General features: G+C 39.4%; 1 protein-coding gene across 7 annotated transcripts; it reads left to right on the forward strand.

Annotated features, from left to right (window-relative positions):
* Positions 1-556: 556 nt before the first annotated feature.
* Positions 557-226,090, forward strand: nek7 (NIMA-related kinase 7). Of its 7 annotated transcripts, XM_063063870.1 has the most exons (14): positions 557-816; positions 16,985-17,052; positions 68,748-68,909; positions 88,292-88,397; positions 97,506-97,596; positions 97,973-98,062; positions 146,412-146,552; positions 148,136-148,198; positions 154,682-154,792; positions 186,064-186,172; positions 187,511-187,618; positions 202,375-202,469; positions 220,252-220,365; positions 224,307-226,090. In XM_063063870.1, the coding sequence occupies exons 6-14, from the start codon at positions 98,000-98,002 to the stop codon at positions 224,415-224,417; spliced, it is 915 nt and encodes a 304-aa protein (XP_062919940.1). In that variant the 5' UTR covers positions 557-816; positions 16,985-17,052; positions 68,748-68,909; positions 88,292-88,397; positions 97,506-97,596; positions 97,973-97,999; the 3' UTR covers positions 224,418-226,090. The 7 variants fall into 7 exon arrangements, with proteins under 7 accessions (XP_062919940.1, XP_062919942.1, XP_062919938.1 ...); XM_063063872.1 differs by lacking the exons at positions 16,985-17,052; positions 68,748-68,909 and adding an exon at positions 1,876-1,948; XM_063063868.1 differs by lacking the exon at positions 68,748-68,909.
* Positions 226,091-288,358: the final 62,268 nt, after the last annotated feature.

Genomic DNA, 288,358 nt, shown 5'->3' on the forward strand with positions numbered 1-288,358 from the left:
TCTCACTTAAATTAGGTGGTCAGTAAGGGTACAAGCAGTTTTGATTGTTTCAATTACTTCATGGATGTTTCTCTGACAAAACACTAAATAATGTGGTCTGCAAAGTCTCCCACTTGGAAGTTTATTTTTGTTGTCATTTCTCCTTGCAGCAAATTTCAACTAGATTCATAAAGCGAATTGGCATAAATCTTCTAATTTAATCGCTTTGATGTTGTCGTGGCTGTTTATCTTTTTCCACTGTGTCACTTTGGGAGACTTTACCTGCGCACCAAAGGGCAGAGAAATTTGTAACACAGCTGGGGAAATTGGAAAAGCTCTATTGAAGAGGAGGTACAACAGCACAGACGAAAACCCTGCATCGTACAGCACAATAACAATTGACTCAGCGATACTATCTCCAAGAACTGAACAAATAGTGACTACGTCGGACAGTGGCGGTGAAAAGCACTGCGGTAACATGACGGCTTGAGATACAGGGCAATTCTAGATCCAATGAAAACCCGAAGGGTGACAGCCGCCGGGAAAGCTGCGCGCACACAAACACACCCCCGTGGCAGCAGCCCCGCCCCGCCTGCGAGCGCCGAGCCGGGGAATGCTGGGATGTGCAGACCTATGGCGGCGCGGATACTGCTGGAGTGCGGCGCGTGATTGCTGCACTGACATCAGCGCGCGAGCATCCGGTCGCCAGCCCGAGTCCCGGCTTCGCGCGCGCATTTTTTGCCAGAGAACGGGTGCCGCAGGGTGGCCCGAGGCCAGAGTCGCCAAACGGGTAACCGCAGCGCCGTCGGCCGCCTAAGCTCAGCTTGGTACTTCCTGGTAAGGACATTGTGCGGGCGACCTGCGCAGAGAACTGTCATTCGCTTTCTCTGTGCTCATCTGGCGGCCTTCCTTTTCTAGTTTATTTCATCACTGCTCTGGCCTTGTTGGTTTGACCGACGAACCGCGTCGTTCCCCTGTATTGAAAGCAGGTGTACCACTTGCCGGCCTAGAGTCTGAGCTGCTGTTGGTTTATGGCCGGTGCTCCAGCCTTCAGTTGTCACGGTCTCTAAGTACCGTCAACGGAGAGGCAGTGCCAGCCGAGCTGCAACCAAACCGCTTGTACCGATGTTCTGCCCCTTTTATCCGCCTATTGGCTTTTCAGCGGGCCTGCTCAACCAATTGGTGTTCTGATTGGCTGCCGGGCACGTCAGTTAATCATTTGGCCTTTGCTTTCAATTAATGAAGTTGCTGTGATTCAAAGGACAAAGTTGTCACAGGAACACTTTGGAAACACAAAGGCAGGCATGGCAGGTGATTTAGGAAGGCCAATACAATGTTGGCATTTACTGTAAGGGATGAAGATATAAAAGTAGAGAATTTTTGATGCAGCCTCTCAAGTTGCTGGCCCGATTGCATCGGTATACTGTATGGTGTTTTGGTTTCCACAATTAAAGGATACACTGTACTTTGGAGACGGTGCAGAGAATGTTTACTAGCTTGATTACTGAATGAAGGTTTGAGGATTAAAAAAATATTAGGTAGTTTGTGGTTATAGTCATTGAAGTTTGGAAGAATCAGAGACACTCTTACTAAAACATGTTGGGGGTGGGGTGAGTTGAAGAGGTTGGCATTGAGAGTGTATTTCCACTGTTGGTGGTGAAGAGTTGAGGGGAGATTTAGAACCAGAGCATAGTTGCCGAATAAGGGATTAACCAGATTGGTTACCGATGAGGAATTTCTTTGGTGGGCTGTGACTCCTGGGAATTTTCTAGTCTTGTAGAGGTTTGGTATCAATGAATGTGTTGATGGGTTCACAGATTCTGCTTCTGTTTCTTATAATTGAAACTTGGTTGTTAGGATGAGTAAAGTTTTACTTTGTGAAACATTATCTTGCAGTACTGGAAGAAGGTTGGATGACAGTCTTCTGAAAAGAACAATGGAGGGTGGGGGAAAAACTTATCTTAACTGGGTAGGTGATTCAGATTCTTTTAACACTTTTAGTCCTTGACACATTTCATTTACTTTTGCACTTTTTTTAACATTACCTGAAAATGTGCGAGCATAATACATTCATCAGTTCAAGAGGAATATACTTGGAAATCCTCAATATTAAAACAAGCATTTCATGGGCAGATTGCTTCTTGGTACATTGGAACAGTGAATAATTTTTGATTCCTCTAGGATTTGTGTTATAGTAGTTGCTTAGTATCATTTTAAGAATTTCTTCCAAGCAAAATGTATAGTTTTCTCTTCCGTTATTGTGAAACTTAAGATCTTAATGCATTTTAATATTTTGAAAACAAGGTAATGAGGCTTTTACATTTTGTCTACAAATTTGTCCTTGGTTTTCTGTGAAATTTAAACATATTCTTAAGCTGCACCATTAATCACACAACTATCCCCAACCATCCCTCCATTTTGTTCTGAGAATTGTTAAGGCATGGAGGACTGCATTCAGTTTAAGCCTATGACAGCTTGTAATAGAGGAACTTCTTGGTCTCTTGCTGTTCCTTTTTCCACATAGGCACAAGGCCCAATCCTTTTCTTACTACTCTTTCAAAATTTAATGTTTCCTTGTATCTAGAGATACGAATGAAGGAACTTAAGCACTTGTAATAAGCCATTCAGCCCATGTCTCTGCTTGCCATCTTTTATCTTTGGTTCACTTTCCTGGTTGTGTCCCTTAAATTTGGTTCCTTGATAGGCCCATCAAATCATATCTGCTGACCTCTCACTTTGAGACTAATTCATGTCAGGACACCCAATAAGGGAAGGTGTCAAACAAGAGAAAATCTGCAGATGCCAGAAATCCGAGCAACACACACATAATGCTGGAGGAACTTAACAGACCAGGCAGCATCTATGGAAAAGTGTACTTCCGATGTTTCGGGCCGAAACCTGTCAGCAGGGAAAGTGTCATCTTTGTTTCCACCCTGTCAAGTTTTCGTATGTTTCAATAAGTTCGTCTTGCTTAAACTTTTTTCGTAGGACAACTCCTTTGCCCAACCCCCATGAACCCTAGGAATCAATTTGGTGAAGCTATTTGTATTCTACTGGAAATCTATCCTTCCTAGGTAGAAAGTGTAGACCGGTTTCATGTTCTGTCCCAATGGAGCCTCTGTAATTGGAACATAAAGTTTAATTTGCTAATTCCTTGCTGATATTTCATGGTAATTTGCACATATTTGTATTTAAAGACAACCAGCTCACACTGAACACCAATACCTTTCAATCTCTCCCCATTTAAAAATTCATTTTTATTTTCTTTTCTACTGTAAAGTGGTTCATCTGGCATTTTCCACATTGTATTCATCCATTTACTTAATCTGTGTCTGAAGGCACATAATCCATGCTAGTAGCTCGGCAGCAATATACATTGATGTTCAGTTTTCTTATCCTGATTATTGATGTTGGTTATGAACATTTGATATCACAGCATTAAACCCAGTGCCACCCCACCAGTTACCGCCACCAACATGTTATTTCTGCTGTTTCCTTTCCGTTAACTAATCCTCAATCCATGCTGGTATATTCCTAGTCTTGTGTTCTCTAATTTTAATTAATACTTTTTCTTTTGTCTTGTGTGCATGTGTGTAAATATATTTTGCTTGTCTGCCCCTCCTGCTACTTATTTATTATCTTCCTAGCTGCCTCATTTGAACATACTTCCAAATTTAGTATTATCTATAAATTTTATCAAGTCCACCGCAGCCATTTCATGCTAATATCACTGTGAGTGGGAGGGGGTTGTCGGTGCCTATTGTACTCCATTCTGGAAAACATGCATATAACAACTCTATTTTTGTCTGTTTACCAACTTTCCATCTGGGCTAGTCTTCCTGAAAATCATATGAACAAGATCTGATGCATTCATTTTATCTTCCTTCCTTTCTTAAGCCCATCACCCCTGCTGGGGCATAGGTCACCAACAAGCAGTTCGGCAGAGTGTTCTGTCGTGGGGCAGTCCTCTTCTTTGAAGATTCTTCCTCTTCAGGGGTGAGGCCTCTGGAGCCTCTGTTGGAGTTTCTGTAGCTCTGGGGTTTTAAAAGGGATGGTGTTGCTCACCCCATCCTGAACCCTCCTCCTTTAGCATCTGAGCTTGGGACTGTCCATGGCAGAGTTTTATCCACCTTATGACTGAACAAAAAAAAATCAAGTAGATCAATCAAATACTGTTTGCTGCTTTCAGATCTCTGCTGGCTTTCATTTAATTCCACCTCCTGCCTAGTTATTTTGCTCAATTTTGTTGGTTAACTTTACATGAAGTGAACAAGCAAGACATTGTTAGCATTTTCCATTACAGAAATTTATATTTGTTTGCTCTGTTATTTGAAGTAGTTCTGACAGAGATGAGTTGACTAAACTTTGTTTCATTCTGGTTTTTTTATAGATGTGTTGACATGCATGTGAAATGAAAACTATGCTTTTTGAAAATATTGTTCTTAATATTGATTAATCTTTATGTATAAAGAAATGCCTCCAATCAACCATTTTTGATATTTGCCTTGCAGTATTTCATCCTGTTTCCCCCCAGTCTTGAACAGCGCACAGGATGATTTTAACTTCATCTCTGAAGGCTCAAATCTTTTTTGGTCTTTTATGGTTGAATAGTTTAGTTTAGCCATATAACTCTCTTCTCCGATAATGTTTTTTCTCTTCTTAAGCACAGTTTCCAAGGCTAGATCAGTGAACTGATTGTGTGTATTGGGCGGTGGAAGGGAATCGGTGGAGAGAGTTGCATGTCATTTTTATAGATTCAATTTGCGTTCCTATCGTTTATAGCCATTCCTGTTGTTTTAATTCAAATACTGTGGCTTCTTGATAGCTCAAATAAAAAAAAATGCTGACTTTCTCTGGAAGGATGTTACATAAGGGTGTAGGAGCAGACATAGATTCTTTGTGCTTATTCTACCATCAATAAGATAATGACTGATCAGATCTTGCCATTGATTCTGTTTTTCTACTCTTACTTGAATTCAGTTCGTTTCAAGTCCAGTGGCATCATGCACTTTTTAAGTGTTATTTTTGATAAGTTGGTGTCTGGGTATTTAATGTCTTTTTCGAAGGAATTAATTCATTCTGAACCCACTGAGTCTAGTGAAACCAAAAATTCTCAGGTTCAGTTGGTTGGTGATTAGTGGAGTGACTCTGATAATTATTTTTTTTTCTCTCTGTAACAATACTCAAATAATTTCTGGAGCAAAAAACAAACCACTGGAGGAACTCAATAAGTTGAGCAGTATCAGTTTAGGAGGCAGAGGACGACTGTATCAGGGTCTGAGTGGAGAGGAAGATAGCATAAAGAGGAAGAGCAGAAGGATGAGACAGGCTGGTATGTGATAGGACTAAGGAGGGATAAACTATGATTGGAGAAGGAGCTAGGTGGGGGCTTCCACCTATCAGCACTTGCCTGTGTCTCAATAACTCAACCCCTTCCCCAACCCCACTTGCATGATTTTATGTCATATCTGTGGCCTAATTCCATATATCTGTTGTTGGTACTTGGATATTGCAAGGTTACTAATCTATCATACAGAGACTGGGGCCATTGTTCTGGAAATGAGTTCTAGTACCACCGAGGGAGTTGGATGAAGTTGTATTCAAATAACTAAATAAATCTGGAATAAAGAAAATCCATCATTAATAGCAGTCACAAACCATTGAATTGCTACAAGAAGTTATTTGGTTAATTAATTCCTTTAAAAAATGTTGCCCTTATCCAACCTATTTTGTAGCTGACTGGAGATCCATCAATGTCATTAACTCTAATTCTCTTCTCACTTCAGTAAGGGATGATAAAATATTTCTGACTTGTCAGCAGCACCCACAACTCAGAATTGAACTTAAATCAGTTCAGATTTAAAATCAACAATTGATTGACATTGATTGCTTTCTTCCAAAGATAGCTCAGCTTCCACCTCCGTTTCCATTGAAAGTATTATTTTACCGAATTGTTGAAGGCATGGTTGCAAATTTTTGATAAACACAAGAGATTATGTGGACGGTGGAAATCTAGAGCAGCGCGCACAAAATGCTAAAGTAACTTAGGCAACATGTATGGAGGATAATGTGAGAGTAACCTCATCATGACAGTAGAGGAGGCTACGGACTGACATGTCGTTATGGGAATGGGAAGTAGAATTAAAATGGTTGGCCGCTGGGAAATCCCGCCTTCTGTGGCGGATGTAGTGAAGCTGTTTGACGAACTTTTTCCACAGTCTACGTCAGTTCTCACTGATGTAGTGGAGACTGTACTAGGGGTTGCAAATTTTTGCTTGTGTACCCTAATCCCAGGCAGCAGAAATACATTTCCTTTACCTATTTCCTTTATCTATTTACCTAAAGGAAATACATTTCCTTTACCTAGTTCTCCTCTGATGTGAAATTGAATTGAATTGACTTTACTTCTTACATCCTTCACATACATGAGTAAAAGTCTTTACGTTACATCTCCATCTAAATGTGCAATGTGCAATCATAGTAATTTATAATAAATAGAACAGTCAATGTAATATAGAGTACACTCAAATCAGCACGGGTTCATCGGTCTGATGGCCTGGTGGTATTTCCTTAAATAAATCTTAGAGATAACAAGCCCATTTTTATTCAGCATTCCAATACTGAAATACTTTTAATCGAAAGTAACAAATGTCATCCTTTCCAATTGTAATAAAGATAATTTAATACTCTTTTGACTTCATTATAAAACCATTGACATGATCGGCCACAACGTCTTCATGTACCTTTCTACTATTGTTTAGTAGGAATGGAAGCAGTCATATTTTTATGTTAATCATAGTCAGAGAATCACTTGGTCTAGTTTCTCCTTTAGCTTCTACACTGTGACTTGTAATATTCCTGAAGGATCTCTCTTTTGGGGAGCTGCCCCATTGCTGAGTTCCATGGTGTCCTTTAGTAATAGCATTCAACAATACACTGAAGTTCAGCTCTACATTAGTACAGTTGCTTTTAATTTTTTTTAGTCTCAGAGTTGTCAGACTACATGTTCAACATCCTTCAGTGGATGAACAGACATTTTTACTATCTACGTATATGACAGTTGAAACCATTGCCTAGGCAACCATTCAAAATTGAACCAGTTTGTTTGCATTCTTTTGCAGTATTCTTGACCTTGCTTTAGGTATTACAGATCCTTTCTATTATTTACTCAGCTATTTTTCTCCAACTATAGCTGTCCAACATTATTTTTTACCCTCCTTCTCCTCTTCATGTTCTGCTAAAACACCAAACTGCCACTCTTTACCTCAACTATTCAAAAGCATTCTTATCATACATTTTCACTCTACCGTCTATAATCTTGTCATCCAAACTTGTCCTAGTCCTGTTTAGGCATCCCTTCAGTATATATATTTTTAATCATTATGGATTTTAAAACTCTCTTTAACCTTGCCCATCCTGTTTCTTTGTAATATCTCTATTCCCACCATGGGCCTGACTTTTGTTAATTGCAGTTTAACAGTTATCTGGTTGTATTCTAATTAGCTTTTGTATGTATAACAGTTTAATATGCCTCTAGTGGTGTTAAAAAGTATAATTCTAAAGCTTCTGTTCTTTCATTAAGTGGCTAATATTTTCTCATTGGTTAACTTTTTACTGCAGTAATGAATAAGTATTTTCTAATTGAATTATTGTTATCTATAGATTAGAATGGAATTTTCCTTCTCTCTAAGGTATAAAAGCAGCTGTTTTGTGCTAGACATTTTCTTTCTCTTGAGAGTAGTGAGGCCAACTGTCACTGTTTTGTTCCTGTTCTATCAACCCTTAATAAAATAATCGTGAAGCAAGTTTTAGGCCTTGTTCCTGACTTCTAAAAGAATCTTGGATTTAAAGACCAGAGTCCAACACTATCAAAGCCCCAAACTCTGTAATATCTTCTCTAAATCTCTTTGCCTTTCTGTCCACCAGATATTCTGTAAAGTTTACCGTAGTCTCCTTGATTTGTGTTTTTGCTCTTCTAATTCAGTGTCACCTTAAGTGGCTGTGTCATATTTGGTTTTTAATACATCAAAAGGGAACTGGGTAAGTAAATGAAAAAAAGAGAATTTACAAAACCACGGGAAAATAGGACTAACTGAATGGTCTTTACCTTGAGATTTGATGGCTTGAATAGCCCCTTTTCATACTGTAAGTATTGTGTGTGACCTGTCTAGGGTTTAATTCAGTTGCTCTAAAGATTATTCCACCTTGATTTTAGGTATCAAAACTAACATTATTTTATCATTATGATTATTGTCTGTTATATCAGACTCCATAATGATGCCAGTTTAAGTACTTATTTCTAATGTTTCAAACTTTGTACATTTTAGTAACTTCTTGTTATTCCTTTTCTTGCGTTCAAAGTGTGTGACTTCCTTGTCTGCATTAAAAATCAATTTAGCATATGCTTACCCATTGCTTGATTGATTTTTTTTTGTACATTTGTGATTCCATCTGCGTTGTCTCTTTTCTCCCTTCTTCAACCAGTCACTCGGTGTCAAGGATGACTGTCTTCCTTTTGAGCTTTGTGGGATCTGAGATGGTTGGAATCCTCTACTGATCTGTAAGCTCTGCCAAAGATGCGGCAGGTGGAGTTTGACAGGGTTGTGTGGGCTGTTGTATGCTCTTGCTATTGTTTGCAAATGGCTTCCAAGTGCTTCTGTCATAGAGATTCAAAGTACTCAGTGCCTTCCTAAATGTTCCAGATCCACCAATCTTTGTTACTGGCAAACTGTCCTTTTATCTCATCTGAGCTATTAATAAATATGATGAATTGTTGAAACCTTGACCAAGGAATAAAGTGCTTGTTTAAAAAGAAGCTTAAAATGTGCATTTACGGGATGGGTGCTGTCAAATAATGTATTCTTCAGGGTTGATTCCTTTTCAGACTAAATTCATGTACTCTTATATCTTGGGTTAGGGTTGTATGCACAAAGGGTCATGTTTTGATTGTTGGTCGCCTTCTTTTACGATATTGTGTACAGCAGGCGCACAATAGTGGTTTCCACACCTGTATTGCAGCAAATACTCTGATGTATAACATAACTAATACAAACTAAAGCTTTAGTACACAGTGATTTGTATCTTTAAGTGACAGAGGTGTTTTTAATTATACTCATCTCTAGCTTAACAAAACTTGCTTTAGATACAAGCTATTTTCCCAAACTGTGACTTATGACTTAAAGTGTACTTCCTTTCTATCTTCCATTCCTTTTTATTAATTAGTTCAGATTTAAACCAGGAGCAAAATAATATGGATGATATATATTCAAAATAAAGGCAGAAAAAAATGTCAATGCTCAGCAAATCATGCAGCATTTGCAGATAGAGTAATGTTTTAGATTGGTGGCCCTTCATCAGAACAATTCTGTGGAGGCATTATCAGCATATTCTATTAACCCTGTTTCAGTACAGCTGCTGCCTAACTTCAAAAATATCATAAAATTTCCATTTTCATTAGCTTCTGCATTTTATCAGAAGTCTTTCTGTACTTCCCACACAAGGTTTATGGGTATTGTAAAGATGTCACTTTGTTGCAGTTGGTAACATTCCTGCTTATTGAGTTTATGTTTTAGAAACCCCAATTAAATATTTAAGAATGTAGTCTTGGTTGCTGTTGGAATGTGTTACTCTATTGTTGGATATGCCATCTTTTGGAAGAGATGCTGAATCAAGGCTATGAAATAGTTGAATATGCCTGTGTTGTACTGTTTGAAGAAGAGGGAGAATTTTTATTTAGTATTCTCATGTTATTCCCCCTTCAGCCCTAACAGATTTTCTGTATGTATATTTATGATGAACATCCACAAACTACAAGTTACCATTTTTGGTTACATTCTTTTTCCCACCTCTCTTTGAACTCATTCTTTGTTTCTATTTGTCACTGTTATTGGAGTAACCTAAGAAAGGTCTTTGCTATTGAGCCTGCTTGCTAGCAATTAAATTGGTAGTTAATTTGTCAACAAGAGCTGGCATTTTCTATCTCCCAAAACCCAGAGAAAAAAGTTGATAATTCTGAGATGGAAGCAGAATGTCAGTAATGGCGGCTTGTGTAGATCATTTGTAGAGCTACAATAAATTTAACTCAGAAGAAAGCTTTGTGATACTTGTTTGAACTACTGCATTAAGGTTTACTTCAACATGTGAAAATGAAACAGATCAGAGCGAAGAATATTTTTAAATAACTTATGTACCCCTTTGAAATGTTTTCCAATGTAATGTCAAAAGGAAGTTATTTTGTGGGGGGGGGGGGAGAAAGAAATGGCATTAATTCCATGCTTTTATCAAATTTAGGATATCCCCAAATGCTTTACTGACACTAAGATAGTTATTTTACAAGTATAATGGTCAAAACACAGCAGCCGGTTTCCCTTAAATTCAATGGATTTTTAATTTTCTGGCTAGTCTGATCTTGCCAAACCATTGATTAAGTCCATATACAAATGAAATGTATGATTTCCATCAATTTGTCGCGGCATCATAATTCAGTCAGGTTAGTCCATGCTGATTTCTCTTGATTAACACCTTCTTTTGTAAGTGTTAAAGTGTTAAAATTGTAATTTTTAGCTGACTGACTTGTAATACTTTGGTCTGTTCACTTCAACACTTTCAGCAGTCTTCCAATCCTTGGGCACCAATTATGTAGCCAGATAGAAAAATGAATGTGCTAGAGCTGCTTGGCTCTTGTTGGAAAGGAAACGTGGTTAGTGCTTCAGATCTGACCTTTCATCAGAGGTATTGAAAAGTAATGGTTAGAACTTTTACCATTTATTCATTCTTTGCAACGTGGGTGTTAATTCTATGTGAATCTTGGTATTATATTTTTAAAGTTACTAAATGCTTTAATGTTTAATCTCCCCCAACATTTATTCCTCCACTATTTCACATTTATTTAATGTGTTTCTGGAATCCCCTGTAGAAACATAGAAAACCTACAGCACAATACAGGCCCTTTGGCCCATAATGCTGTGCCAAACATATCCTTACTTTAAAAATTACCTTGGGTTACCCATAGCCCTCTATTTTTCAAAGCTCCATGTACTTATCCAGGAGTCCCTTAAAAGACCCTATCGTATCCGCTTCCGCCACTGTCACTGACAGACAGCCTATTCCACGCACTCACCACTCTCTGCAGTTTAAGAAAAAAACACTTACCTCTGACATCTCCTCTGTACCTATTTCCAAGCACCTTAAAACTGTGCCCTCTCGTGTTAGCCACTTCAGCCCTGGGGAAAAAACTTCTGACTATCCGCACGATCAGTGACTCTCATCATCTTATACACCTCTATCAGGTTACCTCTCATCCTCCACCGCTCCAAGGAAAAAAGGCCGAGTTCACTCAACCTATTCTCATAAGGCATGCTCCCCAATCCAGGCAACATCCTTGTAAATCTCCTCTGCGCCCTTTCTATGGTTTCCACATCCTTCCTGTAGTGAGGTGACCAGAACTGAGCACAGTACTCCAAGTGGGGTCTGACCAGGGTCCTAAATTAGATTATGAGAACACTGAGTCCTCGTTTATTGTCATTTAGAAATGCATGCATTAAGAAATGATACAATGTTCCCCCAGAGTGATATCACAGAAAAACAGGACAAACCAAAGACTAACACTGACAGAACCACATAATTATAACATATAGTTACAGTTGTGCAAAGCAATACCATAATTTGATGAAGAGCAGACCATGGGCACAGTAAAAAAAAAGCCTCAAAGTCCCAATGGACTCCCGAGTCCCCAATAGCAGGCGGCAAAAGGGAGAAACTCCCTGCCATAAACCTCCAGGCACCAACAACTGCTGATGCATTGGAACCACCAATAGTTGTAACATTACCTCTCGGCTCTTAAACTCAACCCCACGGTTGATGAAGCCCGATGCACTGTATGCCTTCTTAACCACAGAGTCAACCTGTGCGGCAGCTTTGAGTGTCCAATGGACTCAGACCCCAAGATCCCTCTGATCCTTCACACTGCCAAGAGTCTTGCCATTAATGCTATATTCTGCCATCATGTTTGACCTACCAAAATGAGCCACCTCACCACTTATCTGGGTTGAACTCCATCTGCCACTTCTCAGCCCAGTTTTGCATCCTATCGATGCCCCACTGTGACCTCTGACAACCCTCCACACTATCCATAATACCCCCAACCTGTCCTTTTCCAATTCTTTCCACTTGCACTCCTCCAGAATTTGTTCACTTATCATTGCTTTGTGATGTGCTAATAGAAGCATATAAATCTTGTTCGAAGTTCGGCTCTGAACTTTGAAATTTCCTCAGTCCTTCCTCTAATTCAAATTATTCCCTAAAACTTGTACTTCATTTCCTAATACTTCCTATGGTAGCTATGTACGCATGTGCGCATGTGCCGGTCGTGCATGCAGCCTGTTACAGTTGCTCCGTAATTTCTTACTTTTAAACTTTTTAACTTAGTTATTTGTTTTTTTTTCACACGGTAACACGTTGAAGCTGCCTCCTCTCTAACATGCTGGTGGAGAGAGTTTTACTTGTTTTTTTAGCGCTGGAATTAGTTACATTTGGATGTGTCTCGTTAGTGTGGCAGCAGGATGGCCGCATTGTTTATTCCAGGGAACAATTGATGGCGCTCATGCCCGCTGGTTTAGCGAACAGAGCAGCAGACATCCCAGCTGAAATCTGGAGGAAAACACACAGAGGATGCAGAGGGGGATCAAAAAGGTGAGGGAAGAGGACCGGGTTGAGACAACAGAGGCTTATGGAGAAGGGAAGTTATAAGCCGTGTCTCCCCTCTCTCATCATGGGAAATGTGAGATCGCTGGGGAATAGAATCGACGAACTGACGGCGCTTGTCAGGAGTCAGAGAACATTTCGGGAGAGCAGTGTCATGTGCTTTACTGCGACGTGGCTGCATGAGGACATACCTGATCAAAGCGTTTTCATAGATGGCTTCCAGACCGTTCGAGCTGACCGGAATTGCACTGAGAGCGGTAAGCGTAAAGGAGGGGGGCTGGCGGTTCTGGTAAATAACAGATGGTGCAATCCTGGGCATATTACGATCAAGGAACGGGTCTGTAGCCCGGATATTGAACTTTTTGCTGTTGGACTCCGGCCATAGTCTCGGCCTGAAACGTCGACTGCGCCTCTTCCTATAGATGCTGCTTGGCCTGCTGCGTTCACCAGCAACTTTGATGTGTGTTGCTTGAATTTCCAGCATCTGCAGAATTCCTGTTGTTTGCGGCCATATTATTTGGCAGGGGAAATCTCGCATGCAATTGTGGTTGTTGTGTACATCCCTCCCTCTGCCAACCCGACGTCGGCGTGTAACATCATTTACACCGTCATAGCCAGATTACAAACCCAGCACCTGACTGCCCTCATTACCATCTCGGGTGACTTCAACCAGGTTACCATGGCTAGAACACTGCCCAACTTCACGCAGTATGTGAGCTGTACAACCAGAGGGGAGAGGACTCTGGATTTGATGTACGCTAACGTTAAGGATGCATACAGCTCCTCCCCCCTCCCCTCACTGGGACAGTTAGATCACAACCTGGTGCATCTAAAACCCTGCTACGTGCCTCTGGTGAAGAGTAAACCTGCAACCTTGAGGACAGTGAGGAAATAGTCGGAGGAGGCTTATGAGGTGCTCCAGGGTTGTTTTGAGGTGACAGACTGGCAGGCACTCTGTAAGCCACATGGAGAGGATATTGATGGGCTCACAGAGGGCATCACTGATTACATCAACTTCTGTGTGGACTGCAATGTTCCGACAAGAACTGTCCTTTGTTATTCAAATAACAAGCCATGGGTGACAAAGGACATTAAGGACATCCTGAACGCTAAAAAGAGGGCGTTTAGAGATGGAAACAGGGAGGAGCTGAGGGCAATACAGAGGGACCTGAAAGCCAGGATCAGGGAGGCTAAAGACAGGTATAGGAGGAAGCTTGAGTGGAAACTCCAGCAGAACAACATGAGAGAGGTCTGGAGGGGGATGAGGACCATCACTGGGTTCCAGCAAACTAGCAACAGAGGAGCTGAGGGCAGTGTGGCAGGGCCAACGAACTTAACCTGTTCTTTAACAGATTTGACATTGTGACCTCTGCCCATCCCCCATATGAGCCATCTGTTGTCGGCCCCCAATCAACACATGTTCCACTCTCCCCTCCTACCCCTCCTCACGGTGGGCTTCATGGCTGAACAGGTGAGAAGACAGCTGAAACGTCTCAACCCAAGGAAGGCTGCAGGACCGGATGGTGTCAGTACCAGGGTGCTCAAAGCCTGTGACCCTCAGCTATGTGGAGTACTTCGCCATGTATTCAGCTTGAGCCTGAGGCTCCGGAGGGTTCCTGTACTGTGGAAAATGTCCTGTCTTGTCCCTGTGCCGAAGACGCCGTGCCCCAGTGGCCTCAATGACTACAGACCGGTGGCATTGACCTCCCATATCATGAAGACCGTGGAGAGACTTGTTCTGGAGCTGCTCTGGCCTATGGTCAGGCCACACTTAGATCCCCTCCAGTTCGCCTACCAGCCCCGACTAGGAGTTGAGGATGCCATCATCTACCTGCTGAACCGTGTCTGCGCCCACCTGGACAAGCCAGCTAGCACTGTGAGGGTCATGTTTTTTGACTTCTCCAGTGCGTTCAACACCATCCGCCCTGCTCTGCTGGGGGAGAAGCTGACAGCGATGCAGGTGGATGCTCCCCTGGTGTCATGGATTCTTGATTACCTGACTGGCAGACCACAGTGTGTGTGCTTGCAACACTGTGTGTCAGACAGAGTGATCAGCAACACTGGGGCTCCACAGGGGACTGTCTTGTCTCCCTTTCTCTTCACCATTTACACCTCGGACTTCAACTACTGCACAGAGTCTTGTCATCTTCAGAAGTTTTCGGATGACTCTGCCATAGTTGGATGCATCAGCAAGGGAGATGAGGTTGAGTATAGGGCTACTGTAGGAAACTTTGTCACATGGTGTGAGCAGAATTATCTGCAGCTTAATGTGAAAAAGACTAAGGAGCTGGTGGTAGACCTGAGGAGAGCTAAGGTACTGGTGACCCCTATTTCCATCCAGGGGGTCAGTGTGGACATGGTGGAGGATTACAAATACCTGGGATACGAATTGACAACAAACTGGACTGGTCAAAGAGCACTGAGGCTGTCTACAGGAAGGGTCAGAGCCGTCTCTACTTCCTGAGGAGACTGAGGTCCTTTAACATCTGCCGATGATGCTGAGGATGTTCTACGTGTCTGTGGTGGCCAGTGCTATCATGTTTGCTGTTGTGTGCTGGGGCAGCAGGCTGAGGGTAGCAGACACCAACAGAATCAACAAACTTATTCGTAAGGCCAGTGATGTTGTGGGGATGGAACTGAACTATCTCATGGTGGTGTCTGAAAAGAGGATGCTGTCTAAGTTGCATGCCATCTTGGTCAATGTCTCCCATCCACTACATAATGTACTGGGTGGGCACAGGAGTACGTTCAGCCAGAGACTCTTTCCTCCAAGATGCAACACAGAGCGTCATAGGATGTCATTCCTGCCTGTGGCCATCAAACTTTACAACTCCTCCCTTGGAGGGTTAGACACCCTGTGCCGATAGGCTGGTCCTGGACTTATTTCATAATTTACTGGCATAATTTACATTTTACTATTTAACTATTTATGGTTCTATTATTATTTATGGTGCAACTGTAATGAAAACCAATTTCCCCCTAGGATCAATAAAGTATGACTATGACTGTGACTAAACGTCCAATTACATTCAGTTATTCTCCTGTGAAGTGTACACTGATGTGTTGAATCCTTAAGTCCTTTGGTAAAGGAATTGCAAATTTTTTGCTTCATGCTGTTGGGCTTCAGATGGCTGGTTTCTCTCACTTTGACAACTGCAGCTCATACTTTTATCAAGTTGCCAAGAGAGGGAAAAAAAACAAAAACAAACCTTGAGTGTGTAAAGGCAAGCACCATTACATACTCTGTCATAGCAAATTATTACTCAATGGTTCTGGTGGTATGAAATTGTTTAGTTAATTCTGATTGTAATGTGGTGATGCTTTTTGATTTTTTTGAAAGAAGGAATTAGGTAAGCTTTTTAAAAATATGCTTGAAATTTAAGGTAAAAGTTTAAACAATCATGCATGTATTCTTCCAATCAAACAAGATTTATGTGGTTCTAGTAGCACATATAGCAGCAATAAGCTGATGTCTTAATATGGACTTGCAGTAAAATGGCACCTTCAGTCACACCTATAATTTCCCTAAATTTACCTTTACTTTGCCTTTATAAAGAATCATATACTCTTGCACTAATTCAAAGTTGTATTTACTCAAACCTATGAATTCTATTTACTCACATACCTCATTCTTGTGCGAATCAGCATCTATTCATTGCTATTTTGCAGCAGAGACTGCACTTGAGTAATTGATATTATATAGTAAATGAGCTCTATAGATAGAAATATTTCCAAAATGAATTACTTCATGTTCATCCATATTGAATTATAGGACTTCTTAATCTGTTTGAACTCCCTCAATAGTGACCTTTGACAAAACACCTTTATGCTGTCTGCAAATTCTGAAATTCTGCCATTTCGATCTGAGTACATATTATATTTGTTTCTCATTCGACTGAATTTTAAACCTATGGGCGCTACTTTGTACCAGTACACATTGAGAAAAATGTTAGGTTTCTCTATGCCAATTTTACTTTTTAGCTTGTTTTTACATTTTTTCCAAAACGTTTGACTTTTTCTAACAGATTTTAACTGTAACTGCTGAAAAGTACTCATTGGTGTTTAGCAACGTCATGCCATTGGTTTTCACCATGACTGCTTTGGATGAATATTGGACATGTACTGCTGATCCTAACCCATTTTCATCCCATTTAAATGCAAGGAAAGACAATTTGGCATTCCATTGACATCTCATCATTGGCAAACCTTACTGCTTATTTTGTAAGCAGGTTGGGATCTTCATTTCCTGGCCCAAGTCCTGTTTGCATGCATTGACATAGTTTTGCCCTCTTTTGTTTTGCAGCTACCAGTTGCTATTCCAATAATTTAGGAGTGAACATAGTAAAAGAAAATATACAGTGCAAGATGAAGGTAATTTCTTTTAACATTGTATGACAAAATGCTTACTAGCCAGCCCATTGAGCCCGTGGAAAGTACTTATAATACCACACTAACCCCTCAGTAACTTGAAATTAAAATGAACTTCTAGCAATATTTGACTTTTATTGGGTTTTAGAAATGTTGCTGAAATCAACGTCACATTTTTCCCTTTATAACGTCTTTTTGTTGCATTTGTCAATTAAATAAGAAAATTGAATGTGAAAAGCCCGTTAAATTTTTAGTTAGCGATCATGCTGTGCCCTTTTTCAAAAGAGAATGCAATTTGTATTCTGGAAGCCCAAATAATGAAAACTGAATACATGAGGAGAAAAGCACAAAGGAATAAAGGAATTTGGAAGTAGCGTTTATCTTAGTTTGAATGTACTTTTAAAGCATTGGTGCTACAGTTTGAGCTGTTTTATTAGTTTTAGATAGTGGATATTGATGTAATGTAAACTTTATGATATTTTGATGGATAGCCATGAGGTTTGTTGCAGTAGGAAGGACTTTACTAAGCAGTTTAAAATAGTTCAAACTGTGCAATTCTCTGTGTACCTTGTGCTCCAAAAGTAATGGAATTGTTTGAGTGTTACATGTTTCAATTAAATATTAACAGAAAGCTCCAGCAAATAAAGCTTAAGCTTTATTCAGTGATTTGCATATTTTTTGCAGGTTTATCTTAAATGAAAACAGAGTTAACATTCAATGTGCTAGTTTCTGTAGAAGCCCAAATATATGAAGCCTTGTTGATTTGTGAAAGCTTGTAACTGAGGTACAGTCGACCTTCACTAATCCGACTACTGTAATCCGGTTCTTTTGGAAATCCGGCACTGATTATGCTTAATGTGATCCTTCTGTAATTCGGCATTTCCACTAATCCAGCGCTTTTTAGGTCCCAACGGTGCCGGATTCGTGAAGGTCAACCTGTATTACTCCTTAGTTGAAAGAATTTCATATAGTATCTGATAACTCAAAAGGCAGCAGATCCTGTTGAGGCAATGTATACGTATTTTAATCCATTCCCTCGTATAGCATGGATTTGCTGTATTCCTACATTTTCACACCTTTGCAATTTCTGTTTCATTTGAATGCAGTTCATGTCAAAATATGGGTGGCAAAAAAAGCTGCAGATATTTGTGACTTTTGAACCATCTTAAAGAGCATCAAGAAGTGGATAGAAAATTAATTTTCAAGCTGGCTGGTATTTTTGCTGATGGTCATAGAGTACAACAGCGTAGAAACAGACCCTTCATCCATCTAGTTAATGCTGCAACATAATTCTGGGGAGTCCCATCAATCTGCACCTGGACTACAGCTTTCCACACCCTTCCCATCCATGTACTCATCCAAACTTCTCTTGAGTCTTGAAATTGAACCTACATCTAGCACTTGCGCTGGCAGCTCATTCCACACTCACACCATCCTTTGAGTGAGGAAGATCCCCCTTGGGTTCCTGTTAAACATTTCACCTTTCACTCTTAACTTATGACCTCTAGTTCTAGTCTCAACTGACCTCATTGGAAAAAGCCTGCTTTACCCTATCCATAGCCTTCATAATTTTGTACACTTCCATCAAATCTCCCCTCAGTGTCAAGCTCCAAGGAATAAAAGTCTAACCTAGTCAACCTTTCCCTATAACTCAGGTTCTCATTTCCCAGCAATATTGGTGTAAATTTTCGCTCTGCACTCTTTCAATCTTATTTGCATCTTTCCTGTAGGTAGGTGACCAAAATTGCTCAGAATACTCCAAATAAGGCTTCACTAACATCTTATACAATTTCAACAAAACATCCTAACTCCTGTATTCAATACTTTGAATTATGAAGGTCAATGCGCCCGTTGCGGTTACTTTATAAAATACCACAAAAGGGCTGAGAGGCTACACTAAAGGTAATCAACACTGTATGATGCAATTCCAAATAATGAATTTCCAAATTGACAAAGGTGCGTTTGATCCTTTGTTAGGCAACTAGCAAAGATGAACGATCTTGTATCGATAATAAAACTAATGAAGCTAAATTAGCGATATAGTGATCTTGGCGTTCAAATCAGTGTAATAAGTGTTCTGATTAGCATTATCAAAATTAGAATTCTATACGTATTTAAGAGATCAACAAAAAAAAATCACTCAGTGGCTTACACCCTCACAACAAGACTAAACTAAACAACCAACTAAAACAAAGTTAGATTTCATAACTATACTCATTTGCTTCTACCATGCTGCAACCTACGTGACAGGTTACCATAATAATCACGCCACAAAATACAATATTTACAGAAAATAGATGCATGACTCCTTCAGTGCCAAAGGCTTTCTTTATGCCCCTATCTACCTGTGATGCCACTTTCAAGGAATGATGGATTGGTATTCCCAGATTCCTCTGTTCTACTGCACTCCTCAGTGCCCTAACTTTTTCTGTGCAAGTCCTGCCCAGGTTTGTCTTCTCAAAATGCAACACTCTTACACTTGTCTGCATAAATTTCTGTTTTTGCTATTTTTCAGTCCATTTTTCCAGCTGGTCCAGATCCTGCTGCAAGCTATGAGTAATCTTCCTCACAGTCCAATACACCCCCAATCTTGGTGTCATCCGCACATTTGTTGATCCACTTAACCACTTTATCATCCAAAAAGTTGATACAGATTGCAAATGCAATGGACCCAGCACCGATCCCTGTGGCACACCACTAGTCACAGATCTCTAGTCAGAGAGGCAACTACCTACTAGTGCTCTCTGGCTTCTCCTGTGAAAGCAATGTTGAATCCAGTGATGAGCAGTTAAAGATTATATCCAAAATACTAAAATTTCACAAATGTAGGGTTTTAGTTCTGACTTTTGAAGATATTCAAGTTTTATGTTAATACCCTCTTAGTTAATATGGAACATGTATTTATTTTATGATATATGGCTCATCCTTTTGCTAAGTTGAATGATATGTTATGGATTACGGATTCCACAACCCTCCTGGGTCGTAAGGGCGCTGTACAGATGAGCATTGCACCAATTTCTCCATTTCTCATGGTTGTAAGCCTGTGTTGTGGCAAAGTTCTCTCCAGTCCACTCTGCAATATTGCCTGCCCATTTCTTCCTCTGTCTGCCCCTTTTTCTTTTCCCCTGCACTGAAGAATGGTCTTTGCAAGTCCACTTGATCTTGTTATGTGGCTATACCAGCTCAGTTTCCTCTTCTTTACTGTGGACAGTAGATCTTCGTAGTGTCTCATGTGATGGGTGATGATTTTTCATACTTCATCGTTTGAGACAATGTCTGTTTGGGAGATGTCAAGGAGACTTTTGAAGCATCTCACTTCTACCGCCTGGATAATCTTTTGCAGTTCTGCTGTCAAAGTTCATGATTCGCATGCATACAAGAAGATGGCACAAGTGCATGCAGGAGTTACAACTTGGATATGAGAGTGATGTCATCGGCTCTCTAGATTGATTTTACTTTAGCCAGCATTGCTGTTGTTTGGGCTGTCCTTGCAAGAACTTCAGGCTTTGATCCATTTTGGTTGATGATGGTGCCAAGGTACTTGAATCGTTTGACAGTCTCTTGTTCTTGTCCACTGACTGTGATTTTTGTTGTGATTGGCTCCTCACTGTTTCTCATCAGCTTGGTTTTCTCTGCGCTGATCTCCATGCCATATCTGGTAAATGTATTGTCCAGACGGTTCACAAGGCAGGCCAATTCATCCTCACATCCTGCCAGCCCATCAATGTCATCTGTGAAACTGAGGTTAATTATGATATGTCCTCTGATGCTGACTGTGCCAATATGGTCTTCCAGGTATCTGTCATTATTTGCTCCAGGAAAATAGCGAATAGCGTGGGTGAAAGGAAGCAGCCTTGTTGGACTCCAGCTGATGTGTGGAACAACTCTTCAACTGTGCCTTGAGCAAGTACCGCAATGCTAGCTTTGGTGTAGAGCTGCTTGATGGTTTGGATCAGCTTCTAGCCCAGGTTATAGCTCTTCATTGTGGCCAGAGTGCATCATGCCGCCACCCTCTCGAATGCCTTCTTGAAGTCAATGAACATGTGGAAGATGTGGAAATTGGTGTGTTACTAATTTAGCTGAGTGGTGTAATAACAACAACCTCTCACTCAATATCAACAACACCAAGGAAGCGATTGTAGGCTTCAGGAGAAGGAAACCAGAGGTTCATGAGCCAATACTCTTCGGAGGGTCAGAGGTGGAGAGGGCCAGTAACTTTAAATTCCTGAGTGTTGCTATCTCAGAAGACTAGTCCTGAACACATCATATAAATATAGTTGCAAAGAAAGCATGGCAGCGCCTCTACTTCCTCAGGAGTGTGCGGAGCTTCGGCATGTCATCAAAAACCTTGACAAACTTATATGGATGTGTTGTGGGAAGTGTATAGACAGATGGCATAATGGCCTGATACGGGAACACCAATGCCTTTGGGCGGAAAATCCTACAAAATATAGTGGATTTAGCCGAGTACATCATATGTAACGCCCTCCTATCCATTAAGCATATTTACATGAAATGTTGCCAAAGAAGAGCAGCATCCATCATCAAAGGTCCTCACCACCAGGCTACGCTCTTTCCTTGCTGCTGCCATCAGGTGGAAGGGACAAGTGTCTCAGGACTTGCATCGCCAGGTTCAAGAACAGTTACTACCCCTCAACCACCAGGCTCTTGAACAAAAGGGAGTTATTACACTCATTCTATTTCTGGTGTTCCCACAACCGCTGGTCTCACTTTAAGGACTCTTTACCTTGTTATTTCATGTTCTTGTTATCTATTACTATTTATTTTGTATCTGCATTTACACAGTTAATCATTGATCCTGTTTACAGTTACTGTTCTATAGATTTGTTAAGTATGCCCGCATGAAAAAGAATCTTGGGGTTGTATGTGGTGACGTGTATGTACTCTGATAATAAATTTTACTTTGAACTTTGATCTTTTATGTTTGAGAGAAAACTGTCCGGGGAATCTTCATTGATAACTTTAGCAATTTTTTTTGGAATTTGAAGTGGCTGGTGAGGCCAGTAGAGGAACTGTAGACTTTTCCACAGAAAAGGCAGGAGATGCCCAGCAATATGGACAGGTGGATAGTTTGCAAGGTGATGGATAAACAATTTTTATACTTAGTTTAACTATCAATCTGAGTGCTTTTTCTCCACAAAGTGAAGTCATGGGCCAGAGATTCCTAGGAGTTTGTGGGAATGTTGCATTTGTTTATGGAGTCTTGGAGGACATTTTTGGATGTTTTCTTTTGCCTAATTGGTATCTTTTCCCATGACAGAACGTGGAATACTGTTTCTACAATTGCAATAGTAAGTTAGGTCGTGTAATTCAAACAGTTTAGCCCAGAACAATGCAAAAAAATGTACTGGCCCTTTGACACATGATAACTGTGTTAAGCATGATACCAAATTAATCCTATCCTGTATGTGATTGATACCCACCCATTTTCTGTATGTTGATGTACCTGTCTAAATGTTTCTTAAAAATTGCTATTTTATCTACTTCTACCATCCCTTCTGGCATGCATGCCAGGCACCTACTATTCTGTATACAAAAAAAAACTTTCCTTACACTTAAACTTTTCTTTTTCAGGTTTAGACTGTTCTGTCTAATATTTAACATTTCCACTTTGGGAGGGGCATGTGTGGATGGGGAAGACTTGACTATCCACTGAACTAGGCCTACGATTTTTTTATACTTTCAGGTTGTCCCTCAGTCTCTGGCACTCCAGAGAAAGCACTCCTAGTTTGTTCAACTTCTGTTTGTAGCTAATGTTCCTTAATTTTAGCAACATCCAGTTAAATGTTTTTAATGCCTTTTTTTATACTGCCTGTGCCACGCGGCAATGAGTATAGGAATAGAGTGAGGTGGAGGATAAATGCATGGCTTAGGGATTGGAGCAGGGAGCAGGGATTCAGATTTCTGAATCATTGGGACCTCTTTTGGGGCAGACGTGACCTGTACAAAAAGAACAGGTTGCACTTGAATCCGAGGGGGACCAATATCCTGGCAGAGAGGTTTGCTAAGGCTACTGGGGAGAGTTTAAACTAGAATTGCTGAGGGGTGAGAACCAAACTGAAGAGATGGAGGAAGGGGTGGTTGGCTCACAAATAAAGAAAGCTTGGAGACAGTGCGAGAGGGTGGATAGGCAGGTGATAGAGAAGGGATACGCTCAGACCGATGGTTTGAGATGTGTCTATTTTAATGCAAGAAGCATCATGAATGTTCCGACAAGAACTGTCCTTTGTTATTCAAATAACAAGGCATGGGTGACAAAGGACATTAAGGACATCCTGAACGCTAAAAAGAGGGTGTTTAGAGATGGAAATAGGAAGGAACTGAGGGCAATACAGAGGAACCTGAAAGCCAGGATCAGGGAGGCTAAAGACAGGTACAGGAGGAAGCTTGAGTGGAAATTCCAGCAGAACAACATGAGAGAGGTCTGGAGGGGGACGAGGACCATCACTGGGTTCCGGCAAACTAGCAACAGAGGAGCTGAAGGCAGTGTGGACAGGGCCAACGAACTTAACCTGTTCTTTAACAGATTTGACATTGTGGCCCCTGCCCATCCCCCACATGAGCCATCTGTTGTCGGCCCCCAACCAACACATATTCCACTCTCCCCTCCTACCCCTTCTCACAGTCCCCCACCCTGCTCTCATAACTATACCCCTTCCTCACATGAAACCTCCACGGTGGGCTTCACAGCTGAACAGGTGAGAAGACAGCTGAAACGTCTCAACCCAAGCAAGGCTGCAGGACCGGATGGTGTCAGTACCAGGGTGCTCAAAGCCTGTGCCCCTCAGCTATGTGGAGTACTTCGCCATGTATTCAACCTGAGCCTGAGGCTCCGGAGGGTTCCTGTGCTGTGGAAGATGTCCTGCCTCGTCCCTGTGCCGAAGATGCCGCGCCCCAGCGGCCTCAATGACTACAGACCGGTGGCATTGACCTCCCACATCATGAAGACCGTGGAGAGACTTGTTCTGGAGCTGCTCGGGCCTATGGTCAGGCCACACTTAGATCCCCTCCGTTTGCCTACCAGCCCCGACTAGGAGTTGAGGATGCCATCGTCTACCTGCTGAACCGTGTCTACGCCCATCTGGACAAGCCAGCGAGCACAGTGAGGGTCATGTTTTTTGACTTCTCCAGTGTGTTCAACACCATCTGCCCTGCTCTGCTGGGGGAGAAGCTAACAGCAATGCGGGTGGATGTTTCCCTGGTGTCATGGATTCTTGATTACCTGACTGGCAGACCACAGTGTGTGTGCTTGCAACACTGTGTGTCCGACAGAGTGATCAGCAGCACTGGGGCTCCACAGGGGACTGTCTTGTCTCCCTTTCTCTTCACCATTTACACCTTGGACTTCAACTACGACACAGAGTCTTGTCATCTTCAGAAGTTTTCTGATGACTCTGCCATAGTTGGATGCATCAGCAAGGGAGATGAGGCTGAGTACAGGGCTACGGTAGGAAACTTTGTCACATGGTGTGAGCAGAATTATCTGCAGCTTAATGTGAATAAGACTAAGGAGCTGGTGGTAGACCTGAGGAGAGCTAAGGTACCGGTGACCCCTATTTCCATCCGGGGGTCAATGTGGACATGGTGGAGGATTACAAATACCTGGGGATATGAATTGACAATAAACTGGACTGGTCAAAGAACACTGAGGCTGTCTACAAGAAGGGACAGAGCCATCTCTATTTCCTGTGGAGACTGAGGTCCTTTAACATCTGCTGGACGATGCTGAGGATGTTCTGCGAGTCTGTGGTGGCCAGTGCTATCATGTTTGCTGTTGTGTGCTGGGGCAGCAGGCTAAGGGTAGCAGACACCACCAGAATCAACAAGCTCATTCGTAAGGCCAGTGATGTTGTGGGGATGGAACTGAACTCTTTCACTGTGGTGTCTGAAAAGAGGATGCTGTCCAAGTTGCATGCCGTCTTGGTCAATGTCTCCCATCCACTACATAATGTACTGGTTGGGCACAGGAGTACATTCAGCCAGAGACTCATTCCACCGAGATGCAACACAGAGCGTCATAGGAAGTCATTCCTGCCTGTGGCCATCAAACTTTACAACTCCTCCCTTGGAGGGTCAGACACCCTGAGCCAATAGGCTGGTCCTGGACTTATTTCCTGGCATAATTTACATATTACTATTTAACTATTTATGGTTCTATTCTTATTTATGGTGCAACTGTAATGAAAACCAATTTCCCCCGGGATCAATAAAGTATGACAATGAGAATGACTATGAACAAAGTGGATGAGCTTAGAGGGTGGATCAGTACTTGGAGCTATTATGTTGTGGCCATTACAGAGACTTGGAGGGCTCAGGGGCAGGAATAGCTACTTAGTGTGTCAGGCTTTAGATGATGTTTCAGAAAGGACAGGGAGGGAGACAAAAGAGGCGGGGGCATGGCTCTACTGATCAAAGATGGTGTCACAGCTGCAGAAAAGGAGGAAGTCATGGAGGGATTGTCTACTGGGTGTCTGTGGGTGGAAGTTAGAAACAGGAAGGGGTCAATAACTCTACTGGGTGTTTTTATAGACCACCCGTAGTAACAGGGACATAAAGGAGCAGATAGGGAGACAGATTCTGGAAAGGTGTAATAATAAAAGGGTTGTTGTGGTGGGAGATTTTAATTTCCCAAATATTGATTGGCATCTCCAGAGACCAAGGGGTTTAGATGGGGTGGAGTTTGTTAGATGTGTTCAGGAAGGTTTCCTGACACAATATGTAGATAAGCCTACAAGAGGAGAGGCTGTACTTGATCTGGTATTGGGAAGTGAATCAGGTCAGGTGTCAAGTCTCTCAGCGGGAGAGCACTTTGGAGATAGTGATCACAATTCTATCTCTACCATAGCATTGGAGAGGGATAGGAACAGACAACTTAGGAAAGTGTTTAATTGGAGTAAGTGGAAATATGAGGCTATCAGGCAGGAACTTGAAAGTATAAATTGGGAACAGATATTCTCAGGGAAATGTATGGCAGAAATGTGGCAAATGTTCAGGGGATATTTGAGTGGCGTTCTGCATAGGTACGTTCCAATAAGACAGGGAAAGGATGGTAGGGTACAGGAATCGTGGTGTACAAAGGCTGTTGAAAAACTAGTCAAGAAGAACAGAAAAGCTTCCGAGAGGTTCAAATAACAAGGTAATGATAGAGATCTAGAAGATTATAAGGCTAGCAGGAAGGAGTTTAAGAGTGAAATTAGGAGAGCCAGAAGGGGCCGTGAGAAGGCCTTGGCAAGCAGGATTAAAGAAAACCTCAAGGCATTCTACAAGTATGTGAAGAGCAAGAGGATAAGACATGAGAGAAAAGGCCAATCAATTGTGACAGTGGAAAAGTGTGTATGGAACCGGAGGAGATAGCAGAGGTACTTAATGAATACTTTGCTTCTGTATTCACTACGGAAAAGGATCTTGATGATTGTAAGGATGACTTACAGCAGATTGAAAAGCTTGAGCATACAGACATTAAGGAAGAGGATGTGTTGGAGCTTTTGGAAAGCATCAAGTTGGATAAGTCTCTGGGACTTGGAGGGGATGTACTCCAGGCTACTGTGGGAGCCAAGAGAGGAGATTGCTGAGCCTCGGGTAATGATCTTTGCATCATCATTGGGGAAAGAAGAGGTTCTGGAGGATCGGAGAGTTGCAGATGTTGTTCCCTCATTCGAGAAAGGGAGTAGAGATAGCCCAGGAAATTGTAGACCAATGAGTCTTACTTCAGTGGTTGGTAAGTTGGTGGAAAAGATCCTGAGAGACAGGATTTATGAACATTTGGAGAGGCATAATATGATTAGGAATAGTCAGCATGGTTTTGTCAAAGGCAGGTCGTGCCTTACGAGTCTGATAGAATTTTTTGAGGATGTGACTAAACATGTTGATGAAGGCAGAGTAGTAGATGTAGTTTATATGGATTTCAGCAAAGCATTTGATAAGGTACCCCATGCAAGGCTTATTGAGAAAGTAAGGAGGCATGGGATCCAAGTGGACATTGCTTTGTGAATCCAGAACTGGTTTGCCCACAGCGGGCAAAGAATGGTTGTTGACAGGTTATATTCTGCATGGAGGTCGCTGACCAGTGGTGTGCCTCAGGGATCTGTTCTGGGACCCTCATAAATGACCTGGATGAGGAAGTGGAGGGATGGGTTAGTAAATTTGCTGATGACACAAAGGTTGGGCGTGTTATGGATAGCATGGAGGGCTGTCAGAGGTTACAGCAGGACTTTGCTAGGATGTAAAACTGGGCTGAGAAGTGGGAGATGGCGTTCAACCCAGGTAAGTGTGAGGTGGTTCATGTTGGTAGGTCAAATATGATGGCAGAATATAGTATTAATGGTAAGACTCTTGGCAGTGTGGAGGATCAGAGGGATCTTGGGGTCCAAGTCCATAGGACACTCAAAGCTGCTGCACTGGTTGACTCTGTGGTTAAGAAGACGTATGGTTCATTGGCCTTCTTCAACTGTGGAATTGAGTTTAAGAGCCGAGAGGTAATGTTACAGTATATAGGACCCTGGTCAGACCCCATTTGGAGTACTGTGCTCAGTTCTGGTTGCCTCACTATAGGAAGGATGTGGAAACTATAGAAAGGGTGCAGAGGAGATTTGCAAGGATGTTTCCTGGATTGGGGGGCATGCCCTATGAGAATAGGTTGAGTGAACTCAGCCTTTTTTCCTTGGAGCGGTGGAGGATGAGAGGTAACCTGATAGAGGTGTATAAGATGATGAGAGGCATTGATTGTGTGGATATTCAGAGGCTTTTTCCCAGGGCTGAAATGGCTAACACAGGAGGGCACAGTTTTAAGTTGCTTAGAAGTAGGTACGGAGGAGATGTCAGGGGTAAGTTTTTTATGTAGAAAGTGGTGAGTGCATGGAATAGGCTGCCGGCAATGGTGGTGGAGGCAGATATGATAGGGTCCTTTAAGAGACTCTTGAATGAGTACATGGAGCTTTGAAAAATAGAGGGGTAATTTCTAAAGTAAGTACATATTTGCACAGCATTGCAGGCCAAAGGGCCTGTATTGTGCTGTAGGTTTTCTATGTTTCTATGTTATGCCGTCTTGCATGCCTCCACATCTTTACTTGCATGCAGTGCTCCAAAAGTGGCCTAACTAGAGTTTTACACAGATGGGCAACGTGACTTCCTGACTTTTAAGCTCAGCACTGACAAAGCCAATTTTGTATAGCCACCTTTGTTAACTACTTTTGCTTTGCCACTTCTAGGGGGCTAGGGACTTGCACCCCCAAATCCTTCTATATATCAATGCTCCTGAGGGTCCTGCAGTTTACTGTATGTTTTTCGTTTACATTTGATCTTCCAGACTGTTACACCTCACAGTTTTATTAAACTCCTGTATTACTCCACACAAATCTCTAGCTGGTTGACATCCCGCAGTATCTTTTGACAACTTTCTTCCCTCTCCAGAACTTCAATTTTTGTGTCTTCTGTAAACTTAATAATTCCTGCTATATATCCATCCACATCATTTCCGTATATCTCAAACAACAGAGGTCCCTGCACTGATCCTTCTGGAGCATCATTGTTTGTAAATAATCATCCACAAGAATCAATTTTGTTGTGATCCTCTGTTCCTGGTTGTGTATGCCATTTTTCTTGTGAAGCATGAGTGAGTTCCATAATGTGAAGTTGATGCCAAAAGAAATAGTTTTGAGCTTTTGAGTACATTGTATGTCTGATCTTTCAGTTAGACTGTGCTTTGAGGTTCTTCAATGAAATACTAATGGTCAAATCTGTTACTTTCTCTTCTATCAGTTAGTCCTGACGAAGGGTCTAGGCCCAAAACGTCATCTGTACCTGTTCCTATAGATGCTGCCTGGCCTGCTGCGTTCACCAGCATTTTGTGTATGTGTTGCTGGTAATGCAGAATGGACTGATTTTTAAGATTCTGCAAATTATTTAGTGAGACATCTGGATATAAGTGGTTCCATCAGGCAGACAGCATAGATTCATGAAAGACAAGTCCTGTTTGACAAACTCATTGGAGTTTTTTTAGGATATAATGAGCACAGTGGATAGAGGGGAACAGTTGGATGTTGTATGTTTGGATTTCCATAAGGCATTCAATAATGTGCCACATAAAAGACTTGTCCACTAGATAAAGTTGCAAGGAGTTGGAGGTAATGTATTAGCATGGAGAGAGAAGATTGTTTAACCAACAGAAGACAGAATTGAGATAAATGGGTGCTACTCTGGTTGGCAATCAGTAGAGAGGGAATGCTGCAGGGGTTTGTGCTGGGCCCACAACTATTCACAATATACATTAACAATTTGGAAGAGGGGACTGATGCTGATGACAATAAATTGAGTGGTAAAGTAAATAGTGTCAGCAGACATAAGTAGATAGGTTAAGTGAGTGGGCAAGGGTCTGGCAGATGGAGTACAATGTTGGAAGGAAAACCAGTTTATTATTTAAATAGGAAAGATCGCAGCTTGCTGTTGCGTGGAGGGACTTCAGAGTGCTTGTGCATGAATTACAAATGGTTGGTTTGTAGGTACAACTGGTTATCAAGAAGGCAATTAGAATATTGCCCTTTGTTACTAGAGGGATTGAATTTAAAAACATGGAGGTTATGCTACAACTGTGCAGGGTACTGGTGAGCCAGTTCCTGAAGTACTGCAAGCATCTCCTATCTCCTCACTTGAGGAAGAATATATCTGCTTTGCAGGGTGTGCACTGAAGATTCACCAGGTTGATTCTGGAGATGAGTGGGTTAGCCTATGAGGAAGATTGAATATCCTGGGACTGTACTCACTGGAATTCAGAAGAATGAGAGGATTTTACAGAAACATAAAATTATGAAAGGGATAGATAAGATAGTGACAAGAAAGTTGTTCCTACTGGTAAGTGAGACTAGAACTAGATGACATAGCCTTAAGATTCAGGGCTATGATTTAGGACTGAGATGAGGAGGAACTGCTTTTCACAGAGGTTAGTGAACTTATGGAATTCTGTGCCCAGGAAACAATTTAGGCTATCTCATTAAGTATATTAGATAGATTTTTGCATTGCAGTGGAATTAGCGGTTATGGGGAAAAGACTGGTAGGTGGAGCTGAGACCATGGCCGGATCAGCAATGATCTTATTGAATGGTGGAGCAGGCTCGATGGGCCAGATGGTCTACTCCGCTTATTTCTTACATTCTGATGTTCTTGTGTATTTGTTACATTGGCATATGCAAGTTGTCTGTTTGTATAAGTGCTTTTGTTACTGTTTATCAAGACATGGAGCATCAATAGTTCCCCTCCAAGTCACACGTCATCCTGACTTGGAAGTATGTCATGTGTCCTTTATTGTCACAGTTCTGAATCCTGGAGCTGCCTGCCCAATGACTATGGGTAGAGCTTTACTAGAAGCATTGCAGGGTTCTAGAATGTGGCTCACCACTGAGGGCATTAAGAGATGGGCAATAAAAGCCCACCTTGCTAGTAGCACAAAGATTCTGTAAACAAACATATAAAACAAAAACTTGAGTGTGGTCTGGAAACTGTAATCTTTGTCAAATCAAGCATTTCTTCACCCACCTCACATGATTTCAACAATGAGCTGCCACAGCAAAATAAGATGTTTTCATGTTGTTAAATGAAACGCATCCTTTATTGGAACCTTGTGCTCATATGATGCACATTCATGTTATGTTGATTGACGACAATCTGGACAGCTTTGTGTATTTGCAGTGTTCTTGATTGCAAATCTAAACTAAAGTGTCAATTACTTTGTGCAGGGCTTGGATTCTGAATTTTAAACACTCAGAGCAGTCCTTCACTCTGCTGTTGTTTAAGCTGTGTGGGTAACTCATAAGATTCTACTGTATTGAGAGAAAAAGTAAAGGTCCTCGGTGTAACTTGACTTAGTAGAAGCAGAGATATTCTCAAAACTACGTTATTGAAGTAGCAGGCAGCGAAAGCTAGTGTTTTTAATTTGAGGTGTAATGCAACTTGCATCTGTATTCATATCCTGTTTACAAATGGAGTTTGTAACTCTTTCTTCTGAACCACTGTTGAAGTTTCAATGCTTTAGATCACTAAAGTGTGTCTGACACTCCAGATATAAATATGTTGGCACATGTTAAAGATAGCAAGGCACAATAGCAAAGAAGGCATGGAGTTGATGCTCAATTACCAAAATGGCATCTGATCATTATTGCCTTGTTGATTGAGGAGTTTGTTATTGGCAAATAGGTTGCTGTGTTTCTTACTTAACAGCAATGACTATATTTCAAAAACATTAATCAATTACATAAAGTTGTCTTTTCTGTTCTTGTACAAAATCTTTGATTGAGACTGTAAGACTATAAGACATAGGAGAATTAGATCATTCAGTCCATTTAGTCATGGCTGATCCATTTTCCTCTCAACCCCATTCACCTGCCTTCCTCCTTTTACCTTTCATCCCAGACTTAACATGAATCTATCAACGTTCAGATTAAGTGTGCCCAATGACCTGGTCTCCACTACAGCCTGTGGCAACTGATTCCACTGATTCACCACCCTCTGGCTTTAAAAAAAAAATTCTAATTTCCATTCTAAATGGACATCCCTCTATTCGAATGTCCCACTTTTGGAAGGATCCTCTCTACATCCACTGTATCTAGGCCTCTGAATATTTGATTGGTTTCAATGAGTTTTCTCTCCTCTTTCCCCCTCCCCTTTCTAAATTCCAGTGAGTCCAGGACAAAAGCCATCAAACACTCCTCAAATAAAAGCCACTTTTCACAGAATCATTTTCATGACCTCCTTTGAACTCTCTCCAATGTCAGCACATCCTTTCTTAGATACATAAAGTGTAAAAGAGAGGTGAAAGTGGATATTAGACTGCTGGAAAATGATGCTGGAGAGGTTGTAATAGAAGGACAATGAAATAGCGGACGAACTGAATAAGTAGTTTGCACCATTCTTCACGATGGAAGACGCCAGCAGTGTGGTGTAAGTTCCAGGTGTCAGGGGTGACAAAGTTTGTGAAGTTACCATGACAAATGAGAAGATTCTTGGGAAACTGAAAGATCTGAAGGTAGATCAGTCACCTGGACCAGATGGTGTACACCTTCTGACGGAGGTGGTTGAAGAGATTACGGAGGCATTAATAAAGATCTTTCAAGAATCACTAGGTTCTGGAATGGTTCTAAAAGACTAGAAAATTGCAAATGTCACTCCATTCTTCAAGAAGGGAAAGGGGTTGAAGAAATGAAACTATAGGCCAGTTAGTTTGACCTTAGTGGTGGCGAAGATGCTGGAGTTGATTACTAAGGATGAGGTCTCAGGGCACTTGAAGGCACATAATAAAATAGGCCATAGACAGCATGGTTTCCTCAAGGGAAATTTCTTGCCTGACATATCTATTGGAATTCTTTGAGATAGACAAAGGGGAATCAGTTGATGTTGTGTACTTGGATTTTAAGAAGGCCTTTAACAAGGTGCCACACACAAGGCTGTTTACCAAGCTACGAGCCCATGGTATGACAGGAGAGATTCTAGCATGGATAAAGCAGTGGCTGATTGGCAGGAGACAAAGTGTGGGAATGAAGGGAGCCTTTTTAGGTTGGCTGCTGGTGAATAGTGATGTTCCACAGAGATCTGTGTTGGGACCGATTCTTTTTACGTTATACGTCAACGATTTGGATGATGGAATTGATGGCTTTGTTGCAAAGTTTACAGACGATATGAAGATAGGTGGAGGGGCGGGTAGTTTTGAGGAAGTAGAGAGGCTACAGAAGGACAGTCAGGTTTGGAGAATGGGCAAAGAAATAGCAGACGGAATACAGTGTTGGGAAGTGTATCGTCATGCACTTGGGTAGAAGAAATGAAAGGGTTAACTATTTTCTAAATGGAGAGAAAATACAAAAACCTAGGTGCAAAGGGACTTGGAGTCCTTGTGCAGGATTTCCTAAAGGTTAATTTGCAGGTTGAGTCAGTGGTAAGGAAGGCAAATACGATGTTTGCATTCATTTTGAGAGGACTAGATTGTAAAAGCAAGGATACAATGCTGTGACTTTATAAAGCACTGGTGATGCCTTAGTTGGAGTATTGTGAACAGTTTTGAGCCCCATTTCTTAGAAAGGATGTGCTGAAACTGGAGAGGGTTCAAAGGAGGTTCATGAAAATGATTCCAGGATTAAACAGCTTGTCATATGAAGAGTGCTTTGATGGCTTTGAGCCTGTATTCTCTGGAATTCAGAATAATGAGTGACCTCATTGAAACCTATTGATTGGTGAAAGGCCATGATAGAATGATGTGGAGAGATGTTTCCTATGGTGGGAGAGTCTAACACTGGAGGGCACAGCCTCAAAATAGAGAGGTGTTCTTTTAAAACAGAGATGGGAGGAATTTCTGTAGCCAGAGAGTGGTGAATCTGTGGAATTCTTTGCCGCAGGCAGCTGTGCAGGCCGAATCATTATGTATGTTTATGGCAGAGGCTGATAAATTCTTGATTGGTCAGGGCATGAAGGGATAAGGGGAGAAAGCAGGAGATTGGGGCTGAGAGGGAAATTGGATCAGCCATGATGAAATGGTGGAGCAGGCACGATGGGCCAAATGGCCTAATTCTGCTTCTATATCTTATGGTCTTACAAGGGGCCAAAACTACTCGCATTACTCCAAGTGAGACCTTACCAGTGCCTTTAAAACGTCTCAGCATTTTATTCTTGTTTTTCTATTCTATTTCTCTCAAAATGAATGCTAACATTTCATTTGCCTTCCTCACTAGTGACTCAACCTGCAAGTTAACTTATAAAGAATCCTGGATGAGGACTCCCAAGTCCTTTTGCATGTTGGATTTTGGGTTTTTGATTTTCCTCCCTGTTTAAAAATAGTCTAAGCTTTTATCCTACTTGCCAAAGTGCATGACCATAAACTCTCTGACACTGTGTTCCATCTACCACTTGCTTGCCCATCTTCCTAATCAAAGTCCTTCTGCAGCCTCCCTGCCTCCTCAACACTATCTCCCCCTCCACCTATCTTCATATCATTTGCAAACACCCACAAAGCCATCAATTCTATCATGTAAGTCATTGACATATAATGGAAAAAGAAGTGGTCCCAACACTGACCCCTGCGGAATACCACCAGTCACTGGCCTCCAATCAGTAAAGGCTCTCTGTACATTCTTTGCCTCCTGCCAATCAGCCAATGCTCTATCCATGCAAGGATCTTTCCTGCAATACCATAGGTCTTAGTAAGCAGCCTCATGTGCGGCACCATGTCTAAAGCTTTCTGAAAATCACACCATCAAATGATTCTCCTTTGTCTATCCTGCTTGTTATTTCTTCAAAGAATTTCAACAGATTTGACAGGCAAGATTTTCCCCTTGAGGAAATCATGTTGCCTTTGGCCCACTTTATCATATGCCTCTAAGTACCCCGAAACATCATCCTTAACAATTGACTCCAACATCTTTCCAACCAGTAAGGTCTGGGTAACTGGCCTGTAATTTCCTTCTTCTGCCTCCCTCCGCCTCCCTCCTTTCTTGAAGAATGAAATGATATTTGAAGTTTTCCGGTCCTCCAGAACCATGCCGGAATATAGTGGCTTTTGAAGTAACTTTAATGTCTGCACAGTCTCTTTCAGAACCCTGAGGTGTAGTGCATCTGGCCCAGGTGACTTATCTACCTTCAGACTTTTCAGTTTCCCAAGCACCTTCTCCCTAGTAATAGCAAGTGGACTCACTTCTGCGCCCTGACACTCTTGCTAGTGAAGACTAATACAAAATACTTATTCAGCCCATCCATCATTTCTTTGTCCCCCATTATTACGTCTCCAGTGTGGTTTTCCAGTGATCTGCTATCTACTTTTGCTTCTCTCTTACTCTGTATATCTGGAAAAAAACTTCCGATATCCTCTTTGATGTTATTGGTTAGCTTACCTTCATATTTCATCTTTTCCCTCCATATGGCTTTTTTAGTTGGCTTCTGTTGGTTTTTAAAAGCTTTCCAATCCTCTAACATCCCACTTTTTTTTTGCTCTATTATATGCCCTCTCTTTTGCTTTTGTGTTGGCTTTGACTTCTTTGTCAGCCATGGTTGTGTCTCCTGCCTTTAGAATACTTCTTTGGGATTTATCTATCTTGCCACTTCCGAATTTCTCCCAGATTCTTCAGCTGTTGTTGTTTTGTCAAGTCAAGTCAAGTCACTTTTTATTGTCATTTCTACCATAACTGCTGGTACAGTACACGGTAAAAACGAGACAATGTTTTTCAGGACCATGGTGCTACGTGAAACAATACAAAAACTACACTGAACTACCTAAAACAACACAAAATGACACTAGACTACAGACCTACCCAGGACTGCATAAAGTGCACAAAACAGTGCAGGCATTACAATAAATAATAAACAAGACAATAGGCACAGTAGAGGGCAGTAGGTTGGTGTCAGTCTAGGTTCTGGATATTGAGGAGTCTGATGGCTTGGGGGAAGAAATTTACATAGTCTGGTCGTGAGAGCCCGAATGCTTCGGTGCCTTTTGTCAGATGGTAGGAGGGAGAAGAGTTTGTATGAAGGGTGCATGGGGTCCTTCATAATGCTGTTTGCTTTGCGGATGCAGCGTGTGGTATAAATGTCTGTAGTGGCGGGAAGAGAGACCCTGATGATCTTCTCAGCTGACCTTACTACCTGCTGCAGGGTCTTGCAATCCGAGATGGTGCAATTTCCGAACCAGGCAGTGATGCAGCTGCTCAGGATGCTCTCACTACAACCTCTGTAGAATGTGGTGAGGATGGGGGGGGTGGGAGATGGACTTTTCTCAGCCTTCGCAGAAAGTAGAGATGCTGCTGGGCGTTCTTTGCTGTGGAGCTGGTGTTGAGGGACCAGGTGAGATTCTCCACCAGGTGAACACCAAGAAATTTGGTGCTCTTAACGATCTCTATGGAGGAGTCGTCGATTTTCAGCGGAGAGTGGTCGCTCCGTGTTCTCCTGAAGTCAACAATCATCTCTTTTGTTTTGTTCACATTCAGAGATGGGTTGTTGGCTCTGCACCAGTCTGTTTGCCGCTGCACCTCCTCTCTGTATGCTGACTCATCGTTCTTGCTGATGAGACCCACCATGGTCGTGTGATCAGCGAACTTGATGATGTGGTTCAAGCTGTGTGTTGCAGCACAGTCGTGGGTCAGCAGAGTGAACAACAGTGGACTGAGCACACAGCCTGTGCTGGTGATGTCTCCCTCCCAGATGCGTTCACCATTATCCCTGCTAGTGTCCTCTTCCAATCAACTTTGGCTAAAGCCTCTCTCGTGCCTCTGCAGTTCCCTACACTCCACTGTAGTAGTGATACGTATGACTTTAGATTCTCCCTCTCAAATTGGAGGGTGATTTCTATCATATGATCACTGCCTCCTTAGGGTTCCTTTACCTTAAGATCCATAATCAAATCTGATTCATTACACAACACTTAATCCAGAATAGCTGATCTCTTTGTGGGCCTAACCACATGCTGCTCCACAAATTCATCTTGTAGACATTCTACAAATTCTTTCTCTTGGGAACCAAAATCTGCAGCAACCTGAATTCCCCAATCTACCTACATATTAAAATTCCCCATGACATTGCCCTTATAGCATGCATTTTCTATATCCTGCTGATATTTGTAGGCCACATCCTGACTTCTGTTAGGAGATCTGTATCAGGGTCTTTTTACATTTGCAGTTTCTTAATTCTACCCATAAAGATGTACTTCTTCCAAACCTATGTTACCTCTTTTTAAGCATTTGAATTCACTGTTTTCTTTACCAACTGGACCATTCACACCCTCTGCCTACCTGTCTGTCCTTTTGATACAGTGTCCATCCTTGAATGTTCCCAAATGTAATCTATCAGTCATGAGTCCATGATGCCCACAATGTCATACTTGCCAATCTCTAATTGCGTTACAAGATTGTCTCCTTATTCTGTTTACTGTGCATTCAAATATTACACCTTCACTTCTGTTTTTGTTACCTTTTTTGATTTTTGTCACCCTTTTCGATTTTTGTCCCCGTTGTACTGCAACTCATCCCACTGACTACAATTTTACTGTATCATCTGCCTGTCCTTCCTGACAGTCTCACTGCACACTGTCTCTGCTTGTATACCAACTGCTCCATTCTCTGCCCTATCACTCAGGTTCTCATCCATCTGCCAAATTAATTTAAATCTTCTCCAACAGTTCCAGCAAACCTGTCTGTTATTATATTAGTTCCCCTCGGGTTCAGGTGTAATCCGATCCTTTTGTACAGGTCATACCTTCCCCAGAAGAAATGCCAATAATCCAAAAATCTGAAGCTCTAAGCTCTGCACCCTGCACCGGTTCCTCAGCCATGCATTCAGCAGCCAAACCATTCTATTCTTACCCTCACCTGCTCCACTCCTCCAACTGTGGATTCTGGTATAACAACTTCAGTCGTCTTCCCCACTTCCTTTCTGAGCCTCAATGCCAGAGACCTGGTTGCTGTGGTTTCCAGAGATTACTGCCCCGGAAGTCTAGCTTTTCAGCTTTCTACCTAACTCCTGAAATTCTGTCTTTAATACTTCCTCCCTTTACTTACCTATGTCATTGGTGCCAATATGTACGGAGACATCTGGCTGCTCACCCTCTCCCTGTAGAATGCCATGGACCCGATCTGAAGTGTCCCTGACCCTGGCGCCTGGGAGGACACATACCATTCAGGTGTCTCTGTTGTGCCCACATAATCTCTTGTCCACTCCTCCAAACGTGGATTCTCCTATCACTACTTCAGTTGTCTTCCCCACTTCCTTTCTGAGTCGCAATGCCAGAGACCTGGTTGCCGTGTTTTCTTCCTGTTTTCCACTCTACCTCGCCCCCTCGTGGCATACTTAAATTCAGACAGGGCTCTAGTTCATTACAAGGAGGCCAGGAAGGCTCTTCAACCTAGACTTAAGAGAGTAGAAGGGGACAGGAGAAGGCCTTAACGAGTATGTTTAGGGAAAACTCCAAGGCATTCTACACATATGTGAGGAACAGGAGGATAACAAGAGTGAGGGTAGGACTGATCAGGGGTAAAAGAGGAAATATATGCCTGGAGTTGGAGAAGATAGGGAAGATCCTTAATGAATATTTCAGTATTCACCGGTGAGAGGGCCCTTGACAAATATGAGATAAGTATAGAGCAGGCTGATAAGCTGGAACGTGTCAGCATTAAGAAAGAGGATGTACTGAATATAATGAAAAATATTAGGATACGTAAGTTCCCAGGGCAGGATGGGTTATATCCCAGGGTACTACGAGAAGCAAGAGAAGTGTTTGCTGCATCTTTAGCGATGGATTTTGTGTCCTCACTGACCACATGGGTAGTGCCAGAGGATTGGAGGGGGACAAACGTTATTCTTTTGTTCAAGAAATATAATAGGGATAACTCTGGGAATTATAGACGAGTGAGCCTTTTGTTAGTGGTGGACAACTTTTCGAGAGGGTTCCTAGGGACAGAACTTAATGAGTATTTGGAAAAGCATAGTCTGAATAGAGATAGCTGACAGGACTTTCTGAGAGACAGGCCGTGCCTCACAAGTCTTGATTGAATTCTTTGAGGAAATGTCAAACAAATTAATGAAGGCAGAGTAGAGGATGGGCTGTATATGGATATTAGAATGGCATTTCAGAAGGTTCCATTTGGTGGGTTCATTCAGAAAGTGAGGAAGTATAAGATCCAGGGAAACTTGACTTTGAGGATGCAGAATTTGCTTGACCATGGTAGATGGAGCATATTTTGCTTGGAGGGCAGTGACCAGTAGTTTTCCACAGGGATCTGTTCTGGGGCTTGTGCTGTTTGTGATTTTTATAAATGACTTGAATGAAGAAGTGGAAGGATAGATTTTTAAGTTTGCACAAAAGATTGGTTGGGTTTTGTATAGTGTAGATTGTTGTCCTAGGTTACAATAGGACATTGATAGGATGCAGAGCTGGGCTGAGAAGTAGCAGATGTAGTTCAATCTGGAAAAGTATGACTTTGGGGGGAAGACTCTGGTTAGACTATACAGGTTTCCCCCGCCATCCGAAGGTAGAGCGTTCCTGTGAAACGGTTCGTAAGCTGAAATGTCATAAAGCGTAGAAGCAATTACCATTTATTTATATGGGAAAATTTTGTGAGCGTTCGCAGACCCAAAAATAACCTACCAAATCATGCCAAATAACACATAAAACCTAAAATAACAGTAACATATAGTAAAAGCAGGAATGATATGATAAATACACAGCCTATATAAAGTAGAAATACTTCTCTACAACGATTGCCTGCACAGATCTCCGTAGCGAAAATCTCACGTAAGCGCTCTCGGCAGAAAATCTCATGCAAGCGCTGTTGGCATAAACGCGCTCTCCAGTAACCTTTAAACTATGAAGCTGCCAAATCTACCAAATAACACGTAAAAATACACAGCCTATATAAAGTAGAAATAATGTGTAAGGGGGTTTCGTCTTTTACTGCGTAGGCTAATTAAAATGGCTTCTTTGTCATGTTATACTGGGGAATGCTTCTTTGTTATGTTAAATGCTGAGAAAGTCTCTAGCTAGACAGTTGCTTGGGTTAATACAGATAGCAGGGTGCTATTAACCAATTGAGATAGTTGTTATGATCTTGGTGTATCTGGGAGATTTGTATGTGCGGGGTTTTGGGGCAGAAGGCAGGAGAGCGAGTCAGAGGATGGTGCTGTGATGTCCGCTAACGGGGTCGGACCCCGAGGAGGGCGTTCGGCGAGGAGACAGAGACGGACTCATGTAGAGTGTCTGGTCGACCACCGTTGTGGGTCCCATGTGGCCGGTCGAGGTGGTCCGAGGGGTCGCAGGGTGAAGAAGAAGGTTCTTGAGCTCCAACTGTTTTGTGCACGAAGAGATTGAACTTTGCTAAGTGTGGTGCCTTTTATTTTCCTTTTATATTTTATTCTCTATTAATTATATAGTTCCAGTAATATCTATAAACTGTAAATCATTTAATGGTATCTGGTGTATTGTCTGTTATTTGGACGGGGTGGGATACATCACACAGCATCCACACAAACTAATTACCCAGTTTGGCGGAGGCGAGGGTTATTTCCCTAGACGACAGCGAGCTGAGCGACCCTGAGGCTGACCGGGGGGCTACAAATGAATGTACAGTGTAGTATCACTTACGGGAATTGGGACGACATCGAGCACACTGATGATGGTGTGTTAGACTGACTTGTCGCAGGTTGGGATGGTGCAGTGGCCCCCACCCTCTGGGCCGCTGATTGATACATTGCCGCGAAGCACGCAGGGGTAGCCGGGAGGCACACAGCACATCTTTAAGAAAAAAGCCGAAATAAACATGCTAATTAATTAGGTGCTGCCCAGCACGTAAATGTTGGCGCAGATCAGAGGCGATTGCCGATTGCATCGGCACTGATCTGGGCCGACAATTACGTGCTAGGCGGCACCTAATTAATTAGCATGTTTATGTTGGCTTTTTTCTTAAAGATGTGCTGTGTGCCTCCCCGCTACCCCTGCATTTTCCGCGAATCGGTACAGTATCTGTCTGGGGCCCGGGGGTTGGGGTGGTGGGACATGGGGGTGTTATCTCATCGTCGATCAGGGCAGGCAGCTCATCTTCTCCTATGACTGCCGACCTCGATGTTGAAGGTCGAGGTTCGTCGTCTGCTGTGGCTGATGTGGAAGGCTTGCTTGACTGCTGAGCCTCACGCATTTTTATATCACACAGTTCTTTGTAAGGACTCAAAACATCCTGCAAATATCCCCTAAACCTACGTACCCTTTCAAAATTAAAGTGGTACTTTATCATTGCAGCGAAAGTCTCACGCAGTTGGTTCGCTTTCTGCATTCAGTTTCAATTATTATCCTTTCCTCTTCCAATTGCATCAGCTCTTCATCTATCAGTTCTTGGTCATGGGATGCCAAAACCTCTTCAACATCATCTTCGTCAGCTTCCACAAGCCAAACTCACTTCGTCCTTGCTTCGTTCACCACGATCGAAACAATAGACAATAGGTGCAGGAGTAGACCATTCGGCCCTTCGAGCCAGCACCGCCATTCACTGTGATCATGGCTGATCATCCACTATCAGTATCCAGTTCCTGCCCTATCCCCATAACCTTTGATTCCGCTATCTTTAAGAGCTCTATCCATCTCTTTTTTGAAAGCATTCAGAGACTTGGCCTCCACAGCCTGCTGGGACAGAGCATTCCATATATCCACCACTCTGTGGGTGAAAAAGTTTTTCCTCAACTCCGTTCTAAATGGCCTACCCCTAATTCTTAAACTGTGGCCTCTTTTATGCCCCCTCATATAACACCCTTACGAGCTCTTTCAGGCTTTTCCGACACCTTAGAACTCATCTTGTAAACGGCTGCTCACAGGCTCGTGATTAAGCAATGCCATTCCGAATCCGGGGGAGAGCGGCTGCTCGGAGTGCGCGCTGCCTTTTATTGCGTGCTGCCTTTCTTCGTAACAGTGAAAACACCTTCTGAAAGGGAAAACAAGGTACTAATGTAGGTCTTTCATAACAGTGAGGTTTCGTAAAGCGAACGTTCGAAAAGCAGGGGACACCTGTACTTGGAATATTGTGCTCAGTTCTTGTTGCCTCATTGTAGTAGGATGGATGGTGAAACTTTAGAGAATATGCAGAGGATTTACCAAGAATGTTCCTGGATTAGAGAGCATGTCTTGGGATAGGTAGAATGAGTTGGAGGTTTTCTCTTTGGAGCGAAGGAGGGTGACAGGTAGCTTGATAGAAGGGTACAGGAAGCATGGATAAAGCAAGCTGGAGACCTTTTCCCAGGGTGGAAATGTCTAATATGAGGGGGCATAATTTCAAGCTGTTTAGAGGAATGTACAGGAGGGATGTCAGGTTTTTACAGAGTGGTAGGTGCGTCAAACGTGCTGCCGAACGTTGTGGTAGAGGCAGCATTAAAGACACTTAAGAGGTTCTTTGATAGGCACATGGATGAAAGAGAAATAGAGGGCTATGTGGGAGGAAGGAGAGATCAATTTTAGAGGAGGTTAGAGTCAGCACAGTATCATGGGCCAGATGCACGTAAGAGTAATGTTCTATGTCGTTTATTCAACATTGTTTACTTGCCAACTAAAAAGGATTGTTTCCTATTGTGTAACGTTTCTGTGATCATGATGCCCTTCATCTTGGATATAAGACTGGAATCTTAGCCAGTCAGTAGTCCACTTAGTCCAGTCAGCAGATTATGTGCTTCAACCTTCTATTTTAAGATGTGGTCACAAAGAACCAGATCATAGTTGCATGGAGGCATTTCTGCACTGTTGGGATGTACAGTAGATGAGATGGTGAACTAGGATCCATTTGCCCTTGCAGTGGTTTCAATAATCTTATTATGAAGCAGTAGATTTCAGCTAGTTGTGTTCAATGGTTGTTTCAACCAACAAGACTATAGTGTTTCTCTGAATAAATCAGCACCTTTCTTTTTCTTTCAATCTGTTTTTCTTTATGCTTGCAGTTTCATGTGATGAAAGGTCACAATTAAGGCCTTTTTTTTGTAGAAATGCAAACCCCCACCCCCATCGCATGAGTCAGGAGTCACACGCAGTAACATTTTTTTCTGTGAATTTTCACTGATGCTGCTGTGAAGGCAATACTCTATATAACTGCTGGGAGATTTCAGTTGCATGAATGAAACTGAGAATATATGCCAGTACAATCCAAGGAAGCAAAGTTCTTTCAAGATTTGGAGTTTTCTGTTTACAAATAATCAATAATGAAGTGAGATACAAGTCATGTCATTAAAGATAAAGGTTTAACAATAGATGGTTTACCTTTTAAGTGATAACTGTGGCCATTGCTACTTTAAGAGCAGCAATGTGTTCAGTGTTGAGTGTTGGTGAACATTCTTGCACTGTTATAATTTTTTGGTTCTTTGGTTCACATTTCAATATGATCACTTTACTGATTGAAACATAAGTTGTGAATTCTTTTGCAGTATCAGACTTGTCTGCAATTAATGATACTTAGCAACTATTTTTGCATCCTGCTTCCTGCACCCAAGCTGAGCATGTCGACCATCAACTTTTCTTCCAATTTCTGATCCATTTCTGACACCTTCCTTTCCTTTCTCAATCTCTGTCTCTGAAGACAGCTTATCTACCGCTATTATAAATCCATTGACTCTCACAGCTACCTGGACTATACCTCTTCCCACCCTGTTACTTGTAAAAAAAAAACCACTTCCTTTTCTGAATTCCTCTGTCTCCTCCACATCTGCTCTCAGACTGAGGCTTTTCATTCCAGAACTAAGGAGATGTCCTCCTTCAAAGAAAGGGGCTTCCCTTCCTCCTCCTCCTCCATCATCAACGCTGCCCTCAACCGCATCTCTTCCATCTCGCACAGGTTCTTGCCTCACCCCATCCTTCCACCACCCCACTAGGGATAGAGTTCCTCTCGTCCTCACCTACCACCCCACCAGCCTCTGCATCCTGCACATAGTTCTCCGTAACTTCCACCATCTCCAGAAGGATCCTACCACCAAGGACATCGTTTCCTCCCCCCCACTTTCTGCTTTCTGCAGGTATTGCTTTCTACACGACTCCCTCCTACTGTCCATTCGTGCCTCCCCACTGATCTCCCTCCTGGCACTAATCCTTGCAAACAGATCAAGAGCTACACCTGCCCCTACACCTCCTTCCTCACTACGATTCAGGGCCCCAAACAGTCCTTCCAGCTGAGGTGACACTTCACCTGTGAGTTTATATCCGATGCTCCTAGTGTGGTCTCCTGTATGTTGCTAAGACCTGATGCAGATTGGGAGACCACTTCACCAAGCACCTATGCTTCGTCTGCCATAAAAATCAAGTTCTCCCAGTGGCCAGTCATTTTAATTCCACTCCCCATTCCCATTCTGATATGTCTGTCCATGGCCTCCTCTACTGTTGGTCACAATGAGGCCACATTCGTGTTGGAGGAGCAACACCTTGTATTCCACCTGGGTAGCCTCCAACCTGATGGCATGTCCCTCCCACCCCCCCACCTTTACCATTCCCCATTCCCACTTCCCTCTCACCTTATCTGCTTATCATCTCCCTTTGGTGCTCCTCCCCCTTTTTCCATAGCCTTCTGTCCATAAGACCATAAAATATAGGAAAAGAATTAGGCCATTTGGCCATCAAGTCTGTTCTACCATTCAATCATGACTAATCCTTTTTTTAAATAGTTGACATTTTGGGCCGAGACCCTTCATCAGAACTGGAGGAAAAAAGATGAGAAATCAGAGTAAGAAGGTGGGGGGAGGGGAGGAACCAATACAAGGTAGTAAGTGATAGGTGAAACCAGGAGGGGAGGAAGGGTGAAAGCTGGGAAGTCGATTAGTAAATGAGATAAAGGGCTGAAGAAGAGGGAATCTGACAGGAAAAGACAGAAGGCCATGGAAGAAAGAGAAGGTGTCCTCTCCTATCAGATTCCCCCTTCTCCAGCCCTGTATCTCTTTCACCAATCAACTTCCCAGCTCTTTACGTGACCCTCACCCCCCCCAACCCTGGTTTTAGCTATCACCTTGCAGTTCTTCCTCCCCAACCCCCACTTTCTTACTGATTCCTCATCTTTTTTTCCGGTCCTGATGAAAGATCTCGGCTCAAAACATTGACTGTACTCTTTCCTATAGATGCTGCCTGGCCTTTTGAGTTCCTCCAGCATTAGATGTTTATTGCTGCCTGGCATTCAGTTTAATTGCATGAGACTTTGCCTCTACAGATGCCAATTGACCTATTAAGTTCCTCCAGCAGACTTTTTTTTTGCTCCAGATTCCTGTATCTGCTGTTGCTTGAATAACTTTTGTTGCTTGTGCCCACTCTAATCCAAGTTTTCTCACTTTGGTGTTAAGAATACTTTTACCATGAGATGATTTGTATTTTTAGAGTGGTAATACTTGCAAAGTGGCAGGATTTCCAAATAGCTTTTTGTAAAAAATGCTGGAAAGGAGTAGCATGTGGAATTTTGTTTTGGACAAAGCATATAATAAAACTTACCACTTGTGGATTGTTATTGCAGGTGCTATGCTGAATTGTAGGGCTAAAAATAATAGGATCAACAGTCGTCATGAAGTTAATTGAAGTACAGCTTCTAAAGTTGGCACAATTGCTTTCCCAGTGAGTTACTGTGCTGTCCAGAAGATTTCCTGTAGTGATTCAGCTGTGAAACATGAGAATGAAATGTACTTATCTTTTGACAGCAGTTTGAAATAGAACTGCGGGGAATGGGCTGCATTTGCAACTTCCATCCCTGTGCAATGCAGCATTTAAGTGCAGATATGCTAGAGGTCAAACGCTGGTGGCAGACTTAGCAAAAATTTCAGGGTGGAACACAAACATCCTGAGCTTGAAGGACTGTATGTGCGGTGGATTCTGGTTAATCAGTTAATCAGGCAGCAACTTATTTGGGACAACTCTTTAAAGAACAAAAATGATTCGAGAAACTAGCATGATTCCTTTTTATTTGGGACATTATGCTGCCTAATTGAGACAGAAGACTATTGCCAAACAGTTTCTAACTAGCATCAGTCACGTGCACTTGAATAGCTGTTAGATTTTAAAGCAAAGAGTTTTTAAATAGCATCAGTTGCTTGTATTCAAAATCCAATGATTTTTGTCACTGATAGTGAGAAATAAGCAGGAAAATAATTCAGCACTGCTTTGTTCACTGTAGTTTCAAGCATCCAGGCTTGGAGACTCCAGAATTAACCATTAGACATTATGAAGTGAACAGTTTTCAAATAGAGTCAGTTTATGTGCTTGTGTTATGTTATTCATTTGGGCCAACAGACACCGATTCCAAAAAAAAAGTGATTTTTTTGATAATTCGTTTTTTTTTAAATTTCAACTTTAAGCAGGAAGGCAATGAGGTAGTCCATTATGTGCACTAGTTGGCGGTGACCTCTGCTGATTTTGTTAATCAAAATAGCAGTGATGAATTCTTCCGTTGATAACTATTAGGAACTAAAACACAGTTTTACCGCACTGTAGTAGCTTGGCAGTATTCTAATTTGCTCTGTATTTCATTTCAATGCGTAATTTGTTACTCAGTTAAATGATACTTTGTCGTTGTTATGTCTTTTAACTATTTCCATTAAACTTCAGCTAATTGGGGCAGCCACTTATTAGGGCAAAATGTACTGGTCCCGATGTGACTGAATTAACTAGAATCCACTGTAATTGGTATTTGCCCTATAGTTATCTTTTGCACTCTGATTTATATGAATTAGGCCACTGTTCTAAATGGAAAATTGTTGGTTAATTTGAATTCTGATTCACGTTTATTTACATCAGTAAATGTTTTTGTGGACTTTTCAAATATCAGGTGAAAGCTGGATTAACAGTCTGTCCCATGCACATCATTGGATTGCTGAATCCATTACTTACCCCCAAATATAACATGAAGATGTTACAAAAGGTGCACTAAAGTATAAACAAATATCTCATGGTAGGCGGTTTAACTGCTGCAAAGTAGTCATGATGTTGCTATTACTGAGGCTGTGATAGGTTTGTGGAGGTTAGTTCAAGAATCGGATAGTTGAAGGGAACCCAATCTACATTTGTTCCTCCAGTACACAGGAGGCCTTTTATGATCAGTGAATGAGGTATGCTAGATTGGAAGAACTGTGAGTGATTTGCAGCTTCATCTGGAAGGGGGTTGGTGAGAAGAGGGGAGTTGAATGTCTACCAGCTTTGGTCAAGGAAATTAACAATGAAGATGAAGTGCTGTATACATGCTGTAATTCTTTTGACTTATTGAGATAAAACTAAGATGTTTTAGTAATAAAAACTAATAGTGAGAGTTTTATTTTCATTTGTGCAATTAGACTTTGATGCACTAATTGTTTGGAATTATATGTTGTATCTTCAAAATAAGATGAATTATCATCCAACTAAAACCTTTGGCAACATGATTGTAGCTAGGGTTTAAGAATGTCTGTTCCAGTACATGACAGATAAAACTGATTTCTTAGTTTCTGAGTTCTGCCAATTTAATTTTAGTTAGATTTTCAGGTTCAACAAAACATAATCAGCATCACACACAAAATACTGGAGGAATTCAGCCAGTCAGGCAGCATCAATGAAGGGGAATAAACATTTGACATTTTGGGCTGAGGCCCTTCATCAGGACTGGAAAGGAAGTAGGCAGAAGCCAGAATAAGAAAGTTGGGGGTGGGGGGGGGGAGGAATGAATACTAGCTGCCAGCTGATAGATGAAATCAGGTGGGTGGGCGGGGGAAGGGGGGAATGAAGAAAGTAGCTGGGAGGTGATAGGTGGAGGAAGCAAAGGGCTGAAAAAGAGGGAATCTGATAGGAAATGACTGTGGAAGAAGGGGAAGGAGGCGGGACACCAGAGGGAGGTGATGGGCAGATGTAGAGAAGAGAAATGGGGTGATGGGAACCAGAATGGGGAATTGGAAAAAAGAGAAGGAAAAGGGAGAAATTATTGGAAGTTAGAGAAATCAATGTTCATGTAATCAGGTTGGAGGCTACAGAATTTGTAGCCTCATCATGGCAGTAGAGGAAGTCGTTAATCAACATCTCAGTCTGGGAATGGGAAGTCAAATTGAAATGGATGGTCACCAGGAAATCCCATCTTTTGTGGTGGATGGAGCGAAGGTGCGCGACAAAGTGGTCCCTCAATCCATAGTACGTTGGGTCTCCTCACCAGTGTCGAGCAGGCCACACTTCGAGTACTGGTTATAGAAGACCACCCCAACTAGACTCACAGGTGAGCTGTTGCCTCACTTGTGTTCCTCCAGCATTTTGTGTGTTTTGCTCAAGATTTCCAGCATCTGCAGAATCTAAACAACAGGAATTCTGCAGATGCTGGAAATTCAAGCAACATACATCAAAGTTGCTGGTGAACGCAGCAGGCCAAGCAGCATCTATAGGAAGAGGCGCAGTCGACGTTTCAGGCCGAGACCCTTCGTCAGGACTAACTGAAGGAAGAGTGAGTAAGGGATTTGAAAGCTGGAGGGGGAGGGAGAGATGCAAAATGATAGGAGAAGACAGGAGGGGGAGGGATAGAGCCGAGAGCTGGACAGGTGATAGGCAAAAGGGGATACGAGAGGATCATGGGACAGGAGGCCTAGGGAGAAAGACGGGGGGGGGGGTGACCCAGAGGATGGGCAAGAGGTATATTCAGAGGGACAGAGGGAGAAAAAGGAGAGTGAGAGAAAGAATGTGTGCATAAAAAGGAGTAACAGCTGGGGTACGAGGGGGAGGTGGGGCCTAGCGGAAGTTAGAGAAGTCAATGTTCATGCCATCAGGTTGGAGGCTACCCAGAAGGAATATAAGGTGTTGTTCCTCCAACCTGAGTGTGGCTTCATCTTTACAGTAGAGGAGGCCGTGGATAGACATGTCAGAATGGGAATGGGATGTGGAATTAAAATGTGTGGCCACTGGGAGATCCTGCTTTCTCTGGCGGACAGAGCGTAGATGTTCAGCAAAGCGGTCTCCCAGTCTGCGTCGGGTCTCACCAATATATAAAAGGCCACATCGGGAGCACCGGACGCAGTATATCACCCCAGTCGACTCACAGGTGAAGTGAATCTCCTGTGTTTAAAAATTGGCTTCATTTTGTAGCCACAAACATAATTGCTCTGATTTTGAATTTATTTCTTCCTGGATACAAAAACTTGTTTAGAATTATTGCTGTACTATTTTAGGGAGATATGCACCACGTCTGAGCTTGTACCCTTATTTCTGTTGGTGACAGCTGCACTTAGAAACCAGCATGCAATGAAATACATGTTACCAATATTGACTAAATTTTTAATGTCTAGCACAAGAAAAATTTAAGTTATTGTTTAATTAACAAGACTGATCATATGTGACTCCACAACAACTTTAACAAGAACTTTTAAAAGTAATTTGATAGTTATATTGACATCTTTTAACTAAATGGATCATGCGAAAGTTTAAGCAACAGCTAAGCAAATTCTGTTGCGTATCTTAAAAGTGTCCTTGGTTTGCATATGAGAATTTGTACTGCTTGAACTGGGTATGTGTGATGAGACTGGCCCTTTAAAGGGCAGCTCCCACTAAGGATTTGTATTTGGCATGAGAAAAATTCCTAAACTAGACAGCTGAATATATTCCTCAAAGATGACAGCAGGATCAGGGGTCGGTTGTCATTTTGAATCATTTGGAAAGTTTGATTGTATTACATCTAAGTCTAAAATTCTTTGAATATTGCCATCATTTGTTAAGTTGTCATGTTACTTTTATTCCATAGGCATACACAATGTTAATTAAGTATTTAAATTTATTAAAATCTGTTTTGTGCCCAGAGAACAAGTTTTGTATTTGAATCTATCATGAACCTTCTACTTGTGGAGACGAAATGTAATTTTGTTTGTTAGACTTGTGAAGAGAAAGTGCAAGGCAATAATTCTTATTTCGTGCTTGAAATGACTTGCAGTATCAACATGTTTGAAAGCTTCAATGTAATGAACAGTTGGTCAGGCATTTTGGAGCAGTCAGAAGCTTAGTGTTAGCTTGAATATTGAGACATTGTATGATATTTTGGCATTCCAAAGGAAAACAAATATAAAATGTTGAATTGTGTGCTATTTTCAATTTGCTGCTTTTTTTGATCTGAAGCATATTTATCAAATAAACATTAGCATTATGTTCATTTTAATAACCTTAGAAGAGCAGACAATCATACTAAGTGTTTTCTTGTTGCCTACTGTGAGTTATCAGCAAACATAAGCTGTAATTAGCATTCAGGCAGTATGTTTTCTGAGAACAATAATTTTGTTCAGTTTGTTTCACGGCACCTTTGTGGGCGTGTGCCGTAATGGACTGTGGATGGAACACATTGTAACTTGATCTGTTTCAATTTAATCCCGAGAGCTAACAGATGAAGTATCAAGATGTGACTCAGGTCATTTGTCAGAAGTGCAGTGTTCAGTATTGTGGATAGAAGACTTGTGCCTATGTATGTTTCCAAGAGGATTCTATACAATGTTTCTGTGGAGCTTTTTCTTTTAATGTTGTCTAAGTATGAATCTCATAGTTGTGTTGGAATTGGAGCATTTGTGAATGGTTTGTAAACCAAACAATGAAACTGGAAAATGCAGTGAGGTCTAGGAGGTACAGAAGTAAATGTAATTACTACTAACAGTGTTAATACTGGCAATAGCAGGGAAATTGTTGATTTGAATATGTTGGATGGATCAGATAACAGTAACTGGTAACAGTAAATTAATTAGTTCAATGTGAAACCATATGTTTCATTTCCATGTGCAAAGAATATTAATGCAAGTTATTGCAGGTATTCTAATTTAATCATTTTGTTGCAAATGGTGTTTATTATAAGCAACTTAGCTTCAGTACCTTCTTTATTGCAATACTGACTTTTTTATTGTCTAAAGCAGTTAAGGACTTCCTCCTCTATGATAATGTAAATGTGAAACTGCCTGTGACTAGAGCAGAGGAATTAATGTTCAGATGCTAGGTCTAAAGGCTGATTATTGAAATGTAATGTGGCTCAGAGTATTTGCCATCAGTGATTAAGGGAGCTAGATTGATTCCTTCAGAAGTAGCCTTTTTACAAAGTAGATTTGTTTTTTTTGTAAAACGTTTACATAAAACAATTAAACATATATTTCGTTTTTAGAGTAAAGCTAATGGTTAGATTTCTGTTGATTTGCACAACATTCTTGTGCGAGAAATTTTGCTGTCTGCAGTTTGAGATAAAGCCTCATTAACTTGGTAATATGACAGAAAGTAACACACATCAAAATTGCTGGTGAATGCAGCAGGCCAGGCAGCATCTCTAGGAAGAGGTACGGTCGACATTTCTGGTCAAGACCCTTCGTCCTGATGAAGTGTCTCAGCCCGAAATGTCGACTGTACCCCTTCCTAGAGATGCTGCCTGGCCTGCTGCGTTCACCAGCAACTTTGATGTGAGTTGCTTGAATTTCCAGCATGTGCAGATTTCCTCGTGACAGAAAGTAACGTGTAGTGAATTTTTCTGGAAAGGTTATGCTGAATAGAGTAAATTCAATTCAATACAGTTGGCCCTCTGTATCCGCAGATTCAACCAACCGCGGATCGAAAATATCAACCATGGATCGCGATTATTGCGTCTGTACTGAACATGTACAGACTTTTTTTTCCTTGTCATTATTCCCTAAACAATACAGTATAACATCTATTTACATAGCATTTACATTGTATTAGGTATTATAAGTAATCTAGAGATGATTTAAAGTATACGGGAGGATGTGTGTAGGTTATATGCAAATACTACGCCATTTTAATAAGGGACTTGAACATCCGCGGATTTTGGTATCCGCGGGGAGTCCTGGAACCAGTCCACCGCGGATACCGAGGGACGACTGTAATTACAAATAAGAACTCATTTCCAATTGAGATAACTCTTCATCATTCTTTCTTCAAAATCAATTGCAATAATTCTGAATGATAAAGAGCTATCTCAATTGGAAATGTGTTTGTAAGGATTATTGTTTTATTGTCTGAATCCAGATGCCATGTGAATTTCAGCAGATCATAATCTTAACAGAGACATGAGAAATGGTTCCTTAGATTTTTAGTTCACCCCTTGACAAATTGAGTTTTTCTTACTTACCATTTCTAGGACTGTTAAGTAGCTAGGTGCTGAGATTTTACAATATGTCTCTTTCACTGATATTTTCGGTCGTGAAGCTTATTTGGCAAAGCTGGTTGATCATATAGCTACCTTTTTATTTATTGTCAAGGTATTAAATAAGTTAATGAATTGTGGATATAGAATAGATAAAAGTCATCCATGATAGATAGTGAAGCTGTAAACAAAACAATATATTATGCTTAATACACCAAGGATATCTTTTGGGATAAAAAGCATTTGAGCACTAGAAAAGTTATGCTTTAGACTTGTAAAATGAGTGACAGTATTGATTTATATATTCCTTTGGCATTGATTGCTGGTGTTTGTTCAGCTTCCTTCTGTTTGAATTTTGGATTTAAAGATCAATAATAATATTGTTTCACTTTTGGAAATACTAAAATTTAACCTTTGCAGTGTTTGGAAAGGTGAATTGTGGATAACATTCAGACCTGAATATCTAATCGCTGTGGGGGATTTCTTGCTCTTGTGAGGTAATGTCATTCCTGACATGGGAGGTCACTTTGCTTGGCCCGTGAGACTTGAGACTGTGAAAACAATCTCAGTTTCTGGGCCCTCCACCTTGGTGGTTGTAAGAGTTGATTCTGAGACTTCAGGAAGTGGTTCTGACAGCTCTGGACACCTTTCCTCTCCATTTCTTGGCTCTTCACTTTCCTTTTTCTTCTAGTTTGTGCACCTTGATCCTGGGAAGGTCCATTTAGTTCAAGGGAGTATTCTCTTATTAATCCTTCTATTTCTCCCTTTATAATCTGATACCCTCTCGGTTTCCTCATCCACAACATCATCTGATAGATCCTCTGTTTTCATATCTTTATTGACCCCTTTCTTTTCGGTCTTCCATTCACTTTGCAGGCTTTTGTATCAACCTTTACAAGCAGCTTTTATTCTCCCACTTGAAGTTCATACAATAACATTAATGTACACAGATTAGATTCTGGTTCTTTATACGCAGAAAAGCCATATGCTTGCGACTTTCCTGTAGCTCCTTGAACTCTCTTCCAATTTAAAACCAAGCCATGGTTCACAAGTAACTGCCTGGTTAGCATATCAGAAGCTTTTTCAGATATGTTGCCTACAAAAACTGTTGGAGTCGGACCAGTATTTTCTTCACTTACTCACTTCCTCTGAGCAGCATGGTCTTTCCTTGGTCCAATATGCTTTCCAATCTGAGGCACAGAGACTGGGATCAACACCTGCTTGCTCTCTGTTACGCAATGGTTCTTGGTTTTCAGTATGGAAGTGGTTGTGGCAAAATCCAGTACTTTTCTTAATTTGATTTCAGTTGTCTCAATTTCAGGGGATGTGGCATATAAGTTATGGATGGATCTCCTTTCAAGTTGTAGTTGTCTGTCACTCACGACCTCAGAACGCCAGCTCTCCTGTATTACCACATGCAAGCCCAATGTGGCTTGTTGGTTGTGGTATTTCACTGTCATGAATGTCATTCCCACAGGAATGATCTTTTCTCCAGTATAAGTTCTTAGTTGGATATCTGGAGGCTTCAGTTTAGTATCTTTGAAATGCTGTTCAAACTAATTTTGTGAAATAATTGAAACAGCTGAGTCAGTGTTGAATTCCATTTTAATTAATTTGCCATTCACTTCTGTTGTAAGCCATTTTGCTTGTCTACTATTAGTTTTCACATTGTAAAATCTCAAGGCTATTCAGTCCTGTGTCACTCATCATTATCAGATTTTTCATTAATAGCATGCAGATTAGTGCTCTTTTTGAAACTACAACTTGACTTTTATCTTTTTCTCTTCCATGTGCAGTCCGTTTACTTTTGTCTACCCAACATGCTCTTTTGCATGTGTCTTAATTTGTTGCATTTTCGGCAAGTTTCACCTTTAAACCTGCATTGGTCTAGTGTTTGTGACCCTCTGCCACAATGGTAACACAATTTGTTCGGCCAGGCCAGTTTCTTTTTAGAGATTGCAATTTTGTTCATACTCACTTTCATTCTTGACTGGAACTCAATGGTATCTCCCACCACTGTTTCTATTGGTGCAGCTATTGTAGCTGCTCCTTTAAAAGTACGTTGTGCTTCAGTTAGGAGCTGTTTTTGTATACTTTTTTTTGTATACTTTTTTTTTGTAAGATTCCACAAGCTAAACAATTTCTCAATGCATAATTAAGCCCATTACCGAACTGACGATGCTCAGACCTCTTCAATTCAGTCAGGTATGCTGAAAAGGACTTCCCTTCCTTTCGATTCCGTGTATGAAACCTAAAGCATTCTGCAATCAACAATGGTTTCAGTTCTAAATGTTCCTGCAATACTTCCACAATATCAGCAGAACTTATAACTATATCCCTTCCCCACATGAAACCACCATGGTGGGCTTCACAGCTGAACAGTTGAGAAGACAGCTGAAACGTCTCAACCCAAGCAAGGCTGCAGGACCGGATGGTGTCAGTACCAGGGTACTCAAAGCCTGTGCCCCTCAGCTATGTGGAGTACTTCGCCATGTATTCAACCTGAGCCTGAGGCTCCGGAGGGTTCCTGTGCTGTGGAAGACGTTCTGCCTTGTCCCTGTGCCGAAGACGCCGCGCCCCAGCAGCCTCAATGACTACAGACCGGTGGCATTGACCTCCCACATCATGAAGACCGTGGAGAGACTTGTTCTGGAGCTGCTCGGGCCTGTGGTCAGGCCACACTTAGATCCCCTCCAGTTCACCTACCAGCCCCGACTAGGAGTTGAGGATGCCATCGTCTACCTGCTGAACCATGTCTACGTCCACTTGGACAAGCCAGCGAGCACTGTGAGGGTCATGATTTTTGACTTCTCCAGTGTGTTCAACACCATCCGCCCTGCTGTGCTGGGGGAGAAGCTGACAGCGATGCAGGTGGATGCTTCCCTGTTGTCACGGATTCTTGATTACCTGACTGGCAGACCACGGTATGTGTGCTTGCAACACTGTGTGTCCGACAGAGTGATCAGCAGCACTAGGGCTCCACAGGGGACTGTCTTGTCTCCCTTTCTCTTCACCATTTACACCTCGGACTTCAACTACTGCACAGAGTCTTGTCATCTTCAGAAGTTTTCTGATGACTCTGCCATAGTTGGATGCATCAGCAAGGGAGATGAGGCTGAGTACAGGGCTACGGTAGGAAGCTTTGTCACATGGTGTGAGCAAAATTATCTGCAGCTTAATGTGAAAAAGACTAAGGAGCTGGTGGTAGACCCGAGGAGAGCTAAGGTACTCGTGACCCCTGTTTCCATCCAGGGGGTCATTGTGGACATGGTGGAGGTTTTCAAATACCTGGGGATACGAATTGACAATAAACTGGACTGGTCAAAGAACACTGAAGCTGTCGACAAGAAGGGTCCGAGCCGTCTCTATTTCCTGAGGAGACTGAGGTCCTTTAACATCTGCTGGACAATGCTGAGGATGTTCTACGAGTCTGTGGTGGCCAGTGCTATCATGTTTGCTGTTGTGTGCTGGGGCAGCAGGCTGAGGGTGGCAGACACCAACAGAATCAAGAAACTCATTCGTAAGGCCAGTGATGTTGTGGGGATGGAACTGGACTCTCTGACGGTGGTGTCTGAAAAGAGGATGCTGTCCAAGTTGCATGCCATCTTGGACAATGTCTCCCATCCACTACATAATGTACTGATTGGGCACAGGAGTACATTCAGCCAGAGACTCATTCCACCGAGATGCAGCACAGAGCGTCATAGGAAGTCATTCTTGCCTGTGGCCACCAAACTTTACAACTCCTCCCTTGGAGGGTCAGCCACCCTGAGCCAATAGGCTGGTCCTGGACTTATTTCCTGGCATAATTTACATACTACTATTTAACTATTTATGGTTTTATTACTACTTATTATTTATGGTGCAACTGTGACAAAAACCAATTTCCCCCGGGATCAATAAAATATGACTATGACTACTATGACTATGACTATTTCTGCTGGTTTGGTTGGAGCAGTAAATCTTCAAATCAAACCCAATGCACTCAGCAAAATTGATATTTCTTTCTCTTGGGCTATTCCACTTGCTTCAAAATACGGTAGGCCCTCCGTATCTGCGGGTTTTGCATCTGCAGATTCAACCAACCACGGATCGAAAATACTGTACACAGGTTTCCCCCGCTATCCAAAAGTAGAGCAGAAATGGCGTAAAGCGAAGAAGCAATTACCATTAATTTATATGGGAAAAATTTTTGAGCGTTCCCAGACTCAAAAAATAACCTACCAAATCATACCAAATAACACATAAAACCTAAAGTAACACTAACATATAGTAAAAGCAGGAATTATATGATAAATACACAGCCTATATAAAGTAGAAATAATGTATGTACAGTACAGTGTAGTTTCACTTACTAGAATCGGGAAGACAGCGAGCACACTGGAAGGTTCATGCATTTTACTATCATACAGTTCTTTGTAAGCACTCAAAACATCCTGCAAACCTGCCCTAAACCTACGTGCCCTTTCAAAATTAAAGTCATACTTTTCTGCAATAATTGCAGCACTGTCAATCATAGCAAAAATCTCATGCAGTTCAAAGCTATGGCTTGCGCGCTGCCTCTATAACGGCTTGCTGCAAAAGAAACGCTGAACGCTATTTTCGCTGAGGCAGCATCAGCATTCCCAGAAGAGCTACGATGGTTGCGTCTCTACTGAGCATGTACAAACTTTTTTTTCTTGTCATTATTCCCTAAAAAATACAGTATAACAACTATTTACATAGCATTTACATTGTATTAGGTATTACTGTATAAGTAATCTAGAGATGATTTAAAGTATATGGGAGGATGTGTGTAGGTTATAAACAAATACTACACCATTTTATATAAGGGACTTGAGCATCTGCAAATTTTGGTATCCCTGAGGGCTCCCGGAACTAATCCCCCGTGGATACGGAGGGCCGACTGTACTGTTCAATTAACTCTGTACATGAGCCAGTTATCTGTTGAGGAATTGAACACAACTATTTTTTCCATGCAGCCAGCTATTTCTGATTTAAAAAAAATGATTATTATCACCTGGTCCTCACTGTTTATGAACACATGAATTCATCCGTTTAGAGGTGGATGGAAGCTGGAAGTTACTGATGAATATTTGAAGATGCATGGAACTGGAGGCAGTGAAAGATCTGCTCAGTGTAGTAGTGAAGAAATTGGAAAGAAATGCTGAACGAGTGAAGTTTGAAATAAAACTTGATGTTTTTGTTACCATGGCGCATTACTTAGCAGACAATCTGTTAAATAGGTAGGGAGCTATTAAAGTAAAGGGTAATAGCAATGAAAACATCAACTTTGATTTCAAACTTCACACTAACGAGGAAGATGAGGAACTAAGTCTGAAATTTAATCAATTCCAAGGATGAATGTGGGTATGAAAAGAGAAAACTATCTGATCGTTTGAGTAGAAAGGTGTAGGATCATATAACACCATCAAGATTACATTGAATAACAATGCAAAGCATGAATGATCTGAAAAGTCAGTGTCACAGTAGCTTGGGAATTATATGTTGATAATTTGTCATTATTACAGACAATGCTGCTTATGTCTTTGCTTTCAGAAGGAAAGGCAACAGCCCTGCCCTGTTACGAGCCATTTAAAAGGGAAGAATAAATTTAAAGATGGTCTTCAGGATTGCAGTGGGAATAAAATGATCTGTTAAACATGAAGTCAAACATAAGTGAAGTATGGAGGTGGACGAACAAAAATTCTGGATACATAATTTTAAATGTAAGCATAAGTAAACTTTCAACTTTCACTACCCTTATTTTAGTGTCCAAATGAGGATTTTGGTAGCACCTCCAGCATTGTTCCTTTTAGTTTCAACTCTCAGTTACAGCTCTCATCTGCACCTCCTCTGCAAATAATCCTTTCAGAACTATTGTTTCTGTATTGTATTTCTCCTCAACTTTCCTCACTAATCTATTAATCAGACAGCTTTGTAATTGGAGATTTCCTTCTGTAACCTTGTCCACAGTCTATTGGTGATAATCTTTTTGTCTAAGCCATCCTCCTTCCACTCTCTTTATAACTTTAAATTCTCTTCCCATAAAAGCTGTCTGACCAGTTGAGTTCTTCCATTATTATTTTTCATTTCAGATTTACAGTTTTTTAAACTTTTATTTATAGATGAAGCATGAATAGCAGGGTAGTGTGGTGATCCAGGAATGAGGTGAAGTGAGTAAGTGAGGCACGGTGTGGGAATTGATGGAAGAAAAGCCAATTAAGTCAAACCAGTGAAGTCTCTTTTCATCTTTTAAGCATGTTCTGGTGAATAATCTGGAATTGAGTTCATTGTTGAATTTTATGTCTATTGAGCTACTTGTTTTATTAGAAAGCGGTCTGACTTTTTTTTTGCATTGTAGAAACAAACAAACATCCACATTTTTAAAAAAATCTTGTGTGAGAGAACCGTGGCATAATTTGCAGAAACATCCTTGCAGTTATACAGTTATTGGCTAAAATCCTAAATTAAAACTTGTATTCTGCAGATTTTGAGAAGCAGTAGTTTTGGCATGTAATAATCTACCACATTGGACTTGCATCATATATTACAATTCTCCTTTAATTGCTTATAAAATGAGGAATTTAAATTGTGGGAAACTGCAAATGCAGCACTTGATTCTACTATCAGAGTTTATATAATATTGATAGGACTTGGCAGTGGACCCCCATTGGCCAAGTAGAAATTGGTCACCTGTGGATGATGTCAGCATACATTCATAGGCCGGCCATGTGCAAATTTACAGTTAAGTCAAAGTGGATTTGAAAGGGTTTTGAAGGATGCTTAGCTATAGTAGAGTTGTTTAACTCTTGGAAAGATTCTAGGTAAATGGAATTATAACTGATGTGTTTTTAGATGGAAGAACAGGTTTGTTAGGATGATAACATGAATGTTAATCAGATATTTTTTGTGATGAACCCACTCATATTCTGTTCTTGTAAAATGCCAGTTATTTAACCCACAACTCAGTAGGGCCTTTGATAAGGTTCCACATAGTAGGCTGATTTGAAAGATTAGATTTCAGAGACAGCTGGCTTATTGGATACAAAATTGGCTTGATGGTAGAAGCAGAGGATGATGGTATAAGATTTTGTTGGACTGGTGTGCCTTGGGTAGGTGTTGGGCCCACTGTTGTTTGTCATCCATGTCAGTGATTTGATGAAGAATGTACAGTCATGGTTAATAAGTTTACAGATGACGCAAACGTAGGTGGACAAAGAAAAAAGTTATTTAAAAAAATTACAGGGGGCATCTAGATCAGTTGAATAAGTGGTCAAGGAATGGCAAATTGAGTTAATTTGGCTAAGTATGATGCATTTTGGAAAGTCAAATCTAGTATGACCTTTGCAGTATACGATAGGGCCCTGAGAAGTGTTGTAGAACAGAGGGACTTTGGAGTACAGTTACATGGTTCATTGAAAGTGGACTCACAGGCAGACAGGGTGGTAAAGAAGGCTTTTGGTATGCTGGTCTTTTTTTGGGAGGGGACCGAGTGCAGAAGTTGGAAGATCATGGTACGAGTGTACAGGTGTGTAGTAACTGGTGAGGCTGTACTTGAAATGCTGTGGTCAGTTTTGGTCGTCCTGCTATAGGGAAAGATGTTGTTGAACTTAAAAGAGGGCAGAAAAGATTTATTAGGATAATGCCAGGACTTGAGGGACTGAGTTATAGAGAGAGGTTGTACAGGCTAGGACTTACTTGGTATAAGAAATTGAAGAGGTGATCTTCCAAGAGGTGTATAAAATCTTGAGGGGTATAGTTAGGGTGAATGCCTTTTCTCCCCAGAGTTGGGGAAATCAAGAATAAGATGGCATAGGTTTAAGGCAAGGAGAGAAAGATTTAAGAGGAACTTATGGGGCAGCTTTATTTGCATGAAGGATGGTATCAATGTAAATCAGCTGCCAGAGGAAGCAGTTGAGGCTGGAACGATAACAATCTTTGAAAGCTAAATCGACAGGTGCGTGGATTGCAGAATTGGACGAGAAGATAAGACTTTAAAGTCAGTCCACTGTGGCAAGTTATCTTACAACATTAGGATGTTGGAAAATCACCACACTTCTAAACCTTATTCATTGTACCTCCCTCTGAACTTCATTACCAGGAAACCACAGTCTGTATGGATCAGGCATAACATCTCCTCTTCACTGACAGTCAACATGGACACACATTAAGAATGAAGGCTTAGCCCACAGCTCTGTTCTAGGAGCCATACAAGAGTGAGATAGATCAGCTGGTTGAAAGGTATTGCAACAACAACACAAAATATCAGTAAGACCAAGGAATTGATTGTGGACTTCAGGATGGGAAGGTCAGAAGAACATCCACCAGTCCCCATTGAAGGGTCACTGTTGGAAAGGGTGAGCAACTTTTGTGGGTCAAGATTTTGGCGAATTTATTTTAGTCCCAACATATTGATAGATTCATGAACAAGGCATGCCAGTGCTTTATTTTGTTAAGAGTTTGAGGAGATCTGGTGTGTCATCAAACTCATATAAGTTCCTACACACGTATGGTGCTGAGAACACTGACTGGTTGCATCACAGCCTGTTATAAAGGCTCCAGTGCAGATGATTATAATAGGCTGCATAGGGCTGTGGACACTGCCAGCTCCATCATGGACACAACCCTCCCCATCATTGATGAGGTTTTTGAGAGATGGTACTTCGAGAAAGTGGCATTCATCACTAAGCACTCTCACTATCCATGAAATGCCATCTTTTACTATCATCAGGGAGGAGGTACAAGAGCCTGCCCACTCAATGATGTAGGAGCTGCTTCTTCACCATCAGATTTCTGAATGGTCCAGGAACCCTACCTTGTTTTTCCATTTGCATGATTTATTTATTTTCTAATTTGTATTGACTCTCTTTGCACTGTATTGCTATTGCAAAACACCAAATTTCATGTCATTTATGACAGTGATAATAAACCTGATTCTGAAATATCAGGAGTAAGCCTCCCAGTCCCTCAAGCCTGTCCTGCTATTCAGAGTTTTTTTTTGGCTGATGTGCTTTGAGCTCTATCTTCTTTTGAGCTCTCCCTGGACTGTATTTCCCTGATCTTTGAAGAATTTATTTACTTCCTTGTTAAATCCATACTCCCTCTTTCCCCCACAGAGATTCAAAGAGAGATGCTGCAAGAAGTTTATGATGAATTATTAAATATTTTAACTGGCCATTTGTAATATTTTTGAATTGTACTGTGTCTTAATACTGGAGGTAATAACAAAGAGAACATTGTCACTTTTGGATCAATTTGACTGATTTATAGTATTTGTAATTGTGAGGACCTTTTGGCCCCATGAAACCCAGAGGGGAATGTGATAATTAGCTCCATCTTATTTACTGGTGGTTTGTTTTCTGGCCATCATATAATTGGAATAAAATTATAGTGTGGTTTGTGATTACTTAGTCGCTTCAATAGTTGTGATAACATGATGGCAGATGCACCACTGTGCGTTCTAATTTAACACTTCGTTTTGATTTGCCTACCTTGTCAAACGTAGATTTTGTGCTGAAACTTCCTTAAGATGACTTTATGGTGTATGTATGTATACCCAATTTCATTCAAGTTTACTTGGTAAGAGTAATTGTTGCAGATACATTCTTCCTTTCCTGTTGGGTATCTGTACTGCAAGGAACTAAGGAGCGTTTTTAATGTATGGGATGCAAGCTGAAAGAAATGATGGAACATGGGAGGCCAGTTGGTCCATCCAGTTTATGCTGGTCTCAGAGTTCAACGATTCTCTGTAACCTGTCCTCTGATCCCCAACTATACCTCTACCCATCTCTAGCAGGGGTAATTTTTAGATGCTGGATTGACTCTAAACCCTTTGGAAAATAGTGAAGCTTTGTAAATCAGAAAGACAGAAGGAAATGCATATTGGATATTTTGATTTTGTATTCTTATGGATAGAGAGTGGCATGCTATTTGTTACAGCAAAAAAGTTTCACAGGTCAAAGGTGGATACCCAAAATGGAAAATTATAAATCAAAGAATTACTGTAAACAGTTTAACTGACGCCACAACCTCCAGTAACTTCCTTCAACCCTGCATACCTATTGCTCTTTTGATGGTTCATTGACAAATCTGACAATATTTATGTTCTGGTGACTGGCATGATCACAACTTCCTGATTTGTTACTGCTTTGAAGAGAGGATGTTGTGTTTTTTGAGAATGGGCTCACTTAGTTGATGTTATAGGTCTTTTCAACTTAATTCAATTCAAATTGTGTAATGAAGTGCTGACCCTTTGGTCAACGAATAAGGTAAATGACCACACAAATTGTAACTAATTCAAACTTGCAGCTTCACTGTATCAACTTGGATATCAAATTTAATATCCATGTAAATTATGTTGCCCCTCCCCCAGGGCAACAATTCCCAAGTGCTATTGTTCATTTAGTATCGTACTCAATAGTACTCACCCAAATTACTGTTCTTATTTACACGAAAATGGGGATCACACATTTCCAAATGACTGACTCCATCTCTCTGCCCAGGTTTGAGAGTCTTTGCAATAGTTTGTCCTTCCAGAGTACTTGCTTGTTAGTTTCCTGAGTTATTAACGTTCTACCTCCAACAACCGTTATTATTATTTTCCTTTATTGGTTTTGTGCAATTATACTTTGATTCTATTGGCTCTGATGCATTGGGCCATCCTGTGTCTATTTGTCAATAACTAGCACAAGACTACAGGTGGTGCCACCTTTCTCCCAAAGTAGGACTATAATACGCAGGCACAGAATCAGGCCATTCAGCCCATCAAGTCTGCTCCACCATTCCTTCATGGCTGATCTCGGATTCCACTCAACCCCGTACACCTGCCTTTTGGCCATACCTTTTGATGCCCTGCCCGATCAGGAAACTATCAACTTCTGCCTTAAATATACGCACAACCTTGGATTCCATCGCAGCCTGTGGCAAAGCATTCCACAGATTTACTACTCTCTGGCTAAAAAAAAATCCTCCTTACCTCTTTTCTAAAGGGTCTTCCCTCAATTTTGAGACTGTGCCCTATAATTCTGGATACCTCCACCATAGGAAACATCCTCTCCACATGCACCCTTTCAACAATTCCCAAGTGCTAAGTAGAATGTGTCTCTGATGTCATTCCTTTGCCTTTTGCTGAATCAGGCCACTTTCCCCTAAAGTTGCCTGTTCAAGTCAGACACTGGGATCAGACCACTCTAATTCATGAACATAGCCTACTCCTCAAAGAGCATCTCACAAATCACTTCTTATTTGGAAATTATCTCTGATTAGCAGATTATCAATAGGACTTTCATTATGTCCACATTCAATTACATAAATCGTAAAAAAAAAATTCAGAAAACAGCTTCCATCTCTTCCATCACCTGGTGACAACTAAGATATTTGTTTCATTTACTTATCCACTCTTTGACCTGTTTCAGATTTTTAATTTGGTTAGGTCTATAGGAGACATGAGACTGCAGATGCTGGAATCTGGAGCAAAAATTAAACTGTTGGAAGGATGTTTCATGTTGAGAGTCTGCATCAGGACTGAGGGTATAGACTAGGGAAGATTGCCACTATGTAGAAGCGAGGTGGGGTGGGGATGGGTGGGAGGAAAAAAAAATTTAAACGAATATGGGGAAGGACTAGTGATAGAGACTCGTAGGTGATAGGTTATAACCAGATATTATCTGTGTCCTTCGAGTTTATCTTTGTAGAACTTACAAAGTCCATGGATATGTAATTAAAGCTTACCATGTGCTCCAGTACATCAGTTGATTGCATAAGTTTGTGTGTGCAAATGATCTTTTCTATCTTACACTTGATATTATCTTTATTCTGTTGCTATAACTCCATAGGTGAGTTGATTTGGGCAACAAGTCATTGGTCATTAAGGAATTGTTTGATATTCATCCATTATTAAGCAAAGTTGTTCTGATGGGAAAAATTCTGGGTTTATCAGCATTTTAAAAGGTTGAATGAGTTGTACTCCAAGAATAATCTTGAACATGAACATTTTTAAGGCTTTGAGGATGGATACATATCTGATGAAGTCAATGTTTCTTTTGATATTTGGGTTTATAAATCTTGTAGAAAGCCAAGCAATGGGATTTGGAACAAGATGGATAATTTAACTTTAAAGACACATTAACTCTCTAGCATTTCCTTCAGTTTGCAAACAATTTTTAAAAGTTCAGTAATAATTTCCTTGGTTCCTTTCTTGTATGTTTGATCAGTTATTTCCTGTGATGGTCATAAATTGCCTTGACTATAATGGTGACTATGTCTATTAATGGTAGTTTATTTGGAGATGGTCAGGCATATAACTGAGTAGCCCAACTTTTCTTGCTGTAGATTTGGTTTCAACAGACGCAAGCTGCAAAAATGACTTAGTTAATTCTGTATTTTTCAATGTAGAATATGTTTCATAAATTTAGAACCCTAATCCATTTCACTTAAAATACTGGAAACCCACATGATATCACACAATTTTAAACTGTGAATTAATTTGGCTATTAATTAAATATTTACGATAATAGGATCAATTGGGTAGGGATTTTTACACAAAATAATTGAATTTGAAGCAGAATGTTATTAAAAAATTTGGTACCGTTGTGTGATTCATAAAGTCTCCACTTTGAACATGACACTTGTTTGATTTTAATCCTTTTGCTCTATCATGCACAATTATAGAAAATAGCTTAATGATTATTGTCTTTTATACATTCAGCATCTGCATTATCACTTAGGTATGTTTGTGGTCTGTGACCACAACTAACTACAACAAGATTCTAATTCTAACTGCTTTAAATGAATGCTTTTCTCAAAATATTTGTAATAGTTCTATATTGCCTTAAATCCGAAGTTATCTTTTATGCTTTCTTTTTCTGTATAAGGTTTTTCTGGAAAAACATATAATATGATGAGCAAAGAACTGTAACACAGGTCACCTGTAAAACTAAATGCTTCAACTGCTTTGTCACCAAAGACAATGGTGGAAGATGTGTTACATAGTGGCCTAAAGCAACAACAAAACCAAGTAAATTTTAAGAGACCACTTTTTGTGTAGTTTCATGTAGATTGATTTTATTAAATGGAAAGTTTAAAAAAAAGTCAAACTGAATTTGTTTTATACTGCAACTTAATATTTTTATTGCAATCATAGAAATAAAAAACGTCTGAAATGACACAGTGAGATTAAGATTAGTGATTCATACAATTTAATTATAGATGTAATTTAGTTAAAGTGTATTATAGATCCTTCATTTGATTGTTTCACCATTTCTTAGGACATTGAGGGGTTGGCATAATAATACCATAAGACACTGGAACAGACCATTTGGCCCACTGAGTCTGCTCTGCCATTTGATCATGGCTGATCCATTTCCCTGTCAATCCAGTTCTCCTGCTTTCTCCCCGTAGCTCCTCATGCTCGACTATTTAAGAACCTATCAATCTCCACTTTAAATACACTCATTGACCTGGCTTCCACAGCAACCTGTGGCAGTGAGCTCCAAACATTTACCGTCTGGCTATAAAAAATTTCTCCTCATCTCCATTCTAAATGGTTGTCCCCTCTATCTTGGGGTTCCTCTCATCCTAGACTCTCCCACTATAGGAAACAGCCTCTCCACATCCATTCTATCTAGGCCTTTCAGTATTCAATAGGTTTCATTGAGATCCCCATCCATTTTTTCTAAATTCCAGCAAGTATAGACATAGAACCATTAAATGCATTTCAATCCCAGAATAATTTTCGTTAGCCGCCTTTGAGCCCGCTCCAATGTAAGCACGATGTTAGCACATGCTTTTTTAGGTAAGAGGCCCCAAACTGCTCACAATACTCCAAATGAGGCCTCACCAGTGAATTTTAAAGCCTCAGCATTACATCCTTGCTTTATTTTTTTCCTAGTCTTCTCAAAATGAATGCTAACATTACATTTGCCTCCCTCACCACTGACTCAACCTGCAAGTTAACCTTTAGAGAATCCTGCACAAGGACTCCGAAGTCCCTTTGCACCTCGGATTTTTGAATATTCTCCCTGTTTAGAAAAAATTCTATGCTTTTATTCCTTCCACCAAAATGTATGACTGTACACTTTCCAACACCATATTCCATCTGCCTTTGTTCAATCTTGCAATCTAAGTCCTTCTGCAGCTTTCTTGTTTCCTCAACACTTCCTGACCCTCCACCTATCTTTGTATCATCCACAAACTTGGCCACAGCCGTGAATTCCATCGTCTAAATCAATGACATACGTGGGGTGATTGCTAAGTTTGTGGCCTAAGGTAGAAGGAGTCAATTTTAGAAAACCTAGCATATTTATTTTTCAACATAGTCCCCTCCTACATTTACACACTTAGTTCAGCGGTCGTGGAGCATACGGATCCCTTCTTTGTAAAAGTCGGTGTCTTGGACCTCCAGAAAGTGGTCCATAGCAGGGGTGATTGATAAATTCGTGGCCTAAGGTAGAAGGACATGAGTTATACAGCTCTCGTTACACGCACATGCAGTTCAACTCTTTTTGAGTGATTATGCAGGAAGTTTGAAATTAATAACTCATCTCCTTCCACCTTCGGCCATGAACTTATCAATCACCCCGCTGTGGACCACTTTCTGGAGGTCCAAGACATCGACTTCTACAAAGAAGGGATCCGTATGCTCCACGACCACTGGACTAAGTGTGTAAATGTAGGAGTGGACTATGTTGAAAAATAAATGTGCTAGGTTTTCTAAAATTGACTCTTTGTACCTTAGGCCACAAACTTATCATTCACCCCTTGTACAATGTAAAAAGAAGCAATCCCAGCACCAAGCCCTGTGGAACTCCACTAGTCACCACCAGCAGCCAATCAGAAAAGGCTAACTTTATTCCTAACTTTTTGCCTCCTGCCAAACAGGCAATGCTCTTGCCATGCTATTATCTTTCCTGTAATACCATGGGCTCTTATCTTACTAAGCAGCCTTTTGTGTGACACCTTGTCAAAAGCATTTTGAAAATCCGAGTACATGACATCCACCAATTCTCCTTTGTCAATTCTGCTTGTTATTTCCTCAAAGAATTCTAATAGGTTTGTCACGCATGATTTTCGCTTGAAGAAAGCATGCTGACTTTGGCCCATTTTATCTTTTGTTGCCAAGTACCCTGAAACCTCTTCCTTAACAATTGACTCCAGCGAACTTCTAACCACTGAGGTCAGGCCTATAATTTCCTTTCTTCTGCCTCTCTCCTTTCTTGAACAGAGGAGTGACATTTGCAATTTTCCAGAAATCTAGAACCATGCCAGAATCCAGAAGATCATTACTAATGCCTCCACAGTCTCTTCAGATACCTCTTTCAGAACCCAGGGGTGTAGTCCATCTGGTCCAGGTAACTTAGCCACCTTCAGACCTTTCAGTTTCTTAAGTGCCTTCTTCCTCGTAATAGCAATTGCACTCACTTCTGTGTTCCGACACTCTCGAACTTCTAGTATACTGCTGTGTGTTCCACAGTGAAGCCTGATGCAAAATACTTATTCAGTTTGTCTGCCATTTCCTTGTCCTGCATTACTACCTACCAAGCGCCATTTTCCAGTGGTCTGATATCTATTCTTGCATGTTTTTACTCTATATATCTGAAAAAGCTCTTGATATCCTCTTTGATATTATTGGCTAGCTAACCTTCATACTTCATCTTTTCCATCCTTATGGCTTCCTTAGTTGCCTTCTGTTGGTTTTTAAAAGCTTCCCAATCCTCTAACTTCCCACTATTTTTGCTCTATTATGTTTTCTCTTTTGCTTTTATGTTGGCTCTGACTTCCCTTGTCAGCTACAGTTGTGTCATCCTGTCGTTAGAATACCACTTCAGGATTTATTTATCCTGTGCCTTTCAAATTGCTCCCAGAAACTCCAGCTATTGTTGCTCTGATGTCAGCCTTGCTAGTGTTGCCTCCCAGTCAAATTTGGCCAGCTTATCTCTTATGCCTCTGTAATTCCCTTTACTCCACTGTAATGCATTCCACTGTAATACTGATGCATGTGATTTTTAGCTCCTCCCTCTCAAATTGCAAGGTGAATTCTATCATGTTAAGGATTCCTTTACTATAAGCTCCCTCATCAAATCTGATTCATTACACAACACAAATCTGGAGTAGCTGATCCCCTAGTAGACTCAACCACAAACTGCTCTTAACAACCTCATTTCATAGATATTCTATAAATTCTCTCTCCTGGGAACCAAAAGCAGCAGCAACCTGATTTTCCCAATCTAGCTGCATATTGTGATCCCCATGACTATCGTAACATTGCTCTTTTGACGCAAACAACAGGAATTCTGCAGATGCTGGAAATTCAAGCAACATACATCAAAGTTGCTGGTGAACGCAGCAGGCCAAGCAGCATCTATAGGAAGAGGCGCAGTCGACGTTTCAGGCCGAGACCCTTCGTCAGGACTAACTGAAGGAAGTCCTGACGAAGGGTCTCGGCCTGAAACTCTTTTGACATGCTTTTCCTATTTCCTGTTGTAATTTGTAGCCCCATTCTGGCTGCTGTTTGGAAGTTTGTGTAAAACTCCCATCAGGTTCTTTTTATCCTATCAGTTCCTTTGCTCTACCCACAACAATTCAACATCTTACAATCCTATATCACCATTTTCTAAGGATTTGATTTCATTTTTGCCAACAGTGCCATGCCACCCCCTCTGCCTGATTGTGTATCCTTGGATGTTAAGCTTCCAACTATAGTCTTCTTTCAGCCACAACACAGTGATGCCCACAACATCATACCTGCCAACCTCTAACTGTGCTGCAAGAACATCTACCCTTATTCTGTATACTGCGTGCATTTAAGTATAATGCCTTCATTCCTATATTTATCACTATTTAAAATTCTGTCCCCTTGTTTCACTGCAACTCACTCCACTGACACCTAATTTGCCTGATCATCTGCTTGTCCTTTCTGACAGTCTCACTAATCAATTCAGATTCATTAAAAAAATGGACTCATTGAGTTCCATGAGCCGGTAATCACTGGATGATCAGAGGTGGAGAAGGTCAGTCGCTTTAAATTCCTGTTTGTCACTCGGAGGACCTCTCATGGACCCATCATATAAATATAATTGCAAAGAAAGCATGACAGTGTCTCTTCTTTCTCAGGAGGCTGTGGAGATTCGGTATGTCATCAAAAACCTTGGCAGACGTGTAGATATGTGGTGGAAAGTGTGCTGACTGGCTGCATTACAGCCTGGTGTGGGAACATCAATGCCTTTGAGTGGAAAATCCTACAAAAGTTAGTGGATTTGGCCCTGTACATCACAGGTAATACTCTCCCAACTATTGAGCCCATCTAAACGAATTGTTGTAGAAAAACAGCATCCATCATCAAAGATCCTCACCACTCTATGCCATGTTCTTTTCTCGCTGCTGCAATCAGGTAGAAGGTACAAGTTCCTCAGGACTTGCACCACCAGGTTCAAGAACAGTTACTACCTCTCAACCATCAGGCTCTTAAACAAAAGGGGATAACTACACTCGTTATATTTCTGGTGTTCCTACAACCAATGGTCTCACTTTAAGGACTCTTTATCTTGTTATTTCATGCTCGTTATTTATTGCTATTTGCACAGTTTCTTGTCCGTTGATCCTGTTTACAGTTACTGTTGTATGGATTTGTAAATATGCCCATAGAAATCTCAGGGTTGTATGTGGTGTCATCTAAGTACTCTGATAGTAAATTTTACTTTGAACTGCACACTGCCTCTGCTTGTTTATCGACTGCCCTATCATCAGCCCTATCACTCAGTTCCCCTCCTCCCACCAATTTAGTTTAAACCCTCCTTATCGGTTCTAGCAAACCTGCCCGCAAGGATATTGGTCCCCCGTGGGTCCAGGTGTCCTTATGTACAGGTCATATCTTTTCCAAAAGAGATCCCAATTATCCAGAAATCTGAAATCCTGCAATCTGCAGCAGTTCCTCAGCCACGCATTCATCTTCCAAATCATCCTAGTAATATGCTCAGTGGCACATGGCACAGGCAGTAATCCAGAGATTACTACCCTGGAGGTCCTGCTTTTCAGCTTTCTACCTAGCTCCCCAAGTACTTTCTTCCGGACCTCCTCCCTTTTCCTACCTATGTCACTTGTGTCAATATGTACCAACACTTCTGCCTGCTCACCCTCCCCCTTTAAAGTGCTGTGGACCCGATCTGAGATGTCCCTGACCCTGGGAACTGGGAGGCAACATACCATCCACGTGTCTCTGTTGCATCCATGGAATCTCCTGTTTACTCCTCTAACTGTGGAATCCTCTGTCACTGCTGCTGTCCTCTTCTTCCTCCTCCTGAGCCATAGTGCCAGACCCAGTGCTAAAGACCTGATGGCTGCAGCTTCTCCCTGGTAGGTTGTTTCCTGCCCCCCCCCCCAACAATATCCAAAGCGATATACTTATTATTGAAAGGAATGGCGACAGGGGTATTCTGCACTAGCTATCCATTTCCTTTCCCTCTCCTGACAGTCACACAGGTGCATGCCTCCTGGAACCTATTGGCGACTAACTCCCTATAGCTCCTATTTGTCACTTCCTCAGTTTCCCTTACGAGCCGAAGGTCATCAAGCTGCAGCTCCAGTTCCTTAACATGGTCTCTGAGGAGCTGCAGCTCAGTGCACCTGATGCAGATCTGATTATCTGGGAGCCTGAAGGTCTCCTAGAATTCCCAAATTTCTCACAGCCCCTGGTGCCATCCTCAGCTCTAAGTATGCAGTAACAGGAAGAATGAAGAAGAAACTTACCAGTTACTTACCTCGCTCAAGCCTCCCCACTCCAACATTGGTCCACTCCAAAAATTGCCACTCCCTGCCCTACTTTTATTTTCCCTTGCTAATGATCTATGATTTGATTGGACCACTGGAAAAATGGGTCTGAGGTGGGAGTGAGAGGTGTTAGGAAGATAGCTGGAGGAAGCATGTCAGGTGATTTTTATTTTGGGGGGGATTTATTTTCATGCAGTGCAATATACTGCTGTTACTGCCTTCAAGAGTGTCCTGCTCCATAAAAGGGGGTGGGGGAATATTAACTTGCCCTACAAACTGCAGGCTTATCTGGCTTTTCATTACTGATGGAATATTATTTTGCACTTGAAATTACCGCTAGATTTTATTCTGCTCAAGTGGGCTTAATCTAAGCATTTTGTATAGTCTGCAAAGTAGATTTTTTTAATTGAATTCTCTTTCATTTGAATTACTCTTTTGAAATTACGAGGTCAGTTGCGGGTCTGTTTGAATGAGCAGTGGTGCTCAGTACAGAATTAATTGACCTACTATAGCAAGGTTTTAAATTGCTGCAGAACACTTACTAAGGTAATTTGATGACTTTGGCTTGCCTAATTTAGTAACTAAAAGTTTGTTTTAAATTAAAAAGCAGAAAACTACTTATAATTTTGATTTATTTTTTGGATGGGATTCTCTGATGAGAAAGGACATAATGTAAGGGACTAGAAATATTATATAGCTTTACTTTGATAAATAATTACATTTTATCTGCAAAAATTGCACTCATTCATCAATTCATTACACTTATTAGTTGTACTTTCCATTTATATGACATAAAATTTCAGAAGTGGCTTGCAATCAATCTGTTATGTGGCATCAAAGAGTGCTTTTTATTTTTTTTAAAGTTCTTTACCACCAAAATTAAAAGCACATTTTCTGTATTGTGCTGAATAGTTCTGTGTTATTTCAATGGATTGTTCAGCAGTCAAAAATAATTAGATAATTTTGCTGAAACAATAAATCTGAATTAAAATTAACATCATGCTTGTGTTATCGAAGTCATGAAATTATTCTTGTCAAAACATCTTAAGAGGTGTGAGAATTTTATATCTGCTAAATTTTCTGCATTGTATTTTACCATGCGTTTATGTATGTATCTACTCATTAATACTCATCTCCTGCTCTTCTGATCCATTTTCTACAAAGATCTGATTGCTTAACTTCTTTTTATGATCTCCCTATTCGCTGATATTATTCCTAACTTCAATCAGAGTTGTTAGTTCTTAAAGATAAAAATCCCAGAACCTATTAGCATTGTTCCTTAACAAAATGCTTGAAAATGTTTTTGTATCCCAAATCTACATCCATCGTTGCCACATATTTTCATCCCTGTAGCAGTACTAAAATGATTCTTATTAAATTCGTAATTGATATGATGTGACTATTAGTGTGAAAACTCTGTCTGACAATGCACTACTTACTTCTCTATCACATTTGTATTCTTCAGTACTGGTTATCATTGCAGTCTTTCTCCAAAGCCTTTTGTTGCCTGGTATGGTCTGCTTTGTTGTGCTCTATGTTGTTTTGCTGAGCTTTGTCGGCGACTCTTGAGGGCGGCCTCCAGCACATCCTTGGGTGTGTTGGTGGTTAATGCAAATGGCACATTTCACAGTATGTTTTCATGTACATGTGATAAATAAATCAGAATCTGAAAATCTGAATCAAAGAAATCTTTAAGAATGAAAGAATAATAGATCCTGTATGTTGAATATTTTATGTATAAGAAAATGATTTTTTTCTGTTGAAGCAGTGAGATGCGTTAATGTTAATTAATTGAAAGAAAACTAGTATTTCTGTTGGAGATCTCTTGAGTTTCATGATCCTTCTTTTCATGTAAATTCCATGCTTGGCATTCATTTGTATGTACAGGTATATGCTTGTTTGCAACTTTCCCATTTACTGAGCATGCAGAATTTGTTATTTGTAGGCAAATTTCCTGCAAATTTGTTATTTCAATCTATATTGTTGCTATTGATAACTCTCATGGAAAATGACATTTTGGGCAATAAAAAATATCCTGGATTGCTGTAACAGTATGCATGTACAGTGTGAAATACAATCATTCTTTCTTTGAGGTCTTATTCTTCCTTATTCTTCTGGAAAAAAAAACTTATATTCTGATGCTGTTCACATTGTTACTTATATTGTGTTTTTAAATGCTTATGCTGCTCCTTTCTTTAACTTGGATTTTATAATGACTTTATCAGCAACATTACTGCAGATACTCTCATAGCTTCTTCCACCAGGCCATCAGACTGATTAACTCACGCTGATTAGAGTGTATTTCTATGTTATATTGACTGTTCTGTTGATTATAAATTACTATGATTGCACATTGCACATTTAGAGATGTAACGTAAAGAGTTTTACTCCTCATGTATGTGAAGGATGTGAGAAATAAAGTCAGTTCAATTCAATAATCACAGGAGATTCTGCAGATAGGTGTTGGATATCTTGAGAACACAAACTGAAGTCAGGCAACATCTATGGAGGGGTATAACGGTTGACGTTTCAGGTTGAGGCTCTTCATCAGTACTCCTGAAGGACCTTAGCCCAAAACATCGACTGTTTATTCCTCTCCTTAGATGCTGCCTGACCTGCTGAGTTTTCCAGCATTTTTGTGTGATACATTCATAAATAATGATGCTGTGACTATGTTTGTGTTCCTGGCCAGTTTGTAATTCTCTTTCAGAAAAGGTTGTATTAATTCTGATGTTTTTGGTTGGCCTATATCTCATAATGTGATGTCTGTTCATGTAAGAAGAAACAAAATAGCACTTAATTTTAATAGGCTGGTTCTTGTTGAATCTTGCTGCACCTGATTATTTGACCTGTGGCTTTTGAATAGTTTCTGAATGCTTTTTGCTTTCAGCAACACAAACTACTGTACTGAATTTAATGTAAATAATTAACTACATTTAAAGATTAATTAAAACATTTAAAAATCATTGAAGATGGAGTAAACAATTTTATTTCCTTTTCCCTATTACAACAATCATCTCACCGGCTCTTCAAGGCTTTGCCGCTCTCAGAACGATTCCCCACAAAATTTGCCATATCTCTTCTATTTTCCTGTAACCTATTTTCTTTCACATAACCATTAATGCCACTCCGATTCTCCTACCATCTATGTCCACTCGGACTGAGTACCTAATTAATTTCTTCACTTTTACCCTTTTAGTCGGAGATTCCCTGATTTTGTTAATGGTTTGTGAATGTCCGGAACATTTAATCCCCATCCCTAATTCCTCAGTGGATGCATGTGCCTATTGAATATGCTCTTCTAGATTCCTTCCCCCCCCTCCCCCCCCCTATTATATATACTATATATTCTGAGTTCTGAATCCCTTTTGTATGTTGTGGAGTGCTGTTGTCACAATGCATTTGATTCAGGTAAATGTCATTCTGTCATTACCCCTCTGCAAAACAATAAGCAAGCACACCCCACACATATGATTGCAAGAAAAAAGTTTGTGAACCCTTTACAATTGCCTGGTTTTCTGCATTAATTTTCATAAAATGTGATCTGATCTTCATCTACGTCACAATAATAGACAAACACAATCTGCCTAAACTAATAACACACAACAATTGTACCACTTCTCGTCAATACCGAGTTCACCATTTAAACAATCACAGTCTTGGTTCAAAAAAGTATGGGAACCTCTGGGCTAATGCCTTCTACAAAAGCTATTTGGAATCAGGTGTTTCATTCAATAAGTTGAGATTAGGGGTGTGGGTTGTTGAGGTGCTCTGCCCTATAAAATGGACAGCACAAAGTTAGGTTACTAAGAAAGATCTGTTTATGTGCACCATGCCTTGATCAAATCAACTTTCAGAGGACCTTAGAAGGAGAATTATAGAGATGCATGAAGCTGGAAAAGGCTATAAATGCACTTCTGAAGACCTGAGTGGTAATCAGTCCATAGTAAGAGAAATTGTATACAAATGGAAGAAATTCAGTACTGTTGCTTCTCTCATTAGGAGAGGGCATCCTGCAAAGATTACACCAAGAGCACAACATGCAATGCTGAAAGAGGTGAAAAAGAACCCAAGGGTAATAGCAAAAGACCTGCAGAAATCTCTAGAACTTGCTAAAATCTCTGTTCTTGTGCCCACTATAAGTAAACACTGAACAAGAATAGTGTTCATGGAAGGATCCGCAGAGGAAACTATTGCTCTCCAAAATAAAAAAAAACATTGCTGCACATTTCAGGTTTGCAAAAGTCCACCTGAATGTTCCACAATACTTCTGGGACAATGTTCTGTGGCCACAATGGACAAATATTGAACTCTTTGGCGGAAATGCACACTGCTGGATTTGGAGGGGAAAAGGGCACTGTACACCAAAACCTCATCCCAACTGGGAAGCATGGTGGAAGGAGCATCATGGGTTGGGGCTGCTTTGCTTTCTCAGGGCCTGAACAGCTTGCAATCGTTGAGGGAACAATGAATTCAAAATTGTATCAAGACATTTTACAGGAGAATGTCAGGGTAGCGGTCTGTCACCTGAAGCTTAATAGAAGTTGGATGATGCAACAAGACAAGGATCTGAAACACAAAAGTAAATCTTGGAGTAGCCAAGTCAGAGTCTAGCTTTAACCCAATTGAGATGCTGTGGCATGACCTGAAGAGGGCTGTTCATGCAAGGTGTCCCAAAAATATTGATGAACTTAAACTGTTTGCCATGGAGGAATGGTCTAAATTCCTACTCGCCATTATGTAAGTCTGATTAGCAGCTACAGGAAATGATTGGTGGAGGTTATTGTTGCTTACGGAGGTTCTACCAGTTATTAAATACAAGGGTTCACATACTTTTTCTAGCCTGGGCTGTGAGTGATTAAGCAATGTGTTCAATAAAGGCACGAAAAGAATCAGAATCAGGTTTAATATCACCAACATATGCTGTGAAATTTGCTGACTTAGTGTTAGCATTACAATGCAATACATGATAATATAGAAAAAAATAAGTTAATCAGTTACAGTAAATATAGGTATATATATTAAATAGTTAAATTTTTAAAAAGTGCAAAAACAGAAATAATATTTTTAAAAAAGTGAGATAGTGTTCATGATTTCAGTGTCCATTTAGGAATCAGATGGCAGAAGAGAAGAAACTAAGAAACTGTCCCTGAAACACTGAGTATGTGTCTTCAGGCTTCTGTACCTCCTTCCTGATGGTAACAATGAGAAGAGGGCATGTTCTGGGTGATGGGGGTCCTTAATAATGGGCACTGCTTCTTGAAGATGTCTCGGATGCTATGGAGGCTAGAACCCAAGATGGAGCTGACTAATCTTACAACTTTCAGTAGCTACTTTCGATCCTGTGTAGTAGCTTCTTTCAATCATGCACAGGATTGAAAAGTACAATTGTTTGCGTTTTATTAGGTTAGGCAGATTGTGTTTGTCTATTATTGTGACTTAGATGAAGATCAGATCACATTTTATGAGTAATTAATGCAGAAAGCAGGTAATTGCAAAAGGTTTACAAACTTTTTCTTGCAACTATACTTGTTATATTGAATATCAATGATGCTATTAAATGTTGAATGTGTCAAGACTTCTGAAGATGGCGATGATCATAACGCAAAAATATTGTTTTTAATCTTGTGAAAAGAATCACTCACATTGTTCATTCCTCAGTTCAAATAGAAATACATTTATTTGACCCAATCTGGCACTTGTAGTTGAGAGATGGTAGTCTACACATTCCGAAAATTTATGCTGAATATGGTATTTTACATATAATTAAAGAGATGGTACAGGCATTGCTTATGTGCACATATTTTTATTATTTGGAGCTATTGAAAGAAAACAGTGCAATTATTTATAAACATACCAATTTTTGATGTTTTGATGAAAAGATCAATAATAAAGGGTAAAAATACATTGTTCTGGAAACTTCTGTTGTGATGGTGTCTACTTGTTCTATAATGTTATTTTAGTGAAGGCTAAACCATAAGATATTTCTTTCACATTTAGCTCAAGGCTCTGTGTAATGACTTGATCTGTATAAATAATATGCAAGATGAGCATTTCATTGTATCTTGGTACATGTGATAATAATACACCAATATAGCTATGCTGTGCTCTAAAATACCAATATAGAAACTCTGTTTATAACTGCTGAGTAAAACTTCTCTGAACCAGTGTGGTATGTTTGGCATTCTCAGTGATTGTATTTTATGGGTATCCTAAACTACCATACTTTAGTCTTGTACATGTTAAATATTATTTCTAATTCAACATATTGTACCAAAGATATTCATATTTTATGACCTCATCTGTTTGTTTTTCCATGTTTTAAAAACTTGCCACAAAAGTATGTCTATGGTCACCATGTTGTTGGAAAGATGCTGTCAAATTGGAGAGCATATGGAAAAGATTTGGAAAGATACTGCCTGGACTAGAGGCTGTGAAATGTAGGGAGAGAATCTTATTTCTGGAGCATAGGAAAATGAGAGAGATCCTGCAGGTTTATAAAATCATGAGGGGAATAGACTAGGTGGATGGATGGTCATAGTCATTTCCCAGAGTTGGTGAGTCTAAAACTAGAAAGCACAGATACAAGATAAGAGGAGATACTTAAAGGAGACTGGAGAAGTAACTTCTTTATACAGAGGGTTGTGAGAATCTGGAATGAGTTGCCTGAGGAAGTGGTCAAGGTGGGTACAATTGCAATGTCTAAGAGGCATTAGATAGGTTCACAGAGGGAATGGCTTGGTGTAACAGAGAGGTGTCGTTGGCATGGACCAGATAGGCTGAAGGGCCTTTTTCTGTGCTCTGTTACTCTAAGGTGCCACTACTTTTCCAGTCAGAACCATTTTCTTGCACGTCCCTTAAGATTCAAAAAATATGTTCATAAGTATTTTGAAAATATTCAGTGATGTGCTAAACCCCTCCCTGCTTTCTTGGGTATGGAATTCCAGTTTTAATGTCCTCGGTGTGAAGAAATTTCGCCTTGTCCTGAATAACTGACTCCCTCATTTTGAGACTGTGACCTTGGATTTTTAGACACAGTAGCCGAAAGTAGTATCTTCATATATCCTGTCAAATCCCAGAAGAATTATGTATGTTTCAATGAGATCACATCTTAGGGTTTGAAACAAGTTATCTTCACTATTTTTCAACCACGAGTGTCTTAGGCACAAATAGTCCATCATGAGTACGGAGTGTTGTGATTCTACAGGGCAACTTGTGGAACTAAAACAAAACCTGCTTGTATAAACTACGCTTGTAGGAAACTTAGAAAAATATCAGAAATTGGCAAGACACCAAAACATCTTCACATAATAATGCTCTTTCAGACACAAATAGTCTTGCCCACTGCCTCCCTTCTTTGCATCTCATCCACCTACCTCTTCACATCTTGCACTTGCTCTTCCACATCACTGAAGTTTCCTATTCCTCTTCCTCATACAGTAATTTAGCCGCTTTCTTGAATATCATCACCTTCCTTTAGCCTCTGCACCTCCTCCCTCTCAAAGCACACTTGACTTTACTTTGTCTACTCACCTGGCAACATTCTCATTGATACATAATAGAATATAAAAACAATATTTTAAGAGCTGCACGTTGGGTTAATGGGAACCATCACTGGCTCTTTGCCATTGCTGTGAAAATGTCACTCTAAACTGTAATGGGTATAGGCAGCTGATTTGTTTGGAGCTTTGTATGTGAGATGTTTAGCATGTATATTAATCAAACTGAATCTTGTCCTCTGATTTTTTGATGTTTCTTGTAAAAACAGTAAATACTAAAGCCTTTGTAGTACAGAATTATTATTTGCTCTTTGTAATTGTTGAAAAATTATCTATTTAGATATTGTTTTGTATTCTACTTCGACAAGCTCATCAGAATACGTGTATTCAAATGACTAGGGATGGTGTGGGTTCATAGAGGGTATTGTGGGCAGCAAGTTGCATATTTTAGGTGGGCTATCTTTAGCTTTTAGGTAGTTGCTAAGTATGCATTTATCAGTCTTTTGGGAAGTCTTTCTAAGTACTGTATACTTGCACTTGAGTTTGGAATTTTGAGTATTTTAGTTAATGTTCAGTTTTCTTGCATTTTTTAAAGAGGTGGATAGTCAGAGGTTTTTTCCCCAAGGCTGGAATGGCTAGCATGAGAGGGCACAGTTTTAAGGTGCTTGGAAGTAGGTACAGAGGAGATGTCAGGAGTAAGTTTTTTTTTAACGCAGAGAGTGGTGAGTGCATGGAATGAGCTGCTGGTGACGGTGGTAGAGGCATATACGATAGGGTCTTTTAAGAGACTCCTGGACAGGTACATGAAGCTCAGAAAAACAGAGGGCTTTGGGTAACCCTCAGTAATTTCTATGTTAAGGACATGTTCGGCACAACTTTGTGGGCCGAAGGGCCTGTATTGTGCTGTAGGTTTTCTATATATAGCACAGCAGCAGCCTCTTCTAGCCCAACAAGCCCATGCCACCCAATTATACCCATGTGACCAATTAACCTATTAATCAGTATGTCTTTGGAGTGTGAGAGGAAACTGGATCACCTGCAGGAAATCATGTGGTCACTGGGAGAATGTACAAACTCTTCACAGATAGCATCAAAATTGAGCCGGGGTTGCTGGCACTGTAGTCACATTACGATAACTGCCTCGCTACTGTGACACATTCTATCTCCATATCAGAGGAATATCTTTGTATTACAGAGATGCTTTCAGAAATGTATTTATTTGGAATGGACATTGAAATATCCTGTAGTAAAATGTGGAACAATGGTGCAGGTAAAAATCTTCCTTACAAGAAAATCTGATTTTAAAAGAAGGAAATAATAGGACATTCATTGAGTCTTTTCTCTTGCTATATACTTCATGCAGATGTTGCAAAGACTGCACAGCAATATTTTGTTGAATCTGATCATTTTGAAGTAAATTTTTCAGCGTGTTTACATGCAATGTTAGAAATCGTTTTGCATGAACAATTATAGTAAATATACACTTTGGAATAACATGAAGTGGTGAGCTTTGGAAGTGTGTTTGACTTGACATGGACCAGAGCAGCAAAAGCGGTACTTTTTAAACTCCTAACATCTGAATTCCTAGGTATATCGTCATTTAGGCACCAAGCCTAATAAAGAAATATCAAGGTGAATTATAAAGCATAAAAGTTGTGTCTTGAGGTTCATCTTAAGGTATGGGAATGTCAAATGCTAGAGGGTATAGATTAAGGTGAGAGGAGGGAAGTTTCAAGGAGTTCTGTATAGTGTGTAGTACCTGGAATGCACTGCCAGGAGAGATGGTGAAAGCAGATATGATAGCAACATTTAAGAGACATTTAGACAGGCATATGAACAGATAGGAGATTGAGGGAGATTGACTATATTGAGGCAGATGGGTTAAGTTTAAGTTGGCATCATAGTTGGCACTGATATAATTGAGTGAATGGCCTATTCTTGTGCTGTATTGTGTTATGTCCCGTAGCATACAACGTGATTGATACTGGAATTTGCTGCAAGTTAGGACATGGGGAGGAGAGATAGAATGAATGACTCAGACTTCCCAGAAGTTTGTTGAAACTATCAGTTCTTCAGTTAACAGGAGAGTGAACATGAGCTTCAGAAACTGTTGGGGTGAGATAGAGCCAGGCAAAAGTATGTAGGTCCAAATAAGTGGTTAGAAACTAGAACAGTGCTGCATAGAACCTTTCCTGCTACATAGCCTTTCATTGTTCTTTTATCTGTCTGCCTAAGAGTTTATTAAATGTACCTAATGTATCTGCCTCTACCATTACCCCTTGCAGTGCATTCTATGCATTTACCACACTCTGTAAAAGAAAAACTACTATCTCTGACATTTCCCCACCACATACCTTTGTCCAGTCACCATATAAGTATGTTATCTGATATTAGCCATTACCACTGCGGTGGGGGGGGGGGGGTTGCTTGTTGTCCACTTTATCTATGCCTCTTATCATCTTATACAACTCTATCAAGTTTCCTGTCTTCCTTCTTCATTACAAAGAGAAAAGGTCTAGCTTGCTCAATCTTTCTTTGGAAGACATGTTCTCTAATCCAGGTAGCATCCTGGTAAATCTACTGTGCACTGTCTGTAAAGCTTCTGCATCCCTCGTGTAATGAGGTTACCAGAACTAAATACAATACTCCCAAGAGTGATCGATCTAGAGTTTTATAGAGTTGCAGCATTACCTTGTGGATCTTGAACTCAATCCCCCGACTAACAAAAGGCCAGCACACCCCCATACACTTAATTTGCATGCAACACACATAAATGCTGAAGGAACGCAGCAGGCCAGGCAGCATCTATAGGAAGAGGTACAGTCGACGTTTTGGGCTGAGACCCTTCGCCAGGACATAATTTGCATGGCAACTTTGAGGCATCTTTGGACTTGGAACCCAAGATCCCTCTGTTCCTCCACGCTGCTAAGAATCCTGCCATTAACTTTGTATCTGCCATTGGGTTTGATCTTCCAAAGTGTATAAGAATCAGAATCAGGTTTATTGTCACTGGCATGTGACGTGAAATTTGTTAACTTAGCAGCAGCAGTTCAATGCAATACATAATCTAGCAGAGAGAGAGAAAAAAAACGTAATAAATAAACAAATCAATTCCGTATATGGAATAGATTGAAAAAATGTGCAAAAACAGAAATACTGTATATTTTTAAAAAAAAGTGAAGAAGTGTTCAAAGCTTCAGTGTCCATTTAGGAATTGGATGGCAGAGGGGAAGAAGCTGTTCCTGAATCGCTGAGTGTGTGCCTTCGGGCTTCTGTATCTCCTACCTGATGGTAACAGTGAGAAAAGGGCATGCCCTGGGTGCTGGACATTCTTAATAATGGACACTGCCTTTCTGAGACACCGCTTCATACTTCTCTTGATTGAACGCCATCTGCCACTTCTCAGCCCAGTTTTACATCTCATTTTAACCTACGGCAGTCTTCTACACAATCCACAACACCACCAACCTTTGTGTCATTTGCAAACTTACTAATCCAACCTTGCACTTCCTCATCTAAGTTGTTTATAAAAATCACAAAGAGTGGAGATTCCTGCAGGACACCACTAGTCATATAACTCCTGGAAGAATATGCTCCAATTGCACCACCCTCTGCCTTTTGTGGGCAAGCCTTTTCTGAATTATTGGCAACAATGCAGTAATCTCTTTTCTTGCCTCCCATACTAATCTGACTTGATCCTGGCGACTTATCTATCCTAATGTTTTTCAAAAGTTCGAACACTGCCTCATTCATAACCTGGATGTGTTCCAGCACATTAGTCTGTTCTATGCTGACCTCACATTCATCAAGGTCCTTCTCACTGGTGTATACTGAAGCAAAGTATTCATTAAAGATACCCCTTCCCTACTCTGACCCCAGACACATGTTTCATCTTTTTGCCCTGAACCTGACCCTCTCTTGAGTTATCATCTTCCTATTCACGTGTGTTGAACGCCTGGTGGTTTTGCCTAATACTACTCGCCAGGCCTTCCCATGTCCACTTATAGTTCTTGAGCTTTATCCTGGCTGCCTTATAACTCTCAAGAGCCCTGTCCGAAATTTGCTTCCTAAACCTTAAGTAAGCTTTCTCCTTCCTCTTGACTAAGTGTTCCACCTCTCTTGTCCAATATGGTTTGGGTTAAGTAGTATCACTTATTATAAGACCATAAAACATAGGAGCAGAGTTAGGCCATTTGGCCCATTGAGTCTGCTCCATGCCATCATTGCTGATTTGTTAACCCTCTCAACCCCATTCTTTTGCCTTCTCCTTATAACCTTTGATGTCCTTACTAATTAAGAAACCATCAACTTCCACTTTAAATATACCCAATGATTTGGCATCCACAGCTGTCTTTGGCAATGAATTGCACAGATTCACCATGCTCTGACTAAAGAAATTCCTCCTCGTCTCTGTTCTAAAGGGATATCTGTGTATTCTGAGGCTGTGCCATCTTGTTCAAGACTCCCCCATTATGGAAAACAGTTTCTCCATATTCTCTGTATTTAGGCCCTTCAATATTCAATAGGTTTTGATGAGATCCCCTTGATTTTCTAAACTTCAATGAGTACAGGCTCAGAGCCATCAAATGCTCCTCATATGGTAACACTTTCATTTCCGGGATCATTCTCTTGATTTTCCTTTTGACCCTCTCCAATGCCAGCACATCCTTTCTCGGATAAGAGGCCCAGAACTACTCAGAATACTCCTACGTGTGATCTGACCAATACCTTATAAAGTCCCAGCGCTAAATCCTTGTTTTTTAAATTCTTGTCCTCTTGAAATGAATGATAACATTGCCTTCCTTACCACAAATTTAACCTGCAAGTTCTCCTTTAGAAATCCTGCACCTCTGAGTTCTGAATTAGCTCCCCCGTTTAGAAAATGGTCTATGCTTTTATTCCTTTTAAGTATTCTGAAGATCATCCTGGGGCAGATTGGATGGTATGAGGGAAATGAGTTGGAGGCCAAGAAATAAAGATTGTGAAAGGGGGCTGAAGGCAATGACTTTAATATTCCCAGTCTCCAAATGGAGAAACTTATGCCCATGCATTGAATGGTGTAGATCAAGGAAGTTTGTAAACTAGGGAGTGTTAGTGAGGTAGAGTTGCATGAGTTCATCTCATGTCTGGAAATTAACAAATTTGGATGTTGCTTTTTTTTTTGAAAAGTGTTGAGGAATAAGAAGGGGCTAAGATAAATCCTTGCAGTTCACTTCAAGTAATAGTCAGAGCGATTCAGCATGGAAACTGATCCTTTGGCCCACCATCACTGTCAACCAGTGAGCACTCATCCATATGAAACTTTCTTCGAGCACTCGGTTTATAATCTTCACTGCCAAGATGATTTAAATGCAGTTGGTAACTGTGCTTCCACCACTCTCTGGCAGGGCATTTCAGGTATTCATCATTTCCTGTGTGGGGGTAAGAAGTCCCATTCAAATCCCCTCTAAATTTCTGAGACAACCCCATCAATGTACACCTTCATACATATCCAAATCACTTACATATATTTTAAGAAAAAGATCCCAACACTGATTCTTGAGGAATGCAATCAGTTACTTGAATCTAATCATAGAAACAGCCCTCTGCAGCCCTCTCTCTCTCTCTCTCTCTCTCTCTCTCCTATTGTTAAGCCTTTTTTTGATCTGAGTTGCCTTGAATTAAATGGGCCCTAACTTATGGACCAGTCTCCTGTGTGGCAGGTTTGGCAGCAAGGAACAAATGAGGGATAAGAATTGCAAAAGAATACTTAAGGAGGAAATCAGTACAGATAAGTATAGATTTGGACAAATGCAGTTTTACCTAGCTATACGATGATAGAAACATTGAAGGAAGGTGGAATTGTTAAAGGATGCGGATTGACTGATAAAAGCAAGCAAAGTTTATTAATGTCATTAGCAACTTTGATTCGAGATGTTTTGATATGATGCCAGAGAATGAAGTAATTGAAAATCACGAAGAATTCAGGAGATGGGCATAAATTTCAGAGATTATGCAATGGAATGGTAAGATTGATTGAGATGGGGTGGCACCTTGAAAAGAGGGATGGTTGAGGTTTTTGAGCTGAAGGATAATGGCAGATTTGCTGGCAATATAGCATTTCCTGAGAATAGACAATTAACAAAAAAAAGCTAACGAGAACAAAGAAATGCAAACTTTAGTCTAGTAGTCAATGAACACTGACTGATGGTCTTCGTCAATATGTCAAAGTCCATGTACCGCCCACACTGGTTGCGAGCAATAAGGGTAATGGGTGTGCAAGGTGGGATGGAAAGGGGAAAATGGGCTTGAAGATCGTTTGCAATGTGGAATGGTCAAGGACAGAGATGGGAAATTAGAGTTAGTCTGTTGGTGTTTGTAGCCAAAGTTGCAGAAAAATGATTAATGGAGATAGCTGGGATTTTAGCATGTAAGTAAGTTGGGAAAGCTACTTTTTCTTTTTTATCCCCAGGATGTATGTGGACAAAAGTGGTATTTGAAGGAATATGAGTGGTGGGCAGTACATTGAAGTATCAGAAATCACATTATCTGTTACTGAATTGGAAGCAGAAAGGTTACAAGAGATGGCAAGTACAAGGATATTTTCTTGAGTTTACATGGAGAGTGAGATTAAGAAATGGGAGGACAATGACAAAGAATGAATTAAGATGAAGGTAGAAATTTCACAGGTTATGTTACTTGATCTATAAAGTTGAGGAAGAAGGTAACTAATGAAGATATCAGTGGAAAAATGTATGTAGTACATGGATGAATAATAGTAGGGGGCTTTAAACCAAAAGGTGAGAAGATTGGAACAACCAAAGACGCCCCAAAACAAGAGAAAATCACAGATGTGTAGAGAGCAGTCCAGCAGGTGGAGTGGGCATGACTTGGTAAAAGGATGCACACTACTGCTGCAGTAATCTTGGCAGAACAAGTGGTGTAAGGTTGAATTAACGAAAATGCTTACTTTCAGGTGTCTTCACTAAGGTTTTTGTCAGGTTGTGGTGGTGATTTAGTTAAAGGTTCTTGAACTGGAAGAAAATGTTTAGAGAGCTGATAATTCATATTCTGGAAGGTTATTGGATATGAAAGAAATGAACAGTTCATGAAGGGTGGGAAGTTTAGTGAGAGAAAAGATTGGGGTTCCTTGCAAGGAGGTGATGGTGCCTCTCTCTGGGTAACTTGGAAGTTGAAGAGGAACACAGGAAGAAATCTTAATCATGAAGGAGTCTAGGGTGGGATGATGATAAGAGTAGAAGATTGAGTACTGTTGAAGATTTGGTATTGTATTTGGAATAACAGGTTGCTCAAGAGCCACTACAATAGTCCACAATTTCCATCTGCTTCAAGAAAACCTCCATCATTCCAGTCCTCAAGGAAAATCATGTCCTGGCTCAGTGACTATTGATCATTGCCTTTAAAACTTAAGATAATGAAGTGCTTTGAAAGATTAGCCAACAGCAACACCAGCCTCCTGTTTGACCTTGGCTCCTTGTGATTTGCATACTAGAAAACTAGGTCTCTGGAGGACACTGTATCCCTTGCACTACAAACAGCAGTAGGTCACCTTGACAATAAGAATACATTTGTCAGGATGCTCAATATCAATTACAGCACAACTTTTAACAACCGAATACCTAAGAAGATCTATCCTAACCCTCAGTCTTAGTGCTCTCCAAAGTTCAGTGCTCAGTTCCATGTTCTACTCCATGTGCCGAAATACAGCAGCATCTTGATCATTTCTAAGTTTGCCAGTATCTCCACTGTTATTAGGTTGGATCAACAACAGTGATACAATGGAGTACAGGTATGAGATCGTAAACCTTGTATCATGGTGTGAGAATGACAACCTAGCTCAAAATGAAAGAGCTGGTTGGGGTATGGGATAGGGTAGGGTGGGGTCGTGTGAGGGTGATCACAACCCTGTCCTTGTCAGTGGAGCTACAATAGAGCTGGTTGATAGTTTCAGGTTCCTAGACATTCATATCATCAGTCACCTCATCTGGTCCATCCATACTGATGTGGTGATTTAAAAAAAACATTGGTTTCTCGGGCATCTGGAAAATTTAACTTATCCTCAAGAATTCTCTTGAACTATTACAGATGCACTTCAGAAAGCATTTTTATTGGTTGCACATCGATATAGTGTGGCAACTGCTATTCTCTGGACCAATGGAACATGCAGAGAGAAGTAAACACAACCCAGTCCATACTGGATCTTCACTTTCTTCCATGTGATCTATCTTCATAGTGGATTGCTTTAGGAAGGCTTATGGTATCATCAAGGATGCCTAATACCTTTTATCTCTTGTATTTTCTGGGAGAAGATACAGGAGCTTGAAAGACTGGATGACCATATTCCCCATTGCCATAAAATTACAAAAACAATCACCTCTTTCACATACCTTTCCTTGTGGTACTGCTGCCACATTATTGGACTCTTAATTCTACTTTTCTTGGTTACACAATTATTGTCACTAGCATTTCTTGCACTACTTCAAATTTCACTACAATCTTTGTATCATTCTGTTCTTTCGTAGTAGTTGTATTACCATGCATAGCGTTTACTCTGTGAGCTTTGTGTGAAAAGGAATTTCATTGCACTCCAGCATATATAACTATAGGTTAGTCTGAATCTGAGAAATGGAAGTGATGGACTTAGTAAAGAGAAGAAGAAGAGGGGAAAATATTGAAAAAGTATACTAATATTTAAGTAGGAAACCTTGCTAATGTACAAATTATTATGTTTTATACAGAGCATTTGGAGTATTCTGTACAATTTTAGTCTCCTAACATAAGAAAGGAATATACTATTAGACGGAGTGAGTCTTCAGTGCACAAGATTGGTTCCAGACATGCTGTTGTAACAGGGGAGATTAGAGAATATAGTCCAACTGTATTTTCAAGAATAAGAACTGCTTTTTTTTTAATTGAAGCGAAAGGGATGACAGGCAAAACGCAGATACTCAGACCTAAATAGCTTATGTCTTATTCTGAGACTGAACTCTGGCTGATCAATTCAAACCCAGAGTTGGAGCCTCACAAATAGGGGTAGGGCATTTAGGAGTGAAATGAGAAGTTTTCATACTCAGTGAGTAGTGAACTATTGGAATTCTGAGGGTTGTGGAGGCTTGGTCTTTTATGTTCATTCAAAACAAGGATTGGTAGATTTCTGGATTTTAATTGAATCAAGGAATATGTAGATACTGCAGTAAAATGGTACAGGTGTAAAATTGGCAATGATCTCAATGAATAGTGAGGAAGGTTTTAAGGACTAGGTGGCTGCTGTTATTTTTTGGTTGTTTTGAAAAAGATTATAGTAATAGGGAATGATTGAGATCTAGACTTAATATCCAAAGGTAGTATGGTTAAAGATGAGGTGTAGTCTATATGAAGTATTGGTGAACCATCTTCCAGCTTCAAAAATAGGTGACTCATTTGAATGAAGTTCAGAATCGGAATCAGAATCAGATTTAATATCACCAACAAATTAGTTGTTATGTGGTAGCTGTACATTGCAATACACAATAAAAATTATTAAAAACATTAAGTAAATAGTGCATGAAGAGAAAAAAGCATTAAGAGCATTAATGATGGCAGAGGGGAAGAAGCTATACCTGAATCATTGAGTATGTGCCTTCAGGCTCCTGTACCACCTCCCTGATGGTAGCGGTGAGAAGAGGGTATGTCCTGGGTGATGAGGGTCCTTAATGATGGATACTGCCTTTTTGAAACATTGCTCCTTGAAGATGTCCTGGATGCTGGGGAGGCCAGTACCGATGATGGAGCTAACTGAGTTCACAACTTTCTACAGCTTATTTTTATCCTGTGCGCACCACCCCCCCAACCCAGCCCATACCAGATGGTGGTTAAGCTTTTGAAAAGAAGTAGTTTTGATGTTAAAGTACAGTTTATAGAGCAGAAAAACAAATGGCAACAGTTCAGAAGCCGTGGAGAATATTCCTTTGCCCAAGATAGGCAGTGTGTTCCACATCATTGAACCTGTGATGTAAGCTGAAATGTGCCTTTATTCAAGACCATGTTTCTGAAGCAGTCAAACTACATTGCTGGAGAAATGCTAAAGGATGTAAATGAAGAGAAAGGAGATCTATTAGGAACTTGCTTCTCAGCAACTATCTTTAGGACAATTGATGTAAATTTTTAATATGGATAGGTTTGGTTAAATCAGATGGTCTATTCTTCTGCATGGTGTCTTTGTATATCTTTTGTATTTTCACTGCTGTGCCACTGATTATTGTTTGTTGTTGACTGAGAGATCACTTTCTGAATGAAACTTTGAAATTTCATTCATGGCAGATACAAAATCAATTTGTTCAAACATGTTTAAGTTCTGAAAGTATTAATTATAAATAGTGACAACATTGAAGTGGTGATATATTTTATTAACAGTAGAATGCTGCTCTTCAATCAAGACAACATGTAAAGTGACAAATCCACACGCGTCTCCTGGAACGTTTCAATAGCAGAAGACTCATCCATTGTGGTATCAGGCAAGGTAAGCATTTGCAACACAAGTTCTGTCCATTTTTTTGGTAATAAAATGCTGATGAAATGGGCAACAAAATTAAATGAATAGCAATTTAAATTGAAAGACTTTTCCCTAAAAAGTGTTATTGGTAATATAGCAGATAGTAATGAAAGACGAGCGATTATTAACTGTTAAGAAGCGCTGAATCACTATGCTATTTTTCCTCCTGATTTCCATGCTGTGAATAGTTTCTTTCAACGAAATAATGAAGTTAGCATTTTGAAGAGCTTGACATAAAAACATTAAAAAATTAATATCAAAATAACAAAATTTGAACATATTCTTGCAGTATGATAGGAGTATCAAAGATGCCTTCTTTTAGAATTAAGTTTCAAAGTTTTTCTTCTTAAGACTGTTGGCGTATTATAGTTAAATATAAAATAGTATTGCAGATTGGATACTTCCTGCTTGTATTACTACAACAGCTCCTGAGCATATTTAGAATCTTCATCCAGGCTAATGTTCCTAAACTTAATGGTACTAATCAGATGTTTAGGTCACTGCTCTCTTGATAATCTAAACCCTCCTACTAATGTGCAAAATTTGTATCTTTTCCTTGTTATCCTTTATATCTTTTTACGAATTTTTTGATATTACTTGCATGTGGTAAAATTGGACATTTTAAAGAAATTTAGTTGAAATTCATTAACTTTCTGTCTCTAAGAAACAAAATCAAACTCTATAATATGCATTTTCAAAGTCTCAAGTTTTTAATTTCTTGTTTGTGCTTCCAAAATAATGGTAAGACTGGGATTAAGATGCTGCTGTTAACATGCAAGTTTCAAAAATTGGTGTTAAAATTTTGGTATTTTGAATGAAACTGCAGACATTTGTTCTGCTCATTTTGCAGGAACAGGTGCTACATATGTGAGATGATAAATGACATTTTCACATGTTACTGCTGCCAACAGCAAAGGATATGTTGGCTAATTCTGGCTATTAATTATGTTACCTTTACAAGTATACATGTTGTAACATCCAGATCTTAGGGTTGGAATGAATATGGCTTCAATTAACTGCTCCTGCAATACTACTTGATCTTCTTTCCATGCAAAACACTTAAAAATCAAACTAATCTTGTAGGGTTGGGCAAATTACTCCACAGATGCTGCATTATTGACTTTCATATCAAACTGAATGACTTTTCTCCTCCATAGTGTATGCCATAGAAACATAGAAAACATACAGCACAATACAGGCCCTTCAGCCCACAAAACTGTGCTGAACATGTCCCTACCTTAGAACTACCTGTGCTTTACCCATAGCCCTCTATTTTTCTAAGCTCCATATAGCCATCCAGGAATCTCTTAAAAGACCCTATCGTTTCCGCCGGCAGCCCATTCCACGCGCTCACCACTCTCTGCATTTAAAAAAAATTACCCCCGACATCTCCTCTGTGCCTACTTCCAAGCACCTTAAAACTATGCCCTCTTGTGCTGGCCATTTCAGCCCTGGGGAAGAGCCTCTGAACTATGCACAACGATCAATGCCTCTCATTATCTTGTACACGTCTACCAGGTCACCTGTCATCCTCCATTGCTCCAAGCAGAAAAGGTCTAGTTCACTCAACCTATTCTCATAAGGCAGGTTCCCCAATCCAGCCAACATCCTTGTAAAACTCCTCTGCACCCTTTCTATGGTTTCCAAGTCTTTCCTGTAGTGAGGTGACCAGAATTAAGCACAGTACTCCAAGTGGGGTCTGACCAGGGTCCTGTATAGCTGCAACATTAGCTCTTGGCTCTTAAACTCAATCCTACAGCTGAAGAAGCCCAATGCACCGTATGTCTTCTTAACCATGGAGTCAACCTACATAGCAGCTTTGAGTGTCCTATGGACTCAGACCCCAAGATCCCTCTGATCCTCCACACTGCTCAGAATGTTACCATTAATGCTATATTCTGCCATCATACTTGACCTACCAAAATGAACCATCTCACACTTAATCTGGGTTGAACTCCATCTGCCACTTCTCAGCCCAGTTTTGCATCCTATCGATATCCCGCTGTAACCTCTGACAGCCCTGCACGCTATCCACAACATCCCCAAACTTTGTGTCATCAGCAAATTTACTAGCCCATCTCTCCACTTCCTCATCCAGGTCATTTATAAAAACCACGAAGAGTAGGGGTCCCAGAGCAGATCTCTGAGGCACACCACTGGTCACTGGCCTCCATGCAGAATATGACCCGTCTACAACCACTCTTTGCTTTCTGTGGGCAAGCCAGTTCTGGGTCCACAAAACAATGTCCCCTTGGATCCCATGCCTCCTTACTTTCTCAATAAGTCTTGTATGGGGTACCTTATCAAATGCCTTGCTAAAATCCATATACATTACATCTACGACTCTACCTGCATCAATGTGTTTAGTCACAGCCTCAAAAAATTCGATCAGGGTCGTAAGGCACAACTTGCCTTTGACAAAGCCGTGCTGACTATTCCTAATCATATTATGCCTCTCCAAATTTTCATAAATCCTGCCTCTCAGGATCTCCTCCATCAACTTACCAACCACTGAAGTAAGACTCACTGGCCTATAATTTCCTGGGCTATCCCTACTCCCTTTCTTGAATAAGGGAATACTTCAACGTGCCATGTTGAAGTATTCTGTTGTTATCTACATTGTAGTAAATAATAAATGAGACAGAGATTTAAAATGTACTGCTTGGTCTTCATTTGAATTGAGTACCTGGAATTTTTGCAGAGCCAAATTTCCATGTCCAAGATCATCATATTTTTCTTACAAACTGCAATTTTAATTCAAAATTCCTAAGCACTGCATAAATCTATTAAAGCAATCTTGTTTTATTTTCTGGAACTTCAGAACTGAATTTGCTGAATCCAGAGGATGTGTTTGAGAGGCTGTTACCTAGCAGGAAATTTTTTAAGTCCTCAGTGTTCAGCCAAGCCATTAACAATAGCACCGAGAGAAAAGCAACGAAAGAAGCAAAATTAAGACCAATCTTCTTCATCAACATCTTAAAGAAGTTAATAGGAGTCCCATACCTGTATTGCTGTAAAATCTGGATTGTTGGATTTTAAATTGGAGAAAAGCTTTTTGTAGCTTGTAGAATCTATGCATAAATAAGACTTCAAGATAACGTTTTTTAAACAATATTGCGGTAAAGGGAATTGTATTCTTGCACAATTTCCACATCTACCATTGCTTATTCTTCCTAATTTTGGTGTCATCATAGAATTTAATAGGGAATGTATAACTTGATCACAAAGTACTTCAGGGTTTTCATCAAGGGAATGGGGCTTTTTACTGTTATCCATTATCCCTGCAGTGCAGCTCAAATTATTTCCTAAGTCCTGGCAAGTACATCTTAAAACTGGTGTGCCTGTGCTGTAGGAGCTCTTGTGAAACAACTCACCGGGGGATCCATCTGTTTAATTCACTGTCATCCCAAATGCACTATTGCCTGCACAAATTCATGAGTGATCCCTTTTTATTCTTCTGGCCTTATTTCATTTTTGCTGCAGTTTCTGTGTGTGACATTTGTATAGCCTCAGACTGAAGCTATAGTTAATTTATGTGCCAACGTGTGGGGGTGTTTCAAAATTCAATACACAGTTTTTCTGAAACTCTACAACTATGATAATTATAGATTCAGGCATTTCTTTGAAGAATTTTACAAATAAATTGTCATTTGCAAATCTGAAACATCTTTTGTTTTCTTTCTGTATTATACCTCTCCACCTTTGTTTACTATTATATCATTAATCCGCACAGCACAAATGAATGAAATTGGTCAGAAGTCTACATGCAGAAATCAACTGCATTTTGAAAGGCACGTGTTGCATTCTTTTAAAGCAAAGTACACAAATATAGTGTAAGCTTTGCATATTTGACATGCATTACCAGCACAAAATTGTCAGTGGTGTAATAAAACATTATTGTTAAGTTGACATTTTTCCCCATTGGTTAACGCTGGATTTAGGAAAACCTAGACACTGGTATTTTATTTCTACATGTGCCATAGTTCTTTTCCAAATGCACAGTCTTGAAATGGACAATCTCTCAAATAAAAACTCCTATTAGCTTGTATTCTTACATATTTGATTAGTGGTAAGGCAAATGAGCCTGCATTTAAACTGTGTTAATTGAACTCTCTCTGTAGAGGTAATTTTATGGATTCACTCTGCCTATCTTGTGATTATTTGTGTAATGAAAACAAGATTGTGTTTTAAACAGTTAAAATCAGAGGATTTTATCAAAAGTTAAGTTTTATATGAGAAATAATATGTTAACAAACATGAGAAAGAGATTAGAATTGTTATTACTTCCACAGGCAGTTTATCTCCATTAATTTGGGCTGTTTGATTCCAATATCTGTGACACATATGTCTATATATGTGGGAACAAAATACATTAGAGACCAGAAACTTGAAATAAAAGTTTTAAAAAAAGTTGTATGAAATTTACCAATGGGGAGAGAAGGATTTCTCCTGATGAAGAATTATCAGCCTGGAAGATTAACTCTGATGTGTGGCATAATGGGTAAATGCCTTTAGGTTATGAGAACACTCAGTCCTCTTTTATTGTCATTTAGAAATGCGTACATGCATTAAGAAATGATACAATGTTTCTCCGGAGTGATATCACAGAAAACAGGACAGACCAAAGACTAACACTGACAGAACCACATAATTACAACATATAGTTACAGCAGTGCAAAGCAATACCATAATTTGATGAAGAACACACCATGGGCACAGTGAAAAAAGAAGTCTCAAAGCCCCGAGTCGATCGACTCCCAAGTCCCCGATAGCAGGCAGCAAAAGGGAGAAACTCCCTGCCATAAACCTCCAGGCACTGTCAACTTGCTGATACCTTGGAAGCAGCCGACCACAGCCGACACTGAGTCCATCCGTTCGAAAAATTCAAGCTTCTGACCAGCCTCTCCGATACAGCCTCCCGAGCGTCATCCTTTGTTGAGCGCCTTTGACCTCTCCCCAGCCACTGAAACACGCAAAGCCGAGGATTTCGGGGCCTTTAGCTCTGGAGATTCCGGTTACTACACAGTAGCAGCGGCAGCGAAGCGGGCACTTCAGAAGTTTTCCAGATGTTCCTCTGCACTCTCACATCTGTCTCCATCAAATCAGGATTGTGCACGGTCCCCTACTTGACAGATAACAGATATTATGAAGTGGCCGCGCGTGCCGCCATCGCGCCGCCATCTTCTCCCCCCTCCCCTTTTACTCATTACCCTTTTACGCCTTTTTACTCATTAGCACAGTTTCAGTGAAGTATCTTTTATGACAATCTTCCAAAATGCTGTTATTGATACAAAGAGAAGGGGGCTTTGAGTATTCAATATTCTTTAATATTCTCCATTTAAATTACTTAAATTTATTTGTTCATTCTATCGGATAACAACAATCAGATAATCCTGTGCTTCACCATTTAACTAGAGCATGAGTATTTTGCATATAGATCATGCAACCTCAGGTACGACATATGGCAGACAAGATAATAGTTAAATGTGGATAATGCCTTCACTGTATAAAGTCAATATTTTGAATTAATATATTCATATGTCACATATAGCTATGAACTTGAGTTGAGAAACCTGAAAAATGTTTAAAATTATAATAACCATTTCCCTTAAATGTAGTGTTGGTACATAATGAAAGAGAGCATTTCTTACCAAATTTGGAATCCTTATAGAAATTGAATGTTTATGTCTCAAATTTATTTTGTTTTAAAATGTAACATCCAGCTGCAATAGGATCATTAGACAAGGGAGCAGAATTAGGCCATTCGTCCCATCGAATCTGCTCCACCTTTCCATCATAGCTGATTTATTATCCCTCTCAAACTCATTTTTCTGCCTTCTTCCTGTAACCTTTGATGTCCTTTTTAATCAAGAACCTATTAACTCCGCTTCAAATATACCCAATGACTTGGCCTCCAGAGCCATTAATGGCAATAAATTCCACAGATTCATTACCCTCTGGCTAAAGAAATTCCTCCTTATCTCTGGACTAAGTGTACGCCCCTCTATTCTGAAGCTGTGCTCTCTGGTCCTAGATTCCCCCAATATAGGCAATATCCTTTCCATATTCACTCTATCTAGAATTTACAATATTCGATAGGTTTCAATGAGATTCTTTTCTCCTTCCCCCCCCCCATTCTTCTGAACTCTAGGCCAAGAGTCATCAAGCATTTCTCATACTTCAACCCTTTCACTCCCAGAATCATTCTTGTGAAACTCCTATGGATCCTCTCCAATTCCTGCACATCCTTTCTTAGATAACGGGCCCAAACTTATCACAGTACTCCGTGCAGTCTGACAAATGCTTTATAAAGCCTCATTATTATATCCTTCTATCCTTTTATATTCTAGTCATCTTGAAATAAATGCTAATATTTCATTTGCCCTCCTTACCACTGACTTAGCTTGCAAGTTAACCTTCAGGTATCCTGCAAGAGGACTCCCAAGTCCCTTTGCCTCTTTGATTTTTGAATTTTCTCCCCTTTTATAAAATAGGCTACATCTTTATTATTTCTACCAAAGTACATGACCATATATTTTCCTACACTATATTCCAGCTGCTAGTGCTTTACCCATTCTCTCAACTGGTCTAAGTCCTCCTGCAGACCTTGCAATTTATAGATATCTATGATCAGTGATTGCTGGAAGCCCTTATTTCTAGCATTACTTAACGTACTAAGTACACAATGGCATTTTGTAATTTGGGTATGAGGTGCTGGTTATTTGAAACTGAGAAACAACTTCTGTATAAAGAATTAGGACAACAGGATGAAGAGAATTCATTATTTTTTGGAATTGGGGTGAAAAATCTGAGTTTGGCAATATATAATTGGACAGTCCTGTATAGAAAATTAAGTCCTTCAAAAAAGAATACAAGCATTACACAACAATATTTGAATTCATTGTTGTTTATCAAATGTGGTATACGTTACTTAACTAACTCCTGGGAGAGCAGGAATATTACTATATTAATCCAGAAAGCTCATTAATGAGCTGATTATATAAAACAAAATTATGGAGATAAGGATTTGATGCTTAATTGGAGTAGTTGGTTGGAATTCAAAAGTAGTAGCGTCATTGCTGAATTTATAGATGGTGTTTGAGCTGTGCTTGGTTGCACAGTCATAAATGTGGAGAGAATAGGACATGGGCAAAGCATGCAAACCCTGGTATGCCTGCGTTGACAGTCCGTAAAGAGGAAATTTTATTATTGATCTGTACTGACTGTGGTCTCCCAATAAGGAAGTCAGGGATCTCATTGCAGACAGAGGTATAGTGGCCCAGGTTTTAAAGCTTGGTTATTAGTACTGAAGGAATTGTGTTTTGAATGTTGAGCTGTAATCGGTAAACAGTAATTTGATATGTCTTGTAGTTGTCTAGGTGCTCCAAAGTAGACTGGAGAGCCAGAGATGAATGAGGAATTAGTAGGCTTAAGAGAATTCATTAGAAATCAATATTCTTTGGAAGTCTCAATGGAAATGGGGAAAATAATCTGCATTGGTCAATATATAATTAGACGTTCCATTTTAGAAAATTAAGTTCTTCAATAAAAAAGTCAAAACATAGTTACCCTACAATACTTGAATTCATTATTTTTTTTCCAAAGTATAGTTCTGCAGTATATATTAATGAATTTTTGAGCGAGTGGACAGATTATTTGAGTAGTTGGTAAGGGGTCTTACGGGGTGAGATAGATTGGCTGGTTGAGTGATGTCACAGCAACAACCTTGCTCAATGTCAGCAGCACCAAGGAACTGAGTATGGACTTCAAGAAGTGGCAGTCAGGACAACACATGCTACATATTGAATTGTCAGAAGTGGAGAGGGTGAGCAGCTTCAAGTTTCTGGGCATTAATATCTGAGGATCTATCCTGGACCCAACGCATTGATGCATTTATGAAGAAGGGATACCAGCTGCTTGACTTAATTCTTAGTTTGAGGAGATTTTATATGTCACCAGGGACTCATAACTTTCTATATATGTGTAACATACTGTAACCCAGGCTGCCCACAGATAGCACCCCCCCCCCCACTTCACCTGCCCCAAATTCCTTATGAGGATTCTGTCTCCTGGCAGGAAGTGGGAGAACATCACCTTTTGATCATACCTCCTCTTATTCCCTTGATTCTGCTTGGCAGTTGCGATCCCAGCCCTGAGAGGGATATTGATTCGGAGGATGAACACTTGGATGTGTAGGTTATGCTGCCTTTTGCTAACTCCCCATTGATTGAGGAAGAGACTCCCGACCCTTCTCCCATTGAGTCAGGTGAAGTGGGGGGCGGTGTGCTATCTGTGGGCAGCCTGGGTTACAGCGTGTTACATATGTATGGCAGAAGGTGTTCTGACTTTTTGCATTTTTAGCTTGGTATGGAAGCCCAATGCTCAGGAAGATGAGGGTGCAGATGGTTATAGACTCAGCCAGCTCCATCGTGGTCATATTCCTCCCACCATTGAGGACCTCTTTAGGAGACAGTACCTCAAGAAGGTGACACCCATCTTAAAGACCTTTACCATCCGGGACATGCCCTCTTCTTGTTACTACCGTCATGGAGGATGTGCAGGTACCTGAAGACCAACATTCAATGATTTAGGAACAGCTTCTTCCCCACGCTGCAATCAGATTATTGAATGGTCCATGAACACTACCTTGTTATTCTAATTTTGCACCCTTTATTTAATTTTCTAATTTATAGATTTTAATGTCTTTGCAAATAACAAGTTCCACATCATGTCAGTGATAATCTGATTGTGATTATATCTTTAGGGTAGTTTTTACTGGTATCAGTGTAAAAGATTGTTTGATCTTTACAGTGTGTTTACTTGTTGAATCTTGATATGCACAAATTTGCCATTGCTGTTCTATTTCAAAAGTGTAAGCACTTGGCAGTAAGTATTTTGAGTTTCTTTAAGTGGAAAAATGCAATACATAATTGCCAATTATTTTAATTTTATTTTGATGAATACAGGCACTTTTGGGGATGTAGAGCAAAGTTCTTGATTTGTGAACAGTTTAGATGCCACAAATAATATGTGAATGATCAGATTTTATGTTCTCTTCCACCCTACCCCTTTCAGGTTTTCAAAGGAATCTTGGCTACAGCCACACAAAAACTTCTGTGCTTAAATTTGAATTATTCTATGGGATCTTTTACATCCACCTGAACAGGTAAACTGGAGGTTGGTTATGTGTCCTATGGTTTCACCCTCAATAGGATATCAGTCTCTTGATAGACATTGAAATGCCAATTTTAAAAAAAGCATTTAACTGGAAAATATAAAAATCAAACTAGGTTGCCAGTAAATGAGGCATGCTGATGGGTGAACTGCATTGATCCATTGTAAATATGAAAACTTAATTGACAGGTATTTTTGTATGTATAAAGCACCTGTTACAATTTATTACAATTAATCATTTGGTGTGAGTACTGCAAGTAAACAAAATGCATGTAATTAGCTCACTGTATTAAGATTAGCTGAAACATTGGAATATTTCTGGGTATAATAATGTCATGTCGGTAAATTTGCTACATTTACTATCTTAGGTAAAAGGATCCTACTTTTCTTGCGTTATGGATGAGCAGCCTCCTCAACAGTTTGCTGGTCATGTTGCAGTTTCTGCATTTCAATCACAGGTACAAATTTTAAAGTTATAAATGTCATTGCAGTAAAAATAATCCAAAATTGCTTTCTTTTTCACTGCGATTTTTAAAATTAACCAATTCACTTTCATAACTCAGGATTATTTCATTGGAATTTATTTCCTTTGAAGTACTTTCGAAGTGAAGTTATGGTTGTGATCTGAGAAACGCTGTGTTCTATTTATGGCCACATTCTACAACGACCTTTGTGATGATACCCATACAGTCTTTTCCTGGGTTTATGGAAAATCTTTGGCCTGCATCAATATGTGGAACCTTTTCAACTCAGCTGAGGATGTTGTGTCTGTGCTTAACCAAAAATTGCATCTCTGAAAGTGAAGCAACCACTTGCTTTTGCACTGAATTAACAACATGGATAATGTTGCAACATCTCTGGAGTGCCATTGAATTACTTCATCAAACTTAGACTAATAAGTTTTTAGCATATTTCAACAAGTATGTGAGCTGATGCCACATAATCTAATGGAAGAACATACTAAACCCATTATTAAAAACGCATGTCTCGGAATTCAGATGTGTGAGACAATCCGTGAAGATCATTTTGTGATTAAAAACATAATGGGGGAGTGTACTGGTGTGCAACGTGTTTGGAAGTGAACCAACAGCAACATTTACCTTCTGTGAAGTTGTGATTTATTGGATACCAATATTGAACTAATTCAGTTTCAAAAAAATCCTATTTCTGAAACTTGGAAGTGCATATTTGATTGCAATATTTGCTTTTGTTGTTTTTGCTTCAGTAGTGTGTTTGATAGTCTTGAATCCTATTAGGCATTTGAACTGTGGGCAATTAAATTGGATAGTATTGGGATGACAGTGTGTGATTAATGCAGACTTTTTGATGATCGGGACACAGACTAAACTTTGTGCTACAATCTCTGGTTTGTTTTCAGCCACCAAGGAGTAATAATTGTAAAATTTATGAATGTAATTGTGCCTTTTTTGTGTATCTACCATCAATTAAAATTAGCTTCACTGATGTTATGCCTGCACTGTTTCAAGGACAGGTGCTTTGTGGCTGCAGATGGTGGTAGAGGTCATTCTATGGGTCTCTGAAGCTTTCTGGATGACGTGGCTGATCATGAGGGATAGCTGGCATGTGATTTTTACTGACATAACTCAGGTGGCCTTGGTAAATGAGGCAGAGAGAATGCCCTTTACCATAAGAGAGTCTGCAAGTGCACCAGGAAAATAGTAGCTTGAGAGGGCTATCATGACCTTGAGGAATCAAACCTGAAGCTTAATGGCCTTGCATGCATGGCTAGAGGATACATTTCTACCAGCTGCACTGTTAACTCATTGTTCTGTGCAATGCATCCCATCCCTTGTCTTAACAAAACATCTTATCTATCTAGATTCATATTTGAAATTGATTGGATCATCTCCTCAGATACATAGCATTTACACTTCAACTTCCAAATGCTAATAGCTATTTGGACACAATGGACATATTGAAATATTGCTATTAACCACTTTTCTCCCTCTTAACGGAGAAGTCTACATAACAATGTTGCCAGCAGCAAAGCAGTGGTGTATACATGTGATTTCAATGAATCAAAATGGTGGATGGAATGTTGGTCTTTATTGAAACAGGCAACACAGAGTACTTAGCACAAGCCTAGGGATAATGAAAAATAAGGATTTACTCTTAACCGTGACCCATTTTTCATCATCTCAAATATCTTATGTTTTGGAAACTGCAGTGGTGTAAGCATGAATCTTTAACTTGCCCATTCCACCTCCCCTTACTTTCACTCTACCCCTACATCTTTCTTTCAGGTGGCCAAGATCATCTGCCTGCTCGGCAATGGCAGCTGATCAAAAAGAGAATGATGAAGGTACCTCAACACTCAATTTGGCAGTAATAGCAACACAGCTCAGAATCAAGCTCTTAATGTAACTCAGAGGTGGCACCTGCATGTGATGTGTCACCAAGCAGAGCAGGGAGAAAGCGTAGCCCAAACGCTTGCTTCCTTGGAATGAGATTACACATGATTATCATTCCAGTTGACTTGTCTGCTGGCTTTACCACATACAAGGATTTTGAGTTTATATAATACGTTAAAATTCTTCACGCATAAGCTGATGCTTAGCATCCTATTTGACTCTTCCTTTATTAACCATCACACTGCTATGATAGATGACATCTTTACATTATAATATAAGTAGAAGACCCAGTTTCTGAGTGGGTCATTAAATGCTCAACTTCAGCCACGTAACTTCAATTTGCTGGCATTCGATATCCAATCGTTGCCTTTATAGTTCTAGATATATTTTCAAAGGGGCTTTGCAGATAACATGACACTATAATTCTAATAGGTTACCAGAATGCTTAGACGGTGCTTTCAGGGAGTGACACTGGCAAGATGAAGTACCAATCATCATCCTCTCAAAGGATAACAATAATCATGTTCTTAACACTGTTAATCCACATTTGGCCTAACCTGTTTTATATCAGTCAGCTTCACTGAGATGAGTCTTCTGGACCTGGTTGTTACCTTGCAAAGCTGTTTATGACTTTCATCATTGTGTGTCAGTACCATCTCACCGGTTATCTTGTGGAGTACATAGAAGATGCGCGATAAGGATCTGCACACTGATTTGTTCATTTCGTTTAGTTTTGGATAAGAAGACTCAATTTCATGAGAAACCAAGGTCTGATAAGTTGGGAACAACTGTGGAATAATGATTTTTTATAGAAGTTCATTCATGGAATATGGATGTAATGGCATAGCCACAATTCATGCTGATTATTATTTTTAGAGAAATAGCACTTTGGGCCGGCTGATGGCGCAATGACATCAGCGCCGGACTCTGGAATGGAGGTTCCCGGGATCGAACCCAGTCGGGTCTGCTCCCGAGTACGCTCTCCATCCGTGCCGGGTCGAGTGTCGAGATCGCAACTCAACCTCGTAAAATAAAGGGAAAAATGCTGCAAAATGTCTGTGTGGGGAGTGGCGCGCTATGCTGTCTCTCTCTCTCTGCGCCTTGTAAAGACATGAAAAAGACATCGTCCCGCCAAAATTGCACACGCACGGACACACGCATGCAGACGCACATGCACGTACATGCCAAAAAAAATTATATTAAAAAAAAAGAAATAACACTTTAAAGCATATCAGTACTCATGGAAAAATTCTTCCACAGTTCCTTGGGGTAGGAGATTTCAGAATATTGACCATTACAAATAGAGAAGTGCAGATATATCTACAAGTCTACTATGTTATTTAAAGGTAGACTTCCAAGTCATCATATGACTGTGTGCTTGATGCCCCTTTCCTTGCATGGGTGGAGTTGAAGAAAATTAGTTGCATTTTGTAGATAGCCATTCCATATCATTAGTAGAGAGAGGGAAATTTAAAGGTTGGCTAAGAATCAAACCAAGTCGATTATTTTTATTTCTTGGATAACCTTGAGCTGGGAGTTTCATGCATCCATGCAAGCAGAGACAGTACCATCATAATTCTATTTGTACCTTGCTGATGTGGAAGAAGTTTTGGAAGTTAGCAGGTTAAGTACATCACTGCAGGGTATTCATATTTACAACAGCTGACTTTTTACTTAATTGGCAGTCATTAATAATTATCTTCTCATTAAAGGGATCTGTTGTTAGTTAATAAGTTTTAATTTCAAGAAATAATAAACACGAGATTCTGCAGATGCTAGAAGTTCAGAATAACACACACAATGCTGGAGGAACTCAGCAGGTCAGCCAGTATCCACGGAAAGGATTAAACAGTGGATGTTTTGGGCCGAGGCCCTTTATCAAGACTGGAAAAATGGTTGAAGAAGCCAGAGTAATAGGTGGGGGGAGTGGTAGGAGTTTAAGCTAGAAGGTGATGACCGAAGCCAGGTGGAAAGGGTTGGGGATATGAAGTTAGAAGTTGGGAGATGATAGATTGAAAAGGCTGAAGAAGAAGATGAAATCTGATATGAGATGACAGTAGACCATGCAATAAAGGGATAGAAGAAGTGATAGGCATGTGAGGAGAAGAGGTAAAAGGGGAGCCAGAGTGGGGGATAGAAAAACTATAAAGTGTTGCTCCTCCAATCTGAGATTGGTTCAGCCTGATAGTTAAGGAGGCATGGTTCAACATGTCAGAATGGGAATGGGGATTGGAATAAAAATGGTTGGCCACCAGGAAGTTAATTTTTTTAACTTTAAGTAGGGCATTTAATAGGGAGCTAATGGTCTTTCCTGTAATCTTCATGAGAACAATGCAATATAGAGTAAGATGTAGATTTTGCAATGAAACATTGGATTAATGCAAATTGTTGACTTGTACATGTTGAATTGCAATTTTGTTATTGCCTAGGGAGAAGTTGTTGATGCAAGCTGTGAATTAATACTGGTTTGCATAACTTAGGAACTAGTTGGTTTTTCATTGTGTTACATGCTCAAGGAGATTTGTTTTTTTTTTGTGAGAATGATGTAATGGTCTTTTGGAGGTCACCTGATGTGATTTTCCTGCTGATGTGAGGTCACGTGATGACATGTGCCCCGTGACTATATAAGGGTCGACCCAGGTGACGCAGTTGGTTTTTTTAAGTTTGTAGATTTCCAGGTAGAACGTGCTGTGCCTCCGTTTCTGTTGTGTTTGTTTTTGTAACACAGTTTCATTTTTTAAAATGGTTGTGCGTTTTGTTGAAAGATTCCATATTACTTGGACTGGAAATTTGTGGCTGGATGTGCCAGTTTATTCAATTTCAACAGTTGAAGGGAGAGTGAAGAATTTATCGAAGGATCGAGAGAAGTCGGCATTGTTTGGCGGTTTAATAAAGAATCAACCTTATTGAGTCTTCGCTGGAGGAGTACCTGCATAGAGATAACTCTTGCCAGAAAGAGCAGAGTTCATGCAAAAAGATGCTTTCTCTCTCTAAAGGAATTTAAGGTCAGTTGATTTAAACTGTTTACTTTCGGCATCGGGAATCCTGTGGACAACCAGCAGTAAAGGTGCGTCTGTGAAGAAATCCTTCTCCAGAGAAGTCTCTCCCAATTGAATGTGTAAAACTGTTCGACTTTCGAAGTTATCGTTTTAAGAACTATATCTGACTGTACCGCTTTAAGAACTGTTTTTGCATTTAACACTTTAAGAACCAGAGCCGAGTGGCGAGTTGGTAAACAACTGCATATCTGTTAACTTCCGGCTGAAGTCTTCGTTTGTTTTCTTTTTTCCCATATCGTTTATCGGTGTTTAATAAATGTTTGGTTATTTTTATATAACCTGTCTCGATTGATATTCATTGTTGCTGTTTCCATAACAATTGAATCCAATCTTAGTCATTGAGATCTAGGGTATAGGCAGTACTTAGGGATCTTCACATCAGAAGTACAGCTCAAAGTCATTGTCACTTGTTCACAAATGCAGATGGCAGAATAAGCTATTCATATAATATTTGCAAAAATCATCTTCTGCCAGTCTGCTTAGGATGATCAACACTATACTTAGCTGATGAAAGTTCATGAGGTTCTGGGAAATAATGCCTGCTTCCTGAATCTCAGCCTCTTCCCAATGAGGGCAGACATTGGTGATAATTCTTGGCTGCTTTCAACATAGAAGCACAGTCTTTGGCTCTCTGGAACAGAGATTCCAGATCATGACTTCAAACCCTTTGGAAAAGCAATTTATTGCCCAGCTATCTACTGGACAATAGTGATCTATGCCCTGCTGTTCGATTCTGAGATGTGGTCTACCTATAGCAGGCACTGATAGGTACCACCAATATCACCATTGCAAAATCCACTGGAAGTTTATTTCCTCTCAGGTCATCAAGTTCTCAGTTACATCATGTCAGCTTTTTTGGCAGATCATGTAATTAACATAACTGACGTGAGATTTTTGAGATGCACACTAATCCAACCTCCCTCCAGGAACAATCAGAGGAATTTCTTTTGCCTATGGCATCCTTCTGCAGTTTTCTCTTTTTTTCCTGTTGTTATAATGAAGATTCTTTGAATAAAACAAATTATAAAAACAAGCTGGTTTCTGCTTTCCCTGAAATGAAGAGGGCTGAGGGGTGAACTTATCAATGCTGATAAACCATGGGGGACGTAGATAGGGTAGATTTTTTTTCCCCCAGTATAGAAGTCCAAAATAAAAGTGCAAAGATTTAAGAATGTGAAGGGAATAATATAAAGGGAACCTGAGAGGCAGGTTTTTGACACAGTGAGCATTTGCACAGGTTCATGAATAGGAAAGGTATAGAGGTCTATGAGCCAAATACAGACAAATGGGGCTATCTCAGGTCGGTACCTTAGTAGGCATGGACAAGGTGACCCAAGTACCACTTTCACGCTCTGTAACTCTATGTCTATGATTTTGAATTAAAAGTTGGAAATTTCAATGAATCATGCAACTGATGTTCTATTTTAACTCTCATGTGCAAGAATTCCTAACAGGAATGTAGGAAATTACCTCGCATATCTACACCAGGAACCTGTTCTTTTCATGGACATAAATTTATCTTTTGAATAACTAAAATGATCAAAACTCAATATTGGTGACACTGATGAGAACATATTATTTCAAGACTTACTTTAGACTATGGCTCTAGGTCTTGCGCTCACTATAAATCTGTCAAAGAATGATACCTTCAGTGGGAGGAATTGATTCTTCGATCACAAACACTGCTCCGACTTCAGTCAAAATCTGTTCTTGAACAGTTAGCAATTCGTTAATATCGCACAAGATCCAAGTTGGCTAATGACAACAAATTGAATCTTGCAGCAAAATGGGTGGATTGGAGCAGAAAATTGGGAAGTAATATTGATGGACTGAATGCACCCACAAAAGGGTTGAAATTGTGAAGCTGATTCCTCCCTGATAGGATATCAATTTGTTCCTAGGTAATACATATTGTTAAATTGATCTTCTGTTTACATTGATTCTTTGGCACAGAAGGACTGTCAGTGTAACTGGAGCCTTTTGTGGCTAAGCTTCCTCTTGGCACTGTTCATCCTACCGGCATTGTTTATCATTCCATTTGTTTTTGGTCTGGTTATCAGCTCACCTTAAGTTCATTTGGACAGGTTATTTGAGGTAGCATCTTCTCCCAGATTCTTGTCAAGCCTTGGGTAACTGCACCTTCATTGGCATTTTCTCATGACTTTGATACCTCTATTTGCGAAGTGCATATAATAATGATTAAGAAAGACCTTCAGTACTAGCAACCGTTGGAGTAATCGTCATTGTCAAAGGCACCATAAGTATTGCTGTTAATAGAGTCAACACTTTATTCAGTATAATTGGCAGGGAGTAGAATTCATTTGCTCTGAAAACCCAAGTTGGGTCACTTGCGATTTCCTTCAGTTGTGCTATTTCAGCGTTCTTGTTTCCTGCACCCAAGGATCTTTACAGCAGCTTGTTTCAAGGCATCTGCTGGTGATTTGATATCATCCATAGCCCTTGCACCAGTAAGTTGCAACAGTATATGGGGAGCACATTTTCTACTTCCTGCAGATTTGGTAAAGTGATTTTCAAGGACGTGGTTAAGTGCTGACCCAGTGTTGACTGTCCTGCCACCTTTAAACTTAAGTCCTTACAGGTGATTCACAAGTTCAGTTTTTGTTGAGTAACAGTTCAGGTAGCAATCTGTTCTTACACCATCGCTGTACTGTGCTACACCTACTTGCACTCTATCTCTTCTAATATCCAATTGATCAATTAACCAAGTGATGTAAGTGAAACTAACATTTCCAGTGGTAGCAGAGCCATCAATAAGGAATACAATGTTTTCCCTGTCCACATCCTGTGGTACAACTGGAAAATTGATAGGATTCTAATTCACAACAGATCATACTGTATGTTGTAGGATGTGATGCACAGAAATGGGAACCTTTTACCCAAACTCCCAAAGTAGTTTGCTGCATCAGACTCAGTTAATGGAAGTCTGGATCATTTAAATAATTGATATTATTTAATAAGTTAAACTCAGTAAGAAATTATTGTATAAGTATGCATGCATTTGATCATGGATGGGGCCTGACCATGGATCTTTTGGGAAATAAGCAGAGAAATTATTGGGGTTTGGCAGAAATTTTTGTATCTTTGTTAGAACAGGTGAGATGCTGGAAGACTGGTAACTGGCTAGGTTTTTGACAAGGTTTCACATACTAGACTGGTTGGTAAGGTTCTATCACATGGGATCTAGGATGTGCTAGCTAAGTGGATACCAAATTGACATGGTTACAAGACTTCTACGAAAAGTAGTGGAAAGCTGTTTTTCAGATTGGCATTCAGTGGCCAATGTCTACTGCAATGCCCTCATCAATTGTGAGACACTACTTACGGAGACAAACAGAGGAACAGGCAGAGAATAGACACTCAAGACTGTGTTCAGGTAGATGGGATTAGTTTGGATTGACATCATCGGCTAAGGACCTGTCTTTGTTGGGTTGTACTGATCTCTGTTCTTAGAGGTTATATGGCATGCTTCTCTTCATCATTCAGGACACTGAATACAAGAGTTAGGATGTTACGTTACAGCTGTACAAGATGTTGATGAGACTGCACTTGAAATATTGTATGCAGTTCTGGTCACCAACTATAGGAACAAACTAAGTCATAGAGGGTGCAGGGGAATTTATTTCATATTTCAAGCATCTACTGTTTTTATTTTGGATGTGGGGATGATGTTTTGCCTCTGAGGTGAAAAGGACTAGTGAGTCACTGTCACGTTAGGGTGATTGAGGAAATGAGAAGAAATGTACTAATTTGAAGTGTAGTAAATTGTAGGGTCCAAGAGGGCTGCAGATGCCTCAGTTAATTGAGTATATTGAAGGCAGAGATGATAGATTTTCACATATTTAGGGAATCAGTGGATACATGGAGGTACTGAGTTTGGCTGTTTTTGGCTTTTGGCCTTTCTTTTGACACTGATCAACAGAAAAAGACTTTTTTGTATTAAAGTGAAATCAGATCTCTACAAAGTGATCTAAATTAATTGCAAAATTAAACACTAAATATTAATTGCATAAATATTCACCCCCTTCAGGTCAGTATTTAGCAGATGCACCTTTGGCAGCAATTACAGTCTTGAGTCTGTGTGGATAAGTCACTATCAACTTTGCACATCTGAACACTGCAATTTTTCCCCATTCTTCTTTACGAAACTGCTTAAGCACTGTCAGTTTATATGGGATATGGGGATCGTGAAAAGAATAGCCCTTTTCCAAGTCCAGCCACAAATTCTCAATTGGATTGAGGCCTGGACTTGATGAAACTATGTACAGGGAGGAGGTCAAACACCTAGAGAGCTGGTGCAGGGATAACAACTTGATGCTTAATGCCACCAAAATCAAGGAGATGATCGTCGATTTCAGACGGTCTCAGCCTGAGCACACACCCTTCAGCATCAGCGGCTCCACAGTGGAGAGAGTGGAAAACATCAAGTTCCTTGGGGTGCAGATCTCGGACAATCTCACCTGGTCCAGGAACACCACTGGGATTGTGAAACGGGCCCAGCAGAGATTGCACTTTCTGAGGAAGCTTAAGCAAGCATCACTCCCCACTAACATCTTAACTACATTCTACAGAGGCGTGGTTGAAAGTGTGCTGACCTTTTGCATCACAACCTGGTACTCCAGCTGCAGTGCTGTCGACAAAAAAGCCTTGCAGAGGGTGGTTAGGGGAGCAGAGAAGATTATTGGGGTCTCGCTACCTTCTGTCCAAGACCTCTTTCAGAGTCAATGCCTCCAGAAGACAAGGTACATCATTAAAGATCCCTCACACCCTCTCCATGAACTGTTTGTTCTTCTGCCATCAGGCAAACGCTACTGGAGCATCAAAACTAAAACCATAAGGCTACTAAACAGCTTCCTCCCACAGGCAGTCAGACTGCTAAATAGCCGCACCACCTGACTCTGCTTTGGACACTTTTAACTTGCACTGGACACTTATAACTGATTTTAACTGACATGTGGCTGTTGTGTTTTACTGTTTATTGTTGTGTTTATTATTTAGTGTTGCGTTTGTTATGTTATGATTGCACTGCCCCTGAGAAACGCTGTCTCATTCTGCCCTGCAGAGCTGATGTATGGTTAGAATGACAATAAAGTTTTTTGAATCTTGAATTTGAATCTTTGAAATCTTGACTTGGCCATTCCAGGTCATTAACTTTATTGTTTTTAAGCCATTTCTGTGTAGCTTTGCCTTTATGCTTGGGGTCATTGTCTTGCTGGAAAACAAATCTTCTCCCAAGTCGCAGTTCTCTTGCAGACTGCGTCAGGTTTTCCTCCAGGATTCCCCTGTATTTTGCTCCATTCATTTTATCCTCTACCTTCACAACCCTTCCAGAGCCTGCTGTTGTGAAGCATCCCCACAGTATGATGCAGCCACCACCATGCTTCACATTGGGGATGGTGTGTTTTTGATGATGTGCGGTGTTTGGCTTACACCAAGCATAGCATTTAGTCTGATGGCCAAAAAGCTCAATTATCGTTTCATCAGACTATAGAACCATCTTCCAGCTAACTTCAGAGTCTCTCACATGCTTTCTGGCAAACTCTGCCCAAGATTTCACGTGAGTTTATTTCAACAGTGGCTTCCTCTTTGTTACTCTCCCACAAAGCAGTGAATGATGAAGCACCTGGTCAACAGTTGTTGTATTCACAGTCTCTCCATTCTCAGCCACTGAACTCCTCCAGAGTTGTCATAGGTCTCTTGGTGGCCTTCCTCACTAGTCCCCTTCTTGCATGATTACGCAGTTTTTGATGACAGTCTGCTCTAGGCAGATTCACAGTGGTGCCATATTCTTTACATTTCTTGATGACTGACTTAACTGTACTCCCAGGGATATTCAGTGACTTGGAAATTTTCTTATGTCCATCTCCTCACTTGTGCTTTCCAGTAACCTTTTTGTGGATTTGCTTGGAATGTTCTTTTGTCTTCCTGGTGTAGTTTTTGCCAGGAAGAGATACTGGGATGGTGAGCTTTGATACGAGAAATTGGCATTGAACTAGAAATATCTAAATCAATCAAAGGTATTTAGTCTTTGAACAGCTGCTGACAGCAGTTGGACCTTCCAGATACAGATATATTTTTACGACAATCAATTGAAACAAACACTTTTACTGCACATAGGTCACCAAGAACAGATCTCTACTTAATTAATAATGTGACTTCTAAAACCAATTGGCTACACCAGTGATGAATTGGTGTGTCATATTAAAGGGGGTGAATACTTATATAATCAATTATTTTTGTGTTTTATATTTCTAATTCATTTAGATAACTTTGTAGAGATCTGTTTTCACTTTAACACAAAGGGGTCTTTTTCTGTTGATTATTGTCAAAAAAAAAAGCCAAATTAAATCCACTGTGATTCAGTGTTGTAAAACAATAAAGCATGATAGGTGTATAAGATGATGAGAGGCATTGATCATGTGTATAGTCAGAGGCTTTTTCTCGGGGCTAAAATGGCTAGCACAGGAGGACACAGTTTGAAGGTGCTTGGAACAGAGGAGATATCAGGGTAAGTTTTTTATGCAGAGAGTGGTGAGTGCGTGGAATGGGCTGCTGGCAACAGTGGTGGAGCCGAATATGATAGGGTCTTTTAACTCCTAGATAGGTACGTGGAGCTTAGGAAAAATAGAGGGTTATGGATAACCCTAGGTAATTTCTAAGGTAAAGACATGTTCAGCACAGCTTTGTGGGCCAAAGGGCCTGTATTATGCTGTAGGTTTTCTATGTTTCTATGAAAACTTCCGGGGGGGGGGGGGGGTGAATACTTTTTATAGGCACTGTATTTCAAAGTTTATAACTGCAATTGTCCATAAAAATACTAAAATACTAACAATTGAATAAGCCCTGGTTTAGCCAGCTGTCAGCAGCTGTTCAAACGCAAATATCTTTGTATGATTTGGACATTCTTGGTCCAATGCCTGTTTCTCTCTTCCAAGTTCTTATCCCTGTATCTCTTCCTTTTTATCTAAATATACTGGAGGCACAAAGGACTCAGATGCTATAATCTGGAATTAAAAAAAACTGCTGGAGAAGCTCAGCAGGTCAAGCAGTATCCTGTTGCAGTCTCAACGCAAAGCGTCACATATCTCTTTTTCCTCACAAATACTGCCCAATCTACTGAGTTCCTCCAGCCATTTGCTTTTGTTATATAATTAGGCTCTGTAGCTCTAAAATACTGTCACAAATAGTATTGTCATTCTTCACACCATCATCTACTTGTCTCTTACTGTATAACTTTACTTAGTTCCATTCTTATCAGAAATATCAAGGTAAATGATGGTAATTTTGAATAAAAAGCCAAATGACAATGTATTTATAGAGAGGGTCATTCGGTTGGGGGTGTGAGGAAAGTGGGAGTAGTTCCTAAATGAAGAAAACTTGCACTATGTTAACTAATATTAGTATAAGGAATGAAGCTTGGTGGTTAGCAATTTTCCTGGGATATTGAGAGAATGCAGGGTGAAAAATAAGGACAAGATGAACTTGGGAAATGCAAGAACGACAATGGCATAGAATGCAGGGAAAATGCTGATTCACGGAGAAACATAGGGATGAACTTAGACAATGTAGGTGAAGGGTACAACAGTTGAAGTTGAATAATCTTGTATTTTGTGATGTAAATGGCCTTTATTGATTGGAATAACCTTTTCATAGAGTTGCTTGGAGTGTTCTTTTGTTTTCATGGTGTAGTTTTTTGCTAGGATACTGACTCACCAGCAGCTTGACCTTCCATATACAGGTGCGTTTTTACTGCAATCAGTTGAAATACTTTGACTGCACACAGTGATCTCAATTTAACTAATTATGTGACTTCTAAAACCAATTGGCTGCAATAGTGATGGTTTGGTATGTCATATTTCAAGGGGATGAATACTTATGCAATCAATTATTTTGGGTTTTATATTTGAATTAATTTAGATCCATTTGTAGAGATCTGTTTTCACTTTCAGATGAATGAGTCTTTTTCTGTTGATCAGTGTCAAAAAAGCCAAAGTAAATCCACTGTGACTCAATGTTATAGAGCATAAACCACAAAATCTTTTTATAGGCACTGGTAGAGGACCTGAGATTGAGGGGAAAAATGCACATACAAGCCACCCAAAAGGGGTGAGGGGGAAAGATACTTATTTAATTATTTTCTCATCCCTTGTGGGTGGTGTGTATGTGTATTTTTCCCTCAATCTTGGGTCCTCTACCAGAGGCCTGGGAGCTTGAGGGTTCAGTGCAGTATCCTTGCTGTTACTAGTAGTGCACTCTTCTAGACCGAGATCTCAGATATTGTTCAGGGATTTGTTGGATCCACTCTCCCTGTCCAGATGTCACAGCTCCAAGTGCTCCTGTCACCACCATGATTACTCTGAGTTTAACTTCCCACATCATTTCTATCTGCTCTTTCAAGCCCTTGTATTTCTCCAGCTTCTCGTATTCTTTCTTTCTGATATTACTGTCATTCAGGATTGCCACATTGCTTTCTTCTGTTCCTTGTCCAGTATTACTATGTCTGGTTGGTTGGCCAGTACCTGCTTATCAGCCTGTATTTAGAAATACCATAATACCTTAGCTCTGTCATTCTCCACTACCTTCTTAGGTATTTCCTATTTGGACTCAAGAATGTTCAATTCATAATTAGCACAGATGTTCCTATACACAATTCTTGCAACTTGGTTGTCCGGTTCAATGTATGCTGTCTCTGCCTGTACCTTACACCCTGTTACTATGTGCTTGATAGTTTCAGTGGGTTCCTTGCTCAGTCTGCCTCTTGGGTCTTGTCTGGTATGATAGACCCTTGCTTACAATATATATTAATGACTTGGATGAGGGAATTAAATGCAGCATCTCCAAGTTTGCGGATGACACGAAGCTGGGTGGCAGTGTTAGCTGTGAGGAGGATGCTAAGAGGATGCAGGGTGACTTGGATAGGTTGGGTGAGTGGGCAAATTCATGGCAGATGCAATTTAATGTGGATAAATGTGAAGTTATCCACTTTGGTGGTAAAAATAGGAAAACAGATTATTATCTGAATGGTGGCCGATTAGGAAAAGGGGAGGTGCAACGAGACCTGGGTGTCATTATACACCAGTCATTGAAAGTGGGCATGCAGGTACAGCAGGTGGTGAAAAAGGCAAATGGTATGGTGGCATTTATAGCGAGAGGATTCGAGTACAGGAGCAGGGAGGTACTACTGCAGTTGTACAAGGCCTTGGTGAGACCACACCTGGAGTATTGTGTGCAGTTTTGGTCCCCTAATCTGAGGAAAAACATCCTTGCCATAGAGGGAGTACAAAGAAGGTTCACCAGATTGATTCCTGGGATGGCAGGACTTTCATATGAAGAAAGACTGGATGAACTGGGCTTGTACTCGTTGGAATTTAGAAGATTGAGGGGGGATCTGATTGAAACGTATAAGATCCTAAAGGGATTGGACAGGCTAGATGCAGGAAGATTGTTCCCGATGTTGGGGAAGTCCAGAACGAGGGTTTGAGGATAGAGGGGAAGCCTTTTAGGACCAAGATTAGGAAAAACTTCTTCACACAGAGAGTTTGAGGATAGAGGGGAAGCCTTTTAGGACCGAGATTAGGAAAAACTTCTTCACACGGAGAGTGGTGAATCTGTGGAATTCTCTGCCACAGGAAACAGTTGAGGCCAGTTCATTGACTATATTTATGAGGGAGTTAGATATGGCCCTTGTGGCTACGGGGGTCAGGGGGTATGGAGGGAAGGCTGGGGCGGGGTTCTGAGTTGGATGATCAGCCATGATCATAATAAATGGCGGTGCAGGCTCGAAGGGCCGAATGGCCTACTCCTGCACCTATTTTCTATGTTTCTATGTTTCTATTCCCCTGTGCTGTCACTCAGCCCTGCCATTTCCAGTCATTGGTAGGACTTGCTTATGTCAGCCACCTCTGATATCTGGCAATGGTACATCCTGTGCAGAGACTTCTCCTGCTATGGCCCCTGGCTCTGCTTCACCCACTTCTATTTCTGTATCCCCTGCCAATTGTTTGAGGTATTCTCCTGACAGGTTGTCCTTGGGGGTCATCTTTGTGACATACTCATAGATATTTTGCATTTCTTCCAGGACTGTGTCCTTAACACTTCCAAGTCACTGTCCTCCTCTATTCCTGCGGGTGTACAGTCACTTGCTGTTGAACTTTGGATGTAATCCTCCGTGAATTGTTAGTAGTTTCTGGATCTTGATGTCAACGGTTTCCAATTCGTTCCTTGGCCAGCACAATATTGTGGCTGGGTATCTCATGACCAGTAGGGCGAATGTGTTGACTGCTCTGATCTTGTTCTTCCCATTCAGCTGGCTTTTTAGAATCAGTCTCACTCTACGGAAGTACTTGGATGTTGCAGCCTTCCTTGTGTCCTCATTGTGGTTCCCATGCACCTAAAGGATCCCCAGGTATTTGTAGCTGTCCTGTACATCAGAAAGTATAAACTGTAAACAAAATATTTTGAGGTTAGCTTCTGTCTGCAAAAAATCCTACAAAAGTAATAGATTTGGCCCAGTACATCACAGGTAAAACCCTCCCAACCATTGAGCGTGTCTACATGAAATGTTGCTGTAGAAAATCATCAAAGATCCTCACTACACAGGCCTTTCTCTTTTCTCACTGCTGCTGTCAGGCAGAAGGTACAGGTGCCTCAGGACTCACACCACCAGGTTTAAGAACAGTTACTACCCCTCAAGCATCCGACTCTTGAACTAAAGGGGATAGCTACACTCATTAAGAACTATGTTGTATTGTTATTTTATGCTCATTCCATTACTATTTATTTATATCTGTATTGCAGAGTTTGTTTACAGTTTATAGTTTCTGATATTTACAGTTACTGTTCTATAGATTTGCTAAGCATGCCTGCAGAAAAAGAATCTCAGGGTTGTATATGGTGATATATATACTCTAATAATAAATTTTACTTTGAAATTTGAAAATTCAGTATACAGTACCTACCATTCAGTGCATCTCATTGATCAGCGAAAGAGTGATAAACATTGACGGTAGTGTTGGTGACTTTGAAAATTGCATTTGAATATATACATCTTGTCTCCTTGGTTTCTGTCACATACATCTTAAATAATAGTGAGTGAATTTTCTCTATCAAGAAAGGTCCATCAGCATTTCAATAAGAATTAATTGTTGATTCTTCCAAGAAAACTTTACTGATAATCGCTTCAATACCTTAGACCTTTTCAACGGTGTATGTACTGTGCAGGTGTTTGTGTTTAATTCATAGTTGGAAAAACAGCGTTTGTACTGATTTGTCAGAAATTGCTATAGCTGATTGGTTTAATTGTAAAGCCATAGTTTTGGGAAGTATTGCTGCATCCTATTTTGGAGATCTAATCAGTGCAATAATGAAGTGCAATACAGAGAACTAGACAGACAGATCAGACAACTGTGCAATATTGCAAAGGAAGAATGGCTGACTCAAAATGCAATGAAGTAGAAGGCCATATTAACAACAGCAAAGAAATGCACAAGAAAGTTAAGGAAATTACTGGAATTAAGAAAACCTCCTCAACAGGATGCAAGATCAGCAGCTGGATCCATACTAACAGATCCAGATAAAGAATGTGAGAGGTGGATTCAGTATATAGAGCAGCTTTTTGAAGATAATAGAGGGAAACCCCCAGATATTAAACACACTAATTCTGGCCCACCTATTACCAAAGAAGAAACAACTAAAGCAATGAAAAGCATGAAACATGGTAAAGCCATTGGACCTGATGATATTTCAGTGGAAATGATACAAGCCCTAGAAGATCTGGGCATAGATATTCTTTTTGAGCTGTTTAATGGCATATATGAGTCTAGTGTATTGCCTGACGATATCTTGAAATCAGTATTTATAACTCTGCCAAAAATTCCTGGAACTATTGACTGTGAAAATTATAGAACAATCAGTCTTATAAGTCACATAATAAAGATTCTGTTGAGAATTGTTCTGAGTCGAATTAAAAACAAGTTAAGGCTAGAGACTTCTAAACTGCAATAGGGGTTTATTGAAAATAGAGGAACTAGGAATACAATTTTCATACTATGAATGCTTTTAGAAAGGGCAATTGAATATCAAAATGATGTCTTTATGTTATATTAATTTCAGTAAAGCATTCGACAAAGTGCAACATGAAAAATTATTTCAAATTCTCACTAAACTAAACATTGACAGAAGGGACCAACAACTGCTTCAAAATTTATATTGGAATCAAACAGCGGCGGTAAACATTGATGATTAAGCAGTTGGACTAAAATTCTTTTTTTTTAATCTTTTTATTAATTTTCAGGTTCATAAACATAATAACAATAGTGATACAAAAAGATTGGAATTACCTTATTGTTAATAGACATATACAAAAAAGACTACAAATAGTACAAGTGTAATAGACTTCCAAACTCTTGGTATAGTTAATCATGAAGAAAAAAGAAATAAAAAGAAAAGGATATTGCAAAGAAAAACCCCAAAAAACAAAAAAAAAATTTTAAAAATAGAACTAATGGCTAAACCCAAAAAAAGCAAACAGAACAAAACAAGGCTGAATGAATTAGATGGAATACATTCATTAATGTCGTCAACTCCGCTGCTCTATTCATATATTCTACGTTAATAAAAAGGGTTCGGAAAAAGTCAAACTACATCATATGAAAATGTTGAATAAATGGCTTCCAAGTCTCTTCAAGTTTAACCGAAGGATCAAAAATTTAGGTAGAATAATCATTTTAATAGCATTGATTTGGCCAATCAGTGATAGAGACAATGGGGACTATTTAGTAAGCAATTGTTTAACCTGGCTAATTAAGGGTAAAAGATTGAGCTTAAATAAGTCTTTATGTCTCTTAGCAATTGTAACCCCCAAATAAGTAAAATAGTCAGTAATCAATCTGAATGGTGAACATCTATAACCTGCATATTTAATAGAAAAAGTTCACTTTTACCAAGATTCAATTTGTAACCAGAAGAACTACTAAACTGAGCAAGCAGAGATAATATTGCCGGAATGGATTTCTCAGGGTTAGAAATATATAGTAAATCATATGCGTATAGTGATAATTTATGTATCTCATTCCCACGGGTAATACCAAATGTATTAGGGGAGTCACGATTAGCAATAGCTAATGGTTCCAGGGCAATACCGAATAATAATAGACTAAGAAGGCAACCCTGCCTAGTACCACGGAATAACTGAAAAAGGGGAGATCTTTGATTATTGGTAAATACCGAAGCCAAAGGAGTAAGGTATATCAATTTAATCCAAGATATAAACATCGGACTAAAATTAAATTTCTCAAGCGTATTAAACAAATATGTCCATTCGACTCTATCAAAAGCTTCCTCAGCGTCCAATGAGATGACGCATTCTAGAATTCTAGGTGAAGAAGTGTAAACAATATTCATTAATCTCCTAATATTAAAGAAGGAGTAACGCTTTTTAATAAATCCAGTCTGATCAATGGAAATAATTTGAGGCAATACATTCTCCAGTCTTGTTGCCAATATTTTAGAAAAAATCTTAGAATCTGGACTAAAATTCGATGAGGAGTTAGACAGGGATGCGTTGCCTCACCGGAATTATTTAATATCTATAGTGAAATGATTCTCAGAGAAATAGAAGATCTAAATGGGATAAAAATTGGAGGTGTTAACATCAACAGTATAAGATATGCAGACGATACCACCCTAATAGCAAGTGCTGCAGAAGACCTACAAATCCTCCTAGACAAAGCAGTACAAACAATTGTAGATTTTGGTCTGACCATCAACTGTAAAAAAAACAAATGTATGGTAATATCGAAACGGCAGGATACTCCCAACTGCCAATTGTACATCGGTAACCAAGAGATTGAACAAAAGACCAGCTTTAGTTAACTTGGTAGCTTTATATCACAAGATGCTATAAGTAAAGTAGAAATAAAAAGAATTGCCATTGCCAAAACCAACTTCCAAAAAATGAAACCCATTTTACCAACAGACACATTTCTATGACAACAAGGCTTAGGCTACTAAAATGTTACATCTGGTCAATCTTGCTGTATGGACTATAACACCAGAACTCCAAAGAAACTTAAAAGCAACAGAAATGTGGTTTCTTTGAAGAATGCTGAAAATATCATATAGAGATAGGGTAACTAATGTGACAGTACTCCAATGTGCCCAACAAAAAGATCTTTAATGAGAGCATTAAATAAAAGGAAACTTAAATTCCTGGGCCATGTCATCAGAAAGGGAGAAATAGAATGCCTTACATTACAAGGCCGTATGCCTGGGAAACGCGGAAGAGGAAGGCAAAGAAGAAAATATTTGGATACTGTGAAAGAACTAACAGATCTAAGTGTGCAAGATACCATTGATGCTGCGAGGGATCGTTTGATATGGAAAGGCATGATCGCCCAAGCGTGTAACATGCAAGGCGCATGAAGAAGAAGAAGAATCAGTGCAATAGCCGACTGGTTTGATTGATTAATTCTGAAATATGATTAATTGAAGCTGCATTAGTCACTTGTTAAATGGACTTGTAGTTTAACAACAGTCACTTAATTATGATAAATGGATGTATTTTAAATGTACTCTGTGGCCACTTTATTAGGTACAGGAGTGTACCTTAAAAAGTGGCCACAGAAGTGGAACCCAGTGTGGTCTTCTGTTATAGTCTATCCACTTCAAGGTTCCCTGTATTGTGCATTGAGAGATGCTCTTCTGCACATCACTGTTATTATGTGTGGTTGAGTTACTATCGCCTTCCTGTTTGCTTGAACCAGTCAGGCCATTCTCCTCTGACCTTTCTAATTAACAAGGTAATTTTGCCCACAGAACTACCATTCACTGGATGTGTTTTGCATTTCACACCGTTCTCTGTAAATTCTAGAGACTACTGTGTGTGAAAATCCCAGGAGATCAGCAGTTCTGTCTGGCACCAACATTCTTAAAGTCACTTAAATCACATCTCTTCCCTGTGTTGATATTTGGTCTGAACAACAACAACCTCTTAATCATGTCTGCAAGCGTTTATGCATTGACTTGCTGCCACATTATTAACTGATTAGATATTTGCATAAATCAGCAGGTGTACCAAATAAAGTGGCCACTGAGTGTTGATTTTAACTGAGTCACTTAAGCAGTAAAGCCTTCTTCATTGAGGAGTTTGATCATAAAATATGTTTCAAGAAAAGTCATTTTTATTTTTAAATCTTTTTTATTAATTATTATTGAAGATCAACAAAAAATTCATTAAAGTAATCAAGTCAACGTGTCAATATGTACAATGAGGAATTAAATTATCAAATAACTGATTAACAAAGCTAAACAATATATCATTAATAATAAGAAAAAATAAAGAATTTTTTTTGGAAAAAAGAAAGAAGGAAATAAAAGAAACCCTACTAACTAAAACAAAAAAACTCTGCTAACAAAAAAAAACGAAAAGAGAAAAAAGAACCCATTGGGAGCACAACCCCGGAGCTATACACCATACAAGCTTCCATAAAAGAAAAACACCAATCCGCCAACTCAAATCCATTTAAACAAGAATCAGAAGGAAACCATCTTAAGTCCAATGGTAGTAGCGGGCAAAAGAACCCCACCTTGTCTCAAAATCAAATCGAGGATCAAAAATTCGACTTCTGACTTTCTCCAAACTAAGACACAGCATCACCTGAGAGAACCATTGTATCAAAGTGGGAGCAGAGGCATCTTTCCATTTCAGTAAAATAGCCCTTCTGGCCAATAATGTAACGAATGCAATTACATGTTGGTCTGATATAGAAATACCATGAATATATTGAGGGATTATACAAAACAAAACGGTCAATTTATTAGGTTGTAAATTAATTTTTAAAGCTTTTGAAATTGTAGAGAAAATAGATTTCCAAAACTGTTTCAATACAGAACATGACCAGAACATATGTGTCGATGTAGCTGTCTCGGTTTTACATCTATTACACTGACTATCAACATTAGGAAACATTTTAGACAGTCTCTCCTTTGTCAAATAGTAACTATGTACAATTATTTTTTAGAAAGTGAGGTAGTGCCCAAGGATTCAATGTCCATTTAGGAATTGGATGGCAGAGGGGAAGCAGCTGTTCCTGAATCGCTGAGTGTGTGCCTTCAGCCTTCTGTACCTCCTTGCTGATGGTAACAGTGAGAAAAGGGCATGCCCTGGGTGCTAGAGGTCCTTAATCATGGAAACTGCCTTTCTGAGACACCGCTCCCTGAAGTTGTCCTGGGTGCTTTGAAGGCTAGTACCCAAGATGGAGCTGACTAGGTTTACAACCCTCTGCAGCTTCTTTTGGTCCGGTAGTAGCCTCTCCATACCAGATAGTGATGCACAACTATAGAAGTTTTTGAGTGTAGTATTTGTTGACATGCCAAATCTCTTCAAGCTCCTAATAAAGTATAGCCGCTGTCTTGCCTTCTTTATAACTACATCAATATGTTGGGACCAGGTTAGATCCTCCGAGATCTTGACACCCAGGAACTTGAAACTGCTCACTCTCTGAACTTCTGATCCCTCTATGAGGATTGATATGTGTTCCTTCATCTTACCCTTCCTGAAGTCCACAATCAGCTCTTTTGTCTTACTGACGTTGAGTGCCAGGTTGTTGCTGCGGCATCACTCCATTAGTTGGCATATCTCATATTAGTTGGTACGCCCTCCTGTTACATGCTAAGATTCTACCAACAATGGTTGTATCGTCAGCAAATTTATAGATGGTATTTGAGCTATGCCTAGCCACACAGTCATGTGTTTATAGAGAGTGGAGCAATGGACTAAGCACACACCCCTGAGGTGCGCCAGTATTGATCGTCAGCGAGAAGGAGATGTTATCACCAATCTGCACAGATTTTGGTCTTCCGGTTAGGAAGTTGAGGATCCAATTACAGGGGGAGGTACAGAGGCACAGGTTCTGCAACTTCTCAATCAGGATTGAGAAGAGGGCATACCCTGCATTGGGAGGGTCCTTCATGGTGGATACGCTGTGTTGATGCACTACTTTCTAAGCTTGTGATTGAACTGGCTGAGTCTACAACTCTCTGAAAGCCTCTTATGATTCTGTGTACTGGTAGTTCCAAACCAGATGGTGATGTAACCACTCAAAATGCTCTCCGTGGTACATCTGGAAAAATTTGCTGGAGTCTGTGATGTCATAACAAATCTCTCCAAATTCCTAATAAAGTACAGCTGCTGGAGTGTTTTTGTCATGCTTTTATGGATATAGTAAATGGAGGATATATCCTCTGAGTAGTTGGCAGCCAGGAACTTGAAACTGCTCAGCCTTCCTACAGGTGACCCCTCAATGAGGATTTGTGCATGTTCCCTTGATTTCCCCTTCCTGAACTTAACAATCTTTTCTTTGACCTTGTTGACAATGACACCACTTAATAAGCCAATCTGTTTCATTCCTTTATACCTTCTCTTCACCGTCAGAGATTCTGCCAACAACAGTAGTCTCATCAGTGAATTTACAGATGGTATTTGAGTTACGCCTAGCCACACGAATGTGAGTGTGATGGGAGTAGAGCAGTGGGCAAAGTATGCATCCTTGAAGTGCACCTGTGTTGATTGTCTGGAGGAGATGTTATCACCAATCTGTATTGACTGAGATCTCCCAATGAAGAAGTTAAGAATCCAATTGCAGAGGGAGGTACATAGGCCCAGGTTTTGAAGCTTCCTGATTAGTACTGTGGGGATGTACAGAGCTGTAACTTGAACAGAGCTGTAACTTGAACAGAGCTGTAACTGGAAAACAATACCTCACCTGTTTCTGATTCTTTTAGTCTTGCTTATGAAGATAGAAATTCTACCTTTCATGCCCGATTGCTATAAAGCAATGAGATGGAAAAATATCTTTAACATATTGAACTTTTGGCTTACATTTTAACATTTTTACTTATTAATATAATTTAATAATTCTTATTCAGGCTGGGTTTTGAATCTTGCATCTCATTATGGTCTTCAAAATATTCAGCAGTTTATGAACTGGACACTATTAAGTATATCTTGCTAATATTGTTATAAATTGTCTACAATGTTCTCTTTACTGTGTCTACAAAATGCATTTCGCTAGCTGCTTAGTTCTCTACAGATGTTACCTGACTTGTTTGATGTTTAACGGCTTTGTTAGAGATAGTTTTTTTTAATAGAAACACAGAAACATAGAAAATAGGTGCAGGAGTAGGCCATTCGGCCCTTTGAGCCTGCACCGCCATTCAGTATGATCATGGCTGATCATCCAACTCAGAACCCTGTAACTGCCTTCTCTCCATACTTCCTGATCCTTTTAGCCATATTAACTCCCTCTTAAGTATAGCCAATGAACTGGCCTCAACTGTTTCCTGTGGCAGAGAATTCCACAGATTCACCACTCTCTGTGTGAAGAAGTTTTTCCTCATCTCGGTCCTGAAAGGCTTCCCCTTCATCCTCAAATTGTGACCCCTCGTTCTGGACTTCCCCAACATCGGGAACAATCTTCTTGCATCTAGCCTGTCCAATCCCTTTAAGATTTTATACGTTTCAATAAGATCCTCCCTCAATCTTCCAAATTCCAGAGAGTATAAGCCTAGTCGATCCAGTCTTTCATCATATGAAAGTCCTGCCATCCCAGGAATCAATCTGGTGAACCTCCTTTGTACTCCCTCTATGGCAAGAATGTCTTTCCTCAGATTAGGGGACCAAAACTGCACACAATACTCTAGGTGTGGTCTCACCAAGGCCTTGTACAACTGCAGTAGTACCTCCCTGCTCCTGTACTCGAGTCTTCTTGCTATGAATGCCAGCGTACCATTCGCCTTTTTCACCGCCTGCTGTACCTGCATGCCCACTTTCAATGACTGGTGTACATCCACTGGTTCTCCCCTATCCACTCTACTAGTTACGTCCTCAAAAAATTCTATGAGATTCGTCAGACATGATTTTCCTTTCACAAATCCATGCTGACCTTGTCCGATGATTTCACCGCTTTCCAAATGTGCTGTTATCACATCTTTGATAACTGACTCTAGCATTTTCCCCACCACCGATGTCAGGCTAACCGGTCTATAATTCCCTGGTTTCTCTCACCCTCCTTTTTTAAAAAGCGGGGTTACATTAGCTACACTCCAATCCTCAGGAACTAATCCAGAATCTGAAGAGTTTTGAAAAATTATCACTAATGCATCCACTATTTCTTGGGCTATTATCACTAATGCATCCACTATTTCATTAAGCACTCTGGGGTGCAGACCATCTGGCCCTGGGGATTTATTGACCTTTAATCCCTTCAATTTACCTAACACCACTTCCCTACTAACTTGTATTTCCCTCAGTTCCTCCATCTCACTAGACCCTCGGTCTCCTACTATTTCGGGAAGATTATTTATGTCCTCCTTAGTGAAGACAGAACCAAAGTAGTTATTCAATTGGTCTGCCATGTCCTTGTTCCCCATGATCAATTCACCTGTTTCTGACTGTAAGGGACCTACATTTGTCTTAACCAATCTTTTTCTTTTCACATATCCACAAAAGCTTTTACAGTCAGTTTTTATGATCCCTGCCAGCTTTCTCTCATAACCTTTTTTCGCTTTCCTAGTTAAGCCCTTTGTCCTCCTCTGTTGGACTCTGAATTTCTCCCTATCCTCAGTTGTGTCGCTTTTTCTGGCTAATTTGTATGTTTCTTCTTTGGAATTGATATTACCCCTAATTTCCCTTGTCAGCCACGGGTGCACTACCTTCCCTGGTTTATTCTTTTGCCAAACTGGGATGAACAATTGTTGTAGTTCATCCATGCGATCTTTAAGTGCTTGCCATTGCATATCCACTGTCAACCCTTTAAGTATCATTTGGCAGTCTATCTTGCCTAATTCACGTTTCATACCTTCAAAGTTATTCTTCTTTAAGTTCAGAACCTTTGTTCCTGAATTAACTATATCACTCTCCATCTTAATGAAGAATTCCACCATATTATGTTCCACCATAGTTCAGCAAGTTTGCACTAAAGCTATGGGTATCAGAGCTGCAGTTATTAGAATGTTCAAGGGGGAAGTAGCGATATAATATATTTGGACTTGTGGAAGGGTTTCAATATGGTCCCAACTAAGACAATAGTGCAAAATATTAAAGCTTCTAGTTTAAATAAAATATATTTACATCAATAGAGACGCAGTTGACAAACAGGAAATAGTAAGAATAAACATGTCGTTTTTTGTATGCAGGGCAGTGACAAATAGAATGCTGCTTGAAGCCTGAGAGGTTCACAACGTAAATCAATGTTTTGTATGAGGAAACTAAATGTATTGTTTTATGTTTTGTAACTCTAAAACGTAAAGATAAAATAAAAACAAGGGCAAGCCAGTGATAACTCATGTACTTGGTTTTTACTTTAAACGAGGTGCGCATGTATCACGTGGTAGGTTCATGACGTAGGCAATTCACGTAATTTTACATATAAATATAATGAATTGTATAAACAATGAAGAATCTGAATCAGGTTTAATATCACCGGTATATGTTGTGAAATTTGTTAACTTAGCGGCAGCAGTATACACTGCAATACATGATAAATATAGAAAAATATAAGTAAATCAATTACAGTATATATGTGTGTATATTAAATAGTTAAATTAAAAATACAGTCGGCCTTCCTTATCCGTAAATTCCATATGCACAAATTCAACCAACTGCGAAACGAGAAAACCCGGAAGTGCTCTTTCAGAACTTGTTTTTCGAACATGTACAGACTTTTTTTTCTTGTCATTATTCCCTAAACAATGCAGTATAACAACTATTTTACATAACATTTACATTGTATTAGGTATTATAAATAAACTAGAGATGATTTAAAGTATACGGGAGGATGTGCGTAGGTTATCGTGGATCAGGATCGAAAAAGAAACGGAAGTTCTCTTACTAAGTTGGAACAGGTACATCCGGTATTATTTAGCGTCAGTTAGTCAAACGTTTGTCTTAGTATATAGTACATATTTTATCTTTCTATGCATATAAAACACTTAAGAAACTATATGTTTCAGCGCCGGGCTCGGGAACGAAAATTCCCGAGTTCGATCCAGTGAGAGATCGCTCCCGAGCACACTCTCCATCGGTGCTGGGTTGATGTGGAGGATCAAAAACCCAAAACCCAATAATTAAACCACTGCGTTGCTTAGTAATAATCGTAGCTTTAATCGGGCAGGGCCTTTCTCACTTCATCCTTTAAAATTGTTCAGATCGTTGACCGACTGTAGTCTACCGCTTTTCCAATGACCGATGGCGTTTCACCTCTTTCACCTCTTTCTGATCACTTCATTATTTCCACTTTATTTTAAATCGCGATCATGATTATTTTCATGAACAGAAACACTGCGGATTCAGAGCTCCATCGCTGAGTCCTAATGTCCACCGCACCGACACAGGTTAAATAAGGCCCGGGGTTCCGCGGGGTCCTAAGGTCCACCGCACTTAGACAGGTTGAATAAGGGACTTGAGCATTCGCGTTTTTTGGTATCCACATGGAGTCCCGGAACCAATCCCTCGCAGATAAGGAGGGCCGACTGTAGTGCGAAAACTTAAATAATGAGATGAGGGCATGAACTGGGTGATGGGGATCCTTAATAATGGACGCCTCCTTTTTAAGACACCGCATCTTAAAGATGTCTTGGATTATGGAGGCTAGTACCCAAGAAGGAGCTGACTAATTTTGCAACTTTCTGTAGCTTCTTTCAATCCTGTGCAGTAGAACCCCCTCCCCAATACCAAACAGTGATGCAGTTTGTCAGAATGCTCTCCATGGTACATCTGTAGAAGTTTTTGAGTGTTTTAGGTGACAAGCCAAATCTCCTCAAACTCCTAGTGAAATATAGCAGCTGTGTGCCGCCTTTATAGCTTCCAATATGTTGGGACCAGGTTAGATCCTCAGAGATCTTGACACCCAGGAACTTGAAATTGCTCACTCTTTCCTCTTCTGATCCCTCTATGATGATTGGTTCGTGTTCCTTTGTCCTACCTTTTCTGAAGTCCACAATCTGCTCTTTGTTTTTACTGAAGTTGAGTGCAAGGTTGTTGCTGCGACACAATTCAGCTAGCTGATACACCTAGCTCCTGTATGACCTCTCATCTCCATCTGAGATTCAAAGTTGCTGGTGAACACAGCAGGCCAGGCAGCATCTCTAGGAAGAGGTACAGTCGACGTTTCAGGCCGAGACCCTTCGTCAGGACTAACTAAAGGAAGAGCGAGTAAGAGATTTGAAAGTGGGAGGGGGAGGGGGAGATCAATAGCAAACAGATTAGTGCTCTTTTGAAACTGCAACTTGTCTGCCCAACATCCTTTTTGTTTGTGTCCTACTTGGTTACATTTTCTGCAAGGTTTGCCTTTAAACCTGTATGTGAGCCCCTGCCACAACAGTAACACAGTTTGTTTGGTCAGGCCATTACAATTTTATTCACACTCATTTTCATTCCTGACTGCAACTCAATTGCTTCTCTCTCTGCAGTTTCCATTGACACAGCTATTTCAACTGCTCTTTTAAATGTAAAATGTGCTTCAGTTAGAAACCGTTTTTGAATATTTTTATGTAAAATTCCACAAATTAAACAAATTTCTCATTGCATTGTTAAGCCAATCACTGAACTGACAATGCTTAGACTATCACTTCAATTCAGCTATGGACACTGAAATGGACTCCCCTTCCGTTTGATTCCACATATGTAACCTAAACAATTCTGCAATGAACAATGGCTTCATTTCTAAATGTTCCTGCATTACTTTCACAATATCAGCAAAACTTATTTCTGCTGGTGTAGTTGCAGCAGTTAAACTTCAAGGCAAACTGTGTGCCTTTAAACCCAATGCACTCAGCAAAACTGGTACTTGTTTCTAATTGGTTATTCCATTCGCTTTAAAATACTGTTCAATTCACTCCATATACAATATACATGTCAATTTTATGATTATGAAGACACGTAGTCCCCTTTTATTGTCATTTAGTAATGCATGCATTAAGAAATGATACATTATTTCCTCTGGTGTGATATCACAAAACACAGGACAAACCAAGACTGAAAAAACTGACAAAACCACATAATTATAACATATAGTTACAACAGTGCACAATACCATAACTTGATGAAGAAGTCTGTGAGCACAGTAAAGTTCAAAGTTTCTCAAATATCCCACATCTCATGCAGACGGGAGAAGGAAGAAAAACTGTCCCTGCCATGTCGACCACAATCCGACTGAGTCGTCCGAAAACTTCGAGCTTCGATCAGCTCTCCGACACAAAGTACTGAGCGCCATCTCTGTCCGAGCAATTCGACCTCCTTCTCGGTTGCCAAAAGCAGGCAAGGCCGGGGATTTTGAGGCCTACCCTCCGAAAGGTTCATGACCACACAGTAACGACAGCAGCGAACGGGCTTTTCAGAAATTTCTCTAGATGTTCCTCTGTGCTTTCATGTTCATTCTCCATCAAATCAGAATTGTCCATGGCCCCTATTTAACGGATACGATATCATTTTCACCGGAGAGCTGCGCAAGTGCGGCGCGCCGCCATCTTCTCCTCCCACATCCGATATAGCCAGCCATTTCTGCTTTTTGCATGATTATTATCACCCGGTTCGTATTGGTTATGAACCAGTGAATTCTTTCATTGTCCGGCTTTTTTAAACTTGATCGTGTCTTCCCTTCTGAAGAGACGCATGTTGCACTGTTTTCATTAAAACAAAAGTGTCTCACTATGTCACCTCAAGTTTATTTTAAAAATATCTCATTGTCACTGTTTTATAACTGCAAAACGTTAAACTAATTCAAAGGAAAATACGAGAACCAGGTAATGCAAGTCTTAGTTTTACCTTACTTTAAGTGAGGTGTGCGCCTATCATGTGGCGATGTCATGACATATGAAATTCACGTATATTTACATATAACCTGTAATAAATTATTTAAACAAATGAAGACCTGCTTACTCAAATAATATATTTACGATATTACTCAAATATTACTGAACTATTAAATACATAACATATTGTATCCAAGTTTGTACACTACACAAAGCTGAAAATGGGGGAATGTGAGCTCTGAGGAAGACAGAAAGAGGCTACATTATTATTTAGACAATTAGGGTGGAGTATGCAAATACACGGCAGATGCAGTTTGAAGTGAATAAATATTAGGTAGGTCATCCATTTTATTTTGAAATGAGAAATACAGGTTATTAGTAGAGGAGTGATAGATTAAGAAACAAGAAGGTACTGCAAGACCTAAAGATCTTACAGCATTTGATGAAAGTAAGTGTATAGATGCAGAAAGCTGTTAGGTATGTTACCCTTTATTATGAGAGGATTTGCACAAACGAGCAGTAATGCAGCTTACAGGCCTTGGTAAGATGTCATCAAGAGTTGTTTATAATTTTGGTCTCCTTACCTGTAGAACGTTTGCCATGGAGGGAGTGTAATCAAGGTTTTCTGGACTGATGAACGAGGAGAGATTGAGTTCATTGGGTTTATATTCACTGAAGTTAAGAGAAGTGGGAGGTGGGATCACATTGTTACCTATAAACTTTAAACATGTCTAGACTTGTCCAGGTGTCAGATCTTGAAGATGCTGGGTATATTTTTTTTCAGAACAGATCAGGGGAAATTTCTTCATCTGAAAGGTGATGAACCTGTGGAATTCTCTGCCACAGAAGGCAGTGGACACCAGGTTATTAAGTGTATTCAAGAAGGAGGTAGATATTTTTCTTAGTGCTAACTGGATTGACAGATGAAGGTAACAGGGTACTGAAGTGGATGAACAGCCATAATCATTTAAAATGGTAAACCAAGCCTGAAGCTGTTCTCTGCACCTACTTTCTATGTCAACATGAGTCTAGCAAATATGCCCAGGGCTGCTATTTAATCAAAACAATATGACCTTAGTGAAAACAGAGTAAATATCCTATTGGTAGACAAGTAATCCCACATATCTATCCAGCTAAAACTCATAGGCATTTGGATGGGATAGAAAGAAACATACAACCTCTAAAAATGCTGCACAGGTTGTTGCTCCATATACCTCATATAAAAGACCTAAGGCACTGTTTAAAGGAAAGCAAATAAGTTAACAGGTGTCTAAGTCAATATATATTCACCAATAAAGACAACTTGATTAGTTTATCTGGTCACTGTCACTAGTGTTGCAATGCAGTGTTCAAATTGGCTGTCGCCTTTTTTCTTCATGACAAGGTGCACACTTCAAAATTACTTCATTTTCTGGTAAAACATGTTGGGGAACCTCTGAACTTGTGACAAGCAATGTCACAATGTCACAAAACATGAGGTGTTTTTTGTCAGCACAATCCGAAATAAGAAATTTAAACACAAGATTCTGAATTATCTCATTGAAACCTTTTGAATCTTGAAAGGGCTAGACAGAGTAGTTGTGGAAAGGATGTTTCCCATGGAGGGGGAGTCTAGGACAAGAGGGCACAGCTTCAGGATAGCGGGGCGCCAACCCAAAACAGATGTGGAGAAATTTCTTTTAGCCAGAGAGTGGTGAATGTGTGGAATTTGTTACCACAGGCAGCTATGGGGGCTGGTGTTGGGTGTACTTAAGGCAGAGCTTGATAGGTTCTTGATTGGACACAGCATCAAAGGTTATGGGAAGAAGACAAGGAAGTGGGGCTGAGGAGGGGGAAGAAAGGATCAGCTATGATTGAATGGCAGAGCAGACTCGATGGACCAAATGGCCTATTTCTGCGCCTATGTCTTATGGTCTTAATGGAGATAGAACATAGAGTAGTACAGCACAGTACAGGCCCTTCGGCCCACATTGTTGTGCCAACCCTCAAACCCTGCCTCCCATATAACCCCCCACCTTAAATTCCTCCATATACCTGTCTAGTAGTCTCTTAAATTTCACTAATGTATCTACCTCCACCACTGACTCAGGCAATGCATTCCACGCACCAACCACTCTCTTAAAAAACCTTCCTCTAATATCCCCCTTGAACTTCCCATCCCTTACCTTAAAGCCATGTCCCCTTGTATTGAGCAGTGGTGCCCTGAGGAAGAGGCGCTGGCTATCCACTCTATCTGTTCCTCTTAAGATGGTGCACAGGTTGTTGCTCCTGATGCTGGAAATCCAGAGCAACACACACAAAAAATGCTGGTGGAACTCTGCAGATTAGGTGTCATCTATGGAAATGAATAAACAGTTGATGTTTCAGGTTGAGACGTTTAATTGGGACTGGGAAGAAAGGGGAAGAAGCCAAAATAAGAATGTTGGGCAAGGGAGTGGAAGAAGCATAAACTAGAAGGTGATAGGCGAAGCCAGATGGGTGGGAGAGGGGGGTACAAAGCAAGAAGCAAGGAAGCAATAGGTAGGACCATGGGAGAAAAGTAACGAGGAGGTGAACTGGAGGTGGGGGGTGGGGGAGGAGAAGTAATAAAAGGGGAGCCAGTGTGGGGAATTGAAGAAGAGAGAAGGGGGGGTGTGGAGGATTATTAGAAGTTGGAGAAATCTATGTTCATGCCATCAGGTTGGAAACTACCGAGATGTAATATGAAATATTCCTCCTTCAACCTGAGAGTGGCCTCAAGATGGCAGTAGAGGAGGTCATTGGTGGAGGAAGGGAAACCTTGTTCTTTCAAGATGGAGGACACCTCTGATGTTCTGGAAAGAAAAGCCTCATCTTGAATTTGGATAGTAGTGGCAGGATAGGTCCGATTCAGCATGGATTTATGAAGGGGAAATCATGCTTGACTAATCTTCTGGAATTTTTTGAGAATGTAACTATGAAAACGGACATGGGGAAGCCAGTGGATGTAGTGTACCTGGACTTTCAGAAAGCCTTTGATAAGGTCCCACATAGGAGGTTAGTGTGCAAAATTAGAGTAAATGGTATTGGGGGTAGGATACTGACATGGATAGAAAATTGGTTGGTAGACAGGAAACAAAGATTAATGGGTCCTTTTCAGAATGGCAAGCAGTGACTAGTGGGGTACCGCAAGGCTCGGTGCTGGGACCGCAGCTATTTACAATATACATTAATGATTTAGATGAAGGGATTAAAAGTAACATTAGCAAATTTGCAGATGACACAGAGCTGGGTGGCAGTGTGAAATGTGAGGAGGATGTTATGAGAATGCAGGGTGACTTGGACAGGTTGGATGAGTGGTCAAATGCATGGCAGATGCAGTTCAATGTGGATAAATGTGAGGTTATCCACTTTGGTGGCAAGAACAGGAAGGCAGATTACTATCTGAATGGTGTCAAGTTAGGAAAAGGGGAAGTACAACAAGATCTAGGTGTCCTTGTTCATCAGTCACTGAAAGTAAGCATGCAGGTACAGCAGGCAATGAAGAAAGCTAATGGCATGTTGGCCTTCATAACAAGGGAAGTTGAGTATAGGAGCAAAGAGGTCCTTCTGCAGTTGTACAGGGCCCTGGTGAGACCACACCTGGAATATTGTGTACAGTTTTGGTCTCCAAATTTGAGGAAGGACATTCTAGCTATTGAGCGAGTACAGCGTAGGTTCACGAGGTTAATTCTCGGGATGGCGGGACTGTCATACGTTGAAAGATTGGAGCAACTGAGGTTGTATACACTGGAATTTAGAAGGATGAGAGGGGATCTGATTGAAACATAAGATTATTAAGGGATTAGACACGCTAGAGGCTGGAAACATGTTCCCAATGTTGGGTAAGTCCAGAACCAGAGGCACAGTTTAAGAATATGGGGTAGACAATTTAGAACGGAGTTGAGGAAAAACTTTTTCACACAGAGAGTTGTGGTTCTGTGGAATGCTCTGCCTCAGAAGGCAGTGGAGGCCAATTCTCTGGATTCTATCAAAAAAGAGTTAGATAGAGCTCTTAAAGATAGCGGAGTGAAGGGCTATGGGGAGAAGGCAGGAAAAGGGTGCTGATTGTGGATGATCAGCCATGATCACAGTGAATGGTGGTGCTGGCTCGAAGGGCTGAATGGCCTACTCCTGCACCTATTGTCTGTTGTCTAAATCAGATGTGGTGGAACCAAAGGAACTAAAAAAGGAATGGCATTTTTACATGAAACAGGGTGGGAAGACATATAGTCAATATAGCAATGGAAATCAGTGGTTTATAAAATATATCATTAGGCACTTTATCTCCAGAGATTGAGAGAAGAGAGAGAGAGGTGTCAGAAATGGACCAACTGAATTTAAGGGCAGGTTGGAAGCTGAAGACAAATTTGATAGATTTACCAGGATGCTGCCTTGTTTAGAGAATATGCATTATGATCAGAGATTAAGGGAGCTAGGGCTTTACTCTTTGGAGAGAAGGAGGATGAGAGGAGACATGATAGAGGTATACAAGATATTAAGAGGAATAGATAGAGTGGCTAGGCAGCGCCTGTTCCCCAGGGCACCACTGCTCAATACAAGGGGACGTGGCTTTAAGGTAAGGGGTGGGAAGTTCAACAGGGATATTAGAGGAAGGTTTTTTACTCAGAGAGTGGTTGGTGCGTGGAATACCCTGCCTGAGTCAGTGGTGGAGGTAGGTATACTAGTGAAATTTAAGAGACTACTAGACAGGTATATAGAGGAATTTAAGGTGGGGGGGATTATATGGGAGGCAGGGTTTGAAGGTCGGCACAACAATGTGGGCCGAAGGGCCTGTACTGTGCTGTACTATTCTATGTTCTATGTTCTATGATGAGCTCAGCATGGATGCATGAAGCAGCACCAATGCAGTCATCAAGTAGAGTTTGGGAGTATTACCAGTGAAGGCTTGGAACATGGATTTCTTCACGTAGCTAGTGAAAAGGCAAGCATAACTGGGGCCATGTGTGTGCCCATGCTACACCTTGAATTTGGAGAAAGTGGGGGGAAACAAAACAGAAATTGTTGACTGCAAGAACTGGTTCTGCCAGATGGAGGTGTTGTTGGTGGAGGGAAGTTATTTGGGTCTGTTTCTGATAGAGAAGCAGAGAGCTTCAAAGCAGTCTTGATGGTGGATGGAAGTGTACAGGGACTGGACTTCCGTGGTGAAAATGAGGTGGTCAGGGCGAAGGAATTGAAAGTTGTTGTGATCGAGAACATGTGAAGTGTCACCAATGTTGGTGAGAATAGACTGAACCAAGGGGGATAAAGTGGAGTTGAGGTATGCAGACATGAGTTCAGTGAGGCAGGAGCAAGCAGAAACAACCTGGATACTTGCTTTTGTGGATCTTGGGTAGACGGTAGAAATGAGCAGTGCAGGGTAAGGAAACAATGAGGTTGGTGGCATTTAATGGGAGATCTCCAGAGTTGATGAGGTTGTCTTTGGCACCATCATCAATGTCCTGATGGTCATGAGTAGGGTCCATTTCAAGGGCTAAGGAAGAGGAGGTGTCTGAGAGTTGCCTCCTGGCCTTAGGAAGGTAGAATTCAGTCCACCAGACCTTACAGTGCTGCCTTTGTCTGTGTGTTTGATGGTGAGGTGGAATTGGTGTGGAGAGAGTAGGGTGCTTTCAGATGGTGTGAGGTTCGAAGAGGAGAAGAGAGTGCTGAATTCAACACAGTTGATGTCTTATTAACAATTGGAGATGAAAATATCCAGAGCAGGCAGAGAACCAGAGCAGGGTGTCTAAGAAGAGGAGGAGGGTTGGAGACTGGAAATGCAGTTATTGGTGTTGAATGGGGAATCCTTGCTGTTGATGGAGGTGACAGAAAGAGAGCTTGGTGTCATCATGGGCATGGAACTCATTGATGCATGGGCAAAAGAAAACAAAAGTGAGACCTTTGAGGTCAGTGCATTCAGCCTCAGACAAGGGAAGTTCAGAGGGAATGGTGAAGACTCACTAGGGATAAGAACTGGGATCAGAGGGGAGAAGGGAATTGGTGGAATCAGAGGAGGGGGAGGATTGGGATATTTATGAAGTTAGGATGGGATGGCATCTATTTCCATAGGTGCTGCCTGACCTGAGTTCCTCTGGCATTTTGTGTGTGTTGTAAGGAATTACATTTTCTGCTAATAACTGGATATATAAAATGTCTGAAATTTGGCCAAGACCATCATGTTTAATTAGTCCGTTACATTATTTTTATTGCAAGACTATGTGAAGGCTTTCAATAAACCTTCACCTGATTAGGTAGCAAATTTAATCCCAGTACGTGAGTAATTTATGGTTTCTGTGCCACATTTTAAGTTGAAAACTTTCTGTTGTGTCGTAGATTTTCTTTTTTTATTATGGAGCTTTTTCTAAGAAGACTTGTCCTTGGACAAGTGCAGTGAATGCACAATATGAAATGAAATACTTATAATGCTGGACATTTGGCAAGGTTCTTAAAGTGCTTGTTGATGAATACATTAGAAATATTGTTAAACTCAGCCTGTTACGTTTCCTGTTATTGGGCTTTTAAATATATGTTTATTTCCAAAAGTATTTTGCTAATAAGTACAGTGATTATCTTTTTTAGTTTTTTATCCTTGATTTACTGCTACTGTTACAGGATGTTGCTTAGCTTTTGTCACATAGAGCCAATTGAGCAGTTTGCCAGTTTCTGGGTGTCAAAAGCTTCCTGTCACTTTTAAAATGTTTGGGTGGAATTTATTTTGCCAAGTCATGAAAAATCTGTTTAGCATAATTTGCTACTTAACAGTAATTTGCACTTTACGTAATGTCCAGTATTTCAACATCTTTGTGGTATGATATTTAATTATATGATTATTTAAAATAGCTTATTTTATGAAGTAGCATCCTGGAACATCTGCACAGTGAAGATTGATACTTCAAGATTGTCTTTATTGACTACAGCTTGGCATTCAATGCTATCATCCCCTCAAAACTAATCAATTAGCTCCATGACCTCGGCCTCAATACACCCTCTGCAACTGGATCCTCAATTTCCAAACTTGCAGACCCCAGTCAGTTCGTATTGGCATCATCTTCTCCACAATCTCCATAATATCCATCAACCCAGGTACACCACAAGGCTGTATGCTTAACTGCCTGCTTTGCACTCACTTTATACTTATGACTGTGAGGCTAAATACTGTTCCAATGCCATATTTACTTTTGCTGTTGACACCACTGTCACTGGCTGAATCAGAGGAGGTGACGAATTATCATATAGGAGGAATATTTCAGATCTGGCTGAGTGGTGCCACATGAATAAATTCGCACTCAATATCAGGAAGACTAAGGAGCTGATTATTGATTTCAGGAGGAGGAAACCAGAGATCTTTGAACCAGTCGTCATTGGGGGAATCATAGATGGAGAGGATCGCCAACTTCAAATTCCTCGGTGTTATCATTTTAGAGAATCTGTCCTGGGTGTGGCATTTAAGTGCCATTACAAAGAAAGCACGGCAGTGCCTCTACTTTATTGGAAGTTTGCAAAGATTCGGCATATCATCTAAATCTTTGACAAACTTCTGTAGTTGTGCAGCAGAGAATATATTGACTGGTGGCATCATGGCCTGGTATGGAAACCTTGATTAGAAAATCCTACAAAAAGTCATGGATACAGCCCAGTCCATTGTGGATAAAGCCCTCAGCACCTCTGCATGGAATGCTGTTGCAGTAAAGCAGTATTACATCGTCAAGGACCCCCACCATCCCCGTCATGCTCTCTCTTTGTTGCCGCCATCAGGAAAAAGGTACAGGAGCTTCAGGACACACACTACCAGGTTCAGGAACTGTTATTACCCCGCAACCATCAGGGTCTTGAACCAGAGGGGATAACTTCACTTGCCCCATCACCAAACTGCTCCTACAATGTGTGGACTCACTTTCAAGGACTCTACAAAATCATTATCTCATTATTTATTGTTTATTTATTACTGTTATTTTGTAATTTTTTTCCTAATTTTATAATTGCAGTTTTTTGTCTTTTGCACATAGGTTATTGTCCATCCTATTGGGGCTGTCTTTCATTGATTCAGTTGTGTTTCTTGTATTTACTATGAATGCCCACAAGAAAGTGAATCTCAGGGTTGCATATGATTATGTATATGAACTTTGATAATAAGTTTACTTTGAACTTCGAATATATTTGGTGGAAACAAATCTTTGGAGGCAAATAAACCTTTGCAGAAGAATGAACCAAAGACTTCACAGACTTTTTAAAAATAAGGTGGTTTTTAACAAATGCATATTGATTGGTATGTTTAGTAATTGCTGGGAATAGTATTCACATGATGTTCCACACAAAAAAGAATTATCAAATATAAACATTTGTCATAATACAGTTGAAATACTAGCAATTCAAGATGGAAATTGTTATGAGATTGCTGGTCAATGCGCAGTCTGAAATGAAATTCTGTACCTCTAATGTTGAGTGGTAGCACCACTGAAATTTCTTAAAAGAAATATTGATCAAGCTTTGGATGAATGGGTATTTCAATACGCTATCTGCAATCTTTTGAGTACAATAAATTTAAAAGCACATTAATAATAATACATTGTTTTTTTTAAACTATTCATCCATTCAAATCACAGTTTGCACTGCTAATTGCTTATTTCCAAACTGGAGTTTTGGTTGATAAATTTGCATTGATTATATGTAACAAGTTATACGTGACCTGCTCATTTTACTTTGTACAGCTTTTGTTTATATGGCTTGAGGGATTTGAGCTGGTAAAGACGGTTTTAAGATCATTCTTTTTTTTCTTGGAGTTGCCTATGCTTTCTAGCATTCCCCCATCATAATTGCCTTCACTGAAGAGAGGGCTATTTTTAGTTCCTAACATGAGAACAGCAGCAACATGCTAAAATAAATCTGCTGACCTGCAGTGCATCTGTGGATTCCTTGTATCTCATGGCTCTAGAGAGAGGAGAGGACCAGTAGTTGAAAAACATAATGAGTGGTTATCGGACAGAATATGGAAAAAATGGATATTAAGCTCTAACCATATTTGAGTTGCACGGAAACGTATATCCCTTAGCCAAAAACTCAACACATTTTAGTAATTTTACATCACCCAGAAATTTTGAATGGGTGTATGTTTTGTTAATCATTATGTTATTCATATTTCTCCACGTTTGAGCAGTTGCATTGGAAAAATAATGTAAGACATATTCTGAATTGACACTTATAATGCTCAAGAGGCAACCAATGGTGAGATTTTGCCAATCTGTTTATTGCAGAGAAAATATGTACCTCTTCATCTAAAAAACCAGTAACTTTATAGACCCAGCTTAACAATTGATTTTAATAAATAGGATATTTCCAGAGAATAAATTACCACACATGGATTGAATATTGTCTTGTCTAAGAAATCACATTTTTGTGACTTCTGGAATTCAACTATTTGCAGGTGTCATAACATTTTGACAACCCAAGTTAATGCTATTTAGAATTACTTAACCTTTGCTAAATTATTCATTGCTTGAGGCTGACCATTTAATAATCAGTTAATATCTTAACTGGCATTTGGTATTACTGAATTGGGACTTGGCAAGTGCCATGTGATTTGAAATACAGAATGATACTTCAAATGAGACATAAAATCTTCACAAAATAAAGCAATATGATATCTGACTCTCCATCTACAGACTATAAGACAAGTAATTTGGCTTCCTTAATTGCAGAATGACGAATGGTTTGAGTCTTTAAAATTCCAACTTACTTTTCATAACTAATCTATGTGCTTAAGTTTTTTGAAGAAATTTCAACAGAAATTCATATTGTTGCTTTATCTTAATGCACCTGCTAAAAGGTACAAATATAGTTTTGAACATATTACAATATTTCATTATGATATTTCTGAGGAGGCATTGAAGTGTAAAGAATCTTTATTTCCAAAATAGTGTATGTTGATTGCATAAGGTCACTTGCTGAGATATAATGGTTTGCAGGAAGATTTTTAGTTTGTCGTAGAGTGCATTACAAGGTTGCAATGCACTTTAGGCGTTCTGATAATTTCCTAAACTGAGAGACTGCAGCTCAAGCAGTTTAGAGTTTCAGCATCCCCCTATGATTATGTTACAGCCTGCAAAGCTGGCACATCATTTTTATGCTGTGTTTACTGTTGTTGATTTTTTAAAATTGACTCCCCAGGAGTTTACTTGCAGCTCTTGAGTGAGATGAAAGGCTTCTTCAGTCTTTTGTTTCTTACTGTAAGTAAAAAAAAGCGCGGCAGGTGTATCTGACCATTGGAACAGGGATATAAAACTTGATATTTTATGGTAAAGAACATTGAAATGATGGTTGAGGTATGTTTTTATGAATTTACAGTTTTGCCTGTGACAGAAGCAATGTGCCATAGAGATAATCTAGGAGAAATAGGTACTCTAGTTATTGATGAGCTAAGATAATTTTGGATGAAACCAAAGAACTAAATATAGACTACAGGAGGAAAAAGCTAGAGGTCTACAAATCTCCTCATTGGGGAAACAAAGGTGAAAAGGGTCAGTAGCTTTAACTTCCGTAGCATTAACATATCAGAGGAGCTGACATGCAACTAGCAAACAAGGTCATCACAAAGAAGACAAGATGATGTCTCTACTTCCTTAGAAGTTTGCATAGATTAGGCATGTCACCAAAATACTTGACAAAACTTCTCTTTATGCACAGTGGAGAGTATCCAAACTGATCTCATGGCCTGGTATGGAAACACCAATGCCCAGGAACATGAAGTGGTGGATACAGCCCAGTCCATCATAGGCAAAGTCTTCGCCACTACTGAGTACAGTACATTTACATGGAGTGCTGCCACAAAAAAACAGCATCTATCATCATAGACCCCTATCAACCAGGCCATGACTTCTTGCTACCACCATCTGGCAGGAGGTACAGAAACCTTCGGTCCCACATCACCAGGTTCAAAAACTGTTAGTACCCTGCAACCATCAAGATAACTATTCATCACTATCCTGAATTGATTCCATGGCCTACAGCCTCACTTTCTAGGACTCTACAACTCATGATCACTGTATTGTTTTTATTTGTGCAGATTGTTTTCTTTTGCACATTGGCTGTCAGTCTTTGTTTATGTATAGTTTATATTTGTAAAACTCTATTTTTCCTATAAATGCCCGCAAGAAAATGAAACTCAAGGTAGTATTAGGCAACAATTATGTATTTTGGTAATAGATTTATTTAGAATTTTGAATTACTGAATCAAAACTTTACTGTCATGTTTCTATTGCTTTGAATTTGTAGCTTTCTCTTGATATTGCCTTACACGTACTAGATAGTTTAATTTAATTTATTTATTGAGATACAGTGCAGAATAGGCCCTTCCGGCTCTTCGAGTCCCGTCATCCACCAATTCCCCGATTTACATGGGACGATTTACCATGACCGATTAACCTACCAACTGATATGTCTTTAGACTGTGGGAGGAAACCAGAGCGCCTGGAGAACAAGAACAATGTATACCTCCTTATAGGTAGCAGCAGGAATTGAACCCAGATCGCCTGTACTGTAAAATGTTATGTTGACCACTGTACTAATGTACCATTTGTGTTATTGGACAAAGGATTGAAGTGTAATTAGAGTAACAATTATGATACTGTAACGCAGAAGGGGAAGAACTAGCAATCAATGTATTGATACTTACAAGATTTCAAAAAATATATTTAACTTTGATTTGAACTTAAGTAATGAATTCAAAAATATTTCTCATATTATTAATTCTCCTGTAATATTGCCTGTTGAATTCTGTAAAATAAATTTTAAAAATACAAAATTCTTTTAAAGAAATCTGCTATCTAAGCATGAGTTGCTAAATTAGATTTGAGTTTCTGTTTTATTGTTTGGACAGTGATGTTTATATTAATGTGAAATGAGGACGGTTTTAGAGTGGTGTTCCAGTGACCTGAATGATAGTCATTGGAAAACATTTGGAATTTGGAACATGAAATAAGCAAATTGTATTGTGAATAAAAGTGACTCAGTGGTGGTTAGGAATGTACAGTTATGCGCTTCCTCATGTCAGCTTTCCATGTCTAAATTGTATGACAGGACAAGGCAGCAGATGAGACAAGCTGTCGCTCAGCTACTCTGGCCTTTTGAAGAGAGGCCATGGGAGGAAAAGGTGCTGCAAATAGGCTGTGAAGTTTACATACACTGCCCACTGTTAAACAGATTACCTCTAATGAAGTGTCTAATGCTCAGCCTGTATCAGCCTAATCCTAGGTGGCAGTTTGTCCCTCAGCTGCCAAGAAACACCACCCTCTGGCCTTATATCACCAATGTCTTCACAGTGCACTGGGAGGTGCCCGGCTTTAATAAACCAAGACAGTGTGTGATCTGACATGCAAATGTAGGTCATTGCATATGTAAATGTGTGATTACAGGCTTGCATGCCAGAACACATTAGTGAGACTTTGCTCTCAGCATGTGGTTGTCATAGTTCCTCAAAAGCTGATGCTAACATTTGTCAAGTTATCACATACGCCAATAAGACAAAAAATTGTGCTGTAGATTGGGTATATTTATTGAATGTAAAATACCCAAATTCTGAAATAACCAAAAATGTGTACTTAATGTTGTTTATAACATCAATAACATCATTGCTAACACTGTTACTTATATGTTGTCAAATACTTCAAAATTTTGTTGATCAGTGGCAGATATAGCTCATGCACAATTAAAAAGTTGCATTATTTTTGTTTCTATTTGCTTTATTTTTACCGATATGCTGATGGTATGAGTTGGTGTGGTCAATCATATACACAATATATTGCATGTACTTTATATAAAAGTGGATACATATGAATATCATTTTGCTTCCAGAAATCTATTTTAAATTGGAATGCTGCCTCTTGAATGTGTCCCTTTTGTTTCATAAGGAAAAGTTTAAAGGATCAAGCAATTGCTTCATACATTTGTAACACTGTCTCTGAATGCATTCTCACAATAAGGCAAATAATGTTGGGTGCCCCAAAGCAATCAAGATGGGGCTTGGTTTATATAAAAAATGTATAAAATTAGTTTTTTCAAAACTTATTAATCTATTGGAAGATATTGTACAAGTCTGAATGACTGTACTATTCATGTAAAAAGGTTAAGTCCTTTTGAATTTAATAAAGTCCAAGGACATTAGAAAAAATAATCAATATCAATCAAGAAGATATAGCTTTAGTTATTGGAGATGGTTTATTTTTAGTGTGCCATCAAGTGAATGATGGAACACAGAAATGATTTTATTTCCATCACGCACCAATTTAAGTGTTACAGATAGAATGTAGAATATTGAACAGTAAGTACAGCAGGGTCCTTTGGCCCATAATGTTGTGTCAAACCAATTAAAATGGTAATCAATTGGCTAACTAAAGTAATTTCTTCAGCCTCCACAATGTCCATATCCCTCCATATTCCTCACATTCATGTGCATGTATAAATGTCTCTTACAAGTTCCTATTATATCTGTCTCTAGCACCACCCCAGGCAGTTCATTTCAGGCACTCGCCACTCTGTATAGTTTAAAAATACTTCCCCTCACATCTTCTTTAAAATTACCCTGTCTTACCTTAAATGCATGTCTTCTGGTATAACACATTTCAACCTTCAGGAAAAACATACTGTCTGTCTACTCTATCTATGATCTCATAATCCTATAAACCTCTATCAGATCTCCCCTCAGCCTCTGCTGCCCCAGAGAAAACAACCTAAGTTTGTCCAACCTTTCATTATAGCACATGCCCATCCAGGCAGCGCCCTGATAAAACTCTTCTGCACCCTATTGAAAGCTTCGACATCCTTTCTATAATGGGGTGACCAGACCTGAATGCAGTCCTTCAGGTGCGGCCTAACTAGAGTTTTATAAAGCTGCAACATAATTTTCTGACTCATTCCCTCGAATAATAAATGCTAGCATGCATCTGCAAACTTACTAATCCACCCATCTACATTTTCAACCAGATCATTTATAGACATCACAAACAGCATTGGTCCCAGTACAGATCCCTGTGGAACACCAGTTATCTCAGGCCACCAGTTAGAATAAACCCCATTTTGTCTTCAATGAGCAAACAATTTCTGCAATTTTGGAATCCAAATAGGCAATTCTTCTTAATCTTCTGGATGAGCTTCCCTTGAGGGACCTTGTGAAATGCCATACTAAAATCCATGTAGACAATATCAACAGCTCTATCTTCATCAATCACCCTTGTCACCTCATCAAAAAACTCAAACCAATTTGGTAGGACATGAATTACCCTGCAAAAAGCTATGCTGACCCTCCCTTATTAGGCCGTGGTTTTCCAAATGCTCATAAATCTTATCCTAAAAATTCTTTCTAGTAACACCCCTACCACTGGCATGAGACTCATCAGTCTTTAGTTTCCAGGATCATCCCTGGTTCCCTTCTTGAACAATAGAACAACTCTAGTTACTCGCCAGTCCTCCAGGACCTTGCCTGTGGCTAGAGAGGATATAAAGAAATTGGTCAAGGTCCCAACAATCCCTTCATTTCCCTCTCTCAATAACCTGGGGTGTATCCCACCAGTTCTTGGAGCCTTAACCACCTTATTGCTCTTTGCGAGACCCAACACTACCACCTCCTTTCCTTCAAAATGCCCTAGTATATTAATATTCTCGGCATTGACTTCCCTATCTTCCACATCCTTCTCCGAGGTAAATACTGATGTAAAGTACTTAGTAGGACATCATTCACATCCTCTGCATTCAAGCAAATGTTCCCCCTTCATCCTTGCGTGGTCCCACCCTCTTCTTAGTTATCCTCTTTCTTCTGATCTATGTTCAGAATGTTTTAATCCTACTTGCCAAGGACTTTTCATGGCCCCTCCTGGCTTTCCTAGTTCTGTTATTCAGTTATTTTCTGGCTTCTTTATAATCCTTTGCTTGATTCTTGCTTCCTAAGCTTTACATATGTTTCCTTTTTCTTCTTGATTAAATTCATCACCTCTCTTGACATCTAAGGTTCTCTTACCTTGCCATCCTTGTACTTCCATTGGACTGGAACATACCTGTCTTGTACTCTGTGCAGTTTGTCTTTCAAACCTCCACGTATCAGATGTAGATTTGCCAGAAAACAGCTGTTCCCAATTAACTCTCCCTAATTCCTGCCTAATGCTCTTATTTGTTCTGCTCCAATATAATACTTTCCTGCAATGTCCATACTTATCCTTATCTATAGCTATCTTAAAACTTAAGGAGCTGTTGTCACTGTTCCCTGACTGCTCACCCGCTGAAAGGTCAGCCATCTGGCCAGGCTCAATTCCCAACAGCAGATCCAGCACAGCCTCTCTTCCTGTTGGCCTATCTACATATTGATTTAAAAAACCCTCCTGGATGCACCTAACAAATTCTGTCTCATCTAATCAACTTGCATTAAGAAGGTGAAGACTCAAGACCAACAACCTTACTTAATTTGCTTGCATATCTGTTCCTCAATGCTCTGGTGGCTGTTGAGGGGTCTGTACTACAATCCATCAGAGTGGTTGCACACTTCCGAATTTTGAGTTCTACCCAGATAGATTCAGTGGACAAGCCCTGCATTGTGTCCCTTTGAGTGCAGATGTGTTATTGTTCATAATGAGTAATTCAACTCCATCCTCACCCCGCCTCCTTCCCACCTCTCTTTCTCCCTCTCTATCTTTTCTAAAACATTGAAACCCAGGGACATTAAGCAGCCATTCCTGTTCCTCTCTCTCAACAAAGTCTCTGTAATGACTGTAACATCATAGTTCCATGTACTGATCCATACTGTAAGTTCATCACCTTTACCCGTAGTACTCCTAGCATTAAAATGCACACACTTTAAACTATCCGTCCTGTCGTATTTATGACTTTGTGTCCTGCCTGTCTTTACTGGCCCTGGACATCTACCTTCCTCTGTATCCCTCCACTTTCTGACTTGGTGCTCTGGTTCTCATTGCCTTGACAAACTACAAACGTTTGCAGTTTTAACCCTCCAAAGTAGCACTTCCAAACCTCCCGGCCAAGAAATTTTTTCCCCTCCAGTTTAGGTGCAACCCATCTCTCTTGTACAAGTCACCCCTGCCCCAGAAGAGGTTCCAGGGTTCCAAGAAGCTGAAACCCATGCCTACTGCACCAATTCCTCAATCACTCATTCATCTCCACTATCATCCTATTCCTGCTCTGACTTGCATGTGGCACTGGGAATAATTCGGAGATTGGAAGTCTTGCTCTTCAGACTCTTTCCTAGCCTAGTTCCCTACACTCTCTACAAAGGACTCCCCCCCCCACCCCCCCACAATGTAGTTGGGGTCAATGTGCACTACGACCTCTGGCTGCTCACCCTTCACCTTGTGAATATTCTGCAGCCACTTTGAGACATCCTGGACCCCAGCACCTGGGAGGTGACACACCATCCTGGCATTTCTTGTTCGGCCATAGAATCTGCTGTTCATCCCCCTATCGAGTCTCCTGTCACTATTGTTCCACCTGACTTTACCTTTTTCTGCTGAGCCTCCGAGCTAGTCACAGTTTCAGTTGCCTGGCTGCTGCTGCTGTGTGCTGATAGGTCATTCTCTTCTTCCTCCCACCTCCCCCATTCAGTATTCAAAGTGGTATACTTATTGTTGAGGGGAATGACCACAGGGGAACCCTGCACTGACTGCTTATTCCCCTTACTTCTCCTGGTGGTCACCCATCTACTGACTGAAGCCTGCACTCTGGGTGTGACCACAGCAGTAAAATTTTAATTTGTGATGTTTTCAGCTTCCTGGATGGTCCTGAGTACATCATCTCAAGCTCCAGTTCCTTGAACTTGTCAGTTAGAAGCTGAAGTTGGGTACAGTTCTTGCAGATGACTGGAAGTTACCTTAAAATCCCACATCTCACAGGAGGAGCATCCATTGCCTTAACCATCCTGCCTACAAAGGCTAAGGATTTATAGACAATAAAAATTACTTACTTGTTCTTACCTGTGCCTTCTCTTTGAAAACTTTGATTTTTCCACACAGTTGAGTCACTTACTCAGCTTCCTCTTACCAAACTTGTTATGCCTTTTGCTCCAACTGTTCAATCCCAAGTTCCACAATCAAAAACACAAACTACTCGGCACCCTTAGCCTGTTGAGCCATAACCTGACCACTCTTAACACTGGCCCACTCACACAATAGCCGCTCTGATAAATACCTCCCTTTTTTCACTGGCTCAAATAAATACATCTTAAACAATGAGTTGGTAGTGAATCACAACAGCAATCTTGGGATCAAGTTGCTGCTAATTTAAAAAAATTGAATTGAGAGAGAAGGAAAAAAATTATCATTTGCCTTAGAGGATAAAACACAAAATAAGGAGATTTCAACTATAGAAGTTCTGCAGTTGAAATGTAAGATTTATGGTGTTCTAATGTACAGTTTACAGTATTCTAATGTAATGTAAAAAAGTACAAATTCAAAACCACTGTTAAAAATCTGTTGGTTCTGCATTATGGGATTGGTTCATTGAATTAGATATTTTGGTGTAGTGTTTGTAGCCACTTCAGACTATATATATTCAGACTATATATATAATCATTCTAGACTGATCAATTGAATTTCATTTTATTTTCATTTTCATTTTTTATACTAGTTTGATGTTATATATATATATATTAGAGAAACTCGACACACTTGTGTGTGTTCTGTTGGTGCATCAACTAAAGCATGAAACGTCGACTGTACCTCTTCCTAGAGATGCTGCCTGGCCTGCTGCATTCACCAGCAACTTTGATGTGTGTTGCTTGAATTTCCAGCATCTGCAGAATTCCTGTTGTTTGCATTTTTAAAACTGTAACATGGTTGCTTTTACAAAATTTAAATTTTGGAAATTTGGGAAATGGGAACAGTGAGACATAGAACATATCTGTCGGTATCTGAAGCTTGGAAGATTTGTGTGTCAAATATCAACTTATCAAATATCAATCTTTAAAGTAACCTATCCTTTTTTGGCATAAGCTTTGTATGTATATTGAATTTCTATTTGGTATTAAAAATTATATCCTTCAAAATGGTGGTTCAGAGTTTATTTATAATGTTCCGAGCAGTTTCTTGCATAGATTCAGGGAATTAAAGGATTGAAGAAATCAAGGGCAAGCTTCGGGGAAGGGATAGGAGGCAATGGTCCAATATTCAAAGGGGTTGGAAATGATTGGATCCAAGACCTGCTCAGAATGTGAAACAGTATGAGATTGGCATTGATTGAGGAAGGAAGGAAGGAAAGCAGACAGATCTCGTGGAAGGTTGAACTAGGAAATTGTGAAGAGTGCAATTTAAAATGTTATATTTAGATGAATGATCGTATTGTTTGGGAATAAAACTTAATTTCCCAGAATACTTGCTAATTTAATTGTTATCTTGATTTAAAATGAAAATTAGCATTGCATCAACAAAAGGAGCAACATTCAATCATTCAATTTTAGTAATAAAGTACCTATGGCATCTTCCTAGCCCCTGTTCTCCAAATTTGTATTATGTTCACTGGGGTGCAAAGACTGCTAGCGCTTGATGCATAGAACATGCAAAGTTAAGGCAAGTCCAATTTCTCAAGGAAAGCTGACAGACTTGTAAAGCTGACTAGTGAAAAAATCATTTTATTTCCTAAAAATCTATTAGTGGATTACCTGTGATGTTTCTGTTGGTTTGTGAGACCTATGTTGGGACCCTAGTATAGCTGAATAAACAATCCATACTGTGCCTGTGTGTAAAAGATTAAATATTTGTCTCTTATGCCGGATACCATCGGTTGCATTTAATCAAAGACATTTGAGCTGTTTGGACTAATGACTTCACCTTTATGCCATAATTAAGTTAAGATTTCAAAGTTATCTCAAAAGTATCATTCCACTTCCCTGACCGGGTAATGCTATTCTGCAGACTCGTAAGTCAGGTGTACTTTGAGTCCTAGCATAGGCCCTATTCAAATAGAAAGGGAGAACATGTAAAGGTGGAAGTAGTAGAGCACTTCCAATAATATATCTCAACTTTTTTAGCAGCAGGTGTGAGTGGTCAATACAATTTCAAAGTGACAACTTCCAGAGTATGAAGCTGCAATGGTAGAAATCCAGAAGTCGTTTTCCATTATCTTACAAAACTCAAAAGCACTTGCAATAATTTTTACTAAAATATCTTGAAAATGCAGTGTTTTAAGATGTTAATGGCAGATGAAGCTAAAATAATTGATTAAAACTTAGTTTTCCTTGAAATTTAAAAGCATACATCAAAATATCATTGTTATCTTTAATCCTATTGAAAATTTAGTGTTTTTTTTAACTCCAATCACTATATTTTGTCCATTCAAATGTTTCAAATTCATTAAAAATTGTCTTTTATTCCTATTAATGATTGTCTGCTTAATGATATTATCAATACACGCCAGGGATTACTTTGAACTGATGCTGAACAAGACCAGATCTGAAAAACCTGGTTAAAGTATATATAGGGGCTTGAATGACATTTCCTTATTTTTATATTGAAGCAAAATTTCTGCTTTCTGCGGTGTTTATCTTCACGTATGCTTCTTGTTCACAGAAACCTCTGCGTCCTGATTTGGGCCTCAATACACTGGGAAATTTCCAAATAGAGAAAAAGATTGGTCGTGGACAGTTTAGTGAAGTATATAGAGCATCATGCCTAATAGATGGAATGCCTGTAGCTCTGAAGAAAGTCCAGGTATGCACACTTGAAATGTAATTGTTCTTGAAGCTCAACAATCATAATTATAGATGTATGAATTAGAAGTAAGGACATCTATTTTTTATATTCTGAGAAATTAGAGAGATATTTCAGTACAGTTGTTTTACCTTAAACGTGATATCAAGTCATGGAGTGAAAGTTTTCAATGCCTCTGACAATGACTGCAATTTTCATTTTTGGAATCTGACTCTTACTGCCAATGTCTACACTGATTACACTTTGCTGTCTTCTCTTGAACTTGTGTTCTCTTGTTCCATTACCTCTTTGCTACTCTAACCAACTATGATGCTATACAGTATGTTTAGCTAATTAATATTTAGGATCAACATTGTTAATAATCACTTAAAAAAGAAACCCAGAGAACACTTTATGATCAAGGAAGTTTTCATAGCTAAAAGATTGATCAAAGAGCGTGCTGGTGTATATTGCTGAGGACTCTCATTGAATTGTGGATCATGTGTTGCAGTAAGAATTGATAGACAACAGTGATGACGTTGTTTTACTTGGTGTAAATCTTGCTGTCAGGTAGTGAGTATACTTCAAAATTATTGTCATGAAAGCATTTGGTACATTTTGCGGTCATTGAATTTACCAGACAAATCCTCCTTTCAGGCATCCCATAAGTTACTTTTTGAAAACAAAACTAAAAGGCCTCTAACCTTATGTGCTACAAAAAAGTTTTTAACTTTCAGACTTCCATTATGCTTAATTACATTTGAGAAAAAAAAGGATTGATTTACAGTTGTTCCTTTTTCTCCATCTACCTTTGGAGAATTTTGATGAAGCCAATTCCCCAATTTGGTTCTTTGTAGAATATGATGCCACATCTATTTATGGAAGAGATTAAACTTTTTTAAAACTTGGGTACTGTTTACATTTAAAAAAATGTTGGTCTTCGTATTCCAGCAAACATTTTTAGTGATGAGGTTTGATGAAGTTAGAAAAGGTATTACAGTTTTATTTTTGTCATTTATGTTGCTTTAACAAGAATGGCACTCCTGAAGTATGTGCCATTCATGTACTTTGTTGCTGAGCTAACAACTTACTTAGGCATATCTGGGTATAAGGTAATGTCCATGGAAAAGATAAATCTATCTACTTTGTTTAAAGTAATGAGAACAATTGAAACACTTCATGTTTTGGCTGAAATCTTGGGTAACTTCACAAATTCTTGAATTTAATGATTATGGTACCTTTTTTTTAACAAGTGATTGTTGGCTCTTAATATGTTTTTTGTATCTGTATTTTTGTGTGACATGAAGTTCAAGTACTCTGCTGAAATGAAGTTCCTCTCCAAGCCATTGATAAGTCTCAACTATTTTTGTGTGTATATTTTGTTCGGATAAATCAAAATCAGATTTTGATTGATATGTAATACTTGTTCAGATATTTCAGTTGTGCTTCCATCACATCTGTGCATAATTTTGCTGTAGTGTTTTACTACAAGAGAAAATACAGATTTTCACCATGTAGAGAAAATAAAATGACCCTTGTTGAATTTAGTGCTTTTTTTGTGTATTGGGTGTGAAAAAGAAACCTAAAATTAATATTTTTTCCAGATATTTGAAATGATGGATGCCAAAGCTCGTCAAGATTGCATAAAAGAAATAGATCTTCTGAAGGTAAAAAGAACATCTTAGAAAAAAGTTAGAAAAGGGAAGAACTCATTTTAAGAATGTATGCTTAATGTTTGTTGGCCAGATTTTAGCTTTTTCGAAGATGTAGCCAAAATGCTGGAGAAAATTCATGTTAACTTTTACTTTGGATTCCGTAAATCAGCAGCAAGAGCTTCTGGTTGGTTCCGTGTCCATTACTGTGCGCAGAAACCATGTCATAGAACTGAAAGCTTGAACCTTCTGTAGTTCCAACAATTTTTATTGTATGTAATGATCTGGTACTCCATGTTGCTCAGTGCAATTAATCTTGACTACAGCTTTATGACTTTTATCAGTCGCAAATCAACTTTTGGGCTTGTATCAAACCAAAGCATTCATTTGCCTTGTTCATATGAATAATTCTAGCCATGAAAGGTGAGCTGTTGTCATTGAGGAAATCTCTGTCAAGAAACAATGATGTGAAATGGATGACTCACTATGTGTGGAGGACAGTTAAATAAAGAAGTATTATATCAATGCTTTTCAGAATTGGAGCATTCCTTCTTTGAAGTTCTATTTTGTAGCTATTTTCTTCTCATTACTGAATAATTTAAATATTTCAAAGGTTCATTTTGTTGTGTGATGGGGTCCTGAATTACCCCTATGAACTGTGCTTTTGAAAAGAGAGAGAGAGAGAGAGAGTTGTTCAACACCAGACACCTTGTTATTAAGAGAAAAAGAAGCAAAGACTACTTGGATATGGTGTTATGTTTTCTCTGCAGCATGTTTACACTTCTGCAAGGACACTGGCAGCTTAAGTTCTTGCAGAGAGAGAAGGGAGGAGCTACTTGATGGACAGCTGGTGTTCAGCATGGTGAGATAAATAGAAGGTCAGATGATAGACAGACAGACACATGGTTTTGGACACAGGCTGAGCTTTGTTGTGCCCACGTGAAAAGATGGGTTTTGGAGGATTGATTAAGCAGATCGATCAGTGGCTGTCGCAGTGTGAAAAGGGTGAGACCGGTGGGGAGTTATTTGTGTGTGCGACCCTCGCATGGGTTGATAATTCCACCACAGAAGAATGGTTCTCTTTGTTGTGTCACAGTCGGTGACTTCTAAAGGATTTCAGAGGACAACGAGAAGATCGACAGCGTCAACTCACCTGAGGACTCAAACCTCTCTCTCTTCATCACTACTCAGCTCAATACCACGAACTGAACTGAACTTTACTCATCATCGTACGACTATCTGTTTACTCCTAGACTTGAAGAAGCTTGGTTTTCATATATTTCCACACTTATACATATCTAATCATTGCTAACCTGTTTCATATATCTGATTTTATATTACTGTATTGCATAGTTACTAAAAAAATACCATTAGTTAATAGCAATACTCGACTCCAAAATGTTTTACATTTCTGCTGGTTGTTTAACCCGTCACGGGGTATGTGACAGTTGTCAAAGTATGCACGTAGAATGCAATACAACTCTGAAATCTGACCGCCAGATAACTATGAAATGCAGGAAAACTACTGGAGTCATTGAAAGAAAATATATCACCCCCCGTGCGAAAAAGGAACAAAAACTCGCTAACCTCAAAATCTCCCAACCCCTACCTCACACAAAAAGTTAACAGATCGCCTACCTAGAAAATGGTAACTAGAACATCAAAATCCCAAAATCCATCCCCTCCCTTGCACAAAAACTAACAGATCACCTACCCAGAAAACGGCAGCTGGAACATGAAAAGCTCCAAACCCCAATCACCTCTCTCACAAAAAAGACAGTGACAATAACATCAAACTGCCAGACCCTCCCCTGCTAAAAAAGAACAGCGACAATAGTATTAAACCCCAACTCCCTCACAGAAATACAAAAAACTAACATCGCCCACAGAAAGAAACACCAACAAGAACATCAGACCCCAAATACCCAACCCCTCCCTCAAACAAAAACGAACACATCTCCCACCTGGAACCGCAAATTCCCAATCCTCAAATCGGCAACAAGAAAGAAAACACAGAAAACAGGAGGAGATCAGTATAAGCTACAGTCCAATAATCACATAAATCTTAGAATTTTGAGAATATCCAGCATCAAAGAGAGCTACCATTTGAACTCAGCCCGTCCGTGGAGAGTGACTGGTGATCCCACAGCCTTGCTGACCCATGGCCTCAGTAGAAAGTGTCCACTGACCTCTCTCCATTAGCCTCGGTGCTTCAAATGTCCTTGATGATTTGAAATGGAGTTGATCATGGCCTCTGGTCTTCTCCATGAGGCAGCCTGTGCTTGCAGTCCTCTCTTGGAATCTTCTTGAGGACATTAGAGTGCTAGTTCATTCGATCAAACTCCAAACTGCACGTCACAGGCTCCAACATTTCTGAAACACAAACAAGTCAAAAAGAACAAGCAGAAGGCAAAAAAAAATGAAATAATTGAAATGATTGGCTATTGGAAGATCCCGCCCAAGGAATTATTGTTCACTGGAGCCATCTTGACTGGTAACTTCACATGCCAGCTGTATTTTTAAGCACAAGGCTAACTAACCTTTTGCATAGTTATAAATTTCCTACAGTTTTTTTAAAGTTTTGACAAAGTCCTGTACAGTAGCCTGGTCCAGGAGGTTGGGGCACATGAGACTTGCAGTGTGTTGGCAAACTGTGTCCAAAATCAGCTTAATGATAAGATAGTCCTTGAACCAGTAGGGTTGGTGGGTACCATCTGAGGGGAATAATGCTTGTAGTGATTTTTGACAAGGTATACGTCTCTAGAGTTAGAAAATATGTGATAGCATTGCACCAGTGGTAGCTTTATTACTTCAAATAAGTAATCACTTTTTTGTATATATTCCATATTAACATCAGTACAGCAGAAAATGTTACCCCGCCCCTCAAAAGATGAAAAACCTCATTTGGAGAGATTTCTGGAGTTTTATCACTGTCATAATATTTTCCATATTGTATCAAATTAAAACAATCCTAAGCTTTTGTCATAGCATATAGAATTACGGTACAATAATTCAAATGTGGGGTTCCGCACAGCCATAACCTAGGCCCCATTTGGTTGTAAAATGAATATATGTAATCAAAGACTGCTTTCCATACTTTGTTTTCCATACTTTCATAACTTATTAATAATTGTAATAATTTTCCAAGTCTTTCATATCTTCCACATCTTCATCCGAACTTTCCACACTCTCTGAGGTGGATGCCTGGTTCTCACAGTCTGCCAGTCTACACATGTCACTACACCTGAGGTCATTTGCAACACCCATACATCTTGGGAGTGAACATTTTTTTTGGACAGTTACAGGCCAGTAGATCCAGGACTGCATCGGATGCTGACTGGTCTTCCATCCAGTGCACCACCAACTGTTCAGCTTCCTCTTCTCTCTCCATCTTCCATCCTCTGCCAACAGGGCTTGGCCCTTGTGGGTCCTTCTCCAAACATCTTCTCTATATACCAGCCTGGTAGTTGGCTCAGTGTGCATGTTTGTTAAGCAGTCCTTGCATGGTGGGAGTTGATAACTTTCAATTTCACCTTTTTTGGCACAGAAAAGGTGATACCGGAGCTCATTGACCTTGGTGGTCGATGCTTTCGGGGCATACAGGAGACATGTAAATGCCTCCAGTTTGTCCATCAATTCTTGGGAGAGTTCCCATTCCTGACCCAACTCTAAGAATGTGTCGTGAGTTTCCCTGTTGCTGGTCAGAAGTTTTAGGGCACTTGTCTTCCCTTTGCCTGCAAAAGCGCTTACAGTGTCACCTCTTGTATATGTGTGCAACTCGATGAGAGCCCTACAAACCTCTATGCCAGCAGTGGCAGCAACCTTCCTGATGTCTACAAACCTTGTATGGGTTCTAGTGCCACACTTCTGGAACAATGGCGCCTCAATCTTGTCACAAAATGCTAAAGACATGATAAAGACATCTCTGTCTTCTGAACAGATCACTACAGATTGGTGTTCCTCTCTTGTGGCATGGGCAGCGTGGAGAAGTAGGCGGCCATCTGCTTCTTCTTGTTGACACTGAAGAGCTGACACCTCACTGTCTTGAGATGTGATTCTGTAACATTTATCATTCACAGTCGCATACAGAATCTTCTCCTGTAGCTTTGCTCTGTACTCTACCATCCTGCATTCATGGACTATGAAGCATATGAGACTATTTTTGTTCCTGACTTTGGTCAGGAAGCTCCTCCACTGCCTCACCATCTGTGTACCTGTGATACCTTGCAACTCATGACCAGTCTTTTCACCCCGTAGAAATCTTTCACTATTCTTGATAGAGTTCTCCTTGTATGTGTTGAACACAACATCTATTCTGCTACTCTGACCGCCTTCCCTCAGAGCCATACCCAGAATTGTTGTGGCAACATCTCTGAAAGTAACTTGATCGCCTTTCACTCTTTGGACCAAGTTCATTCCATCAACCACTGTAGCAGAGTTTCCTGGGAGTTGCTCTTCTACTGCTACATTTTTCTGCAAGGTTGTGGCTAAAGTAGCTTTATTTGTCTTTCTCAGCATTTCTTTTGGTGTGGACAGGGCCTGATATGTGATGAAGTCTGATCTATGATCTTGTTGAAATTGGTTGCCTTGGCCCTCCAAACTTTGAGTTCCCTCTGTAGAGTTTGATTTTCCAAGAAAACGTCCCTTAATGATACACTTTCAGGAACCATTAACAATTTTCCTTTGTCATCTGGAAATATATCTACTGAATTGCCCAGCTCAGATTCCAGTTTCCTATGAATGTGCTTCCTTGTAGAATCTTGCAGGAGTGTAACTCCATCAGATAGCATGAAAGATTCAAGTTTCGTGACCAAAGAAGTGTGTGATATCAGTTCTGATATACTTGAAAAGGTCCTTATAGAGGCTTCCCTTTCAATCCTTTTATACAGTTCATCACCATCTGTTTCATCATCATTCTCTTTGTACTCAGGTTCCTTTTTCTTGATTCTAGTATAATCCTTATAGCATGAGACATGATAGTGGGCCTCTGCAGCAACTATGTCTCTGCTTGTTACTGTTAGAATCTTTTCATCTTCCTTTTGGGTTGCACTTTCCTGTAGTGTTTGGTCAGCTCTGAGTTGTACAGCTTGTGTAAGCTTTTCACGTGACTTGGACCCTTTCAGAAATTTCACCTTATTACAAAAAGTGCAGATTTGATCATACGCCCTTGCTTCTGATGAAGATCTCCTACTTGGCCTTTTTGATGTACAAGTACTCTCACCGCCTTCATCAGTAATGCTTTCCTTGGCTTTCCTTTTCAGAGTCTCTTCATGGCGAAGAGGCTTCGGCATTTTCAGTGATAGTAGATTCTTGGGACTTCTTTTTCTCCAAGTTCTTTAGCAACGTGTAAAATAGGGGCATAGTTTCTCACTTTGGCTGCTTCAAATAATGTTTTCCAGGATTCATAGTCTTGAGGACTAATTAAATGGTCATCATATTCTTTTGATGTTTCCGGTGTATGATACACTGCTTCTTAATAGATTCTTTGTGCTTATGGCTCTCCATTCTGAAGCAAAGTGATTCAGCTACTCGAGATCTAAATCTACTCTACTCTTCCCTCTCCTCTATTGTGCAGGACCATCCCACCACCACAGTACCTGAAACAGAAAAAAATCACATTAACATTGCTGGTGAAAAAGTACCTGCTGCAAAGGTGATATACATGTATGTATAAATGGCGATACACAAGATATAAATGTGAAACAGAACATGAAAACAGAAGTACATCTTATGTAATGTATAGTCACTGTGTTGTCACTGCCAGTAATAGGTAACATTTGTAGAGATGCTAATTTTAACAACTTTTCTGAAAAACATGTGGTCTGAGCTATATTCCCACCAATTTTCAAAGACAAGGCATCAATAATAAGAGAGAACCATCAGTTTGAAGTAGAATGCTTTATTCTGTGCTATGTATAGTTTTGAGAAGTGTGTTTTGGCATTGGGTTATAAATCGAGTGATAACACACAGAAAGCTATCACATAATTTCTAGCACTAGGGGTGTATACACCTTGCCAAAAATCACTCAAGAATTATTCCCCCCAGATGGTACCGGTGGCCCAAATTTGGGGTCCTGGCTCACAGACTAAGAGGCAGAGAGTAGTGTCAAGCATGTATTTCTGGTTGAAAGTATGCAAACAATGGTGTCTCGCTAGGACTGTGGTGTGAGTGTCTTGGATGAAAATGTAGGTGAACTGATTTGGAAGTTTGACAACATTACAAAAGTTGGAGGAGATTAAGTGAACAGTCCTTTATCTTGTAACTATGTCCTCCCATTCCAGACTTATCCACTATATAATTTAGAATGACAGAAATAAATTAATTCATGTTATTTGTTTATTTTTAAAATTTGTGTTCTTCATGAAATCATTGATTCATCAGAATTATTTAGAAAGACAAATTGCTAGTGATTATATTTTATCTCTAAGAAGTAGCAAAATCTGTAATATCCATAATGAATATTTGATTGAATTGTTTTATGCTTATGTATTTTACAGCAATTAAACCATCCAAATGTAATAAAATATCTTGCATCATTCATTGAAGATAATGAGCTAAATATTGTACTGGAACTGGCAGATGCTGGAGACCTTTCTAGGATGATTAAGGTAAATATTTGTAACCTTATGCAGTTTTTGCCCTTATAATGTACTTATTATTGGATTTCATGTGTTGTTTATTTAAATAATTTAAAGAATATTTGATTGGAAGTATTGACAGCATATTAAAGGAAAAAGAATTTTATGGATCAACTTTACTATTGAAGTAGACCTTACTGGGGGTGATGGGTCGATGGCGGGGAAAAAACATTTTCTTTTCAGTTAAAAATGTAACTTTTTTTGCCAGCTTGGAAACACTTAAGTTGTTTCTCAGCTTTACTAATTACTGTGTTATGTATCTGCTGTTTTTTTTTAATGTTGCATGGGTTACATTAGCTGTCAGTCCAAAACTTGCCTGTCTGGAAATTTGATTGCATGGCACTGTTTTTCCAGTGCTACTTGCAAGGAAATCTGTTTTCCCTGGGGGTACCCTTCATCACTCACCCCATACTCAGAAGCGGAACATGTATTTTGCTTTCCTGTCCAGACCGAAACGTGTTTACGGTAGCATTTCCTTCTGTGGCTTGCATAGATGTAGCATCTGATTTGCACATAATGTGTTTTCTGGCAGTCTGATCTTTTTATAATATTTTGAAAAAAGACAATGGCCCAGATTTTGCATATTGATGATTTTGAACTCAGTGGAACTATCGATATTTCCTGTGAAACTGGCAAGAAGCAAAGGATTTCCATCCATGTTTAATTTAAAGTAGAAATCCCAAAGTTGCTGTCAGCAGTTTGCTCTACCTTCAGACTTTTCATACCACAGTGAAGCTAACTGGTTTCAACCAATGTGTATTTCAGATATTTATGAATGAAACCTATGCAAAATACATTGGAAATCTTTTGCTTTGTTGGATTAGTTCCAATTGAACTTCCACCAATTTAAATATTTCTTAGTAAAATATATGATCCTCACCGTTTTATTTCTTCTAATATTCTCACATGAATATTTCATAATTTGTGGTTTTAAAAGACAAATTTATTAAAATGCTTATTCAGTACTTCACCTGTATTTTATTTGTATATGTTCTATCATTTTATTAGTTCCCTTAATGGATGAAGAGTTAGGTAAAGAATGTATTTGCTTACTGATTTTCTAACTCTAAAATGTTTTGACGTGATTCACTGCTCAATCATCATGATAGTATCTCTGTTGCTGGGATACAGAGATTCTTTTGAAATGATGCTTGAAAGAAAATTCTTGTAGAAATTTCAAAATCTTCAAGAGAATTATTTTGTTTAAAGGCCTCTGCAAACTGACTATCAATTCTGGGCCACTGTAATATTGTGCAATTTTCTTTGCGCAGTAGTAATTTTAATATTTTGGTGGTTCTGCTAAAGAAAATGTGTTAATTTATTGCTCTTTTAACAAATCTCTTGTGTCACTAGTCATTTTACTTGAAGATAAGCAACAGATGAATACTGTGAAAATGTCAGCGGCGCTACATTAATAGAAAAACAACAATTAAAATCCAAAAAAGTCTGAATAAAATTGCTTCAAGCATTCTCTGGAGATGTAGATATGTAACTTCTGGAAAAATAATTTATTTGTATGAAAACTTAAAAGTATTAGCAAGTGAAAGGAATGTCATGTCTGCTTAAATTTCTTTTTAAAACTGCTGTGAATCCACATGCAAACCATGCAATTCTCTCATAGCATATTTGTGATATCTGTGAATAGAGTATTGAAAAACATACTGGCAAAAGAATGAGTCACATCTGCTCAACAGTTTAGTAAGTAACAGTTCCTTCTAAAACTTATTTTAGGAAATTTTAACTAGGGGGATCTTTATTAAAAAATGTAAAAGTCTATCACAGATCGAGGAAAAAAGGTCTCAAAGATTTGGCAAAGCCTTTTAATGTTAGCAAACTGGGGGGTGGGAGGGTTAAGAGTCATTTTGAATACAATCACTAGATTGTTTGCAGTCCCATTCTAATGTTAAGATCCTAATCTACTAAACAAGTCTTTTTTCTCACTAAACCTGGTGTGAAATATTGAGTCATACTTGATTAACTAGCAGCGAAGTTGATGATGTCCATTTGGGAAACAAAATCATCTAAATCATCTTTCAATTTCAGTATCAAAAATTTGAAATTGCTATCCATTTCAGGGAGCAATGGTAGGAGACAATAATTTTCTTTATTGCTATCACAAATTCTAAGCCAATATCCATAAAGAGCAGGAAGATGGGATCAAGGGAAACCAAAGTGAACAGAAAAACAAATTGCCAAGAAAAATTAAACAAAAATCACCAACACATTTAACAGCTCTTGAGCTCTTCATTTGCAGAAATTAATTGGCTGCACCTTAATTTGTCATACCTTTATTTAGAATGTGCAGTACGTCATGAAAGAGTGTGGATTCTTTTATGCTATTTGTGACACTGCTCAGAAAACCTGACTTTGTGCTGTTTATAGAAGAGTAACATGGATAGGAAATTCAAGAATAATTTTTAGTTAAATTCCAGCCCAAAGGTTTTCTTATTTTGATAACATTATAGTGTTAGCAAAATATTAAAAATATATATTTGCTACCATTTGAATAGCAGTTACACAAAAATAAAACATTTTTTTTCTCTTTAATAGATACCCATGGAGGAGCTGTTGCTTTCAAAGCACATTGATTGCATTGATCTGTTTAACTAGTGCAAACATGTTTTTGTACTTAATTATATATTTTTTTAACTATGTGGTAGAAAGTATCTTTTAGATAGCACCATATGGTCAAACATTAGCTACAGCTAAATGAGTTAGTATGTATAAGTCAAAAGTTGACATATGCGCAACTTTTCCTGGGAATGGTGGGAGTAGGGGTAGGGGGAATGATCACAAACACTGAAGTGATGTGTAGTTTGGAAGAATCTATTTTTGCACAAGTTACATTTCTACAATGCTTTCATGCTCAAGACTTTAGTCAGTTGATGTGATAATGAGGGTTTTAAAGTAATGAATAAAGTCCTGACGAAGGGTCTCGGCCTGAAACGTTGACTGCACCTCTTCCTACAGATGCTGCTTGGCCTGCTGCGTTCACCAGCAACTTTGATGTGTGTTGTTTAATGAATATACTGTTGTTTTTAAGCAAATGAATTTAACAATGCAATACAAAACAATCTAGATGTACATTTTAGCTATAGATTATCAATCATATATAATATGCTTAACTCTCAAGGCTAATTATTCTGAAATCAATTATTTATAAATTTTGCATACAGATTTTTTTGGGTTTTGTGAGCAAATATGGTTTTGTATTTGATATGTGATGACATGCAGGCATCTTGTCTCAGTTGTTCCTTTAAACAGGATTTTGAGCAATGTTTTCAGAGCCCCCTTTTTATGAATTCCATCAAATACTGTTTAAATGTGCAAATTTTTGTTATGATTGATATGCAGTTAAATGTACTATGTGGTGCCTTTCATGACCTTTAGATCAATCACTACTTTAGGTTTTTTTACTGTTACAATGCAGGAAGCTAAACACTTAAATTTCCACATATGTTAGTGAATCATGAATACACATACATTTGCAATAAGCTAATTGTTCTGTCCAAATGAGGCAGCTGGTAAAATATATGAATCAATTTAATTGGCCTTTTCCTCAACGTGGTTGGTGAGAAGAGCAAATTTGAATGAGAAATACCAGAATTTAAATTTCAGAAATTAAAGCGATTAACAGTGATTTAAAAAAATTAAACAAATACTCAAAACTGAGGAAGTAAAGTTGAGAGTACACCCTCGAAGAAGATGTCGTTCACTTAGTTGATTGGATTTCTCCAAATTAACAGAAGTCTGGAAAAGTGAATTAAACATTGAGAGTGAAGAATTTGGGATATTACTGGAAACTGCACGTACCTGGAATTAAAAATATTGACTTGCCATTTGAGTATGTAGGAAGTGAAGATTTTAAGGAGAATACTGGCTGATGCTCTGTGAAATTACCCATGGAGTCAAAACAAGTGTAGTCTTCAACTCGTTTATTTGTCCAAGATATCTAGATGTATTTCAGATTCTGTTGCAGAAGATTTTCTATCCCCTCAACTGAATGTTCTGATTTTTGATTAGGATTAAATAATGAGTATATATTCATTTGGGAAGCAGCATTTATTGATACTTTAGGTTTTCTTTTCCTGTTGCAACTATGAAATGTCCTTTTATTTTTAATAGCAGCAATATGCATACAATGAATGATAAGAAAATTTCTGTTATGTGTTGATATTGAGTGGAAAGCAAAGCATCATAGCACAGAGGTCAACTTCACCATACCTCAGCTGGTGGAAAATTTAAATAAATCAAAACGAACTGAGGCACAAGGTGAATGAAAATCAAAGTGTTACTGGAAGGGGTAGAAAATGTAACCAAAAGTATGCAGTGGTCTTTGAATACTGAAAGGAGGAAAATTATGCTGAGGGGGAAAAAAAGCTTAAGGATCCATGTCTGTATGTATTTAGCATTTGTAGCAAGATAGATAAATTAATGGTAGAAATAGATATGAGTTATATTTTATCTGCAGTTACAGAGATGTGGTTGCAGAGAATGTAGGAGTGGAAGCTCAGGACTCTTAGTTATTTAGTGTTCCAAAAGAATCAGCAAAAAGGACAAGGATGCATGGTTAATGGAGTAAGGACCTATGCATTGGTGAGTCTTTCTGCCTCCAAAATAAAGTGCATCAGAACTATCAAAGGACATTAGCAATTTTTTTCCTATTAAGTGCAATCGTGAACATTAGCCAGATCAGAAATGCTGATCAAGTCAACTAGTTCTCAGAGAGAACTCTGATAGGCCAATCAGATGGTTCACTGCTGCTCAGCGATAGAACATTAAAAAATCATGTGTACAATTAAGAAATGTTAATGAATAGTAGAAATACTGGAGTCATGATGATCGTGATGAGGTCTGCTGGAGAGAGACATTTATACACATGCTGTCCTCCATAATTCAAAGAGATTGAAGAATAAGGTTGCAGGGTGACAAAACGTGGCAGGAGCACTTGGAACTAAAAACTAATCCCTACCGGGAGAAAACAACACCTGTTCTTTTCGCACTGTTCTCCAGCAGTTTAAGGACTAAGTCCAGCCAGAACATAACTCACAAGTGCTCTTGAAAGTCAAGTATTAATCCTACCTACCAACAAACAAGCACTGCCGTCCTGGTCCCCTTCAAGATAGCTTATGAATAAGCATGTGACTTCTCTCCCAGAGATGATAGGTGTTTGTGCACTCGACTCTTGAAGGCTTGGACGCCATCGTCGCAGATGTTTCCAACCACAGCATCTGGAAGGCTGTTCCAAACTCTGATAGCACAGTGAAGGAAGCTTCTATCCAGTGTGTAGGTTCTCGCATCAGGCACAGAAACAGAATGAGCGGCATAGATAAACTTGATCGTGTGGTGCGCCGTCTCTCATAAGATGAAGGCAGCATGGCGCGAAGGTCTGCAGGACTGTGACTGGTCTGTATTTTGTATAGCACAGTAGCTGCAGCAACCTGTCGTCTGTGGTGTAAACTACTGATGGCTATCTTCTCACGAGCTGTGGCTTCATCTACACCTATAATCCTGAGAGCCTTTCTTTGAATGTAATCAAGCTGGCTGAGGACACTCTGTGAGGCATCCATCCATGATAAGCAGGCATACTCCATGATACTTCGTACCTGGGCTTTGTAAACCATGGCTCTGCCCTCTTTGACTGGTTTGGATGCTGCTTTCTGCAGTGCTCGAAGCCTTTGTCCAGTCTTGTTTGAAATAGTGGAAAGGTGTTTATCCCACACCAACTTGCTGTCAATATTAACACCAAGGATTACTAGCTCCTTCTTTAAATCCAGCTTGCACTTCCCAAAATACAGGTCGGGGTTAGATGGATTCCTCTTCCTAGACATCACCATCACCTTGCACTTAGTAGGCTCAAAGGTGACATTCCAGTCGTCTACCCAGGCTTTCATCCTGTCAAGATCCCTATTCAGTCTTGTTGCCACTGTATTACTCTCTCCTGCTCTAATTGGTGCAAATAGTGTGGGGTCGTCAGCGATGAGGTGAGATTAATAAATTGTCTTGGATTAAAGTTCTAAGGACTTTTGATCATAATATGACAGAACTCTAGATACAGTTGAGGGTGATTCATCAGGTGCAAAACAGTGTCCTCAGTTTGAGGACAATTGCAAAGATATGGTAGAAGAGCAGTCTGAGACCAAACTGGGGAAAATATGCTGAAGAAAAGGCCAGTAGTAAAGCAGTGGCATATATTTTAGCCATAGTATTCATCAGAAATTTATCCTAATCTAAAAAAATATTAAGAAAGCAAGTTTAAAAATGCGAATTTAAAAACTTGCCCATACAAAATGACAAAGTGACGGTGTACTTGGCAAAGTACTAAAAACCTGTTCCAATCAACGTGATGGAGTATTCAAAGACTCCTTCAGTCTCTCACTGCTGCAGTCAAAGGTTCCAAAGTTCCAGAGATTCAAAAGTACATCAGTCCTAGTAGTGCTCGAGAAGAGCATGGTGAGCTGCCTCAATGACTATTGGCTGGAAGTACTCACATCTACTGTGCTTTGAGAGGTTGGTTATGGCGAGAATTAACTCCTGCCTGTGCAAGAACCTGAATGCTGCAATCTGCCTGCCACCACAACAGGTGGACGCAGTCTCATGGGCTTTTCACCCAGCTTTGGAGGTCCTTGACAACAGCAATAGATACATCAGGCTGCTGTTTATTGATTAGAGATCAGTGTTTGGCACCATCATCCCCTCACTACTAATCAACAAGCTTAAAAAAAATCCTGGGTCTAAAATGTACTACCCTTCACAACTGGATCCTTCACCTCCTTATTGGGCAACCACTGTCAGTGCAGATTGGTAACAACATTTCCTCCTCAATGATAGTCCACACAGGTGCACCTCAATGATGCATGTTCAGCCCACAGATCTACTGTCTCTATGCTCATGACTTTGTGTGGCTCAGCACAGCTCCATCGATAACTTCACTGATGATATCACAGTTGTTTCTAGAATCTCAGTTGGCCATGAGGAGGCATGTAGGTCGGCTGATTGGGTGCTGTTGTAACAGCAACTTTGCACTCAACATCAGCAAGACCAAGGAATTGATTGTGGACTTAGGAGGAGAAGTTGGGAGAGCACACTCCAGTCCTCATTGAGAGATCAGTGGTGGAAAGGTTTAACAGTTTAAAGTTCCTTACTGTCAGCATCTTAAAGGATCTATCCTGGGCCCAACACATTGCAATAAAATAAAAAGGCATACCAGTGTTATACTTCATTTGGAGTTTTCAGAGATTTGGTATGTCACTAAAGACTCTAGCAAAAAAGACTCTAGATTCATTGTAGAGAGCATTCTGGTTGCATCACTGCCTGGTATGGAGGCTCCACTACACAGGATCAAGAGACAGCAGAGCATTGTAGACTCTGCCAGCTTTATTATGGGCACAATCCTCCCCATCATTGAGAACATCTTTAAAAGGTGATACATGAAGAGATGGCACCATTAAGAACCCTCACCATCTGGACATGCCCTTTTCTCTTTACTATCATCAAGGAGGAAGTAGAGGAACCTGAAGAATCACACTCAATGTTTGAAGAACAGCTTCTTCCCCTCTGACATCAGATTTTTAAATGGTCTATGAACACTGTTATTTCGCTTTCATACAATTTATCTATCTATCTGTTTTTGTAACTTATTGTAATTTTTTATGTCTTGCAATGTATCACGGTCACAAAACAATATACTTCTTGACATATGGAGGAGGAGACGATGGCAGCGCGACACTGCTTGCGTGGCCACTCGGGTGAATGATGTCTGTAATCTGTCAAGTAGGGTGCCGTGCACAATCCTGATTTGATGGAGACAGACGTGAGAGAACGGAGGAACATCTGGAGAAACTTCTGAAATACCTTTTTTGCTGCCGCTGTTACTGTGTGATCCAGAATCTCTGGAGGGGAATGCTCCGCATCCTCGGCTTTGTTTGTTGCTCAGCGGCCGGGACGGGGTCGAAGCGCTCGGTGCTGGGTGTTGAAGGGCTGGTCGGAGGCTCGGAGTTTTCGGTCGGACTCAGAGTCACCTGTGGTCGGGTGCTTCCAATGTATCGACAGTTGTCGGTGCCTGGAGGTTTATGGCAGAGAGAGTTTCTCCCTTTTGTCGCCTGCCAGCGGGGACTATCAAGAGTCAATCAGAACTTTGAGACTTTTTTTTAACCGTTCCCATGGTCTGCTCTTTATCAAATTATGGTACTGCTTTGCACTGCTGTAACTTATAATTATGTGGTCTTGTCAGTGTTAGTCTTTGGTTTGTCTTGTTTTTTTTTGTGATATCACTCTGGAGGAACATTGTATCATTTCTTAATGCATGCATGCATTTCTAAATGACAATAAACAAGGACTGAGTGTCCTCATAATCTAATCTAATCTAATCTAATCTAATATGCAGTGGTGATAAACCTGGTTTTAATTCTGCCATAAGGTGGTGATGGCCTAGAGGAACAGAGGCAACTAGGGGTGTACCTACAAGATGAAAAATATTAACCATGAGAATTGTTGGAAAACAATATCAAAACATTCAGCAAGAGCCATGGATATATACAAAGTACGAGGGTAACCGAGATTGGTGTGGAATCCCTAGGGAATGAGTGTAAATTGGTGACTTGGTTTATTATTGTCACATATACAGTGTAACTGTATATGTGTCATATTGCATAACTATATAACAATTACAGCACGGAAACAGGCCATCTTGGCCCTTCTAGTCCGTGCCGAACTCTTACTCTCACCTAGTCCCACCGATCTGCACTCAGCCCATAATCCTCCATTCCTTTCCTGTCCATATAGCTATCCAATTTAACTTTAAATGACAGCATCGAACCTGCCTCAACCACTTCTGCTGGAAGCTCATTCCACACAGCTACCACTCTCTGAGTAAAGAAGTTCCTCCTCATGTTACCCCTAAACTTTTGCCCTTTAACTCTCAACTCATGTCCTCTTGTTTGAATCTTGCCCACTCTCAATGGAAAAAGCCTATCCACGTCAACTCTTGTCTATCCCCCTCATAATTTTAAATACCTCTATCAAGTCCCCCCTCAACCTTCTATGCTCCAAAGAATAAAGACCCAACTTGTTCAACCTTTCTCTGTAATTTAGGAGATGAAACCCATCTCCTGTATGTATCATACAGTGTCATATTGTCACTGTAATGTACAGTGAAAAATGTGCCTTGCATACTGTCCATACAAACCAATTCATTACAACTTTGCATTGTAGTAATACAAAGTAAAACAACAATAGTAGAATAAAGTGTTACAGTACTCAGAATGTGTAGTGCAGCAGTCCCCAACCACCGGGCCGCAGAGCATGTGCTACCGGGGCCCGAGGAAACGATATGAGTCAGCTACACCTTTCCTCATTCCCTGTCACACACTGTAGAACTTGAGGATATAGTTGCCAACTGTCCCATATTTGCCAGGACATCCCGAATATTGGGCTAAATTGGTTTGTCCCTTATTTCCCCCCACTAAAGTAGAGCGTTTCTATGAAACCGTTTGTGCCGAAATGGTGGGAAGCGAAGAAGCAATTACCATTAATTTATATGGGAAAAATTTGTGAGACCCAAAAAATAACCTAACAATTCATACCAAATAACGCATAAAACTGAAAATAACACTAACATATAGTAAAAGCTGGAATGTTATGACAAATACACAGCCTATATAAAGTAGAAATAATGCATGTACAGTGTAGTCGGGAAGATGAAGGCAAAAGTGATTTGTGTTGGGGGGGGGGATTGGCACATACGCGCATGCGCACACAGGTGCCCGCGCAAGGCTTCATGGTCATGGTAGTTTTTCCTGGGGTAAAGTGTCCTGGAATTTGACTGCTACTTTTATCCCTTATTTGGGAGTAAGAAAGTTGGCAACCCTAACTGTAAAAGTCATGTTGAGGTGAGTTTAACCCTACTTAAACACTGCACCCCCCCCCACCCCCGGTCAGCTGGTCCGCAAGAATATTGTCAATATTAAACTGGTCTGCGGTGCAAAAAAGGTTGGGGACCCCTGGTGTAGTGTATGTAGATAGTATGATGTAAGGTCACGAAATGGTAGATTGTGAGGTTAGAATCCATCCTTTTGCACTAGAGAATCATTCAAAAGTTTTGTAACAGCACAATAGAATCTATCCTTGAGCCTGGTGGTATATGCTTTCAGGCTTTTGTATCTTCTGCCTGATGGAAGGGGAGGTAGAAGAGAGAATGACTGTGATGGGTGGGAACTTTTATTATGCTAGCTGCGTTATTGAGGCAGTGAGAAGTGTAGACAGAATCCATGGAGTGGAGGTTGGTGTCTGTGATGTGCTGAGCTCACTCCCCAGCTCTAAAAGTTTCTTGTAGTCATGGGCGGAGCATTTGCTGCACCAAGCTATGATGTATACATACAAGGTCCTTTCTATGGTGCATTTATAAAAATTTGATAGGATCAAAAGGGACACTGTGAATTTCTTCAGAACAGGTATTGATGATGTCATGATACGATGTCATTAGCATCTCTATCCGCTTGTACTCTGACTCATCATTGAACAGGGAATGATGACATGGTGAATAAGCCAATATGCTGTATAAATTTTCATTGTGAAGGACATATTCCAAATATTCCAAAATTAAGATGGGTTCAAGGTAAATTTATTACCGTATACTACCTTGAGATTTATTTTGTTACAGGCACTTGTAGGAAAAAAGAAATGCAGTAAGAACCTGGTGGTGTGGGACCTAAGGCTTTTGTACCTTCTACTAATGGTAGTAGCAAGCAGAGGCCATGGCTTGGATGGTTGGAGTCTGTGATGATCGATGCTGCTTTCTTATGGCAGTGCTCCATGTCAATTTCCTCACTGGTGGGGAGAGTTTCACTTGTGATCAACTGGGCTGTATCGTGTTTCTGGGCATTGATGTTTCTATGGCAGGCTGTGATGCAACCAGTTAGGATATTCTCCTCTGTGCATCTATCGAAGTTCGTCGATTTTTGGTGATCTGCTAAATCTATGCAAAGTTCTAAGAAAGTGGAGATGCTGTCATGTTTTATTTATGATAGCACTTATGTGCTAATTCCACAACAGATCCTCTGAAATGTCACAAGAATTTTAAAGTTATTGACTCTCTCCACCTCTGGTCCCCTAATGAGGATCACCAGCTTCTTTCTCCTTTAGTCAATAATCAGCTCTTTGGTTTTGCTGACATTGAGTGAGAGGTTGTTGTGACACCACTCAGCAAGATTTTCAATCTCCCTGCTATATGCTAATTCCTCATGTCCTCTGATTTGGCCAACAACAGTGGTATCATCAGCGAGGCCTTTGACAAACTGCTGCATGGGAGATTAGTCAAGCAGTTTCAATTGCTTGACATTCAGGATAGATAGAAAACTGGATTCAATATTGTCTCTGCAGGAGAAGCCACAGAGTGGTAGTAGATGGTTGCTTCTCTGACTGGAGGCCTGCAACTAGTGGAGTGCTACAGAGTTCAGTGCTAGATTCATCGTTGTTTGTCATCTATATCAGCAATCTGCACGATAATGTGGTAAACTGGATTCACAAATTCACGGATGACACCAAAATTGGGGGTGTAGTAGACAGCAACAAAGGTTATCAAAGCTTGCAGCATGATCTGGCCAGCTGAGAGAATGGGCTGAAAAATGGCTGATGGAATTTAATGCAGCCAAGTATGAGGTGTTGCACTTCGAGATGATAAACCAGGGTAGGAATTACGCAGTGAACTTACAAAGTAAAGCACTGAGGAGTGCAGTAGAACACAGGGATCTGGAAGTACTGATCCATGATTCCTTGAAAATTGTATCACTTAGCTAGGGTCATAAATCTGAATTTTGAGTACAAGAGTTGGGATGTATTGTTGAAGTTGTATAAGATGTTGGTGAGACCAAATTTGGAGCACCGTGTGCAGTTCTGGTCACCTATATACAGAGGAGATGTCAGTAAAGTTGAAAGAATACAGAGCAAATTTACAAGGATATTACCAGGACATGAGGCCTTAAGTTATAGGGAAAGTTTGAATAGGCTAGCACATTATTCACTGGAATGTAGGAGAATGAGGGGAGATTTGACAGAGATATACAACATTACGAGGGGTATAAATGGGGTAAATGCAAGTAGGATTTTACCACTGAGGTTGAGTAAGACTAGGACTAGAGGCCATGGGTTGAAGGTGAAAGGTGAAATATTTAAGGGAAATCTGAGGGGGAGGTTCTTCTTCAGAGGATGGTGCAAGTGTGTAGATATTGGTTCAATTTAACCATTTAAGAGAAGTTTGGATAAGTACATGGAAGGGGTATGGAGGGCTATGGTCCAGGTGCAGGTTGATGGGGCTAGGCAGAATAACAGTTCAGCATGGACTAGATGAGCCAGAAGGCTTGTTTCTGGGCTTGAGTGCTCCATTACTCTAAATAGTGGATTGGAGCTATGCTTAGTCGCACAGTCATAAATATAAAATATAGAGCAGGAGGTTAAGCTGAGAGCTCTGAAGTGTAACTATACTGGTGGTGGGTATGAAGGTAATGTTGTCAATCTGTACTACCTGGGATCTGTCACTGAGGAAATCAAGTATCCAGTTGCACAGAACATTAGTGAGGCCCAGGTCTTGGAGCTTAGTGATGAATTTTGAGAGGATAGTAGTGTTGAATGCTGAGCTGTAATCGATAAACATCCTGACATATGCATCTATCTTGTTCAATTTCAAATAGGAAAGGAGAATTAGTAACAATCCCATCATGAGTGGCAAAGTATTAAGAAAGTCCAGGAGGACTAAAGACTGACATATTACTAGGACCTGATGGCCTCTATCCAAGGCTATTAAAGAAGTAGCTATAGAGATAGTGGAGTAATTGGTTGAAGTTTTTTAAAGCTCAAAGTTCCAGATGGTACTAGAGGAAAGGGAGATCATAAATATGGCTCACTTGTTTAAGGAGGGGAGAGGCAAAATGTGGAAAACAATAAGCATATTAACGTCTTTAATTGGAAGGATTATAATAAGACCATAAGTCTATGAGATAGAAGAGTAGAATGAGGCCATTCAGCCCATCATGTCCGCTTCACCATCTCATCATGGCTGATCCATTTCTCTTTCAGCCCCAGTCACCTGCCTTCTCTCCCTGTCCCTTCATGCCTTGACTAATCAAGAATCTGTCAATCTCTGCCTTAAATATACCCAAACACTTGGCCTCCACAGCCGCCTGTGGCAACAAGTTCCACAGATTCACCACCCTTTAGCTAAAAAAAATTCCTCCTCATCTCCCTTCTAAATGAACGTCCCTCTATTCTGAGACTGTATCCTCTGCTCTTAGACTTCCTCACCATAGGAACATCCTTGCCACATCCACTTTTTTGAGACATTTGATAGGTTTTAATAAGATCCCCACCTCATTCTTCTGATTTCCTGTGACTACAGGCCCAGAGCCATCAAACACTTCTCATATAATAAACCTGTGGTCGGATGCTTCCAGGATGCTGCACTGGCAAGTTGGCGGTGCTGGAGGTTTACCGACTGCGTGAGATGTTGGGACTTTCAAGAGACTTTGAGACTTTTACTGTGCCATGGTCTGTTCTTATCAAATTACGATATTGCTTTGCACTGTTGTAACTATATGTTATAATTACTTGTCGGTTTGTCATGTGTTTTCGTGATATCATTCTGGAAAAACATTTTATCATTTCTTAATGCATGCATTACTAAATGACAATAAGAGGGGACTGTGTGTCCTCATAATCATAATAATCAATCCTGGAATCATTTTCGGGATCCTCCTTTGAACTCTCTCCAACTTCACCACATTCCTTCTTAGATAAGGGGCCCAAAACTACGTACAACATTCCAAATGAGGCCTCAGCAAGGCCTTATAAATCCTCGACATTACATCCTTGCTTTTATACTTTACACTTTATTGTCGCCAAACAATTGACACTAAAACGTACAATCATCACAGCGATATTTGATTCTGCGCTTCGCGCTCCCTGGAGTACAAATCGATAGTAAATATTAAAAATTTAAATTATAACTCATAAATAGAAAATAGAAAAGGGGAAGTAAGGTAGTGCAAAAACACCGAGAGGCAGGTCCGGATATTTGGAGGGTACGGCCCAGATCTAGGTCAGGATCTGTTCAGCAGTCTTATCACAGTTGGAAAGAGGCTGTTCCCAAATCTGGCTGTACGAGTCTTCTATATATTCTAGGCCTCTCGAAATGAATGCTAACTTTGCATTTGCCTTCCTCATCACTGACTCAACCTGGAAATTAACCTTTAGGGGATCCTGCACAAGGAATTCAATTCCCTTTGCATCTCAGATTTTTTAATTTTCTCTGCATTTTGAAAATAGTCTACACTTTTATTTCTTTTACCAAAGTGCATGACCTTACACTTCCTGTCACTGTATTCCATCTGCTCTCTCTTTGCCATTCTCCTAATCTGTCTAAGTCCGTCTGCAACCTCTCGGCTTCCTCAACACTACCTGTCCCTCCATCTCTCTTCATATTATCCACAAACTTGGCTACAGAGCCATCAGTTCCATCATCCAAATTGTTGACATATAACGTAAAAAGAAGTGGTGCCTACACAGACACTGGTGGAATACCACTAATCACCAGCAGCCAATCAGAAAGGGCTCCCTTTATTCCCACTCTTTGCCTCCTCCCAATCTTCTGTCCATGTTGGTATCTTTCCTGTAATACAGTGGGCTTTAAGGATCCAAGGAATCAAGAAAGAAAGAGCTGTTTAGAGAAGCCTAATGTAATCAAACCAAGTTAGTATGATTGTCTAAAAAGGTAATTAATTTTGCTAAGTTTTTTAGAGTTATTAATGGATATGCCATGCAAGGTCAGTTAAGGGGAACCCATAGGTGTAGGGTATTTGGATTTATAGAAAGCATTCATTTAGGTGACACAAAATTCTGTTGCACAGCTTGAGAGTTGAAGATGCTAGGGAAGTGCATCAACGTGGACTGTTAAATCATAAAGGTGACAAAGTTGGAATAAAAAACAAACGAGAAAATCTGCAGATGCTGGAAATCCAAGCAACACACACAAAATGCTGGAGAAACTCAGCAGGTCAGGCGGTATCTATGGAAAAAAAGTACAGTTGATGTTTCAGACTGAGATCCTTTGAATATTGGTTATTATTTGTTATTGGTGATGAAACATCTGGAAGCTAATTGCCAAGCTCAGTGAACATTACAACATTAAAACTGCCCAACTTGAGCTATCAATGTTGGTTAGAATAAATGGGTCTTTTTTGGACTTATGTGATATAATTAGTGGTGTGTCCCAAACACTTGTGCCATTGATCATTTGCTATCTTTATTATTGACTTGATTGGGGACAACGTGTAAGATAACAAAAGTTCGGTAAAAATAACGAGGGTGGGCTTGGTGGGATAAAGATATTTGAACTCTGCAGCAGCATATAGATTAAGAGAATGGATGAAAACATAGCAAATGAAATTTAATATTGGAAGGTGGAGATCCTGCATTTCAGGAGGCAGAATCAAAAGGCATTTTATTCACATAGAGAATGACATTATGGAGTGATCTGGGCTGATCTTGTGTTTGAACGCAATAACTTAGGATTCAGATGCAGAATGTTGTTAAGAAACCAAATGGTATTTCTTAATTGCTAGAGGATTGAATTTAATTATATTTTTAGGCTGAACCTGGAGTATTTTATACAGTTTTGGTCTTAATATTTATGAGAGGATATAACAGCATTGGAATCTGTCCAAAGAACTTCTGTAGGTCAATTTCTGTGACGAAAGGGTTCTGTGACGAATCTGATTATCGGGTATTTAAAGTAGATGTGTTGTCTTTGAATAAGGTATAAAACTTAAAGTTGAGCTGACAAGATAAATGCTCAGATGTTTCCACTTGGAGTCTCTAATATAGTTACAAAACAAGAGGGGAGGTTATTTAACATTAATATGCATAGGAATTTTGTGTTGTGTGGGTGGTGAATCTCTGGAATCCTCTTCCTCAAAGGGTTGTAAAGAGGATCATCAGGGCTATTTAAAGTAAAAGTAGATACATATTTGACAGATTGGGGGGATTGAGCATTATGTGGAGGTAGCTCAGTGTTGATAATATTGAATGTTGGGGCAGGCTTCAAGGGTCAGGTGGTCTGCTCTTTTTTAAATTAGGCTGAGTAAGTGAGACTGTGATGAATGACTGGGTTATATCCAATTGTGAGTAGTGGACACAGTGGTGGATATGTGGAAGCTGACAGCTAGAGATTGTCTTTATTGGAGTTCTTTCAAAAGAGCAGCATGTTTTGAGGTCTTGAAGTACCACTCAAAGATATAAGCAATAAAAATTGTCACCAAGTTCAAGAAAGAAATATTAGGGCAGATAATTTTTTAAAAAACACATATGTTTTGGATTGCAAGGAAAACTCTTGATAAGGCACAATTTAGAAGATTGGCCTGAAGTGGTGGAGGAGGGATTCAATAATGTGGTTCATAATTTTAAATGATAGTTGTTGTCCACAGAGATCGGTGAAATGGCCTTGAAGTAGAAAAGCGGGAGAATCAGTTACTATAGCTGAAGGTGAATATCAGACATAGAACAGTCAATGTGGGTTCTTTGCCCCATGATGATTTGCTGACCGAAATAAGCCTACATCATGATCAAACTAACTCTTTACTCTTTTAGAGCGTATAACCCTCCATTTTTCTTAAATGCATGAGCCTATCTAATAGACTTATAAATATACCGATTACATCAGCCTCTATCACCGCCCTCAGCAGAGTGTTCCAGGCGCCCACTGCTCTCTATGTGTAAAATAAACTACCTCTGATATTTCCCCAAGACACTCCTGTACCTCAGATGGATGTAGTCTGCTATTGGCCACTGTACCTTTGGGGGAAAAGGTGTTGGCTGTCCACTTTATCTATGCCACTTATGATCTTATACACCCCTATCAAGTTTTCTCTCATCCTTCATCGCTTCAAAAAAAAAGGCCCTGGCTCACGCAACCTTTCCTCATTAGACATGTTTTCTAATCCAGGTAGCAAAAAGGTAAATCTCCCCTGCATCCTTTAATACTTCCACATCTTTCCTATATTGAGGCAACCAAGACTGAATATGGCACAGTAGTGTAGTGATTAGCACAACACTTTACAGTACCAGTGACCCGGGTTCAATTCCTGCTGCTGCTGTCTAAGGAGTTTGTATGTTCTCCCTGTGACCACGTGGGCTTTCTCTGGGTAGTGTGGTTTCTTCCCACAGTCCAAAGATGTACCAGTGGGTAGGTTAATAGGTCATTGTAAATTGTCCTGTGATTAGGCTAGGGTTAAATCGGTGTTTGCTGGGCAGCGAGGCTCAAAGGGCCGGAAGGGCCTTCTATCTATCTATCTATCTATCTATCTATCCATCTATCTATCTATTTGTACAGGTAGATAGATAAATTGATGAATGAATGGAGTAGGAGTGAAGCCTGTCCCACCATTCAACATAATGGCTGATCTCCCACAGAGTTCACCTCTTCTGTGCTAGATCCTCATTCCTCTCAATCCTCAATCTTTCGAATAACTATCAATTGTCACTTTAAATACTTCTAATGAGCTAGCCTCCGCAATTGCCTGGGCAGCAAATTCCAGTGATTCACTACTCTGAGAGAGGAAGAAATATTAAGAGGCCGCCTACTGTGCTATTTCTGTAGCTTTATGAAGTATCATTCTCTACTGATATTTTGTTTATCAGTGCTTAGTAGTAGCATTATTCCCTCAAAGATGTTTTTTTCATTTTTTGGTTATACCATACACATAGAACAGTACAGAAAAGGAACAGGCCCTTTGGCGCACAATGTTGTGTCGAACCAATTAAATTAGTAATCATATGGCTAACTAAACTAATCGCTTCTGCCTACACAATATCCATATAATTTCATTTTCATCATATTCATGTGCCTATCTAAATATCGCTTAAAAGTCTCTAATCTTTCTAGTTCTACTAATGCCCTAGGCAGCCACAACTCTCTGTGTAAATAAAACTTGCTCCTCGCATCTTACAAATTACCCCCTCGCCTTAAATACATACCCTTCTGTATTTGAAATTTTAACCCTTAGAAAAAGATACTCCCTGTCTATTCTTTGTATGCCTCTCATAATCTTATAAATTTCTTTCAAATCTTCCCTGAGCCTCTGCCACTCCAGTGAAAATAAAGTTTGTCCAAGCTCTCATTATAGCACATGCCCTCTATTCTAGGCAACATCCTGGTAAACCTCTTCTGCACCCTCTCCAAAGCTTCAACATCCTTCCTATAATGGTGTGACCAGAACTGTATGCAATACTCCAGATGCAGCCTAACTAGAGTTCTATAAAGCTGCAACATAATTTTCTGAATTTTGAACTCAGTGCCTTGACTAATAAAGGCAAGCATGTTATTTGCCTTTTTAACCGCCCTATCAACCTGTGTAGCCACTTCCAGGGAGCTATGAACTTAGGACCCCAAGATCCTTCTGCACTTGCCCTTAACAGTGTACTGTCTCTTTCTATTTGACCTGCCAGGTGCAAGACTTCATATTTGGCTGGGTTAAACTCCATCTGCCATTTTTTACTTAACTACCCAAAAGTATAATACTTGTGCATGGATCCAATAAGTTAATTAAGAAAAAATATAATTCATATTGTTCCATGCTCCAATAAATTGGCTGGCCCTTAATAAACTCAAACCCAAAGACTGAAGAAACCACTGCGCCATAAGTTCCAGATGTTTCACACCTAGCAAAGGAAATACCACTACCAGTTATTCCATTTTAGACCTGCATTTGCTCTTTAGGGATTTGCAAATTACCTTTCTTACTACTGGCTGTTTGTGGCTACAGCTAATGCATGTGTAATTTTAGTTGGGAAATTGGCTCACGTGAGCATCTTGTCAAGATATGATATATATGATTATGAAGACATGTAGTCCCCTTTTATTGTCATTTAGTAATGCATGCATTAAGAAATGATACATTATTTCCTCCGGTGTCATACCACAAAACACAGGACAGACCAAGACTGGAAAAACTGACAAAACCACATAATTATAACATATAATTACAACAGTGCAACAATACCATAACTTTATGAAGAAGTCCATGAGCACAGTACAGTTCAAAGTTTCTCAAATGTCCCACATCTCATGCAGACGGGAGAAGGAAGAAAAACTCTCCCTGCCATGCCGACCACAATCTGACTCTGAGCCATCCGAAAACTTCGAGCTCTGATCAGCTCTCCAACACCGAGTACTAAGCGCCATCTCTGTCTGAACGATTCGACCTCCTTCTCGGTCACCAAAAGCAGGCAAGGCCGGGGATTTTGAGGCCTACCCTCCGAAAGATTCCCGACCACACAGTAACGACAGCAGCGAACGGGCTTTGCAGAAATTTCTCCAGATGTTCCTCTGTGCTTTCACGTCCATTCTCCATCAAATCAGAATTGTCCACGGCCCGTATTTAACAGATACGATATCATTTTTCACCGGAGGGCTGCGCACACGCCGGCGCACCGCCATCTTCTCCTCCCGCCTAGTTGTTTCAATTTCTCATTTTGGTAGTGTTTATTTGTTTACAAATGAAAAGGAATATCAGTTGAGCCGTAGACAAAACTGCAGAGTATTGTGGCTCAGCTCGCGCATCATGGAAATCCAGCCTCTGCTCTATGAACTGTCTACATATCTCGGTTCCTCTTTAATCAAAGTCCCTCCCACCCCAGACATGGTCTCTCCCATCGTGCAGAAGGAACAAAAGCCTGAAAGCATATACCACCAAAATCAAGGACAGCTTTGAGTCCACTGTTATAATATGGATTCTTGACTTCATAATCTACCTGCACTGCATCTTTTGTGTAGATGTTACAAGTTATTCTGCAATTGTTTTATTTTACTCTTCAGCGTACTGTTATGAATTGATCTGCATCAAACAGTATGCAAGGAAAGTTTATCTCTGTATCTCAGTACATGTGACAATAATAAACTAACTACAATTCCAGAAGAAGCTCATCATGCCTCAAAATTATTGCCTTTTGAATAGGCCTTGCTACTGTGGCCAAAATGATGTGTACAGAAGCATGGATCTTTATTTCGTCCAGTCATCAACATTTTAAATATAATATATAGATTATATCAGAGGTTAATTTAATTAATGTTCTTCAGATTGTTTGTCATTGCCACCCTGTGGTCTCTGGTGGTAATAGCAGACCAGATATATATATATATATATATATATATATATATATTCTGGCATTGAAATGGTCTTCTGGAACAAAATGTTCTGTCAGGGTTTCAGATTACTACAGCTACCTTTGTCCTTAACAAGCTGCAGTGCACATAGCCTAGCTGCACCGATGGAAACACTTTCAAGTAGGATATGACCAGGCTAAAATTACATTTTGCTTTTATTATTCCTTGTAACACCGTACTACCTTTTATTATTGTCATTTTTAAACTCTGCACTGAAATTTGATGCTGATAACTAGTTATCAACTTTTGGATGTATGCAAATCTGACTGTTGTCTCTATACCCTTTGGTACCCCAGCTTGAGATGACCTGTTTGCAAAAGTGTGATATTGAAGAGATATTTCTTTAAGTCTGCACTTTGCCCAATTTTTAACATAATATTTGTGGACTGAATATTGGAGGATGGGGTGAATTGTTGGTTTGAAAAACTGGATGGGTGGGGATTTTTCCTGCAAATTACTCTTGAGCCTGGCCAAAGTGGCCACTTGATTCTACTTCAAGCAAAAGTGATATCACGGAATCAAAAAGCTTTTGATGCTGATGGAGACCTTTGTCCCATTTTGTTCACACCAGTCAAATGTGAGGTTTTTAGATTAGCCCTTCTTGTCAGCTCTTGGTCCATAGCCATATGTTTTCAAATTTTCCTTCATTTGTTTAAAGCTTCTACTAATCTTTCAGGGAATGCCTTCCATACTTGCACTGCCAGAGGGGTATAGCAAAACACAGGAAATGGGACTAGCTCAAGTGAGGACTAATCGGCATAGACAAAATGGTCCAAAGGGTATTTTTCTGTGAATTCCATTTGTTGATTTTGAACCCTGTAGCCTTGAGCTTTCTCTCTTTCTGCCAGCCATAGCTTTCATGAATACAACCGCTGCAGAGCTCATTTAAACTTTGCCCAATAGCTGAAACACATCTTGAAAGATTATTGGTCTTGATCCTGTTGAAATGCAACTTTTCTGGCCTTTTCAGAACTATTTGCCCAGATCTGTCACCAATTCTCCTGAAAAATAAAACCCTTTCCTGTGTCATTTCCTCAGTTGCACATTTGTTTCCATTATTCTCTTTATTTTTGCCTCCTTTTTATACGTACTATCCAGTGAATAATAATTTGAGATCCTGTTTTCTGATGCCATCTGTAGCTCCTAGTAATTCTGCCTGCAGTATCTCATCCTTGCTGAGACTTCAGCTGGGAAAGACCATGACATGTAGTTTTTCGCCCTCCCCATCAAGGTTCTATATCCAAACATTTCTGTCCTTGACCCTGCTAAGAAAACAAAATGTCAGCAAAATGCAGCAACTTGGGCGGCATCTGGAGCGAGAAAGAACATTGATGTTTTATTTTTAGTGATCTGTAATCAAAGACTGTATTTGGAGAAAGCCAAAGGAAGGGGTTTCTCAAGTATTTGGAAATCAGGACAAATTCTCTGAAATTGGAACATATTCTCTGAAATTATGACAGTTTCTGGGGTGAAGACTCCTGGCCAAATTGGTGCAAAGAAAGAGATTGAAGAAGGACTCAACATAGTCTTTGTGCAATGCAGTCTTGTGTTACGTGCTTGATCCTGCTTAGTCATTTCCTTTTGGCCTGTGGATACTTAAGATGGGTGGGGGATGGGGAAAAGGAGGAATGTCTCCTCTAACAGGATATTTTCTATAAGACTAAACCAGTGGATTCTGTGAAATCATGCTAACTACTTTTCAGGGTTTAAAATTCAGGATTTGAGTTCTTCAATTGACAAAACAGGCTATACATGTGGCTTTCCGGAGTGCAAGAGGCTTTTTGGATTTCACACGGAGGAAAGATGCAAATTCATTGGAACAGAAAGCCTGATGTGCTTTTAATTACAGGTCCTCCCAAGTTATAGTGTTCCATTCCTGTGAGCTTTTGTAAAGCAAACAGTTGGTACGTTGGAAATGGGGCCACAAGCTGTTGCACATGGCAGAAGAGATCTGCAACCCTGCAGCAGGAAGAAAATCACTCCGACTAACTACCAAACACCCATTCACATGTATGGGCTGTATACAAGTCTAGTCTTCAACAACTGGGAAGGGCATGTACTAGAAACATAAGAAATTCCCATAACTCTTGGCTTTCTCCCTGGAAGCCTCATTGATTTAATTAATTAATTGCCTTGTTTATTTATCTAATTTTAATACCAACCACTAGCAATTTCCTGTCTTGCAGCACATTCCTAACCTGTACACTGTTCAGGCTGCACTCCCTTTTTAATGAGTAATTTAGAAATCTAGGTGCCCCCTTTATTGGGTCCTCTTAAGATTTTTCTCTGGGAATTTATGAAATTGGTTATTCTTTCTCAATCCCTTGTGATCTTACAGATTTGTTCACAGCTAAATTCATCTTTCATTGAACCTGAAGGTCTGGCGATTAGTTGCCTTCAAGAGATTGTAGTAGAAAGCTTTGTAATGATTTTTGCAAAACTAGTCTAGATTATCTATCAAAAGCTGCTGTCTGCCACACTAAAACTGAATTTTTTTCTCATCTAAGTAGGTATTTTTATTCTTTTTATATTTGTAGTAGTCTGCCCACAGAACAACCACTACAATGGAATGTGCTAATTTTCTATCATAATCTCCTGAAGAGAGTGCTTCCACGTGTTAAGATCCATCTTAAATCAGCCTTGCTCAGTGTTTTTATATAAAAATAGAGCTGACAAAATGTAGTTTTATTGTTTTGTTTATCTACAACCACTTCTTTTATTACTTTGTATTAAAATGAATCCTTTTGGTCTCTTTTGTTTCAAAGTTGATTCTTGACTTCGTGCCAGTTACCTCATTATCTTGTAATTAATATCTATTGTCAATATGCGTGCAGCACAGTTACTGCACTTGAACAATCTAGTGATGTTCAGGCTCAGTTTATGAACAATATATTCAGAAGTGAATTTTTTTTGTATACATTTTAAATCACATATAAATAGTGTGGTGCAGCTATTTCTAGTGCACATAAACAATGTATTAAAAAAAACTGACTTAGGTTAGATTTGCAGGAAGAGTCACTAGGCATAAATCTTTGTGATCATGGGAGAATTTTTCCATTTTTTTCTCGGTTCTATACTTATGAAAATTGAAGGCGTCACATAATTAAATCATGTTATATATCAAAATATCCACCAGTTGTTAAAGTCAATGCTATTTTCAAATTTAATACACATCTGTACTAGAAGCAACTGTAATAATAGTTTTAGACCTGCACTATTGCTAAAGTACAACTTGCATTAACATTTAATCTCAATTAAAGTAATTTACAATGTGGATGAGTTATTTGATGAATCTAATCATATTTAGTTGGGTCCACAGTCCATCTTTATCTAGGTTATACTAGTTGAATAATTTTCAGGTAACTGACAGCTATTACTCAAAGTGGTTAAATATCAAGCTTGATGTTAGAAACCTGAGCTTCATATTTCCTGCCTGTGCATAGAATTCCCAGAGCTATTGCTGTATTGATATTATATCTAAAATCAAAATTTTAAGTATCTGTTCATTATCTTTTTATATTTATAATTGTAATAGTTGCAAAATATTCAGCCTCTAGTCATTTGTTGATGCTTGAATGTCTTGTGAACAATATTCTGGTAACATATGCAGAAGTTAATTTTATCTCCTGCTCATGGCATTAATCTTTTTATTTGAGATTGTATTCAGCACTTCTATTTGCATTATTTGTTTTTTGTATTCCATGCAATATTCTTTTAGTTTTTTTAGAATCCTTTTTTCCTGTCTCAATAGAAATGTCAATTTTTATACATTTATTTTTTTCATTTCACTGTACATGTTATATAGAATGCAGCTCCTGAAAGGAAAGCTGTTTCATATCCTTACCCTCCCGACATCAAACAAACCTCTGATATGTAAATGCTGCTTTGGGAAGAATAGATGCAAAGCCTCATTTTGGATAGATGCCAAAACTTACTTTCTTAGAATTGTGTTTGAAACATGAGAAGAGCAGCTGACCAACAATTTACATATGAACCGAAGTTGAAAACCATGTAGAAAGCAAAATTTGACTTGGTAGACTGCTGTTGTCTGATGTCTCTTTTGAAAGAATAGGAAAAATTATATTTGGGAATTTTAACATCTTCACAATGCTAATATTGAAATATATTAATGACATTTGAGTCAGAATAGTATTTACACAGTACGACCATCTTAAATTTTTGCCGACATTGATTGCATTTTAGTAGAAACCAGATATTTAATTTAACAATTAATTGTTTATCATTGAGTTGTTCCTTTTATTGGATGTGGAAAAAGTAACTATTTCACTGTTTCAAATAAAACCAGGTGATTCCACTTATCCCATGCTAATTGTGGTTTTATTTCTGTAAAACGCTGATGCCATCACAAATTGAAAACAAGATTGATTTGTTTGTCTTGATTTTGCCTCTGTTGAGGTTAATTATTACAGCATTTGTTTATTTTGGTTCTTGTCTGATTAATCTATATTGTATGGTAAATTTATGCCATCAGTATTAGCTTTTATTCTGTGGAAATCTGCTATTAGATTGGCTGACAAGATATCTAACCCAGTCATTATGGCAATGCAGTACCATAATTTTTTGATGTAGATGGAGAATACCAAGAGGGGACCCCAGGGAGTGGTATAGAGTGCACAGCAATGGTGTCCAAGACCTTGGACTTGGAGACACTGCAGGAAACTCTTGGCATTGATATCCAAATCACTATTTGTTGTATAAATCATTAGTTTGGATTTGAATACCCCTGGTAAGTTGATGAACTTAGTAGGAAATACCAAAATTGGAGCAGCGGTAGAATTAAAGGAGGGAGCTCAAATTAAAGAATGAAAGAATTGAAAAACATAATTAGTGAATGATGGAATATAAAATATGATGCAGAAAATCAAGAAGTTCTCCATTTTGGAGGGAAAAGCGGAAATGCTTGTACTTAATTGAAGTTGAAATGACTGAAGGGAAAGATGACATATATCTAGTAACCTGGGCCGGTGTGACATTCAGAAATGATGAACTAATGCAGAATAGAATATAATAAAGAAAATGCATTTTCATCTGTGAAACTAGCGGTATGTCCACTCAATTTTTAATCATTTCAATATAAATAACTTTGTTATATTTTCTCAGTTGCTCAAATTTGACCAAGTGATTCACTGATGTGAAAGTCTCAGTTTCATTTCCCAGTTATGTTTTTGAGTTAGCATGATGCACCAATATTGATATTGTAATTGGCCTTCTAGGTTAGGTTGGAGAAAATTAACCGGTGATCATAAAAATGTTTATTTATCTTTCATTGACCAAATTCAGGTACCTAAAAAGCAGAGTTTTGCTGCAAGAAATGATGCTTACATAAGGCCACTTGGTTGTGCAATGTCATCTCAACATGAAGTCAAACTTCGGAGAGAGCAGGAAAAAAAACAAAGATAGCGGTTTCATTTGGTAATAAAGAAGACTGGGTTGTCAGGTTCTATCTTGCTATGAGATGATGTGGTAGAGTTGAGCCAAATGATGCTTGCTTATGAAAGGGGAGCTTGGATTGGGGGCGGGGGGGGGGATAAAACTGAAGCTTGTCTGTGAAATGTATATTTTCTATCAGTCTTTCTTTTTTTATTGCCATACTTGCCTCTGGTTAATTCTTCCTTTGTCTCTCATTTCATTTCATTTCTTATTCTGTTATATTGATGAATTGTGCATTCATATCTCAATCTAGTATTAACTCCATTTCGGAAGTAATTTATTGACTGTGAGATGCCTTGAGATATTCATGAAAAATCCTAATATTTTGTTTGTTCATTGAAGTAGTCTTCAATGCCACTTCTGTAAGCAGTGTGATGTGAAATTTATTAAGAACAATATTAAATATATTGATACTGCTAGTTCAGAATTTAGCATTAGAAATCAAATTCTTACCTGTACGTTTCAGAAGGTAGAGAGCTATTTTTCTGGCATTTTTAGCTTGTCATCCAGTGTTAAAAGATATCTTTACCAAAGCAACATTCACAAAATGCTGGAGGAAGTCAGCATTTCAAGTAGTATCTTTTGGAAATAAGTAAACAGTCGATGTTTTGGACCAAGACCCTTCTTCAGGACTGAGAAGGAAGGGGGAAGACACCAGAAGAAAAAGCTAGGGGGAGGGGAAGGAGACTAGCTAGAAGGTGATGTTTGAAGCCAGGTGGGTGGGAAAGGTTAAGGGCTGGAGAGGAAGGAATCTGATAGGAGTAGAGAGTGGACCATAGGGGAAAGTGTAGGAGAAGGGGACCCAGGGGAGAAGTGATTAGCAGATGAGAAGAGGTAAGAGTTCAGTGGGAAAGAGGAGAAGTGGGGCAGGGGCGGATTTTTTTTACTGGAAGGAGAAATTGATATTCATGCTGTCAGTTTGGAGTCTACCCAGATGGAATATTAGGTGTTGCTTCTCCATCCTGAGAGTAGCCTCATCTTGGCATAATTTACGATGTGTCTCACCAATGTAGAGGAGGCCACATCAATGGATGACCCCCCGCAGATTCACAGGTGAAGTGTTTTCTCGCCTGGCAGGATTGTTTGGAGCCCTGAATGGGGGTGAGGAAGGAGGTGAATGGACAGGTGCAATACTTAGGCCGCTTGCAAGGATAACATTTTTCATGCTTATAAATGTTAAGTGAATGAATGTTGTAAGAAAATAAGTCAACAGTATATCTAATAATCAGTAAAGCAGTGAGTATTCACAAGAGGAAAAGTATGTGCAAGTGTGTAGGTGTGTTAGTATAAAACTTCCAGTATCTACATAAATACATCAGTTGTAAATCAGAACTTGGAAATATTTCAGTTTTCAGAACAGAGAAGAGAATGAATCTATAAAGGATTTGCTGATCTATCTAGTATCAGTGGATTAGAGTGCGAATTACAAATTTAAGAATGTGATATTGGATTATATTGCATTGGATAAAACTATGAAGTGTGAAACAGAAAGCATTCAAAGAATCATCATTTTGATCATAATTTGTCTACAGAAATTAGAGAAATTAAATGCATTTTGTTCAGTAGATCACTAATGGGTTGTAATATAGTAAAAGTAAATCAGATCTTAAGTGCTTGAGTAGATATCTGAAGAATGGGCTCCAGCATCCAGTACCATATTTAGTCATTATATTGATCCAGCCTGACTATTCAGTTTATGGTGTAGCATTAGGAGCACATCAGTTTTGCAATAAAAGACAATGAAACCAAGGTCTTTAATCTCAAGAAGCACTAGAGCAATGAAGAGATCGAATGCACACTGTGGATATTTATATTTTAGGAGAAAATTGGAGAAGGAAGCTTGGAATACAGAGATGCATAAAATTTTTATTCTGATCATTTTTTTACAAAATCACAAACTTTACAGGAAGGAAGATAACCATTTTTGCTGATTGAATGCAAACAGGTTAATTTTGCAGGTTAATTCAGCTGTGCAGAGCATTTGGATGACAATCTAGAATACATTGCTGAGAGGGAGCTAAAATGTGTGGTCTAGTGATTTGTCCAAGTCAAGAACGAATGGGATAGATACTGTATTTCTCAAGGAATTAGGTTTGTGAATAAATGTATATTCTTTTGAAAGTATTAAATATCATCAGTAGCTCGGGAAGGATTGATTATCCTTGTTTTGCTTGTTTTCTTTGATCTTGATGATTATTCCAAAACTTGCCTCCATTGTTTTGATGTGTAGTTGTTACATCTCAGCCGGAATAAATAGAATACAGTGTGGTCTCTGGAAGGAATTTTCCTCCTGAGAACAGTGGACTTTTCCCATTCCAAAACACATTTAACTACTCCAAATAATTAGTTATTCCAGCCTCGTATCTCATTGTCATAGACGAATGACTACTATCTTTGTCAATCTGTACCACCTTCTCCTTTCACTTACAAAATTAAGTACCTCTACCTTTACCCATCTTAATGTAAGATCATCAATTTGAGGAGTTAATTTTCTTTTTCTCCATGGGTGTTGTCTGATCTGCTTGGTATTTACAGCACTTCCTACTTAATTTACATTCCATATTCGATTGTGCACGCTTATGGTTTTGCATAGACCAAATTGAGCTGGCTGATGGCCATTGATTCTACTGTGAGCTGCCAGTTGTCAACCGTTCACATTCAGTGTGTTGTGGACTTTGTGCATTAGTCCAAAATGACCTGGAGGTGAGATGTCAGCATTTCTAACCTCGTGCTGCACCGTAGAACTCATGACTGAGCCTACCACGAGGAGACTGATGCACTAGAACTAGTATCAACTCTGTGTGAATTATTTTAATGGAAATTGTTTCTTGTTTAGCATTTTATAGTGTTACTTTTTTACTTCTGCATTTTGAATTCTTTCTAAATTATTTAAAACTGACTGAATAATGCACTGAGCAATGCATAGTAAGTGGGTATATTATTGTTCTTCATCAGTGGATATAAATTCTGGCATGAAGGATGGGTGTGCTTCCACCAGACAGTCAGCGAAACCTCACTGTTACGAAAGACCTACATTAGTACCCTGTTTTCGCTAACAGAAGGTTTTTTCACTGTTACGAAAAAAGCAGCGCGTGAAAAATGGCAGCATACGAAAAAAATTGCTGGCGTGTGAAAAAAAAAGCAGCGCACGCCCAAACAGCCAAGCTCCTCCCCCGGAACTGCATTCTAGCAGCCATTGCTTAAACACGTGCTTTATCTCGATTTATTTTGTGCATCCATTAGCAAGATGAGTTCGAAGGTATCGGAAAAGCCTAAAAGAGCTCGTAAGGGTGTTACACCTAGCGTAAAACTAGATATTGCCGAGTAAGACATTTATTTCAAAAGAAGAAAAGCAGGCTAAGGGACACAAGGCATCGAAGGATAGGTTTACCCTAATGCCTATTATTAACGCCACTAAGCCTCTACCAGTGTACCATTCAGAAAATCCGAGGGCACTTAAAGGTATTGATAAAAAAACACTTCCCGTTGTGTTCCGTTCACATCCAAGCAGTTGGAACACCCAAGTGCTTTTTTCTGAGTACATGAGCAGATACATTACTCCTTTTGTTGAAAAATACTGTTGAGAAAATAACCTCGATAATAGGTGTCTTGTGATTGTCGATAATTGTGCTGCTCATCTGCCTGACATTACCGAGTATGGCAGTAACGTTCGTGTTGCGTTCTTACCGCCGAATATGACATCGTTGCTGCAGCCGTGTGACCAAGGCCTAATAGCCACAATTAAAGCTTACTATACGCCAAATGTGATGCATTTTATTGTAAATACCATTGACAGAGAGGGCAACTCCGAAGCATTTTTGCGAGAGATCTGGAAAGACTACAATATAAAACTAGCAATCGCCAACATTGGAGATGTTCTCAATAGGCTAACAGTCTCAATGAGAAATGGCGTTTGGAGGAAACTATGTCCCAAAGCAGTGAACGATTTTAAAGGCTTGGAACCATCAACAATAAATACGACAATAGTGAGCTTGGCTAAGGAGGCTGGGTTTGTGGAAGTTGACGAAGATGATGTTGAAGAAGTTTTGGCATCCCATGAGCAAGAATTGACAGATGAAGAGCTGATGCAATTGCAAGAGGAAAGGATAACAATCGAAACCGAACACAGTAGCGAAAATGAAGTCGTCCAAGGACTGAGCGTGAAGCAGTTGCGTGAGATTTTCGCTGTGATTGACAACGCTGCAATGATTGCAGAAAAGTATGACTTTAATTTTGAAAGGTTCAGGGCAGGATTGCAGGATGTTTTGAGTGCTTACAAAGAACTGTATGATCTAAAAATGCGCGAGGCTCAGCAGTCAAGTATACTGTCGTTTTTCAAGCCTTGCACATCAGCCACAGCAGATGACGAACCTCGACCTTCGACATCGAGGCAGGCAGGCATAGAAGATGATGACCTGGCTGCCCTATTGGAAATAGACTACGATGAGATGACACCCCAGTCTCCTCTACCTCCCACCACCCCAATTTCCGACGATTCAGCCTAACACACCATTCCGATTCCCGTAAGTGAAACTACACTGTACATACATTATTTCTACATTATATAGGTTGTGTATTTTTGTGTTATTTAGTATGATTTGTTATTTGGTATGATTTGGCAGCCTCATAGCTTAAAGGTTACTGGAGAGAGTGCTTCTGCCGAGAGCACCTGCACCGACACTGCTTCCGCCGAGAGCGCATGCGTGAGATTTTCGCTGCGCTAGACTGTGCTTCAATGATTGCAAAAAGTATTTCTACTTTATGTGGGCTGTGTATTTTTGTGTTATTTAGTACGATTTGTTATTTGGTATGATTTGGCAGCCTCATAGCTTAAAGGTTACTGGAGAGAGTGCTTCTGCCGAGAGCGCATGCGTGAGATTTTCGCTGCGCTAGACGGTACTCTAATGATTGCAAAAAGTATTTCTACTTTATATAGGCTGTGTATTTATCATATCATTCCTGCTTTTACTATATGTTACTGTTATTTTAGGTTTTATGTGTTATTTGGCATGATTTGGTAGGTTATTTTTTTGGTCTGGAAACGCTCAAAAATTTTTCCCATATTAATAAATGGTAATTGCTTCTTCACTTTACAACTTTTCGGCTAACGAACCGTTTCGTTGGAATGCTCTACCTTTGGATGGGGGGGGGGAACCTGTAATTGCTGACTTTTCCAGCAGTGCCCATCATCATGAAAAGATAATATAAAATTTATATAAAAAAGCCTTTGTCAAGGTTTGTCAGGGTACCAGGCTTGGAGAACAAAGATGAGTGATATACTGATTCAAACCTGTTCACCATTTGCAGCTCCTTACATCTTGCAGGGCATCTCCCTGTTGAAGAGAGAGATTACCCAGCTATTAGCATCTGAAAATGCTAATCATTGACAGCATACAAGTCCAATACAACCTGGTCCCTTGTATTTTAACTGAAATGGATAAATGCCCAGTCAATCGGTTTTTATTTCCAGTAGAAACTTTGTTCCCAACAAGAAATTTTCTCGATAATATCATGCCAGTTATTTGTATGATCTGTAGTCCTAATAGCTTAGCATTTATAATTCTGTTTAATATTTTTATAGCATTTTAAGAAACAAAAGCGGTTGATTCCAGAAAGAACAATTTGGAAATACTTTGTTCAACTCTGCAGTGCCTTGGAACACATGCATTCTCGGCGTGTCATGCACAGAGGTAACATATATATGTAATAGTAGATAGTACTTCATATTAATAAACTGTTGCACTGTCATAAATTGGAATTGTATTGTTGAAATGGTACCTCCTTACCTACCATTCCACGAGCCTCCACATCCAGCACGTTATTCTGCTTAACTTCTGCCATCTTCAATGGGATCCCACCATGGTAACTCACCAGTGACTAATAAAAAGTGCAAGAATCTCTGTTAGGGCCCAAGCTTTCTCGTTCCTTGCTGCCAGTGGTACCCTATGAAAGATTTCATCTGACACTGAGTATTTATCAACTTTTATGTTTTACCTGATATCCAATATCCAACAGGTGCCACACACGAGGCTTCTAAACAAGATAAGATCCTATGGTATTACAGGGAAGATTCTAGCATGGACAGAAGATTGGCTAATCAGCAGAAGGCAAAGAGTGGGGATAAAGGGACCTTTTTGTTTAGCTGCAGATGGTATTCCTCAGGGGTCAGTGTTGAGTATGCTACATTTCAAGTAATATGTTAATGATCACGATGATGGAATTGACGGCTTTGTGGTCAAGTTTGTGGATGATACAAAGATGGATGGAGAGGCAGGTAGTGTTCAGGAAGCAGGGAATCACCAGAAGGACTCAGACAGATTAGGAAAACGGGCAAAAAAATGGCAAATGGAATACAGTGTTGAGGAGTGTATGTTGAAGGAATAAAGGCATAGACTATGTTCTGAATGAGTAGTGAATTCAGAAATTGGAGACTTGGGAGTCCTTGTGTTGGATTCCCTAAAGATTAACTTGCAGGTTGAGTCAGTGGTAAGGAAGGCAAATGCAGTGTTAGCATTTACTCCAAGAGGACCAGAATATAAAAAGAAAGATGTAATGCTGAGACTTTATAAGGCATTGGTCAGACCGCATTTGGACTATTGTGAGCTGTTTTGAGCTCCATATGTGCTAGATTTGGAGAGGGTCAAGAGGAGTTTAAAGAGAATGATCCCGGGAATGAAAGGGTTAAAGTATGAGGAGCATTTGATGGCTCTTTGCCTGTACTTGATAGGGTTCGGAAGAATGGGGAAATCTCGATGAAACTTACTGGATATTGAAAGGTCTAGGTAGAGTGGCTGTGGGTGGGGAATTCATTGCCACAGATAGCTGTGGAGTCCAGCTCATTAGGTATATTTAGTGTTTAGGTTGTTGATTAGTGAGGACATCAAAAAGGAAAAAAAAACATTTTTCTTTCTGTGAAAGCTAGGTTTCAATCATTGCCATCCTAAAGTAATTCCTGATGTACAATAGTAAGTAATATCTCTATCATCATAGTTTAAAGTATTCATGCTATTACTTGTGTTCTCTTTCAGATATAAAACCAGCTAATGTGTTCATTACAGCAACTGGAGTAGTAAAGCTGGGAGATCTTGGATTGGGCAGATTTTTTAGTTCGAAAACTACAGCAGCACATTCTTTAGGTGAGCAATCCTGCACAACACGAATCCATCTAATTACAGAAGTGGGATGTATTTCATTAAGAGTGTGAACAAAACCATGTGTCTGTTGTAAACATGTAAGCAGTAAAAGGCAAGCTCCCCAACCACTATCAGGTTATCTATTTCATCGTGCATTTAGGGGGTTTCCTGTTTCTTTGACCTTTGCCATTACACAGGGCATGTCTGGAAGTAACAAGTCCAATCTTGCTACTGATACAAAACCCTGATTACACAACAGTGTAATAAAGACCAAAGAGTTTATGATGAATAGACTGCTTTCAGGCTACACACTGGGTGACCCATTGATCTTTCCAGAGGTTTATAATGCAGAAATCCTTGAAAAATCAGACAGCTTTTTTTATTGCATAACTGCCTTATTTTTCAGAGAGAGTTTTCAGGATGCAGTTTAACTGGCAATTTAATATTTTGTTTTTTGACTAAAAATTTACATCAGGGAACTCGGAGATAGCTATGCTATTGATTAAAAATGGAGCTCACAAACAGCTTTCTGCAGTACTGATCCACATGGGAATTGAGTCATGTAGTATGTTGGATCACTTGGACCTCATAACACCATTTTAGAGATCCTGGTTCTCAAAGTGCCCTTTTATTTGAATGAATATTTTCGTTGTATGTAAGTGTATCACTGGTTTTTCTCATAAAGCTGTGGATTTTGAACTGGATAACTGCAATACCAGTTAGACATGGTTTATTTACAATTGCTTTGAAAATGAGATGCTTCGGAGTTCCCATTAAAATCCCTAGTCAAGTGAACAGAAAGGTCTCTGGTAACTACAACTAGGAGAATTACCATCAATGTTCCCTCTAATTTTTTTTTACAGCGGTCTGGACCAACCATTGCTCTGAGAAGGAAATTTTTACCAGGCCTGAAAACGGCAGGACACTTAAAATATTTTTTTTTGTAATATGCATACTATGAATATTTGGAATGAAAATTGAAAAATCGCATACTTTTGATTTTATTTATTAATTGAAGGTTATAATGCAATACAGTACAACAAAGACAATCTTCCATGTGTCGTAGACGTTTTCCAGCTGTGTCCAATTCCAGCTGCACGGCAACAAAGACTATCTGCACGGGAGCATTTCGGTTGATGCACAGTCACATACTTGAGCAGCTTAGAAGGAATAGTGATCACCATCTTCCAGGGTCTCTTTGAAGGTCCAAAGTTTGATTTTTTTTTAGTATTGGCTTAGAAATCCAAACCATTTCCTTTGGTGCTGCAGTCTTATAGGTCCAAGAATCAGGATTTGTTCCTGACTCTGCTGTGATCAGAGTTTGCACATTCTCTATGTGATTGTGGAAGCTCTGGTTTCTCCCACCTTGCAAATATGTGCTGATAAGTTAATTGCCTACTGTAAATTAGCAAATAGTGTAGCTAAGTGGCAAAAAGAATTAAAGGGGCTTTGATGGTCATGTGAAAGCGAGAATATAGGACCATAGGGTAAACTGGAATAGAAATTGATGGGATTGCTTTACAAGGAGGCAGCATGGACCAGTAGAAGGCCTCATGATGTGAAAATTAAGAATATGCCAGTTAATATACCCAGTTCATTGAGCTGGGTTTGGTTTTCCTGAAAGAATCAACCAATCAGTTGCACTCTTCTCTTTCTCAATAAGCTTGCAAAAGGTAAGTATTTAGTGGATAGTTATAATACTTATAATAACAATTTAAAAAGATCTTTTAAGGGGAATGAACTAACATATTGAGAGAATTGCAGGCTGCACTTAATAAACTTCCTACAGATTTCAGTATCTACAGTCACTTGTCTTTGAAAAATTTGCGGCTGAATCTTGAACCAGATCAACTAAATTGTGGAAAAGAAATTATCAATAGCAGTAATTTTCAAAAGGCATTCAGCAATTCAGCACATTCATTTCAGATTGAGGGGGGCAGGAGTCGAGGGTGATAAACGTCATGACCTATGTAAATCTTTTATATGGTTGTTAAATTGTTTTATTTTTCCTCAGAATAGTTTTACCTTGTGGCTCCTGTTGAGAGCTTGCTGCTATCCTTCCTCAGACAATATTCTTCAATGAGATTTGTGCACTGAATGCTACATTAGCTCACAGTGTGATAGCCCAGTTGGAGGGGCTACTGTGCTGCATCTTGTACCTATAGTGGGGAGGTGCTGCTCCAACCATCACATTGATCCAATCATGAGACTGGGGTATATTAAACAGGCAACTCTCCCTCACTGGTATGGTATGCTTAATCCCTTAAAATCTCTGCAGGAAATCCACCACACTAACCTTCTTTCCTCCATTCTCTGCTCGCTGATTCAGACACTGCAGACATTACACAAATCACCTTGTCCTGAAGCTGTGATCTGTGGGTACCATCACTTTCTCCATTTTTTGTTCTTGGAAGGTGTCTTGAAGACAATCAATACAGGTGAGAGAGTGAGTGGAATCAGTGTTTAAGTGAGTGCGCAAGGCAGCACTGGACACTAAAACTGGTGGTACAGGCCTAATTATGATGTCTGCTGATCATGGTGCAAGATCTATATGGCAAATCTTGGGGGAAGTTTCTGAGGCTATTCTTGTTTAATGATCCCAGGGAATTACATTAATAGAAGTAGCTAGATAAAAATAAAAATTTACACTAATTACAATCTCAAAGATAATTTCTTCTTTGACTATGCCTCAGTAAACACTGTCTGCAAATACCCTCGTCCTCCCCCGCCCCTCAACAGACACACACTCTATTCCAGCCCTTCTTTTATTTCTAAAACAATCACTGTGTAACAATTTTCTCCAGGTTAGGAATTTTAGTTTGGGTGGTGTTTTACCCCATTTCTTCACTCTAAACTGCTATTCTCTGACTTCCAATCATAAATGTATGGAACCAAAATAAACTAGAAACCAGATCTGAAAGATTCCAAAACACCTTCTGTCATTAGCTGGAAACTCAATGCTGATTTAAACCGACAAACCTTTCTGATCCCTTATACATGAATTTACAGTGTAATAAAAAATTCCTTTGGATTCCCTCTGACCTGGTCTTTCCCGATCTTTAACTTGGACTCGTACATAAAAAATGTATTTTATGTATTATATTTTATTGTATTGCTGCCACAAAAGAAAATCATATTTCATGACATATGTGAGTGATGCTAAGTTTAATTCTGATATAGATCTCTATTGTGTACTTAGAGTGGGAAGGGGGCAGGAAAAGGGGAATTATGGTTTGGAAAAGGGGAAGAGAGAGGGGAAACACCAGAGAGACATTCTGTAATGATCAACAAACCAATTGTTTGGAAACAAGTGACCTCGCCTGGTGTCTCAGGTCTAGGTGTGTTTGCACTTGCGTCACCCCATGCCTCTGTCACTTCTCTGTCACAGCTAATGTATTTTAAAGATCTATTTTGAGAACAGTTCTAAAAGTTATTAAAAGCAATTATAAATCCTTGACTCTTACTTTTATATATGGCATAGCAGTCAAAAGCTGCATTCACTTATTCGTTGCATTACAGGTTGACACAATGTCTGTTTCAATGGTCTGGTTTAGTACGGAGAATGGAATGATGCAAGTCTTTAAGAGTTATGTTGACAGAATTTCTGTCACTTAACTGCTTCCAAGCTCTGCTAGGAGCACCTTCATCTTGTAATCTAAACATTTTTATATAACTTCAGTTTAGAATTTATCAAAACCCTGCTTTGCTTTATAACAGAAGACACTACTGCTAATTGAAAATGTAATCTGTGTTACCACTAAATGAATGCCATCTGTGGGCAATTCTTAACAGAAGTAGAATCAACAAACATATCAGGCAATTTCCACGAGGAAGCAAAGTCTCCTAAGTTAACACTCGTGGAAAAAGGTTGCTTCAGAAAGATAACACAGTGTAGTTAGATATGCAGTGACAATTAACAAATGGTGCACATGACTGAAGCCATAATTTTAAAATTAATTGGAACTAAATTGGTAGGACTATTATCTCTATTAAATATTTGTGTTCAGATAGAATATAGTAGAACTTTATTGTCATTGCTCAAGACAATGAGATTGTGGTGCAACTCCAATCCATGCAAAAACAGATAGTACGACTTAATTATAAAAAAATCCTCTACTTACGTGCAGCAAGTGGCTTCGGTAGTCCACAACACTCAAACACCATTGGCAATCTGGGGTGCAGCACTATTCAACTGCACAACAGCTCTCACGATTAAGTTGTTTTTCATTCTTACTCTCTTGGCTAAGATGTTTTTGTATCTCCTACCAGGTGGCGCGAGATTACCAGGCAGTGTTAAGGATGGGGTGGGTCTTTAATGATGTTATGAGCATGACGTAGGCATCAAGAGTTGTAGTTTGTCTGGTAGTTGGTCCAGTAGTTGATTCCTAAAGATGTGCTGAGCTATTCTGAGCCTATTGGAGTGCTTTCTGATCTGTCTTGCTGCAGCTAGAGTACCATACTGTCATTCCGTATGTTAGTATGCTCTATCACACATCGATAGAAGTTGGCCAGCAATTTTTTACAATTAGCCATTCTTTTGGGCATGAGTAGAGTACATTTTTTCAGATGTTTGACTTGAAGATCCATTTCATTTCAGTCACTTTTTGTTATATAAAGGACAAGATTAGTTGCTTTGTCGTCCAAAGGTTTGCACTCTGCTCTTCAGGAAGAACTGTTAAACTGCAGAATCATACTAATGCATTTCCCTAACTATACTGCAATGTGTTTATCCCATTTTAAGTTTGCGCCAGTTCACAGCCACAATTGTTTCCATATTTCTGGAAGTAAGGAAGTTTCATCCTAACAGTATATATTCAGTCAGTACATCAATGGGGCAGGATATGCTCTCTGGTACCAGACATTTCAACCCTGAAAAAAAGATACTGTCTACTTACCATATCTGTGCCACAAATAAATTAACAAATAATAAGTTGCATTTGCAACACAAGTTTAAAAAGTAAACAGTATAACAAGCACAAGAAATGCAGATGCTGGAAATCCAAGCAGCACACACAAAATGCTGGAAGAACTCAGCAGGCCATGCAGTATCAATGGAAAAGAGAAAACAGTCAACATCTCAGGCCAAGACCTTTCATCAGCTGGAAAAATAGATGAGAAGTCAGAGTAAGCCAAAAAAGTGGGATCGCCCAGTGGCTATCCATTTCAATTCTTCTTCCCCATTCCCATTCCGATATGTCAGTCTATGGCCTCCTACTGCCGTGATGAGGCCACACTCAGGCTGGAAGAGCAACACCTTGTATTCTGTTTGGGTAGCCTCCAATCTGATGGCATGAATATCGATTTCTCGAACTTCCAGTAGTTGACCCCCCTCCTCACCATTCCCCATTCCTATTTCCCTCTCTCACCTTGTCTCCTTACCTGCCCATCACCTCTCTCTGCTGCTCCACCCCTTTCCTTTCTTCCATGGTCTTCTACCTTCTCCTGTCAGATCCCCCCTTCTCCAGCCCCTTATCTCTTTCACCAATCAACTTCCCAGCTCTTTTATTTCATCCCTCCCCCTCTCTCGGTTTCACCTATTACCTACCATCTTGTAATTCTTCCTCCCCTCCCCCTCAACACCTTCCTTTGACTTCGCATATTTTTTTTCTAGTTCTGATAAAGGGTGTCAGCCCAAAATGTAAACAGGATAATGCTACTGGCACTTGATACATGATGAGACCTGGGTGTTGGCAATGAGTTCAGTAGTCTTACAGCCAGGCGGAAGAAGCTAATTGCCATTCTAAGAGTTCTTGTCCTAATGTTATGGTACCTCCTGCCTGATGGTAGGGGGTCAAAGAGATTGTTGGACGAATGGGAGGGATCACTGACAATGCTAAGGAAACTGTGTACACGGCGCTTCTGATAAATATCGGGGAGGAGAAGATGGCGCAACGCACCGCGCGCGGCCGCTCCAAATGATATTGTATTTGTGAACTAGGATGCCATGCACAATCCTGATTTGATGGAGACAGCTGTGAGAAGCACGGAGGAACATCTGGAGAAACTTCTGAAATGCCTGCTTCACTGCTGCTGCTACTGTGCGATCAAGAATCTCCGAGGGGAAGGCCCCAAATCCTCGGCTTTGCCTATTGCCTGTTTCCGGGGCCGGGGTCGAAGCACTCGGCAGAGATGGTGCTCGGTGTCGGAGGGCTGGTCGGAGGCTCGAAGTTTTCAGACGGACTCGGAGTCGGAGTCAGACTGTGGTCGGGTGCTTTCAGGATGCTGCATCAGCAAGTTTGCGGCGCTAGAAGCTCATGGCAGGGAGAGTTTCTCCCTTCAACCGTCTGCGTGAGATGATGGGACTTTCGAGAGACTTTGAGACTTTTTACCGTGCCCATGGTCTGTTTTTCTATCAAGTTACTGTATTGCTTGCACTGTTGCAACTATATGTTATAATTATGTGGTTTTTGTCAGTTTTTTTAGTCTTGGTTTGTCTTATGTTTCTGTGATAGCATTCTGGAGGAACAAATTGTATTATTTCTTAATACATGCATTACTAAATGACAATAAAAGAGGACTGTGTGTCCTCATAATCTAATCTAATATCTCTTATGGATGGAAGAGAGACCTTGACAATCCTCTCAGCAGTCCTCACAATCCTTTGTAGGGACTTGCAGTCAGATGCCTTATAATTTTCATACCAGATAGTGATGCAGCTGGTCAGGACATTCTCCATGGTGCTTTTGTAAAAATTGGTTAGAATGAAGGGATAGTGGGAGGGGGGAGGGTAGCCTCACTCATCTCAATCTCCTCAGGAGGTGAAGACACTGCTGTGCTTTCCTAACCAAAAAGGTGCTGTTGAGGGACAAGGTGAGATTGGCCATTATGTGCACTCCTAGAAATTTGGTGCTCTTAATTCTCTCCATGTACAGTGAGGAGTGGTCAGTCTGAACCTTCCTAAAGTCTACAGTCATCTCTTTAGTCTTATCCACATTGAGACTTAAGATGTGGTTGCACCATTCTATCAGCTGCTCCATCCCTCTCTGTACGCCATCTTGTTATTGATGAAGCCAACCACTGTTGCATCATCAGCAAACTTAATGATTTGGTTTGAACTGGATCTTCAGTTGAATTGGATTTGGCTGGGTTAAACTCTATCTGCCACTTCTCTGCCCACATCTGCAACTGATCTATATCCCACTTTATTCCTTGCCGGTTTTCTGCACAATCCACAACACCACTAATCTTCGTATCATCTGCAAACATACTAAACCCACTTATCTACATATTCATTCAGCTCATTTATATACATCAAAAACAGCAGAGATCCCAGTATAGATCCTTGGAGGACACCACTAATCACAGCCCTCCAGCTAGAGTAAGTCCCTTCAATCACTATACTCTGTCTTCTGTGGGCAAGTCAGTTCTGAATCCAAACAGCCAATTCACCGTGGATCCCATACACCTTAATCTTCTGGATTAGACTCCCATGAGGGACATTGTCAAAGGCCTGACTAAAATCCATTTAAACAACATCCAGAGCTCTGCCTACATCACTCACCCTTGTTGTCTATTCAAATAACTCTATCAAGTTACTAAGACGTGACTTGCAGTGCATAAAGCCATGCTGTCTCTCTAACTAAGCCATGGTTTTCCAAAAGCTCATAAACCCTATTCCTAAGAATTCTCTTCAGTAACGTCCCTACCACTGATGTAAGACTCACCGATCTACAGTTTCCAGGATTATCCTTGGCTCCCTTCTTGAATAATGGAATATTATTGGCTATTGTCATATTATTCGTGAGCACTAAGGGTGCAATTCTCTGAAACTGAGTTACTTTTTCAGTTACAGATAAAGAGTAGCTATTGAAATACAAACCCCATTTCCAGAAAAGTTGGGATATTTTCCAAAATGCAATAAAAACAAAAATCTGTGATATGTTAACTCACGTGAACCTTTATTTAACTGACAAAAGTACAAAGAAAAGATTTTCAATAGTTTTACTGACCAACTTAATTGTATTTTGTAAATATACACAATTTAGAATTTGATGGCTGCGACACACTCAACAAACGTTGGGACAGAGTTAAAATAAGATTGAAAAGTGCACAGAATATTCAAGTAACACCGGTTTGGAAGACTCCACATTAAGCAGGCTAATTGGTAGCAGGTGAGGTATCATGACTGGGTATAAAAGTAACGTCCATCAAAGGCTCAGTCTTTGCAAGCAAGGATGGGTCGTGGCTCACCCCTTTGTGCCAAAATTCGTGAGAGAATTGTTAGTCAGTTCAAAAGGAACATTTCTCAACACAAGACTGCAGCGAATTTAGGTCTTTCAACATCTACAGTACATAATATTGTGAAAAGATTCAGAGAATTCAGAGACATCTCAGTGCATAAAGGGCAAGGTCGGAAACCACTGTTGAATGCGCGTGATCTTCGAGCCCTCAGGCAGCACTGCCTAAGAAACCGTCATGCTACTGTGACAATTATAGCCAGCTGGGCTTGGGATTTCTTTGGAAAACCATTGTCACTCAACACAGTCCGTCGCTGCATCCAGAAATGCAACTTGAAACTGTATTACGCAAGGAGGAAGCCATATATCAACTCTATGCAGAAACGCCGGTGAGTTCTCTGGGCCCGAGCTCATCTCAGATGGACCGAAAGACTGTGGAACCGTGTGCTGTGGTCAGATGAGTCCACATTTCAGCTAGTTTTCGGAAAAAACGGGCGTCAAGTTCTCTGTGCCAAAGATGAAAACGACCATCCAGATTGTTATCAGCGAAAGGTGCAAAAGCCAGCATCTGTGATGGTATGGGGGTGCATCAGTGCCCACGGCATGGGTGAGTTGCATGTATGTGAAGGTACCATTGACTCTGAGGCGTATATTAGGATTTTAGAGAGACATATGTTCCCATCAAGGCGAAGTCTCTTCCTGGGACGTCCATGCTTGTTTCAGCAGGACAATGCCAGACCACATTCTGTACGGGCTACAACAGCATGGCTTTGTAGACACAGAGTGCGTGTGCTTGACTGGTCTGCTGCCAGTCCAGATCTATCTCCTATTGAAAATGTATGGCGCATCATGAAGAGGAGAATCAGACAACGGAGACCACGGACTGTTAAGCAGCTGAAGTCTTATATCAAGCAAGAATGGACAAAATTTCCAATTGCAAATTTACTACAATTAGTATCCTCAGTTCCAAAACGATTAAAAAGTGTTATTAAAAGGAAAGGTGATGTAACACAATGGTAAACATGCCTCTGTCCCAACTTTTGTTGACTTTTGCAGCAATCAAATTCTAAATTTGTGTATGTTTACAAAATACAATTAAGTTGGTCAGTACAACTATTAAAAATCTTTTCTTTGTACTTTTGTCAGTTAAATAAAGGTTCACATGAATTAACATATCACAGATTTTTGATCTTATTTCATTTTGTAAAATATCCCAACTTCTCTGGAAATGGGGTTTGTACTTCTGCAACTTAGAACAAGACAGGCAAATTCTAAGGGGCAAGTTTTGCACCGTAAGGTGGTGATTATATGGAATGAGCTGCCAGAGGAATTATTAGAGGGAGATGCAATTGGTGGTTAAAAGATATTTGAACAGGTACTTGGGTAGGACAAGAATAGAGGGTGACAGGCCTAAAGTAGGCAAGTGTGCTTAGTGCCGATAGGGGTCACTATCAGTATGGATGAGTTGTGCTGAAACGTCTGTTATAAGTCGTAAAACTCTATGATGCTGTGACTGAGACATTGTGTAATCTAACGATAAAGGTAATAGAGTTACAAGAAAAAGTTTGTGAATCCTTTGCAATTACCTGGTTTTCTACATTAATTATTCATAATATGTGGTCTGATCTTCATCCAAGTCACAATAATAGACAAACACAATCTCCGAAACAAATAACACAAACAATTGTACTTTTCATGTCTGTAGTGAACACATTGTTTAATCATTCACAATCCAGGCTAGAAAAAGTATGTGAACCCTTGTATTTAATAACTGGTAGAACCTCTATCATACGTTTCCTGTATCTGCTGATCAGACTTGCACAACGGCAAGGAGGAATTTTAGATTATTCCTCCATACAAAACTATTACAGTTCATCAATATTCTGGGACACCTTGCATGAACAGCCTTCTTCAAGGTCATGCCACAGCATCTCAATTGAGTTTAGCTCTGGATTCTGACTTGTCCATTCCAAACCACAAAGCTTCTTCTTTTTAAACCATTCTGTTGTTGATTTACTCTTGTATTTCACTCTTGTGTTTCAAATCATAGTCTGATTGCATCATTCAATTTTATTTAGCTTCAGGTGATGGACTGCTACCCTGACATTCTGCTGTAAAATGTCTTGATACAATTTTCACTTCTTTTTCACTTCCTTCAGCATTGCACGTTGTGCTCTCGGTTTGATTTTTGCAGGATACTCACTCCTAGAGAGAGTAGCAACAGTACCGAATTTCTTTGTAGACAATTTCTCTTACTGTGGACTGGTGAACTCTGAAGTCTTTAGAAATGCTTTGGTAGCCTTTTCCAGCTTCATGCGTCTCTATAATTCTTCTAAGGTCCTCTGAAAGTGGTTTTGATCGAGGCATAGTGCACATAAACAGATGTGAGCTGCCTTAATGACTATCGCCCAGTAGCACTCACATCTACAGTGATGAAATGCTTTGAGAGGTTGATCATGACTAGATTGAACTCTTCCCTCAACAAGGACCTGGTCCCATTGCAATTTGCCTGTCGCTACAATAGGTTAAGGGCAGATGCAATCTCAATGGCTCTTCACACTGCTGTAGACCACCTGGACAACACAAACGCCTATGTCAGGATGCTGTTCATCGACTATAGCTCAGCATTTAATACCATCAATCCTACAATCCTGCTTGAGAAGTTGCAGAACCTGGGCCTCACTACCTCCCTCTGCAATTGGATCCTCGACTTCCTAACTGGAAGACTACAATCTGTGCAGATAGGTAATAACATCTCCTTCTCGCTGACGATCAACACTGGTGCACCTCAGGGGTGTGTGCTTTGCCCACTGCTCTACTCTCTCTATACCCATGACTGTGTGGCTAGGCATAGCTGAAATACCATCTATAAATTTGCTGATGATACAACCATTGTTGGTAGAATCTCAGATGGAGACGAGAGGGTGTACATGAGCGAGATATGCCAACTAGTGGAGTGGTGTTGCAGCAAAAACCTGGCACTCGATATCAGTAAGATGAAAGAGCTGAATGTGGACTTCAGGAAGGTTAAGACGAAGGAACACATACCAATCCTCATAGAGGGATAAGTGAATAGAGTGAGCAGTTTCAGGTTCCTGGGCGTCAAGATCTCTGAGGATCTAACCTGGTCTCAACATATCGATGCAGTTATAAAGAAGGCAAGACAGTGGCTATACTTTATTAGGAGTTTGAAGAGATTTGGTGTGTCAACAGATACACTCAAAAACTTCTATGGATGTACCGTGGAGAACATTCTGACAGACTACATCACTGTCTGGTATGGGGTGGTGGGGGGGGGTGCTGCTGCACAGGACTGAAAGATGCTACAGAAGGTTGTAAATTTCGTCGGCTCCATCTTGGGTACTAGCCTACAAAGTACTCAGGACATCTTCAAGGTGCGGTGTCTCAGAAAGGCTGCGTACATTATTAAGGATGTCCAGCACCCAGGGCATGCCCTTTTCTCATTGTTATTATCAGGGTAGGTGGTACAGAAGCCTGAAGGCACACGCTGAGCGATTCAGGAACAGCTTCTTCCCCTCTGCCATCCGTTTCCTAACTGGACGTTGAAACCTTGGACACTACCCCACTTCTTTAATAAATTTTATTTCTGGTTTTTGCCCAATTTTTAATCTATTCAATATATGTATACTGCAATTGATTTACTTATTTATTAGTGTTATTATTTTATTTTGTTCTTTTTCTATATTATGTATTGCATTGAACTACTACTGCTAAGTTTAACAAATTTCATGACACATGCCTGTGATAATAAACCTGATTCTGATTCTGATCTTTCTTGAGAAGGGCAAGGTCTGTTAGTACCCTGACTTTGTCATTTTTTATATAGGACAGGGCACCTTTGCAACCCACACATCCAATTTCAACTCATTGATTGGATCTCCTGACTCCATATAGCTCTTGTGAAAGGCATTACCCCAGAGGTTCACATACTGTTTTGAGTGTAGACTGTGATTGTTTAAATGGTGTACTCAGTGTTGACAAGAAGAAGTACAATTGTTTGTGTGTTTTTAGTTTAGGCAGACTGTGTTCGTCTATTATGGTGGCTTAGATGAAAATCAGTCCACATTTTATGAGTAATTAATGCAGAAAGCCAGGTAATTGCAAAGGCTTCAGAAACTTTTTTTGCAACTGTATATGATAGTACTGTCATTCATATAATGTTTTTGACTAAATCTTAATACTTATTTGTGAAATTAATCTAAAATTCTAATTGATTGTAGCATAATTTTTCAGATTTATAGAAGAACAGCTTGACTATCTTACATTTCTGAAGCTAGTTTTGAAATTATTTTGACTTTCAATAAGCTGAGAAGCTGCATACTGAAATGTTTTCTCTGCCCCCTGTGGATTCTCATGTGAATTCTGCACATCCACAGGCCTGCATGTTGTTAGCTGCCAATTATTAGTGTCATATTTTATGATAACCAAAAGTGATTATTGTTGATCCTTTGCTGCTTAAATGGGCTAAATACATTTTATGCATAATAATTGTTTACATATGATTCTGTATCTTTATTACAGGTAAATCATTTCTGTTGCTGGTGCTCCTAAATTACCATGATTTGAAATGTGCAGGAATAAATAACTTTAAAAAATAAGCCACTACCACATTACAGTCACACAGATCATGCAGGTTTTTTGAAAATGATGGGTATTGTACAGATAGAATTGAGCTAAGTGCTTTCACAGTGAAAGGTCAATGGATAAAGTGAATAACTGGTGATAAATTAGCAACAGTGTGAGGAACCTGACTTTTAGTTAGAAATTAAACTTTAAAGGCAGTGTCATTGAAGAAGGATATTTTGTTTAAAAGCAGCATTGATATGTGCTCAGAATTAGGAATGAAACATTAAATTACTTTGTTAAACTAAGTTAAGTGATTTGAGCTTTCATGACCTCAATCCTACTATTTAAGTATTGTTTCTTTCACCTGTACCCTCTATCCTGTGATTTTATAGTGTTACATGAAGATTTTACAGTATATGTACTCTATTTTGTGATTATTTGTTTATCCCACTCTTGATTTTGTTATTTGTAGTCCACAGTTTGCTCTTTAGCAGAAACAAGAAATGGAGATTATTAGATTATTTTAAAACAATGCATTGTCTTGCATCTTTAGTCTGTAGTTGATCTTATTATGCACTTGCTATATGCACAAGTGCAATGAAAATCTTATAAACAGCATCATCAGAGGCACATAGCATTTCAAAAACAGTATTCACAAGAAACATATTGAATTAAAACTTAAGTTTTACAAGAACAAAAAAGCAAAGTCTGTTTTAGTGCAAAATGGTCTTAGTGTTGCTAAACTGCAGAGATTAGGGTTTTGTCATTTGGTTCAAGAACAGAATGGTTGAAGGGAAGTAGCTGTTCTTGAACTTGGTAGTGTGTGTGGCTTTGGGCTTCTGTACCTCCTACTTGATGGTCGCTGTATAAAGATGCCAGGCTTGGATGACTGGTAACTTTGATAGATGTTGCCTTCTTGACGCAGCACCTCCTATAGATGTTATCAGTGGTGGGAAGCGATGTATCCATTATGTGTTAGGCGGAGTCCATTACTCTCTACAGCTTTTTATGTTCTTGTGCATTCAAGTTGCTTCACCAGAGCATGAAAGAGTGGGATTGTAAAAGGGATTACTACAAAGGTGCTGTTACTTAGGGTGAATAAATATTGCTAAAATATTTTCAACAATTAAATATAAATTTTCTCAGACATGCCTGCAGTTCAGTAAATCTTATTAACAAAGCAGTAGTGTATTGTTACTCAAGTTTGTTTAGCTAGGGAGGAAATGATTTTAAACATTTGAAATCCAAAGTAGGAAAAGATGCAGTAGAAATTATCGCAAATCTTCAGTCTATGCATACCTTCTTCAAATAGCCTTGAATTCCAATTTGAAGATCATTAAATGCATCATTTTATTACCAGATCTGGCAACCTATATGTTGTAGCACATAAACATATAGTTTGATTTCTGTTCTTTTGTGCATTTAAAATGATGACCAAAAGTGTACAGTTGGAAAATTGCCTGCTAATAAGAACATTCATCCGTTGGTTATTTGTCATGTTTTATGATGGAGGCGATCATGGTCTTTCCATGGCCATGATTGTTCTTGGCAAATTTTTCTACAGAAGTGGTTTGCCAGTGTCTTCTTCTGGGCAGTGTCTTTGCAAGACAGGTGACCCCAGCCATCATCAATTCTCTTCAGAGGTTGCCTGTCTGGCATCAGTGGTCACATAACCGAGAATTGTGAATGCACCAGCTGTTCATGCAGCCATCCACCACCTGGTGAATTTTACCAAGTGAATATGGATCCTGTATTAAACCACAGAAATGTAACCTGTTCTGAATCAAAATTGATGCATCAGAAAAAATAGTAAGAAAGAACACTGTAACAGTTAATTAAATCTATATTTCCATACTGTGTGTATTTTTATATGCTTGGGACACAGAGCAATGTAGCTTTTGCACAAGAAAGTAGATAATTGGACTCAACAAGCTTGAATTAACTTTTTAAGCATTTTATTTTATAGTGTACAAGTAAAACTATTTTCCCTTACAGTGGGTACGCCATACTACATGTCCCCAGAGAGAATACATGAAAATGGATACAACTTCAAATCTGACATCTGGTCACTAGGTTGTCTGTTATATGAGGTAAGCTGATAAAATATAAACACTACAACACGGTGATGGCATTTTCCTGAGATGCAGTAATAATATTGAGAAAGCACTGAAATGAAAGTGTTTTTTCTTCATCTTTTTGGTGATACTCCTGTTCTTCAAAAGTGATTTGTGTATTTATGTTCCATTTTTTTGTTTCTGGAAAACAATATTTTTTAGTTTCTATAATGCAGGTGTTCACTAGAATGGTGGTAATGAATGAAATGAAGCTGCAAATTGGACCCTTGAATTTGGTATCCTTCAAAGTGAATGCTGATTATATATTTTTTAATTCACTTTGTATACTCTGGGTAAGATGTAGTCTATGGAAATAACACTTCCTCTGTTCTCTTCAAACAATGTACAATATTTGAGCAGAAAATCCTACAAACATAGTAGATTCGGCCCAGTACATCACAGGTAAAACTCTCCCAACCATTGAACACACCTGCATGAAACATTGCCGTAGAAAAATAGCGTCCATCGTCAAAGATCCTCACCACCCAGGCCATGCTCTTTTCTCATTGCTGCCATCAGGTAGAAGGTACAGGAGGCTCAGTATTTGTATCACCAGGTTCAAGAACAGTTACTACTCCTCAACAATCAGGCTCCTGAACAACCTACACTTGTTCTACTTCTGGTGTTCTGACAACTGATGGTCTCACTTTAAGGACTCTTTACCTTGTTATTTTATTTATTGCTATTTACTTATCTACTTTTGGACAGCTTGCTTGCAGTTTACAATTCTTGATGTTTTCAGTTTAAAGTTACTGTTCTACAGATTTGCTAAGTATACCTGCAGAGAAAGAATCTTAGGGTTGTATGTGGTGACATGTATGTACTCTAATAATAAATTTTACTTTGAACTTTGAACTTAAATAACTTTTCTTAATTTTTAGCGTTTGACACTTGTAAGTTTCAATAGAGGTACTACCTTACAGCACCACAGACCACGGCTGCTGAATATGTGGAGTTTGCATATTTACTCCGGGAGCTCTGGTTTCTCAAAGATATGCAGGTTACTAGGTTAATTGACCACATTACCCTGAGCGTCTAGGTAAGTGATAGAATCTGGCAGGAGTTGATCCAGGAAAGAGAATTTTTTAAAGTTGATTAATTTTGTATTAGTGCAACAGGGTGATTGATGGTGTGGACTCAATGGGCTGAAGAGACTTCCTGTGCAGTATCTTTCTGGGATTCTGTTGGTACAGATTCTAGCAGTTTCTGGAATGAGATACTTCATCCTCAGGTAAAATTAAATTTTGGAAAATAGCTCTGCTGAAGGCCTTTTCTTTTGTTCCTTATTATTCTGGCCCAAATTCCAATCGATATCTGGTAACTTCCTCCCTTCAGTCATTGGGTTTCCTAAGTTTGGTAAAGCACTTTGAAGGTTTACAACAGTGCCATGTTATGTAAATATATTATCGGAAGAAAAATAAAACTTATATTTTACTACATTAAAGTTAAAATAGAATGCAGAACACATCATTTTGCTAAGAGTTAAGAACTTCACCTCTTGTATCTCGCAAGATCTTGCCAAAACCACTTTTGAATGTACCCTCAGGGTCAATACAACCTGAAGTTTTTGACTTTATCTATAAAGTGGGTGTTAATGCAGGATTCTACATAGGGTGTTGTAACTGTGATTCCAATACTCACTGAAATCTCATTAAACCCTCTTCTACTAGTCCCGTAGCTAAATAATAAATGTGTTTAGATTCTGTGAGATGGAGTGTAAACTATAAACTATATTCAACAAAGTCCAATTTATGTATGCATTTATAAATGATCATTAAACCCTTCTTGAGGCTTGATGGAAAATTTACCAGGTGAATATGGATTCTATATTAACCCAAAGAAATTCAATCTGTTCCGAATGAAAGTGGATGCATCAGGAAAAAAATAATAGAAGTTGTGAATATGTCTACAATTTTGAACACGGTTGATTTCCTATTGCTGCAAACATATAGAATATTCTTTCTCTTGGTATTGTGAAATTGGTTAGGGGACATAGCACAAACTGTGAAGAATGCAGCTCAGCTTCTTCTTTAAGCATAAGTTTTGACTATGAGAAACCTCATAGTCTGTAAAGAGTAAATTGGTATCCAGAAAACACATTTGCACAAGGTTTATGCAAGGGGAACAATGGCATGAAACAAATCAAGAACTGGAAAGAAAGGAAGGATAGGAATGTGCAAGGATACAGCAAAGATAAAAGGTGATAATACTAGCTTGCATGATGGTGTTTGCATGAACTGATAGTTGTTTCCTGATGGAAGCTGAGTGCTAGGGTGCTAGGGTGTTAGGGATCTTATTGGGATTTAAGGACAGGAATGTGGAGGAATTAGAGGTCAGGCCGTAGTCTAGGACTCTACTCCATGTTCAAAGGCCAGTGACATGGGCACGGGACAAAGGACATCTACAGTCTGGGCCTCCGCGTTGTGCTTGAAGGCCAGCAATGTGCCGAAGGATATACTTGGATGCCAAAGCAATACATACAAGATGCGGGAGGAACTCAGCAGGCCAGGAAGCATCTGTAGAAAAAAGTACAGTGGAAGTTTCAGGCCGAAACCTTTCAGCAAGACTGGAGAAAAAAATGTGAGGAATAAATTTAAAAGTTGGGAGGAAGGGAGAGAGAAAAACACAAGGTGATAGGTGAAACCTGAAAAGGGGGGAAGGGTGTTAAATGAAGCAAAGTGCCTCCAACCTAAGTGTGGCCTCACCTGGAAGGACTATTTAGGGCCCTGAATAGTAGTTCTTCCAGGTGAGGCAACACTTCACCTGTGAATCTGTTGGGGTCATATACTGTGTCCAGTTCTACTGGTGTGGCTTCCTGTACATCGGTGAGACCCAACTTAGATTGGGAGACCATTTCACCAAGCATGTATGCTACGTCCACCAGCAAAAGTGTGTTCTCCCAGTGGCCACCCATTTTAATTCCACTTCCCATTGCCATTCCAGTATGTCTATCCATGGCATCCTTTACTGTCGTGATGAAGCTCCACTTAGGTTGGAGGAGCAACACCTTGTATTCTGTTTAGGTAGCCTTCAACTTGTTGGCATGAACATCAATTTCTTGAACTTCTGGAAGTGCCCCCCACTCCCCTCTCCTTCACCATTTCCCATATCCTTTTCCCTCTCTCACCTTATCTCCTTGCTAGCCCATTACCTCCCACTAGTGCTCCTCCCCTTTTCTTTCTTCTATGGCCTTCTGTCTCTTTCACCAATCAACTTCCCAACACTTTACTTCATCCCTCCCCCTTCAGGTTTCACCTATCACCTTGTGTTTCTCTCGCCCCTCCTCCCACCTTCTAAATCTACTCCTCAGCCTTTTTTCTCCAGTCCTGCCAGAGGGTCTTGGCCCGAAACAGCGACTGTACTCTTTTCCATTGATGCTGCCTGGCCTGCTGCATTCTTCCAGCATTTTGTGTGTGTTGCTTGGATTTCCAGCATCTGCAGATTTTCTGTTGTTTGTCCTTGCTGTCCCAGGTCAGTGGGCCTCGGGAGCAGATGTCCATGCAAGGGGAAGGCATGAGGGTCAGTGAGGCAGCAAGTCCAGAGTTTGGGTGCAGGAGTTTAGGGTCCTGTCATCGACTAGTCTGAGGGTCAATACCAAACTTCAAAGCTTAAATGTGAATCAGAAGTCTGGAATTCAAAACCTGATGGCCGGAAACTGGAGAGTGGAATATGGAGGCCCGGAGGCCTGTTATGAGGTTGGGGGACTTTCCGTGTCTGTGTAGATGAATTATGGAAAATTATAGGCCAGTTAGCCTGACTTCAGTGTTGGTGAGATTGAAGATGAGTTTTCAGGGTACTTGGACACATAATAAAATAGACTAAAGTTAGCATGGTTTCCTTAAGGGTTCAAATTTACTTTGAACTGGAAAATTAGTGGATGTTGCTTACTTGGATTTTCAGAATATCTTAGATCAGATACCACAGATGAAACTGCTAAACAAAGTAAGAGCTCATGATATTACAGTCTTGTCTTGTTGACTGCCAATGACTAGTAGTGTGCCGCACGGGCTAATGTCAGGACTGCTTCTTTTATATATCAATGATTTGGATGACAGAACTGATGGCTTTGCGGCCAAGTTTGCTAATAATGAAGGGCAGGTAGTGTGGAGGAAGCAGGCAGTCTGCAGAAGGACTTGAACACAGTAGGAGAATGGACAAAGAAGTGGAAGATGGAATACACTGTTGGGAATTGTATGGTCATGCTCCTTAGTAGAAGGAATAGAGGTGTGGACTATTTCTAAGTGAATAACAAATTCAGAAATCTGAGGTACAAAGGGATTTAGGAGTCCTCGTGCGGGTTTCCCTAAAGGTTAATCTGCAGATTAAGTCTGTGGTAAAGAGGGTAAATGCAGTGTTAGCATTCATTCTGAGAGGATTAGAATATAAAAGCAAGGCTGTAATGCTGAGGCTTTATAAGGCATTGTTCAGACTGCACGTAGGGTATTGTGAGCAATTTTGGGCACCTTTATCTAAGAAATGAGTGCTGGCATTGGAGAAGGTCCAGAGGAGGTTCATGAGAATGATCCCAGGAATGAAAGGGTTGATATATGAGGAGCATTTGGCTTTGGGCGTGTACTCACTGGAGTTCAGAAGAATTGGGGGGGGGTGGGGGAAAGACTCATTGAAACCTATTGGATATTGAAAGACCAAAATAGAGAGGACATAGTATGTTTCCTGTAGCGGGGAATTCTCAGACTAGAGGGCACAACCTGAAAATAAAAGAATATTGCTTTAGAACAGAGATGAGAAGGAATTTCTTTACCAGAAGGTGGAGAATCTGTGGAATTCATTGCCAAAGACGGCTGTGGAAGTCAAGTCATTGGATTTATTTGAATTAGAGGTTGATAGGTTCTTGATTAGTAAGGGTGTCAAGGGTTATGAGGAGAAGCAGGAGAAGGGAATGAGAGGGATAATAAATCAGCCAGGATGGAATGGCGAAGCAGAGTCAGTGGGCCGTATGGCCTAATTCTGCTCCTATGTTTTATGGTCTTATGGGAGTGGGAAGGAGAAAGGGGCTTGCTTTCCTAAGTATTCTGGGCATGTTATGTTGGGGTTGAATATGTAGTGATTCTTGCTGTCTGCTCCCAGCACAACCTAAGAATGTTAATGTACATCATGCATTATCACATGCATGTACATGTGATAAATGAATCTGAATCTGGTACCAGAATGATCAGTGAATGCTGTACCATTTAAAGGATGCATTCATAACTTGGATGAAAAGACTTAAATGTAATGTATCCAAGTTTGAATTTGTGCAGAGGACACAGAAACTGTAACAATATATAGTCCAATAAAGTGAATATGCAAAGAGCTAGCAGATTAAATGTAAACAAAAGAGATTCTGCAAATGCTGGAAGTCTTGAGTAATACAACATAAAATACTGGAGGAACTCAGCAAGTTTGTGGAGGGGAATAAGAACAGGTTAACTATATTAAGGGACAATGTGGAGTTATTTACAGCTTTGGTCTCCACATCTGAAAAAGGTCACAACTTTACTAGATTGATTGTTGGGACTGAGGTCTAGTGGGAAGAGGCTGAGTAAAGTTGTTCTTTGGAAATTAGAGATCAAAGGATATGTGGATTGTCTGGAAAAGTAGGTCTTGTCAGCTACAGCATACTTAACATTGGAACAGACTTGAGGAAGGATTACCTACTGTTAGTATTTGTCAAGTTATTAATTGTACTCTAACTGGATCTAGCAGCCCCACTCAGTTGTATCAAGCCATTACTAAAAATATTAAGTAGATTGCTGTAGTTCAGGGATTGGGCCCACCATTTTCTTAATACGAAATGATATGCAAGTAATCCTCATTTTTCTTTAAAGAGAACAATTATAGTTTCTAATAAAAGTATTTTTTTCCTGAACATTTGCTTTGTACTAGTTTCACTGCCACCCACCCCCCCAGCCTGTGTAATAATAGTAGTCATTAGCCAGGAAGACTAGGCTGTCCAAATTATGACTGCACCCCTGTGTTTCTTGATTAGTGAACAGTGTGTTAATTGCTGGGTGACACAGCAGTATTTATCTTGCCCTCTGTCTTTCCCTTCGATGTGAGATTGAATTTTCTGACATCCTGGTGTGTTCAATGTTTGGATACCAGCCAACTTGTGTTAAGACTCGTCCAAACCCTGGCAAGCATATTGCTTGGTAAATGCTTTCTTAGCACAACTTTTCCAAGCAATTCTGGGAAGGTTAGTTTAAGATGACACACAGATGTATTGTCACCATCACCATGATTCTTTTAAATAACTACGTATTCTAAACCTTCACCATTATTTACTGCTATCCAGAGTAGTGATAAGTGTGGTAATCCAGTGCATTGTTATTTTTGCCTTACCTTTTGGTGGAGTGCTCTTTCTAACCACCTGCATTGCTGACTTGCCAGTTCATACTGATGGAGAACATCAGCTTAATGTTGAATGTAAAAGTACATTTATTAAGTTTTTTTCTGTTAATTAATTATAACTGAGTATAGATTTTAATGTGAACAAAATTAGAAACTATATTTAACATTTTATCAGAAATTGATGACAAGCAATGGCCTCAAAGAAATATATATTGACATGAAGATTATTTTCTTTGCCAAGGATGAAATGAAAATTTTTAAAGATAAATTGATCTTATAGATGGCATAATTTACATTTTGTCTATACTTCTTTGTAGTTTTATACTTTTTAGACTATCAAAGTAATTGTATTTGCTTGTTCTCGCATAATTGATAATTCATACATAAAAGCACTGCACTTTAACGTAGTGTTTCAATGTTTCAAATTTTCAGCTGTGGTATATTGTGGTGAAAAATGTTTTTAAATTATACCTTAAAGAAAGGGCCAAAGCCGCTTACGATTACTGCTATAAAATTTGCAGCACAACATTTTTTGTGTGGAGATAATCCTGTAAAAATATTAGCTTTTTTATTAGTTAAGTGTATCGCTTTCTTCAGTTCGTGCAAAAAGAAATTTTCATATGAGAAATTTTGTTGGTTTTGGTTTTATGTTCTTGAAGGCAGTATGCCATAGTTAAACGGATGTCAGCCCAGAATGGTTGACTTTACAAGAATTATTTTGTATTTATAATATTAATACCTCACTGATTTTATATAATTAAACAAAATGCAGATAGTGAAAATACAAAATTACGAATGTGATTGAAAGCGATAGTGGTCACAATGCAATTAGTTTTTCTGAGCAGGTTGTGTAAGGTAGCCAGATTTATATGCGTTGAATCTTTAAATGGTGTAAAATCATCAGTGCTTTATATTTTTACTGCGTTTTGTTTCTCGTATTAAGTACAACCAGTGTTTTGCAAAAGCAATCCTTTTCTGATGGGTACTTGAGATCCAGCTGATTTGTCAATAATACAGATCTGGGAGTGTGAATAGAGCAACCCTGCTTATGTGGTTTGGTTTAATGGGTTGTCTCCATGGCAGAATGCTATTTTTGTTTAATTCTGCAGATACTTTTTAAACTGCTAATTATAAACAGTGCTGATGCTGTAAGCAATATCTATAGTTGTCAAACTTCGGTCATTCTGCTGAGATTGGCTCTTTCAAAATTCATGGATTCTTGCTCTCTAGCTATAGAAGACTGCTAGCTTACTCAGTGGCATCAGTTATGAGAAAATAGGAACGGACTGGAGATATAGCCATGCATGCATAGTTCAAACTAAAATATTCTGGACAAGGATGAGCATATGTATACAGTCAGTGCTTTTGCATGAAAAACTACTCTTCAGTCCCAAGTACAAAAAAGGTAAGTATTATTCAAAATCATTTGCTTATTTCAAATTATCGGGTAAAGGATTTTGCATTTGGATTAATTGGAAGACATGATAAGAATTGTCCTTCAGAATAATTGGCAGTCATTCGTTTTTTTTGTGAGATTACGTGATTAGGATTATTCGGACAAGATTTAGACGGAAGTATATAAATCCCTTCCCCATTGTTTAATCCTAAAGAACAAGTGAGATTAAATTTTTCAGAAAATCGATTCAGTTTTAAACTAAATGGCTGATGTGGAGTTGTGTTGCAACTGGAGAAGGTTATTGCCCAGGTCACAGTGGAGAAAAATAAGACAATGATGTCAAACAATTAAATGTGTTACAATTTTGTTTTAAAGACTATTAAAATTATGTTGTGGAGCTGAAATTTGTAAATTATGCTATTATGTTTATTTTTAATCCCCGAAGAAGTTGTTATAGAATTTGGTAACTGTGTACATTTGAGTTTTGGACATAATATCAGGAATAATATTCTATTTTTATTGGTACAAAGATCACTCATCGATTATAGATGAGAATTAAAAGTATTTTTATACTCAATTATATTCAATTAACAATGTGTCGGTTGGCTACATAGGACATCACTCTTTTGTACTATAGGAGCAGGTTATAATAAATTTTTAGTGGCTGCCCCAAAATTCTGCTTCACATCCTGACTCTGATTTTGTGGCACTGTGGTTCTGCATATTTACTTCATTACAACAAAATTAATTTCATTGTTGTTGTCTGAAGCAAGATATTGGTTCCCTTTTTGCCATAGTTATAAACTGTACCCAAGTTCACAGACAGAAAGTGGCCCAGATTAGCCTTAAATACTAGCTTCATTACTAACTGGAACAAACAATGCAATTCAAAACCAAGTACCTTGTTGTTTTTTTCAATATGTACTTGGATTAGTAACTTTTAATGCAGATTATGCAAAACATACTTAAAGCTTTTCTCAACCTACCATTTGTGTGTGGGGATATGAGTTGGCATAACAATTGTGTTGGATATGTTGGAATAGGAGTTGAGTGTGCAAAGGAGGAAACAAGAACAATCCAATGCTTTTCTCATGAGTATAGATGGAAGGAATCTCACTGACAATGTTGTAGGGGAGTGACAACATCAGCAATGTTCTGGGAGTTGGGGAATGGGCTGGAGATGAGAACAGGGGATGGGAGTGCTTCCTTGATACTGCTGGGTGTTTCTTCTGGGGTGGATGGGGGAGAGGTTCCGTTGAATAGATTCAGTGTGAGGCAGGGGCTAGGATTTAATTAGATGTTTCTAGTTAAATTAAGTTCCCCTAAATTAGTAAAGTGGCAGTGGGAATATCCAATGATGAAAAAATGTTCCCCTGTAATATTCGAAGAGGACTGCTGCGTGATGGAAATCATTTTCTGTGGGGCTCTGATGCAGAAATCGCATTAGGATCACATGACTGACTCAAGGAAATGCCAGTTGAACTTACACACTAAACAACCCAGAAATGGATATAAATGTGCTTTTAGCAGAAAAAATTAACTTAATTTCCATGATGTTAGGAGAGGCAGTGGGAGGGTTGGGACAAAAGTATATTGTAATTGAATTGCCTGACATTTTTCTTATTGTTACACAACATAAAGTTATTGTTGAATGAAGGTAATAAATATTGAATCGGATTTTATATTAGAATGAGCGGTACCAAATTTTAAATGAAGATGATTTAATTGTAAAATGTTTCGGCAACTAGTCTGGGAACATCATGCAATAGAATAATTCCTAGTATTAATTAATTCCTTGTTGTTCAGTGTCACAAATTATTTGCATAAATTGATAATATAAATCAGTTACTCATCTACACGGACCTTGACATCTGAAGATGAGGTTTTACATGTTTCCTTCATTGTACAGAGCAGCAGTTGCCTCCTTAGAAGGTTGTAGGTTGGTGCCTTACAGTAAAAGAGAGAGTGCAGCCACCAGCCCTGAAGACAGACAGGATGCTCCCTTACCTTGAACATATCCAGAATACTAATAAGAAAAGTCGGACCCTTGAGGTCAGGGAGCAAGTCAATCATTTCAGTGATCGTCTCAGTGAGGAGAATCAAATTAGCCTGAAAAATTCAGCTGCTGGGAAGAGAGGGCAAGCAGCTGTCAGGGGCAGCAGCGATATGCACTAATGAACCAGATGAATAGTGCAAAAGCTAGAAAATAAAAACAGGACAGTTGACATTTTTCATCTGTCAAAAGCAGAAGATGCATGAAAATAGGTCCATTTTAACTCTTTATTGCATATGCTTCTCGGCTGTTAATTCTATTTTAAAATGTTTTATGGACTACTGTGTTTAATGGCATGTAGTGGAAAGGTTAGCAGTGTTATTTCTTGAAGGTTCACTTAAAAGTTTAGTGATATTAGAGAATTATGTCATTGGGACAGTTTAATGACAGATGCTCTTTGTGGATTCAGATATAAGTATTATTTTTGGGGAACAAACAGTTAAAGATACGTTTCAAAGAGCAGCCGACAGATGAGAGCCATTTTCAGCTTGTCCTGTCCCTGCTAAAGCTCACTGAGTAGCACAGGATGGTCTGCGTGTTTCGCAGAAGGTCTGCGTGTCTGGGGAATGTACACATTGTCCTTTGAAAATCAAACTTATTAGCACATGCAGAAAAGGGTGACTGACTTTAGGGCACCACTGCACACATTGCAGTGTTGATGCTGTCCATGTTAAGGGATTTAAAGGGTAGTACTACTGAATCCCAAGGACAGTGTTACCATCAACAAAATATTATCTTGAGGATTATGCTATTTCTGCTTTAAAGCAACACATGTGTTATAGTCCACACAATTGATATGGCAACAAACTAATCTTGGACTTACCTAACTTACTTTTGGAGTAATATTTAAAATGTAAAAATATTAAAGTAACAGCTACTTTTGTGACTGTGTGAATATTCACCTAAAAACAATTATTTTGACTAATGTAAATTCTGAAATTTAAGTTACCTTTTCTGCAGTATTCTGGTTGCCCTTTTTGGGCATAAGTGCTTCACTTTAAAGCAAGGACATAGAATTTATTGTTATGTGAGCATTTCTTTTCTTTCCAAACAGTAACCACTCCATGAATTTTTGTTGTTTGGCATAATAAAAATGTCACTTCTTAATTTTTTTAGGAATGTATTGATGTAAATTTCTCTGATTCAGCCTTCTGCCACAAGTTTAATTCTGAAGGTTCATGATTATTGGCAGCACTGACTGAACTAGAGAGTTAGAATTAAATCGTATGGTAATGCTATTTTAATGCTCATGTAGAAATTAAGATGTGCAAGTCCTGAGAAACACGTAAGAGGAATGCATATTTTGCAAAAAGATGGGTGCACTTAACAAATGGGTTGGCTTTTATTTGACTGAAGAGGTGAACTGTATCTGTTCTAATTGGTGAATAACAGACCTGATAAATCTTATAAAACACACTTTCAAACTTTGACCATGTCATTCAAGCTCATATTTCGACATATGGGTGTCATTTTTAAATGCTATGAAATGAGGCATGTGTATCACCACCATTTGTATTGATGTGGGTACTAATTCAGATAGATTTACAAATTCACAGTTGTTGAAGTGTTTTGATGAGAATAAAATGAGAATCATTTTACTACTTCAATTTTGTAAGGTTCACTTGGCAGCTGATAGTACATTGGCAAATTATTTTTATTGAGTTCTGTCAATCAAATATTTGTTTCATCAAGCTTTGAAGACTAGTTCCATCTATTACATTCACAATGAACTTGGGCATGGGGTGGAACAGGATGAGATGAAGGACTAAAATTTTAACAATAGACTCAGCAATAAAATGTCAGAAAATTTTATTCCCAACTCCAGGTCCACTATTGTAGCTTGAGAAGAATCTGGAAATGTGAATTTCTGAACATCCGGGGTTAGTGATCATTCCAGTGAATTGTTATTTACATTCCCCTTGGGTTGACAGGATCAACAGTGACTTCTTTTTACCTTATCAATGAAGGTGCATTTAAGCTTAGAAAGCAAAAATTTATGAAGGGAAAATCATGTTCAATATTTCCAACAAGATCTGTTTTTTGAAGGTATAATTAGCAGGGTAGATAAGAGGGATTAGTGGATTTACTTTATCTGGATTTTCAAAATGGGATTAATAAAATGCCACATTGATTGTTACTTGAAAGTGCAGTAGATTGTGGTTAATTGAGACACATCGGGATTAGTACATTTTGGTGCATTTAGTTGGCTCCCCAATTAACCAAAGTTTCATGGAACTACTTAAATAGATATAAAAAAGACGAACTATCACTTAAATGAGTAACAAATTATGTATTTAAAAGAAATACAGAACAAATTAGAACACACTAATGCTACTACAGTACTATAAAATTGTGTTAGTTCCTAATAGTTATCGATGGAGGAATTCATCCAGTGTACTCTGCCGTGTTCTTTTGACTGGACTGACTAAATGAATAAGATCAGCACAGACACCTAGTGGAAATAATGGACTACCTTCATACAATGCTTTTGATGATTGCATCCTTCAAATCTTCATTTTCATTGTAACATTCAAGATGATTTTCAATACCTTCAAATTCTTCATAGGTCCTAACTTGTTGTAGTACTGAAATTATTTCATTTTCACTCCTGGCTGTTTCTGGCATCTCCAAGCCTGGATGCTTGAAATCACAATGAGCAAAACAGTTCTGAATTGTCTTACTGTTTATTTATCACCAAAAAAAATATCAGTGGCAAAAATCACTGCTTTTTGAATACAAACACACACAACTGATACTATTTAAAAAACTGTTTGCTCTAAGAATGGGGTAGTGTCTAATGGCCACACAAATGTGCACGATTGACTTTAGTTAGAAACTGTTCGGCAACAGTCTTCTGTCCCAATTAAGCAGCATAGTGTCCTAAATGAAATGAATCCCAGCTATTTTCTCTATTACCTTTTTTGTTAGTTCTGTAAGAGTTGTCTCAAATTAGTGGCTGACCCAATTAACCGAAATCCACTGTATTTGGGTTGACTTAAAAGCAGATATTGAAGATTGGTCTAAGAGTAAATTGGAGATGAACTGAATGAGTTGTTTCCAGGTTTGTACTCTGTTGCTAGTTTTGCTAAGTAAAATATATGTATGTAGGTTGTCAGCTATTGCAATTTATATTCATGAGTTTAATGAATGAGTCTGTGTAATGTTATCAACCAAGTATGACAAAGTCACCAAGCCAGGTGGGAAAGTAAACTGGAAAGTGCAGAGTCTTCATATTGAGGAAGCATGATGTGCAATCATTCCTTTTCTATGATGAAAAATAAAATATGATTGTTTTAAATAGTTTGAAGCTAATAAATGTTGCTGCATGCAAGGATGTTAGTGCAGATGTTAGCAATTTGGATGGCAGTTGATATCTTGGCATTTCAGGAAAGAGGATGGACAGTACGAAAACCAAGGAAGTCTTGTTGAGTTTTTAGAAAGCTTTGGTGAGATCTCCTTTGAAATAGAGTGTGAAGTTTCATTATCCCTTCCTCAGTGAAAGTAATATGTTTCCAATAAACTTGCTCCCTTTTTTCTGGGAGCATCAATGGACAGAGTATGAACTTTTTGGGTTGATAACCTTTATTAGGCTTTCTGACAAAATTTCATTGAACTGAAGCACTGATCTTGTTTCTCTCATCATAGATATTACTTGTTACTGTTTCCATTATTTTCATTTTTTTTGTGTAAAATGTTTGTTTTTGGCTTTCAAAACAGTACCTTGGTATAGTATAAATTCAGAAGGTTGATTCCTGCATGGTAGAGTTGCCCTGTGAAAATAAATTAAGTGAGGTTAGAACACGTTCATGGAGCATTGGAGAATGAGGTAATCTCACGGAAAAATTTGAATTCTCTTGGAGGGGTTGACAGGGCAGGTGTCTAGACTCATTTCTGTTATTACTAACTGGAGAGTCTAGAATAAGGAGTTGGCCAATTTAGTCTGAGATGAGAAATTTATTTATGCAGAAAGTTATAAATCTTAAATTTTCTACCGCAGTTGTTGTTCAAGTTGTGTATATTTGAGGTTGAGTTTGGAGGCTATGTGGATTGGATGGCAAAGTGGATCTGAGGCATAGGAACAGCTGTAATCCTGTTGTCTAGTTGAAATAGCTTGAGGGACCACATGGCTTATTGCTGTTCTTTCTTATATTCGTTTCAGGACTGCATATGAGAACTGATGAGTCAATGAGGGTTGGCTATGTTGTTGAAGGTGCTATTCATAAGGTGAAATGTCATATTGATACTCTGTTATTTTGCTGGCCTTTTAAAACAGGACATTCCCATTTGCCATGACCATCAAACCAAATACAGATACATAGCTATTGACAATTGCATTTGTGGATCTTATCCTGCTTACCTTGGCTGCTGCATTTAACAGTATAATAATCGATAATTAACTATAGTTTAGCCATGATGATGGGACAATGCAGAACCTGTTAGAGGTAAAAGACTATGCTAATAGGACGTTTTAACATTTTCACCCATATTTGCCTGTGTATTTTTTTGTTGTATTCAAAACAAGTTTGTCAGTATTTATCCTTCTTTCTCAGTCTTTCTGATAGGTCAGTCAGTCTTTCTCAGCAGTTTGTATATTGTTACCACATTTGTAGTTTATGTGAAACCAAAGCTGAAAAACTATTTCATCAGTAACTGCTTTTTTTAAGCTGTGTGGGTTATTTTGTTTTTACATTATGGAAATGTCTGTTCATTCTAGCAATAAAACTCAAAAGATTTTTATTTGTATGGTTCAATGAATTCAATATGAATTGTACCTTTAGCAGTTTCCAGGATTCGTTTCTGAAGAAAGGAGGTTCAGGTGACATAATTGAGAAACCTGAACTCAGTAATTACACTGAGGTTGGACAAGTTGCTGTTTTCTGATGTCAACAGCCTTTAGTTAAGCTTGAACTTTATCAATGTTTTGCATGGCAAGTAGCTTAAAGTGGAAGCCATTGGTGAAAACGAGCTTGTGATAATTGAGAAAATGGGGCAAGCTGCTGTATACCTCCTTAATCAGTTTAAAGGTTTGTGATAGAAGTAATTCCAGGTATGAAGAGGTAAGGTAAATTATTGGGAGATTTTGAGGGCAAATCATATATATTAAAGGAATATGAGAACATCAGAGAATAGAGGCAGTTGTGAGCCACTAAGTCCATCAACCTTGCTCTGCTATCAGTGTAACCATAACTGATCTGCTCTAGTTGTTGTCTCCTTTTGTGTGCCAATTCTGCATAAGCTCATTTCCCTGATACTTCAGAAGGTGTCTACTTTAAATATCTCCAGTGATCTAACCTCTACAACCATTTTGTAAAGTAGGGTGAGAGAGGTTATATTGGGGAAGTGGAAGTAAAAGGGTACATGTTTCAGAACATAAAATTTTGTTCAAAATCTGACCTATACCTGAGTTTTAATGGAATAAAACTCTACACTTCTTATAGTTAATTTTCATTATAAGAGGTGATGTCAAAATAATTAACACACATCATGTTATTAAACAGGTATTTATCCTGACATAGGCAGGAGTGTCAGTTTAATTTGTATCTCCTGTAGAAAGTAAGCATATTCATGCCAGTGAATGCCCTTTATCTGATGTTCCTCTGTCATTTGTATATAAGAACAATAACAAAAGTATTTTAACACTAAATTCTGGATAATTAACTCCCTTTCAACGATTCTGCAAATAAGTAAAAGTTAGAATAAATAATACTAGGGATATTCAGCAAGTCAGCATCTGTAAAGAAAGAAGCAGTTAATGTTGCAGATCAATGAAATTTAGCTGCTTTGTGATAACTAGGATTTACTTGTGTATTGATTTCACACCTTGAATGTAGAAGGTCTAAACAACAAGATTAGAGAAACCTTCTTTAACTTCATCGTCTTGCAGATTTAGTTGTAACATTGTCACATGCATATTTTTTGATTTTCCTCACGAGTGACCAAAACTGGATAGGACTCTTGCTAATTGCGCCTTCTGCATTTACATTTTTGCAGGACATTCTTTGAAAGGTCATTCCATTCCACTATGTTAATATCACAAAAAGTGACTTGCATGGAAAAGCCAGTTTATTCTTAGTACTTCGTTATTGTTACAGTGATCTCAAGTTCAAGAAAAGAATATCATTGCTAGACCACTGTATATATGACTTTATCGTTGGTTGTATGATCATTTTTGAAAAACTAATTCCCAGCAAGGGGCCAAACCTGAGAAATTAAGTTCTATTAATATGGGACAAGTTAACCCTAAAACTCTTGCAGCTTTTTATCTTGCAGGTATTATTCAAGTTTATTTGGAAGAGTTATTATTTAAAATTCCTGAATTTATGACTGTTGATGGGGTGCACAAATCTGTGTTGCCACACATTTCATTGCATTACACGGTGTAATCAAAATTTAGATCAATTCCTTGAGGAGTTGGGAATAGCTCAAAATAGTGGAGTTTAGCTTAAAAAAAAACCTTACCGCAATATGTGAACGGTACTAACAGCTATCAAAATGTTGACTTTTTTATGTACGACACTTTGTAGTACTCTAATAGTTACAAAAGTAGAATAGCAAAAATATCGGGATGTAGATTTTGGACTAATAAATTGGTGAAACTTTTATCTCTTAAAGAATATGTGAAATTTAAGTTTATCATTATATTGTCTGATGAGATCAGATTGTTGTGCTTCTAATTTCTATCAAATCCAATGTTTTGATCATTGTACTTCTCGAACAGTAAAAATAAGAATTCTTCTGTTGACATACCTTTATTTCCATATATATGTCATTCTACTTTTTTTATTCCAACACCTTCCATTTGCATAATTTGCTTACATTTTCAAGAGAGGATTTCAGTTCCTTTTCCAATCTGGTTTGCATTAGATAAAGGAAAGACTAAATCCTGGCAAAGCTTTACAAAACTCAGAGAATGGTCAGTGGGGATCCTGGTAGTTAGTTGTACCTTGCTCAGACACTGAGGCTAGCAAACAAAAAGCAAGTGCAGGGAAATGTTTTACATAAATATTATACATGCACACATAAAAGTATAGATCGTGTGCATGAGATCTTGCGCAAAATTGCAGTTTTCAGGGTATCCAGCCCTCAAAGTCTCACTTGGATCTCAAGAAGATAACCCTAAGTTAGAAATGTAATTACAAATTGCAACGCTTTAGGTATACATTTTAATTACTGTGGTTGAACAACAATTGTGCATTCTTCTGTTGGTAAACAAGTGTGCTTTATTTGCACTGGTAATGAAAATGTGAATGGATTCAAAGTGTCAAATCATCTGCAACTTAATTTCTTAGCATTACAAATCTGGGCTGTTTTGTTGTGTAACTTTAGTTGGTAATATCAAAACTTTTATACATCACAAAGCAAGGTTCAGACAACCTGTTTCTCTTTCACTTAATACCTAAATAAAAATCAGTTTCATGCTGAAGCTTAGAAACATTGATTTCACCTGACCATGTGCCAACACAGGAAACCTGGAACTCGTGTTGGTCTTTCCATTCCCTATTTCTGTTCTTACGTTACTGATGGTACATAATATTGTGCAAATGCTAATTGTTAAAGAGGTTCAACATTGCGTAAAAGGTAACTTCTTTTTCTTAGGGGCTAAATTAAGTAGATGAAAAAAAATTAGATGGATCCATGTTTCATCGTACTTGGTGCTCATCACAAGTATCTACTTATAAGCAGAGACCAGAGGTTGAAACATTGAAAGGTCTATAGATTAGTGAAGTTTATTCATTTATGTTTTAGTAGAACATATCCTAGTCAGTCTGCTGAAATTATTTGAATGGTATAATGCAAATCAAATGTAGGAATCTTTTTTAAGGTGGAGTGATTAAAGAGCTAGTTTTGCATGATCTTAAAAGTAGTAAATCAAATTTCTCATTCAAACACCATATTTCTATGCTTTTATTTCATCAGAAATAATCTTGTGTTTGATTTCTCCTCTTTTTTTCCCTTAGATGGCTGCTCTCCAAAGTCCATTCTATGGTGATAAAATGAACTTATATTCTCTCTGTAAAAAGATCGAACAATGTGATTATCCTCCTCTTCCTTCTGACCACTACTCAGAAGAGGTGGGTTCTGTTTTGTTCAAACTATTGACAGTCTTTTGATTTGAAGAACAACAGAAGAATTATGAGATAAGATAATGCTCAAATATTGGATCCCTATTGGAAAGTGTTTGCTTTCATTGCAACTAGCTGTATTTTGCCTTATATTAGAGGAATAAAAGTTAGTCATCATAAATTTACCTGTAGTGTTATTTTCTGTCACTTAAGTTGCAACGGACGGAAGGGAGTGTCAAATTATCTTGTACTGTACTTGGCTTAGATTTTCTTTGTGACAAACATCCTTGCACTAAGGCTAATAAATTGTAACTTTATCCCCATCAACTGAGTGGATCTTAGCCTGGCCATTTGCAGAAGTTGGTGAAATGGGAAAAATGGAAGAATGCCGCTCTAATGTTCAGTTCAAGAGCAATAAAATGGTTTATTCCCTCCTTTAAACATTTATAAAAAAGGAAAATACACTTGTAAACTGATGCAGAATAATATATTTCTTATTTCACAAATCAGTAAAACTTGTTATTACTTGTAGTAATAAGTGCAAACGTGTTTAAAAGAAAATTATATCCCATAGCAATTGCTGGATGACCTTATTTGATTTGTGCTTAAAAAGCACTCTTAAAGGTTTAATGGGAAAGTTATATTTTGGCATCGGTGTAGAACCAAATTTGGAAATGGATGGGGGAGGGGGGATATTGGGAGAGAAATCTTTTGCAAAATTTCAGTTTTTCTTTTTAGTATTTGCTTTGGATTAAAATTTATGTGGAGTAAACTTATTTTTTTTATTTTGTTTTCTAATTGTTCAAAAATCCCTTCTAATACTTCACATTTCCAGTAATGTATATATAAATGTGTCAGTACAGATTGCTTAAAATCTGTGGTCTAGATGGTAGAGCTAGGTGTAAACAATAATGTGAAAGATGGCAAAAATGTCATAGGTTGTTCTTTATTGTGTCATTCAGACTGTCTGCTTTTGCTGTGATGCACATGAATATTTCACGTATCTGCATCTTCATCCCCATTCTTCTTGACTAATTTTCAGACTGTCTGAATTTGCATTTCACATGGTAGCTGATTAGGAGATGTTGAGTGTGGTAGAGGAGCCTCAGCAGGCGGTTGCTATGGCTACCTTCGGCAGGATTTAATGATGATGCCACTAGTGGTTGGTTGAAGTCGGCCTGCCTGCAGGGCTACTCTGCTCAGCCTCTTATTGTGGCTAAGTGTGAAGTGGGGGTTGTGTATTCGCAGCCAAGGGGCAATTATCAGGGACCAGCCCAGATGGAAGGTCCCAGAGCTGGCAAAGGCTGAATCCGATCCATTCCTCCCCTACCTTCAGCAATGCCAGTGCGGAGAGATAATTAGCACAAAACAGGAGCATTTCTTTCCTTCCAGCCTGACACAATGTGAATGTGTATGGAAATAGATTGGCTTTGTTTTTTGTTAGTATTCTTGGCATTTGCTTCTTTTCTAGAGGCATGAGAGAAAGATTTACTTTGTTTCATTTCCAAATATGGAGTTATTGTGTATAGTTATTGCCATCCATGCTTACTCATTATTTTATGAAAAATATACAAATACTTCAAAAACAAAATACATGCAGTGTTTTTTTTACATACAGTAGCCTAATAAGCACATGTTTCTTTTTGATATCCAAGAACTGGCAAGACTGGTATTTTTGACACTTGATCCTCTTTCAGACTATTTAGGTGATCTTTAAATGTACAACATAGTACAGGGACTTTGGTTATAGTTTTTTTTGGCATAAAATGTAAATGACTTTTTTACAATTGAAATTTGTTTTGGTATTCTATACTTAATGGGCTATGCTATAAAATATGAGTCAATGAATAAATGTAAATGATCCCACTATGAAGTATAATTAATGCACCTACAGTAATTTTTTTTGGCATTGACTTTGTCAGTGCAGATAACAGAAATACACGGAGCCTTTTGAATCTAATCCAAACATTGTGTGCATTTCTATGAGACATCTGATGCTGTTCAAAATAATTAAGCTGCTGAGTTCCTTGGCTATTATTTTGTCTCTGAAAGTCTTCAGAAGGTGAATACAAAAATAAATTTTTGAACTGTAATTGCATGGCCTAATGGTTAATTTTTGGTTAACTATAAAAAGCCAACAATGTAATTTTTAAGAGTAAAACAAAAACCAAAGGCAATTATAAACATGACACACAATCTCTCCCAGTTAAATATGTTTCTGATTTCCACACAGGACTTTGCCCATAACTCAGTTGAAGGAGAACAAACTGTTTCACGGTGACATTTGGTATCCAGTATGGCCTCACAGCTTGAAATTATTTTATATAGCAATGTTACACAATAGTTATCCCTTAATGAGGGACAAAATTTAATATTGTATAGTGCAAACAAGCATTTGCCCCTAAAGACTTTCAATTCAATCTTCATAATTAACTCTGTGTAATGAATTTTATCCAGATGTTTTGGTTCATACAAAACAAAGTCATAAATTTCTTTAAATATTTTATTTCTAATTTTTGACATTTAGCAGTATTTTTTAAAAAGTTCTAATGTATGGATAGTGTACATTTAAGCTAAACCTTTATTTATTATATGGGTCTAAAGGTGGCAGTAGTAATAAGCATACCACAGCTCAGCTCTTAGAGATGAACATTTTTAAGTCCAATAATTTTTGGGGAGAATTCAGGAAGTCACTACGGTATAACAGTTAAAGTGAAATGCAAATGTTTTAATGACCCAGTAATTCCTCTGAAACAATTTGTAATGTGGAATGTGAATAATGCTGCTAATCCGAAATAATGTTGAAACCTGACATCTGGAACTAAAAACATTACAGTCAGTTGTAGCTCCTCATGATCACAAATTCCTTTCAGAATGCTTGACATTATTCCAAGAGGTAAACGGCTATCGATTAATGTTAATATGTTGCTGGCAATGCTGTGCTCTAATGATCAATGCAGCTTGAGACAGGTAATAGCACTGAAAAATATACCAATTATTTTAACTAAGAAAAAATAGTTATTTATTTCTTGAATTGTAAGTCAAGCTCGGTAATATGTTAGAAGATCATCTTATTCTGGGCTCACATTTTTCATGTGTGCACCATGTTCCACAGTTTCTCTCCTGTGAGTATCCATTATTGTGACATTAGAGTAGGATTGTTTGCTCCCTGAGGTTGATAAAAAATATAGCAAATAATGTAACCATAAGTGCTCCTGTAGGAAAATGAGAAAGTGAGGTGCTTCAGTGAGCATGCCCTGCTTTTCAACAGATTAGTGACCAGTAGAGTTTCCACTTTTTTGTACTATCCCTTGATTTCCTTAGTATCTAAAACTTGTCTATTAATTTCAAAAGCAAAAATAGTATTTTACATTGAGATGGCACAAAATTATTTGAAAAATAAATGCAAGTGTGATGAAATGTAGCCAGTAATTACTGCATTTCTAATGGATAACATAATTATTTTTTCTTTCTCTATTGCCTTTTCATTGACTAGCACCTTTGTAAATTAAACACAATAGAAATTTGAGTCAATCACAGTTTGAAGGGGAAATTACTTTTGTCATAGTGTCAAATGTTAAGTAATCTTAAATGGCTTCAGCTCAATTATTTTCAGTATAAGTAACTGTTCCAGAGACAAGACATCAATATCAAGAAACAAAGTTAATCTAGCTTGCTATCTGAGTGATTTAGTTTGTCTTTTCCAGATAGGACTGATAACTATAAACACTTAACACATTTGAGTAGTTTTTGACTTGGAACTGCTTTTCACTGTTGAAAAGATATAATAGCTCACTCACAATATTGTTCTCCATGATTTATAGTTCTTTTGGACTCAGTAAATGAACCTTTGTCCCAAGAACACATAGTACACTGCTAAGGCATTTTATAATATTTGTTCTTGATAATGGTCCTTTTCCTGTCATTTAAAGGATTGTTTTATTTTCTAGCTTCGCCAATTAGTAAATATCTGCATTAATCCGGATCCAGAGAAGAGACCAGATATTGCCTATGTCTATGAGGTAGCTAAGCGCATGCATGCACTTTCTTCAGGAAGCTAAAACAAATCATGCATTGTGAAGACAGGAAAACAGAAGACATGAACATAAAATTTCAGTATTTCTGTATTCTATCATTAGTCTATTATTCTATGTCTATGAATAGTTGTACAGAATTCAGTGGTTCAATGGAATGAAAGTTATACAAGCTCAGATGAATTCTTAATGACATGGTTCTTTCTGCTGATCTGCAGTTGTTTTAATAATTACATCCTCTCAGTGGCCTTCAGTGTTTTCATTTCCACACTTGATATTTTGAAAATAAAATTAGTGTGACTACAATATTTTTTACAATCATAAGCAAATCTGTTTTCTCTAGGCCTGTTGGACCAGAGTTGTTAGATAACTCATGCTTTTATTTACTAAATGCTGTAGCCTTTGCGGTATTTTCTGTTGACCCCAAGCTGCTTAATGGTATTGTATGAATTTGCAGAAAGTTTTGGTGTGCTATGCCAATCAGCATTTGGTTTGTCTGGACCAAATTCTCAATTGCTTCGACGTTCCTTGTAAGTCACATAAATGATAACCAAAACACTATTAAATATTAATTGACATTTATGGTTTCTAAAAAGTGCCTTCACTTTCATTTTGTTAAAACCTGCAGATTAATGCAATAATTTTAATTGCCCATCGATGTTGAACCACCAAGAAGAACAATTATTGCTCAGTTACAACTATCTTGTGATTGGGAAACAATATTATCCCGTTTTATTGTCTTTGCAAAGATCCAGTTGAGATTCCTAACTAAGCTGAAGAGACAAGCGTTCAACTTGTCTCTTGTTGATTTGTAGTCTACCTTAATTTTATTTTTATTATTTTGTGGATTTAAAAAATTTTTGTAGTTTCTTTGCACCCCAGTTATTTGAATATTCAATTCTACTTCTGCAAAGCTTTCTCTTATGTAGTTGGAAAAGTTCCACACAGATTGGCATTAAACAAATTTATTAATATGGTTCCAAACAAATGTGATAATTTTCATAAAATATGATAATCAATGGGGAACTGGTATAGAATCATAAAACTGTAGGCCATACCTGGAGGATTAACTCTTGAGAATCCAGAACATCTTACGGCCAAAAAGTGATATTCATCAGTTAAAAAATAATTTTGGCCCTGAATGAAATTTTTTACAAGGTCTGATACTTGATCATGCAGATCGAAGATAATGTAATCTCAGCAATTATAGTTGACATGTTACAATTGAACATGGTGCCTTTGAATTAAGAGGGGGAAATGATTTGAGCTTTCTGCTCCAGATTACTATCAATATCCACAATTCTAAAAATCCCAATCAGAATTCACAAACAAAAATTGGCTGTTTGGACAATATTAGTCAAAACACCTGGTCCTTTAGAATACAAGGCAAAAAAAAGCATTGGAGAATTTGAGAGGATAAGAAAAGTCCTTCCATGTGAAATAGACTTTCTGCTATACTTTTATCTTCAATATTTTAGAATTCATTTGTGTATAAATATGTTACTATATGTAGAGAATAGTATTCACTGATTTGAGTAGTGCCTCTCCAAAAGTGAGTATCTGCCATCCAGCATTGTTATCGAGCAGTAACGAATTAAGTTAACTTGAGATTTTGGCCTAAATTAAAATTTGTTGTGTTTTTAGTTCTAAGACTTGATTTAAAAAAAAGTTCTCTAATTAATAAATGATCTTTTAATTAATTTGAAGAGTCATTTATTGAGTCAAATACATCTATTTTACAAACATTATAATTCCTTTGCAATTTTTTCCTTATTGCTTAGAGATTTTAAGTAGTATAGCTAAACACCACTGCTGGTTTTGTTGACGTATTCCATGTATTAAAACAAAATCAATTTGATTTTTTGTTGATCATTTCAAGTCCAAAAGCAGCTTTTGTATTGGATGGTATGAACCGATATGAAACAGGACAATGGTACTGCATTCAATTTTTTTTAAAATAGGTAATATTAATTTGAAATTCTTTTAGCTCTGCAGTTTTGTATCAATTTAATGGACACCAATTTTCCTAAAATATTCATTTCTAAATTCTTCCTAAAATGCTCTACCAATTTGTGCAACTTATTTGTAAATCCAAGCAATGTTATTTTTGCAAATTATTTACTTCTTTAGAAAAAGAAAACACATTTAATTTAAATCCTTCCTAATTTTCAATGTGTTACACTTGTTAATAGAGCCAGATTCAAAATGTTCCTAGATTTGAATATTCTTTGACAAGAACTTATGTAGGGAAAACCAGAGTACAGTATAATGTGCTTTTATGTTTTACAGAGATGTTAAAATGTTTGTATCTAATATCATTAAGTGCATACTGATAAAGAATATATATTAAAGATTCCACTGCAGAGATTTCAATTGCTTTCCAGTATATTAACAAGAAAAATGCATCTTTTGGTAAATAGTTGTATAATCTGTTCAATGGAAATGACACCATTTTATTACAAATCCAAAGGTTAGATATGAGATGGATTTTGCTTTTGTTCAAATTTATTCTTATTCACTGTAAAATCTAACATGCTGCTTGTCCTTGGTCAATTTTCGGATAATCGTTTATATTCTGAAAAATTGCTCTGCTTTTGCAATTCTGTTGCAACTACACTTGAAACTAATTACTTCCTTTCATATAATTGAAGAGCATTGCAGTAGATTTTCATGACTTAGCACTTGTGTGCATGCACCTCCTCTCTTGTACCTGGAATGATATTACTACCTGCTGTTTTGTTTTGTTCACTTCTGTGAATGACATTTGTCTACCTATAATTTGTTGCATTCACCCTGAATATCTAAACATTGTTCTGAAACTTCGCTTAATATGAGTTACAAGAAGTACCTGCTAACCAGTTATCTGATTGTAATTGTTGATCAGTTAAAGATGGCATAGTAAATGGCTGAATTGAGTGACATCATTGTCAATACAAAATGGGTGTTTACCCTGAGCGCTGTATGGCTAGTTATTTTTTTACTAGATAATTTTCCATCCAATAAGTTAACTATTAGTCACTTTATAAAAGCTTGAATAGATTTTATTACCAATTCATGCATTTTATTATCATGGACTTTACAATTTGAAAGCTATCGTTGTTATTCTAATATATTACTATATAATTCTTTTTGCTGGATTTTAAAAAATGATACAAGGAACAATCTGTAGTCTTTCAGGTACTTGTAATGAAATTTTATTAATGAGATGTAAAAGGCTGGCCTCCAGGTTTGTTTCATAGCTGATTTGTGTGAATCTTTTGTAATATTTTGTGTGCAATTATCTACAACCATGATAAGGAAGGGTGTTTTTCCTTCCAATTCTGATAAGTTCTTGTTATCCTTTTTTCTGTGTGTCTCTGCATGAAGTAGAACCCATCCCTTGCAAGTCAATATGCACGTGATAGCAATCTGTAACCTAGAGTTTTCTTGTCACAATCTTTCCTAATGATGAAAATCATTAGAATTCTTCATAACTTGGTTTAGGACTGTTAAGTTTAAACATGTAGTTTGCTGTGACGTAAAATGTATAAATGCATAATTAAAATGACTACTTAGTTACATATTTGTATCTGTAAAAGAATATTTAAAATGGTTTATTAGTAAGAGAAAACTAACTAATTTTAATTGGAAAATGTACAAGTGCATAGTAATGAGGATAGACCAGTTTGAGTTTCTTGATTTTGTAAAATCTGCTTGATACAACTTTTTATTACTTAAGAATTTCTGATTTAAGTAATGAGTCTTGCATGTATAAAAGCACAATCCAGCACTGGGTGCAGGGATAATAATGCTTGCTAAGGAGACAGTGTCTGTATGTTGAAAAGTCACCTGTCAATATTTAAATGTTTACTCCTTTTTCATATACAGTACTCGGTGTAAAGTTGTGCTTTATTGCATTTGGTGGAGACATGATACAATATATATATTTTTAAATAAGGCAATTTTTCAATTTGAATGGACTCACTAATATAAATTGTGAAGTTACTCAAGACACTCTCAGAAAGATTATTTTGTAAGCACACTGTTTATTTTTACAGGGTAGCATATAGGCGAAGGAATAATGGTTTCTGACAAATCGCTTTAAAGCATATACTGTGACTATTAAGTACATTTGCTTGTTCTGTGAAATTGAAAATCGAATGACGTGACCTAAAATGCACAAATTATCTGAGTTTTACTGAAATCCTTCTGCGTTTCAGCAATTTTATTTGAATGTATGGAAGGTTAATTATGTCATTGTACTTCTGCTTTGTTAAATCCCAACAGTTCTCTCTGCCAGAGAAATCCTATCTGCTGGCGATAATAGTTTTACTATCTCATTGCCACCTAGTGGTAGCACAGTTATGTTGCACTTCAAGGACAACACTAACCAAAAATAAAATCTATTGTTTTAACTGCAAAAATATGTATATATCATTTGTATACATCCTCAATCATTAATTTACCCTGTTCAGTATAATTTTTTTCTGATTCTAAATGCAGTTGCTTTATCATTAAAATTGGAACTTTTATTCCACTTATGGGCATTGTTCAGTCAAACTGGGTTTTGTTTTGTAATAAAATGTTACTCAACTGAATCACCATGTGCACCTTACAAGAAGTACCAGACTCCTAACTAAAGATTTCATCCTCATCAATTGCCATTTATCTGTAATTCTTAATTTTGTTGTTTTGCCAGTTTCATTAACCTAATAAAAAGAATTTTGAATGTAGTGCTTCTTTCAACTTTAATATAATATTTTTTTCTCTTAAGTGATTGCATTCCTGGTGAAAGTGGTTTATAGGCTTACTTTGTTTTCCCTGTATTCTGGCAAGTTGCTATCAATGTGCAGAGAAGGGAAAAACCACTGCTTTCCGAAAAGTGTGGATGCTATCATTGCCCGTTGTTCAATGTAACTGTTGTGGTCCCCACACAACTGAAGTGTGAACACTCGTGCTTGAGCTGGTGAAGTGCAGGAAATTAATACAGGTTAAAAGACAGAACATGCCCACAAAATCTAGATTGGCACAGTGCATAAGTGATGGTGTGATACACTATCAAAGATCTGTGTCTGTTGAGGTGTTGAGCTGGTGCCTTATTTACCTTCTCAAATGATATTTTGATGAGCACCATTTTGAGGACTTTGTTCCCATGTTCCTTAAATGATTCCTGTCACAATACATGGGAAGGACCTCATGGTCACTGAAGCTCTTTGGTAACCCCTCAAGCTGTAAAGACGTGCTACGTGCAATTATTTCTTTAAACTTTTGAATTAAGGAATTTAAAGATTAAAGATGGGCTTTATTTGGCATGTACACATCAGAACATACAGTGAAATGCAACATTTTGGCATCTACAATGAACGGATGTGATGGGGACAGTCCACAAATGTCGCAATACTTCTGGTGGTGACATTGCATGCTCATAACTTACTAACCTTAACCCTTGCTTCTCTTTGGAATATGGGAATAAACTGGAGCACCTGGAAGAAACTCACATGTTCATGGGGAGAATGTACAAATTCTTCACAGACAGTAGTGGGAATTGAATCCCAGTGTTCCAATCACTGCTGATGTAAACCATTACTCCAAATGCAAAGCTACAGTGCCATTTTCGCACAGTGAACACTTCCAGAACAACAACGTGTACTTAATGTGAAAAAATGTTACAAGCCATTTTGCAGGCACATAACATTTGATACAGTACAAGGTATGGAAAACTTAGCATGAACCTGAATAGATTTGGCTCGAGGTAGGTTTAAAGGGGCTTCTTGTAGAGAGCTGTCGGCCTTGCAGGTGAAATCACAACTTTGAAATGAGCAATTAAAAAATAGGTGTTATCCAAAAAAATGAGGTGCAGAGACATATGTATGATAGAGCTGGAGAAGAGATGTGGAGGAAGATTTGGAGAAAAAAAAAATAAACAGTTGAGACCATGCAGCATATATGTGGGTTATATAAGCAGGACTTGATGTAATTTACAATGTTAAAAGCTGAGTTTGATATGACATCTGGTTGGGAGGTGGGGGGGAAGGAATTTTACAGGGATAATTAGCCAAGGATGTGTTGGAATATGAAGGAAAAAGTTATCGATAGGATCTTGACAATAGATGAGTTGAGGTAGGATGAAGCCAGATAAAGTTGTAGTGGTAATAATCAGTCATTTTACTGAAGGTTAGAGCAGTTCAGCTCTAAATAGATACCAGGTAAAGGGATGGCATACGGTAGAGTCTATAACAGGAAACAGGATAAATATTGTTTTCTTTTTTTCATTTTTCCATGGTAAATTGTATATTGATCATGAGCATGCAGGCATGCTGAATTCAGCATGCCTAATCCCTATCAAAAGTAATAACAGAGCAGGTGATATGGTCCCAAATGAGGCAAGATCAAATTTAAAGCAGATACTTAAAAATAATCAATGTGTGAAATAGAAGTCCCAGCTGGAATAGAGGTGACATTGATAATGATATCATAGGAGAGGATGGGGTCTTACAAAGGGAATGTTCTTTGCTTCCGGGTGAATGTAATATGGACTGAAATTTTCCATGGGTGGTAATATTGTAAGAGTATTATTCACGATATCGCAGTTAACTGCTTTAGTTACATAAGTGGGAAAATGCATCCTAAATTTTCATGTGAAATCACATACTAGGAATAATATTCAGATTTCTCAATCAAATTTTCAGGCAGTTCAAGAAATGTATGCATGCATCAGAAGAGTTGGATTGGTACAAATATTGGGAGCAGACTAAAATACCATTATTGTACTTTTAAATCTGAGCTTTTTAATCTTAACAGATACTGTTTGGCAAATAAGAAAAATGCAGGTATGTTGAATTATTACATTGCATCACCATTTACAATATGCAAAGAATATGATACCAAGTAAACTACTGAAACATTGAGTTATGAAAATTGCAATAATGAAGTAATAACACTGGGCGATAAATTCCCAAGACCAGATGGCTTCCTTTTAAAGGAGTGGGAGAAAGCATTCATGATTCTTCCTTTTGGATTGGATTTGTGTGCATGGCATGTTATTCAACTCTTTAGAGGTATATGTTCTTCCAATGATGTTTGGAGGAATACTAGATATTGTAAGCAAGTTGGACTCAAGTGCATTTGAAAATCCAGAACATAATGAAAAATATCAGGTCATAGAGTTATAGAGCACCTAAACGGGCCCTTTAACCAACTGGTCCATGCCAACGAAGCTAGTTCCATTTGCCTGTATTTGGCTCATGTCCCTCAAACCCTTTTGTTTCCATATACCAATTGAGTACTGTTTTAAATGTTAATAAGTGAATGATTCTCATTAACAAAAAACATTTTATTTTGAGAAGGCAATGAAAGTAATAGGCAAGTATGCGTCATTGGATGTTAGTTAAATGGTCTTTCAGAAGACACTGAAAGTCTCTCATAAAAGGTGGTTGAAGTCAAAGCCCAAGAGGTTAGAATGTAATTATTGACTATAAAAAATGACTGGGAACAGAGTAAGAGTCATATTAAGGACATCTGATTATGTAGAGACAAACAATTTTGGTTGGAGGATCTAGGAATGGGACAGTATCCTTAAAAAAAATACAACAGACCTCTCAAAAATGATGAAACATCCTTAGTAATAAAATAAGACAAATTTTTGAATCTGTGACAAGGAGCTCTGATCTAAATGAATTGAAGAACTTTTTATGGTGGTAAATAAGTCTTGTTCCTTTGTTTCAGTATAGCTCCATCACGTTGTACCTGTACATGAAAAACTGATTCAGAAGTACATTGTGTAAATTATCTTAACACAGTTGCATTCCAAAATACCTAGCCTGTGTCCTAATCTGCTCTGGGGCTAAACTTAATGCTTTTTGTCGGAGCAATTGCATTTCTGTTGCTCAATTACATTAACACAATTAATTGTATCGTCCTAACTTGTCTAGCTGGACATGTAAATGGCTTTCTTAATAGGTTATGAATAAATGAATCTTCTGTTCTCAATAACCAATTTTCAAAACTGATTGCATAATGATATCTACAATGGGCTCGTGTAGCTATAAAAATAATGAAATTATGTTTTTTTTTTGATGAATCTGGTTACAAGTTTGTAAAATCTCTGCTAGGGACACAAGATTTTCAACCAATAAGTGTGCATCATGTACTACAGAGATGTAACTTGCAGGGCATTTTATTTAAAGGTGATTTTTCTGATTTGTTGAGGTCAGAAATGTAAAAAAAAATTTAAAAAAACAGAAACCCAATAGGAACAGAAATACATTACCACTTCCAGGGCCATACTTATTTATACACTTTGTACAATTATATTTCTATCCCTTACCTAGATTAACATGGCTAATTTTATCCTCCTTTTCTTTCCTAGATAAATTAATTGTTATTCCTTTTCACACTTTGTGAGTGTGACTTAGGGCAGTATTTTGTCATTTCTGTAGCATTTGACTGTTTTTTCACGAGTTGCTAGCTTGGCGTTCAACCCAGCACGAATGGAAAGCTTGCAAGGAACTGACCGGATTTGAACTCGGGACCATTTACCTCAAAGTCCAGTGCTGATGCCACTACACCACTGGCTGACTAAATAATTTGTATCACATGTTTTGTCTCCCTCTCAGCACAGCATGACCTGCTGACATTTCCTCCAGCCCTGTCATTTTGCACATTTTAAGTGTTCTGCTTCTAACTTCCCTTACTAACCTGTCAACTGTATGGCTTCATCTGTAAGGCAGCCCTAGCTTCCTTTTAGAGAGATTTTCTTTGTCCTATCCATTCCCCAAGCCCCTCCCCCCCCCCCCCCCCCATTCTTACAGAGAGTTGACCTTGGGCATTAACTCTCATGTACGCTACTTAACTTGTTGAGAGCTCCGGGCACTTTGTTTTCATTAATTCTTCTTTAGATCTGATTTAATATGCCATGGCTACCACCAGCTTGATCAAGACCTGTGTGGACAATTGTCTGCCTTTGAAAACATATTGAGCATACCCAAGCCAGAATCTTTGGATGAGTAGGGAGATTTGTAGTCTGTTGAGGACCTGTGGTGTTCAGGACCTGTGATTCAGAACCCTACAAGTAGTCGAGGTACAACCTACAAAGGTCTTCGTAAAAGTGAGAAGGTATTTCTATGTGAAGTTGGAGACACACAAGATTCTTCACTATTCCATCACTTTTGTGGTGTATGTATTAAAACTTGATCTGAAAAATTCAAGACTGCTACATCATGCAACGTTCAATTTCCCTCCTGGCCATATTGTTTCTTCATCCAGTGCATCTCTAGTTTCATTTTCTCTTTTAAGGCCATCCCCTAGGATTGAGGTTGACTTGATCCAAATCATTTCTGGATGCTGAGGCGCCTGATGAGGCCAATGTGTGAATCACAGACTCTACCATAGCTGGTACTGGAAGTGCTTGATTAGCCTGATTGGAGGTGCCGTGCTCCTTTCAGTGTTATGCTGAGTATCTGTGTTGTCCCAGTACATTCTGTGCATTACAAAGGGAGCCAACACACTTAATCAAACACCATCAAAGAATGCTTTGTGTGGAAGAGCAGAGGGATCTGGGGGTACATGTCCACAGATCCCTGAAAGTTGCCTCACAGGTAGATAGGGTAGTTAAGAAAGCTTATGGGGTAAGGGGTGGGAAGTTCAAGGGGGATGTTAGAGGAAGGTTTTTTATTCAGAGAGTGGTTGGTGCGTGGAATGCACTGCCTGAGTCAGTGGTGAAGGCAGATACACTAGTGAAGTTTAAGAGACTACTAGACAGGTATATGGAGGAATTTAAGGTGGGGGGGGGTATATGGGAGGCAGGGTTTGAGGGTCGGCACAACATTGTGGGCCGAAGGGCCTGTAATGTGCTGTACTATTCTATGTTCTATGTTTGCATGCCATCTTGCACCCACACTTTGGCAAGTCCAATCACCTACTTGTAATTCTACACCTGGCATATTGGCAGAAACTGAGGAAGATGAAAGTATGGTCAAGGGTAGCAAAGGAGCATTTATAATGCTACTTTGAATATTGGACTAGACCATAGTCTGAATTAACATTCATCGCTACCACCAACTTCATCAAGACTTGTATGAATAAGTGTATGCCTTGGGGAACATACTATACATACCCAAACCAGAAACCCCAGATGAATCGGGGGATTCATATAGTCTGTTGAGGCCTAGATCTGTAGTATTCAAGATTGGTGATTCAGAACCCTACAAGAAGTCCAGGTGTGACCCACAAAGGCCATTGCAAAAGTGAGAAGGCAATTCTTTGTGAAGTTTGAAACCCAATCTGATGCGTGACATCTGTGGAAAGGGTTTGCATGCAATTAGTTCCTCTAAGGCAAAAGCCAACACTAGGGCACTGAAAACCTGTGCCAACTAACTGGCTGGAATTTTCAGGGATATCTTCAACTGCGCACTGCTACAGTCAAAAGTTCCCCTTAAAAGGATCATACTGGTGCCCAAAAAGATAACAGTGAGTTGCTTCGACTATCAGCCATTAGCATTTACTCCTACTGTGATGAAGTGCTTTGAGAGACTGGTCATGGTTAGAATTAACTTCTGCCCCAGGAAAGACATAGACTTGATGCAATTTTCCTTCTGCCATGATGGATCTACAGTAAACACAATCTCACTGTGATTCTGTTTGGCTTTGTAGCATCTGGACAACAGCAATAGATATGTCAGGCTGCTGTATATCAATTACATCTCTGCTTTCAACACCACATTGGATTGGAATCACAGACACTGTGGGCTGAAGGGCCTGTCCTGTGCGATACTATTCTCCGTAATTATGTGTTAAGTCCCTGTTCTTGTCTTCACAACCTAAATCAAGAATCAATTAAAAATTTCCAAAACCTGTCACACAAACACAGGTGCATTTGTTTTGTATTCTTTGTAGCGATTAAGTTTCAGACAGAGCAGGTATTGCAAAAGTACATAAAAAATATCATCGACAGTAATAGCAACAGGGTCTCTTACTCCAAATGTTATTGACTCTTACTTTTCAATCTCTGATTTTGGTTCAGTGCAATGTTTTGAGCTGCCTGAAATAAAGTTTGGGTTCCCAATACTGCACGTCCAGAAAAGAGCATTTCCACACAACAGCAATGTTGCCAGCTAGCATTGTTATGAAAGTATTGAATCACAATTCCTAAGGTGCATGTATAAGTGAAAGCAAAACGAAATGCTTGTGTTGTTTTGTGAATTATACACTCTTAACAGATTTTTTATTTTGTAAAGATTATCTTTTGAACTGCATAGTAAAATTTTAGATTTTTAAATTCCTTTTCAGTTTTGAATTTAATTCTCTATATTTTTGTTCCTTAATCTGTTTGCTGAAGGACATTATTAAACGTCCTTTTTCTTCAAAAATAGGAAACAAATATATTGTTTCAATGGCAAACCATTGAATCAGATTGGGCTAGTAATCTTTTGTATTGAATTTAATTTTACCTTGTTTTGTCCATCAAATCTTCAGAAGTCATTCGTGTATCGAAATAAAATCCAGAAGTATTGCATTCAGGACTGGAAATTTCTTAATTTGTTATTCCACAGCAGAATATGCTTCAACGTGCAAAGTTATCACATCTTGAACGGTGCAGGGGAGCAATAAAATGACATTCTTTTGCACTGTAAATACCAGGTAATTCTATGAAAAAAAGTTAATGAGATAGAAATCTCCTGCCTTAGGCTGTATCTAGAATGTGCCTTGAATCACTTAACAAAAATTTAAATGCAATGAAGAGGAAGCATTTTCCAGTTTTCCATCTAACATATCCTTTTGATCTTGATGACATATTTATGTTTGTGTGCATTTACTGTAAATGTTATTTTGTGTACCAGAGCAATCAGATTATAATAAACATTCATCCAAAAGTGTAAGAATGGTATATGTTGAGCTAGAGAGTTGAACATTCACTTTTGAGCCACAAATTTTGAGAGTTTAAAGTCATCTGGGAAGAGTCCAAACCTGTACTTGTGTCCATCACTGATATGAGCAGACCGCATTTTCAAGGAAAGCTGTAATTGTATTTACCAAAGAGCCATAACACAATATGGTATCATTGGAGGGACCTTATTTAATAGCTTAGAAATGATCATTTAAAGCTATTATTGGAATTTTGTTCAATTATAATAAATTCACCTACTTAAAATACTTGGGTGGCAAAGGGAGCTTTCCTTTGACTTTTGTAATTATTTACATTTGTGATTTGATATGCAATTTAAAATCTGTTTGATTTTGACTAACATAAAAAATGGAAATTGAAATTGTTCAAGTATTAATTATTGATGAATATGGTGAAAGAATGAACATACACTTTGTAACAAAGCAAAGTTCAATGTCGAGTTATTATCAAAGCACATATATGTCACCATATACATCCCTGAGATTTGTTTTCTTGCGGGCATACACAGTAAATCCAAGGAACGCGATAGAATCAATGAAGACCACATCCAGCAGGACGGACAAACCACCATTGTGCAAAAGTTAACAAACTGTGCAACCACAAAAGAGATAATAAATAAACAAGCATAAATGTCAAGAACAAGAGATGAAGAGTCCTTGAAAGTGAATCCACAGGTTGTGGGTACAGTTGAGTGAAGTTATTCCCTCTTTTTCAAGAGCCTGATGGTGAGGGATAATAACTGTTCCTGAACTTGGTGGTGTGGATCCTGAGACTCCCGTACCACCTTCCTGATAGCAGCAGTGAGAACAGAGCTTGGCCTGGGTGGTGGGGAATGATGATTTCCAGTGACAGCACTCCATGTAGATGTGCTCAATGGAGGGGAGGGCTTTGCCCATTATGCTTTTTGTAGCATTTTCCATTCAAGGCCTTGGTGTTTCCGTACCAGGCTGTAACGCAACTAGTCAATATATTCTCCACCACATGTCTATAGAAGTTTGTCAAAGTTTTAGATTCATGCTGAATCTTTGCAAACTCCTAATACAGTATAGGCACTGCTGTGCTTTCTTCGTATTTGCCCTTATGTGCCAGACAGATCCTCTGAAATGATTTCAGAATCAGAATCAGTTTTATTATCACTGGCATGTGACGTGAAATTTGTTATCTAGGCAGTAGCAGTTCAATTCAATACATAATATAGAAGAGAAAAAAATACAGTAAACAAGTAAGTCAATTACAGTATATATATATTGAATAGTTTTAGAAACGTGCAAAAACATAAATACTGTATATTTTTTAAAATGGGATAGTGTCCAAGGATTCAATGTCCATTTAGGAATCAGATGGCAGAGGGGTAGAAGCTGTTCCTGAATCAACACAATCATTCCTCAGCACTTAAAAACACAAACATGAGGAATTTTGCAGATGCTGGAAATTCAAGCAACACACATCAAAGTTGCTGGTGAACACAGCAGGCCAGGCAGCATCTCTATGAAGAGGTACAGTCGACGTTTCAGGCCCAGACCCTTCATCAGGACTAACTGAAGGAAGAGCTAGTAAGAAATTTGAAAGTGGGAGGGGGAGGGAGAGATCCAAAATGATAGGAGAAGACAGGAGGGGGAGGGATGGAGCCAAGAGCTGGACAGGTGATTGGCAAAAAGGATATGACAGGATATCTGTCTGCCAGAGAAAGCAGGATCTCCCAGTGGCCGCACATTTTAATTCCACATCCCATTCCCATTCTGATTTGTCTATCCATGGCCTCCTCTACTGTAAAGATGAAGCCACACTCAGCTTGGAGGAACACCTTATATTCCATCTGGGTAGTCTCCAACCAGATGGCATGAACATTGACTTCTCTAACTTCTGCTAATGCCCCACCTCCCCCTCATAGCCCATCTGTTATTTATTTATATACACACATTCTTTTTCTCTCTCTGTCCCTCTCACTATACCCCTTGCCCATCCTCTGGGTTCCCCCCCTCCCCCTTTTCCTTCTCCCTGGGCCTCCTGTCCCATGATCCTCTCATATCCCCTTTGCCAATCACCTGTCCAGCTCTTGGCTCCATCCCTCCCCTTCCTGTCTTCTCCTATCATTTTGGATCTCCCCCTCCCCCTCCCACTTTCAAATCTCTTACTAGCTCTTCCTTCAGTTAGTCTTGACGAAGGGTCTCAGCCCGAAATGTTGACTGTACCTCTCCCTAGAGATGCTGCCTGGCCTGCTGTGTTCACCAGCAACTTTGATGTGTATTCCTCAGCACTTGATTGGAAAATTGAGCCTACTGGGCCTGAACACTTCCCTCGGCAACTGGATCCTAGACTTCCTGACTGGGAGACCTCAGTCAGTCCGGATCGGAAGAAGCATCTCCAACACCATCACACTGAGCACGGGGCCCCCTCAGGGCTGTGTGCACAGTCCACTGCTGTTCACTCTGCTGACCCACGACTGTGCTGCAATACACAGCTCGAATCACATCATCAAGTTCGCAGATGACACGACCATGGTCATCAAGAACGACGAGTCAGCATACAGAGAGGAGGTGCAGCGGCTAACAGACTGGTGCAGAGCCAACAACCTGTCTCTGAATGTGAACAAAACAAAAGAGATAGTTGTTGACTTCAGGAGAGCACGGAGCGACCACTCTCCGCTGATCATTGACGGCTCCTCTGTAGAGATCGTTAAGAGCACCGAATTTCGTGGTGTTCACCTGGCGGAGAATCTCACCTGGTTCCTCAACACCAGCTCCATAGCCAAGAAAGCCCAGCAGCGTCTCTACTTTCTGTGATGGCTGAGAAAAGTCCATCTCCCACTCCCCATCCTCACCACATTCTACAGAGGTTGTATTGAGAGCATCCTGAGCAGCTGCATCACTGCCTGGTTCGGGAATTGCACCATCTCGGATCGCAAGACCCTGCAGTGGATAGAGAGAACAGCTGAGAAGATCATCGGGGTCTCTCTTCCCGCCATTACAGACATTTACACCACATGCTGCACCCGTAAAGCCAACAGCATTGTGAAGGACCTCACGGACTCCTCATACAAACTCTTCTCCCTCCTGCCATCTGGCAAAAGGTACTGAAGAATTCGGGCTCTCACGAGTAGACTGTGCAACAATTTCCTCCCCCAGGCCATCAGACTCCTTAATACCCAGAATCTAGACTGACATCTATATCATTTCTTATTATAATGTAATTTGTCCTCTACTGTGCCTATTATCTTGTTTATTAATTATTGTACTGCCCTGCACTGTTTTGTGTACTTTATGTCATCCTGTGTAGGTCTATAGTCTAGTGTAGTTTTTGTATTGTCTTACATAGTCTAGTGTAGTTTTGTGTTGTTTCATGTAGCACCATGGTCCTGGAGGAACGTGGTTTCATTTTTACTGTGTACTGTACCAGCAGTTTATGATTGAAATGACAATAAAAAGTGACTTGACTTGAGTGTATGCATTCAGGCTTCTGTACCTCCTACCTGATAGTTACAGTGAGAAAAGGGCATGCCCTGGGTGCTGGAGGTTCTTTCTAAGACACCGCTCCCAGAAGATGTCCTGGGTACTTTGTAGGCTAGTACCCAAGATGGAGCTGACTAGATTTACAACCCTCTGCCGCTTCTTTCGGTCCTGTGCAGTAGCCCCCCACCTCACCATACCAGATAGTGATGCAGCCTATCAGAATGCTCTCCATGGTACAACTATAGAAGTTTTTGAGTGTATTTGTTGACATGCCAAATCTCTTCAAACTCCTAATGTATAGCCACTGTCTTGCTTTCTTTATAACTATATCAATATGTTGGGACCAGGTTAGAACCTCAGAGATCTTGACAACCAGGAACTTGAAACTGCTCACTCTCTGAACTTCTGATCCCTCTATGAGGATTGGTATGTGTTCCTTCATCTTCCCCTTCCTGAAGTCCACAATCAGCTCTTTTGTCTTACTGACGTTGAGTGCCAGGTTGTTGCTGCGACACCACTCCACTAGTTGGCATATCTCACTCCTGTACGCCCTCTTGTCACCACCTGAGATTCTACCAACAATGATTGTATCATCAGCAAATTTATAGATGGTATTTGAGCTACGTCTAGCCACACAGTCATGTGTATCCCTGAGGTGTGCCAGTGTTGATTTTCAGAGAGGTGGATATGTTATCACCAATCCACACAGATTGTGGTCTTCCTGTTAGGAAGTTGAGGATCCAATTGCAGAGGAAGGCACAGAGGACCAGGTTCTGCAACTTCTCAATCAGGATTGTAGGAACGATGGTATTAGATGCTGAGCTATAGTCGATGAACAGCATCCTGACAAAGGAGTTAGTGTTTTCCAGGTGGTCTAAAGCTGTGTGGAGAGCCATTGAGATTGTGTCTGCCATTCACCTATCGTGGTGATAGGCAAATTTCAATGGGTGCAGGTCGTTGCTGAGGCAGGAGATCAGTCTAGTCATGACCAACCTCTCAAAGCATTTCATCACTGTCGATGTGAGTGCTACTGGATGATAGTCATTAAGGCAGCCCACATTATTCCTCTTAGGCACTGGTATAATTGTTGCCTTTTTGAAGCAGGTGGGAACTTCAACGTAGCAGTGAGAAGTTGAAAATTTGAGCTCTTACTTCACGGCTGGGCTCACTGATTCAGTGACCACCCTCACTTCATGCCAGGGCCAGGCTAACCCACAACAGTCACTCTATTTAACTGAATAGAGCTCTAGACCACAATCTCATTCAAGGTTTATAAGATCATTCTACGTATTGTGTCTGTGCAGTTCACAGAAGAGTTACTGATTCTAATCCCACCTACCAACACTACATCTCCATAACCAGCCAGTGTTTAATTTTTCAAATATAACATCCATTGCTGTTGAATGTAACTTGTGCCTCATGCCCTTTCAGACAGTAAGTTCTAAGCTCACATCTCTCCTCACCTGTCATTTCATCCTTCCACCAATTACCTTATGCCTCTGGTTTGGAAATGGACCCCTCCAATATATTTTGTCTCAGTGTATAACTTTTCAGATCTCAATAAAGTTTTCCCTTAACCATCCCTGTTCAGAAGAAACCAGAGCTACCCTATTCAGCAGTAAAATATTCTATTTGCGACCATATCCCCAAGTCTCCTGGACCACGTCTTTTAGGTAATGTGGTGATCCAAAATGCATGCATACTTAAACTAAGAATGAACTAATGAAATTCTAGTATAACCTCCCTGATCTGCATTCTGCATTAGAGCTAATTCAGAAAATCTCCCTGGTGCCTTTATGACCTGTTATTTTCAAGGATCTCCAAGGTTCCTTTGTTTCTTCACACTACCCAGATTTCTCCTATTTTTGCATATACTCTTGTCTTTTTGTACCTTTCCAAACGTATTAGCTCACACATCTCTGGATTAAATTCTATTTGCCACTCTCAAACATCGATAGCTTCCTGCAATCTAATGCTTTCCTTCTCACTGTTAGCCACACAGCTTGCTTTTGAACCAACTGCAAAATTCTCTCTCAAAGCCAATATCTGAACCAGAATAATTAATATATGACTTAGACCAGGGGAGTAAATACTGAATGCTCCACAGGGAACTGCCTTCAATCTGCAAAAGCCCCCATCAACCATAATCCTTTGCTTCCTGCCACTGATCCAAATTGAATCCCATGTGTAGTGTAAGACTGCTGTTAAGAAAATCATATGCTACATGGTATTGCTTGGATGCACTGTGGTATCAGACATTTCTGTTTAATTGAGAGTTTACTCTTAATATAAAGCATGTTCTGTTTTATCTCATTTATTTGTGCAAACAGCAACAGAAAAGCATGTAGACCATGGGCTTTTACTTTATTGATCAGCCTGCCATGTGTGACCTTGTCTAAAGATTTCCTTAAATCCACTAGGGCTTCATCAAAACCACTGACTCATTGAACTCTGAAAAAGATAAATATTTGAATTTTTTATTCTTTACTTTGCATTAATGCTGCTTAAATTATTTGTTAGGGTCATTTTAATTTTTATTAATCTTTAAATATGATTTTAGAATTATTCTATTTGAATTATTATTGTGTTTCTGTTAGAACTAATTGAAATCATTCCAAACCATTTGCATTAGTGAATGGTGGAATGGTTGTCGGGATGTTCTGGGGGGTGGGGGGTGGGGTGGACTTGAACCTGAGGTTTATTCACCTCATAGATCCCTTGGTTAACATCATTTGCAGCTCAATGTGTTTGTGTGTATGCGGAAACACAAACAGACAGCTTTTTACATGAAAAAGGGTATCACTTTTCTTAAAGATGTTTGTCTAAATTAAGGCATTGGATCTTTTAAAACCAAAATCCTGAAAGCTGGTGCCTCATTACTAGTTTTACCATCTTATCTGTACTTACACTGGATCTTGTGGACCTTGTGCATGTTGATGAGGATAGCACGAAGTGTTCAGTAATGAAAGCAACTTTAACCCTTGCACAACCTTTAATTCACATACTCATGTTCAAGGTCAAGTATATTTGGTGAGGTAATTTTATATCACTTGCTTATATTAGCTTAGAGCAGCCTTTCTCAACATTTTTGCTCTGGAGGAACCCTTGAAATAATTTTCAGGTCTCAGGGAACCCTGTGTAAAAATTATAATGTTTTTAATTATATGTTTTTAATAATATAAAAATTATATCTACTGTTATATTTTATATGTTATATGTTATAAGTTATAATTGTCAATGCTCTTTTGAGTAGAGAATAAATTTTTAGCCAACCTTTCTTGAAAGCAGCAGGTAGTTAATCTGAGCTTACCTTCCTTGAAACTAATCATCCTTTCCCTTTCATAAATTTAAAAAACTCGTAAGGCAAACATAATAAATTTCTGTTAAATAACTGGCTCAAGCCAAAATGGGATTTATTTTTTTAAAGGCGGACTCAGTGGATTTAATTTAAATATGGGTTGTAAATTGATTTTAATTGATGCTATTCACAACATGAAAATTTATTGACAATGTTAAATAGTAAAATTACTAAAAAAAATAAGCCAAATCAATATGAATGAAAATATAGCCTGAGACACAATTTTCTTACAAGACTTTGAAAAAAAATGTTCTTACTAAGTGACATGATCAGGCTCAAATATAGGCCTAGCATGTGAAATCTGTGCTTGTTTTTTGCTGCACAAATACTCAGTTCTGGGTCGGACTTGAGATAAGCACACACGGATTTCACATTCAACTGAAATGAGATCATCTCTATCCTTGCTCTTGAAGCTTGTTAAACACGAAAAAATTCGCTCACACATGTAAGAAGTTGAAAACAGCAGCAAAATATTCATTGTTTTCCTATGAATGACAGGATACTCTTCTTCCACAGAAATCCAGAATTTGTCCGAGAGCAGTTCAGTAAATCTCATCTTGAGTTCATAATCGGACTGCATCTCACAAAGTTCTTCCTCTTCCCTCAAAGTCAAGTTCTCAGGCTGAGCAGAAGATTCAGAGTGAGGATCCCTCACCCAGTCATATACTTAAGTTGAAAGGGAGGAAAAGTACTGTTCAGTTTTGTTCTGCAGTTTTTACAGGTGGTTTACAATAAGAATTGAAAGTTTCTGATATCCTTCCTCACTCCCAAGCCCAAGCAGCAGTGGAAATATGTCAAGATTTCCTTTCGCAACATGATTTTTCCAAAGATTCAAGTTTCCTTTTAAAAGTCAAACCATTTTCTCCAGGGCTTTGCAGAGACTTGTTCAACTGGTTCATATGATGAAAATATCTGCTATGTAGGCTAGTTTCTGCAGCTATTCTTCACCTTCAAAGCACTTAGCAAGATCTGTCCTACTATTTTCTTGAAAATACCCCTGCAATTCACCTTTCAGCTCGAGCAACCTGTTGAAAACTCTTCCTCTGCTAAGCCACTGGATTTCTGCATGTAGCAGGAGACGGGTGTGCTCTTTGTCCGGGTTTTCACACAGTTTTTTAAACATTCTTGAGTAAACTGGCCTTTTTTTTTTGTAGCATCATCCGGAACTTTTTACATTTTATCACCAGGAGTTTTTGACGTCAGTACCTCTCTGTGAAGAAAGCAGCATGTTGTGAGAACGTCAGGATTTTCTGTTTTTCACAAGAGAAACGAAACCTCTCATGCAGCTGTTTGCAACAGAAAAAGTCTTCTTGAACTTCATCATTTACAAACGCTGCAACGTGACATTTATTGGTGAAAACTGTTGACTCACCAACCTGGATAGAGAAGCTGTTGTTTTTCAGTTTATCACACAAAACTTCCTCATGTGACATGCCATCAATGCGTTGACCTATCGTACTCTTTGAAAGGGGCCGCCTCTTTGCCCGAATAAAAACCACGCAAGAGCCCATTCTCGAGCTATTATGTGCGGTCGACTGTGCTCTTCTCACGCGCACAGAGGACGCGCTGCAGGTTGCAGTCACCGTTTGTCAAGGCTGAAAAGGCTTTCTGGTTTACGGTAAGTCTGAAGAAAACAAAGATTTCCCATCAGAAGCCCCCTCATGGTGTTTTCAATCTACCTGGGATCACTATTAACGACCACCCTCTCACCACAGTTGAGCAGTTCACCTACCTGGGCAGCGTCATCTCCAACGACGCCACGGTAGTACTGGAATTGACAATGGACTCGCCAGAGCTATCAGTGCCTTCAGGCACCCTCAGAAACCTGTGTGGAAGAGCCACCAGATGCATCAATCCATGAAAGTCCACGTGCACAGGGCTGCCATCGTCGCAACTCTGTTATGCGGCTCCAAAGACAGGGTCTTGTACCGCAAGCAAGTCTGGTTGCTAGAACGCTTCCATCAGCGCTGCTTCTGCCCCATCGTGGTTTATCAGCTGGCAGGATTGCGTCTCCAACAACGAGGTCCTGGAGAAGGCTCAACTTCCAATCATTGAGTCCATTTTGCTGCTTAGGCCACATGTCTCGCATGGACAACTCTAGGTTACCGAAAGCATTACTCTACAGAGAACTCTCTCAGGGCTATAGAGATCGCGCGAGAGGTACAAAGACCAACTTAAGCAGCAGCTCTCTCAGGCAAATATTGAGGTCAAGGTGTGGCAGCAGCTGGCTTGTGACAGAGACCGATGATCCATGGGGAAGCCAAGAATTTTGTGGAATCCAGAAGAGCGACTGCTAAATAGAAGAGGAGAAGCAGGAAGGATCCTACTACACAAGTACCTGCATCCCAGCTGTTCCCGTGTCCCTACAGATCCAGAGTTTGCAGATTCAGACTTGGCCTCTACAGTCAACAATGATCATGCTGTCGCTCCTGAAGACTCTTCTTCCCTCCTGATCTTCGCAAGTGAAGAACCACCATCATCATTGAGCATGAAACCTTTTCAATTACTCATACTGCATCTTTCCTAGTATTTTACCAACTATAATTGTACATGCTGACATTATTAGGTTCTCACCAACTGTGTGACTTTTTCTTTTCTGGGTAATAAATTCTGCTACTAAATAACTTGCTTCTTGCACCCTTTTACTGACTGTGACTTTGTTAACAAAAGCTTTACTGTGTTTGTTTTGGGATTCCAATAGCCATTTAAAATAATCAGCACCTTTATGTGTGATATGGCTGTGATTTATAGTTAAGTGTCTTTTCAATTTTGCAGGAGTCATGACTGCATTGTAAGTTGTTTGCCACAGACTAGGCACAATGGAATAGGACAACTCGGATCACCAGGCCCTGTAAAATTGATTGATAAGTAGCTTTCATTGTAAAGGTGGAAGTTTTTGTGTCCGCTGTTGCACTAGTGCAGTGAAATGTCTCAGAAGATTGTAATTCAAAAATTGCCACACTGGACTGTCAGACATGTCTGTAAAACACAGGGGTTAATAAAATATAAAATTGGGTGAGTCAACTCAATGTTCAGAAAACACACTTCACGCTCCTCATCAGCCTACAGTCCTTCCCTCCGTGCAATACAGTACTCACCAATTATCAATGGCCTCAAAAACTGAGAATGGACTCAAGCGAATAAACATGGCCCTACTGTGCACTGCCATACTGGGCTGTGTGACCTCTAATGAGATTGCTGATGGGGCTGTTCGGTCACTGCCCACTACTATGAGTGCTAGCATCATGCATCGCACAAAGTTAAAAAAAACTCACGATCTCTCACGGAATCCCAGTTGAAAAACCCTGTCTTAGAGCAATACCACATTGTAATGATCCTAGTCCAAACTATTTCACTGGTCCAATAATTTTAACCAATATTAATGGGTTAAATGGGTTCACCTAGGGCAATCAATTCAATTTACATGGATTAATTCAAATCAATGACAGGAATGACTTTCACAAATTAGTTGTTTTTGAGCAGAGAACATCACAGTGAATTCTGAATGATTTTTGAAAATTTAATGCAGAGAAATTTGTGTCTAATATATATCCTAATCTATTTTTCTGAAATTAGTAAAAATTGAACCGAATACATCTTAATCAGAAAATGAAGGTGTCTTGTTAATTGATACTGTAATTTTTCTCCTCACTTTATCTGATGATGAGGGGCAGACAGTACTTAAGCACTAATGCCTTTAAAGCTTACTATTTTACAATCCCAGTGTGGTTCTTCCTGACCTACGTAGTACTAATGTTATTGCAAACCAGTGTTGGAATTATCAAACGCAGTGTTTCGTTTTAAGTAGATCTGCGCTACCGCATCGTCACTACTTTGTTAATGAATAGGTGTTCCAGATGATCAAGAAGGTATATCACAAGACTGGCAAAGGCTAAGGTGAATTGTGTCATAAAATCATTGATACACAAATATCATCTAATTCAGTTATGACAATAGTTTCTTTGTTGATGGTTAGGTTCTTGCATACAGTGTTGTACAATGAGACTTCATTGTCAGCAATGGGTATGATTTATGCACTTGCCATCATTATCCCTGTCCTTTATGTTGCCTTGATGCAGGCCTATTTGTAGCATATTATACCAAACTGGGATTATCTCCCTGCTGCAAGGGACGATTTAAATTCAGGCTTACACTTTTTCTCTTGAGAAGTTAAAGACTAGAATGACTGCTCAACATATTAAAAGTGAAATTCAAAAACTAGAAGGTGAAAGCTTGTAATAATGATTTGTGAAAGTAAGCTGGTAACTTTATAGCATTGGGATAGATCATCACACCATCATCTTTAATTTAGCTGTCAGGATTATTTGGGAGTTACCTAGAAAGGAAGCACTTTGGCACTGTAGGGTTTGCTTTACTGTGTGCTGAAGTCTGACATGTGTCAGCAAAGCAGGACAGTAATGAAAATCTGGGTACAATTAAAAGACTTGTATCCCAATGGAGTATGGAGAAAAGACTTAAATCTACTTGGTTGCATTCAATCTATAGGTAACAAAATATATAATTGAGTGGTCTTTCCAGTTCAACTCAAAATGCTTTTTCTCCAGCAACATAAATATCTTTTTAGTTATTTAGTGTATGTGTGATGATTTTCACACCAGTGATAACCATTGCAAATCTGAGCTTGGGTATCCAAAGGAAATTGCAAGGCTTATAATTTTCTTTAGATTTCTGAGATCAGGTTTTCAAATGGAGGCACAATTGGCTTTTCCAGCAGGCAGCCTGTAATAAATTGAAAGTTAGGTATGAGAGGATGATGTTGTTGCACTAGCAGTGCAAGATGGCCCTTACATTAATGGAGTCAGTGAGAGACAGCTCTTGTATTCCAGCAGTCAAAGGATGAGCAGCCAATTTCTTTCTCTAGCAATTAACTAATTTATTGTTCAAACATTAACAGTCCAGAAATTTGTATTATTTCATACCACAATGAATCGCAAGTTAAACGTCAACATACATTTTAATGAAATACTTTACTTCCTCATGTAACCACGAAGTATTTTGCCATGTGAAAATGACTAAACTATGTATTCTTGTGATTGTAAATGAGGGGTGAATATAGACCAAAGCACCAGGAACAGCTTCTCTGTTGCTCTTTACATTTGAGCTGTGAAGGTTTCATTCACATCACCTGAGTGGGTTTGTAGAACTTTAGTCTTAACATGTTACCAGAAAAAAAAATGCCTCCTCCCAAAAATACCGAAACCCGTTGGAGAGTTGACCCAGACTTGTGCTTAAGACTACAGCAAGAGACTTAAATTTATAATCTTCTGACTCAGGCATGTGTACAGATGATACAGCCTTTCACCTGTTCTTACCTATTTTTCTTTGGATGAAATCATCAGCTGGCAGCATTCATGATCAGTGGTAATTAGACTTTTCCCTGTAGCCCGCACTCAAATTTTGGAACAAATGTGGGGCAGAAGTGAAGACTATTGAGTGGAAATAAGGTTTCTGGGGCAGATGGTACTGCAGGGATTAGGAAAACTATTGTGCTGAAAAGCAGAAGTTTAAAACGATGCATCTGCTTTACCATAAACTTCAAACTGTAACTGACCAACTGCTGAGCAAAAATATAGAATCCACACTGTCTCTTTGCAGGCAGTTGAAACCATTAGTCTGTTGATTAAAAAGAGGTACCTTTCAGAATCCTGAGGGATTAGGAAAGAATTTATTTTTATTTCTTGTAATAACAGAAGTGTGTAAATTTGGAATTCCTAGATGTGGCCTTTTGATGGAAGATCATAGGCTGAGGATTAAGGTAACTTTATCCAGTGTTTGTGATTATGGTTTATCTGTGTTTTGTTAATGGGAGTCCTGCAAATTTGTATATTTTATTTTCCTAGCCAGCATTTTCCTAAAACAATGTTTTGTAATCCTCATGTATTTAAGGAAGGGAGCTGGAAGGCATGTCTTTTTGAGGGCCTGTGAGGTTGATGATGTCTTTGTGAGAAAGGGAATCAGTAATTATTTGACTATTGATGTGTTGCTATTCAGTTGTAAAATTCTGACAGTAGCTGGAGATTCAGATTATTGACACTTGACTCAACTGTGTCGAGCTATCCTCCTTACACAACAGTAGTCTTCTTTTGCCATCTAGATTAGGAGGTTGAGAGGAATAAATGAAACAAAGATGATTGATTACAGGAAATCATTTAAAAGAACGACAGTGAGGAGGAAGTCTTTAAGGACCTGCAAGGTTGCAGAATAGGAAGAATGGATTCTGGTCTAAAAACAAGGCAAGGAGGCAAAGGAAACAAGTAAGGACCTGAAGTCACTGAGGTGAGAGAATATAGACAAGAAATTAAAAGGTTTTGCTGATGATCATAGCACAGAAATGGACATGGGATTCTCAGATGACTTGACACAGGATAAGATTTAATTATCTAGGGTCAGGAAATCTGAAAGGAAAGGATTTGGAGAACCTAATGAGGAGATGTTTGAGCTCAGTCCCTGCTGCAGCAACAGAGCTTAGCTTTTGCAGAACGATAAAGGACAGGTTCTCTGCCAGACCTGTGGAGGAAATTGTAGAGAGCATGTATGAAGTAAAAGGGTGAAGTGGATTCCATGGAATAAAATGGAGAAACATTGAAGATTGTAAAAATTATTCACAATCACAAGTCCAAAATGTCAAAGGAGAAAAGGACCACCACACGGCATCTGGAGTAGATGGAGCCCTACATGCTAACAGCCTCCCCATTCTTTTTGTTACATTGTCCCTCCCTAAGCAATATCTGCAAGTCTTTATTTCCCCTCTGTTTGTTGTCAGTGTTATGAGTGCAGGAATCTCGTCCGTGTCACAAAGGTGCAATTATGTATAGTCCAGGAGACGATTCGTTTATCACTGGACAATCGTGCTTGCCCTGTAGATGAAATATATCTTCGATTCCAATGAAGAAAGCTAAAATGATATAATGTCTGTTTTATCTCTTGTGCCATAGGTATTTCCCAACTGGTGGTAATGTTTTAAGTACACAAAACATGATAGCAAAAAAGTATCATTTAATAATATGCAGACATATGGTGCTTTGGAAAAGAGAGCGCAATCTTTGTGAAGTATGCTGGCACTTTAATAAGGTAACGGCTTTTGACAAAGTAGAACATTCTGTCCCAATACTTGTGCTTATTACCAGAATGTCACAGTGATAATGAAGTGCAAATGGGTTTAACTGCTGCATATGAAAGATTAATACAATTCCATATCAGCTCCAGATTTTCACCACAATTGGGATAAATTCATGTGAACATTTCACAGTCAGATTAATGTATCTGATAACAAAGATTCAAAGCAAAAGACTGTTCTAATTCTACCAGTTTTGCCTTGCAAGTTCATTGACACCAAAGGGTAAGTTAGCAGTTTGATTATCCAGAAAATTGGGCCAAGAGCTAATTAATAGGTTAACATTGCAAGAAAGGCAATTGGGGCAGAACAACTTAATACCTCTCAATTTATGCACCCTTTTCCCATTTTACCTGCAGTTTAGTGATTTTGCTTTAGTATTGCTTTATTGAGATTTAAAGTGGCCAACCCTAATATATCAGACTTTTAATCATTCTTTAGTTTTACACCATGAAATCAACATTAGCTACTAATTTGTGCTTTTAAGAGATATGTGACATTCAGGTTATGTTAATAACTACTGCCTGAATTTTTAATACACAAAAAACAAGATAACGGATTAAGGCAAGAGTTTGATTTTTCGACTGTTCTGTTGTGAATGGATCACCAGGAACTGAGTTACTGCATTTCACTCTTGACATTTAATCCATATATGAAAATCTTCTTAGAGTCCCATTATTTCTTGGAAAATAATTTTATGTGGAGAATGTTCCTGCACAATATTTTTGGATGCTAATTTTCCTCAAAACACTTCCAAAGATTTTTTACAGTGCCCTTACTAGACTGAGCAGCCAGATCAGTTCTGTTTTTACCTGCCAAATGTTCAGATTTGGCTTTGGATGAACTATTAAAAAAGCATTGAGAATGAATTAATGAATAGCTCCAGGGGGCTCCTGGTGTCCCAGGCTCTTCCATGTAAATGTGATGTTCATTATATTAGCATATTCTGGTGGAATCTGCAGTCAGGTAAATAGTCAGTGCAGTGGGTTGATATGAATTGCAAATGTTGGGAAAACTGGACTGATCTGGGAAAAGTCACAAGTTGAAATGGTCAAATAATATTCATTGTAAATCTGCAATAATGTACAATGAGTGTTTTCATTCTGTAATTATCATGAGTAGTGCCAGTTGTTTTACTTCTGAACATACACCTACTATTGAAATTGTGGTATTTGAAACATAATGTGCCTTTATAATTATCAAGAGGAGAGTTACTTCGAAATATTAATCTTCAGATATAACCCTTTCTGTAGTTTGCTTGGGTAAATCACGTCCTTGTTAATTTAAAAGAGAGTCTCCTGCAACAACACTGACAGCTCCTGTAGGATGCCCTGCAATGACTTCCAATGACATATTGTACCAGGGTGACATATTTAAGATGATATAAAGAGCAGGAGATAAACATGTCAACATCTAACATAGGTTAATGATAAACCGAGACACTGGCCCAGTTTAGGGGATGTTGCATCAAGACTCTTTCCAAAACAGCAGACTTAAGCAAAAATTCAATTGGAATGCCTTATAATGTGGGTCACAATGCCTTTTTGCAAGATGTAATTTAAAGGAAGTATTAATCTGCAGTTCTGAATTAATCAAATTTGCACAAAGAAAATTGTAATTCAGTAATTGCCGTGCAAAATAATATTTGAATCAATTTATTCCAGCAGTTATTCTGACTGGGTGCACATGACTGCAAGCTACAGGTGTGTCTGGATGGCATTGACAGCAAGAATCAATCCCGAGTGCCCATGAATAATTTAAAAAACAATGCAAATTTCAGCACACTTTCCAGCAGAGATTACCAGTGATGTTGTGTGCTCAGTGGTTCTTTTTTTGCTACTTCTGTGTTCTCAACATTGATACTTGCAAATTTGATGAATTACTTTGTTTTCTAGTTTTTAATTTGAAAGTAACTAAAATTCATTCTTTTCAAAAAGAAAATTGTTGATCTACAAACAAAATCTGCGAATGTGCTTCAGAAAGTACTTCAATGGTGGTAAAAATGCTATTGGGTGCCAGGTGTGAACAGTATGTTTGTCTTTTATAGGCTTGATATTATGATAAATGATTTGCTTTAAAAATATAATAAAGTTATTTATACTTTGTGTCAGCATTCTCTCCTAAATTGTTAATGGTTATGGTTCCAAGGGAGCCAAGCATCCAATTTGTCTTTTCCAAGTGACTTTTCTTTACCTATGACATTAAAAGTGTGGATACACTATTTAACCCTGAAATGCATTTCCACTAATCTAACTTTCTTTTTGTATCCATACTTTGCAACTGGAGCGGAGTCTATGTTCTGATAGGGCAAACTCGGGCAACTATTCTCTCCTTGGCCAGGTGTACTGAGGGTAATTGCAGCACAACAGCTGATGTGATCAGTTAACTCAGCACAGGCTATCAATGGAATCTCAAGCAGTGTGCCTTTTGCTGACTTGATAGCACATCAGTGGAAGTGACTTGAGAAGGATCACCAAGGGAGTCCCCCTGCTTGCTACCGTACGGAGCAACGAATCACCACGTAATTCATTGTGTCAGGAGGCCTGCTTTCAAGTGAAATCCATTTGTTCTTTTGGCTGAGGAAGAAACTCACCAAATGTCTAATTCTTGTACAAAATCTTGCATTGACAGTATCTCAAAGAATAGGGATTATTATTGTTCTAGGAATTGTTGATCATTGCACAGGACTTTCACAGATGTTGTCCCAGTTGAAAACTTTTTACTTGAAAAGGCATGAATTGTTTTGTTGCACTTGGAAAACATATTCTTTTGTATTTATCCCATGGGTCAAATCCCGATATTCCAGAAATATATTCCACAACAGTGATACGAGGTTCAACCATTCGCTAACCACATGTTGTTTCATGCATCATTTTTTAACTCACAAAGTAATAGATTCACCAGGGATTTCAAACCTCTCTTTTTATTTCTGAACACCTGAATTGAGTCAAATGTTCAAAGAGTTTCATGAGCTTATTTTAAACCTACAGCTTGTATTTATTTACATTTTAATTGAGGATAATAGCTGTTTGTACGACCATAAAATGGCACTATTATAATTTAAAACGAGCAATGATAATAGACAGAATTTCAAATGTAAAGCAGGTCTGCACCACCCTTTTCCAGAAACTTGTTAAGCAACTGTACTCTTTGAAAAAAATGAAATGGAAAAGCCTTTGGAAAATAAATGATCCCTTTTTAGCAATTCAGAAATGCATTTACAATATTAAAAGCTGAATAAAAATGTTAATGTAACCTTTTAAAATGCACTTCACTCACTTGCTCTAAATGATATTTAATACATAAATAATTGGCATAGAAATGACTTGCCTCCACATTCTAAGTTTTTTGTAGGTTTGACTTGTCCAATATATCTAGGCTGGGGGAAGTGTGAAAATTATTGCAGTAAAGTTAAATTTAAATTCAAGCCACTGTGCCTTCATTAACACTTTCAAAATCCTAGCTGTGGTTTCATTTCAAGTAATCCTCTGTCATATTTTTAAAATACATATTTAATCTTCAGAATTATGGTATGCCTGTGAAATAGCCAACCTGTGTGTTTGTCCTTCCAAGAAACTGCTGCTGCCATTGTTAATGGACAAGTGTATGTATTTGAATAATATTCTGTTGCTAATTCAACACACTTCCAACACAGAGTCGAGTGTAGGAAGTGAGAAATTTAAACTCTGGCAGCTTAAAAGATTTGGTTAGAATCAAAGAGTCTGGCATAAATTCTCAGTTAGAATCTACCCTTCCTCTAGGTCTTTATCCAGACCTGAAGGGAAAACTTTCAAAGACAACTAATGTGACATATTCAGACTTCAGGGAAAAGTTTGAATCAGTCTCTTTAAAAATGTAATGATACATGCAACATGCAGTCACGTCTGGATTCCTTTTGTGTTGCTGCTTGCTTAAGCAAATAGAAATATAAACAAAATATGCTGTTGATGCATTAACTCTCAGATGTCTGGGTAAAACAATGTACCAAAACATCACCTGATTCACTTCATTTCTTCAAGCAATCCTGCAGATTGAGCAACCTAGCCTTTGAAAAGCTAATGATATAAAAGCAATTAAACATGAAATTTATAGAAATGATTATTTATATTAATATTTAATTCCACCATTCTATATGTTTTAAAATCTCTCATCCAATTTTTCATTAATTTTTTTTTCTGCAAGGTGCACCTAAACATCTCAGGTTTGTCCTATTAATTCCAGCACATTATTTCTCTAGATAAGGCACTGTACATAAACTTAGCTCACATTTTGCTCTGTAACGTTAGCTCAATTTAATTACTGTCAAATATATTTTATATTCTGAATTATAGACTTTCTGCTGTCACCTGTCTGTAATAACCAGTCCTCATAGAGCTTAACACAGTATAATAACTTGTAGCATAATTATATATTATTTTTGGTAAATAAAGTTGGTTGCATCCTGGAGATGTCCATCTCTAGGAAGTCTTTGTTTTCACAATGTCTTCCATCCTGACTTTGGTTCTATCCTGAGATATTTTAATTTCTCTACAATTAACCGGGACACTCTCAGTGCCAGGGGCATGGTTGGGGCAGTATTTGTTAGATGTAGTCAGGACCGTTTCTTGAAACAATATGTTGGTAATCAGGCTAGGGAATGGGACCATTCTAGACCTAATATTAGGGAATGAGTCTGGCCAGTTGATTGAAGTTTCTGTGGGAGAGGTTTCTGAGAACAATGACCATAATTTTATAAGATTGTTATGGATAAAGATAATATATCCTTGGGTGAAAGTGTTAAACTGGGGGGATTATAACTACATTAGACAGGAAATGAAGAAGGTAAATTGGGGCAGCAATTTGTGGGTAAATCCACATATGACATATCAGAACCTTTTGAAGACTAATTGATTTGAATCGATTTGATTTCAGGACCAATGCATTCCTGTAAGGGTGAAAAAATAGGGAAGGCCAAGTAAGGGAACCCTGAATGACAAGAGATATTGTAGCTTTAGTAGAAAAGAGAAAGGAAATGTATGAGGTTTAGGAAGCTGAAATCAGATATGTCAAATACTTGAGGACTTTAAGGTGAGAGAGGGAACATTAAAAGCAGATTTGCTTGGCATTTTTATTTTGAATACAGAGAGTGGTAGGTTCTTGCAACACATGGGTTGGTGGATGGAAGCAGATACAATAATGCTTAAGAAGGATTTAACCAGACACAGGAATAGGAAAGAATAGAGTGACATGGCCCACTGCTGGCAAATGGGAATACTTTATTTAGGCATCATGGTGGGTGCACACATGTTCCTACGCTGTAGAATTGATGTTTCAATTTTTCATGTAACGGCCTTCAGAAGCACAAATTGATAGGATAGTTAAGATAGCAGTAGTGTTAGGGGATTGGGTTCAAGAGCCTTGTGGTAATGTTGCAACTCTATAAACATCTGTTTTGACCACTCTTGTAGTATTGTGTTCTGTTCTAGTTGACTGATTATAGGAAGGATGTGGAAGTTTTACCAGGATGCTGCCTGGATTAGAGGACATGTCTTATGATGAAAGGTTGAGTGAGCTAGGGCTTTTCTCTTAGGAGCAAAGCAGGATGAGAGACAACTTGATAGAGGTTTATACAATTCTGACAGGCATTGATACAGTGGACAGCTAAAGACTTTATCCCAGGACGGCATTGACTAATACCAGAGGACACTGTTTTACAGTGACTAGGTGAAAGTTTAGGGGAGATGTCTGAGGTAGGAATTTTGAACAGAAAGTGTGAAGTGGCTGGAAGTGCACTCTGAGGGTGGTGGTAGAGGTTGATACATTAAGGACATTTAAGAGACATGTAATAATTGCTTCAGTATTAATTGGTGCTGAAATGTACACATGCTTGTTAGATAGGTACCTGGATGTAAGAAAAATAGAATCTTATGGGCTATGTAGGATGGAAGGGCTAGTTTGACCTTAGAGTAGGCCATAGGCCAGGGGTCCTGTACTGTCTCTGTTCTGTTTTAAATCCAAGGGACAGGCATCCAGTGCAACGGGGCATTAACAACGCATCCAGCTCAAGCTGTATTAGAATCTTAAAAACACTGAGCTCTACTCCAGCACTTGACCATTCTCAGTCTCTCATATCAGGCCTCATGTACATCACCTCACTGCTAGGCCTTGCCCAAGCCAATTGCTCCTCATTGGTTTTCTGAACATCTCACGTGGCATAGCTGCTTTCATGAAGCCACTGTGAACTGGTACTCTCACTCCTCAAGTAGATGGCAGGCAACTTCTCTGAAATTCCTACCTTTAAGGTTTCTGAATGTACCAAGTTTTGTTAATGTGACGTCTTTGACATGGATGTTCATAAAATATTGTCTTCCTCTAGACCAGGATTTGTAATATCCGAATTGCCTTATCATGGTCTAATTCTCTGAACAGCATTTTTCTTTGCTTTGAGCATCTGTTTCCAACCCCATTGACAACACAGGTAGTTTAATTATTTCAGTCTTCTGCCCTCATTGCGTGCTCCCATACCTACTTCAATATTGATTGTTGATGGAGAATACATCAGGATATATACATCCCAAAGAGGAAGAAGTATTCTAAAGGCAAGATGACACAACCATGGCTAACAAAGGAAATCAAAGCCAACATAAAAGTCAAAGAGAAGGGCATACAATAGAACAAAAATTAGTGGGAAGTTAGGAAATTGGGAAGCTTTTTAATACCAACCGAAGGCAACTAAAAAAGTCATTAAAAAGGTAAAGATGGGATATGAAAGTAAGGTAGCCAATAATATTAGGGAGGATGTCAAAAGTTTCTTCAGGTACATAAAGTGTAAAAGAGAGGAAAGTGTGGATATTGGACCACCGGAAAACAATGATGGAGAGGTGGTAATGGGGCACAAGGAAATGACTGAAAAACTGAGTAAGTTTTTTGCCACAGTCTTCACTGTGGAAGACACTAGCAGTATGGTGGACGTTCCAGATGTCAGGGGTCATGAAGACTGTGAAGTTACCATTACTAGAGAGAAGGTTGTTTTGAAACTGTAAGGTCTGAAGTTAGATAAGTCACCTGGACCAGATAGACTATACCCCAGGATTCTGAAGGAGGTGGCTGAAGAGATTATGGAGGTTCTTTCAAGAATCACTAGATTTTGGAATGGTTTCAGAAGACTGGAAAATTGCAAGTGACACTCCACTCTTCAAGAAGGGAGAGAGGCAGAAGAAAGGAAATTATAGGCCAGTTAGTCTGACCTCAGTGGTTGGGAAGATGTTGGAATCGATTGTTAAGGATGTAGTTCTGGGTACTTGGAGGCATTCATTTCAAGGGGACTAGACTATCAAAGCAAGGATATAATGTTGAGACTTTATAAAGCACTGGTGAGGCCTCACTTGGAGTATTGTGAGAACTTTTGGGCCCCTTATCTTTGAAAGGATGTGCAGAAACTGGAGAGGGTTCAAAAGATGTTCACGAAAATGATTCCAGGATTAAACAGCTTGTCATATGAAGAACGTTTCATTGCTCTGGGTCTGTATTCACTGGAACTTTGTAGAATGAGAGGTAACCTAATTGAAACCTGTTGAATGCTGAAAATCTTTAATAGAGTGGACGTGGAGAAGATGTTTCCTATGGTGGGAGTGTCTAACCCCAGAGGACACAGCCTCAAATTAGAGGGGCAACCTTTTAGAATGGAGTTTAAGAGGAATTTATTTAGCCAGAGAGTGGTGAGTCTGTGGAATTCATTGCCACAGACAGCTATGGAGGCCAAGTTTTTATGAATATCTAAGGCAGCAGTTGATAGATTCTTGATTGGTCAGGGTATGAACGGATATGGGGGGAAGGCAGGAGATTGAGGCTGAGAGAAAAAATGAATCACCTATGATGAAATGGAGGAGCAGACTCAATGGGCCAAATGGCCTAATTCTGCTTCTTTATCTTATGATCTTATACACATACTTAGTCTTCATTCTCTGTATTCACTGCAGCTCCTCACAAAGAATGTCTGCACCTACAATACCTCTGCTGTCACTCCCATCTCTGGGAACTGTCTGGCCCATATCCCTTTGCTCTCATCTTAGGTTGTTATTTCTCTTCCCTTTTTCCTGTGACCTCTCACTCTCCCAGTATATTGTAATCTTTCAATGTGTTTCTCCAAGGTATGATTGTTCAGTCTTGACACTGTCCTCAGCTAGTTGTACTTCAGCCATTGAGCTATGATATGCTCTTCTTCAAACCATAGCCCAGTGTGCTTTGAAATCCTCTCTGAACCATGGATCTGCTAGTGCAGACCCAGTTCATCTCAAATGCAGATGACTTCTACCATTTTTATTGGTTATTAACTTCTTCAGTTATCTGTTCCCCTACCTAATGCGCTCTGCAGCACTTGGAAGCTTAAGTAGGCAGCCTGAGGCCAGTGGGCTCCCAAAACATCCGAGGTTCAGCCTCCCACATTTTGCACTTAGATAACCTACTGGTTTCCCACCAACCAGCCTGTAGTGATGGCATCATAGTCTCCTTTGATCTCCTTTTATTAGTTGTGAGGCAGAGCTCGCAGGAGAACTGGGAACCATGGATATTGTGCAAACCGAAGCTCAGCGCAGGTATGATGGAGAAATCACAGGCAGGATGCAGGCATTACTGCTTAGACAAAGACATGAGGGAAGCAGGGAACTTGCTCAGATACAGGTTGAAATTGAAACTTTTCCACGATCAGGGATCACAGATTAGGCTAGGAAATGGGGTTGAGTTCTGGCTCACATGCACAGTCAGCACCTGCTACAGAAGGAAACTTTTCAAGAGTATGGAGCCAGAGTTGGACTACTTGGGCAGAAGATTGAAGATCAACTTAGGAGAGCAGATCACACATTAAACATGGTAGGGAGTTGGATGACAGATTGAAGATGGGAATTGCACAGATTATTAAACGATGTCCTGGTCGAAACTGGACTTGCGATTGGTAGTCAGGATCAGATAGAAGCTGGTGGTCAGAATGGGATGGCAGGTTTGGAATTAATACACAACTTTGGATTGGAGGTTTGGCGCATAAAAGTTACTGGATCTGGCTTGGGCAGTGAATACGTGGCTGGAGAATGAAAGTCAGGGATTGAAGGCCAGGTTCAGATGGGGATTGCAGTCCGCTTGGATGTGGGATCAAAGGTCAAACTCAGATTCTGAATTGCTGGGAGTGCTTGCAAAATAGGTCAGAGGATATCAAATTTCAGGCTCCACTAAAGGAATGGAGCTATGATTTGGAAAGGATATTCCATAGGGGGCTTGCATACTGGATGGGAGATCGGATGGGTGGAGGCAGCTAGGGGTTTGGACGTCAGGGTGTGTCGTGATTTCAGACATCAGATGGACAGATATTTTGGAGGCTTTGCTCAGTGAGAAGGGGATTGACTTTCAGAGTTTGGGGTTATTGGCTAGGGAAGTGCTTGTCAATCAAAGATAGCCATTGATGTTGGTCATCGACGCTAATGTGCCAACAGGAAGCCTGGTGGAGGGGTAGATGATGGCAGAGTCATCTCCATGTAAAGGAAGGAGAACAATGCTACCTTGATCTCTCTAGTGGAGCCCTGGTTATTTCACAAGCTTCAACGTGAGATAAAATTTTTGCGAGTTTGTATAGCCATTTGGTGGAGATCATTCTGACTGGTTGCATCACCACCTGGTATGAAGCCTCCAATTCACAGAATCACAGGAGTGTGTAGACTCCGCCAGTTCCGTCATGGGCACCGCCCTCTCTACCGTCGAGGACATCTTCGTGACACAGTGCCTCAAGAAGGTGGCATCCATCATTAAATACCCTCAGCACCTGGGACTTGCCCTCTTTTCATTGCTGCCATTGAGGAAGAGGTATACGACTCATTCAAAAAGAGCTGCTTCTCCTCCATCACATTTTTGAATGGTCCATGAACACTACTGTGTTACTCCTTTTATTGTTTGAACTATTTATTTATTTTGTAATTTATAGTAATTTTATATCTTTGCACTGTACTGCTGCTGCAAAAACAAGTTCAACATCATTACAAGAAAGTGGTAATAAACCTGTTTCTGAAATCATTGCACCCACCAAGACACTTAGAGACTCTATACTGCTATCCACAAATTAGGCTTAAAGGAGTAGTGAATGGTTTGGGGAGAGACTTGCATTTCCAGTTTGGGTGTGTGCTGCAGGAAGCAGATGTATCCCGTCTTCTGTAAATATCTCCACCTGCACCTTATACAGACCAGTGGCTAGTGACAATTTGATGGCCCCTCCTTCTCCAGCACCTAGGCAAGCAAGCCACAGCTGTGGTGCAGAGTTTGAATGGAATATATCATCGGCATGTCTCAAGGCCCAGAGGAAAGAGCATTTAAAGTGTGAAGGATTGCAGCTGGAGAGTCCTGCCAAGATGGGGGACCTATGGGTGCAGGGCTTGACAAGTATGAGAGGAATAGATTAACCCCCCTATGCAGATTATACCAAAATCACAGAGCCTTTCTCTGTGTTTAACTAACAATTACACTGGGTTCCATAGGGCAGGTAGATTATTTGGAGGTGAGGGGGGGGGATGGTCCCTATCTGCTGTTATTCATTTGCTTTCAGAACCGAAATACATTTCCACAGGGTTCACGCGATGAAGATTCAGCCGAGCCAGCTGGGTAACTCATTAACGTACTCTGTTTCTAAAATGGTGACAAGGGAAGTTGTATTTTTACTCATATTGTGTTGCGTGTTCTCCATCTGCTCAGTGTTAATGAAATGGTCCCATTGGTTAAAGTGACTTTCAACATTGTGACCTCTGACATTACAAGAATTTTTGGTGTTTACTGCAACTCTTCCCCAGGTAGTGCTCTATGGGCTTGTAACATTGAGTGCTTTACACAGCTCAGCGATTTCATCTGTTTCCACAGCACAGCTGAAAACCATCTCCTTTTCATTTGGGCCCCATTTTTTCCCTCCTGTGTTAACCCCCCTTCCATCCGAGTTACTGATCTGCCATGTTGTGATAAGCGGTGGTAATTTGTGGTCTTCACTTGCTGATCCAGTAACTATTTTCTGCATTGAAGCCACAGGGATCAGACTGCAATAAGATGGACCACCCACCCACCTGCACCAACACTTCAACGTTCCTTGGCTGATCCTTTGCCTTTGTGCCATTTTCCAATTTTCCGGCACTGGCCCATCTCCCTAGATCCAAAAAGTCTATCAGTCTCCGTTTTGAGTATACTTCTGAGTGAAGAAAAAATTCCTGTTGAAAATCTAAAACCCAACGCTGTCAGAAATATGAAATAAAATGCTGGAAGTAACCAAAACATCAAACAGCATCTTTGCAGAGGGATAAGAAATTACTTTTTGCACAAATTTCTTCTCATCTCAGTCTTGAATGGCTCATTGTTTTGTTCTGAGACGAGGCAATATAATCCCTGCAACTGCCTTGTCAAGACCTGTAAGAATTTTGTGCATTTCAATGATGACATCTTTTACTCTTCTAAATTCAAGAACATCAAGCTGATCTGCTTAATTGTTTGTATGACAAAGCAATGATTAAGAAATGGTCAAACAAGCTTATCTGTCCATCAGCATACAGTATTCCAGCAGTAGTCTCAAATGGGCCCCAAGTAAATCAATTGTTACGTATGATGGTAGTCAAGATGAGTACCCTGTTCGTCTTCCAAGTTGCTTGCTTCACCTGCATATTAACCTTTATTGATTATTGATTTGTGTAGGATTAATATCTTATTATTGAAGATCATGTTCTCTGGGGGCTTTGCTATTGTTTGCATGGTGGGGGTGGGGGTTGATGCTTTTCCTGGAACAACTGGTGGGAGGGGAGGGGGGTGCGGGGCATTGGTGCTTTTGCTGCCGCTTGTGTGTGGGAGAGGGGAGCTGGGCTTTGGGTTTCTAAAGTTTTCTGTCATTCATTCCTCGGGATTTTCTTTGTTTCATGGACGTTTGCGATGAGTAAGGATTTCAGGTTGTATACTGTATGCATTTTCTGATATTAAATTGAACCATTGAACTATTGGAGAAATACTCTGCATTTGTATTCTTCTCTCTAGTGGATGAATGTGTCTTTTCACATTGTATCCCACTGGTTTTGTACTCACCCATGTCTGCACCTCTCTGAAGTCTCTGTGCATCAGCAAATGTGTGTACTGTATATTACATTGTGTCCCGCATCCAGATCATTGATAAAGATGTGACCCAATATCAATCCCTGCAGCACCCTATGAGTCACAACTTCCCAACCTATTATCACTCTCATTCTTTCTCCAATATGCCATAGGCCATTTGAAGACTTCTAGCGGTCTAAGCATTCACATCAGCTGGTTTGCACTCATCCAAATCTCAAGAAACAGATTCCTCAAACATGATATCTCTTTCTTAAATTCATGTTGAGTCACTACAGTCCTGTAATTATTTTCACAGTACTTTTTTACCACTTTCTTTTCTCTCTCCCTTCTTTCTGAACTATGTGGCTGCACTTTTGTCTTCAGATCTGTGGGGAAACTATTCTAGAACCAAAAGAAATGTGAAAGCTTAAAGCCATTGCCTCTTGTATCTCTGTAGCCACCTGTCGCAAGTTGTCGGGTTCAGGCGATTGATTCTTCTTCAGTTCCCTCAATCTCCCCAGAACTAAATTTACACAGATGTTGACTTCTTGGATCTCCTTACTGATTCAGGATTTCCAGTCCTCCATTATTTCCTGAAGGCCTTTTGTTTCACTGTCCATAAAGACTGATAAAAAAGTATTTATTTAATTTTCTGCAGCTTCTTTCTTCTGTAATATTATTTCTCTTGCCTCAGTTAGTAAAAGACCATCATGATTTTTAGTCAATACTTTCTTTTTATACTGAATATTTTGCAGACTATGTTGAAATTCCTTGATGGATTACCCTTTTGTTTCACTTTCCTTTTCTATATCATTGTCTTGATTATCCTATGCTAAATTTCAAAATGTTTCCATTCCCTTGCAAACCACTTCTTTCGAAAACACTATGACTCTCGTTTAATCTGAGCCTATCTCCAACCTTTTGGTCTGTCTATTTACTTAGAGTTACAGCATTGTAACAGGCCCTTTTGGCCTGCGCCACCCAGCTCCACACGTGACTAATTAACTTACGAGCCCGTTCATCTTTGGAATGCGGAGCATCTGGAGGAAACCTACACGTTCATGAGCAGAATGTACAAACTCTGCACAGGCAGTGGTGCGAACTGAACCTGGGTCACTAGCACTGAAATAACATTACACTAACTGCTACACTACCACGCGGATGGGAGCGTACCACTTTTCATGTTCGGTTATTAGGTTCAGTACGTTATTTGCAAACTATTATTACGCTAATAAATGATAGATTTACTGGCTTACTGTCTTGCTTATCAGTGTTTTACCCAATCTACATATCCAGATCATGCCCCATGCCTTCATAGTTTGCCTTGTTCAGATGTAAGATCGATGCTTCTGCTGCTGTTTCTGTGTGGGAGGGAGAGGGGGGCATTGCGGTTCTGAAGTTAATATCATTCAACCTTTGGGGTTTCTTGTTTCGTGACTGTCTCTGTAGAGCAGTGATGGCCAACCTTTTACATTCCATGCGTCGATTTTTTCACCCACGAGTTCAGATACGATTTTTTTCATGTACGAGCTCTAAATTAACATATTTTTACAAGAATTGAACGGGGGTACAAGAGTTGTATGGTGCACCTGATCTCGTGAGTGAAAAAATTGACGCGTGGAATGTAAAAGGTTGGCCACCCCTGCTGTAGGGTGTAAGAATTTCAGGCTGTGTACTGTAGACATTCTCTGATATTAAACTGAACCATTTGGTTTTGTATTCAATTAAATCTCGTTCACTCTGTGACAACAGTCTATGCCACTAGGATCACTTTTCCCTTTGTGCTCCTTACCTGCTAAATCATCAGTGAATTCCTCATTACACAATGTAAGATCTAAAACTAGCCATTCCTTGTTGTTTGACAACCACCTCATATATTCTGTGAATTCATCGACACTACTTCTGATAATTTTGTTTATTCTGTCTGTATGTAGATTAAAATCCCCAATGAATATTCTATCCTACTTGCAACATGCATCTCTAATTTCCTGATTTATACTATGCCCTGCTTTACCACGATAGAATGGGAGCCCATATATAATTCCCACTCATGTTTACGATCTCTTAGCAATGCACTGGCTGATTCTACTTGCCTGATTTTTCTCAATTAGGACCTTTCCTCTCTAATCCTTTTAGACTATTATACTGTCCAAAATACCATGTCTGGCATTGAGTTCAGAACTGTAACAGGCCTGAATATGAAAAGCACTAGAATATCTCTTTAAGTTCTGGCTTTTCATTTGCAGTGGAACTAGCTCAGATGTGCATTTTGTTTGGCATAGATGACGAGTTCATGAAAAGTCTGTCAGCAGATGTTAACATGAGGATGCTGGGAGCTTTTAACACAACATCTCTGATGTATTTTAACCTGCCCTGGAATTTTCTTAAGTCTCTAAAAATACTGTGAAAGAGGAGTATTCTGTTAGGAATCCCATTGTGGCTTCAATACAGCTGTGGAGATGAAGGCAGAAAAAGAGTGATTGGAACAAAAAGTTCAAACCAGGCAAACAATAGAGAAATAGTCTGAACTTGATCATTGAATCTCCTTTTGGGGCCCTTGGAATGTATTTCTGATTGCAACATGTGCACCAGCGTTTTGAACTGCCCATTATCTGAAAGTATGAAAACCACTCTGTAAATTCTGCCTTGTCAGGAAACAGCATAAATAATACAGTAAGCTCATAGCACAATCATTCCAGTGTAATGAAGCTGCTGTCTGAGTCAGGAGATGGCTTTCTGATTGAGCATTCACACTTCCCGCAGACAAGTACAATGTGCAGCCTGTGCAGGAATCGGGGCTTGCTGATTTCAGCCTTTTCCGTTTCATCCGGGCTGCCAAGACTCAGAGAGTGATGGAGGTGAAACTGGATTTTCTCACTCAAGGGCATTGAAATATGTGGCTCTGCACCCTGTACAAATTGATGCATTAAAGGGAAGAAGGAGGGAAAATTGACTCTCGAATTGGACAAGCACTGAGGTGAATATCAGAAGCCTCTCCGCTGTTCCGGACTGTCCTTTAATCTTTGGAATCCTTGGGACAACAGCAGACTTTTGACAATGTAGTGCAATGCGTAATTCAGCCCCAGATTATGCTTTTGCAACCATCAATGTTAATAGTTGTGCGGAGCTAACTGAAGAAACAGTGACACTGCCAGGATATTAACTATTTTGAGGGAATAAATCAGAGCTCGTGTTTTGTCAACAACGGTTTGATTTTTGCCTTCAATTAAAATTTGCATCTGCTGACTCTGAAACATTTTTGGGAGGGAATGTTTAGAAGTGGAAATTTCTCATGGAAGCTTTCGCATGCAGGTTGTGCCAAGCTGCTTCCTTACCCATTACCAACCTTGATCGTACTGAACCGACACCACAAGTATAGCATCGGTTTAGCAGCATGACACATTGTTGGCTTCTCATGTTCCTCGCTCACAATGTGTGTGTGCATTGTGCTCCCTTCTTTAAGAACCCCTTGTGAGCACTTGATGTTCTGCTATAACTGTTTCTCTACTAACGTAGTAAGGCAGAAGTGTTCTCTGCAGCTTAAGGGATCAGTGCTGTCCATGATTGATCAGTTGTGCGAATGTTTACATCCTCCAGCAGAGTATAAGGAGCCCTCGGTACACTTCAGGCATGATTTGGTTCAGCAAGCAGTGACCAAGTTACAAGCAGCAGCACTGCGTGGGTCACTGCCTTGACCTGTTCACTAACGCTGCAGCCGAAACTCAGCAGCAGATGCAAGTATTGTTCTGAGCATTGCAGCCTGAGATTCTCCCTTTTCAAATTCATCTTTTCTTTCCCTTTCAACGCAGAACTCTAATTAATTGTTAATCAAGCACAAACTATATTCTGCACTATGTTGATGGCAGTTATTTTTATGGGAGGTCATTCTGATAACTGGGCAACAGTGAATATTATATCGTGTTGTTCACAGTTAAAAACAATACCCAGTCCACAGGCATTTTGCCAGTCCATTATTCTGTAGTAACATCTAGGCAGCATAAACCACTTGCTGTTAATACTGTCACTAAAGGGTCATTTTATAGCAGAGAGCAGCTTTTGCTAACGTATTTAGAACATGGAGAGAAATTATGGTCAAACATCCCTCTGCTGAGCATCAGTATCATGTGTTGGTTGGTGTTTGGACCATTTTCTCAGTAAATTGATATTGCACTCATCCTTGCATTAGTAATATGAGGACAAATGCAGTATAGCTTTGCTTTTATTTTATCTGCCGACAGCTATCCATTTCTCTTCCCCTTTCCGTCAATCGGCTGCCTTCTCTACCATATCTTTCATCAAGTGGGAGTCTGAGTGAATAGTCTGTGAACTCCCATGTGAGAAATAACACTCTGTGCTGTTCGGCTGACAAGAAATGCACTTCCTGTAGGGCAACAGGGTCAAAGCCAGCTTTCCTCTGAAGTGAAGTATTTTGTCCCACAACATGCCCTATCAAGCCGACTGGCTCAATCTTATTGGATTTATTTGCTCTATTTGTCATTTCAGAAAATATGGAGGACCATTTCAGTTTTTTTAGCACCAACTCTCTGTCACTGGGTTTTAATGCGACAATATTCATCAAATGAATTACTGAACAAGCTGTCAGAAATGCTAGAGTCCAACTTAATTTCATAATCGGTCAGAATTAGATGGTCAGGTGCTTTGTCCAAGATATTGCCCAGTAATGACCAGCAACATGACCGACAGGTCTCTATAACTCTCATGTGAGGGGATGATCATGAAATTTCAAAAAATATTACCTTTAGAGGTGTTGCTGTTACTCATTCATAGATAACAAACTTGATGACCCCTTTATCTCAAATTCACAGCAGCTGAGCCTTCCCCAAGGGTGCCATGTATCCACATGGCTTCTCCCATGTTCCTGTACAGTTTCTATGTTGCAGGCTTGAAGCCTTTGGTTTATCAGCAATTTTGTGTCTTGCAGATCTAGCCAGCAATTAATTTAGTCCTTAATACAGATACCCTCTGTTTGACCAACAAAACTGCTGTTTGCGCTCATTGTAGTGAGTGGCTAGGTTAACAACACCATTAAGCTTAAAAGATCACTTGTATTGATAAATCAGCACTGTTCACTGCAGCCCACACTCAAAAGAATAACTAAAGTCTCAAGCTCATTAGCGTTAACTGAGGGAACAAAATAAATCTGCAGTCTACAGAATGGTTAAAGAGAGACTAGCCGAGAAAATTTAACCAATTTTATTACTCAACGCATCTTATTTTTCCCCCCAAAAATTCATTCAAATCAGCTGTTTTTCATCGGGCATGAGATAAAAGCTTATTACCTATTGCTCTATTGGGTAAATTGAAAACCATCTGATAGATAGTGCCAAGAAAAATAAACCAAATGAGAATCATTGCCAACAGGAATGAAAAGTGTCTTTACCCTTTTCCCTCAGCTTTTTTTTCCAGTTTTGCTGAGTTTTCAATTATCCTGTTTTCATAGTTTTCAACTGCCTCAGCTCTTCTTGTCTGTCACTGCACAACAGTTCCAATGACCTTTCAGTCACACTTTACTTGCAGCACAGCACATTTGCATAGTAATGATCCCCTCCTTTATATAACTGCAGAACAAGGCAGAAGCAATTATTTCAGCTGCGCCCTCCTTTAAACATATGACAGACTTTGCTTTTTCACTGTGTTTATGTTTAGAAATTTTCCAGAAAATATTAATTTTAGAGCATTGTCATAAAATTCTGGACTAACAAGCAATTACAGTGAAAGTTGAATACATTTATGTAACATTAATGGTGCATCAGACTCCTATGTACTACATAAATTGTGCAAACTCCTCTTAAAAGCCCTGCCAACAATTATCCAGTGCATTGCAGAAATTCTACCTTCTTGCTTCTGATGGCAAGCCTCCAAGAAACGGAGTTCACGTTTAAGGTCAAGGTGCGAGATGGCAGAGAAATTTCATAAAATAGAATTCCATTGAGTGGTAAAGCTAGCGCTTTGTTTTGGTGGGCAGGATCAATAGTTCTGATTTTTACTTGTTAAACAGACAGACTAATAATTCAAATCTGAATGATGATTTGAAAGGAGTCATGAATGTAGCCCCAATTTAGCCTGATTTAGTTTCAGGTGGCTTTGAAGCAGATTGTTACAGAGACATTGCGAGGTACAGCATGGAAACCAGCCCCTTGATCTACCAAGGTCCACGCCAACTACCAGCCATTCGTTATTAATTCTGTTTTATTCTCCTTATTCTCATTGACTCTTGCCAGATTCTATCAAGCCCCTACACAATGGGGGCAATATAAGGACGTCTATCACCCTACCAATCTGCAGGTCTTGTGTGAGGAAACTGGAAGGAAAGCTCCAGGTTTCAGTGAGAGTGGACAAATTCCACACAGACCTAGATACGCAGGCATAAACCTGGGTCTCTGTCTTCATCAGGTAGAACTCCACTAATGGTTTGAGGAGAGCTGCAGGGTGCAAATTCATGCCTTCAGTTAGCTGCAGCACTGCAACTGCAATTTTCCATATAACGAGAGGAGAGTTCCCACACCCACCCTGCACCCACCTTCCTCAGGCTCTGAACAGACTGGGCTGGACAGTCTGAAAGGTTTTGTTGCAAACTGCCTCATGGAGTAGCCCAGGTAGTTAAAACCCTTTCAGTTCGTGGTTGCATCTGTTACGTGTTGTCACTCCAGAAACTAATTTAAAGAAAAACACAGGATATGGGATGGTGTTTATTTATTCCTTTTACTTAGCGAGGTGCTCACATGGCATGAAGACATATGCCATTCATGTATTTCTTACCTATAACCCATAATGAAATATGTAAACAACAAAGAATGCTTAATCAAACAATATTACTGAAATATTAAATACACTGTACTCCTCTGTGCTTAGGGAAAAACTCATACTCAGTATAGAATGCATCTCAACTTAAGGATGTAACATATTTCTCTCTAGTCATCTTATATACTGTAGTACAGTTACTATATAATACAACTATGTAGTATATATACAGCCACAGCATAGTAAATTTTAAATTGTTCCATTCAGGCCTAAAGATTTAATAGCTGTGGAAGATTTCTTACTCTTGTGGGATAATGTCTTTCCTGACGGGGGGTGGGGGGTGGGGGGCAGTCACTCTGCTTGGTAGGAGAGACTTGTGGTTGTGAAACAATCTCAGGTTCCGGGATCTCCTCCGTGGTGGTTGTAGGAGTTGACCCTGGGACTGCAGGAAATGGTTCTTATAACTCTGGGCACCTTTCCTCTCCTCAGCTGATCCAAGTGTTATATCCAGATGACATCAGATGCAATTTCTACTATGTAGGAGAGTGGTCCAGTTCTATCCTTAATCTTTCCAACTATCCACATTTAGTCATCTCCGTAGTGCCTCACCAGGACTGCTTGTCCAGGAGTGAAAGATTGAGACTTCAGTTTGTCTCAGTTGTTTGTCCTGCATACTGCTTCTGTGATTGGGTTTGAGGAGGTCCAAGTGTGAATGCAGGGGACAAGCAAGGAACAGCATATCTGGCAAATTCTTGGTTGTGGTGTGTGCCACATTGCAATATGCAAAGAGAAAATTGGCAAGCTTCTGATTTAATGTCAGTGTAGTGTGTTCTGCTGACATTGATTGCAGTGTGTTCTTTGGACTCTGGGCAAACCTATCTGCTGGATAGGACAGTGTAGATGTAATATACATTATTCCATCCATTCATTTTCAGGAACAACTGAAAATGTTCCATATCAAATGGTGGTCCATTGTCACTGATTACGTCTTCTGGAATACTAGTCCTTGAGAAGAGACTTCTGAACACATTTGCAGTAAGTGAAGCCATAGTGGAGGCTATTAGGAATACTGCTACCACTTTGTAGCTGCATCCACTACTACCAAGAAAATCCGCAAGAATTCTATGCCAGGGCAATGCAGGTTATTCCCAGAGATGGAGAGGTGCTGCTCTTCGCATCTTCTGGATGTGTTTGCATCCTGAGCAGTGCATGGCAAACTGCTCAATATGCTGATTTATCCCCAGCCACCAGACAAAGCTTTGAGCCAATGTTAAGGATTGCATAAAAGCCAAGGAGAGGGCATATAAGGTAGCAAAAGTAAGTGGGAAGTTAGCTGATTTGGGAAGCTTTTAAAATCCATCAAAAGGCAACTAAAAAAGCTATAAGGATGGAAAGGATGAAATATGAGGGCATACTAGCTAACAATATAAAGCAGGCTACCAGAAGTTTTATCCGTTAAATAAAGAATGACAGGGAGGTGAGAGTTGATATTGGACCACCAGAAAATGATGCTCTGAGGTAGTAATGTGAGGACAAAGAAATGGCAGATGAACTTAATGGATATTTTGCATCTGTCTTCACTGTGGAAGACGCTACCAGTGTGCCAGAGGTCCGTGAGTGTCAGGGAGCAGGAGTGAGTGCCACTGCTATTCCAAAGGAAAAAGTGCTAGGCAAACTCAAAGTTGTCAAAGTTGATAAGTCACCTGGACCAGATAGACTACCTCCCAGAATTCTGAGAGAGGTTGCTGAAGAGATAACGAATGCATTGGTCATGATCTTTCAAGAATAACTTGATTGTAGCATGGTCCCAGAGGACTGAGAGATGGTATGCGTCACTCCACTCCTTAAGAAGAGAAGAAGGCAAAACCGTGGGCCAGTTAGCCTAACCTCAATGGTTGGGAAAGTGTTGGAGTTCATTATTAAGGATGAGGTTTCGGGGTATTTGGAGTCTAATGATAAAATAAGTCAAAATCAGCATGGTAAAGAGAAATTTTGCCTGACAAAGGTGTTAGAGTCCTTTGAGGAAGTAACAAGTGGGGTGGACAAAGAGAAGGCAGTAGATATCATTTACTTGGATTTTCAGAAGGCATTTGATAAAGTGCCATGCAAGAGGCTGCTTAACAAGATAAAATCCTATGGCGTTACAGGAAAGATACTGGCATAGATAGCGGAATGGCTGACAAGCAGGAGGCACGAGTGGAAATAAAAGGGGTCTTTTCTGGTTGGTTACCAGTGACTAGTGGTGTTCCTCCGGGGTCAGTATTAGGACCACTACTTTTCACATTATTTGTCAATGATTTGGATAATGGAATTGATGGCTTTGTGGCAAAGTTTGTGGATGATACAAAGATAGATAGAGGGGTAGGTAGCGCTGAGGAAGCAATGCGATTGCAGCAGGACTTAGACAAATTGGAAGAATGGGCAAAAGAGTAGCAGCTGGAATACAGTGTTGAGAAATGTATGAAAATGCATTTTGGTAAAAGGAACAATAGTGTGAACTAGTGTGGAGAAGGTGAAAACCTCAGAAGGACTTAGGAGTCCTTGTGCTAGACTCCAAGGTGGTTAATTTACAGGCAGCGTTTGTGGTAAAGAAGGCAAATGCAATGTTGGCATTTATTTCAAGGGGAACAGAATATAAAAGCAAAGAGATAATGCTGAGGCTTCATAAGACACTAGTCATACTGCACTCAGCATATTAACAGTTTTGGGCCCCATATCTCAGAAAGGATGTATTGTCATTTGAGAAAGTCTAGAGTAGGTTCACAAGGATGATTCTGGGAATAAAAGGGTTAGCATACCCGGAGGGTTTCGTAGCTTTGGGCCTGTACTCACTGTAATCTAGAAGAATGTAAGGGGATCTTATTGAAACCTACCGAATGGTGGATGTGGAGAGGATGTTTCCTATGATGGGGGCGTCCAGAACTAAAGGGCACAGCCTCATAAATGAGGGCAACTCTTTAGAACAGAGGTAAGGAGGAATTTTTTTTAGCCAGAGAGTAGTGAATCTGTGGAATGCTCTGCCACAGACTGCGGCGGAGGCCAAGTCCGTGGGCATATTTAAGGTGAAAGTTGATTGTTTCCTGATCGGTCAGGGGATCAAAGGATACGGCGAGAAGGCAGGTGTATCGGTTTGAGTATCCGGGATCAGCCATAATGGAATGATGGAGCAGACTCGATGGGCTGAATGGCCTAATTCTGCTCCTAATATTCTTATGGTCTTATGGACAATTCTCCATGATGACATTACTGCATAAGGGGGCAGAGGGTTATTGGTGAGATATTGAGGAAGAAATATTTTCCTGTTCATTGCACAATAGAAAAAAGCATTTTGAATCAGAATTGGGTTTACTATCACTGACATATGTCATGGTATTTTTTTTTGTGGCAGCAGTGCAGAGCAATACATAAAAATATTACTATAAGTTACAATATATAAAAAATAAAGAGGTAGTATAAAAAGAGAACAAAATGTGAGGTAGTGTTCATGGGTTTATGGTCTATTCAGAAACATGATGGCAGACGGGAAGAAGCTGTTCCTAAAATGGTGAGTACATGCCTTCAAGCTCCTTACCTCCTCCCTGATGGTAATAATGAAAAGAGGGCATGTCCTGGCTGCTGAGGATCTTTAATGACTTAATGATGTACCTGAAGTAAATCTCACCTGAATACAAAGTCAAAGTCATAGCTGAGGTCTGCGCAGTTGCATCACAGACACATAAAATCAAATGAGCAACATTCACAATAAAAACATAAAGAAAACTTAAATTAGACACGTCTTGTTCAAGAAAAACGTGACTAGAAGAAGTAAATGAAGTTCAATTTAGTACAAAGTGGTGAAAGTGTTCATATTGTTGCTGAACTGCAGGGATTAGAGTTCACCGGTTTGTTCAAGAACCAAATGGTTGAACGGAAATAACTGTTCTTGAACCAAGTGGTGTGGGACTTCAGGCTTCTGTACCTGCTGCGTGCCTGTAGTTGTGGAAAGATGGCATGACCTGGGTGGTAGGGATCTTTGGTGATGGATGTTGCCGCCATGAGGCAGTGGCTCCTGTAGAATCAGAATCAGGTTTATTATCACTAACATAGGACGTGAAGTTTGTTGTTTGGTGGCAACAATGCAGTGCAAAGACATAAGAATCTGTAAGTTGAAAAAATAAATAAATAGTGAATAAAAAAAGATTGATGCAGTACTGTTCCTGGACCATTCAGAAACCTAATGGCAGAGAGGAAGAATCTGTTCCTGAATAACTGAGTTTGGGTCTTTGAGCTCTTGTCTCTCCTCACTGATGGTAGCAATGAGATGAGGGTATGTCCTGGACAGCAAGGGTCCTTCCTGATGGATGCCGCTGACCTTTGAAAATATCCTCAGTCGTGGAGAGTGTTGTGCCTGCGATGGAGCAGACTGAGTCCATAATCCTGTACGTTGGAGGCTCCATACGAGGTGTGATGAAATCTGTCGGAACACTCTTCACCGTACACCTGAAGAAATTAGCTAGAGTCTTTGGTGATATACCGAATCTCTTCAAATTCCTAATGAAGTACAGTCATGGTATGGGTTGTTCACAATTGTATCAATATGTTGGGATAGATCCTCTGACATGTTGGCACACAGCACTCTTTTCCCCCCGATCCCTCAGTAAGTACATGTGTGCTCCAGACACTCTCTTCCTGAAGTCCACACTCAATTCCTTGGTCTTACTGATGTTGAGTGTGAAGTTGTTGCAATATCGCTCAACCAGCTGATCTATCTCACTCTTCCACACTTCCTTGTTGACATCTAAGAATCTACCACCAACAATAGTGACATCAGCAAATGTATAGATGCTGTTTGTGCTGTGCCTAGCCATGCTGTCATGTAGGTAGAGAGAAAAGGGCAGTGGGCTAATCCTTAAAGTTTGCCTGTTTTGATAGTCAGGGAGGAGGAGATGCTATTTCCTATCTGCATTGACTGTGGTCTCCCAATAAAGGAGGAGATCCAGTTACATATAGAGGTACAGAGGCCCAGGTGCTGAAAATTGGTTATTAATACTGAGGGAATGATGGGTTGAACGCAGAGCTGAAATCAGTAACAGAGCACAATGAAGAGCCAGTGAGAATGTGTCCGCATTAACATGAGTGCACTGTTAGGTGAATAGCAGCCGATCCAGATCCTTGCTCAGGCAGGATTTCATTCTAACCATGACCAACCTCTCAAAGCACTTCATTATGAGTGTACTACTAGTCTATAGCCATTGAGACAGCTCACCATGCTCGTCTTGGGCATCTGTATGATTGCAGTCCTTTTGAAGAGTGTGGAAACAGACCCCAGCAGCGAGGAGTTGAAGATATCCTTGAACACTCCAGGCAGTTGGTCAGCACAGATCTCTAGTACCTGGCTAGCTGCACATTCGCAGCTTTACACCTTGCCAGAGTTCACCCACCTGAGGGATGTTCTGACATCAGCCTCTGAGACAGAGATCACAGGGTCACCACATGCTGTAGGGATTCACACACAGGGCTAACTTTATTCTCCCTTCCAAAGTGTGCAGAAAAGGCATTAAGCTTATTGGGAAGTGATGCATCACAGCCATTTATATCGTTAGATTTCACCCTTTAGGAAGTACTGGTACGCAAACCCTCCCGCAGCTGTCGTGCATTCAAGTCTGTCTCTAGCTTCACCCAGAGCTGTCTTTTCACCTTCATAATGGCCTTCTGTAGGTGGTAGCTGAACTTCATGTGGGGTCTATATTGCTGTTCTTGGACACCACAAATCTAGGCTTCAGCAGGCTGCGAATCTCCTGATTCATCTAGGGCAGTGATTCTCAATGGGGGCAGTACTATGCCATAAGGGGGCTGGTATGTGTCCTAAGCTGGTGTTAGGGGAAATAGAATTTGTCACAGTGGGGAGGGGGGGTGGGGAAGGGAGCTGTAAGTGGCACCCTAGCTATGGCACTATAATTATGAGACCTCATAGTCATAGTCATAGTCATAGTCATACTTTATTAATCCCGGGGGAAATTGGTTTTCGTTACAGTTGCTCCATAAATAATAAATATGGTTCTATTAAATAATTAAATAGTAGTATGTAAATTATGCCAGTAAATTATGAAATAAGTCCAGGACCAGCCTATTGGCTCAGGGTGTCTGACCCTCCAAGGGAGGAGTTGTAAAGTTTGATGGCCACAGGCAGGAATGACTTCCTATGACGCTCTGTGCTGCATCTCGGTGGAATGAGCCTCTGGCTGAATGTACTCCTGTGCCCACCCAGTACATTATGTAGTGGATGGGAGACATTGACCAAGATGGCATGCAACTTAGACAGCATCCTCTTTTCAGACACCGCTGTGAGAGAGTCCAGTTCTATCCCCACAACATCACTGGCCTTACGAATGAGTTTGTTGATTCTGTTGGTGTCTGCTACCCTCAGCCTGCTGCCCCAGCACACAACAGCAAACATGATAGCACTGGCCACCACAGACTCGTAGAACATCCTCAGCATCGTCCGGCAGATGTTAAAGGACCTCAGTCTCCTCAGGAAATAGAGACAGCTCTGACACTTCTTGTAGACAGCCTCAGTGTTCTTTAACCAGTCCAGTTTATTGTCAATTCGTATCCCCAGGTATGATTGGTCAATCACACCGACTGGAATAGTATAAAGGTAGCTTGCTGAGCACCAGCTCTACCCCGACTAACATTCAGATTCCAATCTGAATCCTTGTCAATGTAATTTTCGCTGTTGTGATCATCTTTATCTTTGCCTTTGTATGCTACTACCATCACTCCCTCCGTGTCAACTCGCTGCTATCGTCAACATCTGATAGTCATTCCTAGTTTGTGTTAATTTTTTATTTTAATTTAGCCTTGTTAATGATGGATAAATCTGTACAGCATGATCTCTATGAAGGTGGTGAAGCCTTGAATTCTACTCCTGCTAAAAAACAGAAACTCCAGAAAGTGTGTCAATACAATGTTACATACCTGGAATATGCTTTTCTTCTGTTCCCATCAGATCAGCTACACCCCAGTTGTCTTTTTTGTAATACTATACTGTCTAATGAAGTCATGAAACCATCAAGGTTGCAGGAACACTTCTGTAAAAGACACCCTGAAAAGGCTACTTATTGTATTACTCAGTTCCAGAAGTTGAAAGAAACATTTGAAAAATGTTGTACACTTGAGTCATTGCCAAGAAAACTAAAAATAGCCTTGATTGTGGTCTCATTGATATGTGGAAAATCTCATACAATTGGTGAAAGATTAAGAACGCCTGTTGTATTAGAAGGGCTCACCACTGTTCTCAAAATGGATACCAGATTTTAAAAATCAATTTCTTTGAGTAATAACTTTGTAGCTCGTCGTAATGGTGAAATGAGTAAACACGTTGAGTATCAACTGTGCACAGAGCTACAAAAAAACAGAATTTGGGATACAACTGGATGAGTCAACTGCAGGAGACAATGAGACTTTGCTAATGGCATAGGTACAGTGCATCAAAAATGGAAAAGTTTATGAAGAGAATCTCCTTTGTAAAAATCAACGGAGAATCAATCTACGACAGGCTCAAAATGTATATTGAGGATAAAGGTATTCCAATTAGGAACATGATTTCCTGTGCAACACATAGAGCATCGCATATGACAAGTCACCATGCTGGTTCAGTGGCATTAATGAAAAAAGAAATTCCAAGTCTGTTGTAATCCATTGTGTAATTCATTGTCAAGTTCACGCAGCCAAAACCTTCAGACAGTGACTTTTTTCTAGCATGACTCTTGTAATATCAGCCATCAACAAAATTAAAGCTCATCCATTAAATAGCAGAATGTTTCACTAGTTATGCCAAGATAACGATGAAGAGTTTGAACCTTTGCTTCTTCATACTGAAGTGTGTTGGCTGTCAAAAAGATGCTTAAAAAGTTTCTTTGATCTTTTTGACATTGTGGTTGAATTTTTGCTCAAAGTTGACAAGAGCTTGGGAAACAGGATTGAACTTCTACGTGGTGATGTGGCATACCTAGCCAACCTGTGCGACAAAATGAACATTCTAAATATGAAACTGCAGGGTGAGAATTTCAATTTAATCAACAACTGGGCTGCAAGATGAAGACAGGAGGGTACGGAACTGAGGGGGGTGTATCTGGGACGCCAGGTAGCACCGTTGAGCCCTCTGGAGATGTCGTGGGCTTATCAACGAAATGTCAAAGGAAGGTGCCCACCTTATGACCCCGATGACATACCTACCCTCCCTCCTTGTCACCACTCCAAGCCCACTGCCAAAATTCAGACTGCCATCTTACCACAGGGATTGAAATATCAAGCCCTAGTAGCCCTACTGATCTTCTGGGAGAAAACCAGTGGCTGTTGTAAAAGTGCAGCTGACGACAAGGGAAAGACTGTGTGACAGCTGGAGAGAAAGCTGACAGGAGAAAATAGACCCCAGTGGGGCTGTTGTGGGCTAGCTACCCACAACAGCAGGCTCCGTCACCTTGTCGGGGCACAAGAGTTACCCTCACTTGGCTACGGAAAGTTTAAAGAGAAGTATACTCCCAGAGTCTGCGCGAGCCGGGCAAGAAGACTCTCTGACTGAACTCCCAGTAACAAACCTTGGCATGGACACGACAATGAATCAAGAAAGTGATAATTCCCACATTAACCAGATTCTGTTAAGAGGGAGGTCAAATCAGTTGGATGAAACTCAGCGGCAGGAAGAAACCCACAGTCCACAGAGTATCATCACCCTACGGGATGTGGAAGAAGTTTCAGGCACAAGCAGCAGTCCAAGACACAGCCAGGCACATGGTAAAATGGAGAACATGCAAGGACATAAGCCGTTGGTGAAATGGCCGAAGTCTAACAGCAAGGAGTGGGAAACCATCAATGCAGATGTGAGCCTGATCTTAAGTGGCATCAAGGGATCAGCAGAAAAGAAGTCGGAGAAGATGGGTGACCTGATTTACAGCTATGGAAAGGAGAAATTTGGAGTGAAGGAACAGGTCTGCAGGAAAGATATGCCTCCTTCCCCCAAATCCCGTCGTCTCCAGGAAATCCAACGACTTGTTAAAGAGAGAAGAGGCCTGAGGAAGTCGTGGAAAAAAGCAACAGCAGAAGAAAGGGACGGCATCAACCTCCTTCAAGAGGACCTAAAACAGAAGCTCTCGAAGCTGCGTAGAGCAGAGAATTTAAGAAAACGACGCAAAAAGAATGAAAAAGCAAGAACAGACTTCTACAAAGATCTCTTTAAATATGTGAAAGGCATTTTCACAAAAGAGAAAACCGGATCCTTGAAAATATCAAAAGAAGAGGTTGAAAGACATCTCGGAACCATCCACACTGATGAGCTAAAAGATGAACCGATACTTGTCCCAGCTAACATTCCACCAATCTCACCCTCACAACATCAATTTAACATCAGCCCTCCCAAGCTGAGTGAGGTGAAAGGGGCAGTGAAGAAGGCAAGGTCAGCATCAGTGCCAGGTCCTAACGGTGTTCTGTATCGTGTCTACAAGGATGCCTGGATGTTCTGATATTTTTCTGGAGAAACATGAGGATTGCATGGGAAAAGCAAGTGATCCCCAAAGCCTGGAGAAGAGCGGGGAGAGTTCTGATCCCAAAAGAAAAGAATTCGTCCACCATCGAACAGTTTCGCTAAATAAACCTTCTGAACATAGAAGGCAAGATCATTTTCAGCATGTTGGTGCAAATACTTACAAAGTATCTGCAACAAAACCATTTCATTGATACAAAAATCCAAGAGGCTGCCATAGTAGACTTCTCAGGATGCCTTGAACATACCAGCATCATTTGGCATCAAGTCCAGATGGCTAAGAAAGAAGGAAAGGATCTGCATGTCTTATTCCTCGACCTGGCCAACGCCTATGGATCAGTTCCTCATTCCCTACTGTGAACTGCTTTTGAATTCTTTCAGTTGCCTGCAACAATAACAAATTTGGTAAAACACTACTTCCAGGGTCTGCAAGTTTGTCTTACAACATCGGATTTCACCACAGTGTGGCAACCACTGGAAGTAGGCATCATGGCGGGGTGCACCATCTCCCCATTGGCCTTCACTATGGCAATGGAGCTCATTATCAGAGCCTCAAAACCACCGATATGAGCCTATATGGATTGTATAGCAATAGTGCACAGATTAGCTGAACCATAAAGACCAGAGCTATATGGGATTTGCTCACACAGAAATTTGACAGTGAGATATGTCAGTCTCTTTGATCCATACCAGCTTGGAGAGAGCAATCTGATCTTTCCAATTTCTCTCCCTTTTTTACTCTATGACTCTGTAGGTTATGCTCTCTCACATCAACTTCCCATTGGTGGGTTTTGCCACTTACTTACAATGAAGGGTAGTGATGCACTATTAATTACTCCAAAAGACTGGAAGTAGAGTAAATACTGAAAGGCTTTTATTAGCAGTAAAATGTGACCTCCACCATGCTGAGTATCTGCCCCTGGACTGAGAGAGGAGCAATGGCACAATCGCCTTTATTCAGGGGTCCTTGGGAGGAGCCACAGCAGCAGTCAGCAGAGGGGCTCGTCCAGACAGGTAACCCGGTTACAACATATATATATATATGGTTTACCACAGGTAGTTGTCAATTCACCCAGCACAACTCTTTGGGAGGTGGGAAAGAAACCAAAGCAGCCAGCAAAGGCTCACAAGGTCACAGGCAGAACATACAAATTCAACATAGATAGCACCCAAAATTAGGATTGAACTCTGCTCCTTAGAGCTCTTGTGCCATCACTGTAGTGAGGCAGGGGTAAAGAAAGGATGACTTAGATACCCGTAGAACCTTTCATGCATCAGTCATTCCAAATTAGTTTTCAAATGAGGTCTGCATTGTTAAGTATGAGGTAAGGCAGCCAGTTGGTGCAGTTAAGATCCCATGAAAGCAGCAAAAATGAGGTAATATTCAGTACTGACGTTAATCAAGAAACAAATGTTATCCAGGGCAATGGGAATGCTACTGCTCTTGGAACAACACTGTGCGAAGCTATGGCCTGTGGCTCCAAGGGTGGAAGGGATCGCTTGTTTTTTTTAAATATTTGATTTGAAAGACAGCATTTCTAAAGTGGAGCACTGCCACGGTGGCACATTGGAATGCCAGCCTATATTTTAGACTGGTTTCTGGAATGTATCCTGAATATGCAGGTTCTGACTCCAACAATGAGAATGAGCCCAAGTTGACCTCAATATCAGTGTTAAAAAGAAAGGAGAAGTCGGCCCCAATACTGTCTTCTGACCGCAGTAGGTGAGCATCAAAATTTGGATAACCTCCATCTGTGATGCCTCACTGTCAAACAGTTTAACAACGCGTACTTGGGCCCCTTCCATGGGAAATAGTTGATAAATTGAGCTTTTAGGTAGTACCTGCCACCAGTGTCATCATTCCCCAGCTAGCAATCACCTAGAGTTAAGAGATAAGGCTGTACAATCCATCAAGCAACATATATTATTTGGGTAGAATAGCACAATCTAAAATGATAGCCCCTTCAGCCATTGTTATGCTTACACTTTGAAATGCTTATTGCTTAAAATAGGAATAGGTTTTCAAATAAACTTCCACAGGAAGATATCAGGTAAAGAATAAATAAGTGTCTGAAGAGGAAGTGTGATTAAAATGAGAAAAAAATCATTGGTGTTTCCTTAAAAGATAATTTTTGCACATTCCTTTGTGATCCTCAACAAATTACCCTTCTGTCCATTTAGTAAATGACTTATCTTGCAATGATTTATCTTGGAAAGGGAGACCTATTCTTTATGCTTATTATTTTTCACCTATATATTAATATTTTCAGTTAGGAACTATTCAGCACACTTAATGTCTTACTATAATGCAGTATGGAAAAGTTTATTGTGATATATTCCCTGTTTGAAAATCATAACATTTATCAGGACATTATTGAAAATTGACATTTTTTTTAATGCAGTTTTGATTCCTTAAATAATTTGGTTCACCAACATTGACCATTTTAGTTTTACCTTTCTCAAGCTTGAAAAGCTTTGGTCAAATGTTAATGTTTATGTAAAATTCTGTGCAGCTCTTACCAAATTAAACCATTTTACAAATATATGCAATTGTCAAATCAAATACGAATTATACTTCATAGCTTTTTAAACACGCAGAGCCTTAAAGTTTACTTCATCATTGTTACTTGATGTCTGTGCTTGTCTTTTTATTTTGGGCTATGCCTGCAATGTAATTACTAATTGTCGGTATGTATGATGAAAAGTTTTACATGTGCACTAATCTATTGAAAGTAATCTAATTTAAATAAAGTGATGGTCGCACTATATTATAATTGATCACAAAGGTCAAGGAAATGAGAAAAATGAGAACAGTTGTAAAATGTGACAACATTATATAAATGGATCAGATTCATAGCATTGGATTGAGAATGTAGAGCCACATAATGGTGATAATAAAAAATATACAGCTGCTGAGGGAAGCCTACCACTCCAGGTTTTGCTAATAGCGAAATGCATGCAGATGTCAGAGGTCTCGCAGAAACATGGCACCATTGCTCTGCTTCTCTGCTATTGGAAATTCTTTTTTAATTCCCAGTGGCTATATTAACAAAAATATTGGGCAAAGCCATATATATGTTCAGACCAGAATAAGTGATTGAATGTTTCTGCCAGAAATCCCACTACGGTACTGCAGGTGAACTTCTGTTTTTCTGCTGTATTCCAGAGACGAAAACTGAACATCTGATAGTAAGATTTGTGTGAGAGAGTAAAGCTTCAGCCTGGGTGGCACTTAGTGTGTGTTTAATTGGTAAAATGAAATTTTGTTTGATTCTTTTTTAATGGAAACTGTCATGAATCAAATAAAATACTAAGTTTATAAAGTAACTATTGTGATGAGTGTAGAAGTGATAGAAATGAACATCTATATGTACAAACATTTCTAGAAAAGATGATTCAAAGAGAACTGTAGTATTTATCATTAAAGAACAGGAAAGGCAGTAGAGCCCTTTTTTATTTAATGGTCAGCTTCGAAGAAGTAAACCCAAATACAGCGAAGTATACGTTATTGAGAAATAATTAGAACAAGGTATAGACAAGAGGTTGACAATGCTGTGCCCCATTAGAATGTAATCATAACCTTGGAATAGCATCAAATCACTAATACCTTTTTTATTGACTGTAAAATGGTCAACTGGCTCATTAATCATTTGACTATTGGACTTTTTCCAATAACAAAAAAGAGTAACATCAGAACCCATTTCATTTCTGAGCTGTGACTGAGATCAGATTTGAAAAGTTAAGCATGCACTTTATTAATATCATGCTGACTTCCCACTGTGGCATCCCCTCCCCCCTCCTCTTTTGACACTTATTGCAGTGTTTCAATTAAATATTTCAGTGCATGGCTCATTATTTAATCAGCACACAGGCAATTTATAGCTGTGGCTTGCAGGAGGTAGTTTCCTTTAAATAATGCACAGTTTTGGCTCACTGTTTCTGCCTTTGATTGTCCGGCATAATTTTTGCAAATGATCTTTTCCTAATGAGGGTTGATCATGCTATCCAATTAAATACACCTTTTAGCAAAACTCATTAAAATTACCTCAGCAGCATTTTGCAAAGTATCTCCATTGACCTATTTAATATAGGTCAGATAATACAATATTACAGTTCTCATTGGGTCCCTTCTGCAGATTTATTTTATTTAATGCTCTCTACATAAAAAAACACAATTCCTAATAGAAAGTATATTTTAAAAAAACAATTTGAGAATTCTGCATTTTTGCTGGTGATACTCATACAATTAAACTCTTTGTACTCTTTGGGAGACCCAATTAAAAGATGACTATATCTATGAGATATCTTTGCAAAAGATGTTTTTTGGACCTTGATGCCTTTAACTGAACAGCTTAGTCCTGTATATTTTTCATTGCAGAATCACAAAGCTGACGTCTCCAATAAGATTACTGGCATTGGTGATCCTGAGCATAAATAGCATGGAATTTCCGGTTGAGGTAATTATAATTGCTTGCTGCTTTAGCCATGTAAAATTGACAGCAACTTTGGCACACACGCAGTTGGATGCAGAAATCTAATAGTTGCTGCCTGGGATACCCTTTTCTCCTCTAAGGTGTATTGTTACTCTTCTTGTAAATGGAAGGAAAAATTTGTTCAGGATTTGGAATGAACTTGAACTTCATAGTGAAAAAAATATTGGAAATATATTTAGTTACCTATCATTACTATAATATTTGTGAAGGAACTGTTTGGCCCTGGGCAGAAAGACACAATCTTTTTGGTGCAGAGTATAATTTCTTCTATTCTACATTGAAGAAGCCACATTTTTTAAAGAACTGTAGAAAAAAAAAACGAAAGCATTTCAGTCTTGTGTGGGTGTCCTGCTCTTTGTTTTTCTGTAAAATGAGTGAACTGTTCACCAAGCAACACACACAAAATGCTGGACCCTTCGGCGGGACTGGAGAAAAAAAGATGAGGAGTAGAGTTAAAAGGTGGGCGGAGGGGAGAGAGAAGCACAAGGTGAGAGGTGAAAACGGGAGGGGGAGAGATGAAGTAAAGAGCTGGAAAGTTGATAGGTGAAAGAGATAAAGGGCTGGAGAAGGGGGAGTCCAATAGGAGAGGACAGAAGGCCATGGAAGAAAGAAAAGGGGGAGGAGAACCAGGGTGAGGCAATGGGCAGGCAAGGGGATGAGGTGAGAGAAGGAAAAGGGAATGGGGAATGGTGAAGGATGTCCAGTCCCTATACACCTCCATCCACCACCGGGAAGGCCTCAAAGCTCTCTGTTTCTTTTGGACACCAGACCCAACCAGTTCCCCTCCACCTCCACTCTCCTCCATCTAGCAGAACTTGTCCTCATTCTTAATAATTTCTCCTTGGCTCCTCTCACTTCCTTCAAACAAAAGGTGTAGCCACGGGCACTAGCATGGGTCCCAGCTATGCCTGCCTTTTTGTTGGCTAAGTGGAGCAGTCTATGTTCCAAGACTACGCTGGTGTCCACCCCCCACTTTTCTCCTCGCCTGTCCATCGCCTCCCTCTGGTGCTTCTCCCCCCTTTTCATTCTCCCATGGCCTTCTGTCCTCTCCTACCAGACTCCACCTTCTCCAGCCCTGTACCTGTATATTAACCCCCTCCCCCTCCCCACCACGGTCTCACCTATCACCTTGTGTTTCTCTCTCCCCTGCCCCACCTTTCAAATCTACTCCTCATCTTTTTTTCTCCAGTCCTGCCAAAGGGCCTCGGCCCAAAATGTCAGCTGTACTTTTTACCATAGATGCTGCCTGGTCTGCTGAGTTCCTCCAACATATTGTGTGTGTTGCTTGGATTTCCAGCATCTGCAAATTTTCTCTTGTTTATATGATTTGAAACTATTCGCCATTATTTATTTTACATCCTGTTTTGCAATCTGTGAGAATCTTCCATTTGGTTGCTTATTGTCACAAATGTCTTCGTGTATCGAACTTCATGTATATAATTTAGTGTATAAAACAAAATTCCCAATTTTCAATTTTTCATTAAATTGGATACAACCAGAAAATTTTGCTTCAATTCTCCAAACAGATTAGTTGGAAAGAATTGTACCTGCACCTGAGCCAATGTAGGCTACAGGTCTAACATTCCAGAAGCAGCAAGTTTTCATACCTCCAGGCTAAGGAAAGAAATAATCACCTCAGGTTCATGTCTCCCATTGCTGTTCAGTGAGCCCCACTGACAAGTCGGTGAAGGCACAGTTTATGTGTGTCCTGTTAGAACTGGAGCTGGTGCTTACCGTGTGATTATCAGCTTGTTGATAGTCACTCTTCTATTTCAATAAGAAATGATTGCCACTTTTCTATGATTGAAGGAAGACCTTGAGGGAATTTAGTCTAAGGAAACACCATTTAGGATTAATGAAGTAACAACTGGACATCATTAACGATGTCAATCTCTGTCAGTAACCATTAAAATCTCCAACCAATTCAAGAAGGCACTACAATGTTTTAAAAATAATGGAAGAGATTGTTTATTATTGGATATACTGTATGTTTAAGTTATTTAGTAGAGGAATTAGAGAGGAGTTGAGAAAGTTTATTTTGGTCAACTAGTCTCCTGGAACTTGCTGCCTGACAGGAAGTAGAGGAAAGCCGTTGCCTTACTGCAGAAGCAGCTAGATGATGATGGCAGATCAGCAACGGATGGCGTTTTGGGGGTAATTCACAAGGCACAGGATAGATACATCCCAAAGAGGAGAAAATATTCTCAAGAGAGGATGGGGCAACTGTGGCTGACAAGGGAAGTCAAGGACTGCATAACAGGAAAAGAAAGGGCATATAATAGAGCAAAAATTGGTAGGAAGTTAGAAGATTGAGAAGCTTTTAAAAACCAACAGAAGGCAATTAAAAAGCCATGAGGAAAGAAAACATGAAATATGAAGGTAAGCAATAACATAAAAGAGAATACCAGAAGCTTCTTCACATATATAAAGAATAAAAGAGAGGAAAGAGCAGATATTGGATTGCTGGAAAATGATGCTAGAAAGGTAGTAGTGGTGTGCAAAAAGATAGCAGACAAACTTTGTAAGTATTTAGTGTCTGTCTTCACCATGGAAGGTGCTTAGGAAGCTGAAGGGTCTGAAGGTAGGTAAGTCACCTAGACCAGATGGACTACACTCCAGGGTTCTGAAGGAGGTAGCTGAGGAAATGTGGAGACATTAGTAATGATCTTTCAAGAATCACTAGATTCTGGAATTTTTCCAGAGGACTGGAAAATTGCATATATCATCACACTGTTTAAGAAGGGAGGGAGGCAGAAGAAAGGAAATGATAGACCTGTTAGCCTGACTTCAGTGGTCGGGAAGATGTTGGAGACCAATATTGAGGATGAGGTTTTGGGGTACTTGGAGGCACATGATAAAATAGGACAATGTCAGCATGGCTTCCTTAAGGAGTAATCTTGCCTGACAAATCTATTGGAAAATTTTGATGAAGTAACAAGCACGATAGACAAAGGAGAGCCAGTGGAAATTTCAGAAGGCCTTTGACAAGGTACTCCACATAACAAGGTAAGAGCCTATGCTATTACCGGAAAGAAACTAACATGGAGAAAAGATTGGCTGACTGTCAGGTGGGAAAGAGTGGGAATAAAGAGGGCCTATTCTGGTTGGCTGCCAATTACTAGTGGCATTCCACATGGGTCAATATTGGGACCGCTTATTTTCACGTTATATGTCAATGATTTGGATGACTGAATTGATGGTTTGTGGTCAAGATTGGGGATGATACAAAGATAGGTGGAGGGGCAGGTAGTGTTCAGGAAGCAGACGGTTTACAGAATGCCTTAGACAGATTGGAAGAATGGGTAAAGAAGTGGTAGATGGAATATGGTGTAGGCAAGTGTATGGTCATGTACTGTGGTAGAAGAAATAAAGGCATAGACTATTTTCTAAGCTGGAGAAAATTCAAGAATCTGAGGTGTAAAGTGACTTGGCATTCCCCATGTAGGATTCCTTAAAGGTTAACTTGAAGATTGAGTTGGTGGTAGAGATAGGAAATGCAATGTTAACATTCCTTTCCTGAAGACTAGAACATGGGGCAATTGGTTTACAAACAGAGGGCAGTGTGTAGTGAGACTGCTAGCAAGGACGGGCTGATGATAGGGCAAAATTGCAGTCAATGAGATGAGTTGCAATATGAAGAGGGAAAAAATCAAAATGGGTGATGAACATAGGATTGAAGGTGTTATATTTGAATGCACGCAGTATACAGAAAAAGGCAGATAAACTTGTAGCACAGTTACAGAGTGACATTTATGATGTTGTGGGCGTCACTGAATCAGGGTTGAAAGAAGACTATAGCTGGGAACTTAACATTCAAGGATACACATTGTGTTGAAAGGACAGGCAGGTAGGCAGAGGGGTTGGTGTGGCTCTGTTGGTATAAAATAAAGTCTATTCCTTAGAAAGGGGTGACATGGGATTGGAAGGTGCAGAATCATTGTGGGTAGAGCTAATAAACTGCAAGAGTAAAAACACCATGATGGTTATTATATACAGAATATAGACACTAGACTACGACAGCACAGTACAGGCCCTTCGGCCCTCGATGTTGTGCCTACCCATATATTGCTTAAAAAAATGTACTAAACCCACACTACCCCATAACCCTCTATTTTTCTTTCATCCATGTGCCTGTCCAAGAGGCTCTTAAATACCCCTAATGTTTTAGCCTCCACCACCATCCCTGGCAAGTCACTCCAGGCACCCACAATCCTCTGTGTAAAAAAACTTACCCCTGATGTCTCCCTTAAACTTCCCTCCCTTAACTTTGTACATATTCCCTCTGGTGTTTACTATTTATGCCCTGGGAAACAGGTACTGGCTATCCACCCTATCTATGCCTCTCATAATCTTGTAGACCTCTATCAAGTCCCCCCTCCTTCTTCGCTCCAAAGAGAAAAGTCCCAGCTCTGCTAACCTTGCCTTATAAGACTTGTTTTCCAATCCAGGCAACATCCTGGTAAACCTCCTCCGCACCCTCTCCATAGCTTCCACATCCTTCCTATAATGAGGTGACCAGAACTGAACACAATACTCTAAGTGTGGTCTCACAAGAGATTTGTAGAGTTGCAACATGACCTCTCTACTCTTGAACTCAATCCCCCTATTAATGAAGCCTAGCATCCCATAGGCCTTCTTAACTATCCTATCAACCTGTGCAGCGACCTTGAGGGATGTATGGATTTGAACCCCGAGGTCCCTCTGTTCATCCACACTCTTAAGTAATGACCATTAACCCTGTACTCAGCCTTCTGGTTTGTCCTTCCAAAATGCATCACCTCACACTTATCCAGATTGAACTCCATCTGCCACTTTTCTGCCCAACTCTGCATCCTGTCTATATCCTCTTGTAACCGTTGACAACCTACAGCTCCATCCACAACTCCTCCAATCTTTGTGTTGTCCACAAACTTACTCACCCATCCTTCCGCCTCTTCATCCAGGTCATTTATAAAAATCACAAAGAGCAGGGGTCCCAGGATAGATCCTTGCGGCACTCCACTAGTAACCGACCTCAAGGCAGAATACTTTCCTTCCACTACTACCCTCTGCTTTCTTCCTTTAAGCCAATTTTTTATCCAAACAGACAAGGTTCCACTGATCCCATGCCTCATGACTTTCTGGATGAGTCTCTTGAGGGGGACCTTGTCAAATGCCTTGCTAAAATCCATGTAGACCACATCTACCACCCTACCCTCATCAATTTCTTTTGTTACCTCTTCAAAAAACTCAATTAGGCTCGTGAGGCATGACCTTTCCTTCACAAAGCCATGTTGACTATCCTTGAGTAGACTGTAC

The sequence above is a fragment of the Mobula hypostoma genome, chromosome 12 (genome assembly GCF_963921235.1).
Source record: "Mobula hypostoma chromosome 12, sMobHyp1.1, whole genome shotgun sequence".
NCBI classification, from domain to species: domain Eukaryota; kingdom Metazoa; phylum Chordata; class Chondrichthyes; order Myliobatiformes; family Myliobatidae; genus Mobula; species Mobula hypostoma.

Excerpts from the sequence above, each read along its gene's own strand:
- nek7 (XM_063063872.1), top strand. The coding sequence starts at position 98,000 with ATGGATGAGCAGCCTCCTCAACAGTTTGCTGGTCATGTTGCAGTTTCT. Across the intron at positions 187,619-202,374 it reads TACAGCAGCACATTCTTTAG|TGGGTACGCCATACTACATG; the intron begins GTGAGCAATCCT and ends TTTCCCTTACAG. Across the intron at positions 202,470-220,251 it reads TAGGTTGTCTGTTATATGAG|ATGGCTGCTCTCCAAAGTCC; the intron begins GTAAGCTGATAA and ends TTTTTCCCTTAG.